We start from the raw sequence: 267273 nt of genomic DNA, 5'->3' as shown, positions 1-267273 counted from the left end.
TTCGGCAGGGTTGCTTCATCTCAGCATCTTCGCGAGCATTTGCCTTGGGTCATAAAGCTGAAAATGTACTTGCTTTCAGTTGTCATCTCTGAATGCCACCTTCACCTCCAACTTTTACCAGAGTGTTCTTAGCAGTAAGCCTGCATGTACACGCACTTGTACATTCCATGTGCAAACAGATCTACGATGCTTGGGTATATAATGGCATTTCTGTGACTGAGCTGTACTTGTGCGTTTTGCCAGAACCCAGGGAGGCACTGCCTGGTGGAGATTTCTGTGGTCACAAAGTCACTGCTCTAGGAAATAATTAATTAGGTTGTTTCTAAAGGCAAGGGAAAGGAGTCTTTCATGTGAAATTTGCTTATGGGCCAAGATACTTGTTATTGCAAGGGATTCTGCAATCTCCTGCCAAGAGGAACTTATCTGGAGATTGGGTAGATGGGGTTTTAAATGGCTCCTTTCCCTGCCCTGTCCTTCCCATCTGAAGTAGTTTCCTGTGGCTGTTCAAAATCATGACCCTGCTGCTTCATCTGAATCTTATCTTTTCTGCCTGTCACCCTGGTATTTCATGCACAATCCCACAGAAACTGGAAACAATACCTTATGGCTGTTTTGTGTGGCGCTGCATGTAGCAAAATTCAACCCTTATGGTAACTGGGCTTTCTAGAGCTGGTTTGTTCTCCTTTGCCCTCTTAAGCACAGAAATTGAAGCAGAGGTGAGGATTTTAGCCTTCAGTTGTAAAAAAGTAGCTTTCTAAAGTATTGGTACAGCAGCACATGCTGTTTCTTTCTCTTTTTGGGAAAACATTAGCGAGTTACAACCCGTAGTTAAATCCCTCCATAGTTTTCCTATCTCAGGCATTCCCTTAATGTGGGCTTGCCAGTGCTCAGAGCTCCTAATAACAGGCTGTAAATAGTGGGTATATTTTCCAAACACGGACAAAGCTGTAATATTAAGAAATAGCTAGATATTAATGAAGAGTTTGCTTCAGTAAAACCAAATATTTAGGCAAATTTACCCTTGTGCTGTATATTCTTTTGTGAATTCCATCCACCATGGAACCGCAATGTTATTTTTGATCTTTGACACTGTTGCTACAATTGCTGTCCTTGAGAACTGAAAAATTGTTCTACCACCTTCTTTATTTACTAATGAGAAGGTAACACATCGGGTCTAATATCTTCTTTATACAGCAAGGCTTGGGAAAGCACCTAAGTTCTCTGGTGAAGGTCTGAACCCCATGTCTGAGATGGCACATGCGTGGGACGTGTTTTAAGCAGAGCAAAATCAGCAGTTAATGGTCAGTAGCGTCAGCAGTGATTACATCAAGGCCTCTGCACCTTCCCTCCCTCTCCTTGTGCACACTGACACACTCATGACGACTCAAGCTGTGATGTTCTCCAAGTTGTTATCTGGGGTTGATACTAAAACCCAGAGATTGCTAAGAAGGAGAGATGTGACTGCTTTTCAGTGTCTTAACATATTCAGCAAGTGGAATCACAGGAGAGAATGTAAAATTGAAATGCACCAAGCAGTGCGTAGGAGCATCGATGCCTAAATGGCAGTTAAATCCAAGGGAAATTTGCTGGGGGCTACTGAGAAACCTGTCATTTAAATTTTTCCTTCCTTTATGCAGTTGAGTGAAGAAGATGGATTTAATTAGCATTTTTGCCATGCTCTTAGCAGTGGAAGTGCTATAAAGTGCTGATGTTATCACAAACTCAAATCAAAGGAGGTGCGTGAGGCAGAACTTAGACCATATGAGGAAGGTGAGAGGATGTACTGGGATGCTCAGAAATCGAGCCTCTAGTAAAGAGCGACAAAATTTGCTTCACAAATTCACTGGTAAGTGTAAAATGAAACTTACTGAATCATAACAGGATTAGTTATGAATTTAAACTAGCAAGGAATTAAGTTTTTTTATTTACTTGAGAATGCTGAACAGAACTATTCTCTTTACAGTAGGCTTAAATTACATGGAAGTACGTGAAATACAGGAAAAATACAGAACTTTACCAAGAGAAGTGAAGTAGGATGGATGATGTATTTTATAGAGAAGTATAAGCACCTATAAGCACCTTTTTTTCTAACATACTAAGTGTTAGTGGACGGAGACTTTCAGCAACTTTGTGACCTGCTTCCAGTCTATGTAAGTACATCCCCTATAATCAGAAGATTATGTATTTTTCTTACACGTTTGGTACAGGGTCTCTCCTGCTTTCACATACTGTGGTAGCCTGATCACCGTGATGCCCTCTGGGACTCTGCATGTCACAGTTTTGGTCCTGACAGTAGGAGAGATTACCTTATAAGCATCTGACAGCAGGTGTGCATCTTTTTTCCAAGAACAGTCTAGCTCAGATGAACCCATTGTAATAATTGTTTTCTGCATTCTCCTAACATGCAGAAAGCTTGTGGAGTACCTTGTACAGTGGCAAGCAAAAAATTATCAGGATTCTCTTGGATTTAATCCATGCTGAAGCTTCTCACAGTCTTGAAGGAAAGTTACATTTACGATTGAAGTGTTCCCAGGAAAGAGCTAATTTGCTATTTGCAAAAATAATCCCAACAGGTTTGCGTTGTTAGCCTAAAAAAATTTGTATATTGTAAACTCAGAAATGTTTGCAGTCAAGTAAAGACATTTTTAGAAAAAGGGATCAACTTTTCTGAAGCAATTCTGACCTGCCAGCTTAACAGTACGAGGACAGTTGTAAGCAATTATATATCCTATCCATTTATTTTGTCAGTCAAGGAAATTAGCAAGGAAAGTCCACTAGGATTATGTTCCAGCATAGCACTTGAATAGTACCTCTCAGCATTAAAGGCCACTGAATCCTTAGTTTGGGAAGAGATTCAGATTCAGTAGTAAGTTTGACTCTATGATATAAACTATGTGAAGTCTGAACCCTTAGATGGAATAAATTTTTCTGCTTCTAACTGGACAGTGGAGTTCATACATTTCTCTCAGGCAGCAAATAAATGTATTTATCTGTGCATTGCTGCACTCATTAATCTCTGCTGAGTTTCTTCTTAATGGCTGTCACGTGATCCTTTTCCTCTACCTTCATTTCTCTAATTAGTTCTCCCAAAGCTTGCAGCCCATTGCCTATCTGCTTGTAGCTCTTTTTACTCACAAAAGTAATTTAGTTTCTCTCATGTTGGGAAAAAATCTTCCTAGCCTGTACATCCCTTTCTCTTTTCTATTTACACTCATGAAATGTGCTATTAGCAAGAGCCTGCCTCCTCTATTTCACGTGTATATTACATCCCACTAATTTGGCTGTCCCCATGCTGACCACTGAAATTGCTCTCAGCAAGGTTTCTAATGATCTATTGCTAGCCAGGTATCTTCAATCTTCTTGGCCTGCCAGTTGCTTTCAACATACACAACCAGCCTTTTAGTTTTGAAATTTTCACTTTGCTTCTGTACTTCCCTTTATTCAAGCTCTCTCTATACATTGGAAACTGCTCCTTCATCATGTCCTTGGCTGAACAGTCCTCATCTTTCCCATCTCCTTGGTGAGAATTTCCCTGGACTGCCACTCGTCCTTCCCTTTGCACGCTGTCTCCGGATCTTACAAAGTTCGGCAACCACCTGTGCTGAGGACTCACAGTCCTACCTCTCTCTTCCAGAACAGTCTCTTTCTAACAAACTTAAGCGTAACCCTTTATCTTCCTTTGACTTTATAAAATGCAATATAGCTGAAAACTCCTAATCATCTCTTATCTTAATCCTGCTGATTACAGACAAGCCTTAGAACTTTAGCATTCGTTCAGATTTCAGTATCTCACTAGGTCCTCGCATTTGGACAGTGCCTGAATTTTTGCAGATTTTTTTCCATCTTTTGTCTTCTCTCTCTGTAGTCTGAACATTTGTTTGAGGTTTTCTACCTCATGTCTCAATCACTACAACACGCCATGTTAGTTGACAGAATCTTGTCCTGCTCTTACCTATCCAAAATGTGACTTTGTCAAGTGTTGGGTTTGTAGCCTGAAGGGTGACGACTGAAACATTACTGTCTTGAATCCAAATGCCAGCTCTCCCTACTTGCTAGCATCAAACATATGCTGCACCTCCGCATATTTCAACATGCCATTCACAGCGTAGTCATATCCTAGCTGTGATGTTTTACTAAATTTCAAGATACCAACTCCTGCCTCTGTTTTTTCATCTTTCTGCACCATTATCCACTATTTATCTTGCAAACATCACAAAAAGTACCTCTGGGGCTTCCCATAATTTTCCAAAGGATTTCCTCATCAACACTGTCAAAGCCTTTCTTGCAACACTGAAATATTATCAACATTTAGGCTCCCCTGGACTAAGATCACTCACTTTTAAACCAACAATATCACATTGCTCGCTGTCAGACTCTGTTGGCTGCACTCTATCGATAGTTTGTTGCTTGATGCTGTACATCAGTTACAAGCACTCAGTGGCCACGGGACTTCTGCCTTGGTGTTTACACAACACCTAATGCCACGCAGTTTTTCTTGAGAAGAGCTCCGAGACACTATGACAATATAAATGATAATAACAGTTGGTATGGCAGGTTTATTTCCCTAGCAGTGCTTAATCTTAGCAAAACAGCTTTTAAAATAGATTCAGAAGCCAGAAAAATAAAATAAATTACTTCTATAAAATCTGAAGTTCTGATTCCATCATTCCAATGTCTTGCTCTGGCCTATCTGTTTGTAGACAAATCTCTCATTGCTTGTCCCACTGAAGCTTCAGCGATGTAAAAGCAAATAAATTAAAAAACCTTCCTGAACTGGGGGGATTATGTCTTTACTCCAGGAATTCCGGAAGGGCGCATGGAGTTCAGCTGAGCTGGATGTCTCTCCAGGTTCAAGTCCTAAAGGGTCCAAAGATTTTATCATGCTTTTTATAGGGATGCTTGATCACATGCTGAAAAAATGTTGAAGTTGGCTAGAGATGCATCTGTCTTCACAATATTTATTGGCTTTTTTAGTTCGTTCTAGTGAATAAAGAGACGATTGATTGGAATGGATAAAAAACAAAAGAGCATCAGCTGACAACAGATCCTACACACGTGAGTGAAGGGACGAGCCTTCCTACTGTGAGCTGTTGCAAAGGGCACATTTGGAGTGTCTGTAGGAGGTGAGGTTTGTGGCTGTTTAATTTCCATGGAAGTTCACTCCATGGCTTTGGACAAGCCACAAGGATGTCTCCTGAACTGCTGGTTGTTACCCTTATACGGAGATCTGAGTGACTGATCAGTGTTCTTTCTTAACACCTACCTAACTTTTTTATGTTTGGCACTGAGCATCTGGAAGATCACGAACAATTTCATGGATCTTACTTCCTATTGTGAGCAGGAGGATTCAGTCTTCTCAGCCACAGGTCTGCTGTTCTGTGTAAGCTGTTCTTTCCGTACTTCTCCACACTCAGCATCAGAAGGTGCTTCCCATCATTCCCATATCCTTTGAGGAAGATGTGCTACCACTGCTCCTGCAGAGTGGTACAGGATGGAGTGGATCCTCCTAAGAAGCTGTCAGCTCCTTCTGCCAGGGGGAGGCTTTTGGCTGTTTGGAAGTAAGTAATTGCTTCTGAGGAAAGGCAGTGGCCTAAGTCCTGTTAATACCAGTTAGATGACAACCTTCCATGGGAAGCCTGTCTCAGAGAAGGATGACCTCTTATTTGCTGTTGGGACATACTACTGTGCCATGACTTTGCTGTAGTTCATGAGACAGCGATGAGTTCATCTGCAGTCAGGACATGGCTACAGTCCAGACAAGAGCTAATGAAACACATTTCTAACTGAGGCCAGCAGTCTGCCAGGATTGATGTCTCTTGGTCAAGAGAAGGTGGAAAGCCTTGTCCTGAGATGGAGTTGTGTGAGACCTTAGTGTCACTGAGGAATCCCAGAGCACTCCACGTGCAGTGTAAGTACCCAGACAGATAGATGGTCAGCCTTTTCTTGGGGAAGTTCTGCAACCATACATAAATCTTCTGGCCTGGCCTGGTTTATTTTTACCTTTAATCCTGAAGAATTCCTGCCTGATATTCTAACCTTATTTTCTCATGTTTTATTAGAACTAACTTGCAAAGCCTCATTCCAGTGTGCGTGGGATACTGAGCTTAGCTTTTTGCTAAAAGCTGCCTTTTAACTCTTTCACACCTTCCCCTAGTAGATTTTCCTTCTAAGATAATACGCGGTATCTAAGGAAAATACTGGGAGGAGCAATGTGCTGTAAAATCTAGGAACTTGAAGCGTAAAGCACCTAGTACATGACATTAACATTGGGAAATAAGCATTGAAGACCCATAAAATTCAGCAAAAAAATTAAGATATTATCTTAAGAACTTTTTTTTTTCCAGACTAAAAAACTCCATAGCTAATGCAATTAATATTGTAGTCAAGAATGTAAGGCTGCATATCCAAAACTGTCATAAAACACAACAGAGACCAAATCAGGTCCTGTCCGTTATGGCAGTGGGAGTTGAGAGTACTCACTTTAGGGTGATTATATATCCATTTCTTAATCGGCTAGACCATAACTAAGCACTGTTCTTGTTGGTGCTGTCTTACTAGTAATTTTGGCAAGCTTTTCTGCTTATTCTTTCATCAAATTACAAATTTCTGTGCAAAACTGACAATTTTAATGGCATTTCAAATTTTTTTTCAGTTTGAAGAATGTAAACAAGGTATTTGAGCCAGCTTTCTAGAATACTTTATCTTTTCCCTGACCCCAGATATCTAGCTGTTTAACTTCACTTGAAAATATCTTGGGTTTTTGGAGGATCTTTTCAGTTCTGGCTTACAAAATCACTTCTAAATCAGAGTAAAATTGTTTTCTTATTGTTTTTCCTACTAAGAAAAAAATATTTTTTTTTTTTAAGTGTCATCGTTTCCCCAGAGACAAAACTGCATGTCCTGATGAACTGTATGGGGCAAACATGGAGGCGCTGCACCAGAGCCCAGGTGCCTAGCCCAGCCATGGCAAGCGAAGGACCAACAATCTGACAAAAAAATAAGAAGCAGTAGCTGGACATTACATGCAGGAGGAGCGCAATAAAATAAGTGAGACATTTCAGATCAGCATGGTAAGCAAGAACAAGTTAGAGCAGTGCTTGGCTTGCCTGATGCCCGCAAGTACAACTGCTCTCAAAATTTCCAAGGTAGGGTTGAGTTGTTGGCAGGGCAAGGCAGCTTACAAGCAGTGAGTCTGCTAACATCTGTGCTTTTCCATGCCAGGTCCTCTCAGTGCCAAGGAAAGGTCCTACACAGCTTTAATTTGCTAGTGGAGACAGTCTTTGTGACCAAATACCCTAGATGACTAATTCTACAAAAGATTTGTTTTGGAATACTATGATCTTTGTAGAGCCTACTTGTTGGCCCCCAGTTTTTCAAAACTATGTACGTGCTTTACTGTCTAGCCGCATTGCTGATGATGGCAAAGAGCTTATTCGCTGTGGAAGAGGTCTGCCCATAAATAAACACAGAGCTGTATTAGCACACACTAATTTCTTCATGTGCCTAGCACAGTGGGACTCTAGCCCTAACTCGGGATTGCTGGCTGTTGCTTTAATAGAAGTAAATGATGAAAATTATGAATTCTGTCTTAGATGCCCATTATAGACTTTTTTAAAATCCTACACTTACTTATTTAAAACCCTTGACTGCAGATCACCCCCTCTCCAGGAGAACTGACAACCTGTTATAAGCAGGCCTGTATGATGACAGATATGCGATTATATTTAAATAGCCCTGTCATAAAAAGCATTTCCTAGATTGTTTTTTTCTTAGCCTGATATTTGAAAGGTTGCATTGCATTTTCTGCGTTCTTAATGAAAACCTTTTGCAGTGTGAAAAAGGAGTTAAAAGCCCTGCATTAAGCCTGTAGGTACCATTTACCATACAAAATAAATATGTAAAAATGAAAAATACCCACCTCTATAATGATTCTATGAGAGTTTTCTCATGGTGGCAAAAAATGTTCCAGTCTGTTCAAAGTACAGATGAATTTGAATCTCACTTCCAAAGAAAGGCTCATGTTGCTAATCTCCTCTGTCCTGCTGTTTGAACTCATCAGCTTCAGAGATAAGAACATGTTATTATGCAAACTATCAAAGTTTATTTACACAACTTCTTAAAACAGATTCTTTCAGTGGTATGGCCAAGTGGTTAGTATCTATTGTCAAATTTTTTATGCATGCCAGTTCGGTAGTACTCGCTCTCCATCCTATAAGCAAGATACTGTCCACTGTACGATGCTCTGTCATCCTAAATCTGAGGGGTTAATGCACTCTCATCTTTAATCTCCTGGAATCCTTCTTTTTCTTTGATTTTAAAATCCATGAACACTTTCACAGAGCACATCCTTCAATAAACACAATAAAAAAATCAAATACTCTAAGCAGCTTTAAGTTCAAAATTAAATTATATCTCAAGCAGCAATCTGGCACCACAGTGCTAGTCTACCATAAAGTCTTTCATCTTTGCAAATCCTGGGAGCACTCTAGTGTAGGTGAGCTCTCTGTTCTAAACATTTTTAAGTAGCTTAAGCACTTAATTTTGGGACTCCCAACTTAATGTTCCCTCAAATGGATCTAATTGTCAAAAGATGGCCATTCAATGCTTTCTGAACAGCAGGCTGGTTTTCTTCTGGTATCTATAAATTGAGGCAAGAGAGACCACTCGTCTCTTTTTTAGGTGTATAACACAGTTTAATGTGCTTAATTTAACTACAAACCACTTGTAACAGCTGTGCATCCTTAGGTCTTCTATATTGAAAAGCTTTGCTTATATGTGGGATATAAATCACAGAATAAAATGTATCAGGAGAAATAGGAAATGGAGATACCAGTTTATATACAAAGGAAATACTGGAAGATTTATTATCAGTGATTTTCTTAAATCTGCTTAGACAGCCGGGACATTTTCCGGAATAGATATAGCTGCAGTTTTTCACATTCATAGGCAGCAGTTTGTGGAGGATCCTTGGAGAGCTCAGGCTTGAACTAAAGGGCACTTACAGTAATGAAACGTCTTCCAGTGAGCACCAAACTGCCAGGGGCTGTTGGAGATCACCACCCCAAATGAGGGTCTTGGCATCACATCTAAACGTCACTGAAGTGGTGGAGGTGACTGGGAGCTTTCTGGTGTGTTGAGAACATCACTGCCTCAGTGTCACTGGGATCCAGCTCTAACTGGGAGCCCTTGGCACAAGGGTATTTAAAAAAAAAAAAAAATTCTTATGTCTTAAGCCAAGTTATAGCAACTTAAGATCAGTTGGGCATTTTGTGACCTTTTGTGACCTGTGTCACCAGCAGGGTTATTTGAGCGAGCCCACACTGTGAAGACCGCAGCAACTTAGATTACTTTGCAGTTGCTGTGGACTAGAAGACCACACTTTCAAGGTGGCATCAATAATACAATAACAGAAGTAAAAGCACCTGAATGGTATTGCGGATCCTAGACAAACTCACTGAGAAATTTTAAGCAACTTCACTATTTTTCACTGGGGAGTGGTGGGGGTGGTACTAGAAGAATATAATTTTCAAGAACCTTGCACAATGCAAATACTTAACAAACACTTCCACAACCTTGGAATCCAAAACTTATTTTCCCTTCCCTGTCTCTTTTGACATTACTTCCCTGAAAATGATAAGTGCCTCAAAACTGCGTGTTGCTTTCCAGCTAAAGCTTGCCCTTTGCTGCTTTTCTTCTTCGAGAAGTAACACTGCTAAAATTATACATCAGACAAGAAAGCAAATAAATGATCCAGCTATGAAAGACTTATTTTGAAACTGCAGGAAAATACATATCTGGACATGCGGTTCTGGAGTTGATTAAATCACACTTGCAAATCCTTAGGCCTTGGCTCCCTGTAAAGTTGGTTTAAAATTCTGAGAGAAAGACCACACGCAAAGTTTGCAGAAGAGCATGCAGCAGATATGCAACAATATCCATGAAAAGTAAAACCAAGATTTCTGATAGTTCACGTGGTGTTGAGGGCAGAAGCTCTCACAGAATGCTAGAATCATATTCTATTTTGGTTTTCATTCATATAGATAACATTTCAGTCACATTACATCTACCAAAACTCCGTTCATTCATGTGAGAAACCAGAACTTCTGTTGGCCAGAAGACTTCCAAGAAGTGAACAAGCATTGCCCACCTCATACCTATTTAAGGTATACCTCAGGAATATATCATCATAGCTACATGGCATTAGGCAGACTGAAGAAAGGCAAAATACTGAGAAAAGCGGGAAAGAGAAGTACCTTTAAGCAAGTCCTTCCAGAACTAAGCTAAAGGACAGTGCTGAAGAGACGATAATGCCCTTTTTTATGCAGTAAATTTCAACCCCAAATATGGTTAATCTTGAATAGCTGCTGCCAGGACTGGGCCTGTTCTTGTGGATGACAGGACTTCACCTCTCTATCCCAAACCAGAAAGAACGTGCAGAGAGCAAAGATACACAAATTAAATCCAGCCATCATGTTCATGACTTTATGTTAGAAAGGTGAAAGACAGAGCAGACTTTCTAGACTATTTTGGTAGTTAGAATGGTTTAAAGATGTGGCTAGGCAACAGAGTGTACAGATCTTAGGCTTTTCTGCCAGCTTATCTAAGTCATCATCTGTAGCATCACTTGCTTCTTGGTTACTAGACATCCATGGGGGTTGAGTGCTTCAGTCATGCTGCAGCATTCCAAAATGTTTCATTTGGGGATTTGTTTGTCATTTATAAAAAAGGAATATATCTATGAAGAATATAATTGGACGAGTAACTTGCTTTGCATTTGTGGTCTGCTCTTGAAGTTGGACCTAGGAGGCAATGACAAACCAGTGCTAGATGCATGTCAATTGCCAAGAGAAGTCACTGGAAGCTGAAAAGTTCTGCAGCTCATTGTGGCTCGGGCATGCCATTTGAAGCTGAGAACCTTGGCTTCTGTGCTTGGCAGCAGAGAGGGGGCAACCTGGACTTCTAGTTCCCATTTGAGACACACTACACAATGGGGGAAATTTTTCTAATCCACTGCAAAACAGGAAATTTTTGTTCATGTCAAGTGTCTCTCCTACTGTTACTGCCTGGGAAGTGAGGTATGACACTAATGCAATTGTGAGCTAAACTTTCAAGCTAGATTTTCTGTGGAGCTGACTGAGACAAGACTTTGTGGAAGTGAGTTTGTGGTGCTTAATGTGCACTTAAGTTTACATAGCGCCTTTCATCTGAGAGGTCATTTAAGGGCTATACAAATACAGTCCAGCATATTAATGTACCACTTCATCGTATGGAAGCACAGTCTTATGGCACATCATACAGGAGTATGACATACATAACTTAAAATGTATTGCTCCCTGCCATACTTTTACATGGAAAATATAGGTATAGTGAAAGTAGCTGCCTTAGCTGGAATCTGGAGATAATGCCTCTATTGTTAGGTCTTCTTAATGACTACAGAAGAGCAGAACCTTGCATTGGAGTATCATTTGACAATGGAATAATTAATGCAACATTATTAAGCCAGGTACTAGGTATGTGTTTAAAATTGACCTCTAAGTAGACCCAATTGCATGGTTATTCTGTCACACACCCCACTTCAGGGACCAATAATTCCTGAACTGTAGGGATGCCTCATCCCACAACTGCTAACTGATACCTGAGCCTGCAAATGATTGAGAATAACTGAACAAGATGCCAGGACTTCTCTGTACAATTGTAGGAAAGGCCAGTGGTACCCAAGTGGGATCCTCTTCTCTCCTCACAGACTGTACAGGAAGATTAGGTGCTTAACAAATGCCTTGCATGGGAAGTCCATCTAAAATCCCTTTCTTCTCATGTCCACAAGCACCAGTCAGGACCGGTCATTAGCCGTTTGTCCGCTTGAGATTCAGAGCAGGAATGGGTTTCACCCAGATGAGATCCACCCAAGTGAGCAAGAACTCAAGCCAGGGCTCCCACACAGGAGCCCCACAGTGGGGCAGGAATGCTTGAGCAGCAGTGGGCTCTTGGACCACTGCGGCTGCCCAAGGGGGAAGAGAAGCACTAGCACCTCAGTACCACAGCCCTCCCAAACACATGGGGGTGCCTAAGCTTATATGCAGAGGTTTCAGCAATCAAATATGGAGATGGTAGTTAGGTTCTTCGGGGGTCAGGCACTGGTGGAATGCAAGCAATCTGATTGCTCTCCAAAGCTGAGTAAGCAGTCTGAATTTCACCCTTAAACACAAGTCATTATTTCAGTGTTGTCTGAAGGCCTTCTTGAGCTTTTAAATCCTAGCCCTGAAAAAATATGCTCTTGATAAGACACATGATTTAATAACCACTTTAAAAATAATAAGAAAGAAAGAAAATTGAGAACCCACGTTCTGCACAGTAAGGTCGAATACTCAGTTCCTTCTCCAAGCTGAGCTCATCATGTTTGGAAGACTCAGGACGTAGCTGTGTTGGTCCAGCTTTTCTTTAAAGAGTTTTAACCTGATGTCCAAAACAAAGCAGTAAATTAGATGAACCTGTCAGCTGAAATTCAATGTCCTTAGCTGAAACCTGGCATGTAGCTTTGCCAGCTCCGTTATAGATTTTTTTTTTTTATGACTGTTTGGCTTTTTATTTCTCTGTGCCTTTTTTTAAATCTTATCCTCTTTTTTTTTTGCTTTAAAATGTACTTTCCATTACAACAGTTGAGCACAGGAAAGTACTAACTTCTCTAATGTAGCCATTTTACTTAAATATTCTAGACACTGGAGCCATTTTCTGTTAAACTAACAGGTTTCTTTCTTTCTGTCATTGGAACATGCTTTTAAAATTAAATTATTTTGTTTCTGAGGTGTAAATGTAATGTGGAAATTCACTTTGCTCAAATGAAAGAAAAAGAAAGCATTAAAAAAGGTAAAAGAGCACACAATCCTGATCAATGCAGGGACATCTACTTAATTTCCATTGCCGAATTCTGTAGTTCTAGCACCAGTGAAATTAGTTTTTCTTCAGATAGAACTTATTTCAACCACTGAATAACACAGTGTATTTTGAAGATTTAAGTTTAATCAGAGCATATTTTAGGAGTCACTTCACATCAAAGTTCATAGTGCATTGATTAGAATTACCAAGGAAATTTTAATACAGACAATCTGATCCCTTTCCTTTCTCATATGGACCTCATAGTGATGGTATCAGTACTTTAAAAAGCTCTATTAGCTGCTTGCTTAAAACATTTGAAATATAACATATTTAGTTTACTTGCAGGTCATTACCATCTTGAGAGGTGACTGAAATGCCATGGAGAAAGGTAGACTGAATTGTCACTCTATTCTCCAGCCTCAGCTGATTGAGAGCAATGCTGATTACCAGGAATAGTCAGAACTGCTTAGAAATTTTAGAATTGCTGCCCTTTCTCTGCCTTCTGGATTTGGTAGCTTGTTGCTAGCAATTTTAAAGAAGCCATGGTTCTCCATCCCAGAGAGCAATATTTACCCTCTTTTCTTGAACTTGCCAGGATTTGTTCTCAAATTTACTTCATTATCAGTAAGGGAAACAGAAACAAAGCAGAAAAATCTAAAGACTAAAATTTTTCTCAGGAGTAAAAATAGGCTAAGGTAGCTTTCTAAAGAAGTAGAAGTTGTGTTGAAGAAGTTTGCTTTCTTAAATTCAGCTTTAAGGCTTGACCTTAAGTTCTACACGTCACAAGAACACCAGCAACATTTCTGTAGGCATTTTATGTATGTCTGTTGCTGATCTATGCCCCTAATGAACCCCCAAAAGAATGACATCATATACTTTCATATGGCTACAAAGGGAAGTTTGAATCTCCCAGCATCATGCATTTGAAAGGTTTCCTGCAAGTTATATTAATCTATAGGCATAGCTTTATACCCCTATACTAAACAAATGAGAATTAGCATGCACAACCCTTTCATACTTAGAGTAATTTCTTAATCAAGATGGAATCTCAAATCTTGCAACAGTGAGAATCCAGAATAGCACCACTAAACACAATGGCTTTATTAGAAGTTTTATACCAAGAATAGTAATCAATGCAGTAATGATGTGTATATGTATCTTATCCTAAACACGGATCTCTCTTTCACATTGATTTAAATAGCTCTTCAAACAATAATGCATCAAACTTCAGCTGTATCATGGGTATAGCTGTCTCAGAAGGATGTACCTTGGGTACTGAGATATGGAAAAAGAAAGTAACTGGCTCACAAAAAGAAAGAATTTAACAGAATTCAGAATGGAATCCTCATCTCCTTTCCTGCCTGTGCTTTCATCATAGCACCTTCTTTTTTCCTGAATCATGGAACAAAAGAAATAAAACCTTAGTGCAGATTTTCTCTTCTGTAGAGTAGCTGTGAAATAGCAGCTCCACAAAATCACTCTCCTTTATGGCGTGGGAGTGACTCATTAGCAGTGTCAAGGGTCATTTGCTCTTCTGATCTGCTCATTTACAGAGCTGCATCCAGAAGCCTGTTTACACAGGACTCCTTCTATACATTCGTTATTTTCTGTTAATAAAAATACTCTCTCCCTCTAGCTCTTCATTGCCGGGAGCTGGTACACTCCAGCAGCTGGCTGTGAGGTTGTACCCAGCTGCTGCTGGTGGTCCAGCACTCACCAAGGCCCCAGCAAGAACAGGCAGATGGTCCATGTAGGTGGGATGTTAGAGGGGCATTTGAGAATATCAGCAGTTGTGAGAGCTAACACTGACATTCATTTTGGAAGCGGGAGAGACCCACTCCATGGGTTTTCAGTCTGAAAGCTATCTGTATGTAACTTTCCAGAGTTAGCTTACATTTTCCTGAAAGACCATCCAGCACATGCCTGCTCCAGGGCTCCTCAGGTCTCTGTCTGTGTGTTTTAGTGGATGGCAGATTTTATCTAAAGGAGCAATCTCTGTTGGCATCATTGAACGGCACAGACTCCATGTGAGATCCTTTATTGCATACATAAAGAGATCATATATAACCAGCACTTACCCACCCAAGTTCTGCCCTGGAACATACCTACATGCAGCAAAGACCTTCACAGCCAGTTCACACTCCACCAAGCTGCTTACTTGCTCCATGCTCATGGGAGAATGTTGCTTCTTACCCTGATATTTAAGCTGTGGGGGCTTTGGGCACACCCCTCATTGGGGGGCCTTGGGCAGCCCCTCATTGCAGACAGGTGTGTGCAGAATTGATTTACAGGTGAGCTCAGAGAGCCAGATTTAGTGTTTGTTGTTTCCTCACTACATTTTAAGGCATAATCACTCTGCAGCCTGGCACCCAGACAACGAACAAAGCCTTTTCTCGGAGGGCCCTTACAATGCAGTGAAATGAAAGAGTTGATAGTCTAGTAATTAGAACAACCTAACCTGATGTTTTTGCCGTATTGTTCTTCCTAACAGAGATGTATGGATCCTCATGAGGAAAACGCTCCCCTTTGTAGCATTCGTAGATAGTGATTGCTCAAAATCAGATTTTATGACTAAGATGCATCTCTAAAAATGACAGCAAAATGGACAAGCTAGCTAATAGTTTGATAGGAGGAGGGAGAGCATCTTCTCTATCGCACTTCAACCAAAGTTGTTTAAACTGCGTGTTGCTGGTTTATCACAATTCAGCCTATGCTTTAAAGTGGCCTTTCGCCCTTCTTTCCACTAGAAAGTCCGGACTGGTTATTACATGCTATTTTTATTCTCGCTACATAATAGAGTTTTCAGTGGGAAATTTCAGCAGCACCAAATGGATCTAGTTCTCCTTTTACAGCTTTTTTACTATGTACCTATTTGGTTACTCCAAAGTTTGAAAATGAGAAAGCAACCTCCCATTACACAACAGCATTCCCAGCCGGCAGGCTGTTCGAGACAAAATACTAAATCTTGAGTACTGTACAGACATTTAAAAGAAGAGAATTAAAAGCTGCACCATTTGATTAACCTCTGTGCCTCACATTTGAAAATTAATGATAATGAAGTTTACTTTCATGTAAGCCTAGCAATACTTCTCAGAGTGTTTGGGAGCCCAGAGAACTGTTACTTACTGAGTTTTGAGATTCTCCTATGCAGTTTTTAATAGTTTATACACAAACCCATGTTTTAACTGTTTTTTAACATCTTTGCCAGGCAGTATCTGCAATATAGATCCAAATTCTCACCATAACTGCTATGTACCACTGTTCTACTACTTTTGCATTGAACAAGCCTGAAATGGAAGGCTGATGGTTTAGTTCAACACTATAATTAGGTGATGGCTAAAGTCAAGTCCCTGATTTTCCAGATACTTTGTCCTTTTCCTTTTGCTTTCTTTTCTATTCTTTCCACTGAATAGAAAGAATAGAAACCTCCAGGTGAACAGAATTGTCTAAAGCAAATCAGTTTAATGATGATGCCTTTTCCATGAATCATTGATGTACATTAAGGATTCAGAATGCACTTTAGAGCAATCCAAAATGTGGAAAATAGCAAGATAGCAGGGTGATCCCCCTCTAAATTATAGATTGAGAATTAGATTCTGCTCTCAACCATGCAGGTGCAAACCCATACATTTCATAGCAGTTGCTTCAGGTTGACATTGAAGTGATTGAGATCAGAATTTGGCTGGGGAGCTGGTTCTTTCCCATTGCTCATGGGAAGCAGTAAGTATCCGATGCCTTGAGTTGTCCTACCAATCGCCCTCTTCTCTACCACGCTGAATTGTAGCATGCATGCTGTGTAAGCTATGGGAAATCATAGGTCCATTTCTTTATGTTGTAGCTGGATGTGTGGGGAATTGATGAATGTATCTGTGAACAGAATAATGAAATATTTGGAAATCTAGTTCAATTGTTTCCACCTAATTGACCCACGGGTCCCTGTGGTTTGGTAGAACGTCATGTGGGGGCTCTTTGAAAGTGTTAAGCCTAATGTGGGTGTGCTTCAATAAATGAATCTGTGCATCCATTGGAAGACATTTTACAAATACACAAATAGAAAAAATACATGAAACGATGGTTTCATTATCTTTTTCTCCACTGCATATTTTATTGTATTCAGCTTTAGGTTGGAAAACCTTCCACTTAAAGTATTTGTATAAGCTTTGACAGAGTTATCAACCTTTCTAATAGACCCCAAAGAAACTCTAGGTAGTTTTTAAATGCATGCTAACAAATCGGATCTGTTCTTAACTCTCTCCTGTCCTGCATCCTTCTGTATCAATGAGGAATAGGATTTTTCACCTTTTTAAGGGACAACGGAAGGACACACTTAAATTATCCATTTCTGGTGAAGTAAAAGGTATTATGAAAAAAGTTTGACTCTTATTTGGACAGATCCTCAGCTATGGTAGACCGAGAAAATCAGACAGAAGTCAATACATCAAAGGGAGATCTAAGTCATGCACTCTACTGTCACATTTGAGGAGGTCAATGTACAGGGTAAAGATGCATGTTGATCTATCATTTTAGCTATAATAAAATCAAGTTGTAAAAAATTTGCAGGGTTTTCCCCCCAGGATTAAAAAGTAAGAGTTGAGAAGACAGACCAGGAGTCCCTTTTTATAGATTTAGAGTGCTTCCTATCATGAGAGTTAGACTGGGGTGGGGTTCGTAAGCCTTGCTTTGCCAGCCTTTGCCTCTGTGAGTGCAGCAAAGGGGAATTTTCAAACGGCCTGATGAGCTTCTTGGCTTGCAACTTTTAAGCAAGCAAAAACCATGTTTGTATGCCCTTATGCAGCTAGTCCCAAACTCCTTCATCCTCAGACAGCACAGTCTGTATTTACAAAAATTCACAGATAGTTTTAGATAAATTTGTCTGAGTAACAAAACACGGCAATTAAGAATTGCCTATACAATGTGAGCTTTGGTAATAAACCAGAATGTGTGGGAGTTCTGCTCTAAAGCAGCAGCATACCTTGAGGCAGAGATTCAGTGAATAAAATCTCAGCATGGTATTAAAATGAAGTTCATACTAATTTTGGCTTGGCTTAACATTTATGTGATAGATGAGAATATTTTCATTTTCCATAAGCAGGAAAGCCCTGTGTGTTTTCATTTCAGTAGTAACAGAAGTGACAATATATTACAGTCATAGAACGGTTTGTGTTGGAAGGGACCTTAAAGATTATCTAGTTCCCACCCCACTGCCATGGGCAGGGACACCTGCCGCTAGACCAGGTTGCTCCAAGGCCCATCCAACCTGGCCTTGAACACTGCCAGGGATGGGGTTTTGAAAAGGCAGACAACAGCAGTCTGTCAGTACTTTTTCATTTAAGCATCCATCTGAGATGCTGCAGCCCCTTCTTACTCCAGGTTAGGGCTTCAGCAGTGGTAGGTAATGCACATGCTCTGAAAGCTGATTGTCTTGTGACAGTCTGTCCAAGAAAAGGGATGAAATTCATGGAAATTAATGGAAAATACCATTATAGCTGTGTTGTCTTGCACAAAGTATTTCATGCATTTCAGCTTCATCCTTCTGCTGTCAATGAGGGTATTCCAGATAATGTGATTTTAATGGGTAAAAGATGTAAACAATTTGCTTTGGTATGCCAGAAACAGACCTAATTATCTGGAGATTTGCTGGATATATCTGCAAACCATTACAGGCTGAATTAAATCCTTTTGAAAAGCCAGGTCTTATCCCTCTTTACTGTTCCTTACATCTAAACACCCTGATAAGCCATACATATTTGTGTTAATTAAGCAAGTGTTCAGCAATCTCTTTGTTCCTTTTTTGTTTGGGGAACAAAGTCCAGTCAAGGAGTGTCCCAGGAGACCTGTGCACACCTCCTTCGTAATGACCATCACCATGGCCAAATACAGGGGGCCCAGGCCTGAACAAAAGAAATAACGGCGAAGAAGTAATGGGGTCTAAAAATATCCATTGTCTTTAATCAAAGGGAAGAGACTAAGTGCCAGGCATGTGGCGTAGGAGGCACAGGCAGCATCTGGCCTGTGGGCAATAAAGTGCATTAGCAAGAACTTTGTTACATGATGGTTCAATTCAGCCTTCAGGTTTGTTCCAGCTGCTGTGGAAGTTGACACCTCTCATGTTCCTTCTGAACTTTCTCTTAAAATGGAGCTGTAAATTCTGTTTGGCAATTTGTGTTCCTGGTGTGTGCATGTTGGATTGAAGTGATCCTTTCCCTGCAAACGGTTCTCCAGTGACTCAGTCGGCTTCCAAAGAGTCTAATTGAAGTAATTGTTCACATTCTTTGGTGTTGCAAAGAAAACCTGAATATAATGGAGGGGATTCCTTCCCCACAAGCTCTAGCTAGGTAGAAACACTGAAGTGAGTCCTTGATGTGGCATTTCTCTGCCAGGAAGAAACAGAGCTTGAGAAGCACAAACTGTCTCACTCCATCTCAGTCAGGCATGGATTCTGAAGCCTAGCTAAAACTCATCTTTGTGCATGCGTACTGTACCGGCCCCAGACATATGGGGCTTTCCGCTCCCACATGGTCTCTTTAGGATAGGGGTCTGTGTTATCAAAGCTGAAGAGCTCATCTGATCATCACCTGTGTTTCCTTCACTGCTTTTGTCTGGCAAAAAATATTTTTGGGGGGTTTACAATTGTATAACCAACAGTAACGTTTCTAGAGTGTGAGGCTGAAAGCAAGTAATACTGAAGCTCGACATAAGAAACTAACCTGATTTCTGAAGGGCTGTTTCTGTGCTGCCTCTGCCTCTGCCTTTCTCCTGTCCTTCGCTCTCCACTGCTGGAATTTGTGGTGCTCCTTGCCAGTCCCACACTTCCCACAGCTCCCTCCATGCCAGGGATCTGCCGAGAGCCACCGAGCAAGCTGCAGGCTCAGCGAAGCTGCTGCCCTGACTGCCTGGGCTGGAAAATGGCTTCTGTGGGTTCAGCTCTCTGTGATTTAATGCCACACTAATATTGAACATCTAACGTAATATAATGTAGTTCTAAACCAAGCAATAGCGTAGGAATACGTGCGTGAAAAAAAGCTGAGTTTTCTTCATTTTCAAGCTAGAGGCAGGTTATAAAGTAAGTCTGGGAACAGCTGGTCTCCAGCAGTGACTTCGAAGCCAAAGACAGAAGTCTCCTTTTTTCAATCTTTTGATAGACTATTTAATGAAACAGCTGGAGATCTGCAGTGACAGTGGCTACACTCAACCTGCTTGCTGTTGTCCACGTATTCAGAAAGAGCTGGAAAGGACTGTCTGTACTATCCAGTCACCACAAGATACCACTTGTTGATTTAATACAATGCCTTGCATTTCTACTGCTAAATAGAAATTCAGGGCATAAAAAAGACATTGTATTTCAGAAGACTTGGCATGTTGATGAGCATCTGCAGAACAGACTGTTTATGTCAGAACCCAAGCTAGGATGGACCTAGGATGTTTATCTCCCCATTTATATCCCCATTTATGTTCCAAAGAGGTTCTCAGATCAGAAAATGCAGGTTTTTCCTCTTTTTCTCCTCTATTGCAGAAAGCAAGTTGCAAAGCATGTCAGTATAAGGATTGAGAAATCAAGATCGATCTGAGATACTTTTCTGAAATCTAAGTTTGCTCCTGCATTAGCCTGTATACATGGAGCCATGTTCAAAATTCCAGGCTCCTGTTGAACTTTTCACTGAAAATCATGGGATTTCACAAACCTTAGAGGTTGCGCACTCCCAAATTGCTAGAATTTGACAAATGACAGAAGTGAGACCTATTTCTGGATTTATAGAGCTGGATTTGAGTCTGCTTTTACAACAGCCACCAGCCAAAGTTCATGCTGCTTGGTGGTCTGGTTCAGACCTGTCTGTGATCCAAGCATTTGGAAAGAAGACATCAATTAAGAGAGACTTCTTTGGTTTCTGCTGGAGAAAGCCACACTGTCAAGTAACCACAACTACTGAACTCACTGTGATTTAATTCCTTTGCTTAGAAAAACAGTTTTGAACCATTTATAATCCTACAATAATGGACACTGGCTGTGCTTTCATTTTAAGCATAAGCTATTAATTATAGTACTATCCCAGATCTCCTGATCTATCGCTGTTCTTGCTAAAATGTGACATGCACAGCAAGCCAACCATTATGGCCTAGCCAGGCTGTGACTCCTGAGGATTTCCCTGGCTGTGCCCAGGTCCACTCCACTGCCTTAAAGTGGTCTGTGCTCCAGCTCAAAGCTGTGCTCAGAGCACACCCGAGACTGGGACATCAGGTCGATACAGGGTCAAATGACATAACTGGCCCTACCTGATCTGAAGCCAGAAAGCAGATAAACAAACTCTAGGTTTTATGCTGAACTAGTTAGATCAGATGTTCATAATGACTCAAAAACGCTGTCATATTCTAAATCCTAATCAGGCTGAAACTTAAACAAAGTGAGGGATGTTCATGGAAAGAAAATTGGTTTGGTCAAAATGAACCTGCAAGGGCAATGGTGATGCTAAAAATTAAAGCCACTAATTTCCAGAATTGTACTACACTGCTTATCTACTAGGTATATGCAGAAGAGGTAAGTGCTCACATACATACACACACAAATAATATATGCAGTCTCCTCAGTTATAACCCTTAAAATACTATATGAAATTGCTATTAAAACCATCATTGTCCTGACATATTTCAGACTCCTTTAGACATCTAACAGATGCTTTCATGTCATTTTAGAATAGTTTTCACATTGCTGAATAAAACTGAAATGCATTCCACATCCACACAAGATGATTCCCCTATGTTTATATTAAATAACACCATACTGACTGATTTGCCGAGTAAGCTGTTGTGACTTTATGCATTGTGTTTCTCAGCTGCATAAAGTTACTAAGCCAAACTATTGATCTCCAGTCTGTATATGGGAGAACGGATAGAACCTTTTTTTGCTTCATAACAGGTAGAAAAAAAAAAAATACTGATTTTATAAATACTGTCACCTTGTGGTCTTTTAGCTATTGGGTAATTGGGATGCGACAAAACCACTCTCTGTTATACAATACAAACAAAGACAAAAGCTTTTCAAAAATTATGTCAAAACCATAAAGGAAAAGGAGTTTCTGATCTCCATTTAACACTGATAAATAGCTCTCTGAATCCCTAGATAAAGTAGGTAAAAATTACCAAGTCCATAAAGGTCTGGGGACAGTTGTAGTCCATAACACGGCACAACCAGAGGTGCTGTAGGTACCTCAGCTGGTATCACAGAGAGCTCTGTGAGACTGGGACAGCCTTCTAAGAGGTGTGAGAGCTTCTCTAGCTTAGAGATGGAGACTGATGTGTTTTGTCACTGGGTTGCATGACACACAGTGAGGGACAGAGTGACACCATGAACTCCTGGTGCTTGAATGAAGATTTTGTGGATCAAGTGCCTGGGTCATTAAGTGGCAACATGTCTTAGAATTGTGCTAAAATGTAGACAGATGTAGAAGTAGTAATTTATATATGCTAAAATTATATATATGCTATATAATTACTCATGTAATTATATATATGCTAAAAAGTGAAAGTGTCAGTGTGGGAGCCCAGAACTGCCCTTTTACTTTCTTCAGTGATCTCAGGGAAGGCACCATGTCCCCTTCTTGCTTTCTTTTTCTGCAGAGTGGGAATCCATATGAAAGGCAGTAAGTTAGTGTGCACTTAGTGCAGCAAGTTTGCAAGCAGTATCCTATAACTTATTAGCCACTCCAGTTTTCTGTTCATATTATTTATTGTCACCAAGGGTTAATTAAAAGACAAAGTCTACTTAGGTCCAACTATCTGAATATACAGTCAAATTTGGGAGAAAGCTAATCAGCAAGTCTGAAAACATGCAGCTTTTTGCATCCCCCTCCTCCCCAAGTACTGTACATCAAGAATGCATGCAGTAAGAGTCAGCTTTACAACTACAGTAAGTTTTTCAGCTAAGTGTAACCCCAAAAAGTCAAGCCTTTATCACTGGCTGTGTTGATTAATACTTAGCTTCTGAGGAGAAAAGAGTCCTAGCAAATTAGACCTACCCCTAGAGTTCTGCATCTTTTGCAAGAACATTTTCCATCGCTAATTTCCTGCATGCTCCTACTGCCAGTGACACACAGTGTATCATCTTTCCAAGCCATTTTATTTTGGTTTTCTCAAACAAAATGCTCCAAGAGTGGCAAAGGCGTGTTAGTGCAGTTGTCTCTGGGAAGGGTTATTGCTGCCATCTGTCTTTACTCAACCTTTGCAGAGCTTAACCTCCACTCATGTTCCGTAACATTATTGATGTCCTTTACTCTGTAGAAAGATAAAGGGTTTTTAACTCAGTGTATCCCAGCTTTAAAAAAAAAAATCAGAGGAAAGTGGTTTAATTCTAGACAAAATAAAGGAGGAATGTTTCAGGGATGCAAACTTTTTATGTTTCATTCCCCTTTAAGTGCTACTTTTTGAAGGATGCTGTTCATTTAATGCTCTTTTTTGAGACATTTAGTTTTACATACAATTTTAGCAAAATACACCTTTTCAAAAGGGGAAGTTTAATTTGGAAAACATCAAAACAAAAAATGTTTCACTATTTCCAAGAGGAAACATTTCATTTAAAGAACTGTCAAAGGAAAATGTGTTTACAATTAAAAAAAATCCTCGATCAGCTTTTTCAGCTGTAAGGTATAATCTAACTCAACACAAATTACATTCCTCCTAAAAGTCATCTCATCCAGAAATAAGTGCTGACTATCTGATACCTCAATCACCATCCTCCTAAAGTTTTCCAGCTATTGTGTTTTATACCTTGTCCAACTTTAAACCAAAAGTAAGGGCAGACTGTATCACCGCACTCCATGCTGTTTCTTCTCCCTGCCTCCCTGCCCCGAAGCCTTTGTAAGCACTGCAGGTGCACACTCAGAGCAAACATCTGCCATCACTTAGCATGTGTCTTTGCCACCAAGGCTCAGACGTGCAAATTCAGCGTCTCACACCCCCAGTGGGTTGTAGCATGAAGAAGGAAATTGATTGGCTGCGGTTAGTGGAAGACTGTTGTATTAACAGTCATGGAGGCACACGTTTGTTGCTATTAGGCGTAGCTAGGGCCACTTGTCAGTGTAACCTTCACTCCTCTGCTTGTAGCTCTGTCTGCCCAGGGGCATGCTTATAGGAGGTGACAGGACACTTTAGGTTTCCTGCCCATTCTTCCTTCAGCCCCTCTTGCTGACAGTACATGTTTGATACCACATTCTGTAATACAGACGGATGGCCGTTTAAGAATTAGTGTAAATTCAGCAAAGTCTCAGAGACTGATTTGCAGCCTCAAATGAAAACAAGTGTTGACTATAAGGAAAAGGGATGGCATTCAAACCACTGCCATGACGGCACAGTCTTTGAGTAATGCGAGTCTTGTTTACCATACGTAATGACTTCATGGCCACCAAATGCCTTCCTACTTGATATAGCTAAAGACACCTGCTGCTTCACTATTGCTGGAGAGGCAGGGTAAGAAAAAGTAAGTACCATGGCAAAATGTACTCTGAAGACCAGTGACACTGCTTCTTTTCCTCTGAGGAAAAATTTTTCAGTTAAAAAGATCCCAAACTTATTTACTTTTTCTTTTTTTAACTGGCTAGTATCTCAAAATGCAGATGAAAGATGCTCACCCTGATCCCCAATGCAATCAGTGCTTTGCTATGGGGGGCTGTGTAGGCAGGCACAGCATCATTATTTCAGTAAATTTCTCATTAAGAAACAGCTAAATGCACCAGGTAAGCTTGAAATGCAAATTACGTTTGTGTGATTCAGATACATTGGTGTACCTAGCTCAGGCTAGGTCTTCCCACTTACTCAACTGAGATGAGTTTACTGCAAAGACACTCAAAATGAGCCACTGTCACCTGAAAACCTCAGAGCTAAATAAAGGCTTTCCACGTACATGATGCACAGAAGGAAAAGAAAGGAGATTTTAGAGGAAAAAGTAGGATCTACTGAGGACTTGGATTTATACCTGATGCTGCCATCACTGCAGAATCCACCATTTGTTCCCTTCTTTTCCTTTATCTGCCTGCTGTGTGTAAATGCTAAGAACTCCAAGGTGAAGGGGTAGTTTAAAGCTGTGAGCATGGTACACACACAGTGGGTTCTGGTCTTCATTGGTCTAGCAATAATCCTGGAGTGACTGAGGAGTAAACAAGGAAAAGTGAGAGAAAATGTACTGTGAATTTAAAAATAGCAAAGTACTGGAAAACACATGGGGAGCTGAGTTTTAGCCTTGTTAAAGTGATTTAAAAAAACCATATTCAGACAGGAACACCAGAAAGGCAAGAGGTAGCTAAGGACTGTATGAAGGGCAGGAATGAGCCTGTCATTCCATGCCCTTATCCTGCACAGCACTGAAAAACATGTTCTCTGAGATGTTTACCCACAAGAGCTAAAATATTTTGTTTAATGAACTGATCAGATGTTGGACAAGCATAGAAGGCTGAATGGCATTGGGCAATAAAAGAATGAAATGAAAGACTGAAAAGAGGACACTATTTTTTTCCACAACACCTGATTGTGTCAGCCTGGTCACAGCACATTCAGGCACTTGTTATTTACTTTGCTAGAGGTAGAAAAGCAGTATCATACCCGTTTCTATTTGAAGTTGCTAAGTTATGAAACCACAAGTTCCACAGCAAACTCACAGATGAGTAGGCTTTGCTACCAGCTCAAAAGAATCATGCAAGTGTCACGAGGAACAGCAACTCCGCAGTGGCCTTACCAGAAAAGGTAAAGGAAAAAGAAGAGCTCAACTGTACACGGCAGGCATAGACAAACCGGTATAGTTATGCCTGAACTGTGTTTTTGCCTGTAGATATAGCTGTGTAGAGCAACTCGGATCATGGCAGCACGGAGACATTAGAGATCCTTGAATGAAGATGCCTGTAAACAGAGTCCCAGAGCAGCCTTTTTACAGTTCTTGGAGTTTTCTATCACATAAATGTTGATGCAAAGTGAAGTATTTTTCATAATAACCCACAGGAAGAAAAAAGAGAAGAGCACACTGTATATTTTAAAACTACTAGAAATGTCAAAGAGATGTTTTGCTCCTTTCCTGGAGATTTCTGGAGGAATTTGATAGTTCTTTTTCATCTGTGGATGTAGTTCTTCTAAGAGGGGTCCAGGTACTGCCTCTTTAACAACCAACCTAAAGACAAACCTATGTACAGTCTTACACTCACAGATTAAATGATTTGCAATCCATTGCCTTTTTAGAGGATTATTACCACCAAAATTACCTTGATTTAAAACACTTTTCAAATCAAAATTTAGTAAAAGTGTCTTTGCATCTGAGAAGAATATTCTCTGTAGAAAACTTACTGTTCCGGTACCAGTAAACGTTTGAACTGGTACCCTTGTTTCACAATTACACTATCCATAGATACAGTGTGCACAGTCTTCTCTGGAGAGTTGTAGCAACGCTCAGGTAATAAAACTAGGATTCAGGAAAACCTGCTGAAATATCTGATGGTTCTGGAAAGATCTGCATTACATAAGTTGTTTGCTCCAGACCTGTTTCAGTCTCTCTGTATTTTTGAATGACTAAAGATATTTATCATGTAAGAAAGTTTCCTGATAATCTGCTCAACAAGTTATCACCCTCCTTCAGTATGCTATTAGAAATGGATGGTTCGCTTTTACAGTTCACTGGCATTTACTGCTCCCACAGAGAGACTTCTGACAGTCTTGCAATAATGTAAGACCCATGTGGAAGTCCGGTTAATGTAAGATAGGGAAATAGCAACTTTTAGCTAAGACAAGCTTAATAAAGTCACAGTTTTTCAGGTTTCAGGGCAATTGGATATTGTATGACAAACTGCAGCTGGAGTCTTATCTAAAATTGTGAGCGAGGTACCTTTCTGGCAAATCCTGCTGTAAACACTCAAGTAATTCATTGATACTATTCTCGTCTCTTGGTATGAGTCACCAGGCACATTGGTCATACCTCTGTACACGGACAAAGGCGAAGGAGACAGAATATTGAATAACGTGCATAGTTAAATTTAGTAAAAGATTTTACTTCAGGCTGTTACTCAGATCGACTCCTTTACTTTGACAGCAAGATTGGGAGGCACATCCAGTCTTTTGTGGCATGCTTGAATACATGCAGGGGCAAAACAAGTCACCACACCTGCCAGTGCTGATTTGCCTGTATGACTCTATATTCTTCTTTAATCAATTTAGGCATGCAAGGAAGTGCCTCATCTGCACCCATGTAGAACAAAGAGATTTTGGACACCTGCCTTTTGAGGTATGTGGGAGACATAGCATCCTCGATAACGCACCATCACATGAAGTGGCGCACGTTAACAGTTGGACCTGATGATCTCCAAGGTCTTTTCCAACCTAAACGATTCTATGATTCTGTGTTGTCACAGGATTTTGAATGATCTGGTTCAGGCTAGGTGTCAGAAGTAGGCAGCTTTGTGGTCTGTCTTGCTTGGGCCTCTGACTCATAATTTTTGGACAACTCAGATTAAGAATGTGAAGTGACGTTGACTCCCATCATCACCTTCTAGAACAAAAAGGAAGAAGAAACGTGTATGATTCTAACAAGATTCATGAATTAAACGTGTGGTTTTATACCTGCATTAACCACAAGATAGTTTCCTGGAGAACTGTTATGCTTCCTTCACATTTAAACAGTTGTTGTATTTTGCTTCACTAAGAGAACAGGTATCACTATATTACTCATAAAAGCACAAGGGACTTTCAGTACCCTCTTTAGGTTTATGAATCTCTGTATGCAATGTTTATCATTGCTAAATATAGATATGAAAAACACCAAACCATTTCACGGTATTTAAACCACAATGGCTCTTCAGCCTCTTCAGTTTCCACCTGTTTCAAGTGGGGAAGAATATTCAGTCTGCTGTAGATTTGTTGCCTCAGAAAGATGTATGCATCTGCAGCAAAATCATAAATGCGTGGTTGCCTGAATCTTTATAAATATTGTCCTTTTGCCCACTGCAAAAGTGATTACTTCATTAGCCCAAGACATACAGCTAAAATAAACATGATATACAGTGAGATTGTTCTGATTTTGGCTGGATTCTCAGTCTGTGGGGTCCCTTTTACTCTGGGAAACATAAGATATTCTTTTCTGTTTGCAGAACTAGTGATAACTTACTCCACAGAGGGCAGAAGACTTACATTGAACTTGATTTCAAAACATTGCTTAATCTTGGGGCACTATCTAGAATGGTCTCTGTTTCAGCTGAGGTTCAAGTTCACGTCCCTTTGATGCTGTAAACGGAGCATGCTGGACTGGCTGACGCAGTATAAAATGTACTGCATGCTTTTGTAAGAACAAATTAACAAATTATCTGAGGCTTAGCTTGCTCTGCTTTACATGCTGGAAGTTCAGAGGTAATGACTTTAAAAGGTGATTTGTGTTTTCTTTCATGCCCTAGAACTTCACTCACTTGTGTTGTCATTCTTGTTCCTTCTGCTGATTGAAAACATCAGGTTATCTCAGTTCTCTTGAGCTTATACACAAATGGACCACAAGGCTCCAGCGAGAAATGGCCTGAAAACCCTTATGCCAGTGTTGATCCCCATTGTAGCAATTCACGTGGTATTTGAAGCGGACATTATCCACTGGACATGGATGGTCCTGGACAACCTGCTCTAGGTGACTCTGCTTGAGCAGGGAGATTGGACAATATGACCTCCAGAGGACACTTCCAACCTTAACCATTCTGTGAAGTCCACCTCCCCCCAAGAATCAAAGCCTTGCACTTGTTTAAGTATGGTTAAAAGTAGCAAGATTGTTATATCAGATATATCTATCGTCTCTTTCATTAACAAATGTTGAAGATATGGATCCATTTTTAAATTAGATTTTAAAAACATAGAAGGAAAATTAATGGTATCTCTGTGGTTCTGTACCCCTTTTAATCACTCACTGGATCAGTTAAGGGTTATTTTCTTTTTCTAATTATGATAATTTTTAAATTTCAGTAGGAAAATGCTTTGAAAATATGAGGATTTGGCTTGCTCTTTTCTGTCTACAGACTTTTTTTTTTTACCATATTTTCACATGGTAACCCTTCCCAGTAAAGGAAAAGGAATGTCAAACCTTTCTCTGTTCACTGCTAGTGTCAGTGTAACTGTGGCATAACTACATCCCCAGTAGCAGTCAGGCAGACAAAGGAGTTGTTCAGCATGGGACTCTGTTCCAAGGCCAGTTGCTCTTGTACCTGCTTTTCTGTTCCTCTGTTCCTCTGAAACTTTCTGCCTTGTATCATGAGATCTCTTTAGGCTCTGTTTCTTCTCATAGATCATCTGCAGTGTTGCACATAGTTGTCATCCAGCAAATAGAGCACTACACAAATTTAACAAGGTTCTGAAATACTTCTTATATGCCCATTTACAGTACGTAGTGCTTCTGGAGTGATTTTTTTTCCCACAGCCGAAACTTCCGGGTGACAGGCAAAACATTGCATAAAATATCACGGAGGCGTTAAATTTTCAGCAGCAAGCTAATTGCTGTGTGATCTTTTCTTTATGCTTCTAATCCTAAGAAGCTGAAGGTTTCCCAGGTACTGCAGAAAAAAGATTTGTCACCCTTTGGAGAATTTTCCCATGTGCAGCTGGTTATATACAATGCTGTGGGAGGACTAAAACACAAATTTGCTCTAGATTCTCTCTTAAAGGCAGGATATATTCTACAGAGGGCTGAAATACTAGAACCCTTGTTGAGTCTATCTGGTTCTCATATTAATAATGTGATTTCTGTCATGTATAGGTGGTTTACTTTTGTACAGCTTCAAAGTAGCTTTTCTTTCAGGTAAGAAAATTCCAGTGGCTGAAAAGAGTATCATCAGCCGAGGCACATATGTGGAAAAGATCTAGACAATAACCTAGATGCATGCCAGAGCCATCAAAGATAACAATCCTGTCTTTCTCTTCCAAGACATGTAGCTGATTTGTGATGAACTGCTTTTGGATATCATTGCTGCACCATGAAAAAAAAAAAATGCTGTCCCCAAAAAATCAGTAATATCTAAACCAGAGGACTGAATGATAAATTGCGGGGTCCATTCCCACCCCTGCCTCGATTCCTTGGGTCAGCCAGAGCAGTAACTTCATTCTTCTGTGTCTTAATTCTCCTTGAAGGAGAAAGAGAACACTTCCCTGTCTGAGGGGATCAGAGAGTAACTACAGGAGGTGTTCAGATGGTTATGACAAGAGGACTGTCAACTGACACCCACACCCAAAAGCAGTGTCCAGAGAACCTTAAAGAAGCAAGCTCAGCTGCAGCCCTTAGAAAGGCCATCTACAGAAAAGCCCATTATGATTCAAATGCCTGCTTAAATACCAAAGCAAGCTTCAGTCTCTGGTTCCTTCCTATTCTGGAGTAAAATGCAGTACTAGAAAAATAACATCTGTAGTCATAAGGCTGTGTTGCTTTTTATGTATCAATGTAGGGGTTTTTATGGAGAGGATTAAGGAGACCAGAGGGAGCTTCTTAAATCATAATGAGCAATCCAGGCAATATCAATTTGGGGTTATTTTCTATTCTTTTCTACTGCTTAATGCCTAAGCTCTACTGCTGCTCTTTGCAGCAGGCAGATGCCAACATAAATTTCTATTCTCTTTTCCTTCTTTAGTTAAGTCTGACATACCAGAAAATGTAATCAACTCAGCAGATACAACATTACTGGTGCTGCCACAGAGCTGGGAAATTGCCCTGGTAGGATTACACAGCTGCCGAGGTTGACTGGCCCGTCAGCCTGCTTGACAAATTCATTTTCTTGTAACTGCTTAAAGGCGATTGCCTTTTAAACCCCTAGCTGCAGAAGTTCACCCTTATTAATATTGCCACATGGAGAATTGTAAGTGAGGGGGTAAAGGAAGTGGGAAAGTCAGCATTTTTGGAGTAGTCCGGGCAGTGGCTGTTTTTCTTTTGTTGTTCAGTTTGCCACATTAAACACTCATCAGAGATGGACCAAAGAGGAGAACGAAAGAAATCTCAGACAAAAACCACAGAGCAAATCCTGCTTTGTCTAGTACAAATCCAAAGCAAGTGGAATTCTGGCACCTCGGGTGGCACAAGTTTTACACTAGAGAGGAAAAGGCTTTGTTTCTTCATTCCTAGGAATTTGTGTGTATGAAACAATACAAGTGTGTTTGCATGGTTTCTTAAACTGGAACCTTAAGTCACAAAGCTTAACACCCAGTCAGTCTTGACTTGGTGCTAATCTTTCAGTAGTACAGGAGTTGTGGGGAAGTTACTTCTGCCTCCTGGTGAGGTCTCATGGAGGGGCACAATCTGAGGTGACGTTGCCTCAACAGGAGTGTTGATATTTCCTCTAGCATCTTGGGGTTGTACAGGATTGGTATAGCCTGCGGTAGTGGTGTGTATCCATACACAGGTCCACTATGCCACCCTTGGCTGAAATTACAACTCATGGTGATGAATTCTCACCTATTAAATGTGTCAGAAATGCATGTGAAAATCTATGTTGATGTTGCTTCAGGTCTATGTCTTTGGAAAGCAGAAGTCATCTGATGTGACAGCATGACTCCATCAGTAATAAATGTTTTTTGGGGACAAGCTGTGAAAAGCTTCTGTTGACTGAAAGGATTGTGCTGTGTACCTTCATATGGTTTTAGTTGTGAGTGATGGTTAACTAAAAGACACTCTGAAGCCAAGTACGATTAAAGGAAAGAGAAAGGAGTCTCCGTGTTGCAAATGAAAAATGGAAAATGAATACTTTGGATGTCAGGTAACCAGGGATGAGAGCAAATTCCTCTATTCAACACGCATGACATAAGTGGGTGAGTACAAACTCATTTTCCACTTATATTTATTTATATTTATGATATATTTAATCATGCATTCACAGCCTTTTTTTCTAGCTTTAATGGGCAAATCGGCATAAGAATCGAAAGACTGGACTATTTCAGTTGGAAGGGGCGTACAACGATCATCTAGTCCACCTGCCTGACCACTTCAGGGCTGACCAGAAGTTAAAGCATGTTGTCACAGGCTTGGAGCATCGATCACCTCTCTGGGAAGCCTGTTCCAGTGTTTGACCACCCTCTCAGTAAAGAAATGCTTCCTCATATCCAGTCTAAACGTCCCCTGGCACAGCTTTCAACCACCAGGGAGTGACATGGCGTCATATCCCCCTCCTCGTGATGTTTTACTGCTGCACAGCGAGGGTTGGGTGCATTAGCCAGCTCTAGGTCTTAAAAATGCCTTTGTGACCTTTGCAGCTGGCACAGCAGTTGTCAGCTGTTAGATCTACAGCTGAGGTTGAGTTAATAAAAAGCTTATCTGAGCGGTGGTAAGCGGGTGAGGAGAAAACAGTAGTTAGGTGTTTGGGCACGAGGAGCATACAACATGGCAAGGCCACAGTGTCAGTCATGAGAGTTTTCTCATATTTAATTAGCCTTCTAACCATGCCTCCTGGATCACTGTAGACCTGGCTAAAGTCCCCCATGAAGAGATGCATCCAATGTCAGAAACAAAGAGCCAGGAGGGTGTGAATCCAGCCCTGCAGCTTGGCCCCGTTGCAGCAGCGGGGCTGTGCCAGGCAGCGAGTGCCATGCCCATGTGCTGGGCCGCATGGCCCGGGGAGCCGCCGAGCAGTGGCGTGCCGGGCTCCTGGGCGTCTGGTTGAACACAGAAGGTGGCAGAGAGGGTCCCAGGCTGCAAGAAGAATCAATGTGATGGAAATAGCTCCCTGCAATGTTATGAGCTCTGTTATATTCTTTCCGCAGGATGTAAGTTGTGCCCTGCACTTCAGTGAGGCATGTGAGAATTTGACATACTCATATTAACGCTTTTTGAAATCGGAGAAGCTGGATTTTGGTTCTATCTTCTTGTGACTTGCAGTTTAAACATCACAATTGCAATATTATTGTGCAACATAAGTGTAATAGCACGTTACTCTACAGAGACATTCTGATTTCTGTTTGAAGGAGCATTCAGGAATCCTGTGTATTTCTAAAATGGCCTGCAGTGACATTGTAAACCTTTACAAAATGAGTTATTAATGAAAGAAGTGATATTTTAACTTCATAGAATGTAGAATCTATGACATCAATTACAGATTAGGTGTAGTAAATAATGACTAGCTAATGAAAAGTAAAACTGCAAAGTAACTTTCTTTTTTTGCAGTGGAAGGAGGTGAGACAAAGACCAAGACCTGACACCTCACGGGCTTTCTTGCATTGCTTTGTATTTCTGTGCTCCTCTAAGAATTTTTGCCAATTCAAAGAAGCTGCGTGGGCAACAGCCACTTGGGATCCCAATTAGGGCTTCTGAATTATATTCTAATTTTGTTTCAGTGTTGGAAGGATGGAAATAATTTAGCTTCCTGGACTAACTGCAGCACTCTTCCAAAGACTCAAAATCCTCAGCGAGACAGTAGGGAATCAGTCCTGTCACTTTCCTGCCTTCAAACTGCCCTCTGAAGTTTAGGAAAATTTGTTTTCTTCCATCACTTCTTTGGAACAAACAGCAAAAAAATGGCCAGAAGAGGTTTCCTGCTCTCTGCCTTCATACTCCTCTATTTCCCAGGGTGGAAGTGAACAGATGCAGCTTCTGCCTCACAGCATCTCTGTGGCTTGTCAGGATTGCATTTAGCTGCTGTTCACAGCTTCTGGGGCAGTGTGAGATACACAGGCTTCATTTTTCACCAGCTGCTGGTTATTTTCATAAATAGAACTGGATAGGAGAAACACATTCAATTCTTTTCAAAGATCCTACCAGTTGACAGGACTCATTTTCTATTGCACAATTCACAAATTCAACAGAAATAAAAAATATGTTCCAAACAGACTTGTATTCTCCTCTCCCCAAAAACTTAATTTCACAATAAGTATACAGACATCATGCAGACAAAATGGGCTGCATTCCCTCTCACACTTTCTCCAGGTAAAAAATTTGACTTATAATCACAAAATATTCTTAAAAACTAAATATTTTGTCTTCATAGATATGTTTTCAAGTTTCTCTGCAATCACAAAAGTTAGATAAATGATCTTTTGGGTAAGGGGGCTGGCTGCTTGGTTTTTAATGTTGTGATCCTTAATACCAAAAGTTTCCAAATCTCATGTGCCAGCCACACTTTGCTGAGAGTGACAGCTAAATTCAATTCATTCTCCTCCTCCTGTTCGTAAGATGACCTCAAGCAGAAAATTCTTTGGGACAGACTTTTTCTTAATCCTTGCATGCTAAAAATATCTTGCATGATTGCCTCTGCACAGTTAATAAACATATGGACTAAGGCTGCTAATTCTCACCCTTTAGCCCCACAGCAAGTGTGATACCTGCTTCCCCACCATGGAGAACACAGACTAAAAGAATATGCAACAGCACTTTATAGGTGCTTAGATCTAGAGTTACAATAGAAGAGTCAGGGATTATACTCTTTCTGCATAGAAACACAGACCTCAAAGTCTTATTCCCTTTCTAACCTTGCTTGACGTCTTTACACCTGACTGTACTAGTTATTCTTATAATTGTTACATGAATCTAAATATGTGCCAGGACTTAATAAACAGAATGGAGTTACACAAAGTTTACCATTAGATGGGAAGTGCTGTATGAATGGAAAATACATATGTGTACATGCAGGCATAGAACCTCTATATAGGTAGACTTGGAAGTGATCTAACAAATTTCTCTGCAAAGTCCTGTTTTTAAAACTTCTTTTGAACTCTGTTGTAAAGACCTGCGATTGCTGATGTTACATAAACATTGATATGGATAAAATTTCTTAGTGAAAGAAATTAAAAGCTTAACGTTACGTGAAAAACAGCTTCAAGATACCAGCAGCGGAAACCAGTTGTGACAGTTTCTGACTTAGATGTTTGGTGCTAGTGAAAATTTTACTACCCACATAACCATTAATAAAACCACACACTTTTCTGCTTACATAAAGTGCTGTATATATAAACACAGTGTAACTGGAGGTGAGGTAACTCATTGACAAAGAATCTTGAAACCCTGTATTTTATTTGGTGGAAGAGTTATGTTAGCAATGACAGTCTCCATCTGGGGTTTGCCGTCCTATTCTGCTGGGCCCTGTGAAGATCTGTAATAGGGAGAGCCTTCCAAACCATTCTCAAAGTGTTTACCAAGACCACAGGTGGGAGGTGAAGCAAAGGTGCTGAGACGGAGATTTACCATGCCCTCTTTACCTCTTCAAACTGAAAAGAGACCCTGTACCAAAGTCCTCACCATCACTCTCTACAGACCTCTGCTGTACCTCATTTTTGTGTCAGCATTGGTATCCTAGTCCAGTTCTCAGTTTAATTCCTTGTCTTTCCACCTTCCAAAATATTTGGTAGTTTCGGGTGAGCACTCCTTTTCCTAAACCAACAGTACAGTCAGTTGTGTTCTAATGAAAGCACCTGGCACGCTGATGGATGGGTAGCAGTGTGGAACTTGGAGCTAATGCAGTCTCAGCATCCTCTGCTCCATGTGTTGCACAGGGGAAACATCTCGCGTACTGCTGTGAGAAAGCTTGAAGGAAACGCAGAGGATTAATTGCTTTAGGGAAAACAATCCATTTAAATATAATGGCACCTAAACCAGATAGTTCCTTTTGTCTGTAAACTCTCTGATACCATTTCTGCTATTCTAAGCTGAAATGGATTATTATTTTTTTTTATCACAGGTCAGTTGAAAAAAAAGCTGGGAAAACACAATAGAAAGTGCCAGGTCTATTTTTTTTTCCCTTCTTCTCCACACAAGTGAGTCCAAAGGTTCAGATAAGAAGGGGAAAAAAACAGGAAACCAATGATCTGTCATCAAGGGCTCCTAGCAGTTCCCTTTCTAGCCATGTCCCACAGCAGCAGACAGCATCAGTCCCCATGGGCTCTACAGAGACATTGCTAGTGCAGAGCCACTGGAAGTCTTGCTGGGAGCATGGGCTTTTTGTCACACCAACTTTTACTGATTTTAGATATTTCAGTCTCCTTGCATCCACTCACAATATGTCACAGAAGGCCCATTACTTCTCTCAGCTACGTCTCATACACCAGAGTATCTTTGAATCACGTTTACCCTAAAGGAAAGGGAAAAATAAATGTCTGGATCATTGTAATGCCACTGCTGCCTAGAAAGAGGGGTGCCAGCAAGGGTATTTGATTGAGTATTTGATGAGTAGAGTGCTAACTATTACTGGTCCTGTTGCCTTGGACACAAAAGGTAGGACAAGGTTTTATGGTCGTAACTTCCAGATATTTAGGAGACTTTAACTCCATGAGTTCTAGCTTTATCTACAACTTCAGACAGGGGGATTTGCCTGTGTTGCAAATGTCACAGGAGAAGTTTTGTGAGTATTTAATTATTAAGAATTACAGCAATACCATCCAAGGAGTGTGTCTGGAAATAAACAGTTTCCCAAGTGGCTCTGACCAGTGTTCAGGAGAAAGTCAACTCTTTACCTGGACTCCTGAACTCCTTTGACCTGGGCAGTGAAAATAAGTTAACATGTCTGTGTCCTTTGTAAGAGAAACAAACCTAGATTTTGCCCTCTTGGTAATATATAACTGAGAATTTTTTCCAGCAAGTGGCAAATGACCATGGAATTCCCCATGAAAACAAGTCTCTTAGAGTGCTCACATATAGCACATTTCAGATGAGATGTAAACTCAAGATTGCTTACTCCTTGGGTTAACCAATCCTACAGTCTTTTCCATAAAGCTGTTAATAATAAGCTTAATTTCATAACCAAACCCTATGAGTTTTAATAGAAATCTCAATATATTTTTTAGTTAGCCCAGTGAACAAGGATTAGATTTTCCTGTGCGAAGCCATGGTTTCTCACTGCTAGGCACAGCCTTTCTGCAACAGGAGCATGGTCAGGGCGAGGATGATCTCCCAGCTGTGTAGGAGTAATTGAGAGTTTCTATTCTATGGGAGGCTATGGAAACTGTATGGCCAGTATTCCTCTGCTCGCCCATCGACTGAATTCTTCCTGGTCTTTTATTGCCATTGAAGCGTAATGTAAGATGCAGCAGCCCTGATGGTTTGAAGAGAACACAGGTGAATCAGCCTGTGCTAAGCAGGAACAAAATCAGAGGAATATGGCAGCAATCTTCATGCAGATTCTGTGCATGACATGCTGACTTGTGCACAAAGCATCTTGACTATAAATAAGAATCTGGCCCTTTGTTTATGAAGCTTGATGATATAACATTGGCATCCGAGATGAAAAAACAGTAAATCATCAGATCATTAATACCTTTCACTTTTTGTCAAACCATGGGTGAAAACTCCAAACAGAACTTGGGGCAAAGTTCATGAAGCTGGCAACACTCCTGGGAACATGAGCCAGGAGCTTAAACCCAGACTCCAGTGAATTCTGTTTATCTGTGTCATTACCCAAAATGGTCAGAGATGGAAAACAGTGGACACGATTGCAGGTTAAATCTCTCTGGTTTTAGTTCCTTCTGTGTTAAAAAAAAAAAAGAAAAGTGCATTAGCGTTTAAAAGCAGAAGTCTGTGCTTCTCTTCTTGAACAGAGCACAACTTGAACTCTGGACATACAAGTTAACTCATTTTCCCCTTTTTCAAGATTTTGTGCTCTCTATGCAGAGATGAAGGTTTCCATTTCAAAATTTTTTGATGTTAGTTATGACACAAATCCCAGGAGCAGGTACAGAACACCATTCGACAGTGGAGATGTTTAAACCTTCATGCAAACTTTAATGCACTCCGCTTATATCTTCCTGCAGCTGCTGTGAGTCATATAATTTTTTTGGTTCCCATCTACAGCAGATATCTTACTAGCACATGCCTGTGGCAGCATGGCATAAATCATACCAGCCACGTTCCCTGCTAATGTAAATAGGCGCTGTTGTAGGCACACCAGGGAGCCTCACCCTTTTGTACTAACAAGTAAGTGGCACCGGAAGTGTGTGGGCGCATGTACATGTGTGCACGTGTGTGCGGTGCAAAAGGAAAACAGTACCCAAACTCAGGTCCTCGTGTTCTGTTCCCTGCAAACACCATGGTAACTCCCAGCGGTGCTGAAGTACTGTGTCCCTGTAGTGCACTGCACAATGCTATAAACAGCTATGAAGAGCTTGCACATAATAGATAAATAGCTAATAGCTATAAATAGCTTTAAGATTTACCTGAAGGAGGAGTCAGTTTTATGTCATTTTAATATTTGTCAAGCCACGTGCATCTGCAAACAGCTGCTAAGCGTTTTTTTCCACTCAAATATCCAATTTAATAAGCTTCTTTTAGCACTATGGCGATATTCACGGGACAAAAGGAATCGGGTTCTCTTAAACTAATAAATCTATGAAAACAGTTTTAATAATCAGATGAGTATGAACTTGCTGATAAAGACAGGACCCACTGAGAGTTTAACCTCTCCTTTCCCAGGTTCAGGAAGCTGAAGGCTTCTTGGAATGCCTGGGAGAGATACACTGGCTACTGAATAATTACTGGCATAGCTAACCCAGCCTGCAGGTAGTCCAGCTTGCAGACACCTCTGGAATGATTCAGTCAAGCCAACTGGGGACTTTCTTGAGTTGCAGGTTCCAGGTGGCCACAAATCAGCTTCAACAACAGCAGCCTCTGACTGAGACTTTCCAGTGGTGCACATTTTTCTGCAGTGGCGCCCAGCACTGGTAGTACAGCTGGGGTAGGTGGCTGTCATGGGTTATACACCATAGCCCAAGCTCACACTGCGACCATACCTACTGAATACACACAGAGGAAGGACAACCCCTTGGGTTTCTAGAGCCCCCAGCTCTACAAAGGTGCTATACAGGGGCTCCAGTCTGCTGCTGCTATGTCAAGTGATACAGGCCACAGGTAATAATATTGGTAAGGCAGGTGCCAACTGGGAAATGGTAGATTAAGCAAATTGTCCTGGCAGGCCACATGCAGGAGGAGCTCCTCACGATGGGACTCAGCAGAGCATCAGGAGACCTGCCAGCAATGTAAACAATTTGTGGATTTGTCTCAGTTGTGCTCAACTGTCCATGAATAACAAACCACAATAAATGGTGAAAGCTGAAATTTTTCATGTTGGCAACTCCAGCGAGAACATTTGGTTTCTAGTTTGAAATGGCTCTTTATTTAGAAATTTCATTCCCCTTTATTCAAGAAAATAGATGTTAGAACATCCTACGATGCTTGAATCTGAAATGAAATGTTTTCTTTACATCAAATTCCAGAATCTTGTGGGGTGGGGAGTTGGAGGGATTTTAATAATTTTTAAAAATAAACAAAACCATCAATCATTAGAAAAATTCTCTTCCTGGCTCTGCCTCTGACTTCTGATGGGATTTGGGGTATCTCAGGACATTTGCTAACCCTTTGTTTTGCCTGCTTAGTTTGGAGCTATAGCTATCCCTGCCTATGTTTGTGTTACACCCGTGGGTTTCTGACCTTGAATGGGCTCTACTCTAGCAAATACTGCAACAGTTCCCCTTGTGTTGTCCTCCCAAGACCTCTTAACACTCTCAGCTGCTTGGCCTCACCAAAACCACTGACGAACCATGGATCAGAGCCTGTCTGTCTTCGGACACTGTGTATCTTCTGCCTTCTCCCTTGCTCTATTGCTGCTGCCTTCTGCAGAAGACTGCACAAGAGAGCGCAGATAAGTTGCTCTAAAAGGGCAAATGGGCCTCCTGTGCTGATCCTTCCAGTGCTGCCCCCAGAGCTCTGCAGCCATGGACAAGCCAGCCCTGCCAGGTGGGACTGGGTCAGCATCATCTGCCCCCATCCACAACTCTCATGATAACTGGTGTAAGATGAGCCAGGACAGATTGTTCTCAATGACAGGCTCTAACTTCTGCTACTCTCTAGTGCCAGCAATTACTTTAGCCAGAGTATGACCATATTCACACACAAGATTAGCCTTTTCCATGAATATCAGTACAGTTTTCCCTGTAATCCTCTAGTTTCTTTCCTGTTAAGAGTCCTGAGAAAACTTCTGCTGGCACAAATTATCCTGACTCTACAGAAATCAACAGAGCTCTGACAATTTTTATTCCAAGTCAGGTTCTTCTGCCACTTGGCAAGGACACCAACAGGGCATTAGGGTAACCTGATAGGACAATTCAGGTCTTTGTCCCTGCCTGTGGATCTGCCTTACAAAGTGGAGAAGTAGAGTCCAGGGAATGAGAGTGAAAGGGCAGCGCGATGTTTAACAGAAATTAATGCCATCATAATGTCATCATCATCTGCAAATGCAATAGATCTACCTTAAGGGCAGCAGATTTGGAGTCAGGATTGCATTGACTCAGTTTTGCATGACCTCAAGAAATTCTCATCTAGTTTCTGCTTATTTTGAGTAAAAACAGTCAGGAAGTGGATTGAATACTGCTTTCTTTCATTGGGTGTTTTGGGAAATGTGATTGATGGGCTAGACGGATAGCATTATGGTTTGTGTGGTCACAATAACTCTTCTAGCAGGGCTGCACATCACGAAACCTTGTCAAAGTAATAGTAAATAGCCTTTTTGAATTAAAAAAAGAGTAAAATCAGGATTAGTACCAGGAAGGACAGAAATTTTTCTTGGAAGTTATTTCCTTAATATTTGGATATCATCTACCTTATCCAGAAACATCTGTCTGTGTGCATAAGAAAGAAATACGCTTTTTTCCCCTGCAGCAGTGCCCAAAAATGAGGTAGTAAGTATTGCTTCCTGATCACACACAAATGGGGGTTTTATCTGTGCCAAGATCATAATATGAACACTGCAATAAAACTGCAAACAGACAAGAAAAAGAGCACACACCTGAAAGCGTTTAGCTAGCCTTTCCATCACCTCAGCTTCACTAGCCTGCTCTAATAAAGCTTTGCTGAAGCTTTGTTTTCTGAGGACATTTATATTCTATTAGGAAAATGCAAACATCTCTAACAACAGCTTTGTGTCAGGCCACAGTTGTATTCCTTGATGCTAATGCAGGCTATTAAAAGAAAAAGTTCAGCCAATGCCCCTTGGCGTCTGGAGGAGCTGGACAATTTGTATGTCAGGTTCACTTCCCATTTCTAAGCTTTGCTATATATAGGTTTTTAAACCTCATGATTACCCCAAGAAAGACTATACCTGCTACATTTGCAGAAGCCACTAAACTGAGAGGGGCTGCAAGTCAATTGCATTAAAGTACGAAAATATCTCGGCAAATAGGAAAAAAAAAAGTCTGGAATAAAGATAATTCTGTGGGGACTAGAGCAGGGCAGAAATAATCAAACAGAGCTGCAGAAAAGAAGGCAAGCTGAATTACAAGCTGTGCTTGACGTTGTCCCTTTGCAAAGGAGATGAGCAGCATGCCGGGCCACTCAGGCTGAAAGCTTTGTCTGCAAAGGCAGGTGGAGTAACCCTGCTGCACTTCACTTGGGGCTGGGAACACCTGAGCTGAAGCATCAGTTGTGACATGGGAGACCCAGACAGCAGGAAAAATCTTTTACCTGGAAGCAGAGGGAGGCAGTGCAACAGATTGCTTGAGGATGACCCAGAACCTGCATCACAAGAGATTCCGCAAAACAAGTGGGGAATGGATGAGAATGACAAAGGCAAAGCTGGTTGTGCCCTGGAGGAGGGGAAGGGGCCGCGGGAGCTCTCCTCTCCTACTTTCCATGGTCATGTCTCCAGTTTGCTGGGCTGTAGTTTGGGCTTGAGTTCTCCTTGCCAACCGCAGTTAGAACCAGTTGTGTCCACACAACTTGTGCAGGATCATGGGTTGTGCAGGAGAACAGTATATTTGCATATACTTCCTCAGAGTGTCTTCATTTTAATTCATTGCCCAGAGGGCTGCACAACATAAAGAGGAAGGCAGCACTCCAAGAAAAACATCCCTGACTGACCTTCAGTGCCCCCAGTTAATCCCTCTGCTCAAGAGGCCAACTCACTCCAGCCTAGTGCCAGAGCTTTGATCAGTTCACATGAACAACGGGTTTGGGTTCAGTTACAGGACTTAAGTCAAAACAACGATAGAGGCAACCATCAAGTCCATGTCTTCTAGGAAATGTAGACTTACATGTAAGTGTCTCTTACCACATCCATGAGATATACAGTGTCATGTCGAGCCAGATCAGTAGCCCATCAAGTTAATCAGGCTGTGACTGCTATTTGACTGCCCCTGTGTATTTCCCTGGAAATCAACTCCTTTCTCCAGAAAGGCACCTTTGGAGGTAGCTCCAGACAGTGGCAAGCGGCAGGAATGCAGCAGGGCAATGGTGGCATCTTGCAGACATGAATGGTTTTGCCCAGGTAGAAGCCTTATAACTTGTACACCCTGAGTTACAGGAAACAATTCCCTTCAGCCATGCTGAAATCAAAATATCATACCCCTTTCTGAGACTGAATCTAAATGATACTTCACATCCTATCATTCCTTACAGAGCTAGGAATTGGGCAAAATGGACTATTTCTTAGAAGAACCCTTTCTGTTTCAAAGAGCATGCTCACTAAGGATGTCTTCATTTTTCCTCATCATCTAAAGCACTCTATGACACACACAGGAGGGAAGCATTTTAAGTAAATCACCCCAGCCTGACTTCAAAGGAAAGTGAGCTGGACAAGATGTGCCAAAGCATTTAACATCTGCGCCATTCCTATAAAGCATTGTTTTGTCCTTCATACTTAGTGAGGAGACACCCACATGTGTTTTCCACTTTCATTGTGAAGGCAGGAAACATCTAATTAAAATCAAGCTTAACCTACTTTGTTTTCTCTTTATGCCGAAGTAACATCAGATGCTGAGAGGGAGGATGTGAGAGTCTTGGCACCCAAATGGCCTCACCCGGCAGAAGGACAGAGCCGGAGAGATCTGGACAGATCTGCTGGGATGATATCTGTGTCCCTGGGGTACAGGAACAAATCAGGTCATGTACCAGGAAGGGAAGAACTTGCTGTGTGCCGAGGAAATTCAACACAGATAGCTGTACTGGGCCAAACTCTGTTGTGATTTATAGAGAATGGCAGAAAACAGGGATAGGGATGGCAAGAATCTCACCAGGAGATGCAGTCCATCCATCTTACTCCAGTCCATCACCCTGATGAGCCACAGTGACTTGGAGTTAGGAGTCTTGAAGTGAGGGCATCTGCAGATATTATACTCTAGGATCCTCCCCAAACCCAGCAGCCACAGCTTGACGTATCAAACTAGATTAAGAAACTTGGAGATGTGACTGATTCATATCCTCACTGGATCAGGCCAAAGAAAGGACACTCCATCCAACCTAATATCCAGATCTTATTACATGGTGCCTTTCATTTGAAGGGCTCAAAGGCTTTTCAGTCCCTTTCACTGGCTGTATGGTGACACAAATCTTTGTGTTATGTGTTAATAATGCAGAAAACAGTCCTATGGTCATGAGTGGTTTGGGAGGAAGTTTAAGGCTGCAGATTCTTTTTCCAGAGACAACTCCACTTCCAATTACATATCATTATGTGTTGAACACAACTTCACCATGGGTGGTACTCTTAAGTGCTTTTTGCTAAGGCACTGCAAGTGCCAGGAGATGCACTAGTTCTCTTAGAGGGAAAAAAAAAATATTGTGCAACAGAAACTTTCCATGCAGCGATCATAAATCCCTGGAAGCATCCACCAGGCCACTTTGGAAAACTCTGTAGCATCAAGGTAGGCTCCAATCAATGTATTCTAAAGAATATAATTATTTCCATTAACATTTTCACCAATTCAGATATTCTTGAAATTGAAGTATTCTTCAAATAATTCAGTGTTTGGGGTCAAATCTCCCTGTGCAATTTTCTTGCAGTAGATGAGTGACCGGAGTCAAGCTAGAAGCAAATTAACATTTGCAATTTTAATAAATTTCCCAGCCAGGTGTTAACTTTCTCATTTGCAAGGAAATTTTGAGCCAGGCTTGTCGAAGCTGTGAAGTGCTATTTAAAACCCGTTGGGATTGTCGTATTTATTAACATAATGACTGGCATTTTTCTATAATTTAGATGGGGTCTTTAATGCTTAGAAGAACAGCAGCCAGGATATAGTGCTAGCCATGATCCCATTATTGGAAGACACCCCCTGTCCATGGAAACATAATCCCTGGCTCATACAGCATATTAAAGTAGGCTAAAATTGCTTCCTCGGTTAATGACGGGGAATCTGAGGATAAGAAAGAAAAAAGTTACTCGGAAAGTAGGATTCCCTTCCTCCATCAAGCTGTAACATCTCGCAGCAAAGGGAAGGCTGAGAGACAATGTATTGCCTAAACATATTGTCGTGTTTTTGCATCCAAAGTGAGAAGAGGATGGGTGGATTTGTCCCATGTATCAGTGCTATGGCAGTAGAGGTTTGTCTCAATCACTTTAATGCCACTTCTTGTTTTCCCCTCATTCCCTCTTTGGCTCATCCTGACATCACCCCATACTTCAGCTGTTTGGCCCCTTCCTCCTATTTTCCCCAGAGAAGGGGAAGCAAACAGAAGTTGACGTGAGCTCAGGAAAGAGCTCAGGGCAGAACAAGAGTGTAAAGTACTGTGGCTCACAGAGCTGCGCTACAGCAGCCTTGTTTCCTTGGCTTTAGAGGCTATAAAATAGCAAACAGCGGAGCACAAACATGTTGTCATGACAATGTGTGTGATAAAAAATGGGGGGCTCTCTGCATGGCTGACGAGTTGAAAGAAAGGTAACCAGGACAGCAATAAACACTTGATAGGTTTCACTGTGTTGAAGAGCAAAGCAGCACAAAGTCCAAAATGTAATTACAGTAGAGACAAATTAGCTGTTATTGATGAAACGATCCAAACTTTGCTGACTGTATTGATGGACACTAGTGCTCTAGTGGGCATGAGACAGAAGCCATGAGGCACGGAAAAGGGTCTGTGTAGGCTGTTTCTGTGGTCCAGCCTAGGTCTCATGGGTTAATCCAAAGTCCTTCTAAATTAGCAAGAGCTTTGCCAGAAAATAAAAATCTGATCTACATGCTAAATGCCAGCCTGTAGAATCAAATATGAGGGTTACAGTGTCACCATGCAGATCTCCACCCAGAACATGGACTGGATTATTGAGCTGGTAAAGAAGAAGCATCAGGACACATTCCTTGATCAGAAAGTGATTAGCTGGGGAAAAAGTATCATGTGGCAAACCACAGGCTGGCTGGTTACAAATGGGCTTAAGAGGTGAATTGAGACAGTAACAGCAGTTGGACTTTCCATTTACTCTTCTGCCTGCTCGCAGCAGTTAAGTTGGTTTTGCAACACCGTCAGCTACAGAAAACTCCGTAATACCTCCCTCATGCCCCCTACAGCACTTTACGCAATATCAAGCAGTTGCACGTCCTCCCAGTGATAACAGAATCCCTGACATACAAGACTCCAGAACCTGTGCAGAGCAGCACAAGCGCTGGTCAGCCGTGCAGTGAGTCAGCAACACCTGCCCAGCCAAGGTCCCAGCCCCCTGCCCTACCTCAGCCAGCTGTGGGTAAACCGAGTGACTTAGGGAGAGCAGGCATGGAAGCCAGGGACCTGCAGACACATCCTGCCCTCTCCCTTCATGCATCCACTCTGTACAGGGGAAGCTATTCCAGCATGACCTAACACCTGCAAACTGAGTCTTCAGCATGCTTGCAATGCCACGCTCAACTCATCTAACCAGGAAAGGCGCGAGAATAGCTTCTGGATCAAATGTATAGTACAGTCTAATGCCTTGAGATTGTAAAATTGGTGGGAAATGGAGAGAATTAGGAGAACTCAACAAAAGCACTAATAAATACGCATGCTAAGTGTGAGTGGTAGCACAGTACTCTCCACCCGATCAGGCTGGGTGAGTTGAAATTGAAAGCACGGTGTACAAGTCTGTCAGTCGCAACCTGAAGACCCTGGACGCTGATCGCTGCACAAAGCCAGTGGCTATGAAAAATTCTGAGCCTATTCACTTTTTTTTAACCTATTTCCCTGTTTAATCAGATCAGTGACAATAGGAACACCATGTCATGACCTGACAACAGGCTGCCTCAGAATGGGCAGTTCTCTGGCCAGAGGATTCCTTTTTCGTTTTCTCTTGTGTTCATGAACTATTTACCTTTGATTCTAAGGAAGCAGATAATGGCTCTTTTCGGACAAAGACAAACTGATAGTAATAGACCTCTCAGTTCATAGGAGGGTTTTTTTTGTTTTCAAGTCAAAACCTGCTGGCTCAGACCCAGCCAGCTGTCCTGAATTTCTGGATGTGGCTCCCGAGAGAGGTTTTAAAACTACATCCAGCATTAATTGATGAAGATTCATATTTTTGAGCCTTGCAGGGAAGACACATCAAACAATAAGGCGTAATGGAGGCCAGCCTGCCATATTTAATAAACTATGTGGATCAGCCTGTCCATGGGTCTTCTGTTTTTACAAAAATAAATCTCTAGCTAGTCTCCTCTAGTGTCAGTGTTGTCTCTTTTCTCTCAAAGCAGACATCCCTTTCTATGTTGAATTCCAAAAGCAGGAGTAGCCCATACCTTTCCGCTTCAGCAGGACACACATTTGTGTTGTGGTTTGTAACGTTAGGGATCTCTGCTGCTTCTCTAAGATTACCCCACAGTCTACTGGATCACACCAGTGGGAAGTTTTTCTTGATATTCCTTCTTCTTCTTCAGCTGGCTTAGACATGTTCAAGTGTCTTGTCCAAAGCCATTCTTCAGGACAGCTCCTATTATGTTGCTAACCCCACTCACTTTCACACAAGTTCCTCTCCATCCGTATTTACATCAGTCCTCTTCAGCAGCACAACAGGGCTGATGCCTGTCACATACTGTTGATTTTCTTTCCCTTCACAGCTCATCTGAGTCCTTTTCCTTTCTGCAGTCATCTTCCTGTAAAAATAAGAACACATGCAGTCAATCAGATTTTCAAAACCAGGCCCTGTTGTGAAGGCACACCTGTTGTTAGGCCCTGCAGGGCACACCACAGTTCACCTGCTGTGGTTGTTGAGGATGGCTCCTGCTGGGCATCCAGGCACTGGAAAGGGAGTCCTGGCTCTTCTCATCTCATTTGGAGCTAAATTTTCAACTCTGATGAAACCAGGATTTCCATACTGAGACTGTGTCTCACTTCCCCTTGGACAACACAAGTGAACACTGAGGTCTTACCTCCAAGTTTGGCCAAAAAAGCCCTCCAGGTATTCTGACTCCTCCCTTTGAAATTCCCTTTTGTTTCACTGTTGTCATTAAGAAATACGCCATTCTTCTGACTCAGCAGCATCTCAAGGTCTTGGAGGTCCCATATGGCTGGAACAGTTTTCCTCCCTGGCCACCTTTCTTCTCACGGTGGTTCAGAATCAGTCACATGCCAGACAGGTGGCTCTGCGAGTGCCCCGTAGAAACAGCAGGAATAAATGATAGCTATATACCTGGTACATAAAGCTACAAAGGGTCGTGGTGTTGTCCCAAGGAAACAAGAGGGGACTGCCTTGTTTCAGAGCAGGGTCTAGGCTATGTCATGAAGGGAGAAAGCCAGGCTGATATGTTGTGGGCAGCACCCACAGACAGACCGTCTCTGTTTCACCCACCAAAATGACAAATGTGGGAATTTCTCCTCTAGGAAACTACTGATTTGTTTGCGTTGTATCTAGCGAAGAGAGGCAGCATATATTTTTTTTAAATGGAACTACACTGTGCCATAAGTAGCTCATGGCACTAGGACTAACGATGTCCCAGTTACTAGCTTACCACTCACACCAAAGGGACAAATCTTACACTACAAAAAAATATGCTATTTCTTCCTATACTATCACACATACAAGGAAATCACTGGGAAGGTTTTTACTTCTCTTTCCTAAGTGGAAACCAAAGCATGTTTCCCATTTGTCTGGCTGTTTAGTATGTATGTTATCTTTAAACGTATTGAAGTTCACCTCCAGACAACAGACTGATGCTCTTACGCTAAATTTTACTTCTCAGAGAAGTCACACAAGAGTTAAATGACTTGCTCAAGGCTGGGAGCACATAACCAAGTGGGGATTGTAACTAAGGGGCAACCAGGCTCCTTTCCTGTTCAGTCACACTGCTGTCTGCACTGCGATGATTTCATTCACCAAAACATGGTCATGGACAAAGAACGGACTCTGCAAAAACAGCCCCTTATCTGCTCCTGCCTGCCTCTTGTCCAAGTCATGTGTGATTAGCTTACTGACACAAACACCGCTCCAGAGCCAAAGAAGCTGCAGGAGCAAGCTGTGCTCTGATACAGTTCATGCCTTTGCAGCAGTGTAAGAGCAGTAGCTATGGTCTAGCTGAGTCCAGGAGCTTCGCTGTTTATAGAGCTGGAAGAAAAATACAGCCTGATTATAAGGTATCAAGGAGACGTGGTTGAGCTGACAGAAAAAAAAAGAAAAAAAGAAAAAAAAGAAGTCAATCCTGATTTGTAACAATAACTGCAGCAAGTGTGAAATAAAGAATAGCTGTAGGGAACAAATACAGGACAGAGCAATGTAATTCCCAGGACATGTTTTAACCTGTGGGGTTTTTTTTTTTAATTTATCAATAGAAAGCAAAAGGGTTCAAAGTACTTGGAGCTGGGGAGACTGGGAGGAGGTGGCAGCAGAGCCTCTACGTGCCATAACTCCAACCAAATATCTTTCAAGCAATTACTCCTGTGAAAATTAAAACTTGAAAGCTTTGTTTCAGATAGGTCTCTGCTGTGTGTGCTCTTTGATATCTGCTGCGAAAGAAGCTCTGCAGACGCTTTCCGTAAGTGAGGCACAAGTAGACTTTCTTCACTCTACCCAACTCGTATTTTCATTAACATTTCTAGGAGCTTGTTCTGCTGGAGATCTTTTGTCCTCTGTCAACCTTGGTTGAAATTAGCCAACAGGAGGAAAGGCTTGTATGTGAGCACATTACCAAGTGTGATTTTCTAAGCCTTGTTTCCTGGGGAAGACAGGCTAGAATCATCATCACACTTTGCAGCCACCCCATCAGTGTTTGTTCCTGCTGCTAGCAGGGGCCATGGAAGCATGGGTATGGCATATGCCATGTTACAGACTTCCTGACACGTTGCAGCAGCTTTTCTAATACAAGTGTTTTCATTCCAGTTTTAAATCTCAGGTTCATGCCTTTCCCAGTTTCAGTTCCAGAGAATTCATTGGAGACCCTTATCTTTCACTTCCTTACAGGCATACAACGTAAAAAACAAAGCAAGCACACTCCAAAGGCTCAGAAAAAAAACTCATAAAAGAGAGCGTTTAAGACAGCCCTCAGTTATTCTAAATGTATAACTTCAAAACTTTTAGGCCAGTATGATTATCCTAAGGAAGGGATCTTTGCAGTGCTACAAAAGAGTGTTTGGTGTTAATTAACCTAAGACAATTCCCCAATACTGTTTTAGTCCACCTCAGTAGTGGTGTTACGGATAGACTTTTTTTAATGCTACATCTTCTGACCTGATAGGACAGCCAGATTATTAGGATGTTGCCATGGTATTTTTTCCTCTTTTTTTTTTACTCTATTTGATCATATTTATAAAGAATCTTTGAAAACTGAAACTAAGATCTATTGCCTTTTTATCTGGCTTTTTAGCACTTACACTGGAATACAACCCACTTGGTAAAACGTTATTCATTATCAATTATTTTAGAGGAGGAATGGTTTAGCTGATAGAACCTTCAGAATCATGTTTATATATTCAAAGGGTGATTCATTAAACAGTTTGGTGTAGCAAACAAATCTTTAACTCTCCCAAAGAACAGGAAATATGTATTATGCTAAGGTTGTTCAAACTTCTTTAAAGCAAAGTTTTGCTGCTGAACTAACCAAGGAAACTGAAAAGCAATGCTGAAAGCAGAAACCGGAGCCCACGACATAGGACCCACAGGGTCTGATGATGAGTCATAGGATAAAGGCAAGTCACTGAGGCCCAGATCCACCCCATTTAACTTTAGGTAATTAAATGAATTGTCTAATGTAGGAAACTGGGCTTCCTCACTAGTCAATGCAGGGATAACAGCTTCTCCAAAGTGAGCTGAAGCGCAGCCAGAATTAACGTCTCTTTACTATGCATAAAAGTCATCCAAACTCAAAAATTCAATGACACTCCTAACCTGGAGACCTCACTTAATTGCACAAAGCTACTCCCTTCCCAGGCAACCGCGACAGGGGTCCAGTTACTGCCACTGCAGCATGAATGGTTCTTGCTGCAATCTGTGTCCATTCCTCCTTGTCCTCTATCCAGTAGAGAACAGTTTATTCCTCTCCTCTTCACAGGAGCATTTTTCGGTGTTATTGTGTCCCCTTAGTGAGGTCTCTGGAGTAAACAAACCCAGTTCTTTTAATCTTTCCACTCCAGCCACAGTGTCAGGGTCTCTGGTTGTTCTCACTGCTTGCTTTTGGGACCATGCCACTAGGCTCACATATTTCTAAAAGTTGGCACCCAAATCTGAACACAGCCATTGCCAGCAGACTAATGCCAAGCATTGATTTGCTACTCTATTTTCAATAGACTGGAGGGATTATTTTATGTCTTGCATGTAATTCGTGCTTGTGATGCTTGTAAGAGTGGTCACCACTCCCCAGAGACCTTACAGCAGGTCAGGATTATCAGACCTTTGCACCAAGAGAATCAAGAGCCCTACCCCCTTAGTCCTACTCCCACAGGAATGTCTTTTCATGGTGCAGTAACTGGTGCCAAGAGTAATAAGAGCAGGAAATGGGTATAAAGAGAAAGACAAGCTCAGTGGAACCAGTAGGCAGTAATCACACGGACTGAACACCAATGGAGGTGCTGAAGTTGTGAGTTGCAGTCCAACCTTGCAGCAGTCCTTCTGGGTGCCACTGCGAAAGTCATGTAACCTGTCTTCCCCTTTGATTCCCCTCCTAACTTTGTCCTAACTAGCCTGGTTTAGGTTTGTAGGAGGGCACCTCTGTTACCATGTGCCAGATTCATTCTCCTATCTCACTCAAAACACCCATCTCCGCTGTAGTACAACTGCTAGTAGAACTGAAGTGAAAAGTCAAGAGCAATGCCAGCTGCAAAACCCAGACTCCAAAAATATGGGAGGGTCAATCTGTGATTTCAGAAACAGTTGAATGAGAGCGGCAGAGATCTGGGAAACAGCAAGATGCCCTAATGTTCGTGTCAGAAGTCCTTCTGTGCCTTCCAGAAATGCCCTTCCTGGGTTTGAGACCCACCAGCCTAGAACAGAAGCAATGCCACATGATACAGTTTACAGTGACCCCTGAGTCCTGTAGACAACACACGACAAACAGCAAACGCACAGGCAAAGCAATTAGGAAGGTAAAGAGTTCCTAGAGAGCCTGTGGCCCGAAATGTATGCAGAAACAAACTCCTTGCATCATTATGAATAATGAATATGTAACGCCCCCCCCCCGCCAATCTTATTCTTGAATAGTCCGCAATGTAAAGGGATAAATAAATCATAAGGAACAAGGTGTTTGGTGAGTGAGAATAGCTAAGCTAACTGCAAGCTTAACAGTTTCAGATTTCGAGGCTGCAGTGAGTAGCCTGTGGTTACTGTCAAGAACAGCTTGAACACAGAAGTGTCTCAATAACAGTTCTGCTATTTAAAATAGTAATATTATTCTGTCTATAGCACACCTTTCAGATAAGGACTGCAAAGTGGTTCACAGCTATTCAGCTTCACAAAACCCCAGTGAGGGCAGAGAGAGTAATTATTAGATGCAATTATGGCAGTCTTACTAATGCATTACAAATTTATTGGCAGGTGTAAGCTTTTGTTACTCAGATATGAGGGTGTTATATGCATTAGAGTATAACAGCGAACAGAATAAAACTCTAAAAAAAAGCTTAATCTCCCTTCTTGTCCAAAGGCATTGCATAAAAAGAGCAGATACATCAAGAATTTCTCGCAGGTATCATTTACGTCACTTGGTCATAAGCAAATTTAGCTTGAAGCCACAGTGAGCTATTTGTATATTATTAAATGTCTTGTTGGTTGAAAAGGAGGGGGCAAAGGGGGCTAGTTAAGCTGAATTAAAAATTAGGCTTTTACAATGAAAATTGAGGTAGGACTTAAGAATTACTTTGTTTGTCAGACACTGAACAAAACTAAAGCAGCGTAGGGCTGGCAGAACTGTGCTGAATGCCTCCAGTAGAGCTCCAGTGAAGTCACTACAACTTTCGTGATTTATCCATACTGACTGACTACCCCTTTCTCTGCATCTTTTTTAATCAAAAAGATACAATTTCTAGAACTTGGGCAATATTTCTAAGCATAACAATGGTTAGAATTGTTAAGGTAGCAAACACTGTGATCTGTTTCAAAGGCAATGCCATTTCAAGAGAAACACTATTTGAGACATCCCCATGAAGAGGCATCGTATTGAGGAGGTTAGTAACGCTAATGCTGCATGTTGTTTCCCTCCTCTTTCATAAAACTAAACTAATTACAGCTTGAGCAGTCTGACAAGAAGGCTTTGTAATTTTCCACGGGGTGTTCACTGATGGCCTAATTCTGTGAGGGGCTACGTACCCTCCATTCTTCCCCAGATCCCTGGGAATCTGATCTAGCACTACCAGGCTGGATCAGAGCATCCCCTCTGCCACCTCTTTAGTTTTAAGACCTTAAGATTACTAACCTCATTACTTACCAGTGTTATGGCTTTACCATCCACAAAGGAGCCCTGAAGTCTTTGGCGATTTGGCATCACCACCACGGATTGTCAGGAATGGCGTAGGGATGGACTGGAGCTGCCAACACTGGGCTGACACCCAGATCACGTCCTGTTGCTTGCGTGTTTATGGAGTCCATAACAGAGAGAGAAAATCATATACAAATTTCTGAGCAAAGCCTGTAATCAGACAAATTATTGTCAGGCTCCAATGCCTATGCAACACATGGTTTTAAATACCGAAGAGTAATCTAGCTCATAAAAGACTTTGGGACAAGTTATGGTGGAAAGAAAGACACTGAGACCAAAGACAGACCCAGGATCACTTCAGCTCTATTTCTAGTAAGAGCTGTGCTTTAAGACCATGCTCATTTTATTGAAAGACGTAGTTACACAGCTTCAAATTCTGCCCAGGTTTTCAGAAGTACAGAGCACATATTTATCCACTTTACCTCCAGGAAACTGGGGAACACTGAGCACTTCACCTTATCATACCAGGTGTCTGGTGCTAAATGCAGACTGAAGAGGTAATTCCCAATGGGTGGTACCTAAACAGAAGATTATCCATCAGAAAGATGCTGTTACCTGTAGAGCTGGAATATCATGATTTAATTTGTTATTACAAATCAATAAACAAACTGGTGAACAGTGAGGCAGTTTATCACTATCTCAGCATGATTTTATGATAAATAGGAAAAGAAAAAAATGTGAATGCCCTGGTCCACAACTATTGAAGAGCAAAACATCCATAGGTGACCCACAGCTTAATCCAAACCAGCAGAACCAAGCCCACCAAGAAACAGTGAGCAGAGGTGTCTCATAGCTAGTAAGAAAAGGTTAGTAGAAGCAGATGCATTACTCTAAGCATTGGCTTAAACACAGTGAATGTGTTTAGAAGAAGTAGGTACAACAGGATTCCAGCGCTTCTCCTTTCCCACTTGCCAGAGGACTCAGGTGGTCTTCAAATCAGCCAGGTCAGTACATTAATGGGTAGCAGGCGAGGTCACCCAGATCTGAGGTAGACAAAAGTCAACTGATTATTCTGGGTTTTCACTCAATGACGTGCACTGACTGTATCTAAGGTTGATGTTAAGGATACTTAAACTTTTTCAGCAGTTCCCAGAACGAGATATCAAAGACATTTATCAGAGAGGTCCAAAGCAACAGGTTAGGGAAAAAACCCCACAGAATTAGACCAAAGTTGTTGCAACAGGTTTCCATGGAGGGATTATTTTAAGATAACACTTAGCTTTTGGGTTTTCTTACGTTGCATAATAGCAACCTCACATGGCTCTGTAAACCCCCTATCTAACACCGATGAATCCTACTATTTCTTCCTCTTTTATCTAATACTATGATCATTTGCACCAAATAGGAGCAGTCAGGATCCCCACACTTCTCGGAGGGGTACATCCCTCATTACTTTAAAGTTGCTTTCCTCTTTTTGACATGAAATAAAGACAGTATCTGCCTGAGTGTGTGGCACGGCAGGTGAGTATTGTGTATCACACAGGGCTACAGATGGATGCCATTAGGCAGCAATTAGTGTTTATAAAATCTAAAGCAAGACTTGATTTTCCTCTTAACCAAAAAAAAATCAAAGTTGGCCTAAAAGATGCCAAGGCGGCTTAGGACTGTTAATTGGAAAAAGCCTGTAACTGAACATTATGAACTGCCTGAAGGACAGGTTCAAAAAATAAAATTTTCAACTCGGCATCCCCCAAAAGCTTCAAAAGGTACTCAATGCCACCAAAAAGGAATAACCATTCAGCTTTATCCCACGTTGTGACACAATCTCAGCTATTCAGAGCTCTTTCCCAGGCTACTGCCCTAAGTTAGCATGAACTGCAATTGACTTTTCTTGCTTAAAAGAATCCAGAATATATTTTCTCCCAGTGGGAGCCCTAACCCATTTCCCCTCTACAGGATCCAAAGCCTCAGTCCTACATCTGGAGACACTCAGCCAACAACACTGGGCTGCCCAGACATCCAAATCAGTCTTTACCAAGCACCCATCACAGCCAGCTGGAGCTGGACCCCCAGCTGTGCTGCTTAAGTCAGACTTTTGCCATCCAGAACATGTACACAGACCTCCCACACATCCGAAAATGCTGGTTCCAGCCTAAGCCATCTGAATTAGTCTTTTTGCACGTTCCAGCCACTAGCTTACGTGCTCTAGTCCTCCATGACGCAAAGGGGAATTAAATGGTTTCTTGACCTGCACACTTCACTAGCCAGCATGTTGCTTGACACCAAAACACTGTTGCTGTGCCTTTCCTGCTGCACCTCACACCCACATCTCAAGAGGTGCTTGTAAAGGATTAGCTTTTTGTTCCAATCAAAATGTGAGATGATATTTCCCAAAGTGTGCAACTTGCATCCTACAGATGGGTCAGCTTTGGGGTGGAGAAATAAAGCAACTTCTTGCAGCCAGTATGCATTGAAGCAGGAATAGACTAGAGTAAAAATCTCAGAGGACTCCTAGTCATCACTCCTCTGCTCTGGTCTCCGAACACAATCTCTCTGTATAAACAAAGGTTCTGGCCACCGCAGGGTTTTCTGGCCTGCTGTAAAATGTTTCGCTGCCCTTCTCAAAGGAATTGTTGATGCTTAAAAAAGAGGCAGCCATAGTCAGGCTATTCTCACAGTGCCAGTGTCTCTGTCAAGGAGTTTGGATGTCAAAAAGTATAGGGAGATACAGACACTGAGAACTGGCAAATTGAGCAATTAAAGGTTTAGCTATATTCTGGATTAATGAGTGCATCATTATTACTCCAGATTAATATAAATCCAGGTTGTAAATAAAATGCTTCTATCCAATAATTATGGGTATTAACATCACAAAAATTTCATCAACAGCAAAAAAAAATTACTCTGCTTCCAGAAACACCAAACCTGGCTTGTTCTTAGCAAAGTTTGAACATTGCTTTCGCCCAAGAAGAATTCAGTATTGCAGGATGAATGGTAACGCAACAGTAAAAGCACTCCATGAACTGGGACATCAGTCAGGGGCCCAGCCAGCAACAGCAAGTTTAGATCATGCGGATGGCAAAGTGTCACTGAGAAAGGCGAAACAGGAGCCTCTTCTGGGTGAGATACTTCAAAGCTGAACTGCAGACCTCCTCTGGGAGGGATGGAGTGAGGCTGCGGGAGGGAATGTTGAAAACTATCAGCTAGATGGATGAAGAGCCAGCTCTTCAACAAGCATAAATTGGTACAACTCCTTTTGTATTAGGCTTCTGTGTGGCAAATAAATATAACTAGCATGAGCCAGAAGTTCTACACCCAGTTCAATCCACTTCTGCATATACAAGACCAAACCTACTTTCTGAAAGGGACACATTTAGAGAGTCACAGCAGCCTCTTCCTTCAGACCTCTAGTGAGAACTCAGTCCAGGGCCCTACTTTAAAATTGTGGGTAGGATTATAAAAAGCATCACAATTCTCATAAAATACAGAAAAAATAGAGACCTGGCCTCAATCCTATGGTGGAAATCAGAGGATCTTTCACATCTTTTTTTAAATATTTTTAAAAATTCTAAAGAGCACTAGGGAAAAAAAGAGTCCTCAGTCCATTCTTGGAGGATTGAATGGAGTTGCGCTCACTGGTCAAACTCAGCCTTTTCCTGAGTTTTGACTCCTTAGCAACAATGCAACACAGATTTCAGGAGGTGAGAAAGCTTTGGTTGGGCTGTTCCTCAGCACCTTTTTACTCGGTGTACGACAGACAGACAGACAGATAGTCATTGCATCTGTTTTCTCACCTGAAGGGGATTAATGACTCAGCATGCTTGTAAAAGGGTGTCCCGATGAAAAAATGCTCTAAACAAGGGCTGGGTTACTGTGGCGGGTCTTCCAGAGCATCAGGACTTCTTCGTGTGTGTTCAGATTAGTTTAGAGCTTTTCAAAATGTTGACACTCTCAGTCCTGTACATGCTAACTGACGCGTCAACCACAGCCCTCGAGTCAATTAATTGACATCATCGAGGAATTAATAGACATTGATTACTTTGGACCCCCATAAGTCAAAGTCAGAGTGTGCTTACTAACGTAGCACACACTACTAGACAGCGTAGCTCATGTAACTATGGTGTCACACACATAGTATAGGGCTGGAAAGTACGTCGCTTCTGTTATTTGATAGATTTGGTTTGTATTTTTGTGGCATTGTTTAACTAAAAGCAACTACATACAGTATTTGGCGCACTGTCACATGTAATCAAGAGATAATGTCAATGGAATTGCATGTTGTCACAGGATAACAGCCTCCCGCTGTTGCTGAAATGCCAAATTGAAGCCGAGGCATTTATGGAAAATAAATGTCAAGTCAAAGCCAAGATGTTTATTTTAAAAACAAGAGACATGGATCTTGTGGCAATGTTCCATCATGTCTCTATTTCTCTAATAACAAATGTCCAGTGTGAATAGAGCCAAGTGACAGTTTCTTCCTGGGACAACACAGAGAGGATGAAGCTTGATCACTTCACATGAAGACTTGCAGAGTTGTTTCTCATCTGCTTCCCTTCAGTTCAGGTTTTAATCAAACTGTCCAGATAATGAACACAAAATGGTTTGATGCATGATAAGTTCACAGAGAGATTTAGGAGGACAGCAGGAAAAAAAGGGACAGAAAATTCATTTTCAGTTTGCTTTTACACAGCACTTTTTCTCCAGAGAAAGAATGACAACAACATGAAGCTCACTGAAGTCAATGGGAGAGCTTCCAGGCATTTCAGGGCTTTGACTAATGCCTTAAGAGAAAAAACAGTTAATATTTTGAGAAGATATTATGTTAGTAATGATGGTGCTGGAATTTGATTGCAATGAGCGCATGACTGGACCAAGGCTGGACAAGGAAGACAAGATCCTGCTGGGTCTTAAGTGGCAGCACAGTCACCCCTTGCACCTGGCAGGCAATTGCTCATCCCGACTGTTGGCCCACAGGAGGTTTCTGCTTTATCCACACCAACCTCACAGTCACAGATAAACTGTTCCTTCGCTTCATTTCTCCAGTAAAAGCTTCCTTAAATCCAGCTGGTTACCCAGTAGCAAAGATGACCGAACTTTTCTTTGCACAGGGAAAACTGACAATTACTTGTCAAGACCCAAGTTGCTGAGAAATGGTAAGGAACCATGTTAAAGCTAAACGTAAGAGCTGGAAACATCTGGATCTTAGACACGATGTGGTCTCATCCAAAGTTGAGAATTAGACTTTCGTCAAACCTAACCATAAAGGCCCAGGTAATAAGACTTCCACTGCTACTCCTGGCAACCTAATGGGTTTGATGTCCTAAAAGCTCTTTCAGATATTCATATAAAATTTTCCCTTTCATCACATTACCACTCATTAACTCTCCTTGTATTCACCAAAATTATTCCTCTCCCTCCCTGATGATTTTTTCTTCCTCCAATTACATTAAGAGATTACGTCTTCAATAAGCTAAAATTGCACCTCTACTCTCCTTGTCTGCTAACCCCACCATCCTTCTTTACATGTTCATCACCTCTCTACCAACACCCTCCCTCTCCAAGCAACCTCGCAGGCCACGTAAGAGTGCCAAGGCATGGTACACAGAGCTCAGAGCATCCCTGGAGATCCAGGGATTGCCTCCAGCAGCAAGTCATCTGCCTGTCCCCAGGACACAGAGCTGGAAACAGCAAAGCCACTGCCCCCAGTGCTGCCCTAGTTGCTGCAACAATGAAGGAAGGGGTCAGCTCCAGTGCCCAGCCCCATTCCCAGTCTCCTGCCCCACCGCTGGTCCTGACATTCCCCAGGGCAGCACGCTGTGTATGTAGATGTACACCTATGCAATAGGACCCGCATCTTGCAATCTGTTTTGCATGGCGAGGGAAGCAAGAAAACAAGCAGGAAGCTGAGCAAAGCATCTCAAAGGACTGGGTTTAAAAATATGCCTAGATAACCCACTTCAGTTCCTGAAATGTTGAATCTTCGCAGCCCATGCCAACAGGGTTCCTCAAATGCAATACATTTTGATTTTCATCCAGTCTACCCATTAGCCTCTATGAAATATGACTGATCTGTCATAACTGCTGAGAGTATGGGCTTTTTTTTTTTTTAATGACTTCCAAAGGGAAAAATAAATTTGTTGCCCACTAAAAACTGTGATCTGAAGAGCGAGTAGAAACAAACCATTTCAGTTCTGGAAGCTCTTCTCTGACCTCCTTCAATAATATGCACACAAAGAACTGTATTAAAGTCATGTCAAGAGGCTGTCTGAAATGCAAAAAACCAAGGAAATTTTGAGTTAAAAGAGATTTGCAAAAGGTGACGCTCTGAAAGGGGTTAAGCCTACAGCAATTTTTTGGCTGCTCTGTGCTGCAAGGGCCAGAGGGATGTTCTGTACAGAAACCGTAAATTTGCTTATTTTTTTCCTTTGGAGATGCATTGTTTCCCAAAGACATTCTGGCTCCAGCTCTGATCTGGCATTCCAGATTGACGCTTGTTGAACCAACAAAGATACTGGGAAGCAATACACGATTACACATCTTCTGGTTTATTGCATACTTGCTTGTAATTCCCTTTACTTCTCCAACCTTTAAGCTTATCCTCTCTCACGGTGCGATGAGAATCTCCAGCTGGAAATCTGATAAGACAGCTCGATAGGCAAAGAGCTGGCATTCGATTAGGTTATGGTATTTGTTAAATGTATATATTTATATATTACATAATATTTATACATATATAAATATGTATAAAGATACTATAGCAATAACGATCTGAACCGATGACAGATGGATGATGTTCCAGGAACAGCAAACAAACTAGCTACATGGTACCCCCAACGCTGCTTCCCACAGACAGTCTCATCTTGGGGGAAGTATTTAAGATTTTATCAGATTTTCATCTATCAGGCTGATTTTGCGCTGAAATGGACTATGCACATTCACGAAACTCATCCTAGTGTCTTAGCTGTGAAGGCTTTGGTGTGGTGATGCACTGCAGGGCTCATACCTACTTCAAGTGTTCCAGCTAGATGTAGAAAATAAAAAAAAAATGTTTCTATCCCAGAGCTCCACTATCCAAACCTGGTTTCAGATTATTGTTTTAAAATCAGGATTACAGATACCAGATCTGGACAAATATTCCCAGCCACCATCCTTCTGCTTTTCATTCAGCATAAGGTCTCCCTCTGTTCTTGAAGGTACCGTGCCTCCTGCCCTTCCCACCAAAGAGGGTCGCACTTTGGTCCAGCAGTTGACGAGCAGCAAAGCGAAGTCCATGGGAACAGGAGGGAATGGTTTGCCAAGCAGCAGGTCTGCACTGGTGCATGGCCTTTAGTCAGGGTTAAATAAACAGCGTGTAAATAAATAAATAATCTTCTCCCAGGTTGTGACCTTGTAAATCAAGTCTAAGCCTGGAAGGGATTTTTATGGTCCAGCTGGAACAGCAGAGCAGTCCTAGTAGAATAAATATATATATAGGGGGGGGAAAAAATAAATGTGCCTTCCAGTTGCTCCCAGGCTGCTGTGGGGAACGTGTGGTGCTGCCATAAGACACGCTGGGGATTAAAAAAAAAAGGAGAGAGGGGACATCACTCTCATTTACCCAACAGCTGTTCCACATTATTTTGCAAGGTTTAAAAGAGGAATAAAAACCGGTTAAATGCACCCAGGAGTGATCTCCCACCTCCAAAGCTGAATTGAGGGCTGAGCAAATAAATGAAAACCCAGCTCAGCTGGTTCCTGGCAGCAGGTTTGATGGAAGTGGATGGGAGCCGGGCAGGGATTTGCTCAGAGCCTGCTATCTGGGCACCACAGCCCCGAGATGCTTCACGTACTTTATTGCTTGTTACCAAGTTACAGTAACTAATTAGTAGCAGTACTAACACTTAGAGCAGTCCCTAGATTCAGCGTGGTTTCACCAGAAGCGGGTAAAAGCTACTGGCTGCAGTCTTGAAAGTCCAGAGAGATGCAACAGAGGAAAGCCAGAAACTGGAGCTGGGTTTCCCAGTTCCCAGCACTGCAGTGGCTGGGGAAGCCAGGCCCAGGGAAGCCAGGGCAAGAGGGGCCCACGTCGGGGAGATGCACCCCCAGCCGCAGCCCCCGCGCGGAGCCGGTGGCATCACCCCTTGAGCCAGGTTTCCATGGGGTCCCGGCCAGCGGGGTGCGGGGGGTGCCCGGGCTGGGGCAGCAGGCGCTGGTGGCGGGGGGCTGCGAGCGAGGGGCTCGCCCCTGCTGGGGACATCCCGTGGGAGGGTGTCCGTTGCTTTCCGATGGAGAATGGCGCCGCCGTGCCGGTGTTTGGCATTTTACCCTTTCCAGGTGTAACGAGGGGGAGCCCGGAACGGAGGCACGCGGGGCATCTCTGGCATGAGGCGCGCCCCCCCCACACATATGCCGCCTACCCCCCCGCCGGGGATCGGGACCCACCGGCCTCGGAGCCGCGGGGGAGGTGACAGCCCGGCTGCGGACCGGGGCCGCAGCGACGGCGGGGCACACACCCGCCTTTCCCAAGCCCCGCTCCGCGGCGCGCGGCAGCCGCCGCCGGGCTCGCTGCCGCTGCCAGCCCGCTCCCACTCGGCGCCGAGAGTGCCCGGCGCGGCGGCTCCGCACCGCACCGCACCGCACCGCACCCGCCGCGACGGGGCCGCACGGCGCGGGGTCTGCGGGCACCGGCCGCGGGGCAGCGCGCGGGCGGCGCGGGGCAGTGGCGGCGGCGGGCGGGGCGGGCCGGCTCCGCCCCCGAGCGCCGATTGGCGGCGGGCGGTGACGCGGCGGGCGGGGCGGGGCGGCCCGGCGGCGCGGCGCGGGGCCATGCGGCAGCCCGGGGCGGCGGCGGCGGCAGCGGCGGCAGCGGCGGCGGCGCCGCCTTCCTGCCCGCGGCGCGGCGGCCGGAGCGCCCCGCGCAGCCATGGGCGATGGGTGGCTGCCGCCAGACTGCGGCCCCCAGAACCGCTCCGTCGCCGGCGGCGGGGTGACGGCCGCGCCGCCCGGGAGCCGGCAGCTGCCCGCCGAGCTGCTGTCGCAGCAGTGGGCTGTGGGCATGAGCCTGCTGATGGCCCTGGTGGTGCTGCTCATCGTGGCCGGTAACGTGCTGGTGATCGCGGCCATCGGGCGCACGCAGCGGCTGCAGACCCTCACCAACCTCTTCATCACCTCGCTGGCCTGTGCCGACCTGGTGATGGGGCTGCTGGTGGTGCCCTTTGGGGCCACGCTGGTGGTGCGGGGCACCTGGCTCTGGGGGTCGTTCCTCTGTGAGTGCTGGACCTCCCTGGACGTGCTCTGCGTGACGGCCAGCATCGAGACCTTGTGCGTCATTGCCATCGACCGCTACCTGGCCATCACCTCGCCTTTCCGCTACCAGAGCCTCATGACCAAGGGTCGGGCCAAGGGCATCATCTGCACCGTCTGGGCCATCTCGGCCCTGGTCTCCTTCTTGCCCATCATGATGCACTGGTGGCGGGACGAGGACCCCCAAGCGCTGGAGTGCTACCAGGACCCGGGCTGCTGCGACTTCGTCACCAACAGGGCTTACGCCATTGCCTCGTCCATCATTTCGTTCTACATCCCCCTTCTCATCATGATCTTTGTGTACCTCCGGGTGTACAGAGAAGCCAAGGAGCAGATCAGGAAGATCGATAGGTGCGAGGGCCGGTTCTACAGCAGCCACGAGCAGCCGCAGGCACCCCCTCACCCTCACCCCCACCACCACCCCATCCTTGGCAACGGCCGCGCCAGCAAGCGGAAGACCTCCCGCATCATGGCCATGAAGGAGCAGAAAGCCCTCAAGACTTTGGGCATCATCATGGGGGTGTTCACCCTCTGCTGGCTCCCTTTCTTCCTGGTCAACATCGTCAACGTCTTCAACAGGGACCTGGTGCCGGACTGGCTCTTTGTCTTCTTCAACTGGCTGGGCTACGCCAACTCCGCTTTCAACCCCATCATCTACTGCCGCAGCCCCGACTTCCGCAAGGCCTTCAAGAGGCTTCTCTGCTGCCCGCGGAGAGCCGGCCGGCGGCTGCACGCCAGCGGCGGGGACCTGGCCCGCCTGCCGGGGGGCTTCGTCAGCACCGTGGGCTCCCCCGAGCGCAGCCTGGCCGGGACCTGGTCCGACTGCAACGGGGGCGCGCAGGGCGGCAGCGAGTCCAGCCTGGAGGAGAGAAATAGCAAAACGTCCGATTCCGAGTCCAAGGTATAGGGGGGGCCGGGGGGGCCGCGTCAGAGCCGGGGCAGGGGGAGAGGCCGAGCAAAGCTGATCCCTGCCGGCGCAGGGGGACAGCGGGTGTTTCCGTAGGAACAGGAGCAGGTGTGTGACATACCTCAACCGAACCACCGCCAACGGGCACCCGCCGCCCGGGGAGCCGAGCGCACCGACGGCGCGGCCCGGGGCGGAGTGCGGGGGGCCGGGGGGCTGCGGCCGCAGTGCCCAGCGCTCGGGGGGCTTGTCCCCGGGCGCCCGGCGGCCCCCGCCGGTAGCCGCGGAGGAGGAGGCGGAGTAGCGCAGGTGTATGTCGGGAGGGGGAACCACCACCCGCCCGCGATCCCCGCTGCGCCGGCGGAGCGGTGCGCTACTGCGCTTATCGCCTGCGGCCAGGCAATAGCCGCCGGGCTGAGAAACTACCTCAAACTGTGCATATTGTACAGGGGAATACACGGACCATGTTTATATTAAACAGCCTACTTACATACCACTGATAGTGTTTTATGGGGGGGGGGGGCGAGGAGCCTTCTGCAGCTTGTTCATTGTAATTACAGATGAACGGGGGGGGGGGGGGGGGGGGGAACATCCCAGCAACAACAAAAATTAACTGCACATTTGTTTTTAAATGGCAACGAAGCCATTTTTTGCACAGTGTTAAGAGTTGCAAAGTTATTTGAAGATGTTACTTGCACACACGTACACACACGCGAATTAAAAGTGAAATGGAGGTTTGAGTAACACCGACCCTGAACCCCGTTTTCTGTTTTTGCCTGATCTGTTATCGTTTTATTGAGAGAGTGACTTTTAAAAAATATTATTTTATGAAGGTACTGTAAATGTATCCATATTATAAATTAACATATCTTAAGATACTTTATTATTTTTATTTGCCAATGCCCACGTGAATCTGCTGTTGTTTTAGCACTTGTGTGTCATTTCCATTTTCCTCTGTGTGTGTGTGTGTTTTATAACATATTTGTACTCTGGTGCAATTTACTACTGTGTAAGTAATTGGTCTATGTGCAATAAATACCATTGCAGCACAAGCAAGCGTGTCTCTATAGGTTTTGAAACAATACTTACCTATAATGGGAAGAACAGCATTTGTTTTTCTCCCAAGATGGCTCAGGCTACCAATACAACTCTATCTAATGGCTTTTCCTGACACAGTATTGTAAAAAACGCATTTGAAACCCAATAAGGTTGTGTTCCTGTTGCACAGAGGTCTGCTGACTTCCCTTAAAATTAATGGCTAAAATACAAGGTGTTTCCACTCTGATAATGAATACACTCATTTTCTCTTAACTATTCCTTTCTGGAATAGATTCCTTTTTTGTTGTTGTTGTTGTTAGGAGTACGTGGCTGGGAGTCAGGAGACCAGAATATTTAAGATTACAGAGGACATTTAATTTGAAAGCTAAAAATGGTCTCGAGTAGAAAGAATCTCTGTGTGCGGTACGCGCCACCCCACAAGTAAGTCCACCTTGTGCCGACAGTGGGCCTGATCCTGCCCGAGCGAGGCGGGTGGTGTGTGCTCGCCAGGACTGGGTCCCAGTGCTGAGCGTGGAGGTTGGGGGGGAACCTAGCCCCAAAAGTAGCCGGAGGAGGCTCGTGCCCTGTAAGGGGAGATAGGTGTCACAGGAGTCCAGGCTTTGGTTCCCTCTTACTGTTAAAAAAGGAATTAACCTCTGAGGGAATGGCTGGGGCACAACAGGAGCAGGATTGGACTCTGGGACAGACTTAAAACACCGCCAAAACCCCTTCTGTGTCCCTGGGTGAAATAAAGCTATCTAGTTTGTAGATCGTAAAGCTAATGGTCATGAGCAGTGTGGCTTCAGTGTGCTGCCAACGGTCACGTATTCCTTGGGGGCCAGATTATCATAGCTGAATGTTATGTCATGGACTGATCCAAGTAAGAAGGTACTGTGAGCCGAAGGGCTGCAGATTTGCATCCCTGGTCCAAAAGATTGTCTTCCTTTATTGCTTTATGAAGGTACACTGTATCCTTGTGGTTTCATAAAGTTTTTCATTACTGCAATGAATACATGGCAGATAGAGCAACAACAAGGCAGTGCAGAATGAAAGTGAAGCCATTTTTAGCTTTATTAAACTCAGAAGTATAGCTAAATTAGAAATCGGGTCCCAGGAAGAACGCTTCCCAAAGCCAGTTCTTTAGGGTGGTGGCCAATGGTTTGTTTTGGAAACCATGTGTTCATTTTTTTTTGTTTTAAAAATTAAGGAGTTTGTCCTTTGCAATTTATAATGATGTATTTTCGGGATGGGGGGAGGGGGAAGTTACGCTTTTTATGCAAAGACAAAATAAAGGGACCAGGGGAGTAAATACTTTTCCATTGGTGTTACTGGGGTTTGATGTGAGCTGCAGTTAATGGTGTCTCCCTTGATAATAGTGAGATGGGCTCCTTAAAATGCCAGGGTGGCATCAGATCAGGTGTGAATCGAAGTAGGCTCTGCCACCAGATGATTTATTTTATTAAAACTCTGGGTTTGTCTGTGATTCTAGCAAAGACAACAGGACCAAAAGGGTGCATGGGATGGCGATGTCTGATGGCAGCAAGTGCAGCAAGATGTTGGCTGCGCGTTGGATTGGGATGGGGTGGGGAGGCAGCACTGTCCTCCTCCTGTGCATTGCGGATCCCAGCGAACCAGGGCAGGACTGAGTCCCTGCTTGCTAGGTAGAGCAGGGCAGGATCTGGCCCCAGCACCCAGCTGGGAGCTGAAGTGGCTGTTGAGCTCTCTCTCGTCCTCAGCAGAGTGCTAGATCCTGTGGAAGCACAGTGCCTACTGCACAGGATGGGACAGCCTCATGGACTTGGCTCTTCTTCTCTCAAGTCAGTTCACATGCTTCATTTTAAGCATCTGAATGCTCATGTCCTTAGACTTTAAATGGTGATTAAAGTTTTGGCTCAACAGGGTTCAACTTAGGTGGGAAACCTATGGCCATACTCATTCCGCTTGTCCTGCTGAATAGCTGTGCTGGGTCATGCTTCCCCTGGATGAGTGTAAAGGCATTGAGAAGTTGAAAAGTAGGATGTGTTTTGCCCATTGACCTCAGTAGTAGGGCCAGGTGTGAGCAAAGTGGTCAGGAGTTGTCTGCCGATGAGTTTTGGCCCATCGAGGACCTTCTGGTAGAGTCTGGAGGCTGGCGCATTGAGTCCCTTCATAGACTGCTAAAATAATCCACCTGGTAGTGTGGGTGCGGGTGCCGGTCCATCTTGCACAGTGTAAAAAAGACGGTGGCACAGTAACAGTGCAGGCAGAGCAGGACATATGGCACGCACGTGTGCGAGGAAGGGGAGGCTGCTGGCGAGCAGTCTGCCATGGATCACGCTCAGAACAGGCTGTTCTTCACAGAGAAGTAAGATACTCTGAAAAGTGTTACGGGGCAGCTGAAATACTCCGGAGGCAATGAGTCAAACACTCACGATGAATATTTTTTTCTGACAAAAACCAGACATGGATTAACAATTGGAGCTGCAAGTCAGAAAGTATAGGTGGTAGGCATGTGGCTGCACACGTACGTGGGCAAGAAAGTAACAGCAAAGAGCTGCAGGCCTGGAGGAAAGGGAGACACAGGTAAAACAGAAATCCAGTCGGAGAAAACATCCTTTGTGTGCCAGGATGAAAATTATTTGGCAAGGGCGCCTGAGACTTCCACATGCAAGACGCCTGATTTCTCAAAGGCGCCGGCCACACTCTAGGCAGTGTTTGCTCAGCACTTCTGAAAAGAAGGCTGCATCTCTCCACGTGCTTAAATGAAAATATATCAGGTGGAAAGCCAGGCTTCAGTTTTCTGTGTGTTCAGGACAGTTAGGGATGTTTCAGACACGGCGGCGGGCTGTTGTGCCCGCAGAAGGATCTCCCCGCCAGGGAGAGCTGCACAAAAGCGTGCTGCAAATTCGCTGTGTTTTGCGACCAAGACCCTTGGCATCAACTCGCTGTAGCTGCGAGCAGTAACTGATGAACAAATGAAACTATGTGCCAAAAAATGTAGCTTAGAATTGGGATCTGAACTGTGCCTGTGGTGCGCGCAGCATTTGGCAGCATCAGCCGGGTGTTTTGTGATACAACATGCACCGGTTCTTCTGCGAACACTGCTCTCCCCTTCTGGGTATGCACGTTTTTTCAAGTATAAGGACAACTTCTTTAGCAGCTTTTTTTTTTTTTTTTTTCCCTAAACCCTATCTGAAGTTGAGGTTTTATTAATAACTTTTAAGTGGCTATTTTGCAAACCTTCCTTGTGCTGCACGCTTTCCTAATTTATTGTAATTTCCCGTCCAGTGGAGTGCACTTACTTCCTTTATGTAATATATCAGCTGCAGGGCTGGAAATTGTGCAGCTATGAACTGAAAGAGCAGACTTTCTTGAGGCCAAATGCGGTCAGGCATCATTGCCACTGGGAGCAGAATTTGACCTGATAATCTAATCTTATGCGAGAGACTATCTCCAGGAAAGTATTGTTACCAGCCATAAATGACCTCTACTAATGAAGCTGGAGCAATTAGTCCTATTCAAAGCCGTCAACAAAATGTTAACTGCTAAATAACAGTTAATGTTGGATAGCTCAAATAATGAGTGTTTTGTTTGCTGGTGTGTGTTAGGTGATGTGTTGGGAAATAATTACCCTTTGACTAGCAGCCAGCTTTGTACTAATCAGAAAGGAGAAGTCATGTTCTGTTTGAAGGATTATACCTAAAAATAGTTCTGTTACCGCCACATCAACGAGTGAAATGAAGCAAATTCATAGAGACGTACACACCTTCTTAACATTTTGCTTTTCATCCTAAAAACTCATTGTTCGGCTGGAACTTTTCTGTTTGATCATGTCAAAAGCACTAACATGATCTCCCTCAATAGCATTAAGCACACTCCCCCAAAGAGCATTACCCAATGCACCACTGGCCCGCTTTCAGAACCTGCCAAATCCCTGAACGTCCCAGGAGGAAGTAAGGAGTCTTTCTCTTTATATAAACGGTCACATATAATGTAAGATCAACAATATTTGTGATAATTGTCTCGCAGAAGAAATCAATACGCTTTGCCTTTGAGGTGTTTGTACGCCAGCCCACCCGTGAGGAGCAGACGTGGTAACAGCAGGCGAGCTATTCGCGCCGTTCGGTAACTTCAGGTTGCCAAGCACTGCTTGTAAAAGTGACCGAGATGGGAAAAGGATAAAAAAGGTGACGCTGGTGTGCAAACTCAGGATGACATTGCGAACAGCAAAACTGGGGCATCTTTGGCCACACCATGGGTGTTGCCTTTTACCAGTGAAGCCTAATTGGTTTGGATAGGAATGCAGCAGGTAAATGCACTATAGAAACCCAGGTTGAGAAGTGTGAGAAGTAAGTCACTTGCCATACATGACTGTGCCACCAAGGGACAGGCAGCTGAAACATGCCCAAAACATCCCTAAAAATTTTTCTTATTTTTGGGTAACAGCAGCAGACTGAAGCACACCTGAGCAGCTTCTAAGCTGATGTAAAGCCGCACAGCTACCTGGCCATCCATAGCTCCCAGGACACATGCCTCCTCCTTAGTATCTTCTCCCCCTCTCCAAGGGGCTTCAGCTTATGCTGAGAGATCTGTTGGACCTGGAGCCCTCACCCAGCCTGGAGCTGTTGTTCTCTTGCGTGGTGCCAAACAGGAGGTGCCCGTGGCACCCAGGGGTGGCAGTGCCACGGGGGGATGCGCGGGTGCTGCAGGGTGCGCCCGTGCTGCCTCGGCTGTGCTGGGCGTGCTGGTGCAAGCTGCCAGCCGCACCGCTCCCCTGAGTCATCGTTCCACCCTGCAAACACCAGCAACAGAATCAGTCCCACCGTGCTGGAAGTGGAAGAGTGTTTGGCTTTGTTAGGTAAACTGGTGATCAGCTTCCTGGTTGTGAAAACTGGTGGCTTGGTACACGTGTGCTTCACAAACTAACATTCTGTCTTCCCACCCTCTTGGCTCCTGGGTTTTTCATGGCGGTGTTTGCTTGCTCAGCCTTAGCACCCAGCAGCATGAATATTTTGGGTGTGCCCTGGCAGCAGTTTGCATGCAGACATGAATGGTATCAGATGCCGGGCAGCGTTTCAGTTTGGTTGTACCCATTCCTTCTAGGATTGATGCTTAGGGTTATTAATACAGCTGTACTGAAGTGCAAAAAGTACCAAACAAATAGAATGTGAGTCCTGACCTCCAGGTACACAACCTGAAGGAGAAAACAGAAGTTTACCCAGACTGTTGCCACTGCCATGGTTAGCAGAGCATCTCAGATGTAGCAGTGTGCTGTTCCCTTCTGATCCTGTGTAATGCACCGAATCCGGTTGTCCTTAATGAGATGAAATGAGTATTTTCTACTAGTTCAGTGCTCCAGCCATTAGCCACTATTGCACACCTTTAGGCAGTGATGAGTGATTTACCTTTGCATGCCTGGCCCAGCATCTCTCTTAAATCCATGATATTTAGATTTCTTCCTACCAAAATTATTTTGATAATCAGTCTTAAGCTCACTGGCACAATGCTTTGAAGGGCAGATTTAAGTGTATACGCCAAAGAGACAATCAGAGCCATTAAAAAGCTCAAAATCTCAGCAGCTGCTAGATGTATAAATGTTTCAGCTACCAACAACTAGGTAGCTACCGACAACATTTTGCAGGGCCAGGAGGGTGCTGAAGCCCCCTCAGATGCTATCAGCTGCCCTTCATCAAAGCAGGGCTGCAGAGTAATACCCTGCCCCTGTAAGGCAAAATGGCAGGGACAGCGCAGTAGTTCATGACAAAAGATTTGCCAGGTGGTAAAATTTTAACACTGCTTTGTGGCCAAAATGTAGAGAGTGCTTGGTAAGAAGGAACTGCAACAAGCCCCTGACAGGATTTTCTAGTGGGGAAGAGGGAATGACATTCAGGATTAAAGTTTCCACATACAGATGGAGAGCCCCTTGTTGACTGGTCCAGCAAGAGTTACAGATCCCGCTGGCACCCTGTGCAAGCCATGGTGGTGGGCAGGTGGGCGCAGCCACCCCCGGGGGCAGCCCACCGTGCCCCCAGCCGCCCTTCCTCTGCTCCCATTTGGGTATATAACGTGCCCCCTTCTCACCTGCCTGAGCATTGGAGGGGACCCCAGGGGTGTCCTGTGACACAGAGGTGTGTGCCAGCCTGTGTCCCCCCCGGGGGCTCGCCAACGCAGAGCACATGTGCTGCCGAGGGAGGAGAGCTTCCTTTTGGGCTGGAGCAGGCGAATGGGGAGATGTCCCCCAAAGCTCCCATTGTTTAGCAGCTCGCCCACTCGCAGAGCCCACCTTCAGCAAGGGATGGCTTGTTTGCCTGCTCTTCCCCTAGATACTCACTTGGGAGCCGTCACATAAAAATCTCGCCTAGTGTGGGATGCGGGATGCGTTCCTGGGCAGGCAGCGACCCTTGCTGCGGTACGGGATGAAGGCAAGGGGGAGGCAGGAGGGGCAGGGGGGGGAACCTGTTGCTCACATGCTCCCACGATGGAAGCATATCGCTGGTACCCTGGCAGGTTGCCGTCACCAGACGAGGACAGCCACGACACCAGTGCACCCAGGCTGCGCCTGAAATCCCAGATCTGACACAGGAGCATCCGATCTGCGTGCAAATCAGCCTGTGTCAAACGCTCGAGCTTTGGGGAGTTTTTACATAATATTCTGCACAAGGCAGCTGCTGCTGCAGTAATTATTGGTAACAACAGGTATTGTAACAGTGATCTAAACCACCTTAAGAGCATCCGTGGGAGAGATTTTGCTCCTGTTTCAGTGCCAGCTAGCTGGCAACAGGGTGAATGTGTCTGCAGTTTTCAGTATCAGCCCATCCAGGCTGGTGCTGGTGTTCACATCCTCCCCCCCAGCCCTCAACCCCCCCCCATCGTGTGTCCTGCTGCCCAGACTGGCTCTCCTGCCTGTGCAGCTGCGTGGGCAACGGGCCCCTCAGGCTGGAAACCAGCACTTTCAGAAAAGGTTTGTTTCAGCTGATCCATGCGGGTTGCAATGAACACAGGTAATGGCACGAGGGGCATGGAAGCATGCAGAGTGATGGGGCTGAAGTCATCTGTTCTGGTAGCCGACCTGACGTGGATCCCTTGCTGTGATCACACGCCTCGCATCCAGCAGTGATGCTGCAGAATCTGAGACCCAGAGCAGCACCCTCTGACCTGTCCTTTTGCCTGACCTGTGTTGGAAAAGCAGAACTCACCACCCAAACCTTCCCTCCCTTCTGGGGCCACTCTGACTATTATATTCAGGAGCTTAATGACTAAGCCGTTAAGCTTCTCATTGCATGTGAAAAGTGAAAATAAATCTAATTTTGTACAAATATTTGTGTGATAGAAGAGAAACATCACTGAAGTCTGATTATCTGCTGTGTAGCCAGACCACAGTGAAACGCACAGGACAGACTCAACTTTTTGCGGAGATAGGGTCCAGGGGAGCTGAAAGAGCAACTCAGGTACCAGGTGATGGCACTAAGCTGTCCCCAGCTGCAAGAGGGTGACATGGCAAGGAGCCAAGGGCAGTGGAAGAATGCTTCCCCAGGAAAGGCATCTCTGTTTGCCCAAAGTCTTTGTGTGGATCCCAACACTGACGGGCACCACCGAGCTTTTAGTGACCTGTGAGTAATCCCCATCCTCTGTGTCTTCTGGTGGATGATGTTTAGCTGCTTTTATTCCTGCGCACTTCACTTATGCGGGAGCAAGGAATGTGGTGATAAAAAAACTGGAATGATTTCAGTGCTGGATAGTTTCCATTAATATATTTCTCATTATATAACGCTGCCATCACTACAAAAATCTGCTAAAGTGCTTTTTAGGAAGGTGGAACATTTCTACGTAGCCATAATTAGGGAAGTGGTGGTGTGGAGCAGGCTGGGCTTTGATCAGATATTTTTTAATTGCACGGGATGTGCTTGCACTGTTGCATGGTATGGATTTCTTTGCCTTTACATTTCAAGGCACCTCATAAATTAAACGGTTGATGTTGTCAAATGCATGCCATTAGCACTCTGGGCAGATAATCCCTTCGGTGGCCTCATCGAAGCCTATCACAGGGCCCGTCTCCAGATAACTGCCTGGAAGAAGAACAATGGTGCTCCGAGCCCCCAGGGACCTCTGCTCTTCAGTTCTGCACTTCAGAAGAGAAAAATTATCATTATCTTCGTGGCTCGAGCTCCCTTTGAAATGCGGTTATTTTTTACTCATACACTCCAAGTATTTTTTACATGATTATCAGTGGGAAATTTGAAACCTCCTTTGAAAAGAGGAAGATTTCCTGCATCCCTACTACTAAAGAAAATGGATGGATCAAGTAGTAAACTTCAATGACTTACTTGGCATTAAATAAGAAAGAGAATAATGAATTGGATTTTGTGTGCCTGTTTTTCCTCTGCAGGGAACAGTCAGGCTAATGGATTTTCATTGCCTTCTGCTTCTGTTCACCAGTCTAGGTGAATTCAAAACACTGCTGCACGTGCGTGCTCTTTCCATGCTCACTTGTCGCAACTTCAAGTATTTGGAGTTTAGCAAACATATTGGTTACCACCATCAGTGCCACCCCAACTGGTGAGGAAAACGTGCAGGTTAACCCCCTGTATCCAACGATGACTTGTGTCCTGCTGCGTGGACATCTGTGTTTTATGCTAGGTAGCGGCAAGTACGCAATTCCTTACTTAGAGTGGACACTGGTTTCCTACTATTATGAGCTCTGGCTTCGATGTCCTTCAAGAGAGACATCATTTCCCCACTGGGTTCACCAAAAACTGGTTGGGTCTCTAAACCCCTCCTTAGTTTACAGGCTTTGCCGAGCGTGCCGTAGGGCTTTTTATTGGGGAAGGAAGGGAGGTGGTGTAGGAGGAAGCTATTACAAAGCTATATAACGTAAACAGCTTTCTCATGTAAACTCCAAGCTTGGCAAGGAAGAGGTTAAAGCTAGGGGGTAGCTGGGGGGTACTTATTAGGGCAAAGATATAAATAGAAAGTCGGGAAGCCTAGGGAGGGGCACGGGGGAAGGGGAAACCATCAGTTGACCCTGGATGGGGTGGACTCCAGCAGCTTGGTGAGAGCCCCCGGCTGCTCTGCCCTCAGGTTTGGACCTGGGTCTTCCCTAAGGCATCACCCCGCAGAGGGGGGATGCTCAGACAGAAACCCTGCATAACTGACCGGGAGTCGTGTTTGTTCAAAGCTGAACTTGAAAGGTGTTTGGGTCACCTGAAAACTTTCTGCAGAGCCAGAAACTGCTGCTGCTCCTGCCTGCCCTTTCCTGCCCCAAACCTTCGCTGGGTCCACCAGCGCCTGCCCAGAGCCAGGGAGCTGCTCCCTGCCCGCTCGGATGGCTGGAGCAGGATTTCCGTTTTCCTACCAGCCTTGGTGCCTCAGGCTTTCTAGTCTGTTTTCTGTCCAAATGGGAAACGCATAATGAGAAACTTTAAACAACTTATGGTACAAGGAAACTCGCTGGAGTAAAGTACAACATTATAATTTATTTCCAAGGAAATGATGCACTCTCCAAAAGCACTCCACTCAAGCGCTCCAGTTTAAAGTTGCAGGATAACCGCTGGCCATCTTTGGTGCTGTCTGCAGCCCTCATCTGGGTCTGCATGTGGTGCACGAGGAGGGCAGAAGGCTGCCAGGATCATCTCTGCTGCTGTCTGGTCTTGCCACCAGCAGCTGTTCATCACCAGGTTATTGCAGATCTTTGCATGCAATGAGATGCTCGATGTGGGTATAACTGCTGGTGAAGAGGCGCCAGGGAATGTTACATAAACTCCGTGCCAACGGATACGTTAAGATATACACAAATGCTAGCAAGGGCGTTTCCTTAACAGTGTTTTAAACCACCCATAGCAGCTATGTGGACCAAGCTGACCAAGTGCTGAGCATGACCAAGCAAAGGACCACCTCCCCTATCCCCCAGGCTGTGAGTAAGGTGAGTACCTGGGCACAGCCAAATGCCTGAGGCTCAGGGAGGGTCTGGCTGTTCGAGCTGCACTGACGGTGGGTTTGCTTGCACGGGTAGGTCTGGACAGTCTGGTGCTGGTGATGGAAAACCCAGGAGCCACCCAAGCCCTGGAGGAATTCTCTTGTTCTATTTCCAGCCCTGCTTTTTAAGATGAAAATGGCTTCAGATCAGATGCATTTCTGAAGCTTATCTGTGTGAATATTTGACTGCTTATCCAAACAGAACAAAAACCTTCAAACCTTCCGAGGTCCATCCATCAAGAGCTTTATCTCCCCGTGTCACCGTTCGGCTCCCGGCTGCTCCCGCTCAAAGCCTCCCACCACCCAGGGCTCGGCTCTGCCCACCAGCTTCCCCTCTCCCCTCTCCGGACAGCTTCGCAGCATTACCCACAGCCACCTCCTTGGCTCCCTGCCACTTCAGCGATAGCTTCTGCATTGCATGCAGGAGTGGCAGGCCGGGGCTGCTGCTGCATGGTCTACAGCCAGCCAGCATCCTGATGGGCTGCGTTTGTGCTGCTGGATCGCAGCCCATCGTCTCCATCCCCCACATAGGTGGCCATCTGGGCTATGGCCACAGCCATGACCAGAGCAGAGCACACTGACTCTGCTTGGTCCCAAGAAAGGAAAACATTTGTCTTTTTTTATGGGTTATTAATGAAGCCCAGATAAAGGAACGCAGTCTCCTTTATCTGAGGTTCAAAGACTGAAATACCCAAGAAGAATATTTCTGAGCCCCTCCCTGGTAAAAAGGAGGGTTTGTAAGAGGTCCCCTCAACCCCAGCTGTTGGGTAGGGGAGGAGGGGGTGTCAGCCCTTGTCACCTGACAGCCACTGGTCCCCTCTGGCAGAGGCATTCTCACCACTGCTGTCGGGCTGCCAGAGAACTCAGCATCCCTAAAAACCCAGGTGGCCTTTCCCCCTTGGTAGCTGAGCACGGCACCTGAGCCACTGGGAAGCAGCGGGATCATGGCAAGCACACAGGAGGGGCACCAGCATCATCAGCCCTGCGGACATTCTTGGCCAGATAAAACAGCTACATAGTTTACTCTTACGCCCAGTTTATACTGTGCATTATTCAGCCTTGTCAGAACAGCCTTTGCAGTGCGTTGTACTTGATATCGGGACCACAGGACATTTCTTGCTTTGAAGCTGAGCTGGCACAAGGAGTCGTCTGCAGTCCTGCTGTCCTGTCAAAGCCGTGGCCAAAAACAACAGGGTGAAGACTTTGGAAAGAGCCACCCATCCACAGCATAACTGAGTTAAAAATGGGGGCCTGGCTGGCTCAGGGCTTGAGAACAGCTGTTAAGCAGGTCGGAGGTTGAAATCCTGTGTGCAACGGCAGGGATCAGAGGGCTCTGCTGCTTGGTACTGCCTGGTCTCCACCCGGATCTAGACAAGCTTCAGCATCGGGGTGGCCTTCTCCAGCGGGGACCGTTTTCCTATTGTCCTTTTCACAGGAGACTCTGACCTGTGAGCTGTCGTTGCTCTCCTCCCTGTGGTTTTTCTTCTCTTTTGATAGTCAGAAGGGTAAAAGTAATTCCCATCTCATATATAACAATTAATTTGACTCAATAGCAAGAGGTTAAATGTACTTTTTATACTGTGTTGTATGGTAAACTCTTTATAAATATCATATCACTTCTGGGTCATCTTCAGGGTTTAAAATAAAGCTTTAATTTAAACATCGTTTTCCAGTGTTGACAGATATGATAAATACACTTTAGTTCCAATAAAACCTCATTTCGACAATGTTTTGCAAAAATCATTACAAGCTAAGGATTATTCCCCTGATTTTTCTGCTTTGTTTGTCTCCATATTCCAGTGTTTAGTTTAATGTTACATTCCATCATTGAAAAAAACATCTGTGACCACAGTAATTCATTCACCAAGGCCTCTGCTTAGGGGATGGGAGGATGCTTTTGAGAATGATGGAGAGGCTTATGTCATGGGGGCCTCGGTGCTGTTGCAGCACCTCTCTGCTCCATTAAGAGACACTGTGCCTTCCTTGCGGCTCTATGGGGGACTAAAAGTTGCCACGGCTGGGAGATGCCCTGCTTTGAAGGGGCTTAGGAGACCTGAGCTGTTGCTGGCACAGTGGGAACGCAGGTGCTTGGTCCCAGTTGGAGCTCCCCGGCCCGTGACAGCACTGCTGCTGGATGATGGCAACAGGGCGTTAGCATTGCTTCAGGGAATCACACCTTTGGGAAATGGTGGAGGACCAGAGGGGCCTGTTTCCAGGCTCCAGTGGCACATGAGGCTTCTTTTACACTCAGACTCCCCCTCTTAAATCATTCCCCCAGGGTGTGAAGGTGGTGGTCGCCTTCTCCCTTCCAGAGCATCCCTTCTCTCTTCCAAAGGCTCCTTTTCAGGCTTCCAGACCAGTGGCAGAACGAGCCCTCAGGGCACTGCTGCAAAGCCCATTGGCAACTTCATGGCAATTGACCTAGCCTTGGTACCCCAGGTGTTCACAAAATCAAGCCAAGAGGGCACAGTGGGACAGATTTCACATCTGGAAGGTGAGGTTAAAGAGAAGTCCTCCATCTACAGGAGGGTTGCATTCATGTTGCCTGAGCTAACCATCCAGCTGAGTCCCTCCAAAATTCCTCTGGACTTTCTCTGGTTTTCCTACTTTCCCATGTAAACAGAGGAAGACCTCTTTTTCTGCAATCAAACATTTTAATTCTGCAGTAAAACAGCTGTTACATCAGCTGCCATTGCATGGTGGATGCAGATGCAGCACAACAGAGCTCTTACATGTTGTGAGGTGAGTGGGTCCGATCCTGTGCTTGAACCGCAAAGGTACAAGGAGTGATGAGTAGGAAAACCAACTTGGTTTAAAGTGCTTTAGAGCTGCTGTCGTCTGTCTTCTGAGCTCTGCAGTTTACAGCCCATATTTCTCACACCGCCTCTCCGTTAGAGAGTCAAACAAGAGATGATGCTATTTGGAGAGCAAGCCTGTGTGCTGGAGACATGCAAACACTGACACTTCTGTCCACATGGACTGGTCTCCATCTGCAAGGAGCTTTCAGCTGCCATGCTGAAAATACCTGGGGAAAGGGCATGCAGAAGGGGAGAGAGGGGGGTTCTTCTGGTGGGTTGCCATGTCACTCGGGCCGCTTTCATGGTGATACCTAGAGGATGTCATCCTGCACGGCTAGCTATGGTAATCCTTTCAGTGGGAACAGGTGCTGGAGTATAATCCTGCTGTTTTTCTTGGTTATGGTTCTCTTCAGTCACTAAGACTGAGCAAACAGGATTATCATCAGGAGGTGAAGTTACCGGTGCTGTGTGTCGTGGCTCCATGGACATTTTTTTCCAAGGCAGATGCCAGCTTTGCTGAGCAGCCCATCCCAGCGAGGGCAATGGGTGAGCTGCTGGCCGGCCAGCTCCTGCAGCCCTGCCTCAGATCCGTGCTGCGTTCCCCAGGATGAGGGCTGGATCCCAGATGCAAAGCCCATCCTCTCTACAGCTCTCCTGGAAACATGCCTCCCCAGGCACCCCAGTTGCAGGTGGGATGGAGACTGCCAGCCGTGCAGCAGCCAGCGGCATCGCCCCAAAGCCTGGGCCGGTCCAAGGCACTGGGGGAGGACAAGGGGTGGCTGCTCTGGCTGGGCTGCCAGATCTACTCTGCAGGGAAGGCTTGAGGCACTGCAGACCACCACCCCCCAAACCCCACCCCCACTCCTACCCCCTGGGGGTTTATGGTGAACACTCCGGTGAAACTTCAGAGCAAGTCTGCCCCTGTGTAAGCTCATACCTCCAGCAGACCTTGATGTATCATCAGGTTTTGGTTTAAATCCCCAGAGTTCTGCACTCATCCATTCCCTCTCAGTCCTCCTCCACCGCTTTTAGAGACCAACCTTCACGCTGGAGACACTCCTTACTATGCACAGGCAGTGCCTCTCTGTTCCTATTTTACCACCTTTTGCTTCTGCTGATAACAAACCCTGACACCCCAGCAGTGCCCCGCAAGTCCCTTCTCCACCGGTGAAGGAGGACATGCCAGGTTTGTGGCACCAGCCTTTACTCAGTCTCAGTGCACAGACGTCTGCTCCCCTTTCCTGGTTTGCTTCAGGTCTTAGCTGGCACCACATTTCAGTAAAAGCAAAGCAATCAAGCTTGGCTTCATGGTTTTGTGGCAGCCTTTGCTCAAAGCTGTTTTTATAAATAACAAACTGCAAAACAAGCGTATGTGTACAGAGCTGAATACCAAGCTGCAGGAATGGGAACTAGAGATGTGCAACTCAGGAAGAGTTGTTAAAGCTCCAGCTTGTAGCCGTGCTGATAAGGCAGTTTCCAAGAAGTTGCCCAGCCCTTAAATTCTAGAAACTCTCTCTTCCCAGGTCAACAACCTTTTATGGACTGATTCCTAGTGTCACCCTACGAGAAAACATGGTCCAGGCAGGACCTTCTGCAAATGATGCAAGAGAGAGGAGAACCTGTGTCGCTAAGATGGGCTCCAGAAACTTTCTGGCATAGAACACCAAAACAAACAGTGAAAAGCACATTTGGTAATTCTGGTAGTTTAGAAAAGCACAAGAAAATGTGCTTCAACTTCATTCTTCTTTGGCGAGGTCTTCTCCTTGTCTGAGAGGTGATGGAGGCAGTGTTAGGTGCCCTGCTGCAGCACTGCCAGGCTTGGGCACCCTCGAAGGTACTGCCTCTCCCTGGGGAGCGCTCGATCAGCCCCGGCAGCAGGGCTCGGCACCCAGGCTGCTCCAACACCAGCTGCCCCACAGCTCCACTCCCTGCTTTCAACCAGCCTTCGCTTCAGACATGAACAGAGGCTCTCCGGAGAGAAGGTTTTCCATAGCATCCCGCAGCTCCGTTAGCCATAAGGTTCAATGTGGCCATAGAGAGCACCAGCACAGGGCTGATCAGACTCAGGAGTTTGGCTCCCTCATTTCTTGGGGACTTTTCAAAATACCTTATGCAGGTGTGGGAGTTGACACAACAGAGCATGCACCATGTTAAAGTCCGTCCAGCTTGTGTATAAACACCGCTAGTCCCTTTTTAAAACTCTTAGGAGCTGTTTCATAAACATGAACTATTTTGCTCGATTTCCCAGCGGTGTGGTGTCTCCATAGCAGGGCTGGAGGCGAAGGAGCTGCCCATGCGGACGGGGGCTGCAGCCGTCCCGGGTCCCTGCCTGAGCGGGCAGCAGAGCCAGGCAGAGCCTACCACCTGCTGGGCCTTCCTCAGGGACTCCGTGCTCCCCACCTCTCCCCAGTGCCGTTTGCTGATGGCACCGACCGCTTTCTGGGCAGCCATGGAAATGCCGTGTGCTGAGCATCGTGACACGAACACCACTCGCTAGCTCTTCATCAATAACAGCTGCTGAGACGTGAGTAAGCCACGCGAACGGTGAGGATGCTCAATGAGTAGCTTGGTGGGCTGACCTGTTTGCTGCCTGTTTGGGGTCTGAGGTGTGTTTTGCAGTGTCTGGGCATGCTCTCTTCCTTGCTGGCCCTATGGAACAGGGGCACCTTTCTGAGCTGAGACAAATTGACAGAATTTTGCTGAATTGAGGAACCTCACATTTCCCCATCAAAACTTAGTCCTACCAAAAAAAATAAATAATTAGTCTTCCAACAGTCCTGAAGAAGGGGCAATAAAATTCATGCATACTGGATGGGCACACATCTGAATTTGTGTGGGATCCCACAGTTGTATAGGGGGTCTTGAGGGTCTCCATGGGAACCACCCTTGCATGCTCAGGAGTCTTAATGGGAAGTGATGCTAGAGCATGACTCCAGCTCTGCTGTGCCATCGTGCACCATTGTGCAGGCAGCACTCCCAAGTCGGGTCCACCGGGCTCCTGCTTTTGTGAGGGTGCAGGACCTGGCCTCTGTAATCCAGGCAACCCAGGGTAATGTTCATCCCGCTCAAGGAGCTCAGCCAAATGAGTCCTGGAGCTCAGCCTGACTCCTAAAGCTTTGAGATTAAGGGACTTGGCACCTGCTTTGGAGGGGCAGACTTTGGGGACCGTGCAGGGCTGAACAATCACTGCTGCCAGGTTGTGCAGGGGGGCTCATGGTGCTGCAGCATGGGAATTTCTGGGGCAGAGACTCTGGTTTTGCACCAAGCACACTGAATGCCACCGGCGTAGTTTCCTGATCTAGGCTTTTGTTGGTTCACCTGCTCTACTGAGCTGCCCTGAGACTCAGCAGGTTGTGCTAGCTCGCACCTATAACAAGTCAGGCTTTGGCTGTCCAGTTAGCCAGGCTCCAGGAAGGTCACTGGAAGGACTCCAAGGGCCTCAAATAGGAGTTGACTCATGCCCCATGAGATCAAAACAATGTCTCTGCATATGAAAAAATATTATGGAAACTGTATCATTCATGCACAAAAGCCGCACTTCAAACTTTATCATAGAAAATACATAATATTGTAAATGGAAAGAAAAATTGCATGAGGCGTGGTGTGTGTTAAAATTGTTGGCATGTGAAAACGTCCCTTCCCATAAACACAGCCGGGGTCTGGTACACAAGTAGGCATCCAAAGCTTGAAAACTTGGACCTTTTCTTCACTACTTCAAAGCACTCATTTTCTGTAGCAGGAATTGATTTCTAGGCTTATCCCTTGTTTTGTCAAGAGTGACCCAGAGCAAATGCTTACGATGGAGTTACCAATTTGGGACGATGTGTGACGGGTATGCTTCAGGATCTCATAAACACAGCAGCACCACAAAAGAGTGCTGCCTGGGGGCAGAGATGGGTGCTGAGAGCACCCCATGGGCAGGCTGCAGCACTCGGCTCGCTTAGGTCTTTTGTGGGAGGTTTGACTCTGTGGTCAAATCCTGCTTCACTGATGCTGGCCAGGATTTGACTGTGGTGCTCAGCAATGCAGAGTCGCTGCAATTCCCACAGCTGTCATCTGCGGCTTGATCGTATTCCAGCAATAGCTGATTACCACAGCCCAGGGAGCAGAATTCAGTGTATCACCTTGAGAAGAAGAGCAGAGGATGGCTTGGCATGCACAGCAAATGCAGCTCTTAGGGAAAAAATGAATTAATGTGGGTATTAACCAGCAATTTGTCAGACAGCCTCTAAAGCCAGCTTCTGATGCTGCGAAGTGTGCAGTGCAAAGTGAGGGATACTTGTGCATCTCCTCTGGTTTCCCCAAAGTTCTTTGGCACTGGGAGCAGGTGGACGCCACCGAGGCTGTTCAGCAAGTAGGAGAAGCTGTGATGGATGCTTCAGCTGCTGCGTACGGGTGGCTTTTCCCTCTGACCTGGGGCCATGTGGCAAACCGTAGCTCAGCTCTTCCTGCTGCACCGTGCTTCCCTCCTCAGGCAGAAGCATCAGGAGCTGGCTGCGTCTGTCTCCTCCTAGGCTGGACCCGAAGCACCTGCCATTCATCACTCTGCCCTGCCTCGCTCCCACCACCCTGTGACACTTCTGTGGCAGAGGGGTCCCCCCACATGCCCTCCAGCAGCTGGGCCTGAATGCAAACATGTTCAAGCTTCAAGAGATACAGAGCCATGTGAAATAACCCACCTCCACCGTCTGTCCACTATTGCAACCAAATTACCCCTATTTTTGCCCCAAACACATGCAGCTCAGGACAGCCAGACACCCTGTGCAAGCCCATCACTGATCCGCATGCCTACAGAGCACAAGAGCTGTGAGACGGCTGACAGGCTCTCAGGTTCTCATGCTCTCCTGCCCCAGTATTATGGGCTGGCTGTGGAACATTAGCTAACTGGGCCATACTGGTTCCCTGCTGGAGCATGTTCTTCCAAGTGATGCTGGGAGACATACAGCCGCGATGACTAAGCTCTTCTTACATTCCAATAATCCAACAAATAAATGTTTCTTGAATATAAGCTAGTGTTTTGTTTGCAGAAATGAGTGAACCATCAGCCTGGCTGCTTTTGTGTAGGGGGCAAAGCTTCACAAGGACCCACGGGGCACCAGGCACTCACACAAGCGCCTTGCTTGCCCACCCTCCCAGCTCGCCTCTCCTCCTTTGATGGGTTTGGAATGAGCTGTGGAGGTCTAACTGCGGAGAGTAATGATGTGTGAAAGCTCACTTTCATTTTTCACTCTACTTTTTTGGAAGGTGGAACATTTTACAGTTGACAGTACCACGCTAAAGCCATATGAGGCAAGCAACTATTTTTAACTAGACGGAAACTATCTGAGAGTCTACTGCTGAATTATTTTAAACAAAGAAATCATGGGATCCAAAAGCGATGCTAGGGGGAAAGGGGGTGGAAGGGCTTTTATCATGCACTTGTTCCAATAACTGTTCAACTACTTCAAGACAATGTTGATGACTCTCTGAAAGTGTCTGTGGTCTAGTAGTAGCTGCATTTTACAAAACGCTTCTGCTTTGAGAGAAAGGCAGGTGCTCGGGTTAGAGCAGCTTGAGAGGCTACCCATGCTCACTGATCCCCTTTGCACCCTGTACTGTGCTCTGGACCATGACAAATGGGAGAAGACACTTGAGCATCTCAGCACTGCCCTTCTCTGAGCCCCCATCACCCCGTATTAGCTGGGTGCAATATGCTGAACGCTTGTGGGACCACAGTGGGGGGTGAGAGGAGAAAGGGTCACCTCAGCCCTGGTTGGGATATCCTTCCACCTGACAGTGAAAAGCACCATTTCTCCCTCCTCTGTGCACACCAGCGCAGAGGTGGCACTTCAAATAAGGCGAGTTTGACGGTTGAAACAAGCCTTGTGGATAAACTGAGAAATTTTCTTTGCATTTCCTTTGTCTAACACCTCTCAGACTCGCAGCAGCACCGCTTCTCCCTGGAAACTGAGTCAGCTTCTTGCACGAGGAAGGGGAGAACTAGAAAGTACACCTGAGTTACAGCTGCCTGACAGGCTGTGACCCAAACTGTGTCAGAAGCCTATCAGCCTGTTTGTGTGAATTAATGCACAGCCTATTTATACTCACGCAGAGCACAGGGGTGGTAAGTACGTACACGGTGTTCAGCTTTGTTCTGAAGTCTGTAACTCCATTGCATGTGCAGCATTGGCCTTGGAGCTGAGCTGAGTCCATGCAGAAACATGGCATTGCTTGGGTGCACTGTGGTGCCAGAGCAAGAGCTGGAAGGAACGCTTCTGCATTCGACCCTCTCATGGTCTGCAAGGCTTTGTGGTCTGCAATGCTTTCCCATTTTGCAACGGGAAATTAAACTTCCTTCTCTGACCTACTTTGGTACTTGGTCACTAGCCTGTCTCCTCAGTATCATGGAAACCATGGTTGAGACACATGTCCTCAGCACCCTTTAGAGCAGCCTCTTGTCTGTGATTTAGCAGTTGGACCTGATAATCTTAAAGGTCTTTTTCAACCTAAATGATTCTATTATTTCCCAAAAACTGCTGCACCGGGGTTCTTCTGCACTGAGAATAAAAGTCAAACCCTGTCCCAGGTTGGCACTGCAGCACGGCTGGGGCAGAGTGTGCTGAGAGGACACCACGGCATCATGGAGAGGTCCTGTATCTGCTTGTCACACACCAAAACATAGTGTCTTACTTTGGGGAGATGGGAACATTCAAATGAACTTTACCAAGCCATCAATATCATCTACAGGAGGAGTGAGTGCACCTCAAGAGTAGTTTTAGCTGCCAACTTCGTGGCAGCCTTGAAGCTTGTTGGCCGTGGTAGGTAGGTTGCAGCTCTCTGGTGTCTCTGCTGCACTGCGTTTGCCTTCGCACACATTCTAAGTGTAAGCTACGAGACCAGGCAGGCTTTCTGGCTGCAAAGCAAGTTTAACCAAAGGAACTGCATACATCCCCTCTAAAAAGCTGCCAGGGTCAGCATCTGCAGCACGGGGAATGGAGCTCAGAATGAATGATCCTTGAACTCAATGTTTTTAAGAGCAATTGCAAAGCAAGGGGAATGTAGCGCAGCCTGCTGCAACCTCTGCCAGCCTCTGCACAAAACCCATGGTGCTGCAAAGCTCCAGCTCCATATCAGGTAGTTACAGATGTCACCATAGTTGTCATCTCCTGTTTTTTCTCTTACTGTGTGATGGAAAGAAGTGAGAAGCAAGGCTCATGTCGCTACCCATGATGTTCAATGTGGTGCAAGCTGCTGAGCTCACACATGTGGTCTGCGGGGCCTTGGAAAGAGAAGACTTGTGTGTCCTGTAGGGTTTGGCTTGCACGTGGGATCTTCCATCCCTGGAGAGGGCCAGAACTGCCCTTCCAGACCCTTCTCTTCTCCCTTTGCCCATGGTTATCCCTGATCTCAGCCATCCGCCCAGGGCGTGGTGGCGGGGAAGGGACAGGTCCCTGCTCAGCAGTGGCCGCCCAGCCGGGACACACTGCCGGGATGCTGTCGATGGGGACCACATGGGCATCCAGCGTGCTTACGCTTCCATGCCACACGTGGCTCATCCCTCCCCTGTGCCGGCGATCTGGAGTAATGGGGCCTGACACGTGTCTTTTTCCTGAACGCAAGGTCTTCAGACCAAATTAATTCTGTGATTTCCATCTGCTTCCTCCTGGCCATAGATGACAAAGACTTCCTGAAGCTAATGGCCAAGCTTGCTTGAAGCTGGAGCCTTAACATGAGTCTTTTGTTCTCGGGTGCCTTCTGCAGCTTGCTGGCTCTGGCGCCACTTCTCCCTTCTGGCCCGTGGGTGCCGAAGCTGCAGGCAGAGGCATTTTAGGGGGAAGAGGAGGGCAGGGCAGGGTGTGAAGCCACTTGCCTGTGGGTTTGCGCCTGCCTGGAGGCTCACACCGAAAGGCCTTTGCCAAGGGCCTCCCTGTCGCGCTGGTGCCCGGGAGCGGGGGGCGGGCAGTGCTGCGGGTCTGCCCGGGCCCACACAAACAGCCCCGCCGAGCCGGTGGCTGCGCCCCTCACCCCCAGCCAAGGCTGAGGCCGCCACCGCCCAGGCCCTCCCGAGGCCGTGGCAGCTGAGGGCTGTGCTTAACGACGCCAGACGACCTCTCCTTCCCAACGCGAGGGCGTGCTTGCTGGGTAGGGTGTCTGTGTTTGGGCCCTGGCAGCGCTGCGTCCCGTAGGTCCGCTTTGCGTTAAGAGGAACTGAGATTTTGATGGGAACATCTTGTGTGGCGCGTGCATTTCCTCTCTCCCGCCTATCAGGGGTTGCATCGTGTTGCTTATATTAAAGTCTACAATGCAGATGAATTTGTGAAGTGTGAATAATAAATGCTGCTTATCAGTAGAGACCCCCGAAGCACATCCCGTTAATAAAGCATATTGGGTGATTAAAATGCCTTTTACCCTCTGATCAAGACATTTTTGTTCACTGCTTTTTAGCACAATACAGTGTTAGGTCTGAGCCAGCCCGTTTATATGTTGGTGTGGATCTACGTTTGCATTTTCTCATGTCTAGTTCTACAACCTGACTGCATTGCTAGTGTAAGTAGTGCTGGCCCCACAAAATTTTCGTAGCTGATAAAAGGCATGGAGCAGAAGTCTAGGGAACATACCCCACAGCTGTCTGCCACCTGCAGTGCAACCACCAGTACTTACCTTACAGGTAGGACCTCTCTCGATCGGAGATCTCAAAGCCCTTGGTGAAGCGTGTTCCTTTGTTCTTTTAAAAAATATTAATCACGTCCTTATCCAGCTTTTTGTCTGAGGAAGATGCAGTGTCCTGATGCTGAACTGCCACTTTCTTGGCTTGCCACACTCACCAGTCTGCTGCAGTGGGTTTTTTAGGTGTGGTGGATTTAAAACTAATTAGTTTAAAAGGTACAAACCTGAGTGTGCAGTCTGCATGCTTATTGCAGTATCGCCCCTCAGGGACAGGCCTGGCTGGTGCTTTCGGTAAGATCAAGTCCATCTTTACAACACTGGTTTTACCCGTGTCTGCTTTTGTGTCCTTCCCTTGCCTGCCAGCTGTGAGGTCTACACCCCTGTTACACAAATGAATGTTGTCGGTGTTTTCCTTCTTGATTGTTCTGTGTGTAATTTAGATTCACTAGCAGCATTTAGATTATGTCATTGCATTATTTTAATGGTGTTTTTCTTGGCTGCAGATTTGATTTTCTTGGCACTGCAGTTAGGGCATCTTTGAGACATGTACACTTGCTAGCTGCACACACGGTTTCCTCTTCTGTGCACCTTGCGCTCGCCTCTGCAAATCCAAACTGGAAAGTACTTAGTTTGCAATTCTTTCCTTGCTTGTTTGCGACAGCTAATGCAATTTCTCTGCTCCTTTAATTTTCACACATCACTAGTTATCTTGCATTAAAACTGTCCTTATACAACATGAAAACTTTAAAGCGTTTTTGATAGCAGTGCCTAGAAGATCCAGGCAAGGATCAGGAAGAATTTGTGCTGGTTCTGCACAAGCAAAACCCAGTGCTGCTGGTTCCCAAGTGCTTCTGCTCTAACGTTCACATGGGACAACAGAGGGATATGGACAGGAAAATGGGAGCATCGGGAAATGATGATGCAGCATTACCCAGGATGACAGACCTACGTGCTTGGCACTAACCATTTTCAGATTTTTAAGAGCCGTACAACAGGATTTCGAAGGAACTGTGAAGAATAGCTAGGTACTTCTGAGTATTTTTCATGACTGCATCCCCAGCTCTACCGTCACATTTGTTTGTCCTTCTCTGGATGCACACCTTGCCAATAGAATGGATTTAGGATTGTATTTTTCCCCGAGCCATTTAGCAAAGCCCATTCCTTACTCCTGGCAGTTCTGCCTTCAAGGTGTCTTCAGCTTCCCACAACAGTAATGCAGGGCTCTTGGTGGATTCATTCAAATCCTCACATTTTTCATCCCCAATACTCTTATGACACAATTTTCCCTTTCTTGTAAGAGCTGACAGGCAAATCACACGTATAGTTTGTCAGTACAGATCTGTGTTTTCTTATATTACCAATTATACTTCTTGCCTATGTTTTTTGTAAAACAAAAAACAATCACCCCCCAACAACAATCTTTTCTTCCTCTAAACCTATCAGAAATCCTATAAAGGCCTTGAGTTAGAACCTACATCTTCCTTTTCTCTCCCCCTGCCCATATATTGCTATTTCTGTGCTCTCTGTCCCGGTGCTCCCGGCTCCCAGCTGCCTTGGCTGCAGCACCCAGCCCCAGCAAGCCCAGTGCCGGCTCCCAGGACGGCCTCCTGTGTCGAGGGTGAATGTGGTACATGCCGTCCTTCCCACCACGCAGAGCAAATTTGCCAAACTCTTGGCCACCAGGAACTAGCAGCAAGCTAGAAACACCAGCAGCGTGCTGCCCTCATGACTGCTTGTCCTAAGGAAAGGAGAAAAACTGGCCCAGCCATCGCTCGGTGAGGAAGTGTTACTGGAAGCACAAGGGGATGCTCCCTGCTCTGCCATCGTGTCTTGCTCCTTGGTGGAAACATAGGGTGAGCAATTATGAAGCTGAGTGAGGTCTGGCAGGGGCTGGGGTCCCTGGCTCCTCCACAGGCAGCAAAGTCCCAGGAGCACGGAGAAGAAAGAGGGGAAGGGAAAACTGATGGGGCTGGGAGCCGACACACAGCCCAGCACAGGCAGACACTTCCCAAAAGGAACCTCCAAAGCAGATAGGATTGTGCAAGCTATTTTGGTGCCACATTTCCAAAGAGAGCCAGACTTTGCTGTTTCTTTTTCACACATATCCATTCAAAAGTGCATGTTTTTGGGTGCCGTGGGGTTGAACAAGGAGAAGTTAAGATCATGCTGCCAGCTGCACTCCAGATCTGGGCTTGCAGTGCCCCAGGTTCATTCTGCAGAGAGGAGAGGCTGTGACACTCCAAAAGCAAGGTGGTGTTTGCTCTTGTTGCCAGGATGGGCTTTCTTTAAAAAAAAAGTGAAAGGCTTATCACAGGGCCTGCTCCACATTCCTGGCAGCACGAACTCAGTTGTCTGGTTGCCTTCATGGCCTCAGGTAACAAAGCCAGGTCTGGTCTCTCTCCAGGGAAGACTGGCTCCTTTTCCAGTTCTGCCTTGACTGCTCTGGCTGACTTTGTCCCTGCTCGAAGGTTTGTCCTAGCTGAGCTGGCAGGTTGGTATGAACAGGAGCTCCTTCAATGTCCCTGTGCTGTTGCATGTATCAGGTTCCTGGTCATTCAGGCCAGAAGACTGAAAAATCAAAAGAACCATCTCATGTTGGAAAATACTTGCATTTTTCATCTTAGTATATCCTGGACTTGTGCAAAGCACGTGACACTGTCCTGCACAACATCCTTGTCTCTAAACTGGAGAGACATGGATTTGACCGGAGGACCACTTGGTGGGTCAGGAAATGGCTGGATGGTCGCACTCAAAGAGATGTGGGCAACGGCTTGATGTCCAAGTGGAGACCAGTGACAAGTGGCATTCCTCAGGGGTCTGTACTGGGACCAGTGCTGTGCAACATCTTTATCGGCAACACTGGGATCAAGTGCACCCTCAGCAAGTTTTCAACTGAGTGGTACAGTTGACCCGCTGGAGGGAAGGGAGGCCATCCAGAGGGACCTTGACAGGCTTGAGAGGTGGGCCCATGTGAAGCTCATGAAGTTCAACAAGGCCAAGTGCAAGGTCCTGCACCTGGGTTGGGGCAATCCCAAGCACAGATACAGGCTGGGTGGAGAATGGATCGAGAGCGGCCCTGAGGAGAAGGATTTGGGGGTGCTGGTAGACAAGAAGCTCAATGTGACCCAGCAATGTGCGCTCACAGCCCAGAGCCATCCATGCCCTGGGATGCATCATCATCAGCGTGCCCAGCAGGTCGAGGGAGGTAATTCTGCCCCTTTACTCAGCTCTCATGAGACCCCACCTGGATGGAGTACTGCATTCAGCTCTGGGGTCCCAACATAAGAGGGACATGGACCTGTTGGAGCAAGTCCAGAGGAGGCCACAAAGATGACCAGAGGGCTGGAGCTCCTCTCCTATGAAGACAGGCTGGGAGAGTTGGGGTTGTTCAGCCTGGAGAAGGAAGCCTTACAACAGCCTCACAGTACCTAAAGGGGATCTACAGGAAAGCTGCAGAGAGACTTTTTACAAGGGCATGTAGTGATAGGGCAGGGTGGAATGGGTTTAGACTGAGAGAGGGTAGATTTAGATTAGGTATTAGGAAGAAATTCTTTACTGTGCAGGTGATGAGGCACTGGAACAGGCTGCCCAGACCAGGTGTGGGTGTCCCATCCCTGGCAGTGTTCAAGGCCAGGTTGGACGGGGCTTGGAGCAACCTGGTCTAGTGGAAGGTGTCCCTGCCCATGGCAGGGGTCTGGAACTAGATGATCTTAAAGGTCCCTTCCAACCCAACCCATTCCATGATATGAGGGATCAGGATCCCAGCTGACCTTCCCTGCAGCCATGTCCGAGATGGGCTCCTTGCTGGTCACAAGGCACCTGCACAGAGGGTGGTGCCTGGCTGGGAGCTGCTCCTCCGTGCCCCCCTCCAGCACGGTGGGAACGGGGTGCCAGCACAGGAGCCTGCAAGGCTGCTCTGAGTCACTTTTTGGAAGGGCCTCGTTTCCTTGCTCCAAGGCTGTTTTCTTGGCAGAAGCTTCCCCAGCAGTCAGCAGTAAACTCGCTGCTTTGGTTTGTTGGTTTGTTTTTTTCCCAGTGTTTGCTCTGATACACAACTAATTAAACCTAAATGCCTCCATTTATTGCTCTCTAGAGGAGCCCTGCTGGCTTGCATGCCCCAGCCTTTGGGGACATTTCTATTGTTTCAGCTACTGCCAAAGCCAAGGAAAGCTACATCACACTCTCCTCCAGTGCGACGGGGGGGAGCTCACCCGCCACCGTGCCTTGGCATGGCTTACAGCTGCCAAAACATTGCCTCTAACGAGGGACACGTGGCAGTGGATTTGGCATTACAAGGTGACCACTACCAGCAAGGTCTGGGCTCTGTCACCAGCCCAAGCAAGGTCGAATCAGTTTGAAATAGTTGACTGGTCTTTCACCGTCAACAAGCAGCCTTGGTAGATTGCAAGGCAAGTCTGAGGGAGGGAAACGGTTTGACGTAATTCAGGCAACAAAAAAATGTAATCTGCAAGCCTCGTGCTACGGGCTTACTGCCAATCTGTCACATCTCTTTTCCAAGGGCTTCACCCGCCTGAGGAGCGAAGGGAACTTGGTCCAGCCCCTGTTTTGTCAGGTCCTGGTTTAGAGGTGCTCCTGCCTTTCTGAAGTGCCAGGGCGGCAGTCATCCCCTGCCGGCAGCCTGTCTGGATGCATTTGGTTATCGGGGTTGCATGGCCCAAGAAAAACCATGCGGGCTTCAAAGCGTGGCATCTGGGGCCACAGGTACCCAGACCGATGGCTGCTTGCTCCACCAGACTGGCTCACGAAGCAGAGGCTTCCCCCGCCCCGCCAAGTCCTCACTGATGGAAGACGCCTGCTTGGCTCCAGCTGGATCTTTCTAGAGCCCAGAAATGTCTGATCAAAGCCAAGCGAAACAAGGGGTTGTGGATGCTGGGGCAGGGTTTACCTGGAGCTGTGCGGGTGTTTCACTGCCAGCCGTCCTGCCTTGCTCAAGGAGCTCTGTCCCCACGGTGTGGAGGACGTGGGAGTCGTGCATCGCCCTCCGACACGTGGCAGGTCACAGTGCCGCATTGCCGGGGAAAACACGTACTCCTTGCTTTGCCTCAAAAGGCTGAGCAGTGACCTGCAGCGTGTCGGGAGCCGCCTGAACAGCTGAATAACCGCACAGCTTGGAAGCAGGTGGACAACAGTAGGCAGTGACATCACCCCTGGGACAGTCCTGCCTCCGCCTCCACCACAGTGCGGTCCTGTCCCCGACACCAGCCATCCCCGACACGAGCCATCCCCACCGGTCTGGCTGAGCCCGAGGGCCAGATCAGACACACGGCAAAGGGAAGGAGCATCGCGAGCCCGGCTGGCAGCAGCCTGTGTCACTCCTGATGTTAAGCCTGTGACAAGCCGACGGCAGCTTGTTCTGATTCCTCATGTCACCTTCCAGGCTGAAGATCAGTTCCCCAGAAGGATGAAGCCCTTAAACATTTTCCAGAGTCTGTCTAATCAATATTTCCCTGATAATCTAATTACTAAGGTGAAGCCAGACCAGCTGTTAGTACAAGCCACTTGCAGCATTAACAGGTCACAGCTCTGAGCCCAAGTTCAGTGTTTTTCCACCTCTTTGACTTGCCAAAGTTTCCAGGGAATTCGCAGACCCATGGAACAGGTTTAGGGTGACCGGTGCTAGGCTTATTTTTTTCAGCCTGTAACTTGGCCATATACTGCTTTTACCCACAGTGCTGATATAAGGGATTCTCACCTTCTTCCTCTCCCCCCTGCCAGGCACTGACTGAAGTTAAAATAATCTCAGATCTAACCATTTTCGGAGTATTTTTAACCAGCTCCTCTCACAGGGCAGCCTCACAAACCCTTCTGCCTGGCTGCAGACCACAGCTTGAAAAAACATTGCCCTGAATTTGTACTTGCTTGAAGCCACCTCCGTCTTCAAAGGCAGCACCAGTTCCTGAAGAACTCCAAGTTGGATGGCCCAGGGCAGCATTTAAAGGCTCGCCAGGCACTCCGAAGGGAACAGCCGTGCCTGCTAGGCTCTGCTCACCTACTTTGTGTCAAACACCAGCGTTTTGGTTAAGCTCACAGGCTTCTTCGTGCTTTCATCTGCTGCTTTTCCTTATTCCACACACATGGGATTATTTGTAAATAGACATTTCTTAAGAAGCCCACAGGCATTCAGACCAGAATGGATTCAGCCTTTTAGTCAGCAAGGTGCTTCACTTGAGGCATTAGAACAGCCCCCCTGAGATCAGTGTGCAGCTGAACGTGGTGAAAAGCCCTTTAAAACCTGAAGGCCGGAGGATTTCTTGACTAGGGGGAAACCACCGGAGCAGAACAGCAACAAACACCGCTAACAGCATATTTATACACATTAGATAGGAACAACTAGTTCAGCAGCACTCTTCTACTGCGACAGTTACATTTATGCATGCAAAAATTTTGCAAAATCTGGCACAGACCCACTGTGTTTTAATGCAAAAGAGCCTAAAAACAACTGCAACAACAAACCCCCAACCATACCTCTATTAAAAAAAATATCCTTAAAATAGAGCGGGGAGGGAGAGGAAACCAGCAGCTCTGGTTTGCTCTTTTGCAGTCAGCTCATCAACTAAACTGCTGGCGTTGGGTTGTATATTTATTACCCAATAGCTGCAGTATCAGCCTGCCTTCAGGACTGAACACGTAACACTAACACGCCGTGAGAACCCTTCTGCTGTACACGCAGTTGTGCTGTCAGCCTGAAATACAGACCGATCCGTAAAAAAACTGGGGTGAGAAGTCATTTGCTCAACAGGTAATTGCAACTACCACCACAGCCAAAATTAGTATTTGAGGAAGTGCAGTTTCAGGCTGTTGTTTCCAAACAGCAGTGCTAAGCATCAGGGAGCACAAATCAGTCTTGATTTTCGGTTACGTTATCACCGAGAGCTGTATCTGCTATCAGTGAAAAAGGCTGGAAGAAAAGTGTTGAACTACCAAACAATTCCAGCCAAGGCTCACACAGGTAACAGGAACCAGAAAACTTGCTGGGCGCCCTCACCCTGAGTTTGTAAAGCTAGTAGTCATTTGCCATTAAATTTCAACAGAAAATACAACACCTCCTTCTCTCACTTAAGGTACTCTGGGAGACACTAGAATAAACTTGATAAATTATGCCCTTCACGGTATTCCTTTTTCTGCCTCCATACAATCAGCTCACAAGGGCAGGACAACCCATACAAATCCGATTCCCAGCCACAATGAACAGCCAGTAACCTGACAGCATCACTTATTTTTTTAAAGCAATACTATCATGGCTAAAAATCAAACTACATTAGATCTCTGCACGGGAATAAACAAACCGGAGCAGCAGCATCCCAAACGTGGAGCTGTGGCCAAGGGAACCAGCCCTTGCTACAAGGGAGCGTGGGACTGTCAAATTCACGTAACACAAGGGAAAAAAGGAAGACTCCAGCATCAAGGCCGCTTACCGGGAACAGCGGCAGCTCACAGCAGTACTTGATAGCAGCACCCCCATCGCCCATCTTTACGAATGGGAAGTCTCCCCCCAGTTTCCAGGGGATGAAGTACAGTACGAGAGGTGCGCAGCCCTGTTTTCCCTGGTTTTGCTGTTCACCCCGAGTGGCGGTACGGAGGTACGGGGCACTGCCACCTCCTCTTCAGACAGCGCAACAGAACAGCTCGGGCTGGCAGCAAGCACTGCCCGGCCAAGCTGCGGGTAGGAACAGGGCCTCCAAGGGCAGATCATTGCTACAGTTACATCTGCGTGAGGGGAAACACCAAGGGGCTTTTACGGCGCCCTCCCAGCATCCCGACTGGCAAGAACAGTTTGCTGGCAATGAAGCTGCTTTTAGCCCAGAGTACTGGCTTACAAGCACCTTGAGTTAGTTTCCACACTGTGACAAGAGGCGGCTCCCACTGCACTCGCCAAAGATGACCACTCAACACGCGGCACCCTGCTGCCACCACCACAGGCCTTCACCGAGGGCTGTCAGCACAATCCAGAGTCAGGCAGCACTAACCAAGCAACGGTACAAACCACAGACACCAACCAGGCTTCCATACATTTGTATGTTTATTATTTCAAAGTACAATATATACATAAGGTATAGTGATATCTTCAAAAACTTTATACAGAAACAGGTATCTACAAAATTAAATCAATAGACATTCTGTGTATATTCAGACAACATACATAGATCGGAAGATTCAACATAGTTGCAGTTAGAACATAAAAATGGGAAGGAAACCCCCATCCACCTTGGAAGAGCTCAGGATACCATCCAGCTCACCTGCAACGCAGCCGTCTGCCCTCCGACAGGTTTCAGGTCGTTGCGGAGACCTGGTAAATCTGATTGAGACCTGGTAAATCTGATTGAGACCTGGTAAATCTGATTTCCAGTGCCACCTACTGCTGACAGTCACCACTGCAGCTGTGTCCCTTGGGCAGCAGGTGACAGCCCATCCCGACCGGCCTTGTTCTCTGAACCCCTTCCTAGAGTAGAGTCTCTACCGCACGCAGGAACTCGGCGTTACACTCGGTTCAGTGGGAGCCAGAGATCTGATTTCTTTTAATTTTTCGAGTTATGAACCAAAATATTGTCACGAAAAATATTTCCAGAGAGTGACTTCAGGTTTCTTAGCTGGAGATAACTGCAGGTGTTGCCAGCAACAAGTGAAATGAGGAGAACATACTTAGAGAACAAATCAGTCTCCAGTGTTTTCTGGAGACTAGAATTGAAAATATTGCACAAGTCCATGTGGCAGAAAGCCAGTAATTTCTATAGCATAAAATGGCATTCTTCATTTCAGAGGGTCTGGCTTCAGACAATGACAGTGCTGGATTTTACGGAGGGTGGAAAAGCATAGACAGTTCTCCTGCAGGGCCTCTAACAACATCCGGACGCGATGTTTGAATTAAGAGAGCACCCTGAGTATTTAAGAAACAGATGTTTAAGCCTGTAGGACACAACCAACTACAAGCTTGGAATTTTCCAAAGCAGCCTGTGGCAATTACATGTCTAATGGACACTGAATTTCAATGTCAGGTACGTAGCTAACTGCTCCAGGCTGCCTTCAAAATTAGTTTATCAGTTTATCTCTACAGTTCAGTTTATCTGAGGTCAGTTTTCAATCACGGGTTCATAATATAAAGTTTCCAAAACAAGGGTAAGTGAAATGTGATTGCTATGCAAGCCTCACACCCACCCTGCACCCGCTGGTGCTCACCCGTGTGAGCCACCCCACAGCAACACACCTTCTCACAGGAAGCGTTCTTACGTGCACCAACATTATAACACTCCTGACAATCTACTCCACGGAAACAACAGACAGGTGGACTGTCAGCAACATTTTTACACCTAATACACCACACCACCGCCTCTCAGAAACGAGCAACTTTGTTAAGCAAAGCTGCTGGCTGACCCTGTCACATATTCATCACATTCTGGGCTTACCAGATAGCATGTCATTTGCCAATGCACAAGCTAGAATGAAATTTCCATCTCGAATAGGTATGTTTAAAATAATGCCTACAGAAAATTACTTTGGTCCATGAAAATACCGTGCACAAAAAATAATGTGATATTTTGGCTGCTTTGTGTGTCTCCATAACCAAGACAAAAAAAAAAAAAAAATGTGTGAGAAGTTACTAGTGCGACAGAGAGAAAGCAGCATTTCCAGCAGGGCTGGGAGACAGCTAACTGGGTTTCTCAAGTAACTTAAAAGGAGAAACAACCATGCCAAAAAGAAATAAGAATTTTCACAATGTCATTGCACTTATTCCATCTGCATCACACCTCCCCTTCATCCACATTGTACACCTGGAGAACATACATTAAATGATTACAATATTAACATAGTATCTAAAATACTGGAGTTATTCAGCTGAATGCTTGAAAATATCCAGATCTTGAAAACACAAATGTACAAGAGCTAAGCTATGTTTCGACATGCAAATTGTTCTAAATACTTCCTTTCAGCAGAAGGCCTAGTTCAGTCACGAACAACTGCCCGTTCACTTCCTGGAAGGTGGTGACAAATCTGTTTCAGCAGAGCCAGGTATTTTCCTCTTCACATCACTTACACAACAGTAAAGCAGAGGTAGTCTCATGACTGGACTGGTCCAAATTCCCTAACACTTCATTGCTCTCAGGAATTAGAAAAATATATGTATAAAACCCCACCCAGAGTAAAGGCTCACAGTATCTACAATGCTCAGTCAGGTTTTAAACAATTTGTTTTTTCCCCCCCTTCCTAAAGAAATATTTTGACACTGAAGGGACCTGCCTCTTGAAGCTCTCTGGACCACAAACCAGGTCTTGATCCCACAAGGACTTTCAGAGATGCCCATCTCTAAAGTAAAAAGGAAGTCTTACTGTCTTGAATCAAACTACTCAAACCAAATCAGGCTCTTTTGCTCCATTTGGTTCATTACAAAGCTCAAGTGACCCAGCGGCCTCTGAAAAATGGAGTGTACACCCTTAAGTCACCTATATGCTTTGATGAATTATCCTCCTGTGTGCTGCTGGATTCAGGCCCCTTGCTTTGCGTATGATGCAAATGGTGCCTGCAGGAAGACAGGTTACCTGTCCCCCTCCCTCTCCTCCCCCCAGGTATACTTTCTAATTAAAATAGCTAAAGCATTGCTATCATAATTGTACACTGAATCTTTTTTCATGATAATAGGAATTTCAAGTATTTAATAAAAACCCCAAGTATGTATTTACATTGTGATCCGGTCAATTAATTTTGGTCAAAAGGCAATAAATACAGAAATTTATGCATTTACTGCTGGAATAGAGATTTCAGATCCTGTAAATTACTTATCCTAGAATTAAGTGTGAAGATGACATTGTGACTAACCAGTACCTTGTCACCTTGATCCTCTTCCTCCATTACCCTCTCAGCCACTGAAAGACTAACAGTTCTCAGTTCGTGTCATTTTGACCAACTAATTCTTCAGTTAAATTAAGGAGTCACACAGATTTCTGTGCCACTTTCTCAGTCCAACCGATAGATTAAAATCCCATTTAGATGTATTTCCCATTTCTTACCATTACTTTCACTGGCTAATCTAGAGACAGTTAATGAAAAAGATTTAGTTAGCTTCCATTTGTCTTTGCAAACAGATGCAGTCATGATGTCTACCTGTACATACGTTAACAACAGGCAGTTAAAACTCCTACTTTTTAAATGCTGTGAAGTTACGCAGAAGGCCAAAGAACTTTATTAAACAATTATCTGATATCACACTTCTTTAGATCCATATACCTAAAGATCAAGGGTTTACAAGATTTGTTGAATTGACATTTGTTTGAAGTACACATACTCAACAATTGACTCTGAGAGCTTCTTAATCTCTTAGTTTTACTGTTTCACTTCTTTTGAATAAAGAAACTGACCAGTTGAATGTTAATCTAAGCAGAAAATACACAGTATCATGGCCACCACTTTAAAATCAAAATTTCGTGACAAAGCATTTTCCATGCATGTGTCAAAAATGCTTAATCAACCTAAAGATCAGAAATAATATGCAAGAAAGGAAGTAATGTCTGAAAGGCCTTAAAGCTCAGTAACACTGGATATGTTCAACAGCAACTAAAATATAATTTATTGATTTTTTCAAGCTCCATCGTTAAGAGACTGATTAATTACACAGTGCAGAAATTGAAATCTCACTGCAACTCACTTAAAACATAGTACGCATTGCAAACCATCTGTATGTCATTTCAAATAAAAGTTTTAGATAAATGTAGTGTGTAGCAGAATTCAGCAACACCTCAGGCTGGTATTGGGTAGACAGAACCACGCTGATGCCAAACCCTGTAGATCTCTCAAACGAGTAAGCCTGTATGGTTACGGGCTGTATTTGCGAAATACCAGATGCTTGTGCTGGCAGGCAATCAAATTTCAGGAAAAATGTAAAAAACATTGGTCTGTAGCACCTGCCTTTTCTGCATCTTCACGTTGGTTATTCCATAAAAGTTTGTTACGTCTGCTTTATTCTCTGTTCCAGTTCATGCTTGTGTTTAATAAGCCGTTCTATTTCTGTTCCTAGAGTTTGAAGGTTTTCCTTTGGGGGGGAAGAAGTATAGGGTAAGTTATACAGGGAAAATGAGTCAATCAGCACAAAATACATGAATACGTTAGAATAACTGTTTATGTCAGCAGGTTGATACTTTCAAGTATCCAGAACAAGAGCAAATGATTAGACAGAGCTGAAGAAAACCAAGCTCATTTAAATAAAGGATGTAAAGCTCTCAACAAGTCTTTTTTTTTTGCAGTTACTAATATTCTACAGGCTGTCTAGAAAGTATAATGTTCAAGGGGAATGATAATTACAGGAAGAGAGCTCCAACTTCTGCAGGACACCGCAGTCCAGCGGGCAGCCTGCACAGCATTTTCCAGCCTGCCATCTTTCCCTTGCAGCAGACATGTTGCCCCAGTGGCTCAACGGGGTACCCAGTGGCTGGCACAGGGCCAGGCACACAGAGCCCATGCTCCCAGCTCCACGTGACTGGGGGAGAGTGTGGGGAGGCCCTTCCCCACGGAACGCACAAGCAGCCTGTTAGTGCAGCATACAAGGGTCCCAAAACAGAGGTTTAGCATCAATCATGTTACATAACTCTCATTAACCCAATGCCATCAGTGGCACCAATTCACAATAAGCTGACTTCTGAAAAGCTTTGTTCTTTTAACAGCGTACATCTCTTTGAAGGCAGTACCTCAGAACCACAAGAGCGTGTGGAAGAACTGGCATAACTACTCACTTTCAACGTAATATTTTTCAGTAATGTATCTTCTAACACAGCCTGTAGCTTCCTGTTTATCTCTAAGGAGAGCTCCAATGTGAGACCACTATCTGCGGGATGAGATGTATACAGAGATGCCATAATCCCACCCCGTCTACTCAAGTGTACTTTGTTGAAGTCAGAGGCCTCTGATGATAGTGTTCCAGCTTCTTCCCGCAAAATGTAACTCTGAATAATTCTGGGGGGAGGAAATTAAAAACACGGCATTACAAGGCAGTGAAAAGTCAGACATTGAAGTAACTTCAGATCCCTAGCATAAGACTATAATTTTATTTTCAAGCAGGACTGTGTTACTGAAAAGGCAGTAAAAATCAACTCCTGCAATTTCTAGGTTAGAGGAAAACCTGGCATACCAGAAGTGCTGTAGGAGATGCTGGCAAGCTGAGTCACCACAATGTGCAAGGTTTACATATTAACAATTATTTTGAGAAAGTAATATTGCTACTGGAGCAAGAAAGGTACTTAAAAAAAATGCCTCTACTTTTCTTTGCTGAAAGACTCCCGACAGAGAATCTTAAGCTTCCTACAGATGAAACAAAAATTACAAAGTCTTTGCTCAATAGTCTTCACAAGCTGTTTTCATGTTCTATGAGACAGTATCAGATGGACACAGATGTATACACTCATTAAGCAAGAGCTATACTTAACAGACAACTGTATTTTCCAGGGAAGGTATATGCCACGACTTCTTCCCCTCCTAACTGAAGTTCCAGACATCATCCTGCAAGATGAGATTTCCATGTAAGCGGAACCTTCCCTGCTCACACATTAAATGCTGACCATCTCTGGCTCAGGTACACTGTTTGTCTGACAAGCATGCCAAACTACCATCTGGAATTCTGTAGATTCTCCTTCCAAAACAAATACTTACAATCAGCACTCTTTTAAGCACATGAAGAGAATGGCGTGTTCTGTTAGCCAGTGGCAGCAGTCCACCTCAAATCAGCCACCTGGTGACCATTTTGCTATGAAAAACACACTTGCACCGATCTACTTCTCCTGAAAAATTTTAGTAATAAACAACTCTGCAATTATTGTAACTGCTGGGGAAGATAAGGAAATAAAAAAACTCCAAGACCAATCATACCTTTGAGATCTATTGTCACTGCGGTATTTTTGTTTTAAATATTTTCATTTAGACCATTACTTGTCTTAATAAAATCCGGAATACTGGTCTTGTGCACCCACTCGACACTGAAAATCAGTACAAACAGAACTCAGAACCTACTTTGTTTTTTTCCTGATTTCCTCCACCAGTTGTTTAATGTGATCCTCCATAAACTCCATCTTTTCATTTTTTCGAGCATGTGCTTTCTGCAGCCTTAGTATTCTTTCAACCAAGACAGACTTGTCGACCTCTGGGAAGCTATCCACAGCAACAGAAGATCCAGTATTCTCAGGTGACCGATCCTCATTGCTGCTGCGCGCATTAAGGGACCCTGCCAATATATCCATATTTGTAAAAGCTCTTTTTGCTTTTATACCAGGTAAAATGTCTCCACTAACACAGTGCATGCATTCATTACATTTCAGGAGCTTAGGATATTTTCTTCAGAGCGTCAGTTTCTCTTGTATGTTAGCAGGCTTTTATATAAATAATTTTATGCCATTTGAATGACACATGGCGAGACAGCAGTGTAGTCCTCTAGCATAGTTCCTTGAGCCTAAGTGTGCTTGCTTCAGTAATGCTTATTCCTGCAGAAGGACCTTCACGTTCATTAATATTAATTTGTACGAGACTGAGCTGATTTTAAACATACCTGTTTTGGGAGTCCACTAACATTACAACACATGAAAATGGTACAGACTGAAAAAAGCCCTATGTATAAACACTCCACAGCCCTGATCACTTAGAGCTGGAAGTATTTTCTTTTCTTTCTGTTCTTCTCAGTATTTATCTTTCTCATACAGTGAGATTACAGGACACTGATGGCACTAACCCAACTCAAAACCTGAAGATACTGAGGAAGGAAACAGATGTTTTCAGTGCTAAAGATAACCACTTCTAAACGGATAGAAAGTAATGAATTTTACACAAATACACTGATGCTTCTAAACATGCTAATTGATTTATCATTTACACAGTTGCAACTGTCAATAGTGCAATTAAACAATGTTGGAAGCCACGGCTCATTTCTGTTTTGCCTCTGGCAGCCCTTAAGAGGGTCCTCTATAAAACTGAGTCTTCTGAACTACCTCCAAACAAAAAAAGCAACAAAATAAAAGAGGTAGCCATTTAAAAAGAACCAAAATATATAAACATTATAAACATTAATCTCATAATACAAACAAGCATCTACAACTGCATTCAGCCCAGTGCATTTTGGTGCTGAAAGGCTATTTTGTCAGCCTTAACGGGAGGTTGCCCACACAGTGCATATGCACAAGCCACAGTAAGAGGAAGCCTCACAGCAGCACACCATGGCAACCTTTCTAAGATCGAAGGATTGTTTTGGCAGCCCTGCTATGTGCTATATTACCTGATGAACTGGAACGGCTCCCCATGCTGCTGACTTCTTTGTCATAATTACCATTTTCCATCTGATCCAATTTCCTCCGTGCTAAAAGTATAACAAAATGATGGTTACCAACAGCAGATTAAAACCCAAAAATCATAGTGTTACAACACATACAAAACCCCTAATCCTCTCTGACCCGCACTGATTTAACATGGCTTGACCACTGGAAGATAACGGTAACAACTTAAACTCCAAAAACGAATAGCCCCCTCCTCTCCCTGCTCCCAGCCAAGAAATACCTGGATGTAATGTCCACCGTGATCCCTACACCCTGCAGCAGTTGCCAGTTGAAGGAGGTAATGAAGGAGGATTAACTGAGAACAGTAAGACTTAAATTTGATTTTACTTTTGATTAAGACTGCAATGTAAATAACTACTGAATGACAGAATGGCAACTCTGTTCCAAGATCTCCAACTGTATCACCACTGGGAGCTGTGTGTAGTATGTGTACCAGAAGCACCACTCATTCCGTAGGGAAAGCGCACAGCCGTTCATGTATGCACAAAGAGAGACAGGGAACTTGTCTTGCACAATGCCAACGGGGTGCCTTCTTTCAAATACATTTCAGACCGATTTGATTACATTCTATTTGCATTCAGAGCACAGGCATTATTAGATGTTTAATGATTTCTATTTGCTGACAAGATTAGTCATCAGTCTCTCCATATCTAAAAAATGAAGCTCTCTGTTTAATATACTAAAAAATAACGGACACCAGCAATTCCTGATACAGTCAGCAACTAGGAAACTTCTGGCAACTTTTGAATATACTCCTACACAGATTAGGATCCATATATACCTACAGTGTCACTTCAGCAGTCACGTATATGATAACAGACCAAGCTCTTTTGAAACAAATCTTTCATTTTATGTCTAAGCTCATTTCAAAAGTTGTATTTAAAACTGAAAATTGACACTAAGTAAGGCCTGTTTCCTGTAACTGCAGCTTCCACAAGATCTAACTTGCTCACTCATGCTGTGTCTTTAGGGGCAGGGAGAGTTTGAAGGGCTACATTCAAACAGTGCACATACGCAGACAGGACCTCAGTCTCTACCAGACACTGTGAGGGGGCTTACAGATGGGGCTGACTCATTATATCGGAAAATAATTTCAACCTAGCTGAAGTTGTTTTGTGAGATCCTTCAGGTTTGCTGCATGCTTGCGCTTCTGGGTAGCCAGTTCATCTTTCAGTTCATCCACATGGGTCTTCAGCGCTGTCAATTCTTTCTGCTCTGAAGCTAGCTGAGCCTGTAGCGTCTCGACCTCTAGCTTTCGCTGATCTTCCTCCTTCTGTAACTTGGTGGCCTGAAATTGCAGTCTTATTTTCAGTCACATTGAAAAAAACTTCAGCCTGACGATAAAATATGCTCAACAGCCCTAACTTTTCCATAACTTAACTGCTAGTAAGTTAAAATCCCCGAGCTTTTAACCTAAGAATCATTCACATTTTACATTACGTTAAGACTAAATATTACCACTGCAAATGAGTATGCGGCACAATGCAATGCTGCAGTAAGACTCCTGAACTACCTCCAGAACATCTACATGATACAGCAGAGCCATACAGAGCTGTACAGTGCAGTCGTATTACCTTCCATGACACACTAAGTTTATTAAAAATTACATTTATCTCATAGTACAAACAGGATCTAAGAGACAGTTTACAGTAATAAATTTCACAGCCAAATTACAACCTTTTGATTGTTTCAATGACAGTTGCACAGAGGACAACTCTGTATTCCCAGAAAGGCAGGAAGAGCAAAACAGTAATACTCTCCCATTCCAGGGCAGCGTGCCTCAGGATTTCTTGCGCCTTAGAAATGTGACATGTTCACATCCCGCTGCTATTATCCGATCAAACTGGCAAACTCAATAAGAAACTGCAGTCAAGTAAGTAAAGACACAAGGTGGAATTAATGTGCCACATCTTTGTCAGTACCAGACATCTTACTAGTGCAAAGAACACTATGCACACTACTCACCAGATCATCTTTACACCGTTGAACACATTCCAGCTGATTCTGCAGCTCTCTTTCACTGTAAGAAAGCTTATCCAACTGGGTCTGTAAGGAATTGTTCTCAGACTGAAGCTGTGCATTCTTACTGGTTAATTTTTCAGTGAATATCAACAGCTCAGATTCTCTTTTCCGGCTACCTTCAATGTCCTTCTGAAGATCAGCAACCAGAGAATTGAAACCATCTACTTCTTCCTTTAAAGCACTGATTTCTTGTTCATCTCTGTCAAAACAATTGTATCTTGTTAGGGATAACCTGAGATTACAGATATGAAATCTTACTGAAATAAAAGCATTCAGGACAGGACCAAACAGGCAGAGGAACAATTAATGACCCTGGGGCATCTGTTAGTCACTGGATCATTTTAAATGCCATGGGAGTTTGCAGATTCCATTTCATGACATGTTGCAGTGCTGAAGTGACGGATATCTGTACCCTAGAGAAGGACATGCAGCCATTAGCTTCTTCAAGGAAGACCATCTCTCTGTATTCAACTTCACGAGCTTCTGTATAATAAAAACCCTCAAAACCAGATCCCGTAGATAAGAGGAAGGTCTGCAAGCCCAAAGGTTGTCGTTCTGTGAAAGGATTTATCTTTAAGAGACGCAGAAATACTCCAGGTTTTGAGCTTCTCCAGGACAGCAGTATGGTGACTTCTCAAACACCCTTATCTGCGCAGTGCAGCTCCAGTTCAAAGGACCTGTCTTACTCTACTATCCCTCCCTCCCCCAATTCTCCTTAAAACAAGTTCTTGTTTCTACCGAAGCACTCACATTTGCAGACTTTTGATTTACCACTTGCAATCCATTTGAGAAGGCTGTATCTTCAGTTGTGATCAACATTCTAAGAAAGTGATTCAAAGTAATTCCAAAACTAAGTAGCTGTTTAAAAAGTTACAGACTAAAAATGTCCTCCTCTTATTTGCTCCTGCATTATTATTTCCTTAGTTCTTCAATCATAGGATTTTCTACACCCTTTTAAAACCTTACCTTCCGACACCTGCAGAAAACCCCAACTCTCTCACTGAGAGCATATATATTTGAATTTTAAAATAAAATTAAAGTTATACAAAGCAAGGGCACACATCCCCTTTAACTCCCTATCAGACAGTATAATTACCAGGTGGCTCAATTCACTTTAAATCAACAAACCTGTATCAACGTGTTTCTTCAAGCAGAGGTGGGGCTCAGGCAACCCAAATTATTAATAACTCTGAAAACTGTAATTTTGCAAAACTGAGTAACTGAATTCTACTAGAACTGGAAGTTATATGCTTCCAGCTACCAAAATGAGAAGTTCATGTGGTTAACAACAACAGAAGTTAGCTAGCATTGCATTACTAGAATATAACATCAAATATATAGCATCCTGCCTTTACAGACTTTTTTAGGGTAATTCCACTTTTCAGAAGCCTTAAGACTGATTTTTTTCAGCCATTTACAATGCAAAATATCTCACTTATAGTTCCCATCTAAAAACCTACACCACAAGGTTATGCTTGTATTTCACATTTCCAAATATGTTGTTTCATTATGACAGCAGAAATCTCTAGTCAATAGGGTTGAACCAGACAAAATTAGATATTCAGACCATCCTAAAAGACCGCTAGCTTTATCCTTAAAATACTCCAATGAAGGAGACCAGGCAACACTGAAGGTAATCAGTATCCAGCTCAACCATAAAGTTCTTACCAGCATTCAACCTAAAATCATCTCTCCTGCAAAAATCCCTATTTTTATCCTTCTTCCAGTGAACAAGGATAGCCAAACATTCCCTTTATAATAGCTTTTTATATATTTAAGGACAACTCAATTCCAACTTTTCCTTAAAGAAACCTCTCCCTTCCTCTGTTCTTTTCTCATAAAGAAAACACAAAAGGTTGTGTGAATTAAGATGAAATTCCTTCCATTTGCTTCCAAGAAAATGAAAGGCAGTAAGTTTGTTTATTCTACACAACAATAGGAAAAAAGAGAGGTCAAGATTCCAGGATTTCCCTTTCATAGATAACGGGAATTTACTGGTTCAAGTTTTAAATCTCTGGTTGAGATTCCACAGCTTTATCAAACATTTTGAGGAGTACTGGAAACATGTTAAAGTAATTCTAAAAGAGAAATACAAGACAATATGAAACTTGATGTAGGGATAATAAGTGTTGTATGGGAAGGATACTTAATAAAAAATGTCTATCCAAATTGAATGGGAATGAGACACATATTTAAGCATGTCTCAATTACTGAGAGGAAAAGATAACTGGAAAAACACATTTGTAGTTTCACACTGCCATCACAGTCATTTTAACTCATTTGGCAAGATCCCAAGTGAAAAATAACTGTTATTGATCAAAGCGTAAGCTTCAGCTGTGTCTAACATATCGCAGTTTCCCTAGAAAGGCTGATGACACGGTGCCAATACAGCTGACCAGCACAGAGCAAATGGAAAATGCTTCATTCTTTAAACCCTGAGGAAGGCATGTAATCACCAAAATATTTTTCAATTTTAAGTAAGAACTGTTTACAAGCACAGAAGGGACATGTGGGTGGTTAATGGATCAGTGAAATGGATAGCATTTGTATATTCTAGTCCATATGCACCATATAGAAACATGACTATGCTCAGACACTTCTGAAGTGCTCACAAACCTAATTTTCTGAGATTATTTCCCTCACATTCTTAAATGAGCAAGCTTTGACACAGCAGAATTAATTCCAGTCCATTAGAAATACAACTGCTCCCTACCATCTGAATACAGCATGTCAGATATGTTGAATCCTTTTTGTTAAATGCTTTAACTCATCCTTCGCAATTTTGAAGCAATCTGTCTTTCCAGTTTAGTTGCTTTTCCCCAATCTTTCAATAAAATAAGCACTGGACAGACACCTAGAAGATGTAATTTCCTATAAAGTATGCCAGAAAGCAAGCACTTCCTATTCTAATAATGAAAGACATTGAATTACATTTATCAGCCTCAATCCCCTTGTTTTATAAGTAGCCACCAAGGTTATCTCCAGTACTAACAATATTGATTTAGATTAGAAACACATTTAAGTTAGGACAGGGTTTCTTCAGATTACAATACATTTTAAAGCATCAATAATTTCAATAAAGAAAAATTTTCCACATGCCAGCTAATCTTTTAAATCATTCCTCAAAGTGCACAGCTGTACCTCTGATGTTGATCCTGCAGACAATCTACAGTTTTGACTCTGTCCAGCAAATTCTGAATTTCAGTTTTCTGTCTATTAATGATTTCTTTATACTTGGATAATTCATCTTCTGTTCTTAAACGCTCATCCTCTAGACACTTCACCTAAATAGAAAAAGAAACGGAAACTATTAATCCTCCGAAACTTCAGAACTAAATTATTCTGATCAAACGTCTGGACCGTTGTACAAAGCTCCTGTGTTATTTTTGGCAGTTCCAAGTAGCTTAGGACAATATCCCAAGTATTTCAGATCAAATACAGTACGAAAAATAAACAGATAAAAAAAAGGAAAAAAATTATCAACCAAGCGTGATTAATATTACTTTTGTCCAAAGACTTAAAAAGTTGCCAGTCTAATGGACCAGGATCCAAAGACATTACCTTTCCCCAGTTACCAGGTCAATCCCTTATTATGTCTTCCTCCCTTTTTCTAAGGTCCTATTGAGTTAAATCCTGCTCTGGATAGAGGGACTGGCATCCTAATCTATTAGACCGTTCAGAAGTTATGGCTAACATATACTCCTTTACCAGAGATCACATGTATGAACCCTACAAAACTAGTTTCACAGGTAGAAAAAGTTTGGAAAATGAAAAATACTTCTAAAATTACTGAATTTACAAGATATTTACTAAAATGTTTCTCAACTTTTCAGTAAAGTGAGGTGCATACCATGAAACAAAACATCATTGTACTATGGATCAACAGAAACTTCCTAAGAAAGGCTACCCAGAGTCAAGTTACTTATCCCTTCTAGTGTCACGCCAGCCAGTCTCTAATCACACTTCGTATCCCGAAAGAAGTAAAAATACAATTAACAGATTGAATACAGTCTTGTTCCAAACCCCAACACCATGCCTTTAGCCTCCACTGCAATCCAACACAGCACACATTACCTTCGTTCTCAGTGTTCGAAGTTCATCCATGCCTTCTTTAAATGTTCTCTTCAAGTCTTCCAGTTCTTTTATTTTCGCATGATGAACCTTTTTAAAGAGTGAGAAGCTTCTTGAGAAATCTAAATGGACAGTGGCATCCCCTGGGATGTCAAAAAACATCTAGGCCAATGCAGGCCACCGCAACAGCTGAGCAGGCTTAAGGCAGGTACCCTAGAGGTTTGTTTCACTTATTCAAAAAGCAAAGCAAAGCCTAAAAGCTTCATTATTCTCAGAAGAACTGAGAACAAAAGTGAGATTATGCACTCTGGTTTTAGGTGTACAAATCTACACTGCAACAGCCCCTGGGGAAAGTTCCAGGCAAACTGACACTTGGTTAACTGAAGATGGCACAGGAGCTGTGAGCAGGTATTAAATCATTAGAGAATTTAGCTTTTGGGCTAGTGAATCCCTACACAGAACAGAGACTGCTCCCTGTCTCTCCTTGCCATGTAGCTTGGCAAAATACTTGTCAGAGAAAGGCCTGCCTATCGTCTGAATTTGTGCTCTAAATTACAGCAACTTCGTGTTTATAAATGAAAGAGCAGTTATTTCACTCTCATCATATCACACTTGTCCCATAACTTCGTTTTTAAAAACTGAATCCAAGGTAATAGCTAAAAACATCCTCCAAAAAGCAGGGCTGGAGGCAAATACCTTGGATGTAGTACTAGGCACAAAGAAAAATGTTTGGCAAAAATTGTAAGCAGCTTAAAGTAAGATTCTCAAAATTGAAAACTCATGGCATTCTTAACTATTAGGTTGCCAACTGTGTTGCCTCCACACACCATGCATTTACCTCTAGGTGATCAGACTTCTCCTGAATTTGTTTCTCTAGTTCTCCTTTAGTTACTCGGAGTTTTGCATCCAATTCATTTGATTTAATTTCTTCTGACTCCTAAAAGGAATTGAAGAAATGTAAACAGAGTTTTAGAGTTTTACACTCTCCTTTCTAGTTTTACGAGCCTGAAGACAGCTTTTCACATAACTGAGTCTTTGCTGTAGGTACATATCTAATAATTCTGAACATGTCAAGAAAGACACACATCCCCCGCATGCTAATAGACACGTTTTCCCTTTTATTTAACAATTTTCCAAATAAATAAATCAGTGACTAGTCATCTCAGTTTTGTAGCTCTCACAGGCTAATTCTTCCTTGCTACAGCTTAAGATAGAAAGGGAGGAAAAAGAAGACTCAGATGCTAAACACTAATTTCACCTCCTAAGAAAATGTGCCTACTTGATAGGTTTTTATCATTTCTTGGCAGTTTTTCCTTATCTGGTCCGCTTCTTCTTTTGCTTCAGTTAATTTTGTCATTGCATCTTTGAGGCGTTCTTTGGTTTCCTACAAAGACAGTAATAAATAATGGGTTAAACCTATTTATCCAACTTAATCTGGGAAAAAAACTTTTATGACTAGGAAAGTTTCCTATTTCAGTCTGGAAAGAATTAATGAAAAAAAGAAATCAGCATTATTTTTCCTCTTGCTTCCATTCAACTGTTTATGCAATTTCGTTTGTACCAACAAGGAAAGCACAACAAAAGGATTTCTTGGTTATGTGCCATGCTCATTTTCAGATGATAGATTTAACTCCATCACATAAAAACTAAAGTCGACAGTTAATTCACACAAAAAACACAAATAAAGTTTCTCACCAGATAAAACAGAATCCCCCCCAGACATCCTCCCCTCACATCCTTTCAACATTTCCATTTCAGTATCAGTATCTTCAGTATCTCTAAGAGCACTATTCTGACTTTTGCTGCAGGTATATTCAAATTAAACAAAGAACACTTCAGAACCAGATTTTAATACTATATATAAATAGTATAGCAACTACATTCCTCTGACTACATTTTGATGTCATGATACCAGTACCACTTCACTAACCTTGTGTGAATCCACTTCTGTTTTCAATTTGTTCTGAGCCCATTTTACTTTAATAACATGAGAGTTGATTTCTTCTTTCAATTTTTCTATTTCTCTGTTGAGTCGAGTGGCTTCACCGTCCTAAGAAGATTTCGTAACTTTTATTTTATGAATTTAGATCATCCAGTGCTTCTGCAACAAGACTGCTGTTCAAGTGTCAAATGCAGAAGGTTTATTCCTTAATGTCTGGATTTTGCAAAAGCTGAAACACCTGGATAATTTAAGAGTTTGGTGGAAATCTCTTACTGGCTTCTAAAAAAAGAATGACATTTTTTTTAATTGGATCTGAAAAATTCTGTTGCTTTATTACCAATTTTCAGCAGTACAAAAGAGAAAATACAGAGTGAAAACACAGAAAAACAACAAAAAAAGACTGCAATAATTTAATGCCATTACAGCCTTTAACAAAATAAAAATACCAAACAAGCTAGAAATTCCCTTAAAATCTAGGCATCTGCAATTTAGTAAAAAAAAAAAAAAAAAAAAAAAAAAAGGCACCTAATGTTTCACAAACTAGTATTCAAGGAACTATTAAAAGGAACTTCAAAAAGAGGACAATGAGAACTCAGTAACTTCTTCCCCTTCCCTTGGTGGAAAGAGATTTTCATAGCTACACAGCAAAACCAAACGAAAACGGGTTTCTTTCACCAAGTGCAAAACCAAACAAGGGATAAGGTTGTTCTGATAGTGCTTTTAATCATTCACTCAAGACATACAGCAATACTTAAGAGTACCTTAGTTTCAAAGAGCTGGTGCAATCTTCCTTTTTCCTGAGAAAGTTGTTTGATTTTATTAGTATGCTTTTCTATTTCTTTGTTTGCATCTCTCACTCTTCTCTCAAGTATCTCCTTTTCCTTTCGGAGGTCAAGTGCCTCCTTCTCCCCTCGGACGTATTTCATCACCATTGTTTCCTTTTCATGGCGTGCTTCTTCACATTTCTTGTTTGCCTTGAAAAATAATAAAATAGAATAAATCAATCTTGCATTTCATAATTAGATTTTATAAAACATTACTGGCTATTTTCAATAGTGTAGTACAGTAGCATAACAAAGTAGGACTCAAAAAAGACTAACATTAGATCCCACTTAAGTAGTGGAATTAATCATACTTTAACAGTAAATACATAGCTTTGCAGCTGAACATCTCAAATGAGGTATCAATACGTTAGTAATCTGGAATATAATTTGTTGTTTCAGAAGGAAAGAAGTGTATTTGCCAAGTTTTAGTAACAAAATCATTTCACAAATAAGCAGCACCAGTCATCTGTCTTCCCTCATCCACATGTCAACTGCACAATCATTATCCCGTGACTTATTTTTACAGATCACCCTCATCCAGTGCCTACAAAGTCTGCTTAAAAAGATAAAAAAATAAAAATCATACACTGGGCTTTAGAATTCATACAACAGAGAAAATACTTGGCATTATATGACATGAAGAAGAAAAAAAAAATCATCTCAGTTCTCAGTTATACACAAGACAAAATAAGAGCTCTGTGCTGGAGTTGAGAAAAATATTAGGATTTGTAATAGCCTGTCTGAAAAAACCTGCTGCCAGCTTTTATCTCCTTTTGAATCAATATCAGCTTACAGGCAAGGAAAATGAGATTTCCTTGAGGGCTGAATTCCACACATACAAACATTATCAGTGTTAACAGCTATTTAGCAATCAACTGATGCCAGCTACAAAAATACATAGATAAATGCATGATAGTAGTTCCAGTTTTGGAAAATTTTGCCTTACCTAGTGATCTAACAACTGAGGCTTCATGCTTCCTACAAGAACTAAGTTTGTTCATAAGATATTCAGTAAACAACAGTATTTCCATAATACCTGTTCCATTCGGAAAGCCATCTCTTTATGCAACTGCTGAATAGCATTTTTGGCTGCTGCATCTTGAGTTAAAAGTTTGTCTTTACTAGCTTTCACTTCTTTATTAAGCTCTTCCATTCTTGCTTCCAACTAAAAGACAACATACGATATAATTATAGGAAAAATAAGACTTTGGTCATATTTTGTACAGGCAGGAACATTTCACACAAAATTAGATACTTCAACAGATTTTAACCTGTATTTTACACTTGTCAAGCTGCAACTATCCATATCAGCATCTAGATTTGCATTACAGTACAAGCACGAAAGATGTCAATTCTTATCATCAATGAGACTGAAGATGCATCAAATCAAGTATAACATGAGGCACAGGAACTTAGCACACAAAAACTTAGACTAACAGCAAATGCTGAGGCGCCAGAGCAGTGCTGGCTATCCAGAGCTGCTTCACCTGCCACCCTTCTGTTGCTATCCCTGTGCCATATCCTCCACCATACCAACAAAGCAGCCGTGTAGCAATACTGAAATGGACTAGAAATTAATTCACTGGAAAAATAACTCCAGAAATAAGAGGTGCTTAGTCATTGTGCTGGCACTTTTTTTAGCAGCCTAGTGAACCAAGTCAGAGACCTGATCCAGCTGAAGAATGACTACCAGTGTTCAACTGGAGCACTTCCCAGAGCGTGTTCACTGCACAGCCATGCAAGTCCAGGACAAGGAACAGCAACACTAGTACGAGAGCAAGTGATGGCTACATAAGCTGTCACACTACCCAAAGGTTGTTCAAATTCTATCGTAACGACTATCCCTTTGTTCCATGGGAAAGCCAGTCACCAAGGTTATTTTGGTTGGGTTTTGTTTGGTTTGGGGTGTATGTGTAAAAAAGTACAAGATCTCAGAGTCAGTTTTTTTGTGCCATTCCAAACCGCTACATAAAAGGCAAGAACAACCTAAAATACTTCTGCTACCACACAATGAATTGATCGCAAACACACCCTGTTCAACTTGGCAAATGAATCATTTCCCATAAAAAACCCCCAGGTTTTACACATACAAGCATGCATGCATACAGTTATGGGCACAGCTAAGCTTTCCTTTACTTGAAAGCTACCAGAAAACACTAAATCAGAAACTGTAACAATAAAACACTTGCATCGCAAATGGAAAAACTCAAGTGTTTCACTGCAATGTATCTTGCCACTCAAGGTGCTATCCAACTACAATATAGAAGTATTACACTCCAAACCAGTGTTTTCTGAAATCATTTGCAAGCATGTAATACCACAGAACCTACTTATCTGACCAGAAAGCAAAACAAATTCCCTCACAATTTTTCCCCCACCCCCCCAGGATGGGATAAAGCAATTGCTGTGTGATACAGCACTGTATGAGTTCATGAAGCTATCACAGAAATGCACACAAGACAAAACAAGTAAGCTGCTCATTCTGACTTATTCAGGCATATGCAATTTTAATTTGTAACTTAAAAATAAGACTTTTCCATTCCATTTTCAATCACATCATGGATTTTCAAAGATTCTTTGATAATCAACCAAACAAACTTCTACATACGTGAATACATTTCTCTGGAACACTACAAGCCTGCCACACTGCAGAATAGATTTCTGTGCGATTGCAGAAACTGAGAGACCTGAGAACTAGGGCAGTATCACCAGTAGTCTGACAAACAGAAATTAGTATTTTAAATGCTATCTCTTGACAGATTTCTAAGCTGTAATCTATCATCAGTTTATAAAGCTGGCCAAGCAACTGTAGGAACATTAGTAGATAACTCTGTGTACAGGCAAGCAGCCATACGTGATGTGAACCTTTTCTTCCCACACTACCAATTCACACTCTATGTTCCTCTTTGGCCTGTCATGGTTTTAACAATTCACTGGGGAAATGCCTGTATATAGTAATGGACAATATCAAAATAATGTGCACGATGACAGTTAATATGCTCTACCCTTTACAGTTATTTCACATATTGTTAACATTTAACAACTGTAACTACACTCCCATCCACTTCTATTAGCAGATGAAACAGTTAACAGAAGATAAAGATTACAAATTAAGATCTTGATGTCTACACACAAGAAATAAATCATCCTATTAGGATAAAAGACTGAATGTGTCATTTCTTCATAAAATGGTCTAACAGGCCTTCCAACATACACTGTGTCCAGCAGGAAGCCAAGGTACACAAAACCCACTTACCAGGACAACCCATGAAATGGTAACTCTCTTCACTTGAAGAGAGACTTCCAGATACAAAACCCTCAAGTGATGTGAATCTAGAAAGTCAGTTTATCTAAAGACACTAAATGTTTTTAGCCAATGAGTATTTCTTGGAAAAGCAGATTTAGCCTCTTAAAAAGCTTAGGATATTAAGAACAGTCATTCCTTCCTTCTCCTCTACACTACCAAGGATGTCTTTATCAGTGGCAACAGTGACAACGCATACAGGTGACATACTAACCAGCACTTCTTTTTGTTATCTGTACCTGTTTAATAATGCTGAGGTGCTGCTTTTCTGTTTCTGTTCGTTTTTTCAACTCATCTTTTAAGTTGTCCTTCTCTGAGCAAATTTCCAAAATCAGTTCCTGATGTTTTTTATTTTCTTTAATCAATCTGTAAAAAAAAAAAAAAAAAAAAAAAAAGCAAAGTACATCAGTACGGGGGTTGGGGGGTTGGTTGGTTGGCTGCTTTTAATTTTGAGATATATGGGGTTTGCTCTTTGATCTGATAATATTATAGGGAGTTACAGCCAAAAACACTAATGAAATCTACAAAAGCCTTACAAAAGAATTCTCTTGTACATGTGAAACTTAATGCCTGACCAGTAAGCAGCATATTCCTTGTGAGAAAATTGTGAGAAAGTGTTTTGGGGTTGTTACGGTCCATGATGACATGAGTCATTTGGTACCTCTATGCAACTACAGAACTGTAAACGTTAATAATTTTAAAGAATTTGTAAGACAGTAACTTCAAGTCAAGATAGTTCCACCAGTCAAATATCTGAACACACACAGATGTTGTATTCATTTCATGGATTGCTCAGTGTAGCCCTTGAAGTTCACAACCTGGTAAGAAATGGAACCCTGATTTAAGTCCTGAGTGGGTACATAACTACAACAATGTCCATGCTCACAATCCTTAGGAAGTTAAATTTTTTAGCAATAGTTTGTTCTTTCACAGCTCATCTGTTTGAAGCCTGAGTTGAAGCTGACATGTATTTAGTTCGACCTTCCAACACTGCAATAGAAGATAGTTATACATAAAACTCAGAAGTTACATTGTCGGTATTGCTGTATAAACAAGAGTCTCAAATGTATTTAGATGTTTGAAGATACAGTTAGATGGTGGATATTCTAGACCACTATTTGCATGAATTTGTGGGAGGCTTGCAATTACCTGAACAAGATATTTAAATATCCCTTTACACATACACTATCATTTTTAGTTCCCCTTCTTTGAAAAAAAAAAATACTCTAAAAAAAACTAGTTTCCTAAATTACGATGAATTAAAAAACATCAGTGAAAGAGTGCTTAGCACTTCTGATATGTTTTCTAATCTATTGAAGAATATTCTGGGATTACAAATGAAATTCCTAATTCACACAGTTGCTGCTCACCTAGATTAGATCTGATCACAGGAGATAACTGCGCTATTTTCAGAGCAATGTTACAAGAAATTCTGCTGATTATAAACTAAGGGACAAAAATCAACCCAACTCAGAATGCCCTTTGGACTAAACATAAAATGTTCCACAGCAGTTTTACACTCTTGAGGTGAGTCTCCAAGAGTCAAAGGGGTGCAGCTGGGATAAAGAAAAGAAAAAGAAAGAAAAGAAAAAGAGACACACAAAAGACATGTTGTATATGGTCTGGCTGAGCCCTGTAGCAGCCCTCAGAGTGCTATGTTTGTATTCGTAGCTAGAAAGGGGGTGATAACACACCAGTGATGCTCATACAGCATCAAGGCTGTGTCTCCACCCCCACACCTTCACCCTAGTAAGCTGGGGGTGGGAAAGATCTTGGCAGGGGATATAGCCAGGACAGCTGACCCAAAGATACCAATGGGATATTCCATACCATATGATGTCTACTCAGATATAAAAGCTAAGAGAAAGTAGGAGGAAGGAGGGGCATTTGTTATTTACAATATTTGTCTTTCAGAGCAACTGCTACACATACTGAAGCCCTGCTTCCAGCAAAGTGGCTGAGTATCACCTGCTGATGGGAAGTAGAGAATACATCTGTAGTTTTCCTTCACTTCCATGCATATGACTTTTACTATTGCTTTATTAAACTGCCTTTATCTTGACCCACAAGTTAGGGTTTTTTCCATCTTATTTTCTCCGCCCCCCCCCCCCCCCCCATTCTCCTGAGGAGGGGAGTGACAGAACGACTTGGTGGGCACCTGGCATCCAGCCGAGGCCAAACCACTGCAGGTTTATATAAAAAACTTTCTGTACATATACATAATACAGACATGTATCTATATAAACATTTGTCTCTAAGAAAGTAATTGATCCATAGCCAAAAACACTCACCTGCCTTTGGGTTTACTGTAAGTAAAACCCAAATAACTCATGAACTTAGCATCTCTTGGAATTACAACCATCTACACACCCACCACTGCAGATTCCCACTCCTCCTCCTCCTCCTCCATAATTACTGAATGTCTAACTATGCATTCTCAAGCTTTCCTGCCATCAACTGGCTTTCCTCACATTTATCATTTCTGTCAGAGGTCAACTGGTGAGGTGCAAGAGAACACTTTATCTATTGGGCATCTCTCCCTTTGCCTGTTTTCATTCCCTTTGATGTCCTCCCATACCATGGTATCAGAGTGCCTTATATGAAGAGTAGGACACTAATTTCTACTCTGCGAGCAGGAATAAATTTGAATTTAGGGGCTATATTTTGTTAGCAAAAAACATTCCTAAAGGAGTAACAGAATACAAAATGCCAAGTGGTGAATCAAGAAATCAAGCAATGAACTGGCTTTTGATGAATATAAATATTCTTCACGTAGTAAACTGGCTGGTGGAACTATTAAGCCCAGTTTATTACAGCAAAGTCTATAAGCGACGCATTTCAAAAGCCCTCCTATAAAATGTGGTAAGACAGTAGTTTATATATGATATTTCCAGCTCGAAGAATAGCTCTCAACTAATTAGAAGCTTTACTGGATTATTACTGGAGACAATACTACTCAAAAAAGAAACAATTTCAAACTCATAAATGAAACACACACTGCAGGAGTTAGTATAATGACAAAGATTCATTTCTGCAATGACATATATGGACTGAATGAACCTTGGACTATTTTTACATCACCGTTACTTTTACAGTATTTAAGTAATTCTAGACACTGGCAGGCTACTCAACTGAACAGTTGGCTATTCAGTTCCTGCTCAGTTCCACAAGAATTCAGAGACCTAAGCACACATTTTTATTTACAAGTACACACAACTAAAAAAAAATCCTCACTTAAGACAGCATAACTAAAAAAGCTTATTAACTGTCCTTATAACTCACAAGAGATTTTTTCCTACCAAAATGTTGTATGCAGTTGTACACAACATCCACCCAAATTTGTTCAGTACACACCTCCAATCGTGATGAGCAAACTCAAATACTCACTTTTTTATAGTTTGTTCTTGCTCCACGTACTTATCTTGCACACATTTTTCAAACACAGCCAAGGCATGTTCACCCTTTTGCACACCATTTGGGAACTTTCGTTCCTTTGAAAAATCTGTAGATAAGAGTTCTGACTCTATTTCCTTTAGCAAATCCTCCTGTGAGGAATTCTGATGTATTGTGGAAATAAGCTTCTTTGTGCAGTCTGTGTCATAAGGGCTTTCTGAATAGATTTTATCACTTGGCTTTTTCACAAAGTCAGACTCCTCCCTTAGCTCTTGTAGTATTTCCATTAATGATTGTTCTGTCTGATTAGGTTTTGGATCTTTTCGTTCCAATTCTTCACTAGATAAATGTTCTGGTTTTGTGCAGCCTTCTATCTTTCTTTCAGAGCAGGTATTGGCACCGCAGTCTGCCCCTCCACACTGCTGCTCCTCTCTTTCTGACAGGGTCCCATTGCTGCTTATGCCAAAAGCTGTTAAATCCTGGTCCAAGGGCAACAACCTCGATTCCCCTTCCAAGACATCAGCACCATCTCCAGTATAACTGATGCTTGAGCAGTCCTTCACTCCAGAAGCGTTATCAGACTTCTCATTATCTGGGGACCTGGAAGAGGCATTGTCCAACCGATTGACGGGCTCCAGCGTGCTTTGCATTTCTGGTAAATATCCCTCCATCATTTTCCTTTGGAAATCTAGAAGTAAAATCCACGTTACACAACATATTATACACAAAATCAAAATGAAAACAGATTAAGATAAGGGAAGAAAGGCTACTGGAAAGTAAAATTCATAGGGGAAAAATATTTAGATACGTAAGTGCTATGCAGAGTTTGTTGACCTTCCAGCCTGACTTCTAACTGAATGCTCCAACACAAGTTTTTCTGAAGAAGGTGAGAGATCAAGGATAGCAAACAGGAAGTAGTGGGACAATAAATGCCAAGACAGTAAAAAAGCAGAGCTTTTTAGAATTAATAATTCTATCACTTAAATGCACAAAAATTCCAAGTAATCAACTCTGAAATTCAGACTTAAAACAACAAAACCTAGAGCCTTACAGCTTTCGTTTTCCTATATGTGGTTTAAAAGCAACAATATGACCATTCTGTAACAGGTCTTGACTTACTCCTTTTTACAACATAGGACAACTCCTTCATCCAACCAAAATATTCAACAACTTCACTGTCACATCCTCACTCACCACCCACACAGCAAAATGTATCTGTACCCAGTAACCTAAAGGAAGGGGCTGGGGGAGGATGGGGGTGAGATTCTCTTTTCCCATCTGCTTTCAAGCAGCCAAAATCCCCTGTTGGAAGAGCACAGATGGTCTGTGGCAGATCTGCTCTCTCAAAAAATACCTTGCAGAGCAAACATTTGAGGAGTTGAAAAGCTACCTAGAAAGTATTCTAGTAGAAGGACACCATCTTGAGATCCAAATAGCCAGAACACTTATGGAAGAGCCTGGGTATAATGCTGTATCTTCTTTTTCAGTAATCCCAGATGGTCAGGTGTCTGGAAAGACTGCTGGCATTTTTAGCAGGCACAAGAAGCTCTTACACCATTTCCGTTAGGAGAAATTCATTACAGCAGTCATAACTTTTAGATGCAACCCTACCCTCCAATACAGGATAAATTAGACTATTTAAAAACAAGGCAAACTTTTCATTTATAAATTCCAACTCTGCTATTCCACCAATTATCTCAAGGGAAGCAGTAACCTTACCATCTTGCAACATCAAGCTTGTTTTCATACTTGCTTTCTCATTTGTTTAGCTTTCTCTTTACACAGTCACACAAAGTCATTCAACTACATGGTCCAAGCTCTGCGCACTGACTCAGTCTGAAAGCAAACCCTTTGCGCCGCTTGGCTACACTCCTCCAGAGTCCTGCCTTACTAACCAACAGTTAGTACTGAGGCTCACATTGCTAAAACAGAGGAATACATGAATCCCATTAGGCCTGTGACTAATTGCTACCACTATCACCTTTCACCGTTAAGTATAAAAATATGATTAGAAGAAAGAGCCGCAGCCTCATCCCAGCTGTTTCTACCAGAAATTACCATCAAAGAAAAACCTGCTGCTAGTACCTGAAACCAACAGTTGGGCTACAATTGCCAGTTAATCAAAAGAGTAAAGCATAAAGAAAACTGCATAAGGCTGAAAGTATGAAAGGGAACATGCCATGACTGGGTAACAGTCACAAATCATCAAATGACAATTACACATTTTTAAGTTACAAGCAAACCGCTTTTCCTTTTTAGTTCTGAAGCAAAAATCTCAGTGCTGCAGCCCCTAAATGAGTTCAAATCAATAGGAACCAGAAAGCACATGGTAAGGAAAGCTACAAATGAGAACATAGATGGTGAATGTAAGAATTTATAAGAGACTCACCATTTTACAAACAGTTCTTCTCTGATATTAATAGAAACTCTGATTCCCCTTTGCTTCAAAGGATTTATGCTTAGGTTAACAGTGGAGCCAACAAATCTGCACTTGGTTTGTGCAGCCAAAACAATTGCTCGTTTGGTTCCTATCTACTTTTTGAGAACTTATGCTACTATGAGAGTTCAAAATGTACTATTGCTATTCTAAAATAAAGCAAACAAAAGAAATAACCCCCACTGACTATCTCAAGCTGTAAGCAAAGAGAATGAACATAACAAGAAAAAGCATTCAGTTTGATAGCAGAACACCACACTAGTTCCTACTTAATCAAAAAGCTTTTAAAAACACGGTTATTTTGAGGATGGTGCGTTTAATACAGTCAACAGCCATAAGATAATTTGCAAATGATGCAGCTAAGAGGAAAGAAGAAATGCACCTTCTACTGTCTGTTCCCTCTTGTCATAGGTAGCTTAAAATCCACACACTAAGCTGTAGAAAGAGGCTGTATTAGTACAAAGCTGAGGTACATTTTTTTCTTCTCTACCAAGTGCTTGCTGACACTTTCTTTGGGATGATCAGAGCAGGGGTTTGGCTCATTTTAAACCTTTTCTGAAGTACCTCCTAAAGTGTTCCAAAACCCCCAAAATGTGCAGGTTTTTTATGTATTACTGCCTCAAAGCTGCTCATCATCGCCCAGCTGCTGTAGTTCACCACTCCCACAAGAAAAGAAGTAGTAAGGCCAGATACGTGAACTTCCATGTTGGTTACTATACCCAAAATCTCCAGTCCAGTCAGCAAACTGGATAGAACTTCTCTTCATATGAAAGCAACAGGTGAAAAAATACAGCTCTGTTAAGACAGTACCTTGGGAAGGATACTAAGTTTTCATCTTATTGTGTTACTTCCTTTTGTAAATAGTACTGTGAAATAGTATTAGAGAGAAAAATTAATCTACGTGGAAGCAGAACTACAATTATTTGCATAATTCAATTAGTAGCAGAGCAATAAAATGCCACCAACTCCATATCCAGAATATCTTACACTTAATCATTAATAAAGTGTAGGTTTTGTATCAAATGCATAGGGAATTTGCATAGTGACTATACAAATCAATTAAAGCATGAACAGTAAATTATGATGATTCAGTGTTCCCTACAGACCTACCCTAATTTTCTATGGTACTCAGAATATAACTTACCACATTAAGTACCTATTCTTTCCAACTCCAATACACTGGATTTTAGATCCATCTGCCCAATCTATCTGAATCTGTTCATGACCTATGCAGATATTTTATTTCCCCTATTGCCATTGGATAGTACTAGTTTTCATGTTCTAATTACCTTTAAACACAGATAAAACTTTACAATTCATCATAGGATCACAATTTATTTTCACACCAGAAATATCCAAAGAAATCACGTGGAGCGATCGTCAATGCAAGTTCACCTTGACATTCAAATGTCTCCTGAACGACCAAAGTTTGTTGTGCCTACCTCAGGCAACTGAATATAGCAGATACCTCCTTTGTAGGGCCAGAGACAAAACCCAGTAGTAATGACACTGAAGAAAAGGCTCCTGCTTTGTAAGCAAATGTTTTGTGTGAAAGCAGCTTAAAACAAACAACATTGTCAGCCGAGTAGTAGCCAGCTGAAATGAAACATGCTACTACTTGTTTCACATCAAAAACAAATACAGCAGCCCCAAATAATATTTGGACACCAGATACATAGTTGATAGCAGCTCCATCTCTTTCCAGGTTTACTATCCATCTTCTATTATCCTACCCATCCTTACAAGTGACTCTTCCAAAAATCAGGGAAGTACTAAGGTTATGGTGTCACACTGTCACTGCATTAAGAAAACAAAATAGTGTCTTTTATGATATCTTCAGCAGGTGTCAAAAACAATCAAAAAAGGCAAATCCTGACTCAAGCAGATGAATCAGGTTTTATGTAATGACAGGTTGCTTATGCATCAGAAAACATACAGTATGTTGAGAGACAGCAGAGTGCCAGGTGAGCACTTCTTGTACTGTTTTGCTAAGCTTCTACCTTCAACCATTTGCTCTGCTCCTTCCTCAGGGTTATTCATCATCTAAACTGGATGGCCAGTATCTTCCTCAGTCATGCTTGTCTTGTCTCCTCTGCTGCCTACGCCACAGGAGAATGTAAGCACTACTAAGTCAATTTAAAAGGCCCAGAGTAGGAACTTCTCAAATTAGCATTTTGAGATTAGCCCAGCCCAAGCTTGCCTGCCCACATACCATGAATAACCATCCATCCTGTGAAACTGCCAAACATCTAGTGTAGCACATGAAAGCTTTCTGTCACTGGCTTACAACATTTTCTGCTGCTGTGACAGGACCCTTAGCACTCACACAACTAGTTTGACAAATCCTCCTCCTCTCGTTTTACAGCTCACAATTAGTTTGACTCTCTTAACACACCTTCCCTGTGTTCCTGCCCCTATTCTAAAGCTAAGGAGACAGCTGCCTGCATTTCCCCACAATGCAGTAATACACAGCAAAGCAAGTGGAAACCCATCAATTCAAAACCTGGTGATGTGAGTGGCAGAGAATGAGGAACATGAACAGAGCTCAGTCCAGCTTCCTTGACAGCAACAATGGGCCCATGGGCCCCACTTGCACAAGCAAACAAAACGCCTCTCTGCATTATATACATGAGAACATAGGCAAGTTGTACCCTTCAAAACCAAAACTTTGCCTTCCTTTCGTTTTTTTCTTGTTATCAGACACATTTTTTCCTCATCATAGACGTGTTCTTTGAAGAAACAAAGAACATACATACTTTCCCTCATTACCTTGTGGTATTCACAAAAATTAGGTTTAAATCCGCATCAGTGCATATGATGTTCATTTTAAGTATTACATTAGTACTTGGAGAAGTAGCTAAGCTGCAGCCACAGGACACACAACATTAAAGGCTAGTACTGGCAAGGGTTGCAACCATTTCTCATACTACTGTAACTGAGATGTGCTCATTGCTAAATTGCTGATAGCACAACTGACTGAAATCAAAAGCTGGGCGCAGAGAGCCTGCCAATACAACGAGCAGACAGCACACCAACTTTACAGGGCACAAACGACTCCCAGGTATGTAAGGGAAAGCAAGGACCCAGGAAACAGTATTTTATTTTTAATTCACTTTGTTACACAATAGAAACATCCCCTATTAACTGTTAATCAAATGATAAAAGAAAGAACCAACGTGACAATCACTCATTTAAGCTCTTCAGTGAAGTATATTCAACGTAAGTATTGATTATCTAGGGGGAATATCAAAAACCTTGATATATGGTCCTGTAACATGCCAAAAAGACAAAAAACTTATTTCTTCTAGCTACCTTCAGGAGCAGTCATCCTGTTTGTTCAGCCCTGACCTCAGGAGCTATTCATAGATACGAAGTTACAAACATATAGAAAACCTTCCAGAATCACAGCACACAAAGGTAAAATTTGTAGATGAATAAAATTTACATGCTACTGGAATTTATTTGGGCATTTCCATCTACATTCTATTGTCCACAAATAATCTATCTCAAAGCCTAACATTACTTTTAAATTAAGTCAAATAATGTTTACTACTTAGCTATTTTAACAGTATAGACCTGCTCTGCAAACTACCAGTATGTAAGACAAAGGTCTTAACTTGTTCTACCAAACCAATCTGCTAAGTGGACAAGTCAAGGAACTTTTTGTATGCAAGATTTGATCTCAGTCTTGTAAGCTGAGCATGTACTATGCCACATCATGTTAGCTGGATTTCTGGAATAAAAAGCTCTAATAATGGTACTTTGTCATTGCTATGAAAATTGTCGTGACTATGTACTTGTTTATAGTTTCATTTTTACAGTGAAGTGAAAACAGAATTTCCAAAAGTGCCATTGATGGCATGTCTGATCACTAATTTGACTGTTTATTAATCCAAGATTTATAAAGCTATATAACTGTGTAAGAAAGTATGTGACCAGACATTAATATTTAGTTCCTGGACTAAAACCATAGTAATTACCTGCAGAAATAAGGAAACCATTTACCAGCTAGAAGACACATGCCACTAATTTTAAAAGCTCCTCCAATTCAAATTCTGATTTTAATACAACTATATTCTCATAAATAAGGTTATGAGAATTAATTTTCAGATGTGATAATAAAGTAAGTTTAATTATTCTTGTTTTAGCATCACTCTTCCAAGTATACTGTTAAACATGACATGAAACACACAGGTGTCTGAACAGAAGCCAGCAATGGACAGCTTCCTACAGGTATAATCCAGAAACACAATTACAAATAAAAAAGCAATACCTACACTGAACCACCATACTAGCTCCTTATTCACCTTCACCGGAAGAATGCTTTGTCTGAAAATTTAAGAACTCTGTTCTTCTGTATTAGCAGACAGCTAGGACCTATCATTTTAACATCAAAATTTCAGCCCTTTCTCCCTCCCTCTTCTTTTCTTCCCACTTTTTGTGCCCATTGAAAGAAAATGCTGCAATAAAGGTGGAAGATGGGGGGGAGGGGCGGGGGGAAGGAGTGTCAAAAGTTATTCCTTTTTATTCCTTTCCACACATGCTTTAACAGTAAATTTTCACTTCAGAGTCCATTCACCAGCAAAGAAAAAAGCACCTCTTAACAGTCAGCCCTCCTCTTTCCTCTGCTGAAAAGTATATACATACAAACACTCTTAATTTTTACGAAAGCTGTTGACACCCTCAACCCTTGGCTGTCCATCAGGTTATCCACTATACCAGTTGAAAATCTTCCCCTGTATTCCAGTACTGCTAATTCCCAGCCACTAGAAGCTAATTCATGATGAAAGCAATTCCCTGTACACTACCTACTGTCTGCACAGATCTAATTAGGAACACAACCCCTCCCAGCTACAGCCTGCTAGTCTGTTATTACAGGCACGCACTGAAAATCTGGTACATTTTAATTCAATATTACGCCATTTCAAACTGCCTGTCTTTTCAATCTTCTTATGGAGCACAAACATGATTCTTTTAAATCCCTGACTACAAAGGACTTTCCTAAGCAGATACGCTAGCATTTGATTTCATAAAATAGATAGCCTGGCCCAAGCTATCATCACTGATGTTGTAAATGGTCAAGGAGGAGAAAATATTTTTTGAAACTGGCTGAAACAAAGATAACATCTGAAGAAGCATATTAAACGACAACTATAGGAAGCATTTACTGAGGTGTGGCTGTCTAGAAGACTCTACCAACAACAAGGGGAAAAAATTAGAAAGTGTGCACCTTGTCACCTAGAAACTTATCACAGTGGGGCTCTTCTACAATAAACAGATTAAAGAATGACGGAAGTGCATGCCTGGCATGGTTCTGTAAGCAAACAGACCGACTGTCAAGGTCCTGAGAAACAAAAATCACAGCTGTAACAGAAAAAATATATTTAAGCTACAAAGCTTGAACATACTGTGGAAAAAGGGGCAAAAAAGTGAAGGAGGGACTAATATAATCCATCAAAGGTGTGTGCATACACAAAAAACTTGTTCAAACCAGCATGGATTTCGAAATAAAGTGAAGAGCATTGAGACAAGAAGTTAATACAGTAAACGCAGTTCACTGGACACCAGACACATTCAACCACGCATTACATAATACAATGGCCAGTAGCAGTCAATTATGTCAGCTTTCAGCCAGAAAGGGTTTTGCATCATCTTTTGGTAGATGTTTTTTGTTCCTAGCTGTGCTCCTAAGAGAGACCTTGTAGCAGAACCACTGATGAAGAGGGAACCATCTATTCTCCAAACAAGTATACGTCCAATCCACAAAATAGCAAAAACACATAGTTCTCACATCAGCTAAGATCACGTATGCTCTTCACCTCTGGATATGTAAAAAGCATTCAGATAGGTTTTATAGGATATTTAAACAAGTTCATTTTTAAATAGAAGTACAACGTAAATTTACAAAGCTATCCTCTTTCCCCTTCCATTTCGTAACTGCCACAGCAGAGTACTCAAATGTTCTTTAAGTAATAGACTAAAGTCTCAAAATGACCAGAAGCTGCAATACAGATACGATGCATTTCAGAGAGTAGGTGGAAGACAAAGAAATGAGTGATGAAGTGCTCCATGGCTCATGGGCAGATGACCCCGACAGTCAGCAGGGTCCTAAGTACCAAGCAGCTAAGTGACAGAAAAATCTGGTGACACCAAACAAGCAGCTCGAGTGAGGAGAAGTCCCTACCACTCTTACATGGATGTCACTTCAGCACTCATGTAGTTGTGTTGCTACTGCAGTTTGTGCTGTAGATTTGCTAGGGAAACACCGTATACCTCTAAACAAAGTCCACCTGTGATTACAGAAAAAGCCTACATAGAAACCAAGGCCCTTCAAATTGCTTCAGTGCAATTCTCTTTACATTGTAATTTAAGATCCTTATTTCCTGGTTCTTTCTCAAACTGCAGTGGATAAATAACTCACACAATTGCTGCTGTTAATCTTTATTTTGCTTTTCAATATGGCACCTTCTCAAGATAAGCTCCACTGGAAATTCATGATAAAAATCTAAGCAAACACCCTTAAGCAGTAGTCTCTTCAAATGCTCTGAAACATTCACTAAGCTGCCATATCTGTTCTAGTTTCTGAACTATGCAATTCAGGTTTAGTGCGCAGCTTGCCCTGTCAGTTACCGGGAGAAGAGATAATGCCTGTCCTACAGACAGCTTCTTATGAAGATAGCTAGAAAAGGGGTTTGCTCTTAACACCCTCAGCCTGCCCAGTGAAAGCAAATCACTCCTTTTTTCCCCTAGCACTAGACCAGAAGCCTTGGGCAGCACTACAAAACTCATGCAACCAGCTGTCTATCCCAGGTGCTGGGTTACTTTTCTTGGTACAAGATTTCAACTTAATTTACAAATATCTTTGCTCCTCTGTGGCCTCCTCTCCAATTCAACCAAAAAATGCTCATTTGATCTACGAGTTTACACAAACTTCCATTGCTAGCAGATCCCAGTGTTGTGGGAGCAAGCAAGGAAAAAGCAGCTTCATTCTGATACAGGAGATGCCAGATGCAGACATTTATGAATCACTCCAGTTTTGGCAAAGCTGAATTTAGGAAAGCAGATGTACAGCTTGCCTACATATTTAGAAAGGTGTGGGGTTTATCTCTGCATAACCCAGGTGCTAGATGAACAGAAAATTCTGTAACCCACTTAAACCACTTAAAAATGTAATGCTTTTGTCATGACTGCCCTCTTCGTTCACGCCCAATTCTCTGGACAGCAGTGAGCACTGAACCACCTGAAACAGTAGCCGGTCTAAACACATACCAGAAACCCTCCTCTACTTTCATGACTCTAGCTTTCTAACAGCTCTTTAAAAATCAAGAGGTGTTCTGAAGACAGAAATACTATCAACTTAGTTGTGCAACCTGTCAAAGCTGATCCAGTAATAAAAATAACAATTAAAAACCAGAGATACACATGCAAAAAGGCTACTAAAAAATTTCCAAACTAACACCTAAATCTAGAATTGTAGGGGGTCTGGCAGACAGACTTTTTTAAAAAAATGAAAAGCATTATCCTCATGGAATTACAGCTGCCAAAGAAAACGCCGATTTTTTTTGTATCACCCAATAGTAAATTAAAATGCAGTCACATGAATTTTCCAAGAGGAAATTTTACAGCTATTTTGAAGATTCACACTTACACCTCCAGTCACATTGTAACATACTTTTCCATTACTCCAGCCCTCCAACTACCAATTAAAGCTCTCAACAACACTCCCAGACAAAGCCACTGACATAACACTGCTCTCCTGAGGTCAAGTACAAATGAAATTTCCACTACATGTCTTATACTGTTCCATGTCTTGACCTGTAAAAGCACCAAGCACTTTAAGTTCCCCTTTTTCAGCAAACAGACAACTTGGAGATGAGATAAAACTTCAGCTCTTTTTTTTTTAGGATGGAATCTAACATTTTTTTTGCATGCAACTGGGGACTGACTTTTAACACAGTAATACTGAGCAGTACCTTCCAAGAGGTCTTTTGTTCTGACATGATTTGCAAAAATTCATATAAAGAAACATCAGCAATGTCCTAAATCTATCCTGAGATAGCAGGTTCACACTCAACCCCTGGAAATCGTGATTCAACAAAACCCATGATTTTAAAAAGCAGCAGCATGAAATATGTTATCAATATGTACTCCAATATTTAAACAACTCTGCCTCCTATTCACTCACGTTAAGTACATGTGGTACTAAATTCCAATCCACAGACCAATTTTTACAAGTGGTTCATTACACTCAAGCAAAATCACAACTCAGAAGCACCTCCCCATGTAAGCAACTACTAATGCTCATGAAGCAAAGATAAATACATAATTTTAACAAAACCACGTTTATCATTTATGCTTCAATAACGTGTTGGCTCTTGCCCCAGTCATTGCAGCATAGACTAAAGGCTCTGCTAAAGAGATTTTATTTTTAATATTGCCTAACATTTCAACTCATGTATCTATGAAACACGGTGATATACGATGTAAGTTTCAACAGTCAAGAATTTTTCTCGATGAAACTCTGATGTCCATCAGAAGACCTCAACAAAAGCAAAACCAGCACATCAACACCATTTGAACAGTCCACTTGGAGAGCAATCCACTTCCCTCTTGCAGGTTTCTGGGTAACACAAAACCAGAGTACAAGTGATTAGCCAGCCTCAGTTGCAAATTCAATTGTTAACATGAGATGCAATATACCCCAGTGTAACACTGAAGACTGACTTTAAGTGAAAGAGTTAATAAGGATTTATTGGCTGAAGAACACCGAAGAGAATGATAATGATTTTTGTAGGTTTACTGACATGTCCCACACATGTGAAGCAACCAAGGTAACACTTAAAAGAAGTTACATGCAAAAAAGCTTCACAAATGCCATAGCATTTATTAGGAACATGGTAATTTGTCTGAACAGTTTGTTCCACAAAGGACTATTCCTCTCCTTTAAATATCATGCTACAAAACATTCTATTAGCAACAATCTTAAATGAGTCACAACAGAGTAATAAGTACTTTCTATTATCTTTAAACACATTACTCTAAGACTGAAACATTAAAGCAATCATTAACAACAAGAAAACTGTTGGAATCACAGGAACTGCATCTTCATTTCAATTCAGATATAATTTCCAGATATAATTTATATAATAATAAAATTACCTATTACACTCAGGTAAGAGATGAAGCTGTAGGCCAGCTTACATGCCACCATATGTACAATGACACTTCAACAAGAATGCTAAAGAAATAATTTATTTTGATGGTTTTCTTCTCATAGTCGTGCTGTCCATTGTAAAACACAAGTTGCATCTCCAAGAGCTTTTCACATCTTTATTAGACAATAATCACTATTTCAGCAAACTAAAATGTTTTTTCAAGTCAGTGCCAACCTGTCATTGCACCAGAACCCTTGCTAAAAATTCCACATGACAGCAAGACTAAAACTAAAATGGAAGAGAAATTGTACAGTATGTGTTAGCAGTTAGCTGTAGCGTAATCCTAATAATACTTTCACCTTAACTAATCTGAACAGACTGAACACACCCTTCTGCTTTACTTGCTGGGTAAGGTTTTTTGTTTCTCTTTCTGAAGCAAAATATCCTCAACTACTGTCTGCTGCTCATCACATTGACTAGCAAAAACTTCCCTGTTGTTTCCAATTAACACAATTTATCTGCATTTTGAATGGCATCTTTCATAAAAAATCCATCACAAACTGCTTTCCCAGTCTAAACATTACACCACCAGGTAACACTGCAAGAGAGATAAGTTTAAAATAGAATTATCTTTAGGAGTTGAGTTTAAGTTTATAAAGATATGAGGATTCAGCTAAAGAAGTTCTGTTCTACATGACAAGATACAAAAAGCAGCTCTGCCATACACCAGCTGTATAGAGGGACAAATCAAAGGTTTCAGCTAAATCGAAAGGGACTGGGACAGAAAGGTCCACAAAACCAGGTACTTAATCTAGCACAAGATACATAAACACGAATCTAGAAGGACTGTTTGAAATGCATTTGGTTACATCTCCACATGTAAAGGTAATCAGAGCAGCAAGCCACCCACATTTAGAAGTGATGGAACACAATAAAAAAGAGATTTAACTGGATTGAAAAGCATCACAACACCTAAGAAAAAGTAACAGAAAGAACAGCTTAAGAAGAGATTAAATCGATCACCATTGCCTGTATTCCATACAAAACGGAGGAGTGGCCACAAGGTCTCATACACTGATGGGCTTCCTGTATTTAGAGATCAATATATATAGGAAACAAACACACCTGAGTCCCACCTACACTAGCTCTCCCAATATTAATTCACTTTTGCCCAAGACTGAATGCTCTAAATGAGAGAGAAGATTATTGGGACGTCAGCTAATATTGCTGAGAAGGAAGATACAACATAATGCGGTACCACCTACAAGAGAAAAGCTAGAGGACTGCAACACAGACAGGACAACTGTGACTCCGAGTACAAGTGGCAAACTGGCTGTGTACTGGGACACCAAGTCCTCAAGCCCAGGCATAACTTGACACAGCTCCCTGATTCAGCTCACACAAAGACTTGCTTTGATGCACATGCTTGAAGGGAGGGGCATAGAACAGTGAATATACACAGTGGATACTCTCAGGATTTCCTTGCTTTTATCAGTTTAATATTTAATCTCAACTATTTTTCTCTTTTTTAATCTGGCTTTATATAAACACAGATTGCATAGTCCCATGACAGTGACAAGGTGCAAAGCTCAGCATTTCTATCAATTCTTTTAATGCGAGTACTTCAGAAGACAAGGTTTACTCAAACTTTATCTGTGCTTTTGTCACAAGCTAAATAGTTGAATAATGTTGTATGAATTCCTTCAAGGCATCACTAGGTTTTCTACAAATGTCATACAAGTGGTTAATAATATGGTCGTCTTAACTCCACATAGGGGGTCAAGTAACAGCACAAGTCCAAAAATGAAGTTCATCAGTTAAGGTTTAATAAGCAGGACTGGGTTTGTTCCCATCACAACACAAGTCATGGGATATGCCTTGAAAGTGTTATTTTTTTTTGTCATACTAGTCCCAAGGTCAGAAGTTCGTGGCTTGGGAAAACAATACACTAACAACAGCAACCTTTTACCATGAACTTCAAATGAGACTTGGATACTTAGGAGTTTATGCACAGACTTGTAATCTGCTGTTAGTAGAGTAAGAGAACAACTCTTACTCTTTTAAGAAAACCAGTCTCTCCTTCAGCTGCTGATGCAATGCCAGCAACAGCACTTTACAATCCTTCCAGGATTTCAGCATCATGCCTTAAACTCTGCCTAGAACAAGGCTAGTACTAGCCTGTTAGTCACTACCACTACCCTGTCTGCATTCATGTTCTAACACTGATAACATCTCCTATGCAAAGAACGTTTTAAGGCAGAGGAAGAAGTCAAAATTCTGATTGAGTTCACAAGCTGGACAAAGCATACATTCTGTGACAGGTCTTCCCCACCTAAACCCAAGTCATAACGCTGGTTCACAAATAAAAGCTAGAGCAGTGGCAGACCTTCTTGCAAAACTGTAGTGTCAAGGTATTGGTAAGATACGGGTCTTAGCGTATTTGGCACTGAAGATGCCAGCGTATTTGCTATCAACAGCTGTTTTCAAATATCGTTTCCAGAACATGCAACAGGGTTGTAGAAGTCCACCCAAGGCATTACTGTCTGCATGACTACCGCCTACTGAAAAACACCATTCATGAGGATGGTAAGGATCTACTGTTTTCAAACCTGATTCTCCTACAGTTTCTCCAGTATCCCTGGAAAGAAACAAGCAAAAAACTTCAACCTTTTAAGGATCTGAATGAGCCCACTTAAGCTCTACAGAAGACTGACTTCTGCTAATTAGTAAAGACGCAGTATTACGTACATCAAAAAAAGAGAAAAATCAGCATTCCATGTATTTCTTGAAATTAGGGTTGTGATTTTCTCCTCTCTTCTGATACTGATTTGTTTCTGATGAGATTTTTTTTCCCCACCCTCCATTTGAGGCAGCAGGGTCTTGGTCTATGACTTGAAGATAAGAATTACCCATAAAGCTTTCCAATATTGTTTTTGGCAACAGGAAAATAAGTTCAGAACAAGCCAACTCAGAACTAAGTACAGGATATTGCCTACTGGAACTCACATGTTAACAGAAGTTGCAGGCTACTGATTTAACATATTTCTCCTGCCTAATAACACTACTAAATCCAGAAAAGCACCTGCTTTTTTTCCATACTGTTTAAGAAGACAGCCTCAGGAAATTCAGCATTAGCCTTGGGTAGTGATAAGCAACACAGCTGCTAATTAGGAACAAAGAAACCACTCTCTGTATTTGGTTCTTCAGTCCTTCTCCCAACACTTCAAAATAATGAACCTCACAAAACCAACAAACATCTGTCAACAATCCTAAACCAAGTCTTATAAAACAACAGAAAATTTGTTTTAAAGCCAAGTCAAGAACAGATGACTGAAGAATTTCAGAAAAAGAAGAGGACTCAGAGGCAACACAGGAAAAGTTTACTTTTTTTTTCTCCTGTAAAACAGATTAACATTTCAAATTGAGACTCTTGAAACATCTTCAGACTTTCAGTTTCTCACACTTCTACAGCTTAACCATCTCCTCCTCAAGTCAATGGCAATATAAGCATTCATAACAGCAAGTGATTACATTTCCTTGTCAACATGAAAATACAGCCATGGCTCATACTGCTTCAAAAATCTTATACAACAAAACACACTGGGACACTGGTCACATGGGTTTTTTAGTGTATTCTGCTTGCGACGTTTTAACTTCTGAAAAGCAGTTTTAGAATAAGATAAAGTAATCCAACAATAAAGCCAGACTACCCTACTTCTCATCTTACACGCAGATTTCAATTCTGCAAAAGATCCTCTCCTGGTCTGCACAGTCTCCCTAGAAGTACACACATACCAGACTCACCTGTGCAGACGACTTTCCAGGACAAGAGCCAAAATCTGCAAGCCTACATCATAATCATCTCCCTGAAGCAGCAGTAAAGCTTCCTCCTTTCCAACCTAGGAGGGCAAGCAGCTTTTGCAAATACCATCTGCAAAAACAAGGACATGTACCCTACAACAACAGTGCGGACAGCTCTAAAAAATAACCCTCGTACTGGTCTAAGAGTAGCTGGGTTTTCTTATCTAATTATTTAACCATATAGTGAAATCAACACACAACCAATGAAACTGGAACATCTAATTAATAACGTGGAGAAGAAAGCTGTCAAGAAACAAAGAGACTACGAGCCAGGGCAGGAGCTAGAGCTACCTGCTCGGGAGGTCCCGACTCAGAAGGCACTGCTAAGGGAGGACTTTGCCCCCCACCCCGGGACCTGATGTCACCTCGCCCCTCTCCTCCCTGCAGACCCCAAGCCTCACCCACAGACCCGCCGCGACCGCCAGCCCGGTGCCCCCCCCGCACACGCACAGCCCCTCGCAGCGCCCACCTCGCCGGCAGGGCACCGGAGGCAATTGCCCCCGCCCCCGCGCGGCCACGGCCCCCCCGGGGTTTACCGGCCGCTGCCCCCGGCACGCCGCGGGGGGCGGCCGAAGCGGCTTACCCGGCACCGCCGCCCCTTCCCGAGCCCGCCGGGCAGCGCCCAGCCGTCCCGCCCGGCCCCCGCGGCCGCGGGTGCCCCCGCGCCGCCCCCCTCAGGGAGCCCGGCAGCGCCCGCGGGGTCGAGGGGCGACGGGCGGCAGCCGGCAGCCGCGCACCTCCCGCCCTCCGGCGCGGCCCCTCACCCGCTCGCTACGAGGCCGGCAGTGATGGCGGCAGCTGCCCCATGGCCCCGCCGACCGCGACCCTCCCGGCGAGCTGACACATCAACAAAGATGGCGGCGGCAGGCGGCGCTCCGGGCCGGGAGCGGGGGGCGGCCCGGGGGGCGCGGCCATCGCGGCGGCCTGCCCGCAGTGGGCGGTGCCGGGAGAGCGGCGGGGGCGGCCCGGACAAGGTCTGGCCCTGACAGCCCGGCGTGTTCACGGTGAGGGCGGCCAGGCACCGGGGCCGGCGGCTCGGGAAGGCTGGAGCACCTCCGCCCCGAGGGGGTCCGAGAGCCGTCTGAGCACCGCCGGAGCGCCCCGCGGGGACGGCACCACCCTCCTCGCCGCCGCCCGTCCCCTCCCGGCGCTGCTGCCGAGAGCCCGCCAACATCTGAAGGGGGCGAGCCGAGGCACCAGCTGAAGGTGCAAGCAGCTCCCCCGCTGAAGCTGCTGAATTTCACACGGAGCGTAATTTACAGCGCGTGTAGAAACAGCATTTCAACGGCGAGGGTTTTATTTTCCTCCTTATTTAAACATACAGCCCTTCTGGGCAAGGGGCCTCGTGTCAGGCATTTCAGGCCGCTACCCAAGAGCACGGCCCCGAGAAGCGCTCATACAGGGCAAACTGCCTCCCAGCTGCTCTGAGACGGCCCCGAGCTGCTCTGAGACGGCCCCGCATCCCTCCCCGTTTTGCAGGATGGGTGCACAAGTAGTGACTAATGGGTCTCCCCTAAGTAAAACCGATCTCCTTTTCCTGAACCAACCCCTATACACGAGAAAAGCGTCTGCACCCACATGCCATGTAAATAAAGCCAGCCACGTTAACCAATCCAGCCACTGGTAACGCCTGCTTTCATTCCTTATTCTGATGGCATAAAAAAAAATGTGAAAAATTTGCTGGGCATCAAAAAATCGGGAGTTTCAATGCTGGGAGCAACAGTTTTTCAGTAGAACACAGCTTTTTGGAATCCAGAGCACTATGTAAATGACATTTTATTTAACAAAAACTAAATTGAAAAAAATATCCTTGCAGACAAGCTGTTAAGTGAAAACAGTTGCATTTACTCTAGCGGATCAGCTAAAGTAAGCACTAGCATCTTTCCTGCAGGAACTTCTAAAACATAACAGTAGAAAAGCAAGTTAAAACCACTGAATAATTTCAGTTGGGAGGGACCTCAGGAGCCTATCTAGTCCAATCCCCTACTGACAGCGGAGCTAAATGATTGATGTTCGATCATATTGCTCCTTTATTTTGGCTTATTTAACTTTACATACATATATATTAAAGCATAAACATACGTTTATGCTTTATACCTATAAAACCCAGCAATGGTATCTGCAGTTCGTACCTTGAATGGCTTTGAAAATAGAATGTGCTGCGTAACTTTACTTGCAAGCATTAATTGGGAGCATTATTTCAGAGCAAGTTATTTCTCTCTTTACTCTTGCCAGGTATTTGGAATTTCAGAACCACAAAAGCAAATGTTGTGGTCCTAGAAAATGCTCCCTTGCAATCTTTTTACAGATCCTTAAAAACAACACTGGGATCTTAGAGAAAATCAATCTGCAAACCATTCAGAACTATCATAACTATCAACCTTTGCATGACTATTATTTTGGGAAAGATAATTATCTTCTTCAGATAATTAAACAATATCCTATCACCTCTAAAGCAGTGAAGGAATCAGATGAAGACATATGTCTTTAAAAACATTGTTTATGTGAAAGCATAAACAAAAGTAGGTTGTAGAGAAAACCCATGGCCTCAGCTTTAACCTCTAAATAATATTTTGAAGGCAAAAATCTAGCCCTTGCTTTGCTCGTAATATGCTGTGCATTCCATATTGCTACAAATGCATAAAATCAGGCATAGAATTGTCCATTTTCAGAAAACAGTGCCATGCAACACTTACCTGCCAATTGCCATGCAGCCCAAGTCTAAGCTTTGCTTTCAGAAATGCTTCTTTGCCACTCCTGTTACTGTTCTGCAGCTGAGCAGCAAACTTCACACAGCCATGCTGCTCTGTAACACAGTGACTTCAGTCGCAAATGCTTATTTGGTCCTCTAGTTATTTAAAGGCACCTGCAGAGATGCCACTGCACTCTGGCCCCAGTCCTAAGATTTATGCTCCTGCTTTGCTGTACACTTCATCTGCAGTCCCACTGATGTTAGTCATGTGTGGCTTAGCATGTCCCACCAGATCTGGCAGAATTTCAGCTGATTTACATCTTCTGTTCTGGTCATTTTCTTTCAGCAGTACTGAAATCAGTTTAAGAAAATTAAGCCTGGTTCATGGAGTTCTCCCTTAAAGGCAGGTAAAAAGGATTTTTTTGTACTCAGCTGGGCTCCAGCTGTAGTCCCAGCACTGATGCTCATGTACAAATGCTGAGGAAGACAATTTCTGAGTGAGAGACTTACCATCTGAAATACAGACAGCCACACACAACAGACTTCTGCTGCAGATACAAGCTCTGCATTGCAGAGGCAGAACCAGAATTTGGCCCGTATTTTCAAAAGGTTGTAGTTCGGCTTTTGGCTCATGCTTTATTATCTAAGAAAAACAAAAGCGTTCATGTAATTGCTTGATTTCCAGGTGATGTTTATTAATTATACATAGCATTTGTATAGCTTTGCCCACAGAAGGGGCTTACAATCCTATGCTTTCTCCTTCAACTAAAAAAAGCATTAGCAACTCCATTTTAAGGGAGAACAATTTGCTGGCTGACATAGCAGATGTCCTGAACACCCCACACTCCTCTGTGACCACTGGCACTGGAGGCCCATGGCTGGTACTGCTGAGTAGGAGCTGGGAGCAGGCTCCACGTTGCCTTAGTCCCATCCTCTACACTTGTCAGAAGGCTGGTCTAACATAATTACCGTGGGCCAATTTGATTCCTGCATTTCAGATCATGGCAAGATAACATAAAAAGTTACTCTTTTCTTCATTAGGAATCGCTTCCATTGTCTAACTATTTTATTCCAAGCATGCAGTTTGTCAGGTGTCTTCAGGGAGCACCACCCACAAAGCCCCAGGAGCCCCATCTTCTCTCCACGTGTCAGGTAGGGACAGCATCTCTGCTGAAGCCACCATCCCAGTGGTAAGCCCTTGCCACCACTGGTGTGTCTAATCTATGCACAGTAAATCCTAAGTGTGACTGTGATTATATGAGTGGTCTAAGTTACACCTGGAAAAAACTATTTTCATTGTATGTTGTTTGGACTGTCCTTTGTTCAGCATGTAGCTCAGTGGTGTCCCAGCTAGTTCCTAGGCACTTAGATGCTACAAATTAGAGCTAATGACACACTGGTACAGTTATTACAGAGCCTACATGTAGGCAAGCCCAAAGCTGTAACTAAAAATTGCAGGCAAGCCACATCAACCTCCTGCAGTGCCTGTGGTGTTACTCCTGATCAGCCTCCATGTTAACAGCACTCTCCCCAGTTACCTCTGACACTCCTTCCCATTTATCCTTATCCACTGCTGCAGCCAGACCTGTTATTTTCTCTTTTTAGAATTAATTTTACTGCTGTCATTTCCTTGCAATATCCTGAGGTATGGAAGTCTCAAAGGACTGACATTTAAAAAACAAAAACAATGAAAACAACATTTGTCCTGGCTCAGTCATTCCTTGCAATTTTTAATTTCAGGAAAACTTTGTGCCAGTTCACACGCTGGTGAAGTTCTGTCTCCAGTGGGATACTTGATTTTCCTTTTCATTGCAGCCTGTCAATATACTTCCTGCATAGTGTTAATTAGTGTCATTTCAAAAGACTGTTCAGACTGGCAGCATTGTTTTGATTCAGCAGGCCCTGGGGATTGAAATGGCCAGCCAGCTAAATGTACTAGAAATGCAGATAGTTTAAGTCACAAAGGTAGTCTAGTGTTTTGTGGGTTTTTTTGAGAGGTATGAATGACAGGGAAGTATTTCTTAATGCCTCACTAGTATCAGTGCTTCTTAGACACAAAATTGAGCTTACCTTGGGGACAGAGGAACAAGGTGCAGGGCAGTAACGGAGGCTGCATGATCGTAAGTGCCCTGTCTCCCTGCAACCTCCTATGTCCAACTGCACCTACTCTGATATGCAACGCTGGGCAATTTGGCAGATGGATTTTTTGAAATCTCACCTAATCCTACCTAATTTCCCTTCCTGCTTTCAGAGTGGCATCTGATACAGTCAGTTTCTACTCAGATTGGAGCTAAGGCCTAGAGATTCACTGGAGCCAGGAAGACTTTCCTCTGACTTTGGTAGGTAGTATCAAAACCATTTAGAAAAATCTCAGCAAACCTTTGATGTGTTGTTCCCTTTTCTTTTGAGAATGCTTAGCAGGGAACAACAGTTTGGCCAGCAGGATGCTAGACTTAAACACAGAAGATTGAGAATGGACTTGCAGTCACAGCCAGGCTCACAATGACTAAGGCAAAACAGCTGTGCTTCAGTTTCTTCTCTGTGGGCTGAGAGAATTATTCCCTGCCCCACAGAACTTGTAAGAATAAAATCATAGCTGATTTTATACACTTTAGTAAGAAGTACAACGATGTAGGCACTAAAATAGAATTTATTTTTTGCTGAGAGTTTAACTGCACAGCACTAGGAACACCTGAGAGCATGTCTAAGTAGCAGCACAACTGCAGCAGAGCTGAGAATGAAGGATGTTCTCCAGTGTGAATAGAGACGTGAGGGCAGGAAACAAAACTTAGAAAAGGGGAAAACACCTTGCATAAGAAAGAGGAGAAAGGACAAATGAAATCAGAGAATAGGCTGGAAATGGGAGATGAAGCCATGCATTTTCTAGGCTGCAAGGCAAAATGCAAATATTTTAAATTGCAAATGAATCAACAGGATGTATCAAATTTCATCGTTCTTGCATAGATCTTACAACCACTTTCTGAATTTGTATGCAACAAGGCTGTCTAACTGATGTCCTGAGAGGATTTTCATGTTGTTGGAGAAATTACAGAAAGCAGCTATACACCTTTCCTGCTGCTAAGCCGTGAGCATTTGGCTGGCACACAGGTGCCTGCTGTCATGACACACCGAGAGGCCAAGTCAGGAGAAGCCCCAAGCTGCTCAGGCACTGCCAGAGTTGTGAGCATAGCCCATAGGTTTTCCTGAAAAAAGTGCTACTCATTGCTCTCTGTAGCTAGTACTTTATAACTCTTACTCTTTCATCTTTTTGCATCGCAAAGAGTGGCACAGCACTCAAGGGTTATTTAGTGCAACCATGGGCATTCCACTGTTCCCCGCTGCATTTTGCTGAAGACAGAGAGAAAACCAGTGGAGATTTTGAGTAATAAAATAAAAGCAGCCACTTGCAAAACGCCGGGTGTAACACAATTCAGGACTAACATGTCTTTAGCCAACTACGCCATAGCTCAAGGGAAACCCACACAGCTGTAGCTCTCAGGCGCAGGGACAGGGAGGCACGGGCGCAGCGCTCCTGAGGTGGTGCCGGCCGCCCGCCCCGCCGCAGCAGCCGCCCCAGAGCCCGCGGTGCCGGTGCTCCTCAGGCCGCTCCCCTCAGGGTAAGATGGCGGGCGGCCGGGGGGCGCCGCAGCACAGCCCGCGCCGGTTCCCGCCAGCCCCGGGCGGGCGGGCAGCACGTGCCACCGCCCCGCCCCTCCCCATTGGCGGGCTGCCCGCCGGGCGGGACGGACTTGGTAGGGCAGCGGCGGCAGCCACAGCTCCCCGTGAGGGTCGTGGCTTCATCTCCTGCCTCCGTCGGACCGGTAAGGGGCGGGCTGGGCCTGCCGTGTGGCGGGGCCGGGGGGTTCCCCCGGGGTGAGCGGTGCTGGGGGCCGGGGGGGGAGCTGGGGGCGGCCAGCGCGGGGCTGGTGCGGAGGCCTTGCAGTGGGGGTGCTTACTTCTCTTCGGGGTCGATGAAAATGGTGCGCACTGGTAGCACACAGTTGGAATTGTGAAAGCTCGTTTGTGGCTGAGTTAAAGGCAATGTTGATGCAAGGACTGCCCTGCTTTATTTGCCAGTTCACTTTAATCTGACTTATCCCATATAATGTAGCAAAAGTATTTTTGTATTTAAAATTATTATATTGCCTGTTAATATTTGGAAAGCAGGTGCTAGAAGTTCCTTTTGCTGAAGCCTGGTGCAGCACTTTCCACTCGGTGCCGGCTCTGCCCATGCCAGGGTGTCAGGCTGTGGCCGTGTGCCTGGCTGTGAGGAACCGGTGGCCGCAGCTTCAGTGCAGGGGTTACTGGTCTGGGGTGAGGTCTCCTCCAGAGAGACACATCTCCAGTGAATCTATCAAGGTGGTGACGGCCACTCTTGCTCATCAGTTCCTCTCCTAAAGGACTTTCTGTTGTGTAATCTGGGGTGGTGTTGAGATCTTTAACGCAGAAAGTATTTTTTGTGCAAATTAAAGAAGCAGAGAATTGGCCTTCCAAACTGGATGCCTAACCATAGCTTCAGAATATGACTTAAAAATACTTTGTGTGCCTGCCTGAATTAATCTTGAAATCCATGCTTTTGTAGTTACCTGGCCTAAAACCACCTTTTGTCATACTGTGTGGTGGTGTGAAGAACAGAGTTGTTGGTAGAAGTTAGAGCAGCAGAATTACAGGTGCTGACTTCCTGTTGAAAAGCTCTGTTTTGAGGCTGTTTCTGAAAATCATTATTTTGTAAACAAACGATACAGGGTATTTTTTGCCAAGTGTGGAAGTGGTACAGAAAGTTTTACCTGCAGCGTGAGTGCAATAAAAGTGAGACCTTGTCCAAAGCTTGGCAAAGTATCTTTGTTCTTCTGCAATTGTGTGTATGCTCGATTATTGATAAATGCCATCAATATGAGTATGGCTTATAAATATACCTAACTTCTAATTATCCAAACTTGGTGGGCTGGAATGTCTTAGATAATTGAGAAAACGGGATAATTGGAGTGCTAGGGAATTAGGCACAGATACGTACAGTGGGAGCTGGGAGTTCCTTCAACATTTCATGCCTTTGTCAGTGCCTCAGTACTGCCTGACCCATGTTCTCATTTACTCCAAATGGAGGGCAGGGGAAGACTTGGTTCAATGAGATGTGAGGTAGTTTTACATGCAGTCATCTTGGGTGTGGAGAGTTCATGAAATTTGATTTCATGTCAGGCAAGAGCTGTAGTTTAGGCAAAGTTTGCAAGATCAACTTGCTTCCAGGTGGCAGAAAAAAGGCCATGTAAGCTTTATGTTTGCTGGGTGGAGAACTTGGCTGGACAGACTGGAACAAACTCTGAATGGCATGTGTAGTCTACAATGGAAACGTTTTTTGTAGGTTAATGAGTTGTCCACTTACAAAAGCAGAGTTCCTAGTGTATTGGTATGCAGGCTTAGCTGACTTTTTGTAAGAGTTGCTTGGTAAAGAATAAACTGTCTGGGAAGACCACAAGGGTTGTAAGGCACTCACTGGAAAGTCAAAATCTCTTGTTTCAGAATATTTTGTTTCTGAATGCTTGCTGATGTGACAAAACTATGCGTAAGTTTATTCTTAACATAGGCTACGTGTTCAACAGTATTGAAAGAAACTTCTACTCTTTCAGTTACTGTAAAATTGCCTATTCTGAATTCATGCCCTATGGGTATTGGAGGTTTTGTAACACATTTTTTTTGTTCCTGCTGAACAATTTTAATTGAAACAAACCTATGGATGGGGGACGTTAGGACTCACATTGAGTGATAAGCACAGAGCAGTGTACCAAAGTGATAGCAAGAAGTGACTTCCAGAGTGTGTCATGGTCCTAGCATCTCCATTTGCTCAAACATACTGTGCTAGCAGAACAGTAGAAGTAGATAAGAGCTTTATGTCTTTCTGCAAATACCCAATAACACAGGCATGCATTAGCATTGTTAATCAGATCCCTTTGCAAATACTTCTGCTTCTAGGAGGTTCCATGGAAGGTGTAACTGATAGAGGGAATTCGCAGTTGACAGCTGCAGCTGATAAAGGAAATGCTGTAAGTTACCGCACTCTGTAATTGCCCCAAGTGTTCTGAGCATTTCTAGATAGCAGTAATTATCAGTATATAGTGCTTTTTCTCAAATTTGAAGTTTTGACTCTTTTTGTTTTCACATTTTGGTATATTAGAATATTTCTGTACTAATGGACAGCTTTTTTTTTAGTAAGAATCACTTATTTTTCCATCCACAGTTGTCGCATTCTGATTTGATTAATGAGAAGCCAAAGAAATGGCGATATTCTCCTCAGAATGTTTTCTCTCTTGGATATAAGAAGAGTCTCTTCAGCTCGTTGAGCTCGTCCCCTCAAATGAGGACCTGCCATTGCTGCAGTCTGTTTGGTAGGTGCCTGTTGTCCTGTAGTTTGTGATGCCTGGTGTATTTATCAGTGAAACCGGATCAGAAAGTTTGCTCAGAAATGTGTTAAAACAGAAGTATGTTTTTATCTCTCAGATGCAAGTACAGTGACTATTCAGAACATAGTTGGAGTTAGGGAACTGGTAAACTTCTAGAAGAGAGCGCCTCCTTAATAAAAAATGTTTTTTTTGGATTTTTTTCCCCTTCTTAAATATAGAAGGGAATGTGGGGTGTCTGGGGCTGTATTGTCAGATAGTTATACATGAATACAAATACCTATTTGTATGTGCTTAGAACTGTAGCGGAACAGTCTTGTAAAGCAGTTATATTGAATAATACATGATACCTGTGTCTTAGTAGCTCTTTTCTGATACAGTTTCTCTCTGACCTTTTTTTTTTTTTTTTTTAGGATCCCTCAGGTGTTCACAGTGCAAGCAAGTACACTATTGCAGTGTAGATTGTCAGAAAAAAGATTGGGCAGCACACAGGGTTGTTTGTGAGCCACTTAAACAGAAGTAAGTTTAATAGTTGTGCCAAGTAATATTTACAGAAAGACAGTATATCCCTCCTGATATGACTTAAATGACCGTGTAAAGGCACTATTAGAGTAAAATACATTGCTTACTCTTAGGCTAGTGCTGCATTAGCTGATACTTGTCTGAAAAGTCAGCTCTGCTGCTTCAGAAGGGTGACTTGAAAGATACTGTTGGGGTTCTTAAGGTGTTCTGTAGTGTGACTTAAAGCAAAAGCATTATGTTTACCTGTGTCAGAACTATGTGAGCATGCAGCAAGAATACCAGCTTATCACATGACTTTGTCACTGACGTTGGTGATGTAGGAAAGAGGACTGTGTTTTTCAGCGGTGGCATGGTTAAAGGATTGCATTTAACAGCCTCTGAAGAGGAACGAATGTAACTGTAGCCTCAGTGAACTTGGTGGATATTTGGTCTTTGAGGAGCACAGCTGCAATTAGAAGAAGTTGCTCAGCCAGACCATTCTCTAGTTGCTTGTTATCAATTTTTGACATGCCAGTTCAGATGTTCAAGAGATCACTCCATAATCTGTTTCAATTAAAGTAAGCACCATTAGTACAAACTGGCTGGCTTTGGAACAGTTTAGAGGGGTGCTCTGAGCATTTAAGCTGACAATCTCCTGCAAAGAGTGATGATTGCAGTTCAGTGAATCTGCAGCTGTCCATAATCAAAGCTTACAAGAGAGTTTTGGGGTGGTTTTTTGGTTGTTGGCTTGAGTGGGGTTTTTTGTTCCCCACAAGTTTTGCTACAGTGACTGAACTGGGGGGTCATGGGGACAGCCTGGCATGTATGTTATCTGGATATTATTTATGTATTCAACTGAAATAGCAACTTTGGGTTTTGCGGTTTGACAGTTCTTAAGGTTGGTTTGGGATTACAGAACTCCAGAACTACTGTTACCAGAACTCCACAACAACAGTGTAAGATTTCTTCTCCACTTTAATCAAAACTATTTATTGATGATGGCATCACGAAAAACTGTGTGACAGAGAACTAACAAATTTGTCATTCTACATTTTCTTGGAGGAGGAATAAGGGTTGACAAAACCCACATACTATGAGCATAGCCTTTTTGTTCTACTTGCAAATCGTGTTATGAATGCTACTTGTCTGTCTTTGGTTTGTCAAAATTAACATCTTTTTCTTTGATTACAGTGTAAGTAATAACAATGGAGGCAAGTTACCTGCTGAAACCAATAAGGGCGTTTATCTTAAGGTATAGAATAAAGTTTTCACTATGTCTTGAGTGTATCTCCTGTGACAGAGTTGCAGTATGCTTAATTAAACCTGTACAGGAAAGGAACAGGTTCCAAGGATTATAATCTACTCCTTTTAGAAAAATCAGTGCTTCGAATCAAAAGTTACAGGAGAAGCATTCAAAATTATGTTACTTCCAGAGCCCTTAGCAATACTGTCAGACAGCTCATTTTTTGTATGGAAAAACATATTTGTGCAAAAGTAATAAATCAAGACATGTATGGTACTGCTAGAGAAATATTTTAGGAAGGAAACAGATGTAGCTTATCCAATTCAGAAAAATTCAGGTGTCTTCTTGCATAGATCATAAAATGATGCTTAGAGCCTTGTAAATTATCTGAGAAGTACATTTAGCGTAGTAATGTATAGTAACAGATGCAGACAAGCTTTTGTTTGTTTGCTGTAGCAAGATTCCAACATGACAAAGTTCTCCTTTGTAAGTTTTGAAGCCTCTCAATCTTGCTTTCAGCCAAACATTTCCTGTAGTCTTCCTATGAATGTTTCTGTAGGAGATAATTTTGCTGTCTTCTTGGTTTCTTGGGATGATATTTATGAAAGTGAGTAAATGTGCCTACTTCCAACTAGCCTCACATTTGCACTGCACAGGAAAACAGTCCTTTGTCACACACCACTTTGAAGTAGCTCTTCATCTGGTTAACTTTTTAAAGGAATTTAGAAAGGAGTCTTCATTTTGGGTCATGAGACTTCTGTTAGTTCATCCTCCTAGGTTTCTGCTGTGTGTGTATTTGCTACTGTGTTCTGATAAAAGTGAAAAAGTGATAGTGAGGGACCTTGATATCAAGGGGATGTACAATATGAATAAACAATTTGTAGCTGATATATTTTTAAAAAAACAAGTTTTATTTTTGCCTGGTTCATCTTCTGAAACTTGGGTAAGTTCTGCAGAAGTAAGAGAGCTGATATTGCACATTGAACAATATTTAATGTATTTTGCAATTGTACTGAGATGTTTTTATGGAAAATCTTCTAGAAGGATCTTTGCTGCAAGTAAACAATTAATTTGGCAGTTGCAACAGTAATCTTTGTCGTTGTGCAGCCTGTGGTATGTTGCTCCAAATGTAAAAGAGGTTTTCCCTAAAGCTTTGTGGGAGGTGATTTTTTTTAATGTTTTTAGGATGTCACGGATGGAGATGGTATGCATCAGGCAGGTTATACTAAATGTTTAGGCTTTACAAAAAATGGATGCCAGCAGTTAAAGCAGTAGCTGTAATCTGCTCCGTGATGTTAAGGCTGCAAGGAAGCAGGTGAAATTCAATTCCTGATCTTCAGGAGAGCATCATAAGGAGGAAATATAGCTGAGTTGTCCTGTAAAACAGGTGTAAAAGAATGAGGTGAATGTGTGAGACTTGAGGACTTGTTTTTTGTTGTCTGTTTAGTATTTATCTGTGATGTTTTGTTTTCAAGAGTAATACAAAGTCTGTAGGGCTTCTTGTTGAAGGCCACAGAAGCACTTTTTTATAGGTTTCTTGAAATAAAAAGTTCTTGTTACTACAGGGAGCTATGGCTGAACAACTTCAGTTTAAACATAACTTGTAGCTGTTTGAAACAGGGTATTTCAACTTCTCTGGAGTCTCTTGGGACAGAAAAGCATGTGAAGAAAATAATGTTTTCAGATCTCCAGACTCTAGGGATCAAACCAGCTATGGAAATACAGGTACTTTTATTTTGAAAGAATCCTACAATGTTTTGTTAGGTGCATTTGTAGCTTTTTTTAAGTATCTATAGCTGCTATAACCTCAGCACTTTGTCTCATTTTGCTCACATGTAACATTTCTTTATTCTTATGAAGATGAGTAAATGCAAGCAGGGCTTGGGGGGAGTAAGTGAGAAGGATTTTTTAGCTTCACAGAAATAATGTGTGATTTTGTTCCCTACAGTTAATTATCGCTAGAGTAAAAACAAAACAAAATCAGGTGTAGGGTGAAATGTATTTATTGAAATGAATACTGGCCCAGAGTAATATACTATAGGTTGGTCTTGCATAATTATCATCTACTGTGGCTTTTCTCTTTAGGGTACAGTAACAGAGTTCAAGAGTCAAAGTGAATTTTATATACAGATGAGTTCTCCAGAAATTTTAAACCAAATGAGTAAACTTTCTCTGAAACTGCAAGAGTGTTATGCTGACACGGTTATTCAAGAGCAATATATTGCTATCCAAGGGGAAGTCTGCGTTGCAAGGTATTCTCAGGATCAGGTAATGTCTGATTGTTATAAAACAACCATTCTATGTTGAGCTCATCATGGTTTACATGTTCTGCTGTTATGGCTTGACCAATGAAGGCTGCTAATTAGAGGTTAGTTTGTTGTGGTGGAATTGTGGTTGTAACATCTTTATAACATCTGGAACACAAATTTAAGGTACTGCTATTTTTTCCCTGCCTTCTGAAAAGTTTACTTCTGTGTTTGTGTATTTGAGCCCTGTAGGCACTGTTTGTCCTGCTGTTGCTTGAAGGCTGTGTGTGTTCTTAGCAAATTTAAACTACTGTAGTTGGAATGTGACTCAGCTTAATCAAGGAAGTTATTCTTCGTTTCTTACCTGACCTTCTGGTTGCATTTCTATAGCTACATCTAGTTCCTGCTTCCCTTCCCACCCCTTCTCTGTATTTCTTCCCCTTTTCCTCTGTTGTTGGCAGATTCTTGATTTACTGAATGGTAGTCAGTATCCATAGGAGTAGAATTTTATCTTCACAGCAGTCAACACTACAGTGAGTTGTGTTCATTTGCGTCTCTTCAGGATTGGTCAGCTCCCTTGATAAACAAACTTGATGAAGTAAAGCAAAACATGTTGTGCTTTTACTAAGATGATCGTTTATTCCTACACAGACCTGGAACAGAGCACTGATAAAAGATGTGGATCTATTGCAAAAGAAGGCACTAATATTCTATATAGATTATGGAAATGAAGAATATATTCCTCTCTCCTGGATTAAAGCCCTGCACAAAGACATTGAACTGTTGTTCCCTCCATGTGTGAGTTCAATTTTCTTAATACTATCCGAGGTGTTTTAAATGAATGGCTCTGAAACAAGTCTAACTCATGTCTCAGTGTAACTGTCATTATCACAGTATTTTGTGTTCAGTGAAAGTGATGGATAAAAGCAGCTATACTACACTGAATTCACCTTCTGAAATGTTTCCATAGGAGTGAGGAAGGCTGCCTGGCATTTTTCTTCCTAATCGTAGAATTATTGGGTTCTGAGCTGATAAAAAAAAACAAAACGCTGCAGAGTGGTTGGGACCCCACGTACCTTATACACTGGAGAACAGCAGGGGAAACATTCTGCCTATGCACTCTAATCTGGTCTCGTGCAGTAGTGAGAAATGACTTGTAGTTTGGGCAAACTTTGGAGTAAAGGCAGATGTTGGTCTGAGTTCATTGCTGTACTATGTGAACGTCCACCATTGCAAAATAGATGGGCTAGCTTTGATCTGTGGGTTCAGCTAGCATGTTTAACTATGCACAAAGAAGAATAGAGCAGCATTCTTTTAATCAGTGACAGCTATGATTAGCTGCTCTTGGAGTAGTCTTTCATAGCTTGTTTACATGACTTTCTACTGGTTCCATAAATGATTTTGAGAAGTTTGTGTCTTGGCTTAAAGCCCTTAGTGTCTGCTGAGGGCATGATGGGACATGCACCTGTGGTCAGATGTGATGTGTGCCATAACCGTGCCTTACAGAAGTGGAAGAAACAGAAGAAATATAGTTTACAGCCTGAACTTGTGCTAATTCTTAACTCTCTTGTAAAGAAGTTAGTTGACTTGATAGCACTTGGGATTCTAACAGCAGCTTTAACTTTTGTATGCAAGATGACATTTCTGAGGACCTTAATTATTTAATTGCTTTTTCTATAGGGCAAAAAAACCCCTATCCCCACTTGTCCTAATTGTAATTGTTTCCAGGCCATTAAGTGTTCCTTGGCTAATTATGACCCAAAAGAAGAACGATGGAATGAAGGCATGGCTAGATTTTCTTCCCAACTCACGGGAAAGCACTGTTCAGTAACTGTTGTTGACATACTACAGGAAGAAATTATGTTGAATTTTGTTGTAGATGTTGTTTTTCCAGATGTTGGTAAGTACTTGGTAGCGTGAGGGAAGGAGGGGGGGAAACCCAAACACAGTTGATGTCTTTCATGTTCACTTTCCCTCCTCCTGCCTAATACCTTTAAAAGAGGAGTTTTTTAATTTGCTTTCCTCCCTCTTGTCAATCTCCCAACCTGCCTCTTGATTTTGTCTATTGTTTTTTTTAATTTTCTTTTATTTCACTTTTCCATTTAGAGGTAATTTTAAAATGTCTGCAGCTGAAATACCTTGTTATGCTTAACAACATTAGATTTCACTGAAGTTACTTTTCCAGTAGAATTGTCATCAATTCAGCATTTTCTGGATAATCTTGTTTGTTTTCCCCTTTTTACTAGATGCATGCAAATTGTGGGACCATGTTGTTTCTTTTCTCATGCATTTTTAACTCTTTAAAAATTATGGTTTCGGTTTCTAGTTCCACTAAAGATTTTACCAGCTTTTGTTATATTTCATATATGCTCACTAAAAAAGTATCCCAAAGAAAGTGCAGCCACTGGGTATTGTTGTATTTAGGTGGAGAACTCTTAAGCATGTTTGTATTTCTAACTTAGAGAGCCTCAGTGGATAGAGACAAGCAGAGCACCCAACCTTTGAGGAGTCTGAATTCAGATTTTCAGTTGAGCTGGTGGGGTGGCTTTGACTGTGGAACCAGATCAATGCAGGGAAGGTGTGCCTTGTGTCATTATTTGGAGGGCTGTTTTGTTTGGTGTTGTTGGGTTTTTTTCCCCTGGCTGCAGAGCAAGAGCAATATAGTACTAAGAACATACTCTGTTCATTGATGTGCAGCCCACAGAGGCTTTGAAGGAAGCAATGGCTGATGCTGCTCTTAGCTTGCTAAAATTCCTGAAGCTTATTCCAATGTTGTAGTCCCTGCAATCTGTAAAATGGTGGTTCACCTTAGTCCTGTGTAAATTCAACTTTCACATTTGGTTGCTTTACAACATGCTAATGGCAAAGCAATATAACTTGCCAGCCTCTTGGAGAAAAGATCACAAAAATACCATTGCATTAATGAACTCCTGCATGCAGCTATTCCAAGACTTTACAAGCAACTTAAACAGCTGTATTCAAGTTTTCAGTTGAAAATAATTCTACTGAAAGCTTGGAATTTTTTGTGCATCAGAAACAGCATAGGTAATAGCTAAGAAACCTAAGATTTCTCTGTAAATGTTGGTAACTGGTTGCATGCTCCATGTTGTCAGTCTGGAGGTAAGTTACGAATCCTTGGTCTGAAAAGCTGTAATCAGTTTTTCAGCTAGTGGTCTGTAGTGACTCTGAGTAAATGTTGATTGTTACTGCTTTGCTCATTTTCTTTAGTCAGTCTTGGAGCTGTGAATGTCTTCAGAAAACTCAAGTAGCTGAGTTACTCTGAAACTACTTTTATTCTACATTCTAAGCATATTAAGCGCTTGGTCAGTAAGTAGAACATGCTCACCTTCTGAGAGGGATATCGATATAGGTCAGGCGCAGAAGATAGTTCTGAAATGAAACTAAATGGTGACTATCTTGTGTGATAAGTAACTTTGTTCCTTCCATGTGTATGTTAGGAGACTGCCTAGATAAAATACCTTTAAAAATAAGGTCTGATGTAACTCCAGGAAGTAATGCCACAGGAGGAGACTCTCCAAGAGGTAAGCGAGCAAATCCAGATTTCTTAATAAGAGATGGGAAAAACTTTGGGGAATTTTAGGTCCTCCTGTGCTGCATGATATTCTGAACATAGTAAATATTCTAGCTGTTCACTAGTGGCACCTCCTACTTAAAAACATTGGTTAGTGGAGTTTCCTTCAGTTCACTAGTGACACTAGTACATATGCTTTTTAATAGTACGAAGTGTTTGTTTAGTGATGATTATGTGGGCATTCATTTCGTGGATAATATGACAGGAGCCTTCAAAGTCCAAAGGGTCAGCAAAAAGAATAAACTGCTTTAGCGTGTTTAAATTGTCAGAGTCATTTAGCTTTTGATCAGCAACGTTTTGTTTTGTTTTTCCCCAGGTACTGCATCAGAAAACCATACTAAGGGAAGTAAAGAAAAAACAGGTGAACATGAAGATTTTCTTCACTGTTCTAATTCAGTTGCAGAGTGTGTTTCCGTGTGTATCGGAGATGTATTTCCTGGTGTGGTTTCCTGCATTCAAAATCCAGAAAACTTTTACTGCCAGCAGACACACAGTGCCTGTAAGTGACGCATGGAAAACTGGATGTTAGATATCTAGTATGGCATTTTTCTCTTCAGTAGAGAATAGCTGGAGGAAGGGGTTGCTGGTCTTACGGTGATTCCCTGTAGCTTTAGGCCATGGCAGTGTTAGCTGTTGATACCACTTTCTAACCTGTAAGGTGAATTTGTGAGCAGTCTGAGTAGTGCATATTAGAAAGATGGTGTGGCACGGATTATAGCAATCCGAAGACAATTTGATCACAAATATTTAATATGTTCTCTCACCTGTTCCAGGAATGTGTGTGAGTTTCTAATCACTTTGTTTGTTCCTATAATACCTTGTTGCTTTACCACCAGAGGGCAGTGGGCTTCCTTGGGACGTGGTAGGGAGGAACGTCGAGTATGAGAAGGCCAGGTAACAGTGCCCATCCCTGCTTTGGTGTCTTCCGTTAAGTAAAACCTAAGACTGCAAGTAACGCTATAGTGGGCTAGAGTGCTAGGCTGCAGGGGCTTTTTGGTGCATCTCCCACAGTGCCTATAAACAGACACCTGGGGGAGAATAAGAGCAGAGTAAGTTTGTGGGCTATGTCCTCCTAGTGCTGTCCAAGCCAGCGTTTTGCATTTTTTTCAGCTAAAAGGGCTTTTCTAGCTGAATGTGATCTGGTGTATTTCTCTTCAGTGTACTTGTGCAGCCTTTGAATTCTGGGTAGACTCCCAGCATAGTGTGCCCTTTGGCAAGAAGTGACCTCATCATCTGCCTTTTGTTTGAGGAGCTGTCTTCCTTGGTTTCTTTCTAGATGCTTCACTGGCTTGCTTTCAGTTCCTACTGGCCTCAGTTTTGTTCCTGTGTTGAGAAAGTCTGTGACTGGTTTTCCTTCTGTGCTTTCTTTAGCACTGTGATTCCTCAGGCTTGAGTGAGGACTCTTTTCGATGTTCCTGATTGAAAAGTCCTAGTCTCATCACTATTTTGATATTATGTTAAACATGATGCGAACTAATCTCTGTTATACTACAAGATGTTCTTCCAAGCTTTGAACTTAAGATTTATGTATTTATGTAATAATTAACAAGGCAGTGTATGTTCCAAAACCTTTATATTTTAATACCAGGTCAACTTGCTGAGCTTGAAGTGTCTCTTAATGAATATTGTGACAAATCTCCCAGTAGTTCAGCTTTTCAACCTGCTGCTGGAGATGTGTGCTGTGCCCAGTTCACAGGTAAAAATGGAGTGAACATATGGCTCTTAATTTATGTCACTCTTATTTATTACAAAAAATGAACACATTTTATAATTACGTTTAGAAATTTTTCATATAGAGCTTATTTTCTTTCTGTCTGGCTTTAGCTGTGGGTAGCATTTGGTATTGCTTCAAAAAATTATTAATAGCAAATGATGAAATGTATAAAATACTAGTCTAAAAATTTTTAAACAATAAAATGGTCCCTTTATTGAGCAGACTCTTAAGACTGGATTAACTTCTGTATGAAGGAGCTTTTTAAGAAAGTGTGAAGAAATTTTGGGTGAGTACTATGTCCTGTGACTGGAAATAGATAGACTTGAAATTTTAGACCCTAAAAAAGGGACAGAAGAAATGGCATTTTGTGTAACAATGCTGTTCTGATAGATGACTTCTCAAAATGTTATTTAGCCAGGAGCTGGTAATCCTGAATTGTACGTTCATAACTTAGTTTCCATCTGACAGTAATCACTGCTGTCAAATTTTACAAGTCTTATGACAAAACTGAGTCTTGCCTCTACATAGGCTAGCATTCTGGGTAAAGCAGTGTTTTGTGCTAGAAACTGGTAAGTCTATAGGAAAGAAACACCTTTTATTTATTAGAATATGAAGTCCTGTTTGTTTGAGTGGAGAAGGATGAAGGTTAATCTCTTTTTCTCACAGATAGTTCTGTTTATCTAGCACTTAACAACAACAAAAAAAAGTCACACATTGCTGCTCTAAGGCCTTTTTTTCTGGTCAGAAATGCTGCTCTTAACTTCTTTGTGATTGAAAATTCCTGGTCATTTATTTCTTTCCATCTTCTGTGGTTTTGCCGGGTTGAGTAAATCAGCTGTGAAACTGAACAGATAAGCTGAAATAGATGTTCTTTTGCACGTTCTGAAAAATGGGTACTACCAGTAAGCTGTCTTGGCACTTGTATGGGCACTGATTTCAGGTGCCTAGCTAGGGAATTGTATCAGTTCAGTACCTCACATGTCTTGATAAAATTAAAATATTTGAGAAATAGAAATGCAAACTTAATTAAGTTAAAATACTTAAATTATTGTACCTGTTATGTGGCCTTTGACTTGCATGTCATTATGGTAGGCTGAGATAACTATTTGCTGTTGGTTTAAATTTATTGAACTTGAGCACTACACCCACATAATGCAGTCAATTCTTTGTTGCAGTGTGTATTTGTGAGAGGGGGATCTCTGTGGAAAGGAGTTTGCGACATTCAGTTCGTATGAGGGGTGGTGGTGGTAGATGTTGCATCCATAAGGGTTTTGTGAAGGTTTGTGTAAACTGCAATGCTGCTGTTTTATGCTGATTGATGTATTTTTATATTGGTCTGCCCCAAAAATCATTCTGTTCTCAGAAGTTAAAAGAAAGTACAATTAACATCTTTATCTTCCTTTCTAGAAGATAATCTTTGGTATCGTGCTGCTGTTATAGCATGTGTTTCTGAAAATACAGTTTTGGTGGGCTATATAGATTATGGTAATCTTGAAGTTCTTCCACTGACAAGACTTCGTCCTCTGATTCCAAGATTAATGCACTTGCCAGCTCAAGCCATAAGATGTACCTTGGCAGGTATGTAATAAATTATAAGCTGTTTCAAACTAGATAGAGGCAAGAATAAGTGGGGTTCCATAATGATCACACCTATAATATCCTCTATTGAAATAAGAGGAAGGATGGAGATAACAGCAGGTGTTATTTCCAGAATTCTTAATTGTTGTGGCCTATCTACAAAATGTGGTAAGTCTTTTGTAATTTACCTGGTGACCTGCAGTTGTATGTCTGGTAAACTGTGTTTGTATAAACACACCTGTTAGGTTTTGCATGTGCTTTTGTTCTAAGCAGAATTAAGTCATGAGCTGGATTTGTGAAATTACTAAATCTGTTGTGCTTCTAACACTGCAAGGGAAGGTAAAATTTCATTCTGTATCTTGAAATTCAGAACTGTATGTGTCACTCTCCTCGGGGGCATATCTAGTGAAACTATTGGTAGACTCCTCACCATAGGCTTGTGAAATATGTCAAGTTGACAAGGATGTTGACGCTTCCTAGCTCATCCTTCCGTCTCAAGCAAGGATCATAATCTGATTGGGTTTTTTGTTGACATACTTGTTTAACCTGCTTTCAGAAATGGTTTCTCTGTTCCCATCACTATGCAAGATAGTGTACTCCTTTGCTTCATTTCCCAGCCTTTAGAATACTTGATGTCTCTCCTTCCTTTACAATACTTGATATTTAATTTGCTTTTCCAATTTTTTTTATAAAGTTCAGAGCAGCATTCTAGCTGCTTGCTTTGGAGGAAAACATGAAATGATGCTTCCCTTGTATGTAGAGATTGAACCAATGAATACAGAATGTGACCTAAAGAAATCTCTTTTCTGGGGCAAATCATGATGCCTGTAACTGATAATGCATGCTCTAAGACTAAGAAAATATCCTAAACACAACATGGGCACAAAAAGGTGATCAGATAAGATGTTTCCTGATTAGAATCAAGGATTACTGTTGCATAAATCATCTTTCTGGAAGACAACTTCTGCCGTTATGTTACTATAAAGTTCTGGTTATAACTTGCCTTTTAGAAATTAATTGAATAGCATGAAGAGTAAATGTTTAAGGAGGAAGAAGCTTATAATAGCAGATCCATTGGTTGTGAGATGGTAATATTCAAAACTAGAGGTTGTATTCATAACACCCAAAGACTGACACTTTGTAGACATTCATACTAAGTAAGTATTAAGTCTGAATTTATACTTCTTTTTGTGTAATAAACTAGTTGTACATCATCTCTGCAGATTTTTATTAAATCCAAGTACTGAAAGGCTCAGAATCTAAATACTTGGGTTTGGAATCTTGTTATAAGCATGAGGAGTGAGGGCGAGTCACTTGGTATATCTTCTGCTTAACTGTTGTTTTTAACAGTGTTACTGTACCTTTCCACATATTGTTGAAACTTGGACTGTCCCCAGAACCCTTCCATTCTATGTGTTTTTAGGTGTAAAGCCACCATTAGAAGCCTGGACCTCAGAAGCTATTTCTTTTATGAAACAACTGGTGAAAGACAAAGTGTTTACAGTAGAAGTAGTGGATAAAGAGAGTTATGGATCTGTGGTGAAGCTTGTAGATGCATCTGTTACTCCAGTAATAAATCTATCAAGCTATCTTATAGAGAGAGGCTGTGCAGCTGAGAAATCAGGGATGGCCTTACCAACAGTCCGAATGAGTGATGTTAAGCAAGCAAATGGTGAGTACGAGCGTGTACTGTTGAATTGGCGTTATTTAACCTCCTACCAGGGCAGGTACATACAAAGGACGGAAGTTCTTAATCAAAAAACTTTCCAGTTTGGCTCATGAAGCCCAGATTTCACAGCTCTGCAGTTTAGCTGTGGCAGCTTTGCCATAAAGAAATTGTGTGTTTGCTTGTGTGTATGTATGTATGTGTACATACATTACAAAGTTGTGATTGCTTACTTTTGGAAGACCGTACTAGTATTTCACTTGCTCTGGTTAAGTCTTAGAATTTCCAGTGAAAGTAGGATATGATTAATTAGTACCTGCTTGTTCTTATGCCTTTGTCCTTTAGCTCAAATAGTGTTTCATCTTCATTGTCCTATATTTTACGTGTAAACCCACATTTTTAGTCTTTGAAAGTTGGTTTGACTGCAGTAGCCTATACAGCTTCCAGGCTATGTCTAAATTGCCTTTTCTGCATTTGGTGGCCAAAGCTTCAGTTACAGAGATTTGCAAATTTTGTCAGATTTCTTTGTATTGTGGGAAGATTCCTAGCTTCTCTCACGTGAAGCATGTTTTCAGCCCTTCTTTTCCATCCTGTGTCTGGTAAAACTATACATTCTCTCCTGATCCATCTGTACTGAAGACTGAGGGAAGCCTTTTTTGTCAAGACTATGTCCAAATTCCTTAATTGTGATCTTACTCACTAGATGTTTCGTGGGCAGAACACGGTTATTCCCTATCTTTGTTCAGAAGGATAAGGCATCTTGTATAAAATTCAAGTTAACAGTAACTTTTGTGGCTATTTCCAAACACATTTTGATCTACGGTCGCCATCCCGGACCTGTTTTGTACTAGTCAAGTCTCCTGTTTATTTTTCACCTTTGTTTAATTTTTTGCACTGAGTGGGAGCTCTTGAATGCAGTTCTAAACATAGTATCAGCTGTTGTCTTTAGTGTTTTAATACTTGTGCTTTTTATACTGGAATTTGAACAGATATATTTCACTGTCAACTTGCAAAATAATTTTTCATTAACTTGTTCGCTTTATTTAAACTTGGGAATTAAATCTGTGGTTGCTGGATCCAGCATGGTATAAAAGTAGATTTTAATTGCCAGAAATTAAGAAACAATGTATTTCTCGGTTTAGAGGACCAGTTAGAAGAAATATCACCATTACATGAAAGGATAACCAGTTCTATTTCACAGTTGTTAAGCATCCTAAAGCTTTCTCTAGACTTTGAACCATTTGTTAATTCTTCTTTATCTCATCAATGTTTCTTCCTTCTGGAGTGGAAAATTCAACCAGCTTCTACTTTCTGAGCATATTTCTCAAAATATGCCAACTGTGCTTTGTTCCTTCCAGTAAGGATCTGGTAGTTGCTTACAGTGTGAAGGACAGTCTTGTATTCCACTGAAAATAAAGAAGATTTGAGAGCCTGGTTTGACCCTTTTTGAGCAGGGGGTCGGTGGGTGGGTTTGTTTTGTGGTTTGCTTGTGTTTGGATTTTTGGGTTTTGTTGTTGTGTGCTTGGGTTTTTTCTTTGTTGGCAGTATGATTTCCTAAAGTAATTACTATCAGACACATACTGAGCAGATGAAAGAGCATCTCAGCGTGGCCATCCTTGAAGCTCAAAACAACTTTATTGAGCTTAATTTTCAGAAAAAATCCTAAACACCTAGAACTGGAAAGGTCTACCAAATTTGGAGGCCAGCCACTTTGACTAAGGTCTTAAAAAGGCTAACAGTATTTCTGCATGGTGCTGCCTACCACAAGCTATAACAAACTTAACAGCTATGAAAGATACAAGAAAATGTAATAATAAGCTAATGGGGGAAACAATGGCTTCTTTAATGTGCCATAATTTAGTTTTCACCTGATCTGCAACTTGAGTTAAATAGTAAGCTTCTTTCAGGTACTTCAGTGTAATATATAGTGCAAATTCCTACTACTAGTCTTTCTATTAATCTTTTTGTTCTTTCTTCTCCTTGGACTATTTCCAGTACTCTTGGTGACAGCTGTTTCCCTCTTCTGTGCCCCCGCTCCATTTCCCAGGAACAAAGGTTTACCAGTGTCCCTCTTGCTCAGGTGATTGCTACCTAGTGTGTACCTCTGTGACTACTCTTCCCCCATTCATCTATGGCTTGCCCTTCCAAGTAGTGACCAAATACATTAAGCAACTGGCACATTCCTCTTTCTTGATTTTATTCTGCAAAGAGGTTTTCACTGGTAATTAGTCTGTTGGATTATTTATAACAAGGAATTTGAGGACGTGAATGAGCGTTCAGGATGTATAAAGTAATTTTTACAGAAAAAAAAATAATTTATCTTCCTTTCTCTACTTCTTTCTGTCCTCTGTAGAGGATGCAACAGATGAAAGAATTTACAAGTGGAGTAAACTAACTCTTGAACAAACAGTAGATGTTGTAGTGTGTACACTTTACAGTCCTAGAGAATTCTACTGTCAGATTTCAAATAAGAGTGGTAAGTTTATTCAGCTTTTTTTCTTCCTCCTAGTTTCTTTGCTTCCTGATTTGTCACTTGTTACAGTTCTAATCCATTACTGCTTCAAGTGAGCTTATATCACCAGAGCTTACCTCTGAAGTTTTTTTTTAATCTAAGAATACAAGTGGAATGATGATGAAATTAGATCACGGTATGTAGTGCCTCTGAGATGGAAATCTGAAAATGTTGAAGCTAAGCAGTTGAATAAAACTTAATCTAAGAATGTAGAGAAAAGTGAAAAGACCTACCATAACCTAGCAAAGGATACCCAAACAGAAGATAGCAAGTAAGAGATGTTCCCATCCGATGTTTACTGGAGTTCTTGTCTAGTACTCTGTCCTGTTCTACTTTATAAAAACTTACAAAGATTCAAAAGAGGTAAAATGACATGAAAATGAGAAAAAATAGCTTTTGAGACTTGACTTCCTCTTGGGTAACCTTAAAAAAAAAAGAATCTTGTTCCTCTTTTTGCATGTATAAAGACTTCTAATAGCCGCTGGCTTTCTTAACCTACTAGAGAAAGCGTGATGAAACAAGGTGGCTGGACATGGAAGCTAAATGCATTCAAACAAAAAAATACAGGGCAGATCTTAAGAAGTGAGGGAAATATAAATATATTCCTTGATTTACCTAGGGGTAGTATAGATTCTTTGTGGCTTATTGCCTTTGAAACGTGACTGAATTCCTCCCTAAAAGTGATGTTATAGAGAAGGCTAAAGGACTTGATATCAAGAATAAATAAGCAAGCAGGGTGAGATCCTGTAATCTCTCACGTGCTGATTGAACTAGTTAATTCCCATGGTGTTATCTGGCTGTTAAATATACTTAAGATTTTGGAGTGAAGGGTGCTTGTTGGATCAGCAGGAAGAATCCCTGGTTGTTTTGTTAACCATGTTGAACTGATTTGTCAGTATATATCAGCTATCTCATTTCTTCCTGCTAGTAAGTCTAGTAAGTTAAGTAGGCAACTCAGTTATTGGTTTTTTTATGAAATTCTAAAATTCACAGAAATCTCCCATCAAATCTGTTGTAAGCAGGCTATACAGCAAACAATATTGATAAAGTTCAAGTCAGCTTATTTTGTTGATCTCATATTTGGTTTTTTCTTTCTGATTTTCAGTTTTACTTGCTCTACGCTTACTTAACAAATCGTTGTCTGAATACTGTCAGAAAACTCCACCAAATGTTTTTAAGCTGGAGAATAGAGAACCTTGCTGTGCTTTTTTCTCTGGTAAGTAACAGCTTAAAATATTTTTGTTTTTGCAGGGTGAACATAAAGCAAAAAAGAATAAAATTAGATAGCTGATAGTTTGCATTGGCAGAGGATAGCAAAGAATTGGATATATTTACTAAAAAATAAATGCTGGTAAAATTGCTAAATGTGTGAAGTAATTTCTTTTTTTTAACTGTCTTAAAATTAGATGATGGTAACTGGTACCGTGCTTTGGTGCAAAATGTTACTTCATGTGGAACTGCTAAAGTATGCTTTGTGGACTATGGAAATACTGAGGAAGTACCACTGGATAAAATACGGCAGATCTCATCCTCGTTCCTACAACTTCCATTTCAAGGGATTAAATGCTGGCTCTCAGGTGGATGATCTTAGGCATTCTTTGTCTTATAAGAGCTGTTGCATTTAGGGACTTGCTGCTTTGGGAGAAGGAGGTGATGACAGGGTTATGCTTCACAGAACTGTTTCTGGCAGGGTTTGGTTTGGTTTTTTTGGGGGGGACACACTACAGACAAGAGGAAGCGTTTGTTTTATAGTATCTCTGTTGCTTCCAGCTTCTGGAAGTTGTGGGAGCTGATGTTCTAGCATTACTACACAGCAGACTGGCATTTTACAGAAAGATGGTGGTTCTTCCCTGAGCTCCTGACAGTGCTGTAGTGTGATATGCATAAAGGTTACTTACTGGTTTACCAGTCAAAGGAGCTTGTTGTTTAGTTCTGCTTCTTCTGTAGTGCTTACTAGCTTTTGTTTGCTGCCTTGCTAGGAGTAAACGTGCTTTTGTGCGACTTATTTCTCAGATTTTTTGCAGGCAAAGGTGCTCATCTGTGTTTGTGAAGCAAGCTGGCCTTTCAGTTTTCTGTAGGGATGTTTCATTTGATTCCTGCAGAGTTTGGCACTGTACTGCTGTTTCTCAGTCTTCTACCAATTCTCTGCCTCTACATTTTTCCACAGCAAATCACTCAAAATTCTACAGAATTATTCTTTCTTTCTTATGTAGTCTACTTGGTTTAAAAATAAAAAATGTGGAAGCAGGAAAAAGGTCAAAACCACATTTTGTCCAAGTGTCTTCTGCTGTTTTGTTTTTTTTTCTCTTAAAACACAGGGTTTCTGTGCCTTTGATAAAAAGGCTATTAAAGGGATTCATAAACAGTCTTAGCAGTGTTGTTCATGCTAAGGCACAAGGATTTACTTGGTAGTATATCATAAAACGTAGAAAACAAAACTTGGGACTCCAGAGAAAATGTCATCTTTTAGAAGAAGGGAGGAAGAGGCAGACTAGTTAAAAGGATGAAATATGATGTCTGTCCCTAAGATAATAAAAGCAGCCTTGGTATTTAGAGTTGTGCTTAAAAAAAAAACAAAAAACCAAACACAAAACAAACCACAAACAGAACAAAAACAACAACAAAAAAAACCACCACCAAAAAAAACCCAAGAAAAAAGCAAGGAATTTTTTAAGGAAAACACAGGGTTGAAGAAAATCACTTAGTCACTTAATGGAGGTATTTTGAACAGGTCTCCTACTTCCTAGGTATAAAGCCTGCTGATGGCAACTGGATTCCAGAAGCTACAGCAAGATTTCATATGTATGCTGCAGGGAGAAAGCTTCAAGCCAGAGTAATTTCCCTTTCCAGAGATGGGGCAGGTGTGGAGCTTATTGACAATTCCTCAGGTCATCCAAAAGTGATCAATGAGATGTTAACTTTTGAAAAATTTGCCGTAAATGACATTTTAAAAGATAAAAATAACTTTCCAGACAAGTCTGCTGACAAAAGAGGTAATTAAATGTGTTAACTTTTAGATGATCAAGAATTTTCAGTATTCCAACCTTTTAACCATGATCTTGTTGTTGTACATTAACTATGGTTAATGTAACTATGCATGTTTATTAGTCAGTTTGAGCAGTTAAACACAAGCTGTCCAGCAGGTGGCATTATAGACAGAAAGGTAAAAATCAGTGGGTTTGTCATAAATGAATGCTATTTGAATATTTGAAAGTAGACAATTGCAAATTTTCTACAACTGAAACTCTTCCCCGTATTTACTTTCCTGTATCTTATTTTTCTGATGTGTTTTTTACTTTGAGCTGCTTTCATATGCTAATAGCTTTTGAACAGCAAATTAAGCAAGAATTATCTCTGTTTAGATTTCTCAAAGTGAAGACATGCAGTTGTCTCTAAAATTCAAAAAGATATTCTGTAATGGCTGTTTGTAATATATATGTGCTTGGAGGAAAGTGGTAAATGGCATTTTCTTACTGTTTCTATCAGAAACCTCACTCAGGCGCTGGAAGTCGATTGAATTGGCTATAGATGAAACTGTACCTGTCTGTGTAACAGAGGTGGTGAGCCCTCACTTGTTCTATGCTGTACCAGTTCAAACTAAAGGTAAGAAACACTGTTCCTATTATCAGTAAGAAGTCACTGTTGCAAGCTAGTTAATAAAATGAATGCCCGTAGTGAACTGAACCGAGTGGAAACGTATCTCAGACAGCAGGAAAATATAAAAAATGCAAAGGTGGGAGCAGGGGAGCTTAAAAGTGTGTTCTTCATTATGCCTAAATGTGGTTATCAAATGTGGGATTTTTTTTTTTTTTTTTAAGTAGGTCAAGAGAAACTACATAAGGAGTTGTTGATTGATCTGGAGGGATATTGTAAATCTTTTAAGAACCAGCCCTTCAAACCAAAACGAGGTGAAGCCTGTTGTGCCAGGTTTTCAGGTGAGGCAATCATTTGTTCTTCTATTTCCTTGACCCATGTAAAACACTACCTTTGTTTTTGCTTTAGGAAAAGGAAGAGTGCCAACTTTAAAGTGCTTAAAGATCTCTCAATTCTGTTGCACAGGAAAGCCTGGCTGCATCTTTAGAGCAAAGAAACAATGTGACAGTCTGAGAGAAAAAACAAGGAATAGGTTGTGCCCTGCAAAACGTATGGAGCTTTAAGAGGACAGCAAGCTAGTTACTGTTTAAACTGAAGTTTGTGTTTGAGTCACAGGGGACTGAAATTCATGGCAGAGCAGTAGTGTGCTTGCATCTATACAGACCTACTTCTGGTTTGTGGATGCCTGGATGTTTTTTGTTGTTGCTCTGTGCAAGCATGAGGTGGTGACACTGGTTATGGCAACTGATCATTCAGCCTTGTTAGCCTAACAACCTGTCCTGGCTTAGTGAACTGTTAGTTCAAGTCAAAAGTATTCTTAACAGTGAGAGGACTTAATTTATTATCTTAGTCTTTCAGAAGAGGGGATGCTCTGCTGGTACACTAGCTCAATATTTGTAAGACAACTCTACTTCTTCTAAAAAAATTAAGTGTAGACTACATGTGGGTGGTTACAGGAGATCTGACAAAGTGCTGAAAGTGAACTTGGGTGCTAGATTTGATAACAGCCTATGGAAAACAGGATAGATGAATTTCAAAAGAAATACTATGGACCACAAGATTATATCTTAAGTGTTTGATAGTTGTTTTTAACTTCCATTGATATTTTTTTTAATTATTACTATATTAATGGATTTTCAGGATAATTGAGGAAGAAGAAGGATTGTATTTTTTTCTTACTAATTTTGGTTATGTTTTGAGGAGGAATATGCATTGGAAAACAAAAGTAAGAAGGTAGAAATAGAGTGCAGACATCTTTCAAACAGTATTGGAGTAAAAATTTTACCTGTGTAATTTGAGCAAAATTCTGAAAGGAACACTTTCATCTTCTTGAATACAGCAATTGGAAATTATTCTGTTGTTCTGTGGGCTTGCTTCTTGTCAGTTGGCCTTTTGCATGTACCAGAGTATTTAAAATTACGGGAGAACTATACAGATGCTTGTTCTCATGATAAGCTGTGTTTATAAGATGGTACTTCACATGTGTTTCTTTTTATCTCTTCAGGTGATGGCCATTGGTACAGAGCTCTTGTTCTACAAGCTTCTCAGTCTGTAGTGAAAGTATTGTATGCAGACTATGGGAACACAGAGACTTTACCACTTTCAAAGGTGTTGCCAATCACCAATTCCTACTTAAAGCTGCCTTTTCAGATAATAGTGTGTTCGCTTGCAGGTAAACCCCCCCCAATAACCCCTGACTGGTTTTCCTGTATGTTATAAATCTGTACTTATTCTGATGACAGTGTTCATTCCTTAATAGTGATCAACATGATGATCTGCTACAATAGTATACTGCTGCAAAAGGTGTTTTAGAAAGCGGGTTTAGTTAATTATCTGAAGAATCTAAGCTATTTTATGTTAGGAAAATTTAGCATCGCATTTTTAAAAACAGTGATAGCATTACATGTAAGATTCAAGTTGTATCATAAAGGAATTTATAGAACAAACTTGATGGTATGTTTTTTTTTTACAGGAATAGAGAAAGCTGGGTGGTCTCCATTATTACTTGAGAAGTTGAAAGAACTGTTACTGAATAAATACGTCACAATTACAGTGAAAGGAATTAATGGAAGTGTTAATTTGGTAACAGTGGAGACACTTTGTGAAAATGGTAGTTTGAATGTAGCTGACAAACTCATAACAGAAGGTTTAGTCAAAGCCTGTAGTGCTGAAAACATACGTACTGAACATCAAGGTACATACTTTCACTTAACTCCTTCAAATTACTTGAAGAACTGTGGGTGCGTGGGATGCCTAAGTGGCTTTTCCTTCTAAAAAGCTTAGAGAATTCCACACATAATCTCTTAAATTAGAGAAACAGTGTCCATGTGTGTTTTACTTATTCACTTGCTTTGTCTTTTGTAGGTGATGGAGGTGAGACCAAATGCTGCTGCAGAGAATTAAAAATGCAGGTAAGATTCGGTCCCAGCAATACTTGCTTTTTCACATTTTCAGAATGTAAAAGAAACCCTGTGGGAGGCAAGTGGAAATAGGCAGATAGTAACTAACCTAAGCATTGAAGATAAGCAAAGTGAGTATCCTGACACTTCTGTATTTGTTTTATACATGGTAATAACTAGAGCACCCTGAAACTGAGGGAGGATAGTGTATCCATCACAGAGAATTCATTAGTCTGTTTTGCCACACATACAGCTCTCTTTGTTTTTCTAAGAGTATGACGGCTCAGGAGTGTTGCTTATGTCTGTTGTGTAAAGGTCATTGTTGTCTTTTGCATCAACTGTGTCATTTAGATGAAGGGCACCTGGATTTTTTTTTTCTTCAGTAATAGGGCTGTGTTTTGCTGTGGCTACAATGTAGCAAACAGCTGCACATGTGAAAAGATTCTTCCAATGTGTATTTCAGTTAGCAGAGATTCATATTAATACATGACACTGTTTCAGTCATGGAGCTAGGGTTGAGAATCTGAGTTCAGTAGAATGCTGGAATTTTTAACAGTGTTTGCCAGTTGCAAGATGGGGGTTTTTTTCCCTTTTGGAAAAAAATGAAGTGTCCCTTACAGACATGGCACATTCCTGAAATTTTGGAAAGCTTTCTGGTTTTAAGCTTCCACATCTTTTATTTTAACTTGAGCTGTTCATGAAAAATTAGAACTTGAGATTACCAAAAGTCACTTGAAGTATACTGGAAAAGATGTGTTGGCCTTCCTCAAAGTGAGGACTGCTGTCAGAGAAATGAGCAGTTTTGAGTTTTAAAGACAGAAACCCCTTTCAGGCATGGTTTGAACTTCCCCTTCTCCCCCAGCCAGAGGCAACAAGGTCAAAAGCAAAAATAGGCACTATGATATTTTGGAGATGGGGAAAAAAGCATTTCTGTTCAAGGTCATTTAGACCTTTGCCGATTCAGAGTAAACGTGGATCTACCCTAATCTGAGTAAGTTTTAGGATCTATCCTAATCTGAAACCAGCAATTAAAAAAATAAAATAATAGTATATTTCTTTTTTTTCCTGTTTATTACACAGCTTAAAAGGCACGAACAGATCCTACTCTTCCTTCTAAACCAGAATCCAGATAGATCCACTGAAATGAAAAAACTGTTGGACCACTAAGTCCCTGACGTGCCATTTCATTTGAATGTATACCAGGTTGCTGCGGTTCTTTTGGAAAAGCAAGCGTATTCATTAGCCTAAAAGAGAGTTGCTATGTAAAAAGTCTGCTGTTTACCTGTATTTATTTGTATGTTTGGATTGTTACTGTTAAATAAATACATAACTTGAAGGATGTTAACACTTCAAAAAAATATTAATTTGTAGAGTGCTGTTCTGCTCCTACAGTTGCATATCCCCAGTTGTAAACAAACAAAAATAACAACAACAAAAAACACACACAAAAAACCCCCAAACCAGCAAAAAAGCCCAACCCACAGTTTTTTAAATGAGCCCTCTAAATAATTCCTGGAGGTGTGTATCTGGTACTTGCGTGCACTGGGAGAGCATCGGTTTTGTGTGGAAAAGCATGCGCTCGGGGAAGTAAAGTTCTCAAAGCAAAGCGGGGAGCGCAACGACCTTCCCTTAGGGCAGCGCGGGGTGCGCAGCCGCCCCGCCCGTGCCGCTATTGCCGCCCCGCTGCTATTGCCCCCGTGCCGCTATTGCCGCCCCGCCGCTATTGCCCCCGTGCCGCTATTGCCGCCCCGCCCGTGCCGCTATTGCCGCCCCGCCGCTGCCGCCGGGCGGTGAGCGGGCCCGGGCCCCGGCGCCCTCAGCCGCGCTGTGCTGGGCGAGCGGCTCCGGCGGCGCGAGCCCTCCGTGAGCCCTCGGGCACCCCGGGTGCTCGGGGTGGGGCTTCCCCGCCCGTGCCGCTGCGGAGGGCGGGCGGTGAGGGGGCAGCGGGGGGGGCTGTCGCAGCTGAGCGCAGTTCGAGCGTGACGGAGGCGGCTCGCAAAGCCACCGGGTGCCAGGGGCTGCGCGCCGGGGACCCGCGGAGGGGAGGTAACGCGCGGCGCTGGCCGCTTTCCCCCCGTTTCGGCTGAGGGCATCCCCAGCCTCCGCCGCGGGGGTGCGGGCCCGGCTGGGCAGGCGGGGGGCCGGCGGCGCAGCGGGGTGCGGGCCCCTCCGACTGCCCCGGCCCTCCCGGGCGGCGGCCGCGGGGGCTGCGGAGGCCGGGCGAGCCCCGCGGCGGCGGCCGGGGAGGGGGCCCCGGGGCGGGGATTGGGGGGCCGGCCCGTGGGTCTCGCCGGGGCGGGCGGCAGCGAGGCTTTCCCGGCCTCTCCGCAGGGCGCGGGGCGGCGGCCGGGATGGGGGGCGGTAGCAGAAGGCCCCCCAAAGCCCCACTGCCGAGCCGAGGAGCAGATGGGGCAGCGGGGGCGCGCTGAGACCCCCCGCCCCGGGTGTTTCGCCGCTGGTCCGGTTGCCCCGTGCCCCGAGGGTGTGCGCTTTGCTGCGGCCCCCGGGGAGGAACGTGTTCACTGTAATGAACAGATAGCGCCGTGCCGGGTTATTAAAACAACAGACACCCCCCCCCGCACACCGGCGCTGCCCCGTGCTTTAACGCTTTAATCAACGTCTTTGCCCCGGCCTCGGGGTGTGGCCGGGGGAAGGTGCAGAACTCGCTGGGGCAGTCATCCAGGCGTCTCTTGTCTCACGTCCTCGATGAAAACCTTTCTGCAGAAGCCACGAAGACCCCTTGGTCAAGTCACGATCGAGCAAAGACTGAAGGACACCCCCACCCCGGAACGGTGTCTGTAACATCCCCAGACACTCGCACTTCGTTAAAGAAATTAAGAGTAGTGCCCGTCATTGAGTACGTGCAACGGCAGCTTTCCCTGTAGGGGTGCGGTGGCCGGAGAACTCAGGCTGGTTGCTGGTTGTGCTCCAAATTCATGCACCTGTGAGCAAGTTGCTTTGTCTCTCTCAGTCTTGGTTTCTGCACATGTTAAAGAGGGATGAAGATACCAGCCCCAGTGGCCTGGAGTGGAAAGGGAACAGGGAGGTGGCAGGACCCTGCTTCCGAGTTACCTGGGAAAATGTGAACAGACATTTAAATGTGACCTGGAAATTGTGAAAATGATTTCATGGGGGCTTCTGCTAGTTAACTTCAATTTTATTTTGTGTAGTGGAGATGAGGCATCACCAGGAGACAGGTCCCACACACAAGTGCGTTTTCCCACTTCCTTCAGAGGGGAGGCTGCGTGTGTGCTGGCCCGCTCCTCATGCCCTGTGTGCTGGGGTAGATAACCACATCATCTTCAGTGTGTGCTCCTGAAGATGTCTGGGGTTTTCCAGGAAGGCTCGAAGAGGAATAAGTCTTTGGAATGACTCTTTTGACCTTACCGCAGTTCTGCAAAAAACCCTGTGGAAAATTCTCACTTTCTAAAGCCCCTTTAGCAAGGGCCCACAGAGCGCTGCCTTGGGAATGCATGCATGTAACGGCTTGTATGTGTTTGCGGGAGTGATGCCATGGAGAAAATTCCCAGGCTTGTCTCTGGGGCTCACAGAGATGCAGCAGGAGAATAAGTGTGAATTGGGGTTAATTCTGTAAAAGCAGCCAGGTATGAGATGATCAGGAACACCTTGGTGTTACGTGCGCTGAGATGAGGACAGACTGCCTCACGTTCTGACAGCTGAACTGAATGCCAGAGATGTCAAAAAAGGATTTTTCCTCTCTCCCTGCAGCCTCTGCTGTAGGTAATCACTGCAACTGACTGGCTTGGAAGGGTGGAATTCTTCCTTTTCTGCAGTATTGGGTGTTTGGGGAAGGACAGAACAGAGTTTTGTTTCCTCAAAAGGGAGGCTTGTCACTGCAGTCTTTCAGTCCTTATTCCTGCTTGTGACACTGAAGTTTGTCCTTCTAAGCCAGCTAGCAGGTGCCTGTGGTTTGAGGCCTGGCTTCATTAGCGACCAGCTGATGCTCTTTAGCTGATGGTTTGCTTCAGCTGCAGGTGACCAGCACCCCTTTTAGCACTGCTGGGAAGACCTGCAGGGGAGGCTCTCGGGACAGTGAAATAACGGAGGTTTATTGTCTTGTAAGAGGAGGTGACAAACCTGATGTCTTCCTGTCCCACTGGGAAGCTTTTGGACAAAGGCAGGGTGGTACATCTAAGGAATGAAGCAGAGAGATATCTTGCTGATACGCACAAGCAAGCTGCCCGCTGCAAGGGTGGGGAGCACCTGGTCCTTTCCCACCTGATTCTTTGGGAACCGTTCACACCTGCTCATGATTTACATGGATCAGTAGTTGATCCATCTCAGTTGTGCGTGTTTCTGGCTGGTGTGAGGCGATGCAGGTCAGGCCCCGAGCCTGGCACCCAGTTGTAGCCTTCCCAGATTGCACAGCCTTGGCAACGGGACAGAGTAACTGCACCGGAGCCCGTAGCCTCAAATGGGTAGTTGTCAGCAGGGTATGTGACCAATTTATCTGCATTCTTTCATAATCTCAATGTAATTATATTGTTTACTTATTTATTTTCTTGTGCTGCCATTGGTTTGTCCTGAGACACCAGGTTCCTGCAGATCACGGTGCCCCTTTCCTCAGCCACTCCGCAGAAGGTTTCTTCCCAGCATCTGCACTAGCTGCCTGCTGCTGCGAGCAAGTGCTGAGTGCTTGCAGTGCTGAGGCTCTGCCTCCCTTGGGTGGTCTTGCATGCAGCATCCAGCAAAAGATAAAAAAGATGAGACATTCATGGAGACACTCTTGCTGCTCTAGCTCCAGGCAAAGCCAGCAGCATGAGCACTTCTGTCAGAACAAGTGACACAGTAAGTTTAGCACAAGCTCACAGGTCACAACAGTGGTTTTTATTCCGTAACTTGTGGGTTGTGCAGGACCTAATTTGCTGTATGTTGATTTTGACGGTACCCCATGTGAGCAGTGCTGCAAGATCAAGGTCACTTGATGTACAGGAGCCCTTATTGCATGGGCGAAAAGAGCCTGTCAAAACTATCGCTTGCTGCAGAGCTCTGTGTGTGTGGATAAACAGGCTGGTTTTGTGGAACGTCTTATGGAAGCTTAATCTTGTTTATCACTTGGAGAACAAAATTGTCAGAAGTTTTGGACTGAAATTTGTGATGTGTGTGTTTTAAGAAGTTAAACATTTACCTGTCATCTTCCTGCTCCCACCAGTAGCTGCCCCTGCCCCAGCCAGGGCAGTGCTGGTGGCTGGGCAGAGGGGATGCCTAGGTTCCCAACAGAGGTGGCCCACTGCCTCCAAACCTAGGCAAGAAGAAAAAAGTAAATTTTACTTCTGGAAAACAGGCTGAGGGCGACTGAAAGAGGGGGCAGCAATACTGACCTCCTCTCTTCCCTTCCTCCACCTGAAGGTCAGCCGAGCCCCTAGCAGCAGGCTGCCCTCAGCAAGCCGGTGCCAGGTCCTCCCCAGCAGACAGAGCACCGCTGAAGGGAACCACCGAGTTAGAACTGCAGGGACAGGGGGTCGCTTTGCCTTGTTAAGAATACACTTTAATGAATATACAGCGTAATCTCTTCTGCTTTCTTCCCTACTCTTAAATCAAAGAGGGATGGTTTGAAAAATGAGCTGCAGATGCCTTTTGTTGCCAGCCAGGTCTCTGAGAGGAGAAGGAGTGGTAATTAAAGCAGCTGCCTGGTACTTTTAAGTCCTTCTACTTGTCCCAGTAAAAGGGTGACATTTGCCTCTAAGTAGTGCACGTGATGTCAACTGCTCTGGTAACAGTCTGTGTAGGAATGGGATCTTGTGGTAGTGGTTCGTGCCAGCTGCAAGCCATGTCCCCTTCTCACAGAGACATGAGCCCACAGTGGTTTCCAGATCCCTTCTCAGGCAGGTGCTTGCCCTGCTGTAGGCATGGCTGTGCAGTTAGACCCGATTCGACATCCAGGTGACTACGGTGGCTGGTGGTGTTGGGTTCACTGTGTTTTCATGTCACAATTTGGTTTTGTCTCATTAGTAAGAATAAGCAAGCTCAGACATTCTACAGATGATGAAAGACATGTTGGGAAGATACTTGTCAAGAAGAGCTTTTCTCCCCCTCTAGTCTCACTCCTCCAAGTAAGGTACACGTTTTTACGCTCGTATTTAGCTTTGCATAAGTTGTCATCACCTTTTATGTGGCCAAGTGAGAATTGGGGTACAAGAAATAAGAGTTTTGAATGTGTGTGGTTAAAAAAGAAAGATTATTTTTAACTCAGCACTAATGCAGACATTTTGAAATTCCCTTTCTTAATGGCCAGGGAGATAAAATGAAAAGGTCCTTCACTCACCAGCCCGTCTCCCAGCAAAACCGGTGTCTAAAGTTCTCGGGCTGCTGCTAATCCTGGGCTAATGCTGATGAGCAGAGTGTGATGATGAAGCTTTCTTTGAATTCCTGGAGAGTCTAGCTGGGCTGAAAGGCAAGGAATTCATCCTACACATTAGTTGATTTAAGCCCAAGATAAACCCAAGTTGTAGAAACATCTTGACTTGTCAATGTTTTGTATGAAAACAACCAGAAATCCGCCCCTCCTCCACCTGTCACATCTGGTGTCAGGCAGAGGCTTGTCCTCCTTTGGGTGTTGTGTGCTCTGGAATTAGCTCCTGGAAACAGCGTCCTGGGGAGTGGCAGAAGGATGACCTTACCTCTGTGGCATGTGCCAGGGCTTAAAGCTATCAAGGGACACAAGAGCTTCCTTGATGAAGTCATGTTTTGTGTTTACCTCCCTTCACTAAAACAACACTTGGGATCTGTTAATTCGGCAGTGGCAGTCCGGAGGGGCACTGGGAGGCGCTGGGGGGTGATGCTTGTAAAGCACCCGGTACTGGGCAGAGCACTGCAAGACAGGGAGTGTTATTGTGTCTGTAATCCCTGACAGCACTTCCTTCGTCCCCTCTTCATTAGGGACCGGTGCAGGTAACTGAGCTGGACCTGCTGGCGGTGTCTTGCCTTGTCTGATGTGAGGGGTGCAAGGTGCGTGGGCTTAACGTGGGCTTCCTCTGACCAGGTGTGTCTGGGGTGGGTGCTAGAGGTTCCCCTGGCAGGGGGAGTGTTGCAGGCTGGTGCTTTAGTACGAGACAAACCCATCGCTGCAGGGGTCTCACCCACTCTTGAGAAGGTAAGAGCTTGCCCAGAGGAGAAGTTTCTGTTGCTTAAAGTTTGGCTTGTTTCCTGGGGTTTAAAGTTTGTTTTTTTCCTAGGGTTTAAAGTTTTATGCATCCCTGGGCATACGCCTGTGTGTTGATAGGGTCTTCTCACCTATGGAAACATGGGGGGTGTTGGCACCCAGTGTGAAAAACTGGGGAAACCGAGGAAGCCAGACGGCAGCACTGAACGATAAATCTAAGGTTAAACAATAAGACAGAGAGAGGAGCCGCTGCTTGGCTCCTTCCTCTAACTAGGTACGTTCCTTCCTGCAGGAGCTGATGTACAGGGATGTGTCCGAGGGCTGGACTGGGCCAGGTGGCTGGGACCCTGTGGGACACCCTGGGAAGCTCTTTCCCGACCCTCGTTGCCCTGACTCGTGAGGTTTGCCAGATCGCGCTCTCAAACCGTTGGCACCTGGAGCGATGGCAATAGGCCTATATTGGCAATTTCATTAATGAGCATCAGTTCTTCCCAGATGCTTGTTAAATATATCATTTGCTACAGAGGCAAGTCTTTCTTGATGAAAAGCCCTCTCCATTTTCTTGGAAAAACAATTGGTTAATGAGCTGGTTATCGAGAAATGCATTTATTTGTCTTTAACTGCATGAAGAAAATCTGCTTCTGCAATGAGAGAGGCAGAGACCCAGTGTGAATCTGGTCACGTTTGCTCTGCAGCAGGGGTGGCTCAGCCGCAGCCCCAGGTGATGGTGGGGCTGGGGGGGACGTGGCTCTGCCCTGTGCTTTGGGAACCCCCAGAGGAGCCCTGTTGGGATCTCCACTGGCTCCCCAAGGGCCCTTTTTCTATCTAACCAAATCTAACCAAAGGGCCCTGGTGGGACTCGGCTTTAAGAGAGACATGCAGTGGTGGGGAGGGAGGAGGGTGGAGGTCTGGGTGGCCAGGAAGGAGAGGAGGGGAGGCTGGGCAGTCCCTCCCTCCCCTGCGAAGCCTGCTTTCTCCGGTTTTGATAGGAAAGGAGTTGAATACATAGGGAGACTTCCTTTTCTATCGTTCCCTCATTTTCATGCTTTTTTCTTCTATCTGTTTCCCACCCTTCTCCCCAGGGTAAGTGCTCTTTTTGCTGCTCAGACCAAGTGTTTCTGAACTTACATGAGACAACCAGCAAGGACATGATCAGCCACCAGTAAAGAAACCAGCTTTAGGTATTGGATTAATATTCCTCTCCTTTTTTTTTTCTTTTTTGGTTGGTTTTTTTTTTCAGATTTGTCATCATGAGCCTGTTGTTGTTTGAGTCCATCTGCATTTTCCTGCTTTCCCAAGGTATGTTTAAGGTCATCATTTTGCATCGGTGGTGGTTTCTGTCTCGGATGCTTCCCTGTCTCCAGCTAGAGTTCCTCATTCTGAGGAGTGAGAGCCAAATCAGTTCCTCTCCGGGAGTTTTATGGATAAACCTCTGAAATATAGTTTCTCACAGGAGAGGAGAAAATTATACCTGGAGAAACAGCTTTTCTGAGAATTTGAACACGACTGATTTGTATGTGAAGTATCTAGTTGATACGGGATAGTGCACAGGAGTCAGGTCCTTGGCGTTTTTTGTGCTTTCTGTGTCCCTGCTAGAAGGAATTTTGTCCCATAGTTACACTGCTGTGTCACCAAATTATTTTTTGTAAATGTGACGCCTAGATAGCAAAACTGTTTTTGTTGCTGTAAGATTGAAGCCTGCAAGTCTGTCTTTTTTCTTTTTTCTTTTTTTTTTAAAGGCAGGTTTTAGTGTTGATGGTGATTATCTGTTTGATCCCACAGTTTTACTGGTGTTGGGTGTACAAGAAATTCATGCTGACCAGAAGATGATCAGCAAGATCTCAGCTGCTGGCCAGTGTAAGTTTGTTTCTTAACGCAGGTATTTTCTGTTTTCTGAGTTCCTTCTTTATTTGCTTTTCTTCTTTTTCTAATTTAGCTTTTTTGATTTATTGGACCCCATTCAGTCCATAAAGTCCCCAGCACAGCGTTGTGGCTACTTCTGCCCTAGCCCCGCTTTCCCCCTCACTGGTATTAGCTCTTCTGGGATGCTGACCTACTCTGTTTTTCCCAGATTGGCTATTTTCCAGCTGGCTGGTGTTTCTGTTGGTTCCTTCAGAGCTTGTTTCAAGCAATACTGATTTAAGGAGCTGTGTTTAGTCACAGCCTTGATCAGACCTCCCGTGTGGCTAATTTGTTCAGGCTGTAGAGCCAGCACCAGCCACGATGCTGTGAGCAGGGACGACTGGGCTCTGGCTGGCCACAGCAAACCATGCTCCACAGCAAACCGCAGCTCCCTTGATGTACGTGCAGTCGGTTACTTTACATACTGTATCGTGCATTCTCCTGTGAGATGTTATTTTCGACTGTCTCTCTGCCAAGCGATAAATGACATTGTTTTCCTATGCTGGGCATGCCCTCCAGCCCCATCCTTTAGCACTATATGTCCAGCTCAGACTTCCCATCCTGGTTTTGGTATTTTGTCATGTCATAAAAATATTTGTCATATTTTTTGAAATCCCCTGTTGTATTTGGATGTTTCTCACTGATGCACATCACCAAGAGCCCTTTGGTGGGCTGCAGCCATCCCGCTTACAAGTCCCTGCGAAAGAGCTGCATTGCTGCAGCTGTGCACCTGCAATATGGAGACTCCTGCTCCTCACACTGCTGAACTCCATACTGGGCTGGAGGCACAGCAGTTTTCTCTGTGCATGCTTAGGCAGGCAGCCGGAGCCAGTGACGGTGGGTGAGCACCCGGGCTGTTGCATCTCTGCTTTCAGCTGGGCCGGGAGGACGAGGCTGACAAGCCAGGAGGGTGCTGGCAGAGGGGCCGTCCTCCGGCTTGTCCCCAGCGCAGTGCTGCAGGGCAGGGCTGGTTGCCCTATTAGAAGAACCAGTGACCCAGAAGAGAATGCTTTATAACTTTTCATCCCTCATATTCTGGTAGTAGAAAACCCTAATTATAAATTCAGATTTTTCTCTGCATCATTCCTGCTAGCGAAAGGTGGTAGTAATGGGGACAGAGAAATGGTTTGGGTCGAAAGGAGTCTTAAAGGTTGGTGTGCTTGCTCCCTCTGTTGGGCTTCTGGATTCAGTTTCCCTTGAAGTTGGTTCTGATAAATGCTGCTGGTGTGTAAAATTTCTGTGTAAATCCTTTGAAAATGTCTCTTCAGAGTCTGCAGGCTACCTTTTTTGAATTATGATTTATTATTGGTTTTGTCAGTGAAATTATGGGCTTCCACTGCAGCATAAGCACCTCAGGAACTTGTACTTTGGAGCAGTCATGTTCGTGTGGGTAGGGGTGATACAGGGACACATCTCGGAAGACAAGATAAAAGGCAGATTTTTGTTTATCTCTTTCTCCTAGTGATGCAGTGCTCTGCTTCCTTAGATGTCCTTTTCCTCTTGGACAGCTCCTACAGCATTGGCAAAGGAAGCTTTGAAAGGTCTAAGCACTTCGTAGGCAAGCTCTGTGATGCCTTGGACATCCGTCCAGACAGGGTGAGTGTCAGAAATGTCTCATTTTAGTTTTTAAGCGGCTTGGCAATGTGTGGAAAGGTCAGTGATAAAGTGCTGAGTGAAACTGCAAAATTCAACCTGCCATGGGGTCAGAGGATTTATTCGGAAAGGTGCAGTGGAGGTTTGTGAAGCAGTGGTATTGGAGGACACTTCTTGATTCCTCACAGGTTTTAAGGAGTTCCATTTGGACTTGGGAAAAGACATACTCTTTCAGGTTAAAGATTGTGATTTGGGGTTTTTTTTTTACTGATTTTTATTTTGGTTTGGATGCTTTTGATCTTTTTGTTGTTTTTCCCTGGAAAGTTGCAGAATTAGTCTCTGGGAAGTCAATCACCTTACACACAGATGTAAATGATAACAGTAAGCTTGCTGTGCTCCTCCTAGAAGGTCTCTGTTCCAAAATAAGCCAAAAGGGCAGAAGGGAAAGAGTTCATTGCAAGACACCAGCTGCATACTGCGGTGTCTAAGGATCTGCATGCTGCCATAGGTCTCCCAGATATGATCACCATGCTGCCCACCTGCTTGTGTTCAGTGCACTTAATGCTGGTGCTCACCAGAGAGAAGAACATAGAACTGGCCAGCTGGGATTGCCAGCTGAAGTCCAGGCAGCTGGTGTCTACAGATACCTGGTACAGAACATGTTAGGATGACAGAACAGGTGTGGATATGCCGAGTTTTTTCTTACCCACTCCTGTTCTGGACCTTGGCTCAAGTCAGCATCTGATTTTGGGTGCCACGCGTCTGCAAGGAGCGATGGGAGCTGTGCTGCTGGAGCCACTGTCTGGGCTCCCTCAGGTCTTACCCACTCCTGGAGCCACCCCTGAGGCACCTCTGGGCCTGCATGACACATCCCAGGGTTTCTCTCAGGGGATTTCAAGCCAGACCCAGCTGTGCATCCAGTCCTACATCATGCTGTCCTAGCCAGGGGCTTTGGAGCAGGCTGGGGTAGTTGCTGTGCTTGATTCCCTATCAGAGCATTTCCAAATAAATGTCAGGTCTTTGGGAAGGTTGTGGCAGGGATGCAAGGTCTCTGTGTAGCAGGAAGAGGAACCTGAGGCAGGACAGAGTGTGGGTCTGGGCTTGCTGTGACTTTGAAGACCCCTAGTCCATGTCCGATTCTCCAGAGAGGTCTGGGAGCGAAGGAACAGAGGCAGGTCTTGTGTTTGCTCCTGGTTCCCACAGCAGGGATGTTTAGACTTGTATCCAGAAACCTCCTCCAGACCGACTACCACCATTGTTCCAGGTCCTAAAATGGAAAGCTGCTGCTCTGCCCCTGTTGCAGGGTCCTGTGGAAGCTGAAATTGCCATCCCCTCCCTGCATTTTCTCGCCTAAGAAATCTTTCCCCCTGCAGCTCTGAGCTTAGGCGCAGCACAGGAAGCTTTCTGCAGCTTGGGCAGTGATGGTAAGGAGTCACAGCGCGTGTGTGAGGCTTTGAGAGGTGCTAGGTGGCTCAGGGTAAACGAGCATTGCGTTTTGTGCCTCAAACTGAATTGACTGAAAGTAGAGGCTTCCATCTAGGAACCAACTGCAAAGTAGGCTTAAGCAAAAGAATTTGTCCATTCAATGCTTGCAGATTGGATGGGTCAGTTTTTTTCAAAATACCATTCTTCTCCTTGTCTTTCTCTTAATCCTCATGCACACTGGACTGGAAATCAGTTGCCTTTTCACCTTTGAAGTCATCGCATTCCATAAAACTTCTTATAAGGCTTCAGTGAAATATTCTGGATGTGTTGCCCAATACAAACAACTCAGTCTGCATTTTCTACTATGGAAAATGGTTTTAGAGGAGATAGTGGAAAAATAATTGATTTGTGTTGCCTGTTGTGCTCAATGCCAGAGGGAGCTGCTTGTAGTAATGGAAAGATCGCCGGCACGATGTGTAAATCGCTTGGTATAAAAGGTTTTTATATTTATAAGCTTATGGTCCTTGAGGCTACTAGCTGCTCTCAATGGATAAATATAGATCTTGAGCTGCCTGTAACTGCAGCAGAGGCTCCTGTTGTTTGCAGATGAATTATTTTTGCCTTGTTTGTGGTCAGTGTAGGTAATGACGTGGTCTGTGCTCTTTCTGGATGTTCATTTAGAGTGCCAGTGGCTCAACGTGGAAAACGGTTTGTCTCAGTATAATTTAGTCTTCCCAAATCTGTAAACTGATCAAACAAGTAAAACTGTCTCATAGACACCTTTCATAATCTTTAACCTTTTCTTTTAGGTCCACGTGGGAGTGATACAGTTCAGCTCAGTTCCCCACCTTGAATTCCCACTGGATTTGTATCTAACCAAACAAGAAGTGAAAGAGAGTATCAAGAGGATTATGTTCAGGTCAGCTTATTTTACAGCTTTTCTCTTTTTCTGGGTTATGTATGATATCTGGACTGAGAGTTTTTTTGAGGTCCAGACATTTCTGCCTCTGCCATGCATACACCAACATGATGCCCCTGGGGAGAGCAGTGGATGAACACTGTGATCCATAATCCACAGTCTGCTAAAAATGCGCAGCCTTGTCTGTCTTTGTCATTGAAGGCTGATAGAGGAGAAAGTGTTCAGTGTCCCACTATAATGTGGGAAATAAGGAAGAGTTTTCCATGACCCTCCTGGCAAGTTTTTCTGGCTGTTTGTGCGAGGCAGTGGGTTATGTCCTTCCAGGGAAGAGCAAGCATGGCATTTCCACCTGGCTGAGCAAAGGCAGGACGGGGTGCATCTTCATTTTTTGGTGGTTACGATTTCCTTTGTTCTGCCTTTGAGTTAGTGACAAATTGCTGGGCCCTAGGTATCTGTGCATGCATGTCTGCTGAATTCAAGAGGATCAGGTTTTCAGACAGAAACATTTTTTCTTCCTGAATGTTAAGACTTGGATGTATTCCCATGACCTCAGGAAATGGAGCCAGAAAACCAAAGCAGCACTGTCCTTAGAAACTCTCAAAATCCAAACTTTTCATCTCTGAGAAATACGTTTGGATCTACAAAGGATCTAAGAACCACGCCAAAATAACACTTGTTTTGATGATAGATGAGGTACTGATACGGCCTGCGGGTGTCTGCTCTTTCTTCAGCTGATGTGTGCTAGGGCTAAAGGTTAGATTGACATTTCTCACGGGTGTCTGCTGCTCTCCACATGATGCACATATTGCAAGCAAATGTGATCACTTTCAGCTTTTTCAAGCAAGATCGATTGGCTGGGGTTTATTGTATTGCTTCCGGTCAGTTAATCAAATCAAGAAAACCTCTCACACAAAATTACAGGAAAATCTTACAGGAAAACAAGATACACTTCTCTTTGGCTGTCGCTTGAATATCTGTGAGAGCAGAGAAAGCAAAGCAGTGTTTGGTGTCTGGCACTGAAATTCCTTGATGACAACACACGGATGCTGACAGATCAAACGGAAATAATGACCTCGTGCTTGGATATTTCATCTAGTTTAGATGAAAAGCTGACATTTAAAGGTCGATAATAGTTACGTATGGATTCCAGTTGGCTTCCAAAAAACCCAGGTGTTTGACGTCCCGGTTGAGAGGCTTCTTGATGTACTTCTGACGAGCCTTTGGCCAGCGGGGCGTTTCCTGATTTCAGCCCTGTGCTTTGGGCATAGAGCTGGGAGCACTGGGAAGGAGGCAGCACTGGACTGAAGTGAAGCTTTTGTGATTTATTCGGAGACTGCCGGTCTCTCTCTGTGAATCCCATCCAAGTAGCTTTTGAATTCATGGGCCAATTTCAACGAAATCTGGCAGTAATCTCGGAAGTTAAGTTTCTTACGGATTTCTCTCATATGAGTCAATGGCTGGTTACAGGAGAGAAACCTTCTTAGTGCTGTTTCTGAGAAAAGGCAGCAGGTAAAGTCCAGATCTCCTTCGGTTTCAGAAGACTCTTACTGGAGTACTGCCCTAAACACACACCCACTGCATCGAAATCCAGTGAACCTCCAAATGCAGATCGATAAGAAACTGAATTTAATGAGGTTTGGTGCAGAGACTCTTTATTCCTTTTTTTCTAATCCTCGGGCCTCACATGGGCACAGCTTACCGAGTTCATCAAGATTTAGTCATCAGACTGACTGTGCACAATGTATTTTCCCTGACGCACAAGCACTTTTCACTGGAGTGTTTGACAGCTGCTGACATCTGGTCAGGAGAAGTCAGATTTGTTCATGCTGTGAACACGCAGTCATCGGGTGTGCTTTGAAATGGTGGAGTGCAGAGGAGGCAGTACCGACAGAAAGAAGTTCAAAGCAAAAAGGCCCGGCAGGTATCGAATTAGAAAGTTTCTGTGGAGGTCAGAGGGTAGATGGAAAATAATAAACCTAGGCATGATCAAATGCTTTTCTAGAACAAGCAAATTGGATGTCAGGTGCTAAAGTAAATGATGGATATTCAGAAAGCGAATGGGGTGTGTTTGTGTCAGCACAGCTGATGGAGAATGTGATGCCTCCAAGGAAGGACTAACATTTGTCGTTTGGTTCCCCTTGCTTGCTCTGGATGACAATAAAAGCAGCTGTAAAAGGCAGTCATGGGAAGTGACTTATACCACAACTCCTTGGATGGAGTTAGAAGACAGCTGGGAAAGTCTCCTCCGATCTAGTGGCTTCATTATCAACAGGTCTGGAGTGTGTTCCCAGTGAGCTGGGCCCTCTCTGTTATCAAATGTCCAGTTGGGGCCGGCACACTACAGACCTCTCACGTTGTGCAGATGGCTAACTATCGAGAAGGGAAGAGGGAGACTCACGTCCATGCAGGATTTACCCCTTTGAGATAAGCAAATGTTTAATCCTCCAAAACCAAAAAGAGAGAATGTGTTGTAGGCAGGGATCAAAGCTAGTGACAGTAACTGAAGAACTTGCAGCGTAGGTTGCCCTTGTTTTTTTACAGGGGGTGAAAGGATTTTCCCAGTGTGGTGTGATGTAGCAGGGTCTTAGCCTGGTGACAACTGGGTGGGGAACGTAGGTGGTTGATGTGAAGCTCAAATGGGTTGCATCGGGCGGCTGGCAGCAGGGGCTGAGGTGCCTGGGTAGCCTGAGTCTCCGAGTGCGGGGGTGGGGGTGGAGTTGGGGCAGCTGGGGCTGATTTCACCCAGCCACCTTGGGATCCAGCTGCACAGTCCAACAGACCTCCTCTCCAAGGTCTCCGTGAGGTTACCCATGGCTTTTACTTACATAAAACTTCAGTGTTTGGCTCAGAATGTAATCACTCCTGTCTCAGCCCGACAGAGATCATAATTTTATCTATAATTTTGATGACATTTCATGATTCCTAGAACGTGGAGCCTAGCCTTGAGTAGGCATCTCTAATAGTCACTTAAAGTTATGTCTTGAAAACAGAGGACAGTCCCTGCCCCACGGAGCTCACCAGCAAGAAGTAACAACTAGAGTGAATGTGGTTGTTTCTGTGGGCTGCACACCTTGTCCTTTCCCTCCTAGACCTCTGTGTATGTATAGCACTCCCCTTTTTATTCCTTTCTGCTTTTTTTTCAGCACCCTTTGTGATGAGGCGCTCCTTCCCAGTTCACATCCCATATGCCATCGCCAAAGAGACCCTAGTGCTGTGCAGACACTGGCCATAACCCTCCCTGCCTGCAGTGAGCATCTCTTCTCTTGGGTGCACGCTGCTGCCAGAGGGACCTCTCTGTTCCCTCCCAGGGGCTTTTTGCTGGTGTGCAGCATACCTCTCAGACAGACACTCTGGTGTAGATGGGCTCAGCAGGGCAATCAGGCTCTTAGGTTAAGGAGGCTTCCGGCAATTCTTATTCTTTATTAATCTCACAAGAAATGAGTCTCAGGATTTCTAAAGCATCTTTGTCTAAAGCTGTTCCCTGGCAAGCTTAACTTTTTTTTTTCTACTAATACTGCATTCAAGGTTGCTTTCCTTGGGAGTTACTGCACGGCTGCAGGGCTTGATGTTTGCTGCTCCATAACACTTAGCAACAAACCATTTACCTGCTGATTTATGTCACGTGTCACCACTGGAATGTGCCCCCTTTGGCACCTGAGTCCTGGTGTGGGTTTAGTACTTTGCTGCTGAGAGGATTGCTGAGTATTGAACTAACTGCTTTCTACCTCTGAAACATTTCCTTCTCCAGGGCAGAATTTGAGGGCAGTCAAAATATGGAGGCAGCTGGTTCCTTGCACCACCAGAAACTGCTTTTGTGGGGCCAGGGAAGGGAATAGATATTTTGTGGGCAAGGACCTGGGATCAGTGGTCAAACCTGCCTCTGTCATCTTTGGTCCAAGATGACGCTTAGTTTTCATTCCTTCAGAGGTGACTTGCACATCCCTCCATCCTGCTCCCCAGGCCCATGTCTCTTCAGGACCACCCCATCAGTCAGCTCTGCAGAGCAGATTTTCAGACAGGATCACCTGACGCGTCTGCAAGTCTGTCCCTTCATCTCTCAATATCCTGTTCATTTGTAACCAAAGGATGGCAGGACTATCTTCATCCCGCTTTTTGAGTTACATGTACTGGAAGAAGTTGTTGATGGAAGAGACCCCCAGGCAAGCTCCGTGATAGCCTAGACCCCAGCCCCGAGGGCTCCCAGGCTCTGCCAGTGCTTCAGGACACAACTGCAGTGCAGGCCCTATGAGGAATAAGGCAGCTTTGGGCATCTGAGCCACAAACAAGCTGAAGTGAATAACCTGTGCCACGTTTTAAATGGCCTTGTGCTTCTTTCAGGTGATCCCATCTCCAAAAGGAGAAGTGACAGGTACAGCTTACGTGAATGTCAGTGGCTGATGCACCTTCTCTGTCATACTGGTGCTGCTGGCAAACAGCCTAGCAGATGAGTGTGTTGCTTTTAACTGTGTTCAGCATGGTTTTAGACAACTGAAGCATCAGGTGGCTTTTCTTAATGTTTACTTTCCTCATGTAAAAGGTGCTGGTGAAGCCGTGAAGAAAGCATGCTTTGCGTTCAGTCCTTCTGAGTTTGCAGGGGTACACTAGGAAGCTTTCACCATTTGTCTTTCAAGGAGCTTTACTACAGGACAGACAAATGACTTTTTGTAGAAAAGCAAATTAACCTGAAGGTCAACCAGAGAGGAAAAAGGCAAGGACCCCCTGCACACTGTGGGACTGCAGCCTGTCAGTGACAAGCTGGGACGCGTAGCTCCGTGCCTGAGCTCTTGGCCTAAGAACAGCAGAAGGACCCGTGGAGGGAGAGGGATGGTACACGACAAGAATTTATAGTGTGTTTGTGTGTCCAGAGAAAGGAAATCACTTTGAAATGCTGGTCATTGTTCGTTTTGCCCATTTGTACTGTGTTTCTGTCTGGAGTACAAGAGGTTGTTGTAAAACAGCTTTTCCACACAACTCGTAAAGAAGTGACTGCAGTTTCCAGGTGGAAAAACAGAAGCAGTTGAGCTGGAAATAAAACTCAAATACTCTGCTCCAACGTGCACCAGGAGTCTTCCGGAGACTATTCTGGGTTGGAGAGGAGGGAGGCAGGAGGGAGCAGATGGGATCTGTGGATAGGAAGGTGACGAGAATGACAGGATTAGGTATCTCTGTAGATGTATGGTGTGACAACAGGCAGAAATATGCTAAGTTCCCCATTACCAGAGGGTGGAAATTTGAAAATCAAATGGTAAATTCAGTAGCAGGAGAAGAGCTTTCATTTCGGCTTTTCTGATTTTATATCCCTTCTTTCTAGAGGTGGGAGCACAGAGACAGGTCGGGCTCTGAAGTACATTCTCCACAAGGGATTCCCTGGTGGCAGAAACTCCAGTGTCCCCAAAGTCCTGATCATCATTTCGGATGGAAAGTCCCAGGGCAGTACTGTGATGCCTGCAAAGCAGGTGAAGGAGAGACACATCACGGTTTTTGCAGTGGGAATAAAACTTCCAAGGTAGGAAACTTTCTGCGTAGTGGGAAATAGAAGCCCAGCTACCCAAATAGCAAGTCCTACTGAGTGAGGGATGATTTTGTGCTAGATATGAGTTTTGGAAAGAGGCAAGGGGAATTTGTGGGCTAATGCAGGCATGGAGGAAACACTAATTTGGTGGTTGGTGTAGAAGGGCCAGAGCTGAAGGAAGCTCTTCCACTGGGGAGCTGTGCTGCTGCCTCAGAGTGAACACACCACGATCTTGAAAACTGTTTGAAGGGTGTTATGGTTTTGCATCAGCTCTCTATTTGCTGCACAGCGTTTGTTTTGATACTCAATTCTTTGGGGATGACTAAGCGGTTGAACGCCCTCAACCCTTGCTCGGCAGGTGGGAGGAGCTGCATGTGCTGGCTAGCGAGCCCATGGAGCAGCACGTGCTCTTTGCTGGAGATGCCAATGATGCTGCCAACGGCCTGTACAGCACCCTCACTGGCTCTGTCTGCAGTGCCACTGCTCCAGGTAACCCCTGTCCTGGCTCCGCTTCCGTGCCCACGCTTTGAGCTTGGACCGTGTCACTGAGTGAGAAAGACGAGGCAGTGTCAGAAAGCGTACAGGGGAATCGGCAGGTGTAGCACTTCAAGGTAACCCGTTCCTGGTGCCCAGACTGGAGGGATGGCATGCTTGCCACCTCTGCCATACCTGCGAGCTGCGGGATCCTAAATTTTTCAGTGTCTCAGTTCACCTCTGAAAATGGGAATATTGGCCCTTGCAACATCATGGGGGTAGAGGGGTAAACACTGTTGTGTTAAATCTTCTAATGAACTTGGCTGTGTATTAAGAAGAGGCCACCAAGGGCTTGCAAGAGATAGAAGAAACAGAACTATAGTTGTCCAGAGGTAGAAGAAAATCAAATGCATGAATGATGAAGGCACCAGAGGGACTGAAAAATAGTCATTGAACCCTGAACTCAGCAGTGTGAGGTTTATAGCAAAGCAAAGGAGGCTGAATAGTGAGTACCCCAGACAGCGGGGTAGGCTGGTGAGCTTGCTGACAGAAAATTTCTCTTCGGGGTCTCATGGAGGCTCTTGAAGCATTGCCTGCTCTGCCCTTGGGAGGTAGGTAAGTAAGACTAACCCGTTTCAGAATGGCGCTCCGCTCCCACACAGACTTTGTATTTTCAGGCAGCTGATCCTAGTTTGCATTTGTTCTTTGTGACAGGCTGCAAGGTTAAATCCCACCCTTGTGAACGCAGGACCCTAGAGACCGTGAAAGAGCTGGCTGGAAACTACGTGTGTTGGAAAGGCTCAAAGCAGCCAGATGCAGTGCAGGCTTTGCTGTGCCCTTTCTACAGGTGAGATGGGCACCCACGTCTCTAAAAGTGAGCAGGGCTGAGAGAAGGGAGATATACAGTAATGAGGCTTTATGTGACCTTGACTATTTGTTGGGATAAAGATCCATTAGAAGATTAATGCAAACATGGTCTTTAGACTTAGGAAGAGGCTTCCCTGCTCTGACCATTGGCTGATGTGAGGAGCAGAGGGTAAGAGGAGGAGCTGAAACAAAGAAGCAGAAGATGATTAGCCCAGGAGCACCATATATAATAAAAATGGAACTGGGCTTAGTTTCCTACTTGCTGAACCAAGGTGCTTTGGAGTTTATACACCTCTGTACCAACTCTGCTGCAGAGGGTTTCTAGGTCTGGCTCCCTGTGTTGGTGCTAGTTCTGTTTTTGTCTACTCCGGCTTTCTTCCTTTCAGAGAAACCCCTTTTGCTTTGCTTGGCTTCCCTGGGGGGCTTGGGAAGGACTTTCCTATGGAGAGGCTCCAGTCACTGGCAGAAAATTGCCCGCCCCCCCCCCCGCCTCCAGGTCACAGTGCGGTGAGTTGTGTGAGGGAAATGTCGTCTTGCTCTGGGAGAGGAGGCTGGAGCTGAAATCCAATAAAGCATGTCAGATCTTTCAAGTAATATTGTCACCGCTGTCAGTACAGCGGGAGAAATGCCTTAAAAATGAGCTGTGAAGGGAAAGGTGGCTTTGTGCTCTTTGCTGATAAAAATAGCTGAGTGAAAGTGGTGGTGTACAGAAATCGGTTGGGGGAATTGTTTTTCCTTTGAAGGGATGCTTCCTGTGTTTGTTTTGATACTAGGCAGAGTAATGTTTGAAAAGCACCCCAGATCTGAGCTGTGCATCGATGGCCTGCTGCATAGATATACTGGGGGATGATTGTATGGAGAATTTCAGCCATATCCTAATGTTTGTCAGCATTTCCAGATACTTGCACCTTGGAGCCAACGTGGGAAAGCAGAGCAGCTTGTGGCTTGCTTGCAGCATCCCGAAAGTGATGGTTTTGGCCACAGCTGCTGCAAGTTTGAGCAGCCCCAATTCAGAGCACTGGAAAATCAGTGGCATAGTAAAATTGTAGGTATTAAAGCAATAGAAACCTCATTAACAGGGATGAAAAAAAGAAAAAATCCTCTCACTGGCAGGAAGCAACATTAACTGCCTTTTGACCTGTGGCAAATATACGCTTCTGCTCTAGGGTTTGGTTGGGGTTTTTTTTTGTCACCTTAGGGCAGGGAAATGATGGAGGAAGTTGAAAAATTCCACTGTGAGGCACAGCTGAGGGCTGAGGATTTCTTCATAGTCTAAACCTTGCTTGTCCAGTAGTTAATTGGGTAAGTTAGATGCAGAGTTAATATTGAATAAGAAATTCTCTCTTCTGTAAAATTTCCTTTTTATTCCAATTTAGAGCAAAAATTTTAACATCTCTTCTGTAGCAACTAAAAAAATTAATGATTTGGAGCCTTAAAAATACATCTAGAATCTTTAAATGTAAAATATTAAAGTAGAATTCAAAACCAAAAGAGTAGATTCGATGAAATTGTTTTTTCTTCTGCCATCCCATTCAGAATGGGCATTTTCTTTTGAAACTTGTTTTGAAAAATTGCATTTTCAAAGGAAATTTGTTCCATTGAAAACACAGTAAAATCAGCCTCGAAGATACCTTGTTAATCTTTGGATTCATAATAGGTTTTATTCTTCCTGTTTCAGGTGGAAGAGAGTCTTAATAAAACACCCATCCAGATGCTTCCGAACGGTATGTCCAGGTAGGACTTAGCCTTTTAAAAATTATATTTACAAAGCAGGAAAGGTAATAACTAAAGAATAAAAAGATGGGGGGTAACTTCTAGAAATTTTGTTCTGTGTGAGAGATTGTGATCCTTAGCAAGAAGTTGATGATATGTCTATTTTTTTTTTGTCTCACGGATATCTGTGATCGGAGTTCTTTTGGATTAAAATATCTCCCCATCATTTCTCCTTCCACTTGAGGAGCCAGTTAATCCTCATCTGCTCTTGACCCAGGGGCAGAAGCTTGCACTGCTTCCCAGTGCCAGTGGGCAGTAAGATGCCTCCACTCCCATTCACTTGGTACCATGAACATCATCAGTTTTAGCAGGGAGCCTGATGCTTGTTGATTGCCAGCCTGGTTTTGTGACTCTGGAAACAGCTATGGTCCTTCTGATCTGCCCTTAAGCCCACCTTTTTGCTGGTTCAGGTGACAGTGGCTTTGTGAGTACAGTGTTGTCCAAGCAGCGGGCTGGACTCTGATCCCTTTGGTGTCAGGGTGAATCTGGCAGGGCTGCGTGGCCTTTAGCAACCTGTATGTACCCGAATGCAACTGCGCTGGTGTTACTCCAAAGCAGAGGAAGGAGGTCAGTCTGGTTTGCTGCCTTCACCGCTGCCTGTTGGAGAGCCATCCAGTGAAACTGCCGTGGAGGTGAGGGCGCACGTGGCCCGGCCTTAGTTCAGGCTCTGCAGCAAGAGGGGCGGAGGTGTGACCCCTTTCCCAATGGCGATGCTCACACTGCATGGGATGGGAAGGGGCAGGCTGCCTGCTGACTCCCTGTCTTTCCCTTCCCTGGTCCCCTTTAGACCCTTGTGACTCCCAGCCATGCCAGAACAGGGGCACGTGTGTCCCAGAGGGACTGGACAGATACCACTGCCTCTGCCCGGTGGGCTACAGAGGAGGCATCCACTGCGGTAGGTGGGAACCTGTGCTTTTCCTTCTGGGCTGTGTCCTGCCTTTGCAGCGCCCCTTGCACAGCCACGGGGACGATGGGGTCGGGCTGCAGCTGCCGGGCTTTTCTCCAGGAGACAGGCTGAGCTTGCTCATGCTGGTTATGGCTCTGTCAGGCCCAGTGGCTGGGTCTTGCTGCTTAGAAACCTCATGGGTGCGGGCAGCACTGATTACAGACAGTGTCATACCTTGTGTGGTGTGGTTTCTAAATGCAGGTGCCAGGTGAGCAGGAGAATAGCGAAACTGGGGGAGGCACATAGGTGTGCCTGTTGGTCCCCTCCCAGTACACATGGGCACAAGAGGGACTCCTGATTTTGGGGGTGCGATGTAAGAAACCCAGGAAGGTCCTGATCTTAAAAAAATGCCTTGTACTTTCTTCCCCCTGAATCAAGACTCGCACTTGAAAGTGTCTCAGGGTGTTACAGGTGAGGGTCTGGTGCTTGGACTCTCTCCTTTCTCCAATACACGATGCACTGAAACTCTTAAGTGTTTTCCCTGGAGTACTAAGAGAGTGGAGTTGTCATTTCTAATTTGAAGTTTGCCATCCAAAAGTTCAGGGATCCCCCCAGACTCCCCTAGATACCTCCTGTCTCTGAAGGCTTATGTGGCATCCAGCCAAAATAAACCCGGCACGATTGTCCTCCAGCTCATGACATGTCTGGCAAACCATTTAGGTTACTGGGCACAATGTCCCTTCTCCACACCACAGGGCTTCCAGCAGGCCCCAGCTGGGGTGCCTGGCACACTTGTCTTGTTGCCCTGTGAATGATGAATTGCTGTCTCCCTTTTCAGCACCAAAGCTGAGCCTCCAGTGTGGTGTGGCTCTCCTTTTCCTGATGGACAGCTCGGCAGGGGTCACGCTGGAAGGGTTCCTGCGCTACAAGGCGTTCCTCAAGAGGTTCCTCCAAGCAGTGATGGGCCAGGACTCACCAATGAATGTGGGGGTGGCCCAGTACGATAACGATGTCAGGATACCCATTGAAGTGGGCCAACACAAGGATGCATTCAGTCTCATAAAGAGCATTGATGCTTTGAATTTCAGTGGGGGAGGAACCCTGACAGGCAAAGCCCTGCAGCATATTGCACAGCATGGGTTTAGGAGCACCCCGGTCTCTGCAGACATACAGGATGATCTGCTGCATGTGGTTGTCTTGCTTACTGACTCCAAGTCCCAGGATCCAGTGGCAGAAGCTGCTAAGAACGTGAGGGACCAAGATCTCTTCTTGATTGGTGTGGGCAGCAGCCTCATGAGAGCAGAGCTGACCAAGGTGACTGGCAATCCAAAGCAGGCAATTCTCTACTCAGACCCCCAGGACCTGTTCAACAGGATCCCAGAGCTGCAGAGGAGAATCTGCAGTGTGGACAATCCTGAAGGTAAGACTGTGATATGGGCATTGTGGGACGAGTTTGTCAAACCGTGGGGAGTCTTCTGAACTCCACTGGGAAGGAGGGAAGGACAGAAGGGTGAACGTCCTTGTTTTGTTTGTGTCAGTCACAGATCCAGGAGCTAACCTGCCATCACTGCTTTTATGATGGGTCTCTTTCTGTTGGTGTGAAAGGGTGGTAGATCACCCTTCACTATCAGTGATCAGCACTGATGAATTTTGCCCGCCATTTCCCTCCCCTGCTTATTTCAGTCAGAAAGGAGTATGTATATATTCTGAAAAATTTTTTTTGCACTCTTTTATCCAGGCTGCCGGGTGCAGTCTCTTGATTGGGCATTTGCAGTGGATGCCTCGGCTGGAGTTGGCCTGGAGAACTTTCTGCGGCTGAGGAGCTTTGTCAGGAGCAGCTGTTTGCACTTCAGCATCAACCGGGATGTCACCCAAGTTGCCCTTGTGATCTATGGCAGTGAAGCTCACACTGCATTTGCTTTGGACACCCACACAAGCAATTCAGCTGTCCTCCAAGCCATTGACCAGGTGCCTTTCCTTGGGGGCTTGGCCTCTGCTGGCAGCGCCTTGCTACACGTCTATGGTGACGTGATGACAGTGCAGAAGGGAGCAAGACCTGGTGTCAACAAGGTGGTGGTAGTGCTCACAAATGGAGGCGGCATGGAGGATGCAGCTGCCCCAGCTCAGCAGCTGAGGCACAACGGCATCTTGGTGTTTGTGGCTGTCATTGGGGATGCGCAGAGGGACACGCTGCTGAGGGTTGCTGGATCTCCCGACTACCTGGTCCACATCTCCTCCTATGAAGACCTGCAGTATTACCAAGACCTTATCATCGAAAGAATATGTGAAGGTGAGAGAGCATCCCACCCTCGCTCTTTATGCTGCTGCCACTAGCTATTAGCATAGGTTTTATGATGGCTTTACTGAGTGAGCTCAATACTATCTTTTGCATTTACAGATGGGGAAGCTATGGCAGAGATATGTTGGCCGTCCAAATCAATCCTATAGGAATAAGAACCAGCTCTCCTAAGATTCAGTCCAGTGGGTGAGACTGGGCTTAGGGTGACTGGCTCTTTCCAGCCCTGCCAGGTCTAGGTTTGGCTTTCCCCAAAAGAAAAAGAAGTTTGCTGTTTTACTGATGTTGCTTTAAACCTGTAGAATTTGCTGTGTGTTACTGTATGTAACTCCCGATGCTGGGGAGGCTTAAAGGGGCACATTGCTGCAGCCAACAGTGGTGGTCCCTGGGTGAGTTCTCTGCTGTCTTTTTAAAACAGGTGTGTGCCCAGGTGTTTGCAAAGTGGTGGGTCTGAAACCTCATCACTGCTGTTCCTCTTTAGTGTCCTGCTACTGAAGTTATTGTGTAGGTTCTCAATGTTTTATTTGTGTTGCACAGGATTTAATCCTAAAATCAGACTCTGCCCATTTTGAAGCCTGCAGGCTGTTAAACTGAGGCCTTCAGACAACCTGTGATTAGTTTTATTTGCAGGACCAAATCCTTATCTCCAAAATGAGAGGGAAGAATTTTCAGATATCCACGTAAAAGCTCCTGTCTGTGCAAAAAAAAAGGTGCACTTTCTTCAAGACTTCAAGTCCTGAGGGCCAGTCCCCAGCTGGGAAAAAATTGATTCTGATGCCAAGTTTGAAACAGTTGCATGCTGAGTGTGAGTGACAGTGTCTGATGGACAGCTTTTCAGAAAGGATTGCAGTCCTGGGTTGCAGGCGTTAGTGGTGGCGAAAGTGCTTCTAGTTAAAATGCCATGCTTTGTTTCTCGTTCAAAATAGTCCAAGTTTAACATCTAGCTATTCACTTTTGTTAATGTTTTAACCTGTTTGTAAGATCAAATGAAGAAGCATGTTGAGCTTCAGCACAATCAAAGGTCCTTTTAACCTCTGGGCAAGCCCGTGGCTCCGTCAGGGTTAGGAAGAACTACAGCACTCTCTCTTTGAGGTGACAGTTTCTACCTGGAGCTTTTCAGTGTGCTCCTTTTCCAGTGGTATTTTCAGCTGTGTTGTTATAAAAACAAGCTACTGTACCATGAAATTAACTACAGTGCCAAGGATGAAGGGGAAGAGATGGCAAGGTTCAATGAGTCAGGGTAATAACATAGCATTTCCTGAGACTGAATTGCTGCTTTCATTTCATGCGCAGGTAATCGCTGTTTGCACTAGATAGGCTGGGAGCAAGGGCGATGTAAAGATAAGCCCTTCATTCAGTCTTCTGCTCCCAAGTACAAAACTCATAACAGAACCATTGTCTGTGAAAGAACTTTAAAAAAATTGTGACTCGTGATAAAAGTATTTGAGAAACAGACCCTGCCTCTGGACACCTGGAATATTGTATTTATTCTGAGGCTCAGCTGAAAAGAGACCAGGAAAAAAAACAATGATCCAGATCTAAGAGAAAAGATCCCAAGCATTAAATATATATGAATCTGATTAATGGAAATACAGGCTCTTGGGATCGTCAAAGGGTATAATCCCTGAAGTGCAAGAAGCTTATTTAAGATGATACTGTGTTAATGGTAGGCTTGAGTTCAGAGAAATGGTGTCTGGGCAGAACAGCATGATTCTGCCAAACGAGGACTGCAAGGTTACTCTGTGGAGCAGCCATGGGGGGAAGTGGTGGATGCAAGGTGTGAAGCAGAGCACCATGGAAAAGCTCTCTGGGTAGCCACCAGCACCTGGAAGAGGAGTGGTGTGTCCAAGAGATCTGGCTTTCATTGCCAGCAGCTCTACCAACCTACAAAGAAAGCAAAAGTGTGCATCCCTGAGGATACGCTGTCAGGCAGGACCCCATCTGAGATGTCCCGTGATGACAAAAATGTTGTTGAACCCAACTTGGCTCCGTATAAAATCAACAGGAACTAAAGACTGAGATGTCTCAGATCTAGGATTTGACTTCAAAAACCCTGAATTTCAATGTTAATTTTGCCAGTCTTAGGCGTAGGTTGAGAATTGATGTGCACATACCATTATCTGTACAGGGAGAATGAACACAGCATGTGCTAAGATGTACTAACCACCCTGATGTATAGGGATAGAATTAATATTCTTTCCTTCTCCCCCTTTTCCTACTCCCTATGATTTTTTGTACTGCAAAGGGCAAGGCTAGCAGTTCCAGCCTTTCACCATGTAGCTGTTCAGCAAAGGAATTTCACTTCCTTACCAACACTGTGGTGTTGTAGCCAGCAGACTGGAAGCAAATCTCTCTGGGATGCTGCTACTTAACCTAATGTATGTGCGGCAAGGCAGCATGAAACACTTGCCAGCCCTGCTGACAGCTGAGCCCTGTTAAGAAGGTTGGGAAAGCTGTAACATACTTCATGAGAACAAGGTTAATAATGACTTGGGCCAGGGTTTGCAGGCTTTTCTCTCAAACCTCCTAGAAAAGAAACCCAGAAATTTTTCCTGTGTTGTTTTCTATTCATGCCATCCCTGCTTTCCACCTGACTTCTTATCCTTGCTCCTCTTTGGTGGAAACTCAGATCCTCTCCAGGGCAAAGTGGGGTTTGAACTCCAGGGGTGTTTGGGGTTGTAAACTGCTTGGAGCAGGCATGTGTCTTGCTCTGCACTGGCAGTGTCTGGATGTAAGGGGCTCAGAGGTGCTTATGTGTTCAGTACACAGCTCTGAAGATGCTAAATTTTGCTTTTCTTTGATATGCAGCCTAACATGATGTCACTCTTTTAAGCTTTATTAAGAATATTCTCCTCCAGATTAGAACATGTAGCAAAGCCGTTCTTCATCCTCTTCTTTAGGTTAAACGCAGGGGAGTTTGTCCTCTACAGCAAGACGGGTTTGTGAGCTTGCACCCTCTGCCATGTTGATGTGGTTTTCCAATCCCATTAGCCCTAGGTGATGTTTTTGATGCCTGGGGTATATAGTTGCTGTTATTTGTGTAGCATTCCTGATGGACATGGGTCCTAGCTATTAATGCTCTGTAGGGGTGCCTGAGCCTGCTGTCCTGCTTGTGTTTGTTGCAGAAGCAAAAAGCCCCGTGAACCTGTGCAAACCCAACCCATGCATGAACCAGGGTGTATGCATCCTTGGGCCTGGGAGCTACCGGTGTGAATGCCATGGCTGGGAAGGACCTCACTGTGAGAGCAGTAAGGATCAGCAGATGGTGGCCACGGCAGGTGTCATCTGTTCTGCCTAGCCCCTCTGAACGGGTCCCACATCTTCATCTCTTCCTTGAGCAGAGGTGTGGCTGTAACTCTTGCATAACTGTTTGGTGACCAGGTCTTGATGCTGATGTGGCCTCTGTCACATGGGGAGTGCAGAGGTTTGCGCTGCTGAAGGGAACAAGGGCTTCTGTCAAGCAGCTGTGCCCTGTTTTATGCATTCACTAAGCAAGCTGACTGAGAGGAGCCCAAGAAGGTCTAATAATTCTGGTATTTTTCCGTTCTGTTCTGTTCCTTTTTTCCCCCTCTGCCCTGCTAGAAGTAACAATCCCTCCTTGACTCCTGGGGTGGAAAGCTCTGGCTCCCTTTTAATTGGAGGGAGTGTTTCTGTTGGAGCATGACCTCCTCCCTATTGCTTTCCATGTCTTCCATGGTGCAAAAGCCTCCCCTTTGCCTTACTCCTCCTCAGCAGAATAGCAAAAGGAGGTGGTGAGCTCCCGGCTCCCTACAGGTGGTCTGTGCCCATAGTGAGAAGCTGCCAATTAAGTGGGTTTCCCCCTTGACCAATATTCTGCTCTTTACCTGACCCCAGGAGTTATGCCTGTCAGCTAAGGCCAAGAGGTGCTTGGTGGGTTGTAATGGACTGAGCATGAGCTTATCCCTTGGTTCTAAAGCCCCTGTCCCACATCTGTGCTTCCCTTCTGCAACAGGAGTTCTCCGGGGTAATTCTCCAAGATCCCCAAGTCTTCCTCTGCACTCCCATGTGTGATGGAGTCCAAGGGGTTTGCGGCATTTCTCCAGGGTCCCTCGGCACACCAAAAGGCATGTGGATCAGAGACACTGACACAGATGCGCAGAGTGCTCCAGTTCTCCATCCAGGAACACTTACTGCCACATGCAGGCACGATCCAGCAAGCCATCACTGTCCTTGGCAATGACTGAGTTGCTCCAGCACAGGGACTGTGCTGATGCCGTTCCCAGTTCCTGCACTGCACAAACTGGGCTTCCCAGTGTGCCCTTTCTTTTTTAATTGAAGTAAATATTTGTGTTTAAGTATTTATTATTGGCATTTTGCATTTCCTCTTCCAGATTCTAGTGTCATGGGATAGTTTTTTTGAACAGACTTCTTTCTTGCGAGATCTTTGAGTTAGTCTAAAAATATGTACAAGTCTGAGCAGTTCTGGAGCTCCTGCTGAAGGGGTGTAATGTAGATTACACACTGGCAGTCCAGTGCTGGAGTGAGCGGTGTGTTACACGCAGGAGGATTAGGAAGAGGAAGCAGAATTGATTAGGAGCATCTATTCTGTTTTGTAAGTTGTCCATGCTGCTTTTCTTCTCTGAATTTATTTGGAGTGATTGAATATGAATATAGTTTAGCTTCATAGGCATTTTGTAGCCATGTAATTCTGATAAGGAGGGGTTTGAAAAGGATTGGTTTTGCAAGAGCATTTAATGGTTTATTCAACTCCAAAGCAGTGCTGTGACTGTGTGCGTTGCTGTTTTTCAGTGGGTGCATTGGCTGGTTTTCTCCTAGATTTGATCCAGGTCAAATCCAGTTACCTGTGCTGCAAACACCCCAAGTAAGGGCAGTCCCCCAACTTTGTTTGCAAACAAAGGTCTGACCTGTTGTAGACTCTGGATGAAGCTATGGTTTGTACCATCCTGCTGGTCTTTGGACTTTGGTCTGTCTGCTTTGAAGTTGAACTCCATTCTTCCCCTCCCAGCCTCACTCTTGTCAGCCAGCCACAGTCTGACCTGGAGGGGACAGGACCAGGACAACCTCCTGAGCAGCTTTGCATGGGTGCTGGGAGCAGAGCGTGGTAGGCAACGTGCAGGTTAGAGGAGGAAGAAGCTTGGACCTCTCCTCCCAGATCTTAGTCACCTTTTCCTTTCTCCTCCTGCTGGCCACCTCTTTGCTCTCTCCTTTGCTGGTGCATATTTTTCTTTTATTCCTTCTTTTTAGCCCATTCCAGGTCAGGTCTGACCTTGTCTTTTTGGTACTGTTTCCCAGCTCAGAGCTTTGTCATGTCACTTTGCTCTCCTTGTGGAGCTGCCTGGGGAGAACAGGGTGCTTGTCCTGGCCTGAGCACAGACGGTGAGCATTTCTGCCTCCCCTTGTTTTAAGCTGATCTTGTCCCCAGCACAGCAGTGGTCTCTCTAGCTCAAGCTGGGCCTCTGGTGGGCTGTGATGGTTCACGTGTCTCCAAAGACAGTTTGGCCACATGCCTGCACCCTTCTGAGCATCAGCCTCACGGGATCCCTGGATCAATTTGCCCAGGAAGCTGTGAAATTTATGCAGTTGCTCCCCCAGGGCGTGTAGTTCACAGTGTTGGGTTGTTCTGTGCTGCCTTTCCCATGGCATCCATCACCTTGGGAGAGCAGGAGCAGCTCTGGGCAGGGCTGGGGCAGAGATGTTAACTGTGACTGCCAGCACTCATGAAAATAGCGTCTGTTGTTCCCCAAAGAAAAATCCCTTCACCCAGGTGTCTTGGCCCTATGTTTGAATAGTAATGTTAAAAGTACAAAGAGAAGCACAAATAACTGTGCAGGTTTGTTGTCAAAAGAAGAATGGTCTAAGAGCACTCTTGGGGGTGAAAGCTGGCAGTGAGACAGGAGCAGTACTGTTGTACCTTGTGGGAGAAACCAGGCTGGGAGAAAGAGTTTCTTCTTTTCATTGTTATCTTAGTAGATTGTCTGTGTCCTACAGCACAGCAAAATAGAAGGAAGGGCTGACGTTTGGGAGAGAAAGAGTAACTAACCTATTAAAGTTACCTACTTGGGCACCGCTGTAGTTAAGTATTGCCTGAGCTGTAAAACCGTCGCTCGTCTCTTCGTGTAGGGAGAACAGGCTAGATGAGGCTCACAGCTGACAACAAAGATGTGGTTGGTGTTTTATGGCGCAGGACTGTCTGTAGAGCCAGCTGGGTTCCAGCCAGACTGCTCTGAAACTCTCCCTGGCCTCCCTGCTCATCCTCTGTGGTGTGACGGGTCAGAGGCTGCCATGTCTCGCCCTCGCTGCTCTGTTGGGTTTGCAGCTCCCTGGCAGTTTCTGTGCTATAGTTTCTCCGACAGCATCATTAGTTCCCTCTTCACAGGCATCTGTCCTCTGCAGGATCAGTCTTCCCTCTCAAATGGAAGCATATTCCCCTTGTCTGGCAGGCAGCTCTGGAGCTGGGACGTGCTTTCCTGCCCTAATACAAGTGCCTAAAGGGCCTTGTGTCCCTGTTGCAGGATAGTTTGTACAGCGCTGCTGAGCACTTCGCTTTGTGGCAAATGCGGTTCGCTGTAATCTTTGTAAGTTCTCTTTGTTTTAGTACAGAGATAGTATGTACCTCTTTCGAGTGCATGGGCTTTACTGGGACAAAAGATGCTTGCCTGGGTCCTGAGCTGGGGGAAACCCCGCATTTGTACCATCCTGCTGGTTTTAAGCACAGACAGACAAACCTCTGTGTGCGATTCAGGAATCACAGACTGCAAAATCTCACGCAGGGGACAACATTTTCATGCTGGATGGGATACATCTAGCTCTGTGCATCAGTTTGTCACATAGAGATGGCATGAAAGATTGGAAACTCATGGAGCAGCTTCAGGAAAGCTGGTTTCTAAGCCCAGTCCTTAAGCTCTGGGTACATCTGGCTGAGGTCTTGGTGCCTATGTGTCGGGGCTATACTTGTGCTGTGACTGTGACCTTCCTCCCGAATGCGGCTGATCGCTGAAGCCTCGGATGGTTTTGCAGATGTGCGGTGGCAGTGGCAGCACCCAGCAGCTCTCCTTTTGTACAGGCCAAAGCACTTTGCAAGGTAAGAATGTGGTGGGGCTTTGGGAGGAGGTGGGAAAAGCCAAACTGGTAACAAAGGTCAGGATATACTGGATGGTCACAGGCAAGCAGGGTGCTGCTGAGTAGTTGTTGGAGCAGTTTTGTTTTTCTTTTTGAAAAACCAGTTTGAATAATGTCTAGGCCCTTTCTCCTGCAAATTTTAGTTAAAAAAGAGTAAGAAAGCAAGTGGCTTGGGTCTCTGACGTGATCCCTTATTAAATTCACTCTCACAGACTTGCTTTGATTCGATCAGAAATACTTAACAAGAACTTACCTGATGGGAGCTCATTCCCTTAAGGGTTGATGTTTGCACCTGGCACAGCCACTGAGGAGGTGGGGTCCCTGCAAAGCCAGCGCTAATCCTGTCTGGCATCAGGGGAGTGCAGAGGATGATGTCTGTGCCAGGTCACCTTAGATGTCTGGGCTGCTGTTACTCACGGAGCTGTGAATTACTCTCGCCCTGTAGGATTGCTGGGCGAGCCTTGGCTGGTTGTGGGGCATGTGCTGACTTCAGGGGAGAGCCTGTTTCTCCTTTAAGAAACTGGGATTTAAGTAAGTACCATGAATTTCACCCCCTTTAGCCTTACCTTCCCTCAGCAAGCAAAATCACACCTATTTGTGATGACTAAATGTGTTGGTGCCTGTACTGCAAAGGCTGCAGCAGGGAAGCTGGGCTTCGGACCCCTCTGTGCCACCCTCCCCGGGCACCAACAGCCAGGGCCGGGCTGCGTAAGGTCTGCTGAAGCTGTCCTGAAAGCACCTGGCTGCTTCTTTTTTCCTTTAAAATCTGGTGCTTTATGTGTGTCTTAGTTGCAAATCACAAGCTCTCCTGATCAGCTAGGCGTGACCCCCCAGTAGCTGTTGTAGGGTTGTTCTGTGTATCCAAAGCAGGAACTGAAGGTACTTAGGTGATAAACTTGCTTAGAAAAAGGGTTTGTAGAGGCAAATTTAGTTCCAGATGAATACGGGCTTCTGCTTGCGACACGCTGCAGGCTCTGTAGTGGCCTGACTGCATTGTGCACAGGTGAGAGTCACGCTGGGAATAACTAACAAAGTGTTAATAATAAGCATGAAATTACGTGTTAGGCGTTCGGTAGCAGTAGGAGCTCTGCCTCCCAACACAGCTGTGTCTCTGGGCCTGATCCTTAAACATGGTATTTTGTAGGAAGAGACCGCATTTGAGCCAGGCACAAGGGCTTTGTGGTGCTTGGGGGAGCGAACCCTTCAGTCTGGGTGCAGCCATGACCCTTGGCAGCTGTGTTTGGTGCCAGGATGGTCCGTGGGGATCAAAAGGCAGAAGTGCGCTTGGGGGCAGCTGGTGCTGGTGCTGAGGGGTTGGAAAGCAGCCATAGGTGATGGCCAGTGCTGCTGGGGAAGGGCAAAAGCAATTGCTACTTCCCCTTCAGCTCACGCAATCAGCAATCCCAAATCGAGTTGCTCTGGCTGGATTCCTGGGTTCAGAGGCTGTCAGGACACTAATGGGCTTGTTGGCAGGTTTGTGTCAATGGGTGGGCTAGGAAAGGCAGGGGAGCGGGACCTTCTCCAGGACTTTGTGCTGTAGCTTCGCTGCCTTCCCGGGCTTGCTGCCGGAGCTAGTAGTGGTACAGCCACCAAAAGATACTTCACGGGTGCCTGTTCTGTAATGACTGGCCTCAACCACTTTCTTCACTTAACTGTTTTCCTTCCTTTCTAGCGAAACCCCATCCTGGTTTTCCCAACCATGACCGCAGCAGGCACCAAGCCTTGCAGACAGTTGCTACCTAGTGGCCAGAGGAAGGTACTGGATGTATTTCTCTCCGCTGGTTTTGTGCAAGATGTATTTCTCTCCACTGGTTTTGTGCAAGAGGACTGCGCTATGGAGATACAGGCCGGAGTCTGTTCCAGGTATTCATGCAAATTGTCAGGGTTATTGCTATTTTTCAGTGGGTTAGCTGTCCAGAATTTTTTTTGGTTGACAGTGCATTAACTATAGAGGGCTAAATTATTTAAGATACAGTCCATTGCAGTTACAGACGGCATAGCTAAGGAACTTTAGTAACAGTGTCGAGAGACTGGGGGTGTGATGTGCTTGAAATGCACTGGCAAGTAGAGCAGGGACAAGCCACATTACAAAGAAAAAACACTAGTAACATAATATACTCAACATTTTATTATAAAACCCTCTAAAGCGCCACTTTATAGGTCACAGTTACAACAAAGGAAATGCCTTGAGTTAGGAAAACAATGGGGATGCAGAGACATTGTTTAACACTTCTTGTCTGGGGAACACGTGTTGCTCAGGACTTGCCTTGCCTATGTTTACCATCCCCTGATGGAGATATCCCAGCAGGACCACTGAAGTTGGCTGGGCTGTGGTGGGGAAAGCAGAGCTGCTCTCGTTCATCCATCGCTGTCTCAGTACCACTGTGAAATGTCTGGACAACTTCTAGAGGACGACAGCAGGGTGTACAGTGAGGACATGGTACTACACATACATTTAGGGGGTAGAGACGGTCTCCTGCCAAGCTCACTATGGGTCAGAACAAAAGCTTCATGGTGTCTGTGGCCTCCCTGTGCTTTGGAGAGGAAAGTCCCCTGGGTCCTGAAGCAGAAGTTCCAGTGGTTTATTTGCATGGATTTTTCCTATGTGCAGCCCTTGCACAGGGACAGACCTGACAGCTAGGGCTGACTGATGTACTCCTGAGGCCTGGGATTAGCAATTCCTTCATCTGCACCACAGTGAAGATGTCAAAGTAAAAAAAAAAAAAAAAGGGGGGGGGGCAGGGGGAGTAAGTGCTTTGTTGCACCCCAGCTCTGTGGTAATGGCAGGCAAGCCCAGAGCCCCTCATCAGCATGTTGTCATTCACCCCAGTGCCACCACAAGCTCCAGGTGTCGGAGCCCTGCACCCCCAGAGCTTTTGGGCCTTTGTGTGAAGAAAGAGCATCTGTTTAGAGGTGGACTCAGGCCTGTGAAAGGTTTTCAAGGGTTAGGAAGGCACAACATTTTGCCTGTTTTTACTCTGGGTTGAAGTGCTGTCTATTGGTATAGCTGCAAGGACCCCAGGAACACCCCAGCCAGGGTACTGGTGCTGCTTTAGCTTTGCAGGGTTGGAAAGCAGCTGCAGCCCTGGCACAGTCAACCCAGTTACTGAGCCTGGGCTCCAGGGCTAAAGGACCATCAGAAGAGACAGGCAGAGGTGTCCCCAGGCCACCAGCCACGACAGCAGGTTACATGGAGGAGAGGGTGTATGGACTTCTGACGCTCCCCCTACCCCCTTCAGATTTCAGTGTCTCTCAGCTTAACAGTCCCAAATGCCCAACATCTTCTATTACAGAGCTTGGCAAGGGCAGAGAGGGGTGGGCTTTGTGAGCCACACTGGAAGGGCCCAAAGGCTAGATTAAGTTTAATAATTTGGAAGTAAGGGTGACAGCACCAAGATGGCCAACAGCCCACCAGAGATGGGGTGGTTCAATCTGGACCGAGAACCTGGAGAAGAGCAGGTCAGGCTGCTGGGCCCTGCCCATGTGGAGGGGCCCCTTTCGCACGGGGATACCTTCAGCAGATTGTACAGCTGTGGCTCTATGAGGACCAGAGAGCATCAGCAAAGTGGTGCTTGCAGCTGGGGCAGGAGCACCCAGACAGCTTTACCTCCCCTCCCCTGAGAAAGGGCAAGCCCTGAATGATACATTGGGATCCAGCTTCCCCGTACAACAGCTGAGCAGGCCTAGGCCTTTTGTAAATTATTAATAAACCTTCAACTATATATTTTTTTTCTCCCCCAGAACAAACTCTTCAGGTGAAGTAGAACAAGATCTTCAAGAAAATTAACTGAATCTGCTTGGAAGATCATCTTTGCCCAGAGCTCTTGGTGCCACCAGTCTGTAACACAGCTTACAGCATGAGAAGGTGAGCAGGGATCTTCCTTCGTACTCTGGCAAGTCTGCAGCTGGCTGGCAGGAGTGAGCACATGCTGGGATGCATCAGGACATAGATTGAAACCCCCCTGGACAGGTTGCTGCGTGCTTCTCCTTCATGTCTCGAGCATCGCTCAGGTGTGGGTAGCGCCCTTGGCTGAAGGCTGGGTGAAATGCAGCTGCGTGATGACTGGCAGCAAGACAGGTGAGACTTTAGTTGGCTGCAGTTTGCCATGACAGGTTGAAAACCACTGGGTTATAAAGAACAGCAAAGGACCCTTCTGAACACACTACTGGCACTAGTATAGAAACCTTAATAACTCACAGATAAGCCTTCAGAGTAGAAATACACAAAACATCCCTATGTACAGTAACATTCTTGTTTACGTCAACTGGGTTAGGAATTTGATGCAAGGATTGCCACTGGTTGTTATTGTTTTAGCTACATGATTGGGACTTGTCTGGAAAGAGCGAGATCATTTGGGATAACTCATAGCGGCAGCTGTTGACTCCATTGCTGCATCTGGGCAGTTGGCGCGGCATGGAGGAGGCACCTGGTGTGTGGTTGTGTTGCACACCCAGTCTCCACCTACAGATAACTGAATCCCCTTGGCCATGCGTGAGCAATTCCAGTCTTTAGTTCATCTCTGAAAAACGTGGTTCTAACTAGCTCCCTTCTTCTCCCATTCCTGCCAAGGAATAAAGGCAAATTAGTCAAAAGGCAAATCTGGCAAGCCACAGTAGCCATAATGTGCACAGGATCAACCCGATCATCTGGTACCAGAGTGGTTTTGGCCATAGGTTGTGTCAGGGATGTCTCTCCATTTAAGCAATATGTGTATTTAATAATTTAAAATTGCAGCCAAGGCAAACCCAGGTGAAAAGACCAGAGGAAGACCAGGCTGGCTGGCTCTGAGTGGTGCTCAGTCAGGGGTGCTTCCCAGATGTGGGACCCCCCCCACCGCCCCATCCCACCAGAAGGCAGTCTGCTGCACTGCTACGAGGGAAAAGCAGCGGCTGTCCCAGGTGGATTTTTCTCCTGTACCGGTTGGTGCGTTACCTTAGCTTTCTGTAGGACTGTTCCCTTCCCTGTCACCATGACGGATAAAGGACGATTTTTTAAAGCCGTTGCTGAATTGACTGGTGAGTTCTCTGCGCTGTTTGCTGGACTAGCACTTTTTGCTTGAATCTACAATAAAAATAATAGAAAGGGCGATGACTTCAGACTACTGAGATTGCTGCCTTTTCCATCTCCTAGTCAGTCACATCCCGCTTGCACAGAGGTGCATTTTTTCCAGTGACATGCCTGCTTTGAAGTACAACCAAGATGTGTGTGTGTGGTGTGTTTGGGTGTTGAGGACTCAAGCAGAGGTACAGAGGGGCTCAGGTGGTGACCATCTCCATTTCATGGGAACCAAGCTCCCATGAAGGAATTCAGATGCCTGAATCTCCTTCCCCGTAAACATCCCTTTGCTCAGCTGAGCACAAGGTGCTGGGTCCTGACCTGCATGGGCCTGGAGGGCGTCACTCAAGGTCCTACAGGGAAGTACAGCCCTTCTTTCACCTCCCCCTTGCTGCTGTTACCTCATTACATTATATATAATAATACAGTACTTAGGGATGACATATAACTACAATCTATACAATTATATAAGGTTATATATGATAGTATAATACTGTATTAATTATTATATTATTAAGCAAACTGAGGAAGTGCAACTGCCTGGCTGCTGGGAAGCTGCTGTGCATCCCAGGGGTGCCCCCCACGTACCCGGGGGGCTGCATTCTCCAAATGTGTGGTGTCCACTGCAGTGCCCAATGTCACAGGACCAGACTCTGCCTTCTTCAGATTCTCCTTCACCTCCACCAGGCTCAGCTCCAGGTCAACCCTCCGACTCTCCTTCCTTTTGCATTCTTCTTCTATCTCCTTCAGCCTCTGCTCCAGGCTCTTGTCTGTGAAGGGAGCGGTAACTTGGTGCTAGCCAGGTACTTGGGGAGCTTATGAGGGTAGCAGGGACCAGGGCATGTCCTGTACGTTTTCCCCCAGAAGGGACTGTGGCAGAGCAAGCTCTCGCTCTAGTGCAGTTTGGGCTATGTGGTTTGGCTCAAAGTGCCAGTTCTCCCCCTTGCCCCTTCTGGTCCCAGCTGGGCCAGGTTCAGTGCCCCCTCCTTCCCTGTGATCCCACCTTGGCTCACTTCCACACATCACACCTTGCCCTGCTGTACCTGTGCTGCCCCCAAGCATTTCCTTCAGCTCCCGCCTCTCCTTGCGCAGCTGTGTGAGCTGAGCCCGGATTTCATCCTTTTCCTTCTCCAGCCGTTCCTTCTCCTCTGTAAAACGCTTCACCTCTGCCTCCGTCCTGTTCTTGCCCAGCTTGGTTTCCACTGCTGCTGCTAGAAACATGAGCCACCAACACAAGCTCAGTCAGGGGAAAAAGTAGGAGGAAAAATCTTTTCAGGTGCTTGGAAAGAAAATGAATGAAGGTGTGGAAAGTCACCAGTTGGGAAACTTAGCTTAGCCCCTTGGGCACTGTAAAGCTACTGTACAGTAGCAGGAAGCTGAACCATCGGGCAAAACTCGGCTCCCTGTGAGCACCACCTCCCTCCAAGCCCCTGCTGCAGCAGGCACCTGCTGCCCCCCCGTGCAGCCCGCTCACCTGGCAGTGGCATCTTGGGCCGGTGTGCGGGCAGTAGCTGGGGGCTGCCCGCTGTCACTGCGCCCAGCGGTGCCTCAGGGGCTGGCTGGGGGAAGGCGATGTTCTGCTGCTGGGGCTGGATTTTGATGGCGGGCATCCGTGGCAGTGCCTCATTGGGCTCTGGCTTCTCCAGGTGTTTCTGTGGGGGGAAAACAAAGCGGGATGAGGCAGTGGTGGGCAGTGGCTCAGTGATGAAGCCTGGCCCCGCACCACAGTTCAAGACAGTACCTGCTCCGAGGTCTCCATCACCTTACTACAGGGCTCGGCCTCCTTAGCCACGAGGGCTGTCTCGGCTGCGCTCTCTGCTGCAGCCTTGTTGGCGGCCCTTTCTAAAGATGGTGAGCCAAGGGGTGAAGGCTGGCATGGCTTCTTTTCAGCAGTGTGTAGGAAGGACTTCACTGGGGTGAGATCCAGGTATACTCTGTCTTGGTCTCCCTGCGGTTTACTCTCGCTCTTGGGTACTTCTTCCTGCAAAATGAGAATGTTCTTCTGAAAAGGGACCACCTACTGCAGCCAGAAGTGCAGGAAACATCTCACTGCAGAGCAGCATCACCTCACGCAATCTGGAGAATTTTCCTTAAACCTTAGAGAAACTACAGCCCGATTCTCTTAAGTCATTCCGTACAGGGCTTTTTGGTGTACTGAAGGAAAGGCCCCTCCTGCTCTACTTTAATAGGTCTTTCCAATGGTAGCAGCAGCCCCATGCAAGGATCTCACACACTTGTACATCTAGCAACCCCTGCCAGGTTCTGTGACTTTCCTGGGATAACAGTCCCATCCCTAGCGTGGCCCATCTTTCTTGTCCTTACACACAGGACTTGCTCTCACAGGCATCAAAAGGAATTTTAATAGTGTATTGTTTGGAGCCCAGTTTATTTATCACCAAATCACCATGCTGTTTGCTGATGGAAACTGTGGGATTTTATCCCAGCTGCTTGAGGATCCCTACAGTACCCTGCTGGAAACGTCTCTCCCATTCCTTAGCAACTCCTCTCCAGTGCTTGCTTCTGCCCTGTTGCAAAAGCCTGGATTTCCCCATGGGCTGGGAATCCCCTTTGCTACTGTTGGAAAACTTCTCCCTTCGCTGGTGGAGACTGGCCCCGGCCAGATGTTTGCCCATGGTCTCCACAGAGCTTGCTGCAGCAGGGTAGCTGCCTGCGGCGCTGACATCTTACCACAGGCAGGTCCACATCGTCATACAGCTCCTCCTGCTGCATCCTGGCCTTGGGCAGGTTGTCGATGTAGGCGTTGGGCTCAGAGTACTTCCTCTGCATTAAGCTGTGAACAGGCAGCGGGACGTCCCATCAGGAGGGACTGGTCTCGCCACGTGGCCGTGCTGTGCTGCATTTTGGAGCATTCAAACATTGCAGTCCTGGGGTCTGGCCAGGGGCATGCAGCCAGACGCAGGAGATGAGAAGGCAGAGGCATGCAGCAGCGTGATCACTGCTCCCCTTGCCCGTTAAGCAGCACCTACCAGAGCGGGGCTGCAGTTCCTCTTTGCTGTCTCCCCCAGCCCTTGGGCACAGCACTGCAGCAGCACGACTGCTCTGCCCCAGTGGCATGGTGAACGTGCGGCACCACAGCCCCAGCCAAGCCCACCCCACCAGCCTGCCTTTGCAAAAGCCACCTGGGCATGTGCCCCATGCCCTGTGGCAGGCTGCAGCTCAGGTTAGATGCATCGTGGTGGGACAATGACAAGTGCTCTCCTGTCCTGCACTGAGCTTCCAAAGAAAGCGACTAAGCTGCAGCTGTGAATTTAGCAGCTATTCCCACGGCAGGCAGCCTCCCGCAAGCGGAGGGACCCCCGCTCCAGTTTGCTTCCCCTCTACCAGCCCCATGCAGCCCCACCTGTTACCACTGACATACAAGAAGGAGTTCTTGGCAGCGCTCACGATGCAGGAAACCCTGTCGGCATCCACGTAATCGTAGGTAAATTCCTCCGGGTCTGTTTTTGAACCAGACTCGGACAAGAGGAGGCCCAGCCAGTGGCCCATTTCCTCCGAGGACTTTGCCTACAAGGAGATCAGACAGACAGGACAGGTTGCAACAGCAGCTCCTCTGCGGTCCCAAAGCTAACGCTGACTTAGCCTTGAGTAGGGAAGTATGCTGGCAGTCCTCTCAGCTGGCAAGGGGAAAGATGAACTGTTGAGTGTTACTTATATTAAACCTGAGACTGCATTAAAAGAAAAATTAACCGCTCTGCGTACAGACTGATTCACAGATTTGGAAGATACCTGAATGCAGCTCTTCACTTAACTCCTTCCTAAAATTTCTAGTCAGTCTGCATTTTCCTTGCAATGGGGATCAACTTGGCTGCCTACAAGAGTAAGAGAATTCTCTGGAGATGCTGGTGGGGAGCCAGCTTTGGCAAGGCAAGTGCATGGGTTTTATTTTGCACCAGCAGAGCGCAGCAATGGGCTTGTCAAACACAGCCCTGCAAGTGCAAGGAGACCCCAGCGCTCCAGGGAGCCTGCGAGTTCCTTAAGCCAGAGCCCCAACCCCTTCCAGGGCTGTTTGCACAGGGGAGAGGGGAAGGGAAGAGTTTAAAGTGGGATCAGGATCAGAGAACATCAAAGAGAGCCCCTTGCTTTCATATGGGCAGTACCAAATTCCCAGCTGCAGTGAACAGCCTGACAGTTTGCAAAATGAAGAATTAAATACAGTGCCTTGAAGTCAGCTCTAGCACAGAGCCATGTGCACTTCCCAGTAGCAGGGGATTTCTACCTGAAGCAAGAAGAAGCGGGCTGATGTAGCCATCTTTGGCTTTGATTTGAGGAGTTAAGAGCAGTATTCTCAAGGTAAAATTCAGGGCAAGTGAATCCCAAACTGGAAAGTATATTTTAAGCTTTCAATCTGTTTTAGTTTGCAGAGACTTCAGTCCTTGGGAAGCCCGCCAGCTAGCTAGTCTGTACATGGAGTCTGACATCCCAACAAAATACACATTCTTCCATTCACAAAATGTAGATTTTCCCAGCACCTCTTCTTCACATTTGTAATTGGGCAAAATTTCTTAGACACAGATATACCCTGAATCAGAAGCTAAACAAAAACACCTTCAAGCCTCACGGCAGGCCCTTGAAGTCAGTTGTTTAGCTATAAATATCCACCCACTAGAAAAATACAGGAAATTGCTCACATTGTCCACCTCCTACTATAATTGCACTGTCGTCAGGGAAAGCTAAGATTAGAGATAAACAGTCCTGGATGCAAGTGAAGGAAAGTAACAGACGGACATCAATTCACTTGCACTTTCAAGTGAAGATCTGTGATCAGTTTACTTTGGGATGCATGACCCATGGCTTTGGGACTCTCTGTTTTCTGTTCTCCTAACCACAGACTTAAATCATTGAAATGGCATTCATCTCACCTAACATTAACCACCTGAAATGCGTCCCATATAATTTTATTATCCAAGGTTATCCTATAGTCAGTGGAGAGGGATGGACACCTCCAGAGGACCCTTCATCCCATCCTAAGGTGACTGCCTAAGATGAAGGCTGAATGGTCCTCTGGGTGCACCAGCATCAGATACAGCCTGGATTACCAGCTAGGTAGGACACCTTCTAGGTGACCACTCACAGATAAGCCGAAGTCCCATGCTTCAGGTTCTGTTTTGCTGGACTGTGTGTTCCTCTGGAGGACCTCACCAGTCTTTAGGCCCACTGAGACACCCAAGCTGATGACTTAAAGCAGAACTTTCTTGGAGTTATACACCTTACCTCCAGGATGACCCGTTCTTCCCCGTTGTGCAGGATGCGGAAGGAGTAGAGATGATCAGGGCTTGGCTCTGGGATAATTTCACAACCTGCCAAACTCAGGGGCTGTTGAGCCAGTTTGCTTCGGTTCTTGTCCTGGTAGAAATGGAGGTGACCATCTTTTATCTGACACCAGCGGGACTTCCACTGGCTGTTCACTAGCACATTCAGGTAACCTGCAAGCAAGCACAGTCTACTTAGGCACATTTTTCACCCCATGGCGACAGGGAATCCAAACTCATGAATGGGGATTTCTGATGGGTAACTTCCGAGGTTACCACAGAACACTAAGCCACAGGCAACAACAAAGAGCAAAAGCACAAAGACAAGCTGTCTTATCCATACAAAACAGGGAGAAAAGGGTAAAAATCTGTTCAAAGTGACACCCTTGAAATTCAGGTTGGGTTTGGAGCAGCAAGTTGGCTGCAGATGTTTGGATGAAGTTGGTCCTGGATGGTGAATACCAGCTGACCCATACAACTCTCCCTGCTGACTCCCACACCCTAGGAAGAGCAGCACAGAGGCCCTTTGCATGCATGTCTGGTGTTGCCTGCCCTTCCTCTTGGGTCACCCTGCGAGCTATATTGCCTGCCCTTGTAAGCCACACAGTCACCTTAATGTGTAAGAGGCACCGCAGTCTGCATGGACTTACTGGCACGGACCAAGCAGACTGTGGCCTCTTTGCCTGCCCCAGCGGGACAGCGTGGCACACATGTGTTTGAGCAGGAGGATGCCTGGTGCTCATTCTGCCCTGCACACTGAAATCCAGCCCTGAGACAAGTCCCTGTAGAGGGGCTCGTGCTGCCACTTACTTGAAGTCTCCAGGGATCTCTCTGGGCTATCCAGGGAGCTGGATTTTTTCCTCCCAAGGTTCATCAGGTTGCTCAGTTTCAGGCCAGTTGTTCCCTTCTTCTTAACTACCAGAAAAGAAAAAGGTATACGTGTGGCTTACCCAGCATTTTCCTACTGAGCACATCAGTGATTGTACAAATATTGCTGTCTATTCATCAGATAATCCAGGTAAGAAATGAAGTTGGATATTTTCAGTCCAGATATTCCTTCCCACTATCACAACAAAGTGATGAAGCCCTAGTGTAGAGGGACTCAGCAGCTGAGCTCTGTTGGGTGACTCCAGTGAGTCCTCATCATAGATTTCTCTTTCCCCCTCTGTGATATTAAGATGGGTCCCGCCATCCTTTTAATAAAGTATCTCTGCTTTTTACATATTTCCCTACCCAATCTTATAGATGGGGAATTCAGCTTAAAGCCCAGAGTTGGATGCCCTAGTGTGAAGGTGTAACTGTCCCATTGGAGACAGCTCAGCATTTCACACAGGTACTCCAAGTCTCTCTGCAGAGATCTCTGAGGAAGGTCACTTAGGCTGCATTTATGCCATCTCAAACAATCCCAAAGTGACTTGCCCAGAGTCATGCACAGGATCTCTCTGGCACAGCAGGTATCACACCCAGGTTTCTCAAGCCCTACCCCAACTCCGTAACTGCTGAGAAATCCCAACATCCACCTGTCAATTCATTATGGAAAAAGGCACTGAAATCAAATTCACACGCAGCTTTCACCCTGCAGCAGGTCAGTTTGAGACTGTGGTGGCAGGAGAAGCTACAGACCCCCCCTGCCACATGCAGGGTCAATGGCTCCATTTCCCTCTCATTCCCAGGGTGAGGGTTTACCATCTTTTGTCTCAGCTGTCTCTGGGTGGCCATCTGTGCTGCTCCCACTCTCGGAGGCTGCAGAGTACCTCTCAGATACCTCCACCTGTCAACAAGCACCAGACACAAGCTCCACAGATGCACATGACACATTCCTCCAGCCAGCATCCACTGCAAGTACCTTCCCTCTCCCCAAATTGCAAGATCCCACCCTCCTCTTAAGACCTCCCTCACCTGCCCGCTCACACCGTGCCCTCACATTATTTCTGAGCCTGGCACAAGCAGATCCAGCACATGAACTGCCCCGGCTGGGCTTCCCTCTGAGGTGGCACGGTGGCACCACCAGTGCCACCCCCTGGCCTCCTGCCCTGCAGCTTGGCTGGTGGGAGCATTTGCCAGTCCCCATCGCAGGACATGGGCACAGGAATTGGCTAGGTGCCCAGACAGGTCCATTTTGGGTATTGACTAGTGACTTATGAAGGCTTATCTCTCCTTTCGCTGTTTTGGAACAAGCTGCCTCCCAGGAAAGCGTCACCTAAACCTGGACTAGAGAGACTGGCCCAAACCCTGGCATCCAAGGGTGCGTGTCCCTTCCAAAGCTCTTGGTGAGCACAGCTGTCCCTTTGGATGAGAGTGGCTGCAGTCCTGCATGGAGGAGAGCCCAGTGCTGAGTCAGTTTTGGGAGAAAGACATGGCAAGGAAAAGGAAGACTGTTCCAGTAACGCTCCTTTTAAGCGGAACAGGGATCTGGTTACTCTCGTATCGGTCTTTTCTCTGATAAAATTACTGTACCTACAACTCTTATTTATTAAAGGAACAGGGTGGAAAAGCCTAAGTGCTAGTTCTCTCTGTAGAGACAAGGCGTACCTTTGGGTAACTGAGCCGCTGCGACTCTGGGATGTACTGGTTGCCTTCACTGCCTCCTTCACACAGCAGCCCGCTGGTCTCTTGAATTACCTGTGCAGCAGAGGAAGCCATAGCCTGTGAGAGAGCTGCAGGAACGGGATCAATATTTCTTCCCCACCCAGGAAAGGGAAAACCACAGCAGCCTGGGAGGCGTATAGTTTATTCTCCCTGCGACCCTGGGGACTCTCCTGGTGTTGCAGCAGGCAGCCAGCACAAGCCGCCAGATGGACCCAAGTCAGCCGGGGAGAGGCTGCCAGCAAAGGCAGTCCCGGTGCCTCGCAGCCCCGCTGCTGCTCCGGGCTCCACAAAGGCTCCTGCTGCTGCCTCAGGGAAAGGGCCACATCTTCCTGCAGTCTCAGCCAACTCGTGCTGGGCACCCACCCCAGACATCCCTGGGCACGGCAGCTGGCTGGGAGGTCCCTCTACAGCAAGGGAGCTGTGGGAAGAAGCCATCCCAGGGCATGAAAATGAAGTGGTGTATTTGTGTATGGGCTTACAGTGAGGAAGGGAGCCAGAGCACACAAGGACAGGCCTGAGATAAGATATGGTTTCCCAGCAAAGCCAGAGTAGAAGCATGGGAGCACCAGAGGTGCAAGCCCCAAAGGCGCCACTGACCCTGAGCCACTGCTCTGCCTGGTCTTTACTCTGCAGCCCCAGCACGATGACATCAGCGTTCATGGGGATGATCTTCAGCTTGTGCTCTTTCTTCCTCACTTGCTTTTCCTTGTGAATGACAGTGCAGCCCAGCAAATTCACATCAAGCTGAGGGCTGTGGTCTTTGGAGCTCTTGTAGCACTGGGGAAGGAAGATGGAAGGGCAGGTACTAAGAGGCTGAGGACGAGCTTTCCCTCTCGCTCACTGGTGTAAACTCCACCCTAGAAGTGGCTCGGTGCAACCACACACACACATATTAAGTGCACTGAACACAAGAAAGTCCTATAGGTCCTACAAGGCTGCAGTGTCTATGCAGACTACATACAGAACATCTCCGTATGTCTAGAGATACACATACATCTATGTACAGGCATGTATAGTCTGAAATACATCTCACAGATACTGCTAGAGGGTCAAGCATGTGGTTAGCCAGTGGGGTAAGCGTCCCTTCTGCTTAACCACCTCAAAAAGTTTCCCCAAAAAGCATCTCTAGGCATTTGGAGAGTTTGGGATTTTGGCTGCAAATGTGCCCTTGTGCCCCCCTCAGCAGCCCCATTACCACATCCCTTCTGAAAATGGAACGAGATCCCCAAATCTCTGGGACATTGTTTTTGAAGCACTACTTCTACCGGTACTTTGGTTTTGTCAGCTAGTTAACATGGCCTGAGGTGCCACTTCCCTCCCCAGCTCATGCAAATAAGTTGTTTTAGGCAGAGAGTGGAGGATCTACCTACCAGCAACCTGGTGTCCTTGATAACACACAGCTGTTTTGCCCACTGTCCCAGCCACTTCTTTCTCCACAGGAAAGCACAGATGCGGGCATCCTTCATCAGCTCAATGGTGGCCTCCGTGGATGGCCACTGGTGGGTTGCTGACTTGCCTTTGCTGCTCTCTTCTTCATCATAAGATTCATAGGAGCTACTAACAGCTTCACCATCTTCTATAACAAAAGCAAAGCTCTATCATTACGTACGTTTCTAGGACAGCTCAGCCTACTGCTTGCCTCAGCCATGCTCACACATGCAAAAGCTTTCAGCACAGGGACGTGTCTTTTGAGGCTCTCCTACAGGAAGATAATCAATAGGAAAATAACCCTCATAGATCCTTTTTTCTTTCTAGCCCAATATTGATATTATTGCAATTTTTTGTGCCTAATAGTCTCAGTTAGAAAACACTCAAAAGACACTTCTCAGGTGACCGCAATTTAGACAACATTCCCTTAAACATTTTCTGATGTTCACTGCTTCCCCCCCCCCCCCCCCCAGATGCTTTTTCTACTTTCCACTTCAAGCCAAACACAATTTTTAAGGCAACAGCAAGCTACAATCAGCCCTCGTCCTCTGAATGTCAGAAGTAAAAATGGTATTTGTGAGGCCATGCAGCAAGCAACGATTTGTTGTATCCGAGGTGTCGTTCCACTTTCCCTCTCTGGGCTAGCAGGTGTCTCTCTACTCGGCATCTAAGGGACAGCAAGGGACTTTGAAGTAATACACTGTTGCAGCAGCAAAAATTACTCGTAAGTGGCAGCTGTAAATAACAGTAATCGTATTTTTTGTGTTCATTCTTAAATGGATTACTACGTTATTACGATGAGTTGGGATTTCCAACACCCAGCTCTAAGGTGTTGTAGGTATTGGAGTTTTCAGCTGGTAGGAACAGTTGGTCATTGGTACCAGGCTCATCAGGAACAAGCGTTCCCACTGACTACCGGGGAATTTGCAATGTTCTGCTGGTGTTTACAGCAGGGCTCTTATTTGCAAAGTAAGCTCACATTGCAAGATGGTAAGATTTGGGCAGCACCTGTTTAGGGTTTTGCATTCTTTTCCTACCAAACAGCACAGAGCAATATTGTTAAGTTTCTCTCATCAGAATTTAGTCAAATTTTGATTCTCAGCAAATCTTATTATCCATGTAAAAGTAACATTATCAGATTAGTGCAAAATAAAAAGAGGAAAAGCAGCCAGAAAAGAGGAAAAAAAAGCATTAGGAGCTTCACTGAAGAACATTTCTTAAGCTGGATTTATTTGTTCTTAAAATAAAAGGAAGATGCAGCAACAAAGCTACAGCCTTACCCCCAGTGAAATCTCACTCTGTAACATCCCTCAAGCAATCAAAGCTGCACGAATTAAACTTACTAAAAAGCAAATGCTCCCTCTCAAAGTCTCCGACTGGCGCTGACAGTACACAGCTGGCTCACCACCTCCGTACCCTCAGCGTGTTGGACTGCCTGTCTTTTATGGGAGAACATTACCCCACAGCGCGTTGTCACTGTGCACGCCTTGTCCACAGGCACCCTGGGCAGACATTTGGATGGAGCAGAAGTGCTGAGGTTTCTCACCCCTAGAAATACCCAGAAGCTGAACCTCTGCACTGCCAGGGACCCTTCCTCATGCAGCAGGAGCAAGGATGCCTAAAGTGAATCTTATCTTCTAAATCTCCCTCCTTAGCAACATTGCTAACTGCCCCTCTGGCCCCTTGTGGGTGTCTCTAGTGCCCCTCACCTCGGCATTAGGGCTGCCACCTTTCTCCTGGGGGAATAACACTTTTCTTCCATGCTCTCAGTGGGAGCCCTGGTGGCTCTTTTCTGCATCAGCCACAACCACAAGTGCCTCATGAGATGAGCTCTTCCCTACTGCAGCCACTGCTGGCTGGCTACAGCCTCATGATGGAAAGGTGTTTTCCAGGCAATGGCAAACTGGGACAAATCTTGTTTGGGTGACTTGAGGCAACCGTTGTCACTACTAAGGCGCACTCAATCCCGAGTTATATAGCTCAGGCACTTCAGTAAGGTCTCCGTTTCCCTGCTGGTGGTTTCAGCTAAGACCACAGTTTTATTCTCTCATTGCTATGACATCAATTGTAGCCACATTCTTGGATGTCTTTATCTAATCCACCTTTTCTTTCCTGTTTGTCTTCCCATGAGCTCCCAAGGAGCTAAATCAATACCACGATGAAGGAAGCTCCAACTGTCTTGTACACCAGAGCTGCCTGTGCCCGAGCAGGGCACCTCCAACTTTCGCTGAACCGCTACTTGCCAATACAACCAGCATTGCCACATATCAGCCCCGCAGCAGTGACAGAGTCAGGGGAATAAAAGCTAGGGAAGTTCTCGTCCTTGTCATCTTAAGCATGAGGAAAGGCACAAAAAATGCTACCTTGCATACAGCCAGCATGGGCAGAGAGAGAGGAGAGGTGGTTACCCCTCCATGCACATAACGGGCAATGCCAGGAGGGAGGCACCTGATCATCTTTGCTAAAACTGAGTAGTTAGAGGGTTTTTTGTATATTTGTTTCTGGTTTTTTTGTTTTTTTAAAAGAAGAAAGGCACTTCAGGTTTGGAAAGCATGCCATACCCATTGTTATTGTGGCATAAATAACGCCCTCAGTAACCTGCAACCCTGGCCTGGGTCCAGCCGCAGCAAGCCTACCAAAAAGACCTGCACAATCAAAAGGAAAGAGAAAGGGAGACAAAGAGAGAAAGCCACAGATAAGCAAATGTGGAGAACAAGAGTATCAGCCTGGCTCCAGCCCAAGCTCCCCCCTCGTCGGTGAGGCTGCCCCATCCCTGCTGTGGACAGAGGAGCATGCTGTACGGTGACACTCCAAACAGGGACAATGTTTTCAACCCATCCCTTCAAACAAGGCAATTCCCTTTAAAACAGAATCGTCACTGTAATTAAAATCAGCCAGGGCAGATGAGCTGTTTCAGCCAGAATAATTATTGCTCAGTTGGCAGTCACGTCACCCCTTGCATTTTCACTCTGTTTCTTATCGCACCCTTCAATTATGCAAACACAGCTGAGGACGAGGACGATAACGGTTTAACACATTTCAGCCCAGGAGGGAAGGGAAGCAGCAGCATTTGCTGAAGCTGTAAAATGAAAGGCAGAGGCACCCCCAGTGGAGGGGTGGGAATCCTGCTGATGAAAGAGGGACCCCAAGACCCAGTGGATTTGCCCGCCTGCTTCATTTTAATTAATTCACCCATGGCTTGTTACAGTGCCTCGAAGTCCCACCTCTGACGCTGCATGAATCCTCTATCTCCTCAGCCCATCTGGAGGCTTGCTTTGATGTCCTTTCTTGGCAGTGCACCCACTAATTTTAGTGGCGTTCCTATTTTTGTTCGATTTCACTACGCCCATTTGTTTGGAGATTCATGGGTGTCTTCCAAGGCTCACGCTGTAATTCCGTCAGAAACACTACCGGCACCTCCCTGGACCGCTGGCCTCTTCCCTACCCAGCTTGTAGGGAGGAGGGGGTGAGCACAGAGGGCTTGGGGGGTTACTGGAGTCAGGCTTTAGCATCTTTGGCCAGGGAAAACCAATGCATGTCCAGACTGCCTTTAAGCAGTCACATCAAGGTCTCAAGGCAGTCGCTAGCAATGAGCATCACTCCACATAGGACAGGCACAGGGTATGATTACCATGAGATAAAGGGATGGGGAGCCCAGTTTTGTACTTGTGGAAGCAACAGGCAGGATTGAGACCTGCAGGTTTGCCTATACGTCATGGAATTTGAAGACTGATCTCTTAAGGCAAACTGGGGCATCAGAAGCTTCCCTGCATCGCCACCTGACCTCCCCCTCCACACAGCACGCCATGCTTCACCCTCTCCTGAGCCCCCACAGCCTCCTCCGGCCACACGCCTGTGGCTCCACAACTCTCCCTGCCCCTCCTTCTCACTTACCCCAAGGCACCACCTCAAGCATGAGGCTGCCAAAAAGCACAGAGATCCTCAGAGACATGCTGCTGCTGTCCTTCTCACGCAAACCACCTGAAAAGCCATGGGCACTATAGCACACCAGGCGGTTTGTGCAGAAGAAGGGACCTGCAGAGGGGACGGGTGGCTGAGCAGTCGCAGGAGGCAAAGGCACCACACACCTCGGTTGCAAGGGACTGCCTGGACTTGCCCAGCCTGTCTCTGCTCACTTCATGGGCTCCTATCTCCGCTCACGGCGTGATACTGCTCAGTATCACAGTGTCAAACAAAACCAGCTACTCATAGCAGGCAGACTGCTCATTTTGACAGTGCTCCCATCGTATGGGTCTTTTTCTCCTTTTTTGCAGGGCTCTGATCTCTTATTTCCTTAGGCATCTGACCGGCCTGGATTTCAATGGATGGTGGGTGTATCTGCATCTTTGAGCTGCAGGTTAGCGAGGAAAAGCAGAGGTTTAAGCTGAGTGTGTGCTTATCGCTCCTGCCAGCCAAGGCTCTGAACAGAACGTGAGTTTATGGAGCTGCCTGGATAACATAACCTGGGTCTCCCAGCACACGATCCCTGGCCATACTCCAGCTAATCCACTGTACGTCTTTAGATAATGTGCTAAGAGCCATGACATCTACTTTCCCAATATGCAGCAGGGAGAAAAAAGCCCACGTATCTTACAGTGCAGGCAGCTGGAAAATCCCTGCAGGGACGAGGCTGCAGCAGCCTGTGCTGCCCTGGCTGCAGGAGGGCTTCAGCCCCTGCACCTCGCACATCACAGCCCTGACCTCAGCCAAACAACCCAGAGCACTCTGGCAAAACCAAGCTGACACCTAACTACGCACGGCAGAGCTGGGGGACCTCTCCTCTGCACCAAATGGTACGGCTCACCCTGGCTGTGACAAGGCTGCACCTTTTCGTGCCGGAGCTGGACACAATCTTCCTGTTCACCACTGTAACGCGGTTGCAGTTGAAACAAGATGGTTCAGGAAAATTAAGAACTTTCTACATCCCCCTTTTTTTTTAGCATCGTAACTCCTAAGCCTTTGTGAGAAGTGACCCACAGCGAGCTACAAGCTGCCCAGGAGCGCAAGGCGCACACGCGCAGTGAGGGCTGTTTGGCTACACCAAACCCTGGCCACCTAAAACAGTGGCACCGCTGGTGCCTTCCTGCCAGGGAGCTTCTGAGCCTGGTGGTGCACACCAGGGCTGGAAAGGACTCAGCTTCTCATATAAGCAGCTAGGATTCAACACCCAAGGGTTTAGATCCAGATCTTTTACCCTGAACTCTCACTTTGCTTGCCTCGACTCTCTCTGCTCAGCTCTGCCACACACCACGTATGTCACCTCCCCCACCCTGCTGCAGCCAAGGCGGACGAGCAGAGACCGGCTTCTGCAGCAAAGCAATATAATCTGCATCATTTGGGTTTAAATGGATTATAAAGCGATGACAAGATAATCTCTGCTACCACATCAGAGGAAGATAATCTCTCACAAAGGGTGTTCAACAAAAGGAGGATGCCGGAAGGGGTGGAAAGCCCACCGGTGACAGGTAGCGGTGGCACTGCTGGGGACATTGCTGGGAGGTACCAACCCGGGTGGCGAGTGAACCCGCATGTTGTCCCCTCACATGAAATGTGGCCTTTTAGTCAAGTTTACAGACAGTTAAGCTGCCACAAGAGACAGAGTTGAATAAGCAGCCAATTGTAAAAACAGTTATGATGTCTAACAGACCAGAGTCATGGATTTTGAGCCTCAAAGGGACAGTTAGAGCACTAGGACACGAATGCAAGCCACCAAAGTTCCACCACTCACTCCTGAATAGAAACCTGCATTTGACTACAGCCTATCTGCCAGAAAACCACCAAAAGAACCCACAGTGGTCTATATTATTTTACAGTGATATTATATTAACCCGTGTACTACTTATTTCTACAGGAAAGTTAAAAATGAGTAATTCAGTAGCCTTTTCTTTCCAACTACCATTAGATCTGCAATATCAACTGTGACCAGCATTAGAAAACAGTTTTGTCTCACAAGCTGTAAGAAACGTCCGTGCTTTTGTTTACTTGTTCTCATATATCTCAAGTCCTCCATCTCCCACACCCCCACCCTGAGAGTTAGCTGTGATATACCATTTACAGAGACATCATAAGGCTCAGCCTCTTCATAATATCCCTCCGGGGATTCCATCTTGGGGACTGGAGGTTGTTTTGTTTCGGGAATCTGCAGAATAAATAAAGGAAGCATGATTTAAGGTAAAAACAGATCCTTGAAAAAAAGTGGGGCATCCGTCTTTTTTTTTTTAAGATGCACTAAAGTGCATCCTAGTGGATGAGATCTTTTAGGCGTGTATACCAGAATTTCCATGTCAAATGGTTGAGATGACAAAGAGGAAAGACTGCTGAGGGTTTCCAGTGTACAGTTAGCTCAGATATAAAGTTCTTCAAAATGACTGTATAATTGTGTCATAACTGTTATTTTATTTAATATTGCAGAAAGCCCTGGCAAGATCAACTCTTAAGTTTCCTCAAAAGCAGTAATTGCAACCTGTTGGCCTTACTGTGCACTGGGACTTCTGCCTGCTGCGCACACCCCCCCCCCCCCCCCCCCCCCCCCAGCTGCTTATTGCAACTGGGGATGAACTTCTGTGCTACTGACTGCCCGAGCAGGGAAGCAGAAGGGCAGACATTTGGTGCAATCCTGGCTTTACGCTGAAAAGCATAGCCTGAGCGGCTGCTGGTCACGTCTCCAAGTCTCTAACTGAGAGCAAACAGCTAAAAATCCCTGCTTTAGGAACTACATCAGGAATCTTTAATTGTGCTCTGAGCAAAATATGAAGGAAATGGATAAACAACACTGATGGAAAACAAGCCTTTGAAAAGAATCCAAGTGCTGGAAAATCCCTGTGGTGCCTGCCAAACCCCTCCCTAAACACAAGCAAGGGCTAGCAGGAAAAACAGTGCCTTGATCCTTTAGAAATACCAACGCGGGGGGCGGGGGGAGATAAGAAGAAACAAACTTTTTACTTTTCAACCAATTCACATAGCTATTGAACATCAGGACAGTGGAGCCAGAGATCATGGTAGGATGACCGCACAGCTTATGCTCTTCCCAAAATACCTGGCATCCCACCTCCCTTCATGACCTGACAGTAGCATCCCTCTGTTCCCCAGGGAGGTGTCACTCAGGCCAAGTCACCCCCCGTCATCTGACAAGGGCATGCTCTGCCTCACAGCGCTTCAACTGGCTTCTGACCGAGACCTATGTGAACCCTGGATAGGATGTTCAGTGCGTGCAGGGCTAAAGCCCCACTCCTCCCAGGAGCACAGGCAGAAGAGCAGGTTTCTCTTTATAGAGACAGCAACACTGAATGTCATGGATCATGCATGGTCCTTCAGGCCAGCCTACTTGATTGCTCCTGGTGTCCTGGAGAAGAGGGGCCAGCTGGGCGTTAGCATTGCAGAGCAGTCTAAGGCAAGATCTCTTTGTAGGTCGTGCCAGCATCATCAAAAGCAGGTTCAAAGCTGCCCATCCTGCCCTGGCTATTTCCACCAACAGGTACTGCTGCCTAGAAGTAGAGAGGAAGCTTTGAAGCAAAAGACTTTTCTGGTCAGCAGCTTCCCACGAAGTAGGATGTTGCTGAGCCTGAGGGAGCTAGGAGCCCTGACCACACCGGCCAGAATCACGCATCTCTGTACCCACATGGTACAGAACACGAACTCTGCCAACCTTGCAAACTTCTCAAGCGTCTTGGATGAAAACTCCTCCCTGTGTGGGTCTGCCAGGTGCTGTGAGCAGACACTGAGTTCGCTTTCCAGAGCCATGCAGGGGGGGACTGCTGGAAAACACTTGCCTCCAAACACTTAGAGGTTTAGAACTTGTCCTGATGTGTTAAATTAAAGAAACAAACCCAAACCTAGCCACTCCAAAGCTTTACTTAATCCCTTCCCTGGCCAGGGAATGTGTCTGCAATTACCATCTGTGGTGGCCTCCTGCATGTAGCCAGCTCACACAAAAAAACATTGTGGGTTTGTTTGGCACCATCCCACAGGTGTCAGGGAAGGAGCCATGGGGAAAGGGGTTGCTCTGTTTTGTTCCAAACTATGGAAGCCAACAGGGACTAGGTGGGACTGCACCTCAGCTGCCCCAGAAGCTATTTTTTTTCTTTTCTCTTTCCCTAAAGGCATGGAGTAGTTTTGTCTCTAAGTCAAAGAGTTTATACTGTGTTATTTAACCCAGGCTGGTCCACACAGAACATTTGCCTGTCGCATTACAGCACAACGGAACATGCAAATAAACCATCCTGGGCATCTGTATCTGCACGACTTTCTCAGTAAACGGCTGTAGAAAGCGGCAGAGCTGCCAGGACTACTGTGGATGAAAAGTCACCGATATCTGAACCACAGCCTGCAGGACTCACTCGTTAAAGGTTGCTTTGGGACAAATCCAAAGGAATTAGTGGGATCCAACTGGGCCACCCCTGTCAGTTTGCCCATTGACTGTTGGTGTCAGTGAATACCAGGGACAATCTGCTGTGCAGAGCTTTACCACCAAATTTCTCCTGTGCCTCAAAAAGCAAGCTTAGAACACCACCACAGGGTGCTTTATCATCACCAAACCAAAGAAAACTCTGCAGAGCTAGAATAAGTATACTCTGAGGTCCTCTCCTAACATCCCTATTTGTGTAAGGAGCTGTGCTCCCTCTCCCTCCTCCACTGCCCAGGTGGCCACGGCTCCGGCCCCTGCCAGGAGCAGCAAACACAGGCAGGGAAGATTCATGTCCCCACAGCAGCGATTGTCACACACTACCTGAGTTCACATTACAGCTCTCCCCAGCCCCACTCCCTGAAGTATGCTCAGGCACCCTTGCTGCCAACAGCTCCCTGGTGCTCAGATGCTCACAGCGAGGAGGTACTTGACTGCTTTATCCAAGGGGGGTTAGCCCCAGTGGTAAGCAGGGGGGAGGAGGCAGCTCCAGCACAGGCCTGGGAGAAGACAGGTGGCTTAGGTACCCTTCTCAGCTAAAATCCAAGAGTGTTTTGGTTTTTTTTTCTAATTCCTTCATTTAACTTCCTGAGTGCCCATCAGAATGCTGGGCTGCACCAAGTACAAGCAGAGATGCCTGGGGGACACCCAGCTGCTGCTTCCCTGGTCATGACTCAGTTCCACTGCTCATGCCTTCAACTCCACTGCACTGCTGTCCTCCTGCCTCCCTCCCTGCCACAGCCACTACCCCCCTCCCGCTTTGAGAAATCCAAAGCCAAACAGCAGTTCCTGCTCTGGGCACTGCTCCCAGGCAACTCCATCTCCAGCGCCATATCCTGAGCCACTGCATGGGCAGGGGCTCCCTGGGGCTGGAGCAGCTCCCATCAGGCAAATGCACTGCCTCCAAGGGTTTGTTGGCTGCATCCCACTCTATCCCCTTGTCTTCCCAGCTCCTCCAGTGAACTCCAGCTGAGCCACACAGCACCCTGAGCAGAAGTCCTGGGGCATCACCCTGCATCCTCATTCTTGGGAAAGGAGCAGATCTCTCTCCGTGGTTGATGAATGCACCACCCCTCCATGTCTTCCCCTCCTCCCCATGCACACTCCCTGCCCTCCTTTCCTTTCACATCCCAAAATTCCAGCTACAGCAATTCCCACATGGGACCAACTACCGAACAGCAATATCCATGTGTCAAGGGTGACCTGTGTCTCTAGGACAGCAGAGCTGGCTTACTAGCACAGAGACGAAATCCCACTGAAAGCTGATGGTGCTGAACTGGACCTTTGCTAGATTTATAGCTGCCCTATGGAAAAGATCTACAGTCCCAGCAACAGCTTGCGGATAAGCGGGCTGCACAACCCGCGTAACACCCAGCACAGTCGCCCAATGCACAGACAACCCCACGCACTTCAGCTGGAAGCAAACCTGATCTTCTTTGCAGATAGCCAAACTGCAAGGCTCTGCCAGCTAGGGAGATTCTGGGGATCGCCCCGCTGCCCTGCAGCTGAATAATGGCTTTTGTAAGCTCCTATCAGCAGCCCAGGCACACCTGCTTTACATCTCAGGGGATATTTCCAAAGCAACAGTTGAGAACCACCATCTCTTTCTTTCTTTGAAAACATCAGTTGTCTTCCTTCTGTCTGCCTGGATTGCCACGCTATGGGTGCGGTTTTCCCTGGCAGGGAACACAGCCCATTCTGCACAGTACTCCTGCACACACACGTGAAGCCCCAGGCTCCCACAGCTGCCTGCTCCATCGGCTCATGAGCTTTGGGAAACACAGGGGTTTCTGGATACCCAGCCATCTCGGAGCACCAGCCGGCTGCAGCGCCTGCCCCAGCTGCACGCTGACCTGCACCATTCATAAAGACGACAAGTAAAGGTGGAAACCTGGACACTGGGGAGTCCTTAGCTCAGGGGTCTTCAAACTTTTTAACCAGGGGGCTGGCATGCGGATGAAGTGGCAGGCAGTCATCTGTGGCTGCTTGGTTCCCCCCCCCAGCTGGGGCGGGGGGTTCTGTAAATACCAGGGGCTGGATTGAGGACCCTGGGGGGCCGTATCCAGCCCATGGGCTGTAGTTTGAGGACCCCTGCCTTAGCTGAATATTTTTTTTTTTATTTCTTTAAAGAAAGCTCACCAAGGCTTACTTGCCTCACTAACATACACAGGCAGAGGTTCTCCATTTAGCCATGCTGCACAGTACATAACAGAAGTGACGTCTTGGGGTTTCAGATCCCCAGGCTGAGGGCTAGACAGTGAAAAGCAAAGGATTTGCAGAACATACCTTTGGAGGGGGGAGGTCCGGCAGGCTCTTCTGAGGAGGGGATGAATGCAGTCCTGAGTCTCCATTGGTCAAGGAATCTCTCCGGTCCAGTGCTGCAAGCCAGAAACACAATTATATCAATGACATGTGGCATTTCCCAGCAGCGCACTCGCTACCCGGGGCTGTGCAGGAACAGCGAGGTGCTATTTCAGTAGGAACCAGAGTGACAATTACAGGCAGTGCTGCAGGGCCACCATGTCATTTCAGGCCATGCCCAGGAATGTGGCACTAGGAGATGCAGCAAAAGAGCTGGCCTCTGGTTTTAGGGCATGTTTTTCCTTCTGGGGGGAAAACTGGGAAGCCCAGACCTACTGCTGAAACTTTAACGGGTCTTGAGAAGCAGCATGGGCAGACACTACAGAGTGCCTGGAAATCCATAGTACTTTAGTCCTTGCTAGCTCTGATCTCTGCTACGGAGAGCAGACAGATCAGTGACTGGCCCTGCCTCTACTGTGCTTCCACAAAACTGGAGCTCATACCACCCTGCTCCCACAGCAAACTGCAAAGGTTGCTGCCTAGCTGAGTTGCACAACGGTTTACCAAAGGCAGCCAAGAACAGTAATCTAATCGCTACTGAAGGAAGAGTTGCTCTTGAAGCAGCCCAGGACAAACATGTGAAAGGGCATATGGCAGCAGAACTGCTCCAGGCGATCTGCCTCTGCCTCTGGAAAGTCAGATTTTCCAAGCAGCTGAATGCAGAGTGATTCAGTGGCTGGAGGGTAAACGAAAAGCTCAGAAATCTCGTGTTCAGCCCCTCTTCCCCCACCACAAAACTCCTCGGTGGCTTCAAATAAGTGCCCAAATCCCACGACCTCTGAGATAGCACAATGCAGCAGTGCTCAGGAACAAGTGGGAGCAAGGCACAAATGGCTGAAAAATGAAGGACTTTGAAGGCATTATACTGTGTAGAGGGGAAGTCCCTTTTGCACAGTGTCTCTTGCCAAATCCTTTGGGAGAAATGAGGCTAAGGTATCCAGATTCTACAAGTCCAGTAAATTAAGTGAGGGAATTAAGTCCAAAATCTGCAGCGAGTTGATGCTCCAGCTGCCTTAGTCACCTGCTGATGCTCCAGCCGCATTCCTTGGGCGCACACAGAAACCGCCAAGACATCATGCAGTGCCCAGCAGTGGTTAGCACTGCACTCAGAAGACGTGGGCCAGGACTTTGCTGCATATTTCTGGGCTTTAAAAATAGAAGCTGGAAACCACATTACTTTGTTCGCGTCTGGGGCTTGGAAGCCATGATGACAGCTCTGCCCTGCCAGGCTGTAGCCAGCTCCTGGCCTGGTGGCACAAGAGCCCAAGACACATCTCTTGTGACAAATTTCTCCTTTTGATGCAGGTCTACTGGTCATCAGCACTGGCTAACTTCAGCAAGTCAGGAGGGCATGGAGATCCTTGGATCAACAGATGCCAACTTCAAGCAGCTGCCTGCACCCTGCCAGTGGGGCTGCTGGATGTCTTGTAAGGTTCAGAGTAAAGCAGTTGAGGACGTGGGGAGACCCACCTACCAAAATACCCCATGATTATACCACCAGACACACTTCTACAGGTTGCTGTTGGAGGTTAGCCTTTTCTGTAAAGGACCAAGGAGATGGCACTGTCCGGGCAGACACCTTCCACCAACAGTAGCTGCTGAGGCCATGGCTACTTTTGGAAACATCAGAAACAAGGCTGAGATTTCCTAAAGCCCCAGATGGGCTACTCCCTGAGGGGATTATCTCTGCACTCACAGTTGTGCACCAGGGAACTTTTTAGGGGCCTCTTTAGCAAAGAGAAGCAGGCCAGCTTGCGTCCTCCTGCTTCAGGCAGAACCTCCCATGCTCAGCTCCACAGAAGAGAAATCCCTGCAGCAGCAAAAAACACTGCCAAACCCTTCACAATTGGTGGCCATCTGTTCTCTACTCTCCAGCAAACCTAGCAATCATCCCACTGAACCTCACCATGCCAGGAAAATGCTGTCTGATTTCTGTACCAGCGGTTCCTCCTCCCCCCAACCTCGGAGCACAGGACTGGGACCACAGCTTCAGTCCTCACCCTGCTGGAAACCTGCCCACCTCCATGGACACATGCCCACGTACTCCAGCTGAGGAGCAGAGTAGGACGTGATGGAGCTTTGATTTTCAGGCTCTGTGCGGGAAGAAACACCCCTTTAACCTTCATCCTGACAAGACCCCTGGGAGAGGTTACGGGGTTTTCTGCTCTGAGGTTGCAGAGGGCTGCGATCACTGGCCAGACATGGGGACAAGCAGCAACCACACGCTTTCTGTATGGAGAGTGATGCACATGCCCCTTCCTTCTGCTACACACAGGGCCACAAATCACAGGCTGCTCCCTTACTGGGTGGGAGGGAAGCAGTATTTTTTCCTAGACAAGCATTAACACTTTTCAGGTGTCTTCCGATTAAGATGTCTCTCTAAAACCTGGCATTCGGAGAGCATTTAGGAAAGGGAAGGAAGAAGAACAAACAGCAAAAAGACTGCTAAAATTCACATCTGTACTAACTGTTACCTGTCTGCTCTCAGTTCTTTGTAAAAGCAAATGTCTCCTAGTATTTGGGCTAAGAGGACTGCAATGTGCATCACCAGGAGCCTTACGCTTCCCAGACTCCTGCACCTTGATCCCTCCAGGAAGAGATCGCATTTGGCTCACTGAAGAGCTACGTAGACTTGCAGGGTAGAGACTTGCTGCGTTTCTCGAGTAAATGAGATCAAGTAAACGATGGTACTCATTCAGTGAATTCAATTATTGTACCATAAAAAGGCATCTCAAAAGCAGCGTACTGTTCGCTTAAATCCCTACAGACAGAATTGCAAGTAGATACAGTGAGCAGTGAAACATGTTTTTTGTAGAAATCGCGTATTTTAAGGTTTGGAGGAGGGAGGTTTGGAGCTGATGTATTATCACTTTGGAAAGCATTTCACCCTGAGCTGCTTGGAGCACACCTGAGCACAGTTCTGGTGGTGAAGAGACCCTGCAGGGCACAAGAGGTCCTGTTGGCCTCAGCCAAAAGAGTGTGGTCACCACATCCCATTGAAGACTTTTTGGTGAGACCAAGAGCACAGAGTGGCAGTAGACAAAAGGGTAAAGGGAGCTGCATAATCACTGGAGCTCTGTATCACAGCCCCTTGCACCAGTGGGTACCAGGGCCCCCTCCACCTGCTACACTTGAACCTGCAGGTCCCACTGCGGACCGGACAGGCACAGACCTCTCCACCCAGTTACAGAGGAAGGATCAGGGCCATACACCCAGCTGCAGCTACGGCTAAGATTCCATACGTGTGTCTCACTGACTTCAGCATTTCCAAATAACTCAGAAGTTTTACTTGGAATAGGGAGGTTGCTGAAAACGGAGAAAGAGAGAAGTGCCAGGTCCCACAGGGAGTGTCTGAGTGGGTAGGCTCATGGCCTTGATAGGGAAAAGTCTGAAATAAAAGAACAAACTCCAAAAATAAATTGTCTGAAGTTTGCCCCTGTGTTTCAGCATGGTAGATCATTGCAAGCCTTGTTTCAGCCACCAAAAAAAGAACTTATATAAAGAGAAGTTTCTGTTCCTGCCTAGCAGCTGGGAGCTACCAAGACGCTGGGCAATCCTGTTACGGAGCATCACAGCATCACCCAGAGGGCCCTGTCTGGAGATCACATTGAGACTGCATGTGTAATCTGGATGGATGGATATCCTGTCTTCAGCAGTATTTGAAGTTGACCTAAATTCAGCTGCAGGTATTTTAAATAACAAAACAAAAACAAATAAAACCCACCACAAAACAAAACAAAAAACAACCCCAAAACAAACAACTCTGGCGTGGAGCTATCCCAACTATTGCAGGACCAGCACATCAACAGCAGGCTGCACTGATGTGTCCTCATCTCATCTATTTGAATGGAAAACTTTGGGGTAGGGTCAGCCTCCAGCTAGGTGTGCATTAAGGAGATGTGTGCCACCAATAATCTCATTTTACGCAACTATCAAAGACAGCTTTCATGATGAACTTCAAAGAGCAAGAACATTTTTAGACAATTATGTTCTTTGCCATGTTACAAATTCAAAAGCTGGGAAATCTAAATTGGAAATGAATATTTTATCTAGGTTTAATTTCTTGGCTTGTACACTGCAGAAGTCTCGCATCCCCGGGAGATGAAGGTGCTCTCCTGTGCAGATGGTGAGGGTGCAGGCTGCACCTGGGGGCTTGCCTCGCAAGGTTGGGATGACACAGACCCTCTGGGCTAGCACAGAGCAACACACTAAAGATGACACGTGCTTTTAAGGTCTTAAAGAGGTGAAGTGCCTTGTTTTGTGGCCAAAGGAAACATGAAGGTTTCCTGAAATATTTCAGACACTGCAGCTTCAAGCCTTAGAAGGCAACATTTTTATCCCAAAATAATGCCCTCCAAAGCGTTACTTCCAGGAATAACCTCACAGTATTGGCAAAGACCGCTATTTCTAAGGGAATGTCATGAAAACGGCAGTCCTTCCACACCATCAACTGCCTCAGCCCTCAGAGCTGCCAGAGGCCCGGCCCCCCCAACTGGTAAAGCAAGCCTCTAACCACCTATGTGAACCACCTATGTGCCTTCCTCACCCTGTTAGATGCGATGCAACTATTAATCTTCACTTCCCTACCTTTGTCTTGCTTTTCCTGGTCACCTTGCTGTTTATGGACGGTCACTTTGTTCATATAAATATATTCCTCATCACCACCTGCAACCAAAGGGAAAAGTGAACTCTTTACCCACCCGCTGCTTTCATCTTGCTAAGTTTTTCCACAAAGGCCAACATAAAAAGTGTTTCTGCTGAATACATTTGGGGAGAGCATGTTGGTTGAGGCAATGTGCAGAAAAAACCCCAAGCAATAATAAAAAGCAAAAAAATTAAATGCTTTATAGTCAGGAAATTCCGTAAGTTAAAATTTCTACTTAAACATTCACTTGGCCAAACAGTACATCCTGTGTATTTTACAAAGTGGATTAAATAAACTTAAGGTTTAATAAGGAAAACAGAAAGGATCAGGAATCTTGGGAATCCTTTGCTTGTAAAGCTGGACACACAACTACAGTAATTTTACATAAACATTAGAGGTCACTGCAAAAATAACCTCTGTTTCATTTTCTCCTTCTAATTTTCATGCCTCCCATTCCCACCAGTCTCCAAGAAAACGTTGCTTCAAGGCCCCGTAGCAATTCCCATGAGAGCCCACTGTCCCATCCTCCATTTTCCTTGCCTGTACCACCAGACTTGGTGTAGACCCGCAGAAGGTCGGAGAGGAAGCTCTTCTTCACAATGGCAGTGCTGCTCAAATTCTCCTTGTCCAGTATCCTCAGAAAATCTTCAAGTTCTGTGAGCAGCTGCTCGAGAGCTACAACAGCAACAAAGACAACAGTTGGCGAAGCAGTTGGGTGGCGTGTCAAAACGGGACATATGTTAATTCTGTGTTTTCCAAGATTTTTTCCATTTTTCTGCCCAGGGATAATACAGGTTTCATTTTCCAGCTTGAACCCTTCCCCTAGTTTTGAAAGGAGAGTCCCAAAACCTAAAACCCTCCATGTTCCCTTAGTCTGTTCGTACAGCAACAGAATCCTGTGTATATAGCTATGCTTCCGACAGGGCTCTTTGCTCAAGGGAGAAAAGCCCCGAGGGATGCTGAGCACTAGGCCTGAGATTACACAAAAGCAGCTAGCAAGATCTTGACACTTGAATCTTGAGTCCTGGTAAACATCATTCAAACTTCACGTAGACTGGGATCTACTAAAGACCTTGCTTTTTGTTCCCTCTTTCCAAGCCGCCTCCTCCTCATTTCTCTGCCTGTAACAATTTGAAAATGTTTACGTGTATTCCCCAAAAGAGACAAAAAAACCCCACCCCAAAACCTCCACATCCATAAATCATAATCCAGTAACTTCTCAGGCCACCTTGCTTGGGTAGTGACCACAGAGGTCACTGTGCCACGTGGAACTGAAGGACCCGAGACAGAGCAGTGCCTCAGACAGCCTCAGGAAAACCTGCCGTACGGAAGATCCAGCACACCGCTCCCAGCACTGGTGGCTAACCGGGCTAATAGGTTTGTTTTCCTCCCAAGGAGGTGCTACTCAGCTCTGCCAACAACAAATCACTTCTCTGACAGGGCTCACGCTGAAGCAACAGGCGTTTAATTGCTTGCTTTTGTTCACAGCAAAGTTTATCGTGGTCTAATTAGCAGCAGTGGCAGGAGCCCAGTCCAGTGAGGAAATAACAGAGCATTATGCGGAGAGAGGAAACACCACGCAAGAATGATGGTGTGTGGGAAAAGCATGGAAAACACAGCTGGGGCTGTTCCTCACCTTGGGAGGCTCCCCTGCTACATCACTCCATCACTCCCTGATGCTAAGGAGCTGCGGGGGAGATGGGCAGCAAAGCTTGGGTTTGCCACTGCCAGGCTGCGAGCTGGGCTGCGACTCCAGCACGTCACCGAGGAACACGACATATGGATGATTTAACTGGGGCGATGCTCCATTTTCTTTACTTAGAGCATTTCCATGCTGTATGCTCCCATGGTACCCCCCCGAGTCACAGTTCACACCAATGAATGCGAAAAGTGTTAATATTTTGGTTTCATAGTACGAACTATTTGTAGCATATCTAGTTTAAGCGGTACCACCTCCAAGGTCACAAAGAATATTTCTTTAAGAAGGTGATGGCTCTCACCTGCCCTTACCCCCCCATCTTTAGCCATGAGGCAACCATTCCTTAGGCAAACTGATAAATAAGGCATAAATTACACTGTAAAGGTTTATGTTGCTAGCCATTAATTGAAAAACACGCTACTGCTCTCAAACTGTATTAATCTTCACTAGCTTGACTGTAAAGCAGTCTAATGACTCCAGATCACTCAGTAATGGCCCCAGAGGAACCCAGTTCTTCACACTTTGTTTTATACCCTCTACACCCAACTAATTCTCTTCTGGTCTGATTTAGGATCAGTAGGGAATGGAAAGCACCTATATCATGCTGCATTAACTTGAATATTTTGAGTAGCTGCTGTTTTGCCCAGAGAAAGCAAGAATCATTTCAAGAAATAACAGCTTTTTTCATAAACTGTAAGGGAACAGGTAGTATTTGTTGACAACAATACTAGATGCCACTGATATCATTACACAATGAACTGTGAGCATTGGGTGTCAAACATGCTCAAAACCGGCTTCTCTCAAGCCTCAACGATGCTGCTGCTTCTGAGTTTTTTTTAAACTCCACCAAGGTAAATCCCAGCTTTTCTATGATCACTCATGTACTTCAGTGGCCCATTTCAGAAAATTTAAATTGAGGTTGGTTCCTGCTGGTCAGGTGTGGTGGACAGGGCATTTGTGTCAGGGATGGAATCGGAAGAAACAGTGTAAAAAAACACCTAACCTTAATCTGAAGCTTCAGAAGCAGGCCAGCTCCCAAGAGCTGCCCACATGGATGTCATGATACTGGGTTCACAGGGAAGGGTGTATAATTCCTATTCCCTCCTCCACCCCTGTGACTGCAGAAAATGACTTTATTCTTCTCCCAGGCATCCACAGCTAGCACTCACACAGGGCCGAGCACTTATGAATAGCGCAGCCCATACAGTAGGTTACATTTTCCAGCCCACCAAAGCTGAATTCAGGCTTCTAGTGCCTCAAAGCAACTCATTTAGGATGTGATCCTGGGGCCACAGAGGTCAGTGGAAAGACTCTGTCAGACTTCAATGGATTCACACTTCAGGGACTCAAGAGAGATTCATTTTGCTCTTCTTCAGCAAGAAGCAGCATAGAAACCATCTGCTTCTGTGCAAGTATCTCTTTGATCTCAGCTGGACATTCCCAATCCAAACCTGATACCTGCAAAAATAAACTGCCATTGAAATGAATGTGACCATTCATTCTCTTATATCAGAAGGAGAACGAGCTAATACTTACTGGGGAGCGATGAGCGTGAGAAGTAAGAAGAATTAATACAATGAGGGTCTATAAGATCCTCTGTGCAAGCAAGTGTTGCAGCAGGTCAACAGGACTCAGACAACTGAAAGCCCATGTACGTCAAACCATCTCAGGATTTTGAATGCTGGAAACCATTGTTAGATCTCAGCTAAAGACTTAGCACGCTGTGGTGATGATGCATTGAACATGCTCATGGGAAAAACAGGTTGGTGGTTATCCAAGGCAGCCTGAAACAAATGGCTCTTGCTCCAAGCCGCACTGTTTTTTGCTCCTTATCTTAGCAGTTTAGAAACAAGAGCATATAAAGAGATGACATCTGTAGCTAGGCTTGCTCTGCAGGGCAACAGTTAACAGATGAAGCAATGCATTTCCAAAATCAAATGACTGTGAGCAGCAGGATGAGAGATCTGAAGTAGACAGAGCCCAGGTCACAAGGCAGTGCAATTCTCAGAGATGCTTTTGAGAAACCTCCTACCACAGCTACATGGCTCTTCTCAACTCTCATAGCGCTTATTTGTGAACCTCCAAGCACAATGTGACTCAAGTAATCTTTCTGGCACCATCTGAAATAAATACCTCCATAGCACTTGCAAAAATTCAGCCTACTTCACAGAAACTGGGAGATTACCTCTAAGGTTAAGATGGGCCCAGAAGAATTAAGAGACCTTGCCAAGATCACTGTGAATACCTCTGCTGAATCCAGTCCTCTCAAGCCCCAGGATATGACCTACTCCGTCTCCTTACAAAGGACGGCCACAGATACGAGCTGTGCTGTGATCGTTAATGGTACCCCATATCATGCTATTCTTCTCCATGGCCACAGGCATCAGTCACTAGACAAAACCCATAAGGATTTCTCAACACACAATAGAGGGAGGTACAGAAGCATCATAGTCAATGAAAAACATGGCTTATTTGCATCTGTAGTGAATGGATGATCATCACTGAGAGGACTGAACTTTAGGGTGTACAGAAACATCACATCTTTATTGACGTAGTAAGGACTTATAGCATGGGGGTTACAACCAGAACTACCAGCTCCTCCTGGATGCGCTTAACTGGATGAGAAATGTTCTCCCTCCTTTTACTCCAAGACAACGCAACCCTATTTACAGAAACTCCTGGGCAGACCTCTGACCACAGCAGACTCTCTCTGTTCGAAGGCTGCGATGTTGGTCTCAGCAATAAGCAAAGAATTGCTCCAAACACGGCCGGTCTGTTTCAACGGCAATTCAGTGGCAGCAGGACAGCACTGAAAAGGGCTTCTTTTGGCAGGAGTCTACAGCCTTTCTTTGCAGACAGAAAGTCTCTTGCATTGCAGCAGCGTCTATCCTAGTTCATGTGAGACGAGAGCCAAAAATGCAGCAGCTTGCAAAGCCCCCATTGAGGAAGCACATTCCTTGCAAAAGAGCTGCCAATTTCGCCTGACACCAAGGTCACTGAAAGGTAAATGACCATTAAACTAGATTATAAAAGCCATTCCTACCAACAACCACTGATCTTTGCCATTGTGCTACAATAACAACCTACGTCTACATCTAATTACTTTGTGTCTTGGCCTTATGAGGAAATGGAAAGACAGGCTCAGAATGAACTTTCATTCAAGTGTTTTTAGTAACCACTGGGCAGGATTATATTAGACCATTTAATCTAAATTCAATTATTTATTTTATCAAGGTAGAGGGGCCTCAGTCACCGGACAAGGAACTGTAATAAGATACATACTAAAAGACAGACTCTTTCCTCTACTGAGAGGAGAGGTGAAAGATAAGGAGTATCATTTGCTAACAGGAAACTAAGGCAAGGAGAGATTAAGCAATTTGTCCAAGGATATGGGTGTACTCTCCAGCAGATCAGGAATACAATCTAGCTTTCCTGTGTCCCAGCCTGCAGATCTCGCTCCCAAACCACACTTCCTTGGATCCTGAACTGCTGGGAGATTTCCCACCTTCCTGCCGAAGCAGGATCTGGGTTTGGTACTTTTGGCTTCACCCCTTCTAGAAGGGGCTGGGCTCAGCTGCTGGCAAACCACATGTATTCAGGCAGCTGGTAAATACCTGCAGCCTGTGGAATGCCAAGCTTTTCGCTTCAAAAACCTCAAGAAGTCCAGAGATAGTGAAACCAATGACAACGTTGTGATTCATGCAAGCATCAGGCTGCAGAAGCAGAGGGGCTCCCAAGGGGCACCTCGAGGTACCTGCGCATCCCCAGCCTTCCCGGAACACCTCCTCTCCAGTACAGCCCATGGCAGCCTTTCGGCCCCCATTTCCCACTGACCAGCTCTGGCTGGCAGCACTGGGATTCCCCAGGGGCTGCTTTGGCAGAAAGCAGTTCCTTTCTTGCCCTGGTTTCTTTTTTTCTTTGCTGCATAAAATCAATAGGGCAGCTGATGAGCGTGCAGAGAGGACAGGCGGGTACAGAGACAGCATTCAGGCTGCTGAATAGCGAGTGCTGTCAGCAAAGCTGAAGGACCCAGCCCAGGCCTCCTTGGCTTATTTGGAGTCTTACAGTAACAGTTGGCCTTTGCAAGGGGGAAAAAAGTCACCCACGATGACAGCTAGAGAAGGCCATTCTCCCCAGCTGTGAGGAAAGGCAGATGCGTGGATGGTGACAGCTGTAACAGCTGGATGACCCCTACACACGGGGCCACCTTCCAAAACAGCAAAGCAGATCCTTCCTCAGGCAAACTGACACTCCTCATCCTGCCAGCTTCAGGGTCTTGCAGAGGAACAGTGAAGAACAGGGTTCAGCAATGCTCCGGCCCTTCTGCAGCGGTCACGGCTCATCTGCCGTGCCCTGGATGCCACTGGCTTCGGTGTGCAGGGGCACTGCAGTGCCAGGAAGGACAAATGGTGAACGGCTTGCCCAAATGCAAAGCTAGGAAGAAGCAACACCTCCATTGAACCCCAGAAGGCTCCTCTGCTAAAAAGCACCCCTATCACCCTGAAACCCCACCAGCATTCACCCAGGGTGATAAGCAGAAAAAAACCCCAACACAGACAAGTATGGACTAAAGTTTACCAGCATGGTTTTGATCATTAGAAACCAGGCTTTTCTTTCCAGACACACACCTGCAATGACTGGCCAGCCTTCCTTCTTCTAACTTTTAATGGAAAAAAAAATAATAGGCCCAGCCCATTGCTGTTGAGTTGAAACTCCTCCATTTTTTTCCACAGAAAAATAATTATAAAACTATAAATACTTTAGAAAAAAGAAATCTCCCCACAGCAAAATGAGAAGTGCTGTGTTTATCAGGGGAAAGAAAAATAGAATACCCACAAAAAAACCCACCAAGCTTCCAGTAAACCATGACCTTTCTCATTGGCGAATCACTGCTAGATGAAACAAAATAAAAGGCAAAATTCACAAACCCGAGACAAGTTCAAATCCCTCAAAACAAGAAAACTGTAACATTGGAGAATTCCTATCACAGTTTCACTATTAAGCCAGACAAGTGTCAGATGGTTATGACCACTGCTGCAAAGCTGTCTGATTTTCAGAACATAATGAGTGCTCACAAGGAAGAAAGAAAGAAAAAAAAACCACCCAGACTGCTTCTATTGATGTACCTAAAATCCAGTACTGCCTGGCTTAACACTCACGTTGGGAGCATTAGACTCGTCTTTGTTGCAAAGTATGAATCACGGAACGAGAGAGGCAAACAATGTGGCTGGTTGGTTGTGGGCTGTGAACTGCGCAAATGAACCCAAGCAGCTCTGCGTGGGCTGCTCTGGAAGTTCGAACAAGACTCGTATTGAGAAGCAGCAGCTCTAACCTAGGAACTCTGAACTTTAACAAAACGGCAGCAGAAAATGCACACAAAGCTTTTTTTCAGTTAGCTGAGCAAACAGACTTCTCTTCCCTTTGCTGGAAGGTGGGAAACGGCATCCAAGAAAAATTGAGGGGAAGAAATAAAAAAAGAATAGAGAAGCAAAACATGAAAATTACTGTGTTGTAAGGAGTTTTTACTGAGAAGTCTTGTATTTCACTGTCATATTGCTTTATTTATGCAATAGAGGGTATACACATAAATACAACACAGTGACATCTTTCTTTGCAGAGGGTCTCAGTCTTTCCACGACAGAGCAACTGGAGAGTCACTGGAGGTTGCAGACTGCCAAACAAATTTGTTGGATGACATCTGAGACAAGTCAGCATTTCTTCCCGTTGCAGCATGCCGTATTAGCGGACTGCCCTGCCCATCAGACTCAGAAGATTCCCAAAGCTTTACTAGTCTATGGACTGCAGGTCTCTGCTCAGGTGCTTAGTGATGCATGCAGCATCAAATGGGGGATTTCCATATCACAAAGCACTATGGAAAACCATGCTGGGACGTGGGGTTGATCAGACTGTCACCCTAAGAAGTGCTGCGTCCTCAGCATACATATACCTTGTATAATGCAGTAACTCCTGCCGGGGCAGGACCAAGCAAGGAAAGTATCAAGGAAGCAACTGAAGCAACATCAGCATAGTAGCCAAAAGGGTAAGTAAGGATTAAACCAAATCAAGGTAACCATCAGCTAGGAAAATGCGGACCAAGCCAGGCAGGGCAGGATGTTGAAGAGGGTACTCTTTCTAAGGCAAATATCCCCAAGAGCAGGGCCTAGTGGGCTCCCTTCCCAGTGGGGGAGGAAAACAATCCCAACAATTCATACAAAGCAGGAATTGCTTGCTGCCAAGCCCCAGGGTTGAATCCTGCAATGCCGTGACAGAGAGACATGCTATTTCTTCTAAAGCTGCCACCATTGATTACCTTTTCTCCCCAGTCCTTTCTGCTCTTCTTTTCCCCCTTACTCCTTCATTTTTCAGCTAAGGTCAGTGGGTTTTGCCGTTTGATTGATGGTTGGTGGGTTTTTTTCCCCTGTCTTATGAAGTTTTTCTCTCCTCTCCATCACTATGTGGTTAACTTCACTGGGGGGGTACGTGACCACCTGACCTGCAACTTAAAGGACATTCGTTGTTTGCTAATGTAATGCATAGCTATATCCAGGAAGGAGCTACTAAGAGGTGTCTGATCAAACAGAGCAGCCGTCTTCAAGAAAGAGAAACATGAAAAAACCTCAACTGTATGACACAAACTTGTGGGGCTCCACTGCTCAAACCCAGCACAAGAAGGCATCCCGCAGCTGCCTGCTCAGCCCAGCCTTGTTCTCCTCTGCTTTAATGCCATCTTTGCTCCACGAAGCTGGCAACACATGCTCCCGTACCTCAGCTCAGATCTTTGCCAAGGCTTCTGGGTTAAGGAGCATGGTTGTAGTCAAAACACTGTTGCAGACTTTGCATCATCCTTGTTCATCACTCCACATGGCTATATCTAGAGCAAAGCACATTTCCACCCCTCTCTGCATTACAGAAGAGTGGCAAAATAGCAGGCACAGGGCTGTCCTAATGCCTGCCAAAGCCCACAGCCACGGGCTTCCTCTTCCCGTGGCCTGTGATACCACATCCCCAAAACAGAGACTGGGAAAATCCAAGGTCCTAATGAGATTAACTATCACAATGACTGTGAACAACAACCCTGGAACAACACCCCACAGTTTGTACCAATTCAATACAAATAAAGGAGGTTAACTGCCGAAAATATTTGGAGGTAAATTTCTCTCTCACAGGCAAGACACAAATTAAAGGAAGCTGCTAGATACACAGAGGGTTGTGTTGTTTTTTTGGGGTTTTTTAAGAGAGGACGTGCACACACACATACACATGCACACACCCTCTGAAAGCCTCATATCAAAGCATTTTCCCACCATTCTCTGTTGATTTAATGGCATCATTTCTCCAACAAACAATGGAAACATTACAGAAGGGGAACACAATTATGTTTGAGAAAGCAAAAGCAAGAGATCTGGGGTCAGAGACACAAACAGACACACAGCCCTGGAGTCCTCAGTCTTTTCCTTGCTGTTTCCTCTGTAGCAAGGACTCTTCAAGCTATGCTGGCCACAAAACCGAGGGCTGGGCCTCTGTTCCTACAGCTGAACAGCAGAATGACTACACAAGGCTATTGCACTAGTGCACGGGAAAAACAGGTTTTAAAGTATCCTGGAGTATATCAGGGTAGGCTGGCAGAGCCTACAGCAACATTGCTATTGATTTCTAGATTTCTTTCTTAGTAATCTTGCCCAATCCCTTGCCTAAACATAGTATACAGTCCTTATCCATCCTCTTCAGGGTAACCTAGGAGCCTAAACACTAAGAGGGAGCATCACGCAGCTGAAGCATTGAGCAGCATTGATGCAGCGACGTGCAAACCAGAGATTTTCTCTGGAATGCTAGCGTGTAGTCAGCAGCAGAGAAATATGCTCAAAAACAACCAACAACAAAAAACCAACACGTCACCCCCCTAAAACAATCCCCTGGTCTACAGATATCAATCAAGAAGATTCAAAGCAAACCAATATTTACTGAACTTCAGTTTAGGGTTAAGAGAAAATGGAAAGGGAAGGTTTTGGAATGACCACACAGTACTGCAGAGGTCAAATTACAAACCCTCTCCTGCCAGGAGTCACCAGTGCTCGGTGAGCATCTCCCAGCAGGGCTCCAACATCTGCCACCACAGCAGGCCACTGCTCCCACCCACCCTCCCACAAGCATGGGGAAAGCACAGATGCAAGAAGGTGACCTGAGGACAAGGCAGGATGTCCTCACTTACGTTCAAGAGATACCACCTTTATACCTCTCCCACACCTCCAACGTGACGTTTCACTGAAGCCAGGGTGGAAGAGCAGCCTCCCAGAAGCAGGCAGCTCCCCTGTTTGCTATGGATTACCAAAGCAGCTGGGCACCACATGAGCTGTTTCAAGACACATGTGGCCTGTGGGGAAACACCAATGTTGTCTTAATGCTGCAGTGATGCTCCAGGGAAACCGAGGCTCTGCCCTGCTTCACAAGCCACACATCACTTTCATCACTCAACAGGTTTTCAAATGTGGTTCAAGTTTCTGGTACCATTTGGCATCTGTGTTATTAATCCACGTTGCCCAAGAAAGTCCCAAATATGTTTTCATAGCACAGCCTCTCTGCCCAGTACTCATAAAAACAAGTATTGGCTGCCTTGGAGAAAACAAGTGTCACTCGTGGGGAAGAGCTCCAGGAGAGAGCCTCTCCCAAGCCACCCAATTTATGCAATTGTTGCACGCACATTACTTTTCCAACTTAGGTCCCATTCACCACACGAAAGAAACTTGTCCTGCTGAAACATAGGTGACAATATTTGGAGGAAAAATGGCAAAACAATACTTCTCATAAGCCAGGAGCGTACTGGGATAAGTGATGCAGTAATACACTAACCAGTGTGATACCAGTGAAGATAAAGGGTCAGGATGTCAGTGCCATAGAGACTGCTGGAGCTACATATCACTGCATGAGGAGATACAACACGAGCTCCTGTCTGTCTCCCTACAGATCCAGGCCCCATGTGGTGTGATGATCAGACTCGCGAAGTGTAGATCAGAGAAGCCATGGACATTTGCCTCCTGAGATAAGCAACTTCTGCAGTGACCTACCTAATGGACAGCTCTTAGTTAGACTCATGGTGATGGACCTTTCCCACTGTCCACAGCTGCTTTGCTGCGGGGGGGGGGGAGTCTCTGACAAGGTATGGCATGGGCAAGCACTGAAAGAGCTGCCAAGACTGAGAAATAAGCCCTGTTTTACCATCAGGGACACAGGAGAAGCCACCGCCTGCGCCCTGGCCTTGAGTCTCACCACCAAACAGCAGCAAGTCAGACTCGCTGAAATGCTGAGGTGGAACCAAGGAGGCTCGGAGTGAGGGCACAGTGCTGCACCTCTGCCTTCTGCCCCAGCAGGGACCCGCAGGAGCCCAGGGGGCCGAGGCAGCCGAGAACTAGGACAAAGACTGGCGTTTCTTTTTTTTTTTTTTTTCCATGTGAATTGGAAAACTTCTCCCTTTCTATCCTGACTGTGAGGCATAGGAAATGAAAGACAGCTCTCAAACCAGCAAAACAACCATTTACCGGATAAAAAAGATTTTCTTACTTTGTCTGTCTTGCACTTTGTTTACATGAACGAGAGCCAGTTATCCAGACTGGGAACAATACTCTGAATTAAATCTCTGAAACCCATTACATAAATATGCCGAAGGTATCACTAATCCTATCACAGATTTAAGAGTTAGATCATTATTTTCATTTACCATTTCAGCAGAAAATCTGTGACAAGAAACTGCTGATGAATGACTTCAAGCCCTTCCAGCAAATTCAGCTTCCTTGGAGCTTTTCAAAACTTGTGTTTGACTCTTTCATCTCCCTCTTAACAAACTTCAGAGGCGTCCTTGTAGCTTGGTGATGATTTACCCAGCCTGGCATTTCTCTTTTCTCAGCATTACATGCTAACGAACACTTATATCATCCTCAGCAACTAAGGATCCCTTCCTACCTGGCTTATTCAGGCAGCAGTGGTTTGGGATCAGCAGCTCACACCTGGCTCCCCACAGTTAGGGCAGCCCACACTGTCCTTGCTCAAAAATCACATTGCCATGTTTTCCATCCAGAAGTTGAATATAATATAGTTAAATGTTGGCACTAATAAATTAATAGCTATTAATGAAAGTAATAACTTGAAGGAACTCTTTTATTTACCTACTACTAAGCACAGCTTGGCTAGTCCACTGCTCTGCCTCTGGTGCTGGAAGCAATTCAGTCGAGGACATGATTAGCATCTTGCGAGTAGGGGCTGGTCTTGAGAGAGTTGTGCTCACAAGCATAAGGAGACACACATCCTCACAACTGTGGGCTGGCTGGTAAGGAACTGCCAGCCGCAGCCAACCCAGCAGCCTTCCAGTTTTGCAGAGAAGGTACTGGGAACTGCTGGCCATCCAACCTGCCGACAGCCCAGAGAAGAAGAGGAGGCAAAGACCTTGCTTAGCCTACCTGCTTAGGGAGCAGTAAATCTTGGATGTTGCTTAGCGAAGGACTGTAGGTTGCCACTGCACACATCTACTCAACCTTTTGACTTTCCTTCCACCCATTCTATACTTAAGCTCCAGCCTCAAAGGCAAAGCCACAGAGCCTTCCACTCTCCTTGGGTTAGGAAAAATGAGGATTGTTTCCTGCAGTTTCATTTGTTTTATTGCTACCTGCTTGCCCAGGCTTTCTAAGAAGCAGACAGGCAGGTAAAGCAAAGTGAAGACAAGTGACTAGGAAAAAGACTCCCCATTTTTAGGGCTAGACATATTTTTGTTGCAGAAGTCACTCAGAAGAATAAGAGGTGTGGTTTGTTGTTATTTGGGGTTTTTTTAGGATAAAGTAAGCTTTATTTCACTCATTTCTTTCAGGGAAAAAAATAAAAAGAGTGGGGGAAGGAGGTGGCTGGATCTGCAAAGGCAGGACAGATGCCCTCTCACCCCTGCCTCTGAGGTATGGAGGTAGATTCAGGTCCCTCCTCTGCAGGCATTTGAATAGTCTTCTCTAGAGGCTGCTCCATCCACTTATATTACTAGAGAAGGGAAGGAGCATGGGCTTTCCCACCCAGAGAGTCCCACCTCAAACAGCAACTGAGATGTAACCGCCATGCACTTCCTTCTGGTCCACTGAAGAGCTTCTACTTACTGTTGTACCTAGTCCTTCATCACTTGACTTTGGTTAAAAAGAAAAGCAAACTCAGCCTGTTTTCACCCAAAACAAGACTCCTGTTGGGCAGCGACCCCAGGGCAGTAACTTCTTTCACACTGGCACCAACAGGAGTTTGCTGCCTACCTACACTTGCCTGTATGAAGAAGGGGAAAGAGTGCTTGGCCTGGCAGCCAGATGGAGAGGGTAGGGAGCAGGGATTAACTCCATCCCAGCCTTCAGCAAGGACATCTGTTAGAGCTGCCTGGGTAAACTGCTGAACAGGTCACACACTGCACAAAATGCAGTTCAAAACCCATAGGCTGAGACTCAAAACCATAGGCAGAAGGGCTGCCAAGCTCCCAAGGGCTGCTCAAACCAAAGTCCTTGGCTCCTCCATGCTGTTCAAGAGATGTACGATCCAAATTTCCTCTTCATTTTGAATAACATGTCTGAAACTTCCAGGTGGAAATTGCCAACTTCTGCTTCTACAAATTCCCCTTCCTGGGGTGCAAGGAAAACACAGGAAACCGTTTCAGAGATGTACAAGAGAAACTGGATTTATAGGAACCTCAGCAACAAAGTAATATGCTTTCCCTGCCCATGGTTATCCATCCTCATCCAGAGTTCTTTAGAGGCAGTGCTCCAGCACATTTTACCTACACCCTCTGTACACCTGTCTCAGGGCATCATCTCAAAAGGGCATTTGAGGATGTATGGCATGTTGGTATAAAGCAGCAGCAGACCAAGTGAAATCCCCGATGCAGGCCAAAACACCTCAGTAAGAACCAGCGAGTCTGCTCCTAGCTAGGTGTGAGCAGAGGTAGTGGGGGATAAAGCAGGGAGCGGGAGGAAAGGCCAGTCAAGAGGAGAAAAAAAAAAAAAAACCAAAAAAAAACCTGTGCAACAGTTTATATCCTCCAATGCTGCAGCAACTCCACCTTGCCCCGAGCGGGCTGGCATGTTCACACAGTGTGACACTACACAGAGACCATGCTCAGGTCCTGCAAACAGTGCCTTGGGCAGCACAGTGCTCACAGACTCTGCCTCTCTTTAAGTATCTCTGCCAAACTGCAGACTCCACTTCTGCAACACTTGATAAACTGGGCCCGCAAACCTGGAAAAGACTACCATGTAGTTAAATACTTCAGAGATTTTTCAGAAGCGCACTTTCCTCAGCGTTCATCCTTCATCACTGGCTGCCTTTTAGGTCAAAGCATAAAACTTCAGCGATGGGTCTGATACCCTAAGCTTTGGCAAGGATACATACCCAGCACCAACTGATGCTGACACTTCAGCTCCAAGACACGTTTTTTTCTTAACACACCTCACTGCATCTAGACCTCTCTAGCCACCTCACTTTTCAAGTTTTCTGCCCTGTTTTAGGTGGCTGCAGGGACTTGCTCTCCTGCCTGACAAGGCACCCTACCTTTCTCACATGAGTCAGCAGCCAGCAGTAGGAGAGCTGTTCTTTGTAATTGAAAAGGAATTAAGAGATTTTGAAGCAAGGGAGTGTTTTGGACTAGTTAGCTGCCTAGTTAAGACTGCAGAAGCGCTTCAGAAAAGGCTGCATTATGAGAAGCGAACTTCAAAAGGAGAAGTGACAAGGCCAGAGTGTTTGTGGTGCCCAAGGAAGTAATTAGAATTTAAAAGGGACACAGACTGGGCAAGTAAGTACACTAGACTAAGGAAGATGAACTGCTGCCAAAAAAGTTTCTTTAGCTTTCCCAGTGCTCCCTAGCTCATATTAGAAATGCAGTTTCATGACTATGTGTCTCAAAACATTTTTGAAGAAAACCCTTGCAATTGTTGAAAAGATGAGAAAGGTGCCACTGTCAAAAACTAGATGCCTCTTGCTCCTATTTCTCTTTCCAGCTTATTAATAGCCGTCTTGCTTTCATCATTCCCAAACAGGAGAGGGTTTCTGCAAAGCTCTCAGAGACATGACATTTCTTAGAGAACTGGTTTTGTACATCGCACATTTTCTCTTCCTTCATTGCAAGTTTGTGGGTTTTTTGTTTGTTTGTTCATTCTTTTTTGTTTGTTTTGGTTTTGTGTGGGTTTGTTGTTTTTTTTGGTTGTTTTGTTGTTGTTTTTTTAAACCAAAGTCTTCTAGGGTCCATGGAGTACTGTTGTTTGCTGAGTGACCTGCCAGGTCAGGAGCACTGCTCCAGCTTGAGAGGTGTGATGTTAGTCAGAGACCAAACTAAATGCAAAACTCACTGGTTTCCAGTCACCAAGGAGCATTGCTAGATTTCTGCTGCTTTGAGATCTCTGCTATTTGAACTGGTGATTCAAACAAACCTGAGGCTGCAACAGCTGAAACCAGCAGAAATGTTTGTTCTGGTTTTCCTCAGCAAGCTGAAGCAGCTCACAACAAACTCAATGTGTAGGTCCTTCCAGCAGGTGGTCTCAACACTTGTAGAAAACTAAGAGTCAGAACTAGAGGTCTGCAGTAAAATCCAAGGCCAAAAGACCTGCAGCTTTGCAGTGAAGCCAAAGATGGTGTTCCACCAGGGTTGTCTGTTCCTACCTGAAGGCATTAATGCCCTTTTCCTTGAGCCTTTCCCCTATAGTAGAGATTCTTTTTGCTAACAGTTCATATGCAGACAGTGACAGAGACAACTAAAACGAACCAACAGCTCTCCGAAGACAAACAGAGCTGATGTTGTGTTGTCTCACCAGGTGCAGCAGAGATGTGGTGAGTCAGGCTGGAGGAATGAGCTCCAGCAGCAGCACCCAGCACCACCCGTCCCTCAAGACAGCCCCACTCCCAGCTCAGTGGGTCACTGCAGTTAAGGCACTTGAGTAGCTTATCTGTCAAGTGTGCAAGAAAGAAATTTTCTGGAAGTTTGCCAAGCTTAAACAGGCTTCCAGTAACACTTTGAGGAAGCTCACAGGATGTCTTAACACAAAGCATTTACTGAAAATTGTCTCAGCATTCAAATACTCCTTGTGAATTTCATTCAAGCTGTGTTGGATCCCATCTGCTTCAAGCTTGTGGATCCAACCATAATCTCAAAGGAATGGAAGTTTTCACGCTCCATCACTTATCCCCACAGCTCTCACAGGGCCTCTCTATCACAAGGTCTTGACACAATTTTGAGGGAAACTGAACAATCTTTGTACAAGTGCATCTACTCCTGAACAAGGACTCATCACGAGAAGATATACTACAGGTGCCACATTTCAGGGCATAGTGGCAAACTGGCAAAGGCACATGGCTACAGAAGCCAAGATACCTCCTGAAGCAAATTCTGAACTGGTGTCAGTGGTACTATCAGCCAAGCAGCCACCTGGGTATCTGGGCCATGAACCAAAGGCAAGTGGATGCAATGCTCACCATGCTCACTTCCATAGTCACTGGCTGCAAATGGGTCTTCCTTAGCTACGTCAGCTCAATGGGCTAGGCAGGTCTCCCTGGACCCTGAAGGTTGGGTTTAAAATAAAATGGGTTACATAAAAAAGGAGCATTTCTCTGAGAGCACAGAAATGCTTCGAGTATACATAAAGATCACATTGCTGCTGTGCGATCACCACAGGTATCTACCAAAGCTGCACCTCCATCTGGTGCAGATTTTATAAGTATATATCCCCACTGAAGCCTACCAAAAGTTTAAATTTAAGCACAGAGAAGAGGTATGCCCTCTTATCAGGAAACTCCAGTTTTACGCAGGCACAAATAGACAGCGCAGACTTTTTCCAATTCACATCAGATCCTGATGTCCAGCTCTGGGGATCCCAAAATAACCAGAATCCACCACCCTCCAATAGCCAATAACCCCACTGGCTACTGGGGCTGTCCTCTAGGATGGGAGGAACCGGAGACCAAAACTGAGCGCAGATTGTTCAGCAGCACAAGCAACTCCTCTACATATCAAACACCAGTTCTTCTGGAGCTGCCCTCTCCCACTTAAGTCATTCCCTTACATATATATGTATACATGCTACTACTGTTCCTTGGGATAGGAGTCCCTCCAAGAGGTAGTGATCTCTGAGGCTCAGGCCTGGGGACCTGGGTTTCCTGGGCAACAGCACCACCACCACAAAGGCTGTTTAAGATCAGAAATACCAGCCAGGGTCTGAGGAACTTTCATTAAAAATACTTCTGTGCAACTTCACTTAGAAAAAATAAAAATAAAAACCCCCAGCAAGCTCCTGATGGGTCAGGATTTTCTAGAGGAGGAAAAAAAAAAAAAAAAAAAAGAAAAGTCCAGCAGAAAAACCTACTTGCCGTAAGTGCAAAAGGATAGCAGCATCAGACTTTATGAGCTGCTCCTGGTAAAAGCAAGACAGGAAAAAGTCAGATCAGGTCCGTCCTTATTGCAGAAGGCTGGCCACAAGACTGAAAGTCAATGTTGAAAACCGAACTACTCCTGAATGAAGAGTCACAAGGCAATCCTAAATTTCTGTTTGAAAATATTTAGGCAAGACATCTTGCTGAGCTGACACATCTGGTTTCCAGCAGTACTTCAGATGGGAGCTGTGCTGAACAAAAACCCATGAAAAAGAGGGAAATGAGGAGCCTGGGACATACTGCTACAGTCATGCAGCAAAGGAAGGAGCTGGAGGGTCCCAAGGGAGCCATCCCCATGCTCAGCACAGCTGTTACTTAGACACAACCTGAAGCAAAGTCCTCTAGCCCCTGCATGTACCCAGTAGGCACATGATCTGAAGGCTGTGTTAAATTCATGTATTTCCCTTAATCCATCACTAATAAGCCCATCTTTTAGCAACTCAGAAGGGCAGACATTTACAAAACGCTGTACTGTTGTGACTGGCCTGTTTATGGCCCTGGTTCAACTAAAGCAGCCAAGCATGCTGTTAACTCCATCCCTTGACGGCGCGTCCTTGTGCGCACAGCTCGCTTGCAAGCAAGCCTCTGCTGGGATGGGATCCGAGCCCGTGCCCAGGCTGGGGCAGGGATGTCTCAGCGGTAAAGCAGGCAGGAGCAAGCCTGCACTTTCCCAACCGGCAGTCACTTTAAAACCTCCCAACCAGTAAGCAGAGAGGAGAGGAGCTCCCGAGACATACACTGTGCTCATTCCTAACACATTTCACCTTCTAATATAAGCAGGAAGCAAGAGCCAAGTTTTCAATAAGGCAAAAATATCTATTCTTTCCCTTGCTACACTAGGTGTGGCCTGGGAAGCACCAGCCTGGCAAAAAAACTGGCTGGTACCTGCACCAACACAGCCCTTCCTGCACCCTTCTGCAGAAGAGGGAGAGGCAGGTAAGCAGGATGCATTTTGTTTCTTACTTAATAATAATAAAAAATAATCATTAATTATGGCTGGTTTCCAGGCCCTCATGATTGTCCAAGTAGCGTTTGCCTTCTCGCCTTTGTTAATGCAGCACGCACCCAAGGGACCTGGAAACACCCAGCCCTTCCCAAAATAGAAGCAGCTTGGCGAGTCACAGCTGGAGCACGGCCGGGACCCCCCTTCCCAGCCCTCTGCTCTCCCAGGCAGCACTGCAAGCAGCAGGTCAGGAGGTGCATTCCTCTGACAAAAATACTATGAGAAAAAATGACCAAGTGGCAGCCCCAGCACAGCCCCCCGTAGAAGCCACTGGAGCTGCAGTGGCCCCCTTCACCTCCGCGATGGTATTGGGACCGACAGACCCCTGGGAAAAGGGCTGCTTCTCACGATGTCCCCGCGGAGTGCCTGGCACTGCCTGTGGCCCTTATGGGATGCTGCAATACCGAGAAATTGTGCTGAGATTCTGGCTGCCTCAGGAAGGAGGGTGATACGTAGCAGCCTTCACTGTAAAGGAAATAAAGTAAAAAAACCCTGAAATCAGCATAAAACCCAACACCAAACAACTAATTGCCATAGGAACAGGTTTAGCATTATGGCAGCCAGACAACTAGGTCCTGTAGGCTAGTGCCCTTCTGGTAACCTTGGGAAAATCATCGGCTCTTAATTACAAATCTAGGGGAACATCGGATATTAGTGTTTTTACTGCCACGTTACATCTTGGCTCTGGCTAAGGCTTCCCTTGGCTTCCAAGGTGCTGGAAGACAAACATGTATTTTCTTTTCATTTCAAGACAGCTGAAAGCCACAGCCTGAGCAATGATAAGAACTGTATGCAATTAGGAATAAATGAATAAAACATTCTTAAACAAACAAACAGAAATCCCCTGGCCTCAAATCCCAGACTGGGATCCTGGGGAGCCAGGGGGATGCAGCAGCAGTTGGAAGCCATTGGGCCAGTGAGCCCAAATTGATGCCCAAGGCTCCACAGCGGAGCAGACCTGCCACCGAAACAGCCGACAGGACTCGGGTTGACTCTGCACTTTGGGGTGCCGAAGCTTTGAATCTCGGTATGGCACAACCCCGACCAGATGGGACAGCAAGTCTTTACAGAGATACTGCCAGTGCATCTTACAAAGCGTCTTCTCCCACCCTGGGCTGCACTGCCTTGGTGAGGGACAGGCTTCGGCTTTCCAGGCGCTGCCTGTAGGACCACCCCACCCCATGCCAGCTGCTGTACAACCCCCTGGACCAAGGAGCCCACGACATACTTGCTCTGTGTTCCTTGCAAGCATGCAGGTTGATTTTGCCTAGCCACGAGGCACAGTGGAGGCTTACTGCTTTGAGTTCTGACAGATTTGGGTCATGTCCAGTTAGCAAGCCCTTTTCAAAGGCTAGGCTAATAGCAGTGACTTTTTTGGCCCGAGCAGCATGTCCCACAGGTTGCACACACTGCACGCGAAGGAGCCCTTTCCTTTATTCACTTCCCATTTCCTTCAGCAGCAAACTCCCTGTTCTCATAGTGTGGGTGGGATATGCAGAGAGGAAAGGAGCAATCCCTCCCCACTTCGCTTCTCCTCCTCCGCCTCCCGTCGTACAATACCAGGACCGCAAGGTGTTTCACCCTGCCCCTTCCACAGAGGAGAAAGCTTGCCAACACAGCCCTGCTGCTGAAAAAGCAGCTTTTCCAGGGAAAGCATGGAAAGAGATAACAGCACCCATAAACAGGTTGAACATGCAGTTTCCACACTAAATCAATGCAATAGTGCAGGGGAAATGCCTCCCCTGGGTAAATGGCATCCCCAGGCAATTTTGTTCATTAGGACGAGATCAGCTGCCAGAGCAGGTGGAAGGAGAGACCCAGCAGAGCAACCCAAACCTCCCTGCTCAGATTTTGTCATGCCAGGAGGAAAGGAGAATAGAGAGAAGGAAAGGAAAGAATGCGGCGAGGCTGCAAAGCAACCAGCTAACCCTGAGGGAACAGGACCAGGCTAGGCTCAGCCCCGCTGTGTCACAGCACAGGCTGCACTCCACCATAGCAGGCTACCCTACTCCAAAGAAACCTCCAGGAGCAGCCCTGGTGCTCCCTCTCACTTACCCTTGGGCAAGCAAGATCAAAGCTACATTGCTGCAGGCTGCAGCTAACGCAGGGAGCGGCCGAAATGGGCAGAGCTGCGCAGGCAGCCTCCCCATCACCTTGGGTGCTGTGGGGCAAGCACAGCCAGTTCTCTTATCTTTGCTGCCAGCATCACACATCTTCGAAGCCCTTCCCTGTGCAAGCCTTCTTCAATACTGCTGTCCCTGTCTTGAAAAGCCTCACGTGTAAGATTTTCCAAGGGAAAAATCAAGCAAATTTAGCCCAGCAGTTTAATGCCTCATCGACTCTTTTCTTGAACCACCTCATATTGATCACCTCGCAGCTGAAACCTGGCAGTCTGTGTCAGCAACCAAGCCTGAGGACAGGAAAAGAGCATGGGGGAACCCACCATCTCTGGCCAAGATCTTTTGTGCATTGGTTTCTCCTCCCAGCCTCTGCAGTGTTCCACTCTTTCTATTTTGTAAATGCACACACAGTGCCAGATGACTCAGCCCACTGCTTCCCCTCAGGATTTACAGGCGGGATACAGGCAGTGGTGCAGGGGAAGGTGGAGGGAGTGGTTTTACACCATGTGAAAACAATGTCATTTGTTTTGCTGGGCAGCCTTGCACCCTTTGACAGGAACACTCCTGCCGGAGAAGCAAAGCCAGGCCCAGGAGCCGTGTGGCATCCTCCACGAGCCGCTGTGCGAGGCTCCTTGCAAGGTGCATCCTGCACAAGGCTACAGCAGCCACGTGGGGTCCTGCCTGACCAAGCCCTCTGGCAGCTTGCCACCAACACAGCTGTGGGTGTCAAAGACACTGACTCAATATGCTGTAATTTAAAACAAAACTCATCTCTTCAGTTAAAAAAATAATCTGTTATCCTGAAGACTTACTCCCTTTTCCCTCTCCTCCTGAAAAACCAGAGATTACCGAGCCTTTGGCTAAGAACTGCTTTGCTGTAGGGATGGAAACCTTGAAAGTGGTCACGCTTAAGGAGTAACAGATGTGCCTTTCCACTAGAAGTTCCCTCCTGCCCAGCTGAACTCCAGTATGTGTAGGAGACCCAAAGTGCCAGATCCTCTGGCAAGGACCATCGTAGAGACACTTCCAAACCTCTTAAAATAGAGGGCAGCCAAGAAGGATCGACAAGGCAAACACCACGCTTGGCTGGGCTGGAGGGCAACCTGGCAAGCAGCTCTGCCCACATCAACCGCCACGGCTGGCCAGGGGTGGGAGCTCACCTTTTGTTCATGGCAAAGGAACGGAAAACAGCAGCTTGGTGGTGCCTGGGAACTAACCTGCCACGGGAGACTTCATGCTGAACCAACCAAGAGAGCATCTTCCCTCCAGCCAAACTGAACTGCTGATGAAACCACCTTTCTGCATGACACATTCAGCAGTGTTTTGAGGAAATCAAGGAAGCAGTAAATCCATTAGCACAGAAAAACCTCTTTTTCCAGCCCTGACAGTACACTGTCAACACTCAAGATTTTCATCTGTAGAATAGCTTAAGAGCCAGGAATTCACTCAAGATACCTGGAGCGCGCCAAAAGTAAATCCAGCGTGATGGGATGGGTGTTTGTCCATGCAGCTGTGTCACATGTTATGGGAACACAGGCCCTGCTCCAGGAAGCTAAAACTCCCTTGACCAATACAGATTGTGCCTCTGTGGAGAAGCACTACAGGATGGCTTGCATACGCTTTTGTTTAGAAGTTCCTCCTCCATTACTAAGGGTGTACCTAGCATGAGCAGCTGCTAGACCTGGAGCAATGCATACTCCACCCCAGATTTCTCACTGATGACAAAAATCCCTTCAGAGGGACTGTGCTGACGACAAAGAGGCTTCACTGCTCCCACGGGTAAGATGGGCAGGCACCTCTGGAAACTGGCTAACCCAAGCCCCTGCATTGGAGCAGGGGCAGCTGCAGCACATTGCTCAGAGAAACCTGTTTGACTTTCTGACAGCCCTTGGTGAAAAAACTTTTTCCTATATTAAAACAGAATCTTCCTGTGTTCCAGTTTGTGCCCATGGCGTTTTGTCCTTTCACCAGATACCACTAAGCCCCGTCTTCTTTACTCCCCATCACTGGGCATTTATAGCTATGGATGAGACCCCTCAACTGACTCCTCCAGGATGGGCAGTCCCAGCTGTCTTAACCTCCTTCCCTGTGACAGATGCTCCAATCCCTTCATCATCTTCATGGCCCTTTCCTGAACTAGCCCCAATACGTTCACTTCTTTCTTGTACCAGGGAGGCCAGCATTGGAGCCAGCAAGCCTCAGGTGTCTCACCAGGGATGAATAAAGGGGGAAAACCACCTCCCTTGACCTGCTGGCAACACTCTGCCTAATGCAGCCCCAGAGGCTGTTGACCTGTTGCCACAAGGGCACATTGCTGGCTCATGTTCAACTTTGTGTCCACCAGGACCCCCGGGTTTGGGTTTTTTCTCCTACAAAGCTGCTTTCAGCCGGTTGGCCCCAGTACGTACAGGTGCCTGGGCTTATCCCTCCCCCCCCTCCCCCCGCCAAGGGCAGGGCTTTGCCCTTCTTTCTTGAACTTCAGGAGATCCCTGTTGCCTCATTCCTTCAGGCTAGTGAGGTCCTTCCTAACAGCAGAACCACCATCTGGTGTATGAACAACTCCAGCAGTTCTATAGATAACACAAAACTGGGAGAAGATGTACTCTGCCCCTCAGCTAGGTCATTAATGAAGATGTTGAACAGTGTTTGCGCCAGTATCAACCCCTGGGGCACACCATTAGTGACTGGCCTCCAGTCACAACCCACTGAGCATCACAGTTCCACCAGTTTTTGCCTCGCCTCACCTCACTGTCCACTTCTGTAGCCTGTGCTTAATCGGTTTGCCTAGGAGGATGTTACGGGAGAATGTTGACAGCCTTAATAAAGTCAATAACATTCACTGCTCTCCCCTCAGTCACCAAGCCAGTTATCAGAGTTTTATACACATCAAGACTAAGATGACAGGGTGTAATAAATAAAGCTAACGTTTCCCCAAGCTGTCTACTCATCAAAAACTAAACATAAGTAGTAATGTGTGTTTAGGGTTCTTTACAGTTATTTAGAGCAAGTAACATTGCATATCTGTGGTTTGTTTGGGTTTCTGTTTCAGGATGAAAATACAGAGATAAGAACACTCGTATATCACCAGATGGACAGAATCTGGTTCCCTCACCTGTATTTCTAGATGCTACCTTAAACCAAACAACAGATGCAGCAGACAGATATTGTGCGGGCTCATTTTAATCGGCATTCACCTGCATTCCATTTACAGTGGAAACATTGGCACCGTTTCAAGTTACATCACGCCATTTCAGCAGCATCTGAATGCCTCCCACTAGTGCATCACGCTTCCTCTTGGCCTTTCTTTTCATAGGGTTAGAAGAACATCTTGTTCAGAAATTTTGTATAGTGTATACAAAGAAAAAATACAAATAGGTTGATGCTGCTTTGTTAAAGTCTTGGGCTCTTGGCCTCCTGCAGCCTGAACTCCATCCCAAGAGAACAATTCACTCTACATCAAAGAAACCTTGATCTGAGTTTCACCAGCAGTCAGGGTTGCTACAAGTACACTGACCTATTCCAGCCAGACAGGGGAAGTCTACCTGGAGAGCCCTTACTACACTGGCAACACCTACAGCTTTTATCCCATTGCAAAAGCCACACACAGGCAGCTCCTGGCTACAAGAGCATCTTTGGCAGATAGAATGTGTACACAGAACTCACAAAAAAGACTAAAATCAGCCCACATAGCCTTCAACCGTCCCCTGCAGGCAAGGGCCCTCCCCACACACCCTGAAGGCAGGAGTTCAGGCGGAGAACAAATCGCAACCTTTTTCTTCATTAGCCCCAAAATCCAGCCAGTTCTTTACTTATCTACAAGCCCACCCATCCCCCTGGACCATAACATCCCAGCCTGGGCACACATTTGAGCTGGACAAGGCTGTCCCTGTGGCTGAGTACCGCTACCGCATCCTAAGCCAGGGAACATCTAGTTTTCCATCCAGAGATAGGCTTTAGGACTGGGACAAACATATTTCTTTTCAATTTACAGCAAACAAAATACTTGCTTTACAGCAGTCAAACAAAATATTCATATAGACTTTTCTCCATGTTGTGGGTGGGAAAGGAGTTGAGAGAAGCAAATCAGTGTGGTTTACTCAGGGTAAAAAAGAAAAAACAAAAACAGTCAGAAATGGCATTGGTTAGAGCAAAGTCATTTTGACAGAAATATGTCTGCCTCTCCTTGTTTAACCCAGCCTGCTACAACTAGAAGATTTCCTTGAAATCAGCGATAAGCTTTCCTCGACACAGAGAGCCTGGTCCTCAGATTGAAATAACACAAGTTACAGATACAATCAGTCAAAAAAAAAAATCCAGTTTAAGAACCGGGGTTTTAGGTTGAATATTGTATTTCAGACACAGACATTAACAGCAGGAGGGCCTCGGAGGGCCTGGACAGCTCCAGCCAACAGGCACAGCCTGAGAGGTGCTGTGGAAACAGGGACAGCAAATTCCCCAGGACGAAGTTTATTTCTTGGCAAAGACAGCAATTCCCTTCTGATTTATTTCTGCTTTGAAAGAGACATTCGACAGCTTCCCAGCATTAAGACATTTTCAACCTTAAGTCCAAGGAGGGCTTAGAGCTACTTATGCCCAGTTACTGTACGTTTCCACAACCATGTGGAGCCTTGGCAAGCTTCTCAACCAGCTGGTGAGGCTCAAATCCGCCAGAATGCAAGGAATAAAATATTTTTCCTCCCAAATTTCTAAGCAGCTGTTTCTCAGGAAAGACACTGGCTAACTTTCAAGGGATCTGCACAGTTGCAGGGCAGGAAGCAGAAGCAATCATTTTAACACTGCTCACAGAGTCAAGGGTGCCTTCACCTCTCTAGCACCATTTTAAGAGCTATTATTCCATAGCACAGAAAGTGTTTCTCCAGTTAAACTGAACAGGCTTACTAGAAATAGGGAAGAATTGTCTAAGGAACTGAAGATAAGTCTGTCTGTTCTCTTCATGTCATAGCCCCCTCCATATACTTTTCCGTAAGTTCACTTTGGGAAACATCAAGGTTATTTCAGGGACCCAGAAACTTTCCAAATGAGGAACCAACAGAGCTAATGAGACCCCTGTGCTCTTCTTTCCTTCTCCCTGCCTTTGGCTACTTACTTTCACTCCTCCCTTGCACTGGTTATGGTACCCAGCACACCCTGCACCGAGCCATATCAATTGTAATTCAGGGGTAGACACACACAGCAACAAAATAGTTTCATTGGGTTGCTTTCTGTGGGTTTTTTGTTTGGATTTTGTTTTTCTTTTTCTCCCTGCTACTAGGCTGGCCAGGTGAATCAGCCAGGGGGGGGGTTGGCTGTCAGAGCAAGGATAGAGCAAGCAGCAGGAGTGCCTGGCTGTGGGAAGAGCTAAGGGCATGTCGGCAGCTCCCCTTTCCAGTGGGCGTGAGGTGTTTAGCAACTCAGGTCCTCTCCTGCGACAACACCCTTAGAGACCTCACACTCACTTCGCCCACTCCCTTCAGGCTCTCACTGGAAACTGTTGAAGGTCAGACTAACCCATCCCTTCTTCTCTCATTACTCTCTCCCCACCTCTGGCATCTGTTAATTCAAAGCCACCCACACACCCACTTCAGTGACAGCTCCATCCACTGACATTTCCCCCCCCCAATTTGTTGATTCGGAGGCATGTTTTCTTACACAGTAACACTCCAGAATATCAAGCCTATTCCGTATGAAGCCTGCTGCTTCCCCCCAGAAGTTCCTTCCTTTTCAATATATGACTGATGCTCATCACTAAAATGCACCTTCAGTAAGCCACAGTGCTGTGCCCTGATCACTATCTCGGTCCCCAAGGTACCCAGAGCGTAAAACTCTCACTAAACCATTACATGCTATGTTCTCCCCATTATCCTCACTTACAAACCAGCAAAAAAACCCCCACCCAAGACACCACCACACCAAAAAACCTAAACCCCAAGACTCCCACAAACACAAAGACAGCCAAACAAACAAACAAAGTCCTAACCTGCACCCTAGAAACCCCCGAAACCTCCTCCTGGATTTCACAACAGTAGGAAGAATGCTTGGCTGGATTCTCAGGAGCAAAGTGCCCAACAGCCAGTGGCCAAAGGAAGACTGCTCTAAGTTGTGCTGAACCCAAGCAGCTCTTCCAGGAGGGAGGTTCTGTGACACAGTGTACTTCTGTGCTGTCAATTCCTTTACACTAGCCAGAGCATACACATGCATACCTTGAGCTATGCATTGCTGCCACCCTTCCTCAAGGCCAAGCCTCCAGTAACATCTGCTAGAGTGTGCTCACTCCAAAGAGCATGCTCTGGTGTTTCCTGCACAGCTCCCAGGCTGATGATGGCTTATTTTCAGCAACAAGCTACAAGACTGCTGCTACCAAGCCCTGTCACAAGAAAGAATCAAGCACAGGACCTGCATGGGTGCCTTGGCTACATGCCCTCCTCCAGGACACCTCATGCAGCTCCAGAGGCTTTTCTGCCGCTCTACATCCCTTCCCTACCGCATGCTCTTGTCTCACAGGATCACAGTCACGCTATAAGGCGGCTAGGAAGGTCTCTGGGTGCTTTTGCAACACTCTCAGCGCGCAGCACTGCTGGAGTCTCTATGCCCTGGGCACAGGGGACACCCCTCCCTCCTGGTGCCAAGTACAGCCTCTTCCAGTCTGCAGCTACAGGTTTGGGAAGGAAATCCCTACCTGGGCAGGGGCTTTTCAAGGCTGCTGATCCACTGTAGCTCCACCTGGAGATGAGCAAGTAACCTGTAGTGTAAAAGGCTCAGAGAGATGGAAAGAAAGGGATATTTCACCCTGAACCACCAGTATGAGGTAGGTGTTCATCGCAGGCTCTCACCATTTGCCATCTTCCACAGATCTTTTAGATTCAGACCCCAAATCAGTTTCAGATTGGCAGAAACCCTATTTACCTCTGCTGGGTCTGGATCAGGCCCCTCCTAGGTAAAAAAACCCTAACAGTTAATGGAACCGCAGTGTGCGTGGAGCTTCCACTCCTATTAGTAGGTCTCTCTGAAAGCACACAATTTTCCATCCATGCATTAAGCCAGTCCAATACTGACATCAGCTCATTTCCATTGATCCTGATTACATAATAGTGACTTAATTCTCCATAGAATTGAATTTTCCATATGTTTGGATCTTTTGCAGTTGCTACATGACTTCCTTGTTCCCTGCTGGATTTATCATCTTTGCCCTATACTTAAAAATTATGGCCTTTGCTGCAAGTGGAAATTTCTACAGACTTGTTTTGGTTTCTGATAGAATGTTTATCACATCAATCTAAAAGAGACCTCCCTGACAATACTGCAGTATTGGACACACCTATAGCTTTGAGGATAACCATCAATTCTGGACTGAAGTCACATTTTGTTACAACATACATTAGGAGTAGTTAATAACCATTATGGCACCCAAGTTTTCAGGTGCATTTACTACTATTTATAATTCATGGGGATCACTTTCATGATATCTAGAAGTTGTTCAAAAAAACCCCAACTGATTGCAAAGGCTTTATAGCTGTAGATGAGTATTCTCACTGTGTGCGTGCACTCAATAGACAGGGCTGTTTCTGTCAAGAGGTAGAACTATGATGAGCTCCCAGAGGTGTCACTCTGATAACACCTCTGGTTAGGTCCTTTTGGCCGTTTCCTGGAGGACTGGAGCCCACATTCCTAATGTCTTTGCTAACGTACACATTGCCAGTGCTACTCACAAGAAAACACTTTTCCTTTAACATTCAAGTGGTGCCACTGGGTAAAGCCTTTCCCAGCCCCGAACTGCTTTATAGTAAAGGCAATGCTATGCATTCAAGACAGGAGTAAACTGAAGCACAGGAATATCAAAAGCACCACCAGAAACTAGGAATACACCTGTACTGCCATGCTACGTACTGCTGGACGGTTGTTTGGGATTAGCCAAAACTGCAATGTGTTTTCAAGTCCATCAGGCTCTCATTTGCTTCTATGTCATGGTCAATTTAGCTCTGTCTCCATCTCCATTGACACAACCAAACATAATCCCTTTTGCATCCCTGCAATATCCCTTCTTTTTCTTTCCAGCTTCACTGAACTTATGTTCCACCTTTATGCTAACTCTAACCCAAGAAACCTTGCAAGCCTCTACCAGAGTCAGTGGTCACATATTAGAGTTAGCAGAAATACTTCAGCACTTCTGTAGATTAAGGTTTAAAAGCTCAATTACAATGTTGTTCCCATCTGTAAATACTAGTCAGAGAACAGGCTAAATTCACCTAACACTCTTCCTCCCATCCTCCCTCCCTATCTAATATATATTCACACCTACCTCCCAAATTTCAGCCGTCCAAGCATAGGCAACAAGTACAATTCCCGGCTGAGCAAGGCTCAGATTTCTTGTCAAATCAGCATTTTGTTCAACACTAATACAAAAGCTGCCCTGATAAGTGACTCGAGAAAGTTGTAGGAAAGGCTACAACATCCACAGCTGCATGAGCAGCGTCCAATCCTGCACACCAAGGAGTTGAGACAAAGCAGGAGGGCACAAGTGGCAGATGAGCACGGCTTGCACAGTCTGGAGAAGGGCTAAGAGCAGCCCTCCAACACCTGTGAGGACACTAACAAGATGACCCAACTCTTCAGAGAAGTGGGAGAGGAAGCAGACATAAATTGAAACAGGGATGTGCCAAATGGATACACGAGGAAAAAAAATTTGTTGCGGCAAGTCTGTCCTCTGATGTTTCCAAGACCTGACAGGACAAATCCCCAGGCAACCTGGTCTGAGTTCAGTGTTGGGCCTGCTCCGAGCAGGAGGCTGGGGTGGAGAATTCTCAAAGTCCCTTTGGAGTTGAATAGTAAAGGGTCAGTAAAAATACATTGAAAACTATTCTGTTGAAAAAGATTGGGATTTAGGGGAAGACATAACCTAAAAGAAAGATTCTTGGGCTGAAGGAGTGCTCTCTATGGCAGGGGAGCTACGGTCGCAGTAAAACTGTTTAAAACAAGAAATAATGCAATCACCTGTTCCACAAGACTTCATAGAAAGAACTTTCCCCATCTCTGCAGGACTTTGAAAGTGGTAGTTGTTCCTGGAAATGCATCAGCAAGACAGACCATGATAATGGTATGTACAAAGGGAAGTTGCAAAAAGGAAGAGACAGGTTTGGTGACATCTGGGAGCTCTCAGCCCTCTGTTGTAGGGTGGACAGCAGGTTCCATCTCCCTCCCATGCACCCCCAGGGTGAAAGCACCTGTGACCCTGTCCCTTCCTCTCGAGGAATGGATGCAATCCATCAGCCCTGCTCTGTACCAGCTAGAGGTCAGCCCCTCACTCACACACCCTGCCAGAGGTGGGCATTTGCCCACCAGCTGCAGCGAGAAAGAGAGCCCTCCCAGCCACAACGCGAGTAGTCCCTGCTGCCTGCCTGCACCTTGCTTCCCTCCAACCACACTCTCTCCACTTTCTGTTTGCAAGCCTTGAGCTTCTGAACTATCCCCAAGCACAACCTCTGCACTCACACAGGCACAAGCTGACCAGTTGCACGGTGACATTGCAGGAGGACAGCAGCTGCCTGCCAAGCACAGGCTGGCCGTGAGACTCAGAGCCAGAATGGTTTTGATTTGGTGACAGCATGCGATGTGGGTGGCTGCATCCTCAGTGCATCCCGTGGTACAGACACACTTTCTCCAGTTCTCACATCACAGCACTGGCTGTCCTTCGGCATCAGCAAAAATGGCCTTTTTATGCCATGCCAAGAAAGAAATTATCTTAGTTCTCCATTATATACATCGGATACTAATAATTTGATGCCTTTATACATCATATCCATAAGAGTAATGAGACCTTACAGTCCATGAAATAATCCCAAGATAAAGGAAGCAAGTCACTTCAATGGCAATACACCACATTTAAGTAGGGAGATGCATGCTTTCTGGAACATGGGATAAACTAGATGACTTGAAGGATCTTTCCCCTCTCTAATTTCATCACCTCTACACCTGCCTAGCTTGGACCACCTAATCAGACTACTGTTTTGTAACAAATTGTGTGACCAGGGCTACAACACAGAGTAGGGACACAGTTGCCAACAGGCATCTCTGAAGGACCTGAACATCTCCAACATTCCAAGTGAGCCCACTTGACAATGTTTTGTTAACCAATGGACTGGTCCCTCTCCCCAGTAAAATGCTCCTGCTCCCATTGCTGCACAGTCTGTCAGTGAGCCAAGCCAGCAGCAAAATAACATGGTAAAAAGCCAGTAGCTGCCTGCTGGCGAGAAGGAGAATGAGTGCCATAGATAGTGCAGGCAGGGAGGTAGGACTGTAAGGCTGAGGGCTGGGCCATCCTTCTTAGCAGAAATAAACAGTTAGATAGCAGGATACTTCACAAGATGACTGTGCCAAAGAAGTCTCCATTGCCTAGTGCACACAGCCACCAAAAAGAACAAAGAAATGTTCCGAGGCCCTCTCCGTATACAGAGGACAGTAACACAGAACAAAATGTAGGTCAGTGGCTGAATGTAGAATAAAGCCACAGAAATAATGAACCCCAGTGACACTTTCTTTTAGTCCTGGAAATTGCCAACAGCTTGCTGCATCAAGCCAGATGTGTTTCACCACATCCCCAGGATCCTGGCCACACAGCACACCAACCAAATCACACAGCTCGCTCTACAGATGTGCTGCGGCAGGTGCTGAGACCCAGACCAGGTCCAGCTGTGTTTATTTAGTCTGCAGCGGTGCCACAAAACACAGCTGCATTGACCTGGGTCTGGACACCTGGCTCCAGATAAAAGCAGCTCAGTAGCGAGAAGCTGGCCATCCCTGCTCCATGCAACTGGAGCCAACCCCGTGACCGAGCAGGCTCTGATCGCATCTGCCTTCCCATCCAGAGTGCTGCGAGCGGTGGGTGACAGAGGGGACACACTGAGTCAGGGTGAAGAGAAGGCAGCACACATGGAGCCTTGCCCTGGGGCCAGGAGATCCCACTTTTCATCCTGGTTCCACCTCTGGCTTGAGCTGTGCTGCAGGAAGTCTTTCCCCTTCGTGGTTTGTCCACATTGCTCATTATTCCTATCTCGATAGGAATCCCCCACCCCCAATTCTTTCTGGCTTCAGGAAAACTCTTGGCAACCAACATCAGAAGTGGTTTTTCTCTTTTCAGAAAAGCCTCTACACTTCATTTCAGATGTTATGGTTTTAATTTTCACATAATATACACTATGACTGACACGTCAAAGCCATCACAGCCCAAATCTTGGGGTGTTATTTCTAAACTCACTATAAAGTATTGTTCCCTGCTACTGACTGAGTCATCTCCTCCAGATCAAAGCTTCTCCTGCTCAAATTGAAACACAACAGCTTGGCATTTGGCTCTTTCATCTAGAAGCCAGCTCTGTTTGTGCTAAGCAGCAGCTCCCTTTATATATTCAAAACAGAATATTTTACTGTCTTCTGCCTGTACTACGGCAGAGCAAGTTTGCACATTTGGGAATAACAGGCAAAAAACCAAATGTATGAACGAGGCAAGGCAATCTTAAAATCACGGGTTGAAAGATTTGAAATTCCAACCCAGAATATGAGATTAGCAAACACTCTCAGGAGCACCGTTTTTCAGCAGCTGAAGAGGCTTCAGCCCAAAGCATTAGAGAAGTTGAGGATGTCATGGACTGCTGGGGCCTGTGCTTTGGTGCAGGCTCGACTACCAGCTCCAAAGCCCTGAACACCAGGGGCCCTCAGCCCTGAAGCGCCCACAGATGATTTGGCTGCATTTCCATAAAGCGTGTCTCCAGTGTGGTAGAGCCTCCTCGTCTTTCACGGTCCAAATAATTGTCTGGAGTAAGGGTCAGCCGCATCCGTGCTATTAGCGCCCGGAACTGTTAACATTTCTCTTTGGCTAAGGAGTTGCCAGCTCTGCATTCCTCCTCTACCACAAGTCAGCTTTTGTCACGTTAAATGTAGATGTCCCGGCATGTCAAAGGCATCTTTTATCAACTGCACTAGAAATATGGTTAAGTAATGTATCAATAAAAATTGGTAAAACTTGTAGTAAACCTTATTTAAAACTTAGATCCAGCCTGATCCTTGTGGTCAGCCCATTGACTATGCTGGAATGGCACCAGGAGTTATTTTGGCCCTTCCCACCTCCGCTAAACATGGGCCAACACACATTCATGTTTATCAGGAAAAACAAGAACATATGCTGAAAACAGAGCATTTCCAACAAAAAACTCAATCCAGCATGGGAACAAAAGCAAACTGCAAAGATTTTGTAGCTAATAAGGGCTGTCTGTGTGAGGTTGTCTGCCCTGAGTTAAATGTTATAAGAATACCTTAAAGAAAGCACTGGAGTAGCCTCCAGACCTACACATTTCTTAATGGAGACACCAAACAGCAAACTGATGCAAGAACATGTGATCTGCAAGTGGTATGCGATAGTCCCTGGTTCTCATCCTGGTTTTGGAGTAACACTAGTTTCAGAGACAGCAAACAACTTACATTAACTGCAAGGAGACTCCACTTTATTACACGCACAGCACTAATAGGACACCCTATGTATGATCTTCAAACCCTCTTACACAAGTACCATTCTCTGTGCTCAACACCTGCCTGTGCTCCTGTTGGTCCCCATGCCTTTGACATTCCTGCGGGATTTGTAACTGACCACCACAAAAATAAAAAAAAACTCACCATAGCTGGAATTATACCAGCAGCAAATGAAAAAAAAAAACCCAGCACATAACCTTAGGGGGATGTCATTATTTCAGCCAAAGAATTGAAGGAAGGCTGACGCAGCCAGGCCAAGGAAACGTGAATGTGAAATCCCGTGCTGTTCAATACAATTTCATCCACAGCCAAACCTTGCCTCTGGGTGCTGCCCCAGCACCCACCTGTGCTGGTGGGGATGCCCGACTGCCAGGCATCCTGGTAATCCCTTCCTACAGCACCCCACCATTCCCAGCCTCAGCACTGCCCAGAGCTCCTGCGTTTATTTCTAAGCAGTACAATAAAACTGTCATTGCTCTTTTGGTTTGAAAGCTCCAGCGAACTATCAGAATTAAAAATAAATCACTCTGGTTTGGGGAATGTTGAGCCTCCTGGGTCTAGAAAGCATTTGTTTCCCCTCTTAGCCAGACATGGGAATTCAGCCTTTGGGATAACGTACGGGAATTTTGATTGCCATTTCACTTCCCTCCACCCTGCCAACTCCCACTTCAATTTCCAGAAATAGACCTCTTCTACACGCAGAAAGCATCTGTTTGAACAACCTGATCTGAAAACTACATTCAGTGAAGTTCACGAGCGCAGAGTGCTAACAGACACAGGCTTAGAGCAAACCGCATCCCCACCCAGGTCTGCTCTGCTTCACAGACCGCCAGTTTGGGCTGGCTCAGTATAAGCCAGCGTAACCCATTCAAATAGATTTGATCAGTATTTTGGCATAGATAGGTGACTCAATCAAGAGCCCGCCGAGCTGAAAGCGTGACTAGCTACCATAACCCAAGCACTCAGATGACAGACCACATTAACAGTGTCTCAATAGCTGTTGATCAGGATCAGAGACAGAATTACAACATATATCAGAAATCAAGAGTATAGGTTAGTGTAACGAACACATTTCGAGACTGATTTACGAAATCAGTGGGTTTTCCTAGAACCAGGCTTTAGAGTTCAGATGGACTCAGATATAATCCAAGCCATGCTTGCAAGCGTTGATACATTCCTGACATGCTTTAATTAGTTACAGGCTCTCTACAAGTAATGCATTAGGGTAACCAGCACCAAACAAGCCAGTAATTCCTTTCAGCACCTGAAAGGAAACCTAGTAAGTATCATCTCACTAGGGGAACAATTTCAAAGCTCTAACTACAGCAAATTAAAGTGACACAGCATCTAGGTAACTAGATAATATCATCACCTAGCCCTGCTCATCAGAGCAAGCTGAAAGACACTGTGCATGGATCCTACAATGTGACTGGAAGAGAAGATAGGATAAAGTTGAAGCAGTAATAAGAACCTGTGTTTATATAAAATAATACCATGCTTAACTCAAGAGTAAATCATTTGCAAGTGTTGCTCTGTTGAACTGTGTGGTAGCTAACTTCTGGTTCCTATCAGTAAGAAGAAACAGGACCTTCTGATTTTGTGTTAAGGCGAGTACATCTCCGCTGTAAACCTCAGAACATTTGGGTTGCTCCTTACCCCATATAACCTTGGCCCTGAGACAAGTCCTTGTTAGCAGTAAAGGGTTTACATTATTAATTTCTCAGTGTTAGAATTAGTTAGGTTATAGAGAGAGCCCAGTAACACTTGATTAGGACCATCACAAGAAGTTAGTCCTCACATTCTCCTACAGCCTTCTCACAGACCAGCCAAAGTTGATAGCACCAGATGAATTGGTGGGGTGGAGGAGGCAAAGTGCACAAGAAGCTGCTCTGCAGAGATGACTTGTTTCAGAGGTCGCTGGCTTTTAAAGATACCGTGACCACATATAGGCTGAGCATCACATACAACCACAATTGGCTCCAACACTGCTGCTCAGGGAAGCGAGACAGAAGTGGGGACCACTAATATGGGGGTGTGGAGGAAACCAAACTCACCCAAAACAGTCACATAGGCCTTTCACTGGGGACTTTGCACAACACAACAAGCGAAGTTATTGAAGTCCAAAAGCACCTGCAGCTCCAGTGCTGGTTGCGCTTACAGCCCCAGGCACCAAGTGCAACATGCCCCAGACAAGGCAAAGCACCCATGGGCCTGAAAGAGTTCAGGAGAGAAAGCACGTAGTCTCTGTGCTTCCCAGCAGGCTCCAGACCCCTGCAGCAGCAGACAGTGGAGCAAAAGCCACCCTGGTCAGTGTGCAGCCTCCTCTGCAGTGGCCTCAGGCCAGGGGAGGATGGCTCCCAGACCACAGGCAGCAGCCAGGCTTGCCTGCTTTTGCATTGCACCTCCACTCAGACCTAGCTCATGCAATTTCACACTCTGCTTGTCTTTCAGCAAAAGGCTGCCTTCACCTATGTGCAAACATACCGAATTCCTAACAGGGACCGAAAAGCCAGCTGTGGTTAGGTGAGATGGATGGATGGATATCCCACCCCTCAGCCCAACTAACTACAGCAAGGAAAAGATACCTCTACTGCTTTGTTAATTGGGCTCAATTAGTCTAAGCGGTTCTCTTCTGAAGCCAGGCTTTATCATACTTCAGCAGCTGCCAAGATCAAGCAAACCTACAGCAGATGTGGAACTGTACCTTACAATCCCAGCTTTCTGCCCGATTCTGTATACCCCAGGGCGATGAAGAAGCATGACAGTAAAAACAGCAGAAGTTCTCACCGTTCAGGACTACATAGCACATTTTTAGAGAGTGTAATAAAACACAAAAGATCCTCGAAGACACCAGATTTAAAAAGAGGAGCCAGGACATGCTCCCTAGCCAAGCAACAGAGAGGACACTGCAGATGGGATGGATGGGGCAGATGGCCTCCAGCTGTCACAAGCCGCTGCAGGAGTCTGAGCTTGCCACATGTCTGCTTTTAAAGGCAGCCCCAGTTCCTAAGTCTGTGGTATTTTGCTATCACAAGCGGTGGCCACCTTACTGCAACTGTGTACTTATTCCCTGCTGGCGACAAAGAGCATCTCTGCATTACTACTGATTTTGGCTCGTTCACAGCAGGACCACCAGAAGTCAGAGCTGTTTGGCACTGGGACTGACCAGACACATGCACTGGCTTATTCCACAGAGATGACAAATCAGCGAGGCTGCAGCTGACTTGGTCGCATTCCTCAGTGGAAGAAAGCTCCATGTTTCACATGGTAGTAGCTAAAGCCACTAGCAACATCACAAAACCTTGAGCAATGCATGTTCTCTTCGAGCCAGCTTACTCTTCCCAAGCCTTTATAACTGTCATAACTTTGTAGTGATAAATAGCAATGATGAGATCTGCAGAGCAACTTTGGATCAGAGATTTCTTTGCAGATACCTTATCTCAGCTCACAGGAGCCTGCACACAAACTTCCCCTCACCACCTGCCTAAGCTGGCTGCCTCAGAGCACACGCAGGCTCCAGGGAGGAGATCCCCTCCTTGCAGCAGCCCAAGACTTGCTCCCCATCTAACTCAGTCCAAGAGGGAAGGGCTCAAGCCACGACTTGAGCATGAACTGCAAGAACCTCCTGGCTCAGGCTCACCTCTTTCAAAGCACTGCTGCCAAAGCCTTACGCAAACTTATTTACAAAGCATGCCAACTGCTTAGCTGCCCACCTCTGCACCCCAAACTCAGTGCCGACTCTGGAAAGTCTAGATCCATTGATTATTAGCAAGACTGCGAGTCTAAAGATATTTTTTACAATATTTGGTCTCCTAAAGCAAGTGAAAAACACCAGTGTGCCACCCCAGTGCTGGGGGTGGCTGCGGCTCCTGATCGTCTCAAGAAGAGATTCCTACACTCAGAAATAAGAAGCCCCCAGGCTGAACTGCCAGCTAAGGCTTGTGGATCCCTATTCCCTAGCTTTTTCTAAGCCTTGCACTACGCTTTTGTCTTAAGCAGATCCAAAGGAAAAAGAGAAAAAGAATAAAAAGACACGAGAAAAATCTTCGTACATGACAGAGCACAGTCCACCCAAGGGTGGAAAATACTGGCTTTTGTTAAACTGCAGGTGGCCAAGTCCCTATGCTATGTGGGAGTTTCAGTCTGATCCCGTAAGTCTGAGATATAAACAGCTCTGTCTGGAAGTCAATAACCAAAGACAATGTTGCCATACACCAAACCATCCTCAGACATGCTTTCTATGGAATTTTGCCCACGAAGAAAGCAATAGGTCAAGGGGGAAGAAAAAAGCCCAAACAAAACATATTTTAGTGAGTCCTGACCCTCATCTTTTGAGTTTTAGACCAAACCAGTGCACTTCCCACACCTTCTCCCCGCAGCACCCTGCTATGCTGTGGGTCCTGCGCCGCCTCAGCCGACCTCCACGGGCGATGGTAAGCCAAACCCTGCCTGCCAGCAGGAATTACCAGCCTCGCGCCTCCTTCAGTGACAGCTGCTCTCACAGCCATCCTGGCCCACCAGCCACAAGTTCAACTACTTTCGGTGATTTCTGCCCCAGTTGTTCTCTCTTTCAGCTACAGCCGGAGTGGGAAGCTGGATGCGGACCCAATGCCCAGCCCCGCAGCAGGGGTGCCTGCAGGCACAGTGCCAGCCCTGCTTTGCTGCAGCTACTCAAAGGGCTCAGCTCTTCTGGCCACCCTTAGCAACTTGTGTTTGTTTTGGAGGTTGGTGTTTTTTGGGTTTTTTGGTTTTTTTTCCTTCTCAAGCTCTGCTCCCTGGATTCAAGTGAATTTATTATTTATTTTTTAAAACCTAAAAAAACCCAAAAAACAAAAAACCACCCACGATCTTTGGGTACCAGGAGATCAGCGTCTTCCTACTGAAAACTTCTAAACAGATTTTTCTTTTTGAACTTTTACAGTCATTCTTCCAGTTCACACAAGGTTTTACCATGCACTGCAGCACAGAGCAAGAAGTGCCCAAATTTAACCCCTCCTCTGCAAATTGCAGCATAGCTCTTTCAATGGAAATGCCTTCTCCCAGCTACTTACCGCCAGGGAACTCTCCTGTTCACTGACACTTCCCCATCCACCCCCAAACCAGAGCCAAGTAAGTGGTTCCAACCCAGAAACTGCGTTGGCACTTGCACCAGCAGCTCCTTGGGGCAAGGCCATGTGAGACCCATCTCTGACCTACAGTCTGCAGCACAGACCGGACCAGTCTGTCTTGTCTGCTGACCTGAGAGAAAAGCACAAATGACTACTTCCAACACAAAACAAACAACTCCATGCAGGTCGTCAAACTGGCTGTGTGACTGCAGGATCCCAATTTACTTGCTGGGTCCGGATCTGTGCTTCAGGCAGGCAGCTTCAAAGAGGAACACCTGTGTCCTAGGTGCACGTGCTCTGCATCATCTTTAATCATAGGTGCACCTCTGGTTTTTGGTTCCCCAAGATATCCCCAGAAGCTCTAGGCTCTCTGGTTGCTATTGCTTGAAGATGTGCTTTCCTGCCTTACATGACTCCGGCCTTTCCAGAGCGTACAGCAAATTAGAGTTTACAGGACTTCAAGAGAACGGTATCCCTAATTTCCCTAGATCCAGGCAGGACAGTTGCAAGGAAGGAAATAGCCACTGGTTAGTGAGCTTGGTGTTCAGGTTCTGGATTTACCATAAAATCTTGAAGGAGTCGGTCAAGTCATTAAATCCTTCATATGTGCTGTATGTTGAGATGGAAGCATTGTGGAGCAAGGCTGCAGCTGAGCAGGCACCCTGAATTCAGATTTTAAAGCCTGTGGTGCTTTGGTGCGCAGCCCTGCAGAGCCTAGGCAATGTCAGCTGCCCAGTTGCCAGCTTGCCCCCAGTCCATCACTGCTGCTAGGAGCTGAAAGAGCCACCCATGCTCCAAAATAAAAGCATTACAGGCATTTTTGGATAGATGCTCCTTGTGTTCCTGGGCTGTGGGTGTTCAATGAAAGCAATCAGTGAAACCCCCAAACAATAAACTAATTCACATGATATCTCTGGTTCCCAGCACAGCCTGCACAGAGCTGCTGCAGGGAGTGGCAAAGGTGCCTGGGGGAATGGGAGCAAGGCTTGCCTCACACACTAGTCAACACCATGAGAAAAAAGTAAGAGCTCGTGCCTTGCCAGAGCACTCCAGAAGCAGTGCTCACAAGCTCTGAGCCCTTGGGCATCTAACTTTAGCAGCGGGCTCCTGGCAGTTTTGGTAGGGACACAGGCAGGGAACAGTCCCCAGAGCTGCAGAGCTACAGGGGTTCTACTCCCACTGTCCCTCACTGCATGGATCCCTGCCCCTTACTCTCAGGAAACAGAGCAAGGCCCAGTGACAAACTGGGGGTAGCAAAAGGAGCACCTCCAGGCCTGGCAGTGCCACACACCCGCCTCAAGGACCATCACTGCTCATTAATGGGGCTAAAGCCAGCATCCCTACAGCCTCATGACCATCTACAGTGAACCTGTCCTGGTCTGGAGAGGCTCAAGTGCACCCAGTTCAACTCAGAGCATCCTCAGGTGCCCTGTTTACACAAGAAATGCAGCTGTGCTAGAGGAGACCAAAAATATTATACAGGCACAGGTGACAGTGCGTAAGAAGGCTTGGTAGATGTATAATTGAAGCAGGCTGTGGTTTCAGCCACAGAAAAGGGTTTCATCTCCTAAATCCTTGCTGGGTAAATGACTCTGCACTCCTGCTGCCTATGCCCGAGCAGAGTCCATTCCATGCTCCAAAACCAACCAGGTTCACTCTTACATGAGAGTTACTATATAGGTTATGAGGGTACACAGGACATTAATTTTCACCTGCATTTAAAAGAAGGTTCAGCCCAGCAGCTGAAAATTGTATTGATTTGGTACAGTGCAGTACATTGTCCTGTTTTCTCCAGCTCCCAATTACACCAAGACAATTAGCTAAACAACAGCTGTGTTGATGACCAGCTGAGGAGAAACCACATACGTTTGTATAGAGTTCAGATCATGTTAATATGAATCAATCCATTTCTGATTCTGATAAGCAAGTGTTTATAAAGGGCCTCGGATTATTACCAGGGCTCAGGTCTTTCATTCACGTCTCCACTTTGCAGTTTAATCCCAAGCATGTTTCCTTGTATTTGCCAGAACTTATTAAAAAGAACACGTGCTGAAGTCCCAAACAGACCCACACCCCTTTCTCCTCCCACTTAAAACATGTTAACTAGCAAGCAGACACCTCATCCTTCAACCAAGCCAGCATTTTAATCCTTATCAATACTAAACTGTTGACTTCTGTCAAGGAGACAAACTCTCCTCCATAGATAGAACAATGCTTGTCTCCTGGGGAAGAGCACTGCAAACACTACCAAAGCCCTGCAGAGCTCGGGGAGACCCTCAGATAAGAAACTTGAACCTTGTGTCTGTGCTCAGAGGCAGTAAAACAAGAACGCCAAGCACTTTTCTTTGAAGAACTGGGCTGCAAGTCACTCTGATTTCCATTACAGAGCTCTAACACTAAAAATACAGTACTAATCTCAATGCTCACATCACTTGACATTTCAGACGACATGGGGCTGCATCACAGGGGAATCACCCCTGGCTGCAGCAACAAGGGGTTGGTCTGAGAGGGCTTGACAGGGGTGGCAGGTAAGTGAGGGTGCAACCAACACACCCCTCACCAGTAACAGTGCGCTTAGCACCTCTTCCCCCCCAGGATTTTGAGATGGCTGGTCACAGACCAGCCAGCCATGTCTGACAAGCAGGGCAAGGAGGAGGCAAGAAGCCACAGTGCCACTGTAACAGGGAGCACAAGACAGGATGGTTGTACGAATCTCAAAGGCAAACGTATGGGAAAGAAGGGAGAGAGCGCTCGCAGGGAACAGAGGAGGAGGAAGAAATGAGGGGCTTTGTCCTTGTCACTACACAGCTGTGGGTACAGCGACCACCTTCATGCACACCGTCTGCAGGTCTCCCTATTGTCCCCTTGGTCTCTTGCTCTTCATGTCTCCCACATACTTCCTAAGTCGCAGGGAGGAGGCAGATTTTTAAACAGCACCTTCACCAACAGAAGACACTCCTTACCGTCGCCTGGCAGAAGAAAAGCCAACCCTGCCATATATTGAGATTATCCTTCAGAGCTTTAAGAGCCTAACAAGAGTCAAGAGAATGTCTTCCTATGCATCTGGCCTTGCAACCCCATTTGCAGAGGCTGGGAAAGGAAACCCGCTCCCAGGAGAGTTTCACAATCCCTCCTTCACTTCCCACCATGCAAGTCCAACAGCCCGAGCTCTCCCTGCTCCACGGGTGCCACCCCACCAGCCACCAGCTCCAGCCTCGCACACCGCACCCAGCTGCTTCACCCTGCCTTTGGGACAGGGGGGGACACCTCCTGTGTGCACCAGGTTAGAGTTCGGATTAAAGCACACCCCTGCCCGTGTTTAAAGCAAAGAAATGCTGCTGTTTGCTGATGCTTGCAACCTTCATAATGTTGCTTGCAACATAGGAAAGTTGTTGTAGTCAAATTCCTCTTCCCAGAACATCATTTCATTGCTCAACATCCCTCTGAGTCCATCCCTCTCTATCATTAAAGGATTTCCCTGCACAAGTGCTCTGCCTGGCTTGTAGCAAGGATGAAGACTCCTCACATCAACTGCGGCAGCAACAAGATATCCCCACCAGAACTTGCACATATCCCCTGTGCTTACTAATAAACAACTTGCCTGCTTTCTCCACCTGCTCCTCTGGGCTCCCAACTCCCACACGTTCTCCCCTAGCCCTTCCTCCCACCCACTTCAGCAGCCCCAGGTGACTCCAGCCACCCCAACGTGCTGGGGACACCTCCCACCCACAAAATGAACTGTTGCCATCACCTGCAGCTGCCTCAGTACCCGCATTAACACACCCCTACTCCCACCCGTGCACTACCACTAATGCAAAAAGAACTGGCAAGGCTCTGCAATCAGTTGTGCTCGTTATTCAATACACATGTGCAGAGAACATCCCCACTGCTCTGAGGGAGCAGTGTGCGTATTTAAAAAGACAATATATGAAACATCACTGAATCTTAATGAATCTACTGCTTTGCTACTGGAACCAAATAGAATTGTACAGACCCTGCCAGGGAAAAACCCACCCAAACAGCTACACAATATTTGACTTGCAATACAATCTTTAACATCACTTTTGCAGTATGTTATTATCGTGCTTATCAGGCTCGTAAAGTATTGGTTGTAAGGAGGAAAAGGATCAAAATGCAACAGGCAGCACAGTGCCAGCCCTGTCAGAATGCTAAAGTGCTTGCACAGTCAAAAAAATACACATTCCTGGCAAAAATTAACTTCACACAATATGATACCTTGACGTATGAAGTCCCTGCGAAAGCAGGATTAGAGAACAAGGGCTACAAGCTTGAATGCATCTGCTGAGGGCCCGCCAAACCTTGCCAGTTTGACAGTAACAAGCCCAAATGAGGTCAGGCAGGGATATATTTGTTTAGTACCAAGTTCCCCACTTAAATGTTCAAGCTGCATAAGGAGGGCAGAAGTTAGAAGGAGAGCTACATTTCCTCTCAACAGGTAACACTTCCCGGAGGCTTGTTCTGTGCTACAGAAGTGCTGGATCCACTTCCTCCAAGGGAGACTTTTACACACCGTTTAGTAGCAGAAATCAGAGTACCACACACACGCCACAGTGCCCCAAGCCCAAGCACCTCGCCCCAAACCCTCCCTCCTCCAGCTGGCAAGGAACACTGAAGTTTGAGAAGTTTCCAAGTGCGCCCACAGGGCCAAGATGCACCAGGTTCGGTGGCAATGACCCAGCAGCGTCACGCAGGAAGCGCCAGAGCCATCGACTGCAGGGAACAAGCGGGCCGTGGGTGACCACCAGCCCCGATGGCATCTGCCGGAGGGAAAGCAGGGAGGCAGCTCACCTGCCCTCTCCCTCGCCACCGACCTATTCGCATTGAGAAAACAGGACTCTCCATTTCGTGCCTTGTTAAACCTGGGAGGGTGGAAAGTCCATGCAAATGGGTAATTTGGGAGGAGAGAGGCAGCGGGCAGCGTTAGCCACAGCCGGTGGCTGCGGAAAACGAAACACGACGCTGCTCTTCAGTGGCACAAAAAGCTCCGGATCCGCAGATGCTGCAAAACTCCCCTCTCCCTCGCCGCCCGGTGCCCGGGGCAGGGACAGGGGGACTTCGCATCCCGGAGCGGGGCCGAGCTGCCTCCCACCTCCCCGCAACCCCCAGCACCCCGCACCACTCGCGGGGCCGCTTCCCCCCGCGCGGAGCTCGCCTCCCCCGGCCTCTGGCTCCCGCCCCACTTGCTGGCCGCCCCCTCCGCGGAGCTAGACCCCCGCTCCGACCGCCCGGTCCCACTCGCGGGACAATCCCCCCCCCGGCACCGAGCTCGGGTCCCCCTCACGGGGACCCCCTCCCCCGCAGCTGACCCCTGGTCCCCCTTTCGGGAAACACCGCCTCCGGAGCTGCCCCCCCCACCCGCCGCAACACACCGCCCCCGCGCTCTCCCACGCGTGGGGACAGCAAACCGCCGCGCCCCGCGCCAGCGGGTCCGCCACCCCGCAGCGCCCCGTCCCCGCCATCGCGGCTCCCCGAACCCCGCGGCGGGCACGGCAGCGCTCCCGGTGCGGGGCACGCGTGACGCCCCACCTCACCTTTGTATTTATCCATGGGGGCTGTGGGACACGGCGCTGCCCGGCTGCGCTGCGCTCCGCCGCCGCGCTCCCGTAGCCTCTTATTCCGGCGGCGCCGGATCCCCCGGCCGGCCCGGGCCGCCCCGCCCCGCCCGCCCCGCCCCGGAGCCGCGGAGCTGGCCGGGATCGGGGCTCCGGGATGGGGACCGGGGACCTGGGGACCTGGGTCCCGGGGTGGGCGTCTGGGATCGCGGGACGGGGAGCGGGGAGCGGCCCTGCGGCTTGTCCCGCACGGCGCGGCGCGGCCCCTCCCCGCCGGGTGGATCCCCCCGGCTGGCGGTGCCCGGGCGGGGAGCGGGGTTCGGGCTGGGGGCGGGGGGGGCGCAGGGTGCTGGGCGGGCGCCCGGGGGGCTCCTGCGCCCCTCGCTGCTCGCAGCGCTGTGCCCGGGGCGGGGGAGCGCCGCCCGCCTCCTGCGCTCCGGGCGGTGCGGGGCTTCGCCGGCTGCGGGGGCGCTTTGGCCGCCGCCTTCAGGGAAAGGTCTCGGTTATCCCGGGACGGCCGTGTGTGGTCCCGCTGGCTCCCGGTGCTCAGCGCACAGGCGGGAGCCCGCCGGTGAGCCCCCTTCTGCCCTGCTCTGGGCTGCCCGGCTGCAACGTTGGGGTCCCCTGCCACCTTCCCGGGGCTGCTGCCGGCCATGGCCCCGAGCCCCACGCTGAGCTGGTGCTCTCCCTTGCCAGCGGTTCCACTAAGGCTTCCTGGTAGGACCTGCCCCTGGATAGAGCACACCTCACAGCAAGATGTTCCTCTCC

General features: G+C 45.1%; 5 protein-coding genes and 2 long non-coding RNA genes across 13 annotated transcripts; 4 read left to right on the top strand and 3 right to left on the bottom strand.

Annotated features, from left to right (window-relative positions):
* The first annotated feature begins 61159 nt into the window (after positions 1-61159).
* Positions 61160-72910, top strand: ADRB1 (adrenoceptor beta 1). Its single transcript, XM_055721109.1, has 2 exons — positions 61160-62554; positions 71961-72910. Exons 1-2 carry the CDS (start codon positions 61274-61276, stop codon positions 72132-72134), a joined length of 1455 nt encoding a protein of 484 aa, XP_055577084.1. The 5' UTR covers positions 61160-61273; the 3' UTR covers positions 72135-72910.
* A 117-nt stretch (positions 72911-73027) lies between these two features.
* On the bottom strand, positions 73028-77751 carry LOC106631479 (uncharacterized). Its single transcript, XR_001335190.3, has 3 exons — positions 77282-77751; positions 73502-73664; positions 73028-73298 (listed from the first exon to the last, which is right to left on the bottom strand). It is a non-coding gene; the product is annotated as an uncharacterized LOC106631479 (long non-coding RNA).
* Positions 77752-93013: 15262 nt separating this feature from the next.
* On the bottom strand, positions 93014-132204 carry CCDC186 (coiled-coil domain containing 186). Of its 4 annotated transcripts, none has more exons than XM_055720145.1 (17): positions 132081-132187; positions 131260-131386; positions 115858-116551; positions 112710-112836; positions 110203-110331; positions 109104-109316; positions 108331-108450; positions 107680-107784; positions 107239-107337; positions 106404-106490; positions 105471-105613; positions 102273-102528; positions 101406-101595; positions 100250-100330; positions 98998-99208; positions 97728-97947; positions 93014-97030 (listed from the first exon to the last, which is right to left on the bottom strand). In XM_055720145.1, the coding sequence occupies exons 3-17, from the start codon at positions 116535-116537 to the stop codon at positions 96947-96949; spliced, it is 2745 nt and encodes a 914-aa protein (XP_055576120.1). In that variant the 5' UTR covers positions 116538-116551; positions 131260-131386; positions 132081-132187; the 3' UTR covers positions 93014-96946. The 4 variants fall into 4 exon arrangements, 3 of the variants coding, with proteins under 3 accessions (XP_055576120.1, XP_055576122.1, XP_055576119.1); XM_055720147.1 differs by having other exon boundaries at positions 131260-131354; positions 132081-132168; XM_055720144.1 differs by lacking the exon at positions 131260-131386 and having other exon boundaries at positions 132081-132204.
* Positions 132205-137630: 5426 nt separating this feature from the next.
* TDRD1 (tudor domain containing 1) lies at positions 137631-162789 on the top strand. The gene is made up of 24 exons (XM_055720616.1): positions 137631-137829; positions 139976-140046; positions 140241-140388; positions 140814-140919; positions 142093-142153; positions 143765-143869; positions 144230-144412; positions 145042-145188; positions 146119-146290; positions 147849-147932; positions 148299-148481; positions 149571-149678; positions 151104-151274; positions 152698-152946; positions 155294-155416; positions 156558-156668; positions 156859-157029; positions 158200-158445; positions 158939-159055; positions 159271-159387; positions 160551-160718; positions 161019-161240; positions 161411-161457; positions 162526-162789. Exons 1-24 carry the CDS (start codon positions 137631-137633, stop codon positions 162610-162612), a joined length of 3396 nt encoding a protein of 1131 aa, XP_055576591.1. The 3' UTR covers positions 162613-162789.
* Positions 162790-163425: 636 nt separating this feature from the next.
* Positions 163426-197168, top strand: VWA2 (von Willebrand factor A domain containing 2). 2 transcript variants are annotated; one of them, XM_055720762.1, is made up of 18 exons: positions 163426-163491; positions 169809-169867; positions 170351-170425; positions 171933-172066; positions 174298-174407; positions 179719-179913; positions 180278-180408; positions 181108-181240; positions 182939-182994; positions 183821-183928; positions 184758-185339; positions 185658-186209; positions 189341-189463; positions 190189-193278; positions 193762-193847; positions 194989-195111; positions 195142-195179; positions 197058-197168. In XM_055720762.1, the coding sequence occupies exons 2-14, from the start codon at positions 169819-169821 to the stop codon at positions 190245-190247; spliced, it is 2307 nt and encodes a 768-aa protein (XP_055576737.1). In that variant the 5' UTR covers positions 163426-163491; positions 169809-169818; the 3' UTR covers positions 190248-193278; positions 193762-193847; positions 194989-195111; positions 195142-195179; positions 197058-197168. The 2 variants fall into 2 exon arrangements, with proteins under 2 accessions (XP_055576737.1, XP_027667988.1); XM_027812187.2 differs by lacking the exons at positions 163426-163491; positions 169809-169867 and having other exon boundaries at positions 170371-170447; positions 190189-193847.
* Positions 195422-266765, bottom strand: AFAP1L2 (actin filament associated protein 1 like 2). 3 transcript variants are annotated; one of them, XM_055720759.1, is made up of 20 exons: positions 266485-266765; positions 223607-223741; positions 223009-223086; positions 218347-218438; positions 213708-213798; positions 210221-210304; positions 207602-207807; positions 206829-207008; positions 206175-206264; positions 205329-205413; positions 204453-204557; positions 203605-203816; positions 201752-201897; positions 201061-201163; positions 200114-200353; positions 199847-200024; positions 199416-199583; positions 198961-199142; positions 198250-198378; positions 195422-197878 (listed from the first exon to the last, which is right to left on the bottom strand). In XM_055720759.1, exons 1-20 carry the CDS (start codon positions 266498-266500, stop codon positions 197852-197854), a joined length of 2547 nt encoding a protein of 848 aa, XP_055576734.1. In that variant the 5' UTR covers positions 266501-266765; the 3' UTR covers positions 195422-197851. The 3 variants fall into 3 exon arrangements, with proteins under 3 accessions (XP_055576734.1, XP_055576736.1, XP_055576735.1); XM_055720761.1 differs by lacking the exon at positions 210221-210304 and having other exon boundaries at positions 207602-207804; positions 266485-266764; XM_055720760.1 differs by lacking the exon at positions 210221-210304 and having other exon boundaries at positions 266485-266763.
* LOC129736809 (uncharacterized) lies at positions 197281-198316 on the top strand. Its single transcript, XR_008733890.1, has 2 exons — positions 197281-197394; positions 198052-198316. It is a non-coding gene; the product is annotated as an uncharacterized LOC129736809 (long non-coding RNA).
* Positions 266766-267273: the final 508 nt, after the last annotated feature.

Source organism: Falco cherrug, chromosome 9 (assembly GCF_023634085.1).
Source record: "Falco cherrug isolate bFalChe1 chromosome 9, bFalChe1.pri, whole genome shotgun sequence".
In the NCBI taxonomy this organism is placed as follows: domain Eukaryota; kingdom Metazoa; phylum Chordata; class Aves; order Falconiformes; family Falconidae; genus Falco; species Falco cherrug.
This window is presented reverse-complemented; position numbering and strand designations above follow the sequence as displayed.

Excerpts from the sequence above, each read along its gene's own strand:
- VWA2 (XM_055720762.1), top strand. The coding sequence starts at position 169,819 with ATGAGCCTGTTGTTGTTTGAGTCCATCTGCATTTTCCTGCTTTCCCAA. Across the intron at positions 179,914-180,277 it reads GTGGGAATAAAACTTCCAAG|GTGGGAGGAGCTGCATGTGC; the intron begins GTAGGAAACTTT and ends CTTGCTCGGCAG. Across the intron at positions 180,409-181,107 it reads CTGCAGTGCCACTGCTCCAG|GCTGCAAGGTTAAATCCCAC; the intron begins GTAACCCCTGTC and ends TCTTTGTGACAG.
- AFAP1L2 (XM_055720759.1), bottom strand. Across the intron at positions 223,087-223,606 it reads CACCAAGTCTGGTGGTACAG|GTGGTGATGAGGAATATATT; the intron begins GCAAGGAAAATG and ends CTTTGGTTGCAG. Across the intron at positions 218,439-223,008 it reads CCAGGAAAAGCAAGACAAAG|CACTGGACCGGAGAGATTCC; the intron begins GTAGGGAAGTGA and ends TCTGGCTTGCAG.
- CCDC186 (XM_055720144.1), bottom strand. The coding sequence starts at position 116,537 with ATGATGGAGGGATATTTACCAGAAATGCAAAGCACGCTGGAGCCCGTC. Across the intron at positions 105,614-106,403 it reads TTCGAACACTGAGAACGAAG|GTGAAGTGTCTAGAGGATGA; the intron begins GTAATGTGTGCT and ends TTTTCTATTTAG. Across the intron at positions 97,948-98,997 it reads GAAATCAGGAAAAAAACAAA|AATTATTCAGAGTTACATTT; the intron begins GTAGGTTCTGAG and ends TCCTCCCCCCAG.
- ADRB1 (XM_055721109.1), top strand. The coding sequence starts at position 61,274 with ATGGGCGATGGGTGGCTGCCGCCAGACTGCGGCCCCCAGAACCGCTCC. Across the intron at positions 62,555-71,960 it reads CGTCCGATTCCGAGTCCAAG|GGAACAGTCAGGCTAATGGA; the intron begins GTATAGGGGGGG and ends TTTCCTCTGCAG.
- TDRD1 (XM_055720616.1), top strand. The coding sequence starts at position 137,631 with ATGGCGGGCGGCCGGGGGGCGCCGCAGCACAGCCCGCGCCGGTTCCCG. Across the intron at positions 143,870-144,229 it reads AACCAGCTATGGAAATACAG|GGTACAGTAACAGAGTTCAA; the intron begins GTACTTTTATTT and ends TTTTCTCTTTAG. Across the intron at positions 149,679-151,103 it reads GTGCTGTGCCCAGTTCACAG|AAGATAATCTTTGGTATCGT; the intron begins GTAAAAATGGAG and ends CTTCCTTTCTAG.